Below are 288,358 nucleotides of genomic sequence, written 5' to 3'. Positions count from 1 at the left end.
GGCACCTTCAGCATGGGATTTAAAGGCCTGAATAAGGGCCCTCTTAGCAGCACAGCACTCGGAATCAAACCATGAGCGGGAGGGGGCTCTATGGCGCTGACTGGCTGGTGGACAGGAGTTGGTGAGCATGGGTGAAAGGAGACTAATTAGGCTATCATAAAGATCTAAGATAGCTGGAGAGGAAATCTATGATCCTTTCCCAATTAGGGCATCTCGCAGAGAGATGGCATCCTGAGAATTTAGGAGCAAATTTACTTGGTTAAGCAGGAAAGGAGACCATCTCACTCGCTGGAGTATAGGTCCATCATTCCTGCAAAGGTCTTGTCTGCAGTCTAACTGAGCAAGGCCTTTCCAACCAATATTCAGAAGCAGGGGGAAATGATCGCTCTCTGCTCGATTAACAACTTGAAAATTCCTAACAGCTGAGGCCAAACCACGAGAAATAGCCACATAGTCAATTAAGGAAGGTCTAGCTCCCTCCCAGTGTGTAAACTCTGCAGGAAAATCAGTGGGAACCGCTCCATTAAGACAATGCAAATCCAACTTATTAAGTGACTGAAGTAAATTTAAACCAGAAGCATTCGCTCTAGAGTCTTTAGAGCGTCTAACGAGTAAAGGGAATGGAGGTTCCACAGTTGGAGGGTAACAATGAAATTTGGCATAAAGAGCACCATCATCCAGGCCAATGCAATCATTGAAGTCTCCCGCCAGTACATAATGTAAATTATGCTGTGAAATCTGGATATCAGAAATGAATTCCTCTAAATTTAGCCAGATCCCCCTAAGAAGAGTGTGTGAACCTAAAGGTGGGATATAGATATTTATCAGCACTAAATTAAAAACCCCAGAAGTGAGTAGAACAGCTAATGCATATGGGTCAAGGGAGCCTAAGTCAATTTGCATTGCAGGGATGTAGATACAAGGACCGCAAGACCACCCTTCGGTCTGCCCCTGCGCCCCTCAGCCTTGGCAGCTAGTAGAAAAGGTGTATAACTGGGGAGAAAAAGATCTCCTGTTAACCAAGTTTCCTGGATCATCAACATGTCAAAGTGGGAACCAAAAGTTGAGAAGTCCGGGTCACAACATTTGCTGTTCCAACCACCGATATTTCATGCTAAGGTCGATATCTGTTCTGGCCCAGCCAAAAGTCAATCAGTTGGAATCTGGGTAGCCGCGGGGGTAGAGTTAGTCTCAGGTTCACATAGTGTGGCATCAGTGGCCAGGGGTTCTGGCAGCAAAGAGCAGTTGGGGATATTGGTTGGTGCAGATAATCTGCAAGTGGAGATAGGGTCATCTTGAGGAGTTGGAATAGTTGGAATGCAAATCAGAATTGCGTCATCATCAGATGAGAGAGTAATAATAATAGGGTCTTCCGTAATTCTTAGGGTAGCGGGAGAAGGGGAAGATGGGGCAATTGCAGTATCAACAGAGTTAGTGGTAACATCCTTAATAGTTGGGAATGAGGGACCATTATCATTGTCATCCGGGAGAGGCCTAGCACCAGTCTTTTTTAGAGCTTTAACAGGAGAAGAGTGCTGTTTAGAATCCAGCAAGGAAAAATTTGCGCAAAAATGGGGGTCGTTTGCCAAGCCCGCCCAAAGGTCTTCCTCAATTTGGCCATTATCTTGTAAAGCCATGTTTGCCAATTTCAACGTATCCACTTCTATATGAACGTCAGCAGATAGATGGTTAGCAGGAGAGGAGTTCCCAGCTATGGAGAGAGAAACAGCTTGACTTTGTTTACTCAGTTCAGCCAAATCGTCGGCTACCTCGAGCAAGGACTTTGTTGTATCCGAAAAGAGAAGTATATCAGCATAGTCCTGTAATGAGGGAATAAGCTTTGGAGCAGCATAAAAGTTTAAAGTTTCTGCCTCAGCTCCTTTCTCTTGGGAGGGAGTCTTAGTTGAAAATACACAGGAAGGCTGACCTTGAGGAATGGAATGCGAAGTTATCTTAGGCCCCGGTGTTTTACTGCTTAGCTTTGTTCTCTCGAGGCTGCAAGGCCGAGGTCGAGGCGCAGAGAGTGGCGGATTTGTCTCCCTCACAGCTAGGGGTTTAACAGTAGAATTTACAAAACATCTCTGGGTTGAAATACTGAATCTGGCCAGATACGCTCTTGATCGAAGAAGTAGCTCTGGAAAACTGGAATTCCTGAATGTGAGTAAAATCCTCTGATTATAATTCATATCTGGTAAATGTTCATATTTAATAAGGTCATAGCTTGAGATAGAACGGGCAGTTAAGAGGCTTATTGAGCGAAGGATAGCAGTTTTGTGGACCCAGTTATAACGGTTACATGGCTGACGAGCAATAGAGAGCATAACACAATTATCTTCAATTATTCAATTATCACTTATTCAATTATTCAATTATCACATAACTTCAATTATTTTGAAGTCTGAGGTTAGCTTTGTTATCAGGTAAAGGAAAGGATACACGATTTAATGGCCCATTAGCCGGTGAAGCTATCTTTCTTTTAGTATTGCCTTCATGGTGGAAACAAGAGCAAGACTGGCTTTGAGTTAAAACAAGCTTCATGATCTCACCTGTCTTAGATTCCAGTCTCTTTAGTGTTTGTAGAATATATTGCAGCGTGCCTGCAGTTAAATTGCAGAATTGAGATAAAAGAACGTTTTGATCAATGCTACGCTGCGTCTCCTGTGAGGAGCCATTCGGGGCGGGGGGGGGGACGGCAGAATCATCCCCAACAGCAGCTTCTGTGGAGGCACAAATATCCTCTAATGGGGCAAATCTGTTTTGTAATGAAATGGAAGTCGAGGCACTCACAGATGGCAGAAAAGAGTCCAACTTCAGCTGCTTGGAGCGTCTCTTTGAAGCCGGGACTGAGGCAGGGAGACCAGCTCCTGTGCAATTCCTTCTGCCCATCCTGAAGGGCTAAAAATAATCTCCCAGGTGTGATAAAAAGTAGAAAAAGAAATATAACAAGAAAAAGAAATAATCCAGGAAGTAAAATAATAAAATACGAAAGGGATAATCCAGAAAAAGGGCCTCTACAGGGGGGGAAAGGCCAAAACCGGAGGAGCTGAGAGAGGTCAAACTATCCGTCGGCCATGTTGGCTGTGTCACATCCAGGATAAAAACTTGAAGAGATGTGTTTTCAGGTGTTTTCTGAAAATTGCCAGAGATGGGGAGGATCGTATCTCAGCAGGAAGCGCATTCCACAAACTTGGGGCAGCAGACGAGAAGGCCCGTCTCTGTGGAGCCACCCAATGAGCTGGAGGCAACTGGAGACGGACCTCCTCAAGTGACCTCAATGGGCGGTGGGGCTCATAGCGAAGAAGATACTCTCTTAAATATTATATTAAATATTAAACATTATATAAAATATTATATTATAAAATATTAAAATATTAAATAGGAAATATTACTATTAAATATTAAAACATCAAGACAACATTAAAATACAATTAAAACTCTATTAAAAAAGCACTGAGCGTCACAAAAAGTCATGCAGCAGAAGGCACACCCGAATAAAATAGTTTTCAGTTGCCTACAGAAGGAAGTCCAAGAAGGAGGTAAAGGGGATTCCCAGATTGGGAATTTTCACAAGTAAAGGTGAAAAGCAGCTCTTGGAGTAAAGACGGACAGCTCAATCCAGGGACATTTCAGCAGTGTTACTTACTTCCCATAGTGTAGGAAATCTTGAAATTCCTTTGATGAGTAGGCGGGCAAGGGAATATGAAGCTAGATGGCCATAAGGGGGCAGAAGCACTTCATCTTTGCCCCACATTGCGGGGTGGGGAGGGGAGAGGGAAGGCATGATAGTCCCACGGTGAATATTCAGGTGCTTTTGAAGTCGCTCGCTAGCTGTGCAGGCACGACAACGGAGGCTGGAGCGAAAGTTCAGGCTGCCAGGAGGTAAGGAAAAACACCACTGGCTCTGTTCTCTTTGGGGTAGGCAAGGAGGAGCTTAGTCACCTGCTGTGTGTTGCAATGTTTTCCAGGGGCTTCCAATACTTCCTGCTATACATGCTTGCTAGATTTGATACTAAATAGCCGTTACCAGCAGAGCAGTCTAAAGCACAATGGAATATAACATTATAAAATTGCTGTAACCACAGAACGTTTGTTCCAAGGTCAGCTTGGGAGAAAACTGTCCTCAATTCAGGTCTGATCATTTTTTATGCTTGGAAATATGAAGATGCCAGTGGGGACAAATCTCTACCTGGCATAGCAGCCTAGTTTCCATCTGGTAACATTTTTTTTTAGGACCAATCAAAATGAGAGAAAAACAAGCCTTTGAGCTCTCCAGAACTATTCATCAGGCATTCGGGCTGAATGTTAAGAAAGGGCAGCAGAACTGGGCATGGTGTAACAGTCTTGAAAGTCTGAAGTTTAAAATAGCCTTAAGGTGGAGTATAGGAAGAGCTACATGATCATACTTAAGATGATTAGTCACACTGTGTGCTTATCTCACGCTTCAAGATAAAGAAGCCATTTCCCCAACTTTAGAAATCACTGCATAAAACTCGGCAGGTATTCTCTTCGGTTCCCAGCAGCACTAATTGAAGCACATGCGGGCACCTTGCAGGTGAAAGAAAAACATGATAGGCTTTACATCAGTAAACTGGAGATTAATTTTAGATCTTACACTAGATTTTACACTAAACAGAGAGTCAATAAAAGTCAAATTGCCTAGTGGTATGGTTGAAGAGCATTCAACATACATGTGCACAGATGCGCGCGCACACGCACACACACACACACAGCATAGTTTAACTGCACCATACTCTCCAGCAAAGAGGACAGTGGAATAAGAAAAACAGCAGAGTCCCTCCAGACTGCTAACTTGGCAAAGAGGCACCTTTTAATGTGGTGATTCTCTTTATTTAGCAGGGGGAGAGTAACTGGCCCCATCCACCCCCAGCACACTACCTCCAGTGACTGTTGCTGGTGTCTATCTTGTGATTCTTCTTAGATTGTGAGCCCTTGGGGGACAGGGATCCATCTTATTTATTTGTTATTTCTCTGTATATACCCGCTTGAGCCATTTTTGGAAGGGTGGTATAGAAATTGAATAAATAAATAAGAAATAAGGAGGCCTTTTGATTTTAAGCCCTGTTCAAATATTACATTCAGATATGTACATGCATACATGTTTGTGTGTGAATGATTGTACAGGCATTCATTTAAAAGGGAACCTGAGCACAAACATTGTAACCACGGAGAGTGGGCTTTCAGAGTGCGTCAGTGCAGGCGTGAGGCTTGCAGGTGCACTCTTGGGGATACGATGCGTGAGTACAGTAGCCCCAGATTCCGTAGTGACTAAACAGGGCTGACGTGAGAACAGGGCTTGAATGGTTCAAATATTATTCCAAACCTGGAGGAGGGAACGAGTATCAGCACTTCAACAAGGACAACAAAATATTTATGTACCACTTTTCAATAAAAGTTTCCAAAGCAGCTTAGGTTGAGAAATAATAAATAAATAAATAAGGATGAATCTAGAGTAAATTACAACAATCAGCTAGGTGAGCACCCTAATAACGTTATAGTCAGAGGTGAGATGAACAAACAAACAAACAAACAGGAAAAGCACAGGCATGCACTTAATTGATAGGAAGAAACAGCTGGATGAGTATTCCGTTATCTCAGGATTAACAATTTGTATCAGACACTGGCAAGGAAATCAGGATAAGGTAAAATCAACAGCATACCAAAAGGGCTGATTCTTGAGCAAAAAGACAGAAGTTTTTTTTATGTTTATGAAATTATGGCAGTTATTTTTTTGGTTTTAAGCACATGGATAGACAGCTGTATAATGTTGGTTTATATTTATGTACTGCTTTTCAGGCAGCCTTTGCAAAATTGTGTACATATAAATATTAAAACAATAAGCATCAATTTTTAAAAAATTGTTCCAAAAAATCAAAAAACCTTTTGGAAGCTATCTACTGGATGATTCCTATAGGCATAACAGTGGCATGCCATCAGTTCCCTGGAGGGAGTCCAGTTCTCTTCTGTCTGTGTAGCATCACCTGGGTTCAACTTTTGGTCAATTTTTGTTCAAAAGAGATGGAAACTAGATACTGTGTTTTAGATGCAGGATGATGTCAGTCTGAGCTACATGTGACTTACGAATTGTACACACATAGAGAGTTTTGGAAATCTGGCCTTGGGTTATCATTTAGGTTGTTCCTCTGTGATGATCAGAACTTACTGTATCTGGAAGTCAGTTACCTACAGCTTAGAGATAACCATGCACGACCTAGAGCAGTTAACTTTCAGCAATTGGAAGTGGCGGGCATTTGTTGCTTTCCCTCCCTTTTGTCCAGAACTCTCTGGCATGGACTGGATGGTCATGGGTTGCAGCTGACAGCAAAGCACAAAAGGTTCTTGATGGGCAGGAACTGCCGCCATCTCTTTACAGCTAATGTTCCTATCTTTTGTTGACTCATGCTATAAGGTGTGTGTCACTGATTTTTCATCAGACAGATTATGTAAGATGAATGAGATCTGAACTGTTGCAATATCAAGAATCATCCCCAACAGCAGCTTCTGTGGAGGCACAAATATCCTCTAATGGGGCAAATCTGTTTTGTAATGAAATGGAAGTCGAGGCACTCACACATGGCAGAAAAGAGTCCAACTTCAGCTGCTTGGAGCGTCTCTTTGAAGCCGGGACTGAGGCAGGGAGACCAGCTTCTGTGCAATTCCTTCTGCCCATCCTGAAGGGCTAAAAATAATCTCCCAGGTGTGATAAAAAGTAGAATAAGAAATATAACAAGAAAAAGAAATAATCCGGGAAGTAAAATAATAAAATAGCAAAGGGATAATCCAGAAAAAGGGCCTCTACGGGGGGGAAAAAGGCCAAAACTGGAGGAGTTGAGAGGAGTCAAACTATCCGTCGGCCATGTTGGCTGTGTCACATCCAGGATAAAAACTTGAAGAGATGTGTTTTCAGGTGTTTTCTGAAAATTGCCAGAGATGGGGAGGATCGTATCTCAGCAGGAAGCGCATTCCACAATCTTGGGGCAGCAGCCGAGAAGGCCCGTCTCTGTGGAGCCACCCAATGAGTTGGAGGCAACTGGAGACGGACCTTCTCAAGTGACCTCAATGGGCGGTGGGGCTCATAGCGAAGAAGATGCTCTCTTAAATAATAAATATTATATTGAATATTAAATATTATATTGAATATTAAATATTATATTAAATATTAAATATTATAGTAAACATTATATTATAAAATATTAAAATATTAAATAGGAAATATTACTATTAAATATTAAAACATCAAGACAACATTAAAATACAATTAAAACTCTATAAAAAAAGCACTGAGTGTCACAAAAAGTCCTGCAGCAGAAGGCACACCCGAATAAAATAGTTTTCAGTTGCCTACAGAAGGAAGTCCAAGAAGGAGGTAAAGGGGATTCCCAGATTGTCAATTTTCACAAGTAAAGGTGAAAAGCAGCTCTTGGAGTAAAGACGGACAGCTCAATCCAGGGACATTTCAGCAGTGTTACTTACTTCCCATAGGGTAGGAAATCTTGAAATTCCTTTGATGAGTAGGCGGGCAAGGGAATATGAAGCTAGATGGCCATAAGGGGGCGGAAGCACTTCATCTTTGCCCCACGTTGCTGCGTAGGGAGGGGAGAGGGAAGGCATGATAGTCCCACGGTGAATATTCCGGTGCTTTTGAAGTCGCTCGCTAGCTGTGTAGGCAGGACAACGGAGGCTGGAGCGAAAGTTCAGGCTGCCAGGAGGTAAGGAAAAACACCACTGGCTCTGTTTTCTTTGGGGTAGGCACGGAGGAGTTTAGTCACCTGCTGTGTGTTGCAATGTTTTCCAGGGGCTTCCAATACTTCCTGCTATACATGCTTGCTAGATTTGATACTAAATAGCCGTTACCAGCAGAGCAGTCTAAAGCACAATGGAATATAACATTATAAAATTGCTGTAACCACAGAACGTTTGTTCCAAGGTCAGCTTGGGAGAAAACTGTCCTCAATTCAGGTCTGATCATTTTTTATCCTTGGAAATACGAAGATGCCAGTGGGGGCAAATCTCTACCTGGCATAGCAGCCTAGTTTCCATCTGGTAACATTTTTTTTTAGGACCAATCAAAATGAGAGAAAAACAAGCCTTTGAGCTCTCCAGAACTATTCATCAGGCATTCGGGCTGAATGTTAAGAAAGGGCAGCAGAACTGGGCATGGTGTAACAGTCTTGAAAGTCTGAAGTTTAAAATAGCCTTAAGGTGGAGTATAGGAAGAGCTACATGATCATACTTAAGATGATTAGTCACACTGTGTGCTTATCTCACGCTTCAAGATAAAGAAGCCATTTCCCCATCTTTAGAAATCACTGCATAAAACTCGGCAGGTATTCTCTTCGGTTCCCAGCAGCACTAATTGAAGCACATGCGGGCACCTTGCAGGTGAAAGAAAAACATGGTAGGCTTTACATCAGTAAGCTGGAGATTAATTTTAGATCTTACACTAGATTTTACACTAAACAGAGAGTCAATAAAAGTCAAATTGCCTAGTGGTATGGTTGAAGAGCATTCAACATACATGTGCACAGATGCGCACACACACACACACACACACAGAGCATAGTTTAACTGCACCATACTCTCCAGCAAAGAGGACAGTGGAATAAGAAAAACAGCAGAGTCCCTCCAGACTGCTAACTTGGCAAAGAGGCACCTTTTAATGTGGTGATTCTCTTTATTTAGCAGGGGGAGAGTAACTGGCCCCATCCACCCCCAGCACACTACCTCCAGTGACTGTTGCTGGTGTCTATCTTGTGATTCTTCTTAGAATGTGAGCCCTTTGGGGACAGGGATCCATCTTATTTATTTGTTATTTCTCTGTATATACCCGCTTGAGCCATTTTTGGAAGGGTGGTATAGAAATTGAATAAATAAATAAGAAATAAGGAGGCCTTTTGATTGTAAGCCCTGTTCAGATATTACATTCAGATATGTACATGCATACATGTTTGTGTGTGAATGATTGTACAGGCATTCATTTAAAAGGGAACCTGAGCACAAACATTGTAACCATGGAGAGTGGGCTTTCAGAGTGCGTCAGTGCAGGCGTGAGGCTTGCAGGTGCACTCTTGGGGATACGATGCGTGAGTACAGTAGCCCCAGATTCCGTAGTGACTAAACAGGGCTGACGTGAGAACAGGGCTTGAATGGTTCAAATATTATTCCAAACCTGGAGGAGGGAACGAGTATCAGCACTTCAACAAGGACAACAAAATATTTATGTACCACTTTTCAATAAAAGTTTCCAAAGCAGCTTAGGTTGAGAAATAATAAATAAATAAATAAGGATGAATCTAGAGTAAATTACAACAATCAGCTAGGTGAGCACCCTAACAACGTTATAGTCAGAGGTGAGATGAACAAACAAACAAACAAACAGGAAAAGCACAGGCATGCACTTAATTGATAGGAAGAAATAGCTGGATGAGTATTCCGTTATCTCAGGATTAACAATTTGTATCAGACACTGGCAAGGAAATCAGGATAAGGTAAAATCAACAGCATACCAAAAGGGCTGATTCTTGAGCAAAAAGACAGAAGGTTTTTTATGTTTATGAAATTATGGCAGTTATTTTTTTGGTTTTAAGCACATGGATAGACAGCTGTATAATGTTGGTTTATATTTATGTACTGCTTTTCAGGCAGCCTTTGCAAAATTGTGTACATATAAATATTAAAATAATAAGCATCAATTTTTAAAAAATTGTTCCAAAAAATCAACCAACAGAAAAAACCTTTTGGCAGCTATCTATTGGATGATTCCTATAGGCATAACAGTGGCATGCCATCAGTTCCCTGGAGGGAGTCCAGTTCTCTTCTGTCTGTGTAGCATCACCTGGGTTCAACTTTTGGTCAATTTTTGTTCAAAAGAGATGGAAACTAGATACTGTGATTTAGATGCAGGATGATGTCAGTCTGAGCTACATGTGACTTACGAATTGTACACACATAGAGAGTTTTGGAAATCTGGCCTTGGGTTATCATTTAGGTTGTTCCTCTGTGATGATCAGAACTTACTGTATCTGGAAGTCAGTTACCTACAGCTTAGAGATAACCATGCACGACCTAGAGCAGTTAACTTTCAGCAATTGGAAGTGGCGGGCATTTGTTGCTTTCCCTCCCTTTTGTCCAGAACTCTCTGGCATGGACTGGATGGTCATGGGTTGCAGCTGACAGCAAAGCACAAAAGGTTCTTGATGGGCAGGAACTGCCGCCATCTCTTTACAGCTAATGTTCCTATCTTTTGTTGACTCATGCTATAAGGTGTGTGTCACTGATCTTTCATCAGACAGATTATGTAAGATGAATGAGATCTGAACTGTTGCAATATTATGATAAATAACAAAAGTACAACAACCCAGTGGAGTCTTCTTTTGATCTTTCATTCATCCATTCAATTTACATAATCCATCTGGGGAGTTGATCCACTGACTCTGATCCACTGGAGTGTGTGTGGTCACATATAGCAGGGGCCATTGTGGCTGGGGATGATGGGAGTTACAGTCCAACAACTTCTGGGAACCCAAGGTTGGGAACTCTGATGTATAGAAAGCAAACCCTTTAGGTCACATTCACCTAGCATTCTATGTTCTATAGTCCATCGATGGTACATGACTCTGGTGACATTAACATATGTTGCAAAGAACATGTCTGCCAAATGCTGGAGCAATGATTGTAAGGAGAAGGGGACCTACTACCATCTATGGTGGACTAGTCCAAGAGTTGGGAATTTCTGGAAATTGTTTTTTATAGATATGGAGAAAATCACTGACTAGCAGATATGGCCAGATCCCCTCCTGGTATTGTTAAGTATTTTTTCAAGAGTATTAGAGATACTGAAATCTAAAGACTGACGGTCCTTTACGGTGATAACAACTAGATTAATCATAGCCAAAAACTGGAATGAGGTAGAGTTATCTCTAGAAGATTGGTACATCAAACTCTGGTATATTGCAACAGCCAAAATCCTGACTTATTATTTAAAGATTTGAAAAGGTGTAATTTCATCCCAATCTTTTATTATGATTTGGCAGGATCTATTAATATTTTTGAACTATAAAAATTATGGTAAGGAGGAGACAACCCGGTTCATTCAAGTTTGGAAAGATGTATTTGTTTAAGAATGATCAAGAATGGCATTGTAGAGTGTTATATGTATAATGTTTTGTAATCATAGATAGACTTTGGTCTCTTTTTTCTTTTCTTTTTAATGATGCTTTTTATACATATATGGTAGTGTTGTCTGGTGATTTTTTAAAAAAAATTACCTAGCATTCATTTTAGGGGCTATCATTCAAAGTTGTTCCAATGCTGGGATTCATCTGAACATTGTTAAAGGAAACAAGATAGGTTTCATGAGGAAATGGTCAATATTAAGGTTGTTCACACAGCCAAAGTGGGGAGGGCTGTAGGGAAGGCAGGAGTCTGACAACCTGCCCCCCCACCAAGCCACTTCTGGGCTCTTCCCCCACACATCGACATGACTGGCACTGCAGTGATCCCATCACCAATCGTGGGGGTGGGTGGGGGAAACCCGGTTGCCAAGTATCCCACAATGCACCACGTATAAGCAGTGTAGTGCCTTGGGAAACCTCTCTGCTGTTGGGTCACTCCCCCATAGTTAAGATGGCTGCTGACAGCCCTGAAGCAGCTCCCAGGAGGCCGATCACCCACAGTGAGGTGGGAGGCGAAGCTTGTCCTCCTACCTCAAGATAAGCTCAGGCTTAAAAGCAGGGCTGGCGGGGGGTGGGCAGGATCAGCCATGTGACTGTGATTCGGCCACAGCCTGCAAAGCACAGGCAGAACTGACAACAAGGAGAAGGGAAGGGCTGAACAAGCTGGAGAAAAAAGAGCAATCTCTCAGCTCAGCCTCCCCTCCCTCCCTGCCTCCCTCCCACGCACTCTCTTCAGTCCATGTAGCACTGCAAAAAGAGACAGCAGAGAGCAGCCAATTGGCTCTATGCTATTTGCTTTCTAGTTGTGCTCCACCCATAACTATTTGCCAGTGAAGTTCAAATCAGCAAGGAGTGGATTGCTGACTGGGCTGGAGATACGGTTTTCCAATTAGCACAAAACTAGCTGCTTGCATATGAGGGGTGGGGGGAATCGGCTGCTCTCTTCTGACAGTATGTTTGTATTTAGGTTTCTTTTTACAGTTTGCACCTCTTCCCAATTATTTTATTAAATCAAATCCAGCCAGTTGCTTTCCTTTCTTATCTACTGCTTTTGAGATTTGTCGTTTTGTTTGTCAATACTCACTCTCTTTGCAAGAAAGAGAGATGTAAAGATCTCTGAATCTGGTAACTGATCATGGGGCGTGGTGGTGGTGGGAGGTCTGTGCAGTTGTTGTTTTCAGTTTAAACAAATGAAAATCATGACATATTTTCCATGAAGATGGAAACTGATTCACAGACATCAGTGATTCCACTTACCTTTACCATGTTTTGCTGCTAAGGAGCTTCTTGAAAAAAGTACAATGAATGAATAAAGTTTCTCTGACACCTCACCTCAAATAATTTACATTCCAAATTAAGGGGGTGGGGAATGGCTCAGGATGTAGTGAGAAGAAGTAAAGGGGACTTTCTCCCATGGAGGGTCTCCTCCTCCCATGCACATTGCACACATTTTGTTATGCTGGTCCTAGACTGGGGAGACCCAAGTTTAAATCCCCACTTAGCCATGAAACTGGATGATGACTGGGTCCTCTTTGCTTCTCCATTCTGGTTTTCAGCCTCTTTTTTTTTTTAAGAGAGACTTTTTGATCTCCCAAGTGCAGCAGAATTGTATACCCATTACTTTACAGCTCTGTTTTGTACGGTTTTGCTTTACAAACCTGCAGTTACTCATTGCTGCAGAATGCAGTCCTATGAGTTTCTACATGCAACATTCTAGTTTTAGTGTTGCTTTATTCATTTTCACATGTATATCCCACTCTTCCAGAGTCCAGAATGGTGTATATGGTTGTTTATCCCCACAACAACCCTGTGAAGTAGATTGGGCTGAGAGATAAGTGAGTGGTCCAGAATTACCCAGTGAGTTTCATGGCTGAACGGGGATTTGAACTTGGGTCTCCCCAATCCCAATTCAACACTGTAACATTTTAAAGAGTTCTATGAAAATCTTTGTTCTTGTGCTTATCTCCCTTTTTAACCTGCTACACAATATTGCACAAGTCCTTAAAGTTCTTTTATAATAAAGATATGGTGGGTAGGGGTCGGGGAAGGAGATGAAGGCAGCGGGGTGCATTTTCGAATCTTGTCCCTGGGACCACTCCAGCCTTCTGCTGAGTCAGACCCTTAGCCCATCTGGCTCACTCTACTTAGTCACAATGCCCACTCAGTCAACTCTGACTGGCAGCCGCTCTCCAAGGTTTCGGTCAGGTGTCTTTCCCAGCTCTACCTGGAAAAGCTGCCATGGACATTGGACTGCACCTGGGACCTTCTGCATGCAAAGCAGCAGGTTCTTTTTACTAGTTCCAATCTTAATTGTCTGGGTTAAAGTTTGTTAGTCCTCTTTTTATTGGGTTGTGCCAGGCCTTTTGTTGTCATGTGTTTGGGTTCTCTTAGGCAGGGTGATGCAGGGGGTGCCTCCGGCAGCTCTGGGGCAGCTATTACTGTAGTAGTGGGGAATAGAAGCATTGGCATTGGTAGAGCAGCTGGCCTTCACAGGGGAAGAGAAACCAGTAATTGAGTAACTGTTTCCACTTCTGGCTGCCCTGTCAGCTCTCTGGCCTCGGGGAGCAGTTCCAACTTCCCACAGAACCTAGCCTTGCTCCTTTGAAACGCCAGGTCAGTTCAGAATAAGACCAAAATCACCCATGATGTGATCATGGATGAGGGAGCCAACCTGGCTTGTATAACTCAGACCTGGATTGGGGAGGCTAGTGGCCCAGTTTGGGCCCAACGTCTTCCACCAGGCTACTCTGTTGTGGAGCAGGCATGGGGAAGTGGGCGGGGTGGAGTGGCTGTGGTCTATACCATCTCCCTTACCAGGGACCCTGTGCGACAGTTGACTTATACTGAGTGTGTTTTTCTGAGGCTGGCAACTACAGATATATTGGGAATTCTCACCTTAGAGAGCGCCTTCTTCTGTATGTTCCCCATCGCACGTTGAGGTCATCTGGAGAGGTCTGTCTCCAGTTACCACCAGTATGTCTGGTGGCGACTCAGAACCGGGCCTTTTCTGCAGCTGCTCCTGGCCTATGGAATGCACTCCCGGCAGATATCCGTGGTTTAGGTTTGCTGTTGGCCTTTAAGAGAACCCTAAAAACTTACTTGTTTGGCCTGACCTTCCAAGGTTTTTAAATTGTTTTTTGAAGTATTTTAATTGGTTTTAAATTCTTTTTATATTGTTTTGAGCATTGTGTTTTAAATGGGGTGGTTTATAAATGTAATAAATAAAATCAATAATAAATAATATCTACAGAATCAATATCTACAGAAAAGCCTTTGATTGTGTTGACCATGTCAAGTTGTGGAATATCCTTAGGAAAATGGGCATCCCAGAACATCTCATTGTTCTCATGAGAAACCTATACAGGACAGGAAGCCACAGTCCAGACGGAACTTTCTCCTTCTTTATTTAGTTTATATGCTGAACATATACTGATGAACATTGGCCATTATTTCATAATGGGAATTAGTCCAGTGGGTGGAGCTACTTTGTGCCTCTTCCAGTTGTACTAGCTGAATTTTGAATTTTTCATATGTGTAAAAAATACATCATGTATTCTGGTTTCCAATGACAAGTGCAATTTTTTTGTAGTCCATATGGAAGAATTTAGGCACTGGACTCCAAACTTTTGAAATAGGGTTGACCTCCAAACTTTGCTTCTCCATAGAGAGGCAGCACCCCATGAAACAAGGTGAGGCAACTCCTCAGGTGGCGTGCAGGTCCCTCACCCCTCCCCCTCCGCAGGGGGGGTTGCTTCATCTGCCTGCCACTGCTACTAGCCCCAGCTCCTCATTACCCGCACTGTCCTCTATGTGCATTTCCCCATTGCCTGCTGGCCCCACTGCTGAACCCACTTCCCTGGCCAGCCTCACTCTCTTCCCTGTCACTGGGGTTGCCTCGACTTCCAGGCATGCCACTGCTGGAATTTGTAGGGTAGTGATGACAGCAGCAGCTCCAATGGCTAGATATCTATCCCCTTCACCTTCCACACAGTGGCACTCTTACACTTGGACTTCACACACACACACACACACACACACACACACACACACCAAAAACATCCTCTTTAGTCTGTCCTGGGTGGTGTGGTTTGTGTCCTCAAGAACCTACGTGTTAAAAAATGATGCAATGGGGATGGGAGGGCGGCTTTAGGACCAGGCTCCAAAATTACCTAGACACACCTCTGCCTCCACACTTCTACTAACAAACATGTGTACTGTGCTTTGTCTGCTCCCCAAAAGGCAGCAAAGCACAGCATACCAAGTTTGGTGGTGGAAGGCACCGGGATGGGTGAGTGAGAGAGCAAGAGTAACCCAGCCGTTGGATTTAGTGAAGCAGAGCTGATGAGGAGAGGTTGTTGTGGCAGCATGCAAGAAGCTCCATCCTGGCTGCTGCCGCCACTGCCGTCTTACAACTTCAAGCAGGAGAGTGCCCAAAAAGTGAGGCAGCTGAGGGAGGGGAAGAGGGCAGTGCTGGCAAGGGAGGCAGGGCCATTCTCAGCATCTTGTGCTGGCATTAGAATCAGGTAAGGTGGCCAGGTCCACGTCGCCACAAAAGAGGGTGAAGAGAGGGCACTAACTTGCATTAAATTTGCATGTGTTAATTGATAAGTATAAGTGTAAATTTAGAGTGCAGACAGTGATTGGGACAGTTCAGATGATACTTTAAAATATGAGTTTAGTATATCTGTGGGGGGTTTTATACCCACTTGGAAAATAGATTCAGATCAACAGATCAATGTGGGTAGAGTGTATTCTTCTAATCATGTGTTTAGAATCCTACTGTACCAGCCTTTCACAGTTGCAGGCCTCTCCCTAAGGTTCCAAGGCTTCCTTTGTTGTATTTCCTGATTCAAACAGAGTACCTTCCCATAGATATAAGTACACAAAACAATAGAGTCTTGCTGAGAGCTTTGGTTCCTTTGTCTTCTATGAAAACATGCTTATTTGCCTGCTAGCCTAAAGTACACAGATTAAATGTACATGGTGCACTGCAAGTGCGCACACACACGCACGCACACACACACACACACACACACACACACACGTGTGTGTGTGTGTGTGTGTGTGTGTGTGTGTGTGTGTGGGCTTGCAGTTTGCAATCGTTCTTCCATATATCAACCTCTCTGTGACTCTAGCCTCTCTTATCATTCTCTATGCTTTTCAGTGGTAGAGTTTCCTCGCATTTTTCTGGGGTTGGGGGTTGGTGGGTTGGTAGTCTGGGAAAGGTCTGGAACTTGCTAAAACTAGATAGATATTTCTATATTTTGTGTGTTGGTCTGGGAGTTCCATGTGAGTGAGTAAGTGAGTCTCAGGCAGCTTTAGATGGATTGATGGATAATGAGCAGTATAGTGAATGCCAAACTGGGAAAAACCTTTTTATAGGAAAGGAACCTCATAGTTTCCAAACCCACAACCTCAGATTTCTGCTGGAGAATGAAAAGACACAGTTCTTCGACGTGGTCTCTGTGCTTTACACTGGGATTTTGCACCTGCGCAGAGACCACATCGGAGCTTCCAAGCTAGTGTTCTAACTTTTGGTGGTAACCCCGCCCACTCGGCATATAGGCGGCTGCGCGGGCTTCCCTCTCAATCCGCGATCGAAGACACATCGCTGAGCTACTCCTTGCTAGATCTTTGCTAAGTATTGCTCTTTTTTTAACCTTTTCCCTAAAGTTTTGTTCAGTAGTCCCCATTGTTAGTGTTTTTATTTCTTCCCCGGTAAACCTCTCCCTCCACCCCGTTTTTCCTCTAAGTTTTGTTTCTGTCCCATCATGGCCTTCGGGCCCAGCATGCTTTGGCTTCTTTGCCTCCGTTTTTCTCCAATACTTTCTTCGGCCTATGGCAAAGACTATAAACTTTAAGCAGTGTGGTCGCTGCAAATCTAAAATCCCTTCAACCAACGGCCACAAACTCTGCCTTTTCTGCCTAGGTGACTCCCATAAGGTTGGCTCTTGTCTGCATTGTGCGTCCTTCACCAAGCAGGCGCTCAAACATCGAGCCTCTCGGCTTCGTTCTTGGCTTTGGGAACAGGCATTCAAGAGTACGAGCTCAGACAAACTGTCCACTATGCAGGCCTCATCCAGTGCCTCTCCTGCAGCCTGGGGCTTACAGCCTGTTTCGTCCCCTCCAGGAGTCTCAGTGACCACTCCCGAGGTGAATATACCGGTCGATCCCGTGGCTCGGGCTTCGACGTCGGTACCAAGCAGTTCGGTGGCAGTGTCGATTTCGATGGTGGCATTAATTGAGCCACGCAATGTCCAGCCAGCCAAAAAGAAAAAGAGAAAGAAGGACCGTCGCGCTCCCTCCGAACTGCCAACAAAGAAGCAGAAGTCGATGCATGATACTGAACGTCGATCCCGTACTTTACATACTGAGACTGTTTTAGGTAGCCTACGGTTCTAGTCCTCACGATCCTGTATACTAGTCCGAGCACGACTCTGAACCCGAGGAACTCCCTCCGGAGCAACCGTGCCACTGGGCCAATCGAGACCTTGAAGCTGCTCTGGATGAGTGCTACGCCAGGCAAGTGGAGGAAGAGGCGGACTATTTCTACACTCATCAGGAGGTTCGCCAATGCCATCGGGCCTCGACTGCTGCGGAGCCACCCCTTCGGTGTTCTGCATCTCCTCGCCCTTCTATACCTGCTTACTCGACTTCAGCTTCGATCCCGAATCTGCCTTTGGGACCAACAACTGTGCCTTCTCCACCTCCACCCTGAACTACATCTCTCCTACCACCATGGGTTCCACCTAGAAATTTGCCTGTACAGGCAGCTACGGCCACTATCGCCCTAGACTCCAGACCAGTGCCTCGGCTCCGGATCCGGCCGCTTCAGCCTCCGGTTTTGACCGACTCGTTTGATTCGTCCTCGGATGAGGAGGGCCCAGAGTCATCCTTATCTGATAGAATATCATTGGGCTCCTCGCCTCCTTCTCTGCTGTTGGACCATAGGCCCAATTCTCCATCGGAAGATTTCCGAATCTACACAGACTTTGTCTCCTGTATGGCAGCTTCCTTGGGAGTCCAACTCTCCTAGGGAGATAAATCCGAACCTGACCCCCTATTTCAGCTGATCGAAGATGATGCCCGTCCATCGGTATCACTCCCATTGAACCCGTCTATTCTCAAGGTGGCCAAGGCCTCTTGGACCAAGCCTTCTCTCTTCCCCAAACATCTAAGCGGCTTGATTCCTTTTACAAGGTTCACATCTCGACGGATCAGGACGACTCCTTCCTGAAACAACATCCGTCTACCGATTCCATTGTTGTGGAGCCTTCCCTCTCAAAATTCCGGGGATATTCCTCCTCCACCCCACCCGACAAAGAGGGAAAGAAATTAGATACGTTTGGAAGGCGTTTATATTCTATTGCCTCTTTATTAACAAGGATTACAAATTACCAGGCCTACTACGCCAAATACCAGTCTTCTTTTTGGGACCATATTGCCCCTTTTTAGATCATCTCCCTGAAGAACATCAGGGCCCTGCCAAGGTTTTTCTCCGTGAGGCCACACAGGTCTCCAAACAGGAACTCCATGCAATTTGCCACTCCACAGAAGGGGCCGCTAAGGTGATGACGACCTCTGTTGCCCTCTGTCACACACCTGGCTCTGATCTTCTGGCCTCACGCCCGATGCTAGATCCGGGGTGGAAGATCTCCCCTTTGATGGTTCCTCCCTATTTGGAGAGAAAGCAAATGACACTTTTCAAAAAGTGCAGAAACTTTGTAACACAGCCCGTTCCATGGGTTTTCAACACTCTACATCCCATCATTATAAACCGCAAAAATGGCAGCAACTTTTCCAAACAGCAATACTACCAACCTCAAGACAAGTCCTTTTGTTCCACCAGGTACCAGCCTTACAGGAAGTGTTCACACTTCACTTGATCCAAACTGCAGCAGCGATCCAAAGGATCTCAGCCCCCAGCCAAAAGACAATGACTAGCACCCTCCTCCTCGCTGGGGCACCAGACTCTCCCCTTTCATTCCCACATGGGAGAATATCACCATGGACTCCTGGGCACTGACCATCGTGAGGGTTGGTTATGCTATAGAATTTGCATTCACCCCCCTCATACAACCCTCCGTTACCCACTCCGCCTACTCCGGCTCTCCTGGTAGAAGTTGACTCTCTACTCTCAAAATCTGCAATAGAACTGGTTCACAATCCACGGTTTTCCACTCCCGTTACTTCCCAGTCCCCAAGCCAGACGGCTCCCTTCGCCCCATTTTGGATCTCCGGGAACTCAACTCCTACATCACGTACCACAGGTTCCGGATGGTCACTATTCCCACTATCATCCCCCTTCTACAAAAAAACCAGTGGTTCGTCTCTATAGACCTCAAGGATGCATACTATCACATCACCATCAGATCCCAGCACCATCATTTCCTCCACTTTCAAATAGCGGATAACACTTACCAATTTCACGCCCTCACCTTCGGGCTGGCATCCGCACCCCGGGTGTTCACCAAATGCATGGCCCCGGTGGTGGCAGCCCTACAACAAAACATTCAAATTTTTCCGTACCTCGACGATTGGCTTGTGGTGGCCAACAACCCACAATCTCTACTCAGAGACCTCCACATGGTCATCAACCTCCTCTCCGACCTGGGCCTCTAGGTGAACTACGAAAAGTCGAAGCTCACCCCTTCCAGAATGATAGGATTTCTGGGAATCCTCTTCATTCAGTCCAAAATTTTCTTTCCCCAGCGCAGAACTCAGGCCATCCTAGACTTGCCATCCCACCTCCTCTACCACCCACATCAGTCAGCGCGAACAATTCAATGCCTATTAGGACACATGGCCTCCACCACCTACGTCCTCCCTCATGCCCGACTATGGGCCAGGACTCTTCAACACTGGTTCCTTTCAGTATTCTCTCCACATGAGGACTCCCTCGTCAGCACCCTAACGATCCCACCTCGGGTCCTGCACTCTCTGCTGTGGTGGACAGATTCGGTCAACCTCAGAGTCGGCTCCCCCTTCCAGCCCCTGCACCCCGCCCTTCTACTCGCCACGGATGCATCCATGGATGGTTGGGGGGCCCACGCCAACCATCACAACATTCACGGCATCTGGTCCCCGACCGAAGCTGCCCACCATATCAATTATCTCAAACTGTTAGCCATCTTCAAGGCCTTAAGAGCCTTCCTTCCCCTGATACGGGGCTCCCATGTCCTCGTTCAAACGGACAATACTACCGCCAAAGCTTACCTGAACAGACAGGGCGGCACCTCCTCCAGCTCCCTCCTGTTCCTGGCTATGGAAATGTGGCTCTGGTGCATTCGCCACGGCGTCACACCCCTGGCAGTCCATATACAGGGACAAGACAATGTCACGGCAGACAGGTTAAGCAGGACCCAAACAACATCACACAAATGGCAACTACATCCCCCCATGCTCCGCTCCCTCTTCCGCCGCTGGTTCCTCCCAGAAATAGACCTCTTCACGTCAGAGGCGAATGCGTAATGCCACCAATATTGCTCCAGGTCTGGGATCAGACTCAATTCCCTGGGGGACGCGTTTGCCATGACTTGGATGGGACTCCTAGTCTACACCTTCTGTCCAATTCCTCTGCTTCCTCGAGTCCTTCAGAAGATCTCCCAGGATCGCCCGCATTGTATACTCATTGCCCCATGGTGGCCCAGGAGGCCCTGGTTTCCCTGTCTCCTTCGCCTATCCAACCATCAGTACCACCGCTTCCCGCACATCTTTCACCTCCTCTCCCTGCAGAGCAGTCACCTTCTCCATCCAGATCTACAGCACCTACACCTCACAGCTTGGCACATAGTCCCAACCTGCCTGCAGACCTGCTACGAAGAGTCCAGGCCTCACGTAAACCCTCTACTGTCTCCCCCTGGTCCCACAAGTGGACACACGTTCAGAACTTTCTAAAAGACAGAGAGATTCCCATACACACTGTTTCTGTAGAACATGTTTGTTCATATTTGCTGTCCCTCAAGGAGGCTGGACTTAAGATGCCTTCCTTGCAGGTTCACCTCGCAGCCATAGTGGCTAACTCTCCTCCCTCCACACCATCATGGTTCCAAAACCCTACTGTCAAGCATTTCCTCAAAGGACTTACGCACCTCTATCCAGACCCACTAGTCATGGCCCCGGCTTGGGACCTGACCTTGGTGCTCTCTTCCCTCATGTATCCTCCCTTTGAACACATGGCTATGATCTCTCTCATCCTCCTTTCCTGTAAAGTAGCCTTCCTCACGGCCATCACCTTGGCCAGATGGGTCAGTGAACTCAGGGCATTAGAGTTGACCCTCCATACTTAATTTCCATAAAGAAAAGGCCTTACCTTCCTACTGAAAGTGGTCACCTCCTTTCACCGCTCCCAACCGATCTCCTTACCTGCATTCTTCACCAAGCCATCAACTGAGGCCAAATGACGTCTCCATACTCTGGACATTCGTCAGGTGCTTGCCTTCTACGTCAACCACACCTCCGCCCTTCGAACCTCCAACTCTCTCTTCATACTCTACTCTGGCTCTAACAGAGGCAAGCAGGCCTCTGCGTAAACCATATACAGATGGGTTGTCCACATCATCTCCCTAGCATACCAGATTTCCAAAAAGCCTCTCCCGCCTTCTATCAGAGCACATTCAACGAGTGCGGTTGTGGCATCTACTGCCTTTGACAGGTCTATTCCATTGGACGTCATCTGCCAGGCGGCTACGTGGGCGTCAAAGCACTCAATCGTACAATACTACGCCCTGGATGTCCAAGTCAGAAAAGACACAGTGTTTGGCAGGCGGTGCTACAATCCATCTCCACCTGATCCCTCCTCCAGGTGAGCATGGCATGGGTGCAGCTTGCTATGCGCCCATTCGTGTAAAGCACAGAGACCAGGTTGAAGAACGACAGGTTGCTTACCTGTAACTTGGGTTCTTCTAGTGGTCATCTGTGCTCCTACACACCCACCCATCCTCCCCTCTTCTCATGTCTTTTCTGCTAGTCTCTTTCAGATTGAGGACTCAGAAGACTGGAGAGGGAAGCCCACGCAGCCGCCTGTATACCGAGGGGGCGGGGTTACCGCCAAAAGTTAGAACTCTAGCTTGGAAGCTCTGATGTGGTCTCTGTGCAGGCGCAAAGCCCATTCGTGTAAGAGCACAGATGACCACTAGAAGAACCCAAGTTACAGGTAAGCAACCTGTCGTTTTGTAGTTGTAAATGGAGTGCTGGAAGAGATGACCCCTATGTTTTAAGGGACCTGCCTGGTGGGGCTGGCTTCCCCCACCCCACCTTGGGCTCTCTCCTCTTGCAATCTCTGTGTGCAAATCCTTCACTCCCAACTTGACTAGGATCTTCCTGGGCAAAATGTTCTGTCAGATCCAACAGGGAGAAATGCGGGCTGTGGGGAGTGGAGTGGCTGAAGAGGCTGTAAGTGGGGCTCTGGAAGGTGGGGGAGTGGTAAAACAGCCCCTTTTTTTCGTGTCATAGAAAAGAAAATTCATGTTTGAAACTAAAACACACAAGCATAGTTTTTCACTTTTATTTTATACCAGAAAGTGAGTGAAACTTGTAAACAGCACACTTGTCCTGTAAGCAGCACCACTTATTCCACCTATGTCAGTTAGTATGGCAGAGATTAAGAACTCTTTCACAACTCTGCACCTAGGGAAGGGAGGAAAAAATTGTGCCAAAACCTGGTCCTGCCTACATAACTGGATGATCCAATCCTGGGCTGTCCTGTTTACAATTCAAACTATATAGTTTGGTGAGGTGGGGGGGACACCACATTGCAGTTCTCGTCTAATCACATGATAGTGACTACCCTACATTCTAAATCCTACATCACATCTAGTGTTTAAATCCAGGGTGGAGAATGTGTGTTTTCCCATTCAGATGATTATTTGTACACGGGTAGAGGAATCTAATCACATGTCAAAAGTATCATCTGAATTGACACTTTATGTGAATCTTAGGTTTGATCTATGGTGGTTAAATTTTAGTTTCGTACCATATAAAGCAAAACTGTGCTGTTTTTACATGGCACACAATCATTCCAGCCACAGTGCTCAGGAATACACACACACCTGCCACCTGACATATGGCAGCAGAGTGATCATGAGAACTTGTCTATAGTTTGTACAAACACTGGATCTATTCAAAGAGTTTACTGAATGTGTGTGGGTTGGGAGTGGGTTTTGCCACCATGACCCTTCCCCGCCTGACATACACACACCCTGTTATATCTTCTGAAAAGAGCTCATGATTCAGCTTTGCAAGCTAAAGAAGGGTTCTTTATCTTTCAGGGGCTCAAGATCTGGAAGAAAAGTGGAGTGATTCCTTATAACTTTAACTTCCACATTAATCAAAGAGCAGGTGAAGAGCAGGTCCCTATTGAACCAGGAGAAAGAAAGAGCAGAACAGGGGAGCCTGTCATATTCCTCTCCAATGTACTTTGTAGCCTGTGCTTTTGTGGTATCAAAGATTGCATCAAGACCACATAATTAGAAGAGCGAATCTTCTGGGAAGTGCACTTTGTGCAACCTGCTCTTCAGGACTGACCTCAGGTGAAACCAGTTCTTCCTAATTTCATCTGGCCACGGAGAGCAGAGCACTGATTAGCAATAGCAGAAGGCCCTGCCTCCTCTCTTACCTTTAAAGATGGAAGGCTTGCAATCAGAATGAGCTTAGACCTAGTGTTAGCTCAAACACAAATGGACCTCACTGTAATAAACTGAGCCAGAGACATTTCTGATTGGAAGGGAGAGTTGTTTGGAGGACAGAACGTTGAAGTGAGGGAGGATGGGATGTAGGGATGCACATGAACTGTGGTTCGAGCACAGTTCAGAAGCTAGGACCAGGAGCTTTAAGAAAAAGGAGAGCAATTCCACTCCATGCAATTTTCTGCTGGGACACCGTGCAACCCAAGAATCTCTGTGCGGCAACAGCACACACATGGCATACGCACATTTTTTTGCACTCATGGCATGCACACAAGGCATCTGGGTGCCATTTGCATGGCCAGCAACACCATGCTGACCACATGAATGGTTCCCATGCATGCTCAGATGCCATGTGTGTGCTGGTGCCATGCAGGGGTTCCTGGGACATGGTTGCCCTAGAAGGAAGTGGCATGGGGTGGCGGAGAGCACGTAAAGTCCTGCTCTCCTCTTAAAGCTCCCAGTCCCTGCTTCCAAACTGTGCTTGAACCACGGTTCATGTACATCCCTATTGGGATGAAAAAGACAGTTAGATAGGGTTGGGGGGGGCAAGGGTGGATAGGATTGTAGGCTAGGAATAGGTCGGATGTTGTAAGTATTTTAAAAACAGAGTCTGTAAGGGAGGAAGTGTTCAAATATGCCAGAACTTTTGATTCACACTGAATTACTAATTCACACCTTGTTCTAATTACTCTTGTTCTAATTCTAATTACTCTTGTTGTCTAAGTATAAACAAACCTATTTGGCTAAGATGGTGCCAAAGTGCCTTGCACCTCATGCATCACGTTTGAGCATCTCCTGCCCTGAAGCAAAGCCTGGTGTTCTATTCAGAACATTTGTGGGTTTGTGACACTGTCAGCTGAAAGGGGGAAGCATTTGCGTAGGAAATTACCTTATCCCAGCAGGAAGGTACATATATAACAATAGTTAATCAAATTTCCCCCTTTATTTGGAAGTTCTCCTCTGTAAATCTCTGTAGGGGTGCATGAACAGGTTCAGTACCAAACTGGTTTGACTTCAAGCTAGTTCGGTTCGACAGTTCGGGGTTTGGCTTGACCCTGGACTGAACCTCCACCAGCCATTTGTGGGGTTCGTGGAAAGGGCCGAAGACTACCCAAACCGGACGATGGGTGCATAATGTAGGCCAGCAGGGGGAGGGGGAACCTCTGCAAACACACACACCCTGCTGCCTCAAAGCCCCCCGGAGGGGTGTTGGAAAAAAAATATTATTATTTAAACTTTTTGGTCTGCAAACCTCCAGGACAAAGGAAACGGGGGGGGGGGGGTGAGGGGGTGCCCGGTCCAGTTCAGGCCTGGTCCAGTTCAGGTCAGGTTCAGACTCGAACTGAACCGGGTCAGCTGGTTCTGTGTACATCCCTACATCTATGTGAAGTGGGCATGGTCAAAGATACTCCAGCTAGCATCACCTCCTCACACACTTCAATAGTAAAACCTGGCCTAGATTTGCTGGAGGAATTTGAATTATTGGTCCCTGAGGATGTGGACAAAGTGTTTAGTTGGGTTCAGCCAGCCATGTGCATGCTCGACCCTTGTCCTTCATGGCAAATCATGGAGGGATTTTTTAGCTTGCCCTTTATGGCAAAGGAGGAATTTTTTAGCTGGGTCCAGCAGGTTCTAAATGCCTCATTGAGAGAGGGAGTGATCCCAGCTTCTTGCCATTATTTGACCACTCCTAAAGCAACCCAGCCTGGACCCAGAGGATGTAAACAACTATAGGCTGTCGGCTAATATTCCCTTCCTGAGCAAGATGCTTGAGTGTGTTGGAGTTGACCAGCTCCAGACACTCTTGGAGGAAATGGACTATCTAGATCCATTTCCATCAGGCTTCAGGCCCAGCTTTGGAACATACAGTAAATTGCCTTGGTTGCCCTGTGGGATGACCTATGTAGAGAGAGAGACGGGGGAGTGCAACCCTGTTAATTATCTTGGATCTCTCAGCGGCTTTTGATACCGTTGACCATGGTATCCTTTTGGATAGGCCGGCCAAGTTACATGTGGGAGGCACTCATACCTCGAGGCCCATTCCCAAAAGGTTTTGCTGCGGGACTACTGCTCAACCCCTTGGCAGTTATGCTATGGGGTTCTGCAAGGTTCCATTCTTTCTCCTATGCTGTTTAACATCTACATGAAGGCGCTGGGAGAGGTCATCAGGAGATTTGGCCTGAGGTATCATCAGTTTTCAGATGACACTCAGTTGTACCTCTTTCATCAGACACAGGTAAGGCAGTAATTGTCCTGGATGCAGTATTGAACTGGATGAGGGTGAATAAGCTGAGACTCAAACCTGACAAGACTGAAGTACTGTTGGTTGGTGGTTCCTGTGCCCAGGTGAATGATGTTCAGCCTGTTCTAGAAGGGGTTGCACTCCCCCTGAAGGACCAAGTTTGCAGTCTGGGGGTGTTCATCAATCCAGCATTGTCACTAGAGCCTCAAGTGGCCTCTGTGGCTTAGAGTGCCTTTTATCAGCTTTGGCTGATAGGCCAACTGTGACCACCTTACTTGGACAGAGGTAGCTTGGCTACAGTTACTCACGCCCTGGTAACCTCTCACTTAGATTATTGCAACGTGTTTTATGTGGGGCTGCCTTTGAAAACGGTCCGGAAACTGCAGCTGGTACAAAATAGAGCTGCAAGATTATTAACTGGGACTGGACGTTTTGAGCATATTATGCCAGTGCTTCGTCAGCTTCACTGGCTCCCAGTCTGTTTCCTGGCCCAATTCAAAGTGCTGGTTTTAATCTTTAAAGCCCTAAATGGCTTGGGATCAGGTTACCTGAGAGAGCGCCTTGCCCCATATGTCCCTACCCATACCTTAAGATCGTCTCCAGAGGCCCTCCTCTGGATGCCCCTGCCAAACAGGGTGAAGCGGGTGTCTACCAGGGAGAAGGCCTTTTTGGTGGTTGCACCCCATTCATGAAATAGCCTCCCCAGTGAGGTTCGCCTGCCTTCATCATTTTTCTTTTAGACACCAGGTAAAGACCTTTTTGTTCACACAGGTCTTTTAAATTTGGGTTTTTTAATTGGGGTTATCAAATTCGTTCTGATTTTTAACTAATTTTAAAATGAATTTTTAAGGTTTTTTAAAATTGTATTTTGTATTTTCTTTTAACCTTTTTTGTCATGATTTAATGTGTTATGTGTTTTCATTCTGTGTTTTAATCCTTCGTAGTGAGCCACCAAGAGAACAATTTGTTACAAAGTTTAATAAAATAATAAAAAATAAATAAATAATAGGGAAATAATCAGCTGGGCTTGAATTATCCCGCTTGCATCAATACTTGGTGTATTACCTGGATGGCAACCATTAACTAGGTGTGAATTCCTGACAGGTACAGGAATGAGTATGGGCTTTCCTTAGCACCATAACAAGGAATATTTAAAAGCCATAGAAACAAAATCTTCAGGCCAGGGTTCAAAGTGAAGTCCTTTCCTCACAGCCTTCAATAATTTTTTGTAGATTTCTTTGAATACAAATTCCCAAGTATCTTATTGGAGCTATTCTCCCTGCAATGTTAAATCTTTTTGATGATTTTTGAGCAGACCTATGGGTGAGATTAACACTTGGCCATTCTTGGTTTATCCTATACCCAATAGCTAACCAAATTGATGTAACCTGTCAAATAAGGCTAGGAAAGAAGATTCAGGTTTTAACAAAGTTAACACTACATCAGCTGCATAAAGTGCCCCTTCCATTTCTACTTTAAAGGTCAAGTCGATTTTGACTCCTGGTGCCCACAGAGCCCTGTGGTTTTCTTTGGTAGACTACAGGAGGAGTTTACCATTGCCTCTTCCTGCGCAGTATGAGATGATGCCTTTCAGCATCTTCCTATATTGCTGCTGCCCGATATAGTACCAGCGGGGATTCGAACCGACAACCTTCTGCTTATTAGTCAAGCATTTCACCATTGCTCCATTCCACTTTACCTGACTTAATCCCTCTAGTGTCCTTATCATCTCTAATTAGAATTCTCTGTTTCTATTGCCAGGGCAAGCAATAATAGTGATAAGAGGTAATTTTATCGTCTGCCTTAGAATAAAAGATAGTCAAACTATTTAGTATGTCCCTAGCTGATGCAATGTTACAATGGCTTGATTCCAATAGTTTGAATCAAGGTTTGATGTGTGGTAGATTATTTCTTAATTTACTCCACCTTTAAAAAAAGACTCCTCTAATATATATTTTAAAAGCATTCCATATGTTGTATATGCATATTTCCATGTAACAAAGCACAGGAGAAGGGACAAGACAGACTACCGCATTCATATTTGATTTCTTAGCCGGTCTGTCCATCAAATTGGTTGGCAAGGTCGGGTGGTGGAAGGAAGGTGGGCTGGAGTTTCCTTTTTCTAGGAAGAAAAAGAACAGCAAGTGCTGATTCTAAGGTACATAGCAGACAGAAAAAACTCAAGCGCGTTTGTTCTGCCATTATGGGCCAGTTCAGGTGCTACATCTACTGGCCCTCTCTATCACATAGTATCCTGTTCTGGGCTGAGCTGGGGTCACCAGCAGGGTAAGGATCCAGGAGTCTCCTGACCCTGAGCAGCTCCAGTCCAAGGCCAGTCAGAACCGTGGATAGCACAGGCCAAGATTGCGGGAGCTGGGTATGGCAGTGTGAACAGAATGTTGCTCCAGTGACTTCTTAGAGCTGACTAAAGGATGTTGCTGCCCAGACAAAATGACTTGGCTCTGCCTCTTTCCCAGGGAAGAACCTATTTCTGCCCAGTTTTGTGTATGCTGGCACCCGCTGTGCAAGGGAGCCTCTACTAATATTGGTGGATCCTCAGGGGGCTCCTTTGAGCAAGTCCTTGTGGTGGAAGTGCTGGATTGGGTTCCTCTAGTTTTCCTGCTCTGGGCAGGCGGGGGGCAGTTTCCAGATACATCATCTGATCCCTGCCACAAGCCACATCCTGATGGCCAAGCCAGTTTGAAGATTTGGAGATGTTGTCTCAGATCCCAATGCAACATGATATGCCATTTCATGGGATCTGTGGGTACCCCGCAGTTTCCACCCCCAACTAAAAGCAGTCTCAGGAGATAGCACTGGAGGGGCTGCTTACTCCTTTCTCTCTGGGTGGTTTCTCCACTCAAAATTTTCCTCTTAGCTACTTTCCCCCTTGCAGAGGAGAAAATACCTTTACTGATGTTGTTCCATGCATCTTTTCCCCTGCAGGTGAAAAAGCAGCTGGGAAGGGAATTGTGAGCAGGGAAATGGCAGAAGGGAAAAGGTTAAGCAGCCCCTCTCCACTGTTCTTCCAGTCATGATTCCAGCCTCCAAAACTGCTTTTCAGTATTTAAAAAATGCTGAGGGAAAAGATGCATACAGTTCTGTGTCACATCTGCTTTGAGCCTCACTCTGGGGAGCAGCAGGGTTGCTAGCTCTGCAGAGGAAGTTGCAAGGCATGTCAGGCTGAAAGTGGGATTAGTTGCTCAGGATAAATCTTTGGTCCATTCCCTGACATTGTCAAACAATGCCTGATCCAGATATCCAGAAATGAGCAAGTTTGAATGAAGATGACTTTCTCAGAGTCGAGTACACTAATCAAGAATTCTTTTCCCTGCTGCATTCTCTCCCTCCAGTATGCTGTTCCTCATAGACTGGATGCTGGAGAAGCTGGCACTGGAGAAGACCCTGTTCCGGACCATGGTCATCTCCAGCCTGTTCCTTTTTGTGTTGACTCTGCTCTTCCGTATGCTCTTGAAAGCCTTCGGCATTTGGCACCGCTATTATGAGAACTGCCGGAGACTGCGCTGCTTCCCAGAGCCTCCACGCTACAATTGGCTCACAGGGCACATGGGCCTGGTATGTATAACCCTGCTGGGCTTGGGGCTTTGTTTGGGCAGGGAGGCCTCTGGTGGTGCTGATGGTGTGGAGGAGGATTGGGCCAGTGCACCAGCCAGGTTGGGAATGCTGTCCTTGGATGCTTTCCCTATCCCACAGCGGACAGGCACACGTGAAGCAGAGCCATTATGATTCTGACACCTCCCAACTCCTGCCTGAATTCAGAGCAGCTGAATTGTGGTTTTCAGGTTATTGCCACAAGTCATGCTACTAGGAACACCTTCTAGTCTGGAAAACTGTTGAAAATGGCAGACAGAAAGCAGAAAAGAACCACTTTTAAACTGCATATACATTATAACCAGTGCACACTTTATTACAGATGTGGAAAAGGCAAAAAACCCCATTTGAGAAGATGGCTCTTGTGAAGGGGTGTTAATCCCCTTCAGGCAGTAGGAGGACACACAGGACTTGTAGACTGGAGCTTGCAAATCTCTTGGTCTGATTTCCATTTCCAGGTTGCCCACATGTTGTCCCACCCTTCCACAGTAGTTGTCTCTTTCACTTATTTACCTATATCTAAGACTAACCACCACCACCCCGCAGGTTCTTTGATATTAGAAATCAGAGGGTCATCTTAAATTCAGAGCCATCTTCCTTTGGGGTAAATATAGGTATAACCTGTATTTCACCTCTGTTTTTTTAAGGGGCTTGTCTTGAATTCAGAGTCCTCTTGTACTCAGGTAAATGCTGTAGTTCTTCACTGCAGAGAACTGAACTCAGCTCTGCTCCATCATAGTACGGCTGTTCCTCCAAATGTAATCCTCCAGCTACAGAAATGGCAGAGTTAGGGAGCAACTTAAACCAGGCATTTGGCTGCGTAGCCTCAGCCCTCCACAGAGAGCGAGCGAGCAGCAGGGCCCAGCCTCCCTCACTGAGGGGCTAGGTGGTGGGTTGAGCAAAGACTCTGAACATGAGCACCCAGCCCTCAGTTATTCCTGCCCAAACCTTTGTACCTATGTGGAGTAACAGAGCAGAGTCCCGCCCCCCTCTTCTCTCCTCTCTGCTTTGCCTTTTCCTCCTCTGTGCTTGGTGTGGTGATAGGTCCCACAGGAGGCCAGAGCTGAAGCTGCTGAGATTTTTGGGAGGCAGAGCCAAGAGCTATAGCTGCCAAGATGGCCCTGGGCGTGGATCCAACAGTGATGGCGTAGTAGAGTGTTGCCAATGGCAGGGAAATGCCAAGAAGGCTGCCCTAGTTACTTGCATTTGTTCCCTCTTGCTGGTATGAGCATTTTTCTGGAATCATCCTAGGGAGGTGAATATGCTTGGGGCCAGTTTTACATGATCCTTTCCCCTGCTTTAACAGTCCTTGCACTCATTTCAGTCTCAGTTGCCCACTCACCAGTAGCAGCCACTAGGGGTAAGTGCCTTCAACTTGTAGACATTTGCTCTGTACCCCTATTGTCTAAAAGGGGCCAGCTCTAGGGTTTTTGGCTTTGCCCTCCACACATTCTGTTAAAAAAACCCATACAGAATATCATGTTAACTGAATGGGATGGGCACCAATGTCATACTTGGAGCTGGCACTGGCTGGGGCAAGGGGAGGCAGTGGGGAAGCAGGTTATACCTTGACTACATTAAGATGTCCCGCTGCTGCCCAGCTCTGTGAGATGTCTGCCCCCAACGCATGCCCTGCCGCTCGGTTGACTGGTATGCATGTGTGATGGCCATTTGAGGGGTCCGTTTGACAAAATATTTACTGAGCTGGCCCCTTAGATGTCTGTCATGCATCTGTCACAACTCCCTCGTCATGGACAGATCATCATCTGGTGGGGTTTAGTTTGACTGCTCCGTCTGCCCTCTGCAGGGGTGGTGGACTGATTAGAATGGTCCGCCCCCGGAGGCTTATGGATCCGCTTGGATTCCAGATGGCCCTTGGGGAGTTTCCAGTGTCCAGAGCTAGTGACCCTGTCGAGGCCCTGGTTGATCTCTGGAATGGAGAGATGGCCCAGGTTGATACGGTTGCTCCTAAATGCCCTCTCCGGCTTGGTGGAGCCCGTTCAGCTCCTTGGTTTTCCTTGGAGCTTAGGGCGGTGAAACAACTCGGGTGACAGCTAGAACGACGCTGGAGGAAGAGTCGTCACAAATCCAACCAAACACGGGCTAGAGCCGATTTTAGCGGCTACTCCATGGGGAGGCAAAAAAATGCTTTTTCTCCGCCTCCATTGCATCTGCTCAGTGCAGACCGGCGGAGCTGTTTTGTGTAGCTAAGACATTGCTGCACACATCCCCCCAGGTAATGCGGGAGGAACCATCCACAGCCCGCTGTGATCAGTTTGCGTGTCACTTTGCAGATAAATTCGCTCGCATCATGCTGATTTGGACTCCACAGTTTTGGCAGTTCTGGCAGACGTGCCTCTGGTACCATCTGGTCCTATTGTATCGGATTCTTTTCAGTTGGTACAACCTGGGGATGTGGACAAGTTCCTGGGCAGTGTGAAGCGACATCGTGTGCTCTTGACCCTTGTCCTTCATGGCTAATAAAAGCTGCCAGGGAAGGGGCAGGTAGATGGTTGGAGGTGATTATCAATGCCTCATTAAGGGAGGGCAAGATGCCATTGTACCTCAAGGAGGCGTTGGTGAGACCATTATTAAAAAAGCCCTCCCTTGATTCCTCCAACCTGAACAACTATAGACCGGTCTCTAACCTGCCCTTTTTGGGCAAGGTGATAGAGTGTGTGGTGGCGTCCCAGCTGCAGAGGATCTTGGATGATATGGATTATCTGGACCCTTTTCAATCTGGCTTCCACCCTGGATATGGGACTGAGACTGCCTTGGTCGCGCTAGTGAATGACCTATGCCGGGAACTAGACAGGGGGAGTGCGTCCCTGTTGGTTCTGCTGGACCTCTCGGCAGCGTTCGATACCATCGACCATGGTATCCTTCTGGGCCGCCTCTCGAGTATGGGAATCGGAGGTACTGTGTTGCAGTGGTTCCAGTCCTTTCTTGGAGGGAGGGTCCAGAAGGTGGTGCTGAGGGACTACTGCTCGGCTCCGTGGCCACTGGCCTGTGGGGTCCCGCAGTGTTCGGTCTTGTCCCCCATGCTGTTTAACATCTACATGAAACTGCTGGGAGAGGTCATCTGGGGACTTGGACTGAGTTATCAGCAATATATGGATGACACTCAGCTCTATCTCTCGTCACCTGATCCTAGGGAGGCGGTGGATGTCCTGAATCGGGGGCTGGAGGCTGTGATGGGTTGGATGTGGGCTAATAACCTGAAATTGAATCCAGACAAGTCAGAGGTAATGTTGGTCAGTAGGAGAGCCAATCGGGATAAGGAGATTTTACCGGTTCTTGATGGGGTTGCACTCCCCTTGAAAGAGCAAGTACGCAGCTTGGGGGTATTATTGGACCTGGCTCTGCTTTTGGAAGCTCAGGTGGAGGCGGTGGCCAGGGGTGCCTTTGCACGGCTTTGGCTAGTGCGCCAGCTATGTCCCTTTCTCGATAAGGCAGATCTGGCCACAGTTACCCATGCCTTAGTCACGTCAAGGCTAGATTACAGTAATGCACTCTACGTGTGGCTGCCCTTGAAGAACATCCGGAAACTGCAGCTAGTGCAAAATGCGGCAGCTAGGGTTTTATCCGGAGCTGCCTGGTGGGAGCACATCACACCCATTTTGAAAGAGCTGCACTGGCTACCAGTTTGTTTCCGGGACCAATTCAAGGTGCTGTTTTTGACCTTTAAAGCCCTAAACGGTTTGGACCCAGGATACCTGAGGGACCGCTTGCTCCCAAGAGTTACTGCCCACTTGACGAGGTCATCTGAGGGGGCTCTGGTCCGGGTGCTGACAATGAGGGAGGCTCAGTTGTCGTGCACGTGGGACAGGGCCTTCTCTGTTGCTGCCCCCAGACTCTGGAATGCTCTCCCAGTGGCTATTCACTCCTTGGTCTCCATCACAGCTTTTAGAAAAAGTGTAAAATCTTGGCTTTTTGACCAGCCATTTAGTTGATTCTCTGCTGCTGCTCTTTATAGTCAATCAATCGATTTATTTATTTCAGTCATAGACCAGTTCAATAAGATAAAATAACAAATTTTTAAAAAGGATAAAAACAACAATAAAAGTTCATTACACCATGTGAGTCCGCATTTGACATATTATATAGCAAAATTTAGCCACCGTATATACAACATCAGAATTTGGATTGGTAAGCAAGTCATTTAAATAAAATTCATCTTGCTGACCAGGGAAATTATTCAAAAGCAGGGCTATTAATTTACATCTTATTTCTCCATAATAATCACAATACAACAGGACATGACCGGTTGTTTCAATATGGCCACTCTTTATAGTCTTCATTGCTTTTATGCTTTTGTTTTAGATTTTTTAATCAGATTTGTTTAATATTTTTCCCCCCACTTAATATTTTACTTGTGACTTTTTTACCATCTTGTGTTAACATTTTTTGCTGTAAACCGCCTTGGGATTGCTTTAATGAAAGGCGGTATATAAATTTAACAATAAATAAAAATAAATAAAATAAAATGTGCACCAGCCAGGTGAGTAGCAGGGTCAGGGCACACAGCGGGGGCAGACTGCACAGGGCAGTGGGGCAAGGCAGCGGCAGCAAGACGTTTAACGGAATTTTAGAAATATAATCTGCTGGGAACCACCATCCCTATACACCTGTATAACTTACTGTCTGGATAAGGCTACAGAGATGCCTGTTGCCAGAAGATCTCCAGGCCCAAAACTTTAGAATAAAGGTTTGCGGGAATTTTTGTTTTTGTTAATGAAATGGCTTCTTTGTTGCAGGCTTGGCCAGCATCCATTTCCTTCTTTGTATCACTCGCACCTGCCCCCTCTTGCTGACTTCAACACTCACAGCCTCTGTCATGTCCCTTGCAGATTATGCCCAATGAGGAAGGCATGGCCAAATTGGTCCAGCTGGTAACCACCTTCTCCCAGACGTTTGTGACATGGATGGGGCCCTTTCTGCCACTCGTGTCTTTGGTTCATCCTGATTATATCAAGCCAGTTGCAACAGCCTCAGGTATTGCGGTGGTGGTGGTGGTGGATTGTGTCACGCTTGGGAGTGGGTGGGGAGACCCAGGAGATAACAGTATTCCTTAGCAGCCTCTTCCCCAAGTATGACAGAGTTACCAGGGTTGTTGGAGAGAGCTCTTGTCTTGGCTAAATATGTAGACTCATGTTAGTGTGAAGCTTTTCCAGACTGGGAATCTCAGCAAGAGTACAAAATTAGCTGGGAGCGGGTGCTCCTCTGACTGAGAAAATAAATAAATGTTTAACATTGTAGCTGTGTGTGACATTTTCTGATGGTGTATTTTCAGGATGGTTTTATTGTTTAAGGGGTCTTCATGTTTGTAGTGGATTATAGCCTTTGTCTCAGAGCAAGCTCAAATGAGGGAAATAAATGATGAATCATCCCTTCTGAGCTGCATGACTTGGCTTTTCCTAAAACTATTCTGTAATTATTGGTAGGTTCAAAAGGCTGCCACCAAGCACCCTAAAACTTGCAGATATCTGGACCAGTGGATTGGGTGCTGTAATCCAAGGTCCCTCTGGGCAAATACAAAAACCTTCCACGTGTAAGCTTACACGGGATGAGAAAAACTGTTAGCTGCTGAGCGTCTGAGGACGTGTTTGCACCAAAGAACTCCCCCCTTTGGGCTCCCCTTTTCCTTGAGTTAAAAACCAACTTGGAGAGGTTTGTAAAAAGAAAAGACATGAACAGTTTTATTCAAGTACTACAGACTGCTTCCATCAGAGGCTTTCTCAGCTTTAAATACAGCTAAGAATATTTAATAGCATTCGAAAAATAGGTTGTCTTAATGCACGTCTAAATGTTTATAGAGTCTTTTGCAACTCCCTAGGTAGAATGGGTGTAGGCTAATGTTTCTTATTTTAATTACATTGCAGATAGCAGCAATACTAGAACAGTATGAGGGATATACAAAGCATATATCAAAGAAACAGAAGTTCTAATACAAAGTCTGACTAAACAAACTTTCCCCTAGACTAAACTTCCTGAAGCCAAAGCCCAGGCTTTCTTTTTCCTTGAACTCACTAAACTCCAATTGAGATTCAGGCCCCTGCAGTTCTGTCTTCCAAGAGCTGCAGTCATCCTCCTGTAGCCATTTTCCATGGCCACATGAGTCCTTCTCTTCTAACAAAGATCTGCCCTTCTTGTTCCCAGAATTCTTCGCAACCGCTCTCTAGGTCCCACCCACTTGGAACCTAAAGTTAATTGGCTGCCCTGGAGTACACCAGAGTGTCAGTCAAGAAAAGGGTTCACTTCCTGTTAACTCTTTATGGGAGGGGTGGCTGATCATTACAATGTTATTTTGGTGTTTTTATCCTGCTTCAACAGAAGTGAAGGCAAGATTGGCAAGGCAGTGGTGATAAGACGGGGAGATTCAAATGAAAACAAAAAGGGAAAGAAGGGCAATTATTGTGAACACTAAAATACTCCTCCTCATGAGGAATGACTGGGAACAGGCCCAACTCAAACAGGAAATCTCCAACTAGTGTGTCAAGCAACCAGTCTGTGAAGACAATACTGAGCTACCAATGGTCTGACTCAGTATATGGCAGCTTCCTATGTTCCTATGAACCTAGTTCAGCATCTTAGAAAAAGTGTTCTAAGTGTTCACTTGTACTCTGGATCCTTTCCCGACTTGGCTGTTTCTATCTAGTAGGGAAATTGTTGGAGATGGCCTAGTTAATATCATTAACTCATCACTGAGGGAGTGTAGGATGCCTCCTTGTTTGAAAGAGGCAATGATAAGACCACTTTTTAAGAAGCCTTCCCTAGATCCCTCAGTGATGGATTGTTATAGGCTGTTTCCAATCTCCCATGGTTGGGCAAGGTGACTGAGAGAGTGGTGGCTAAACAGCTCCAGGCAGTTTTGGAGGAAACTGATTATCTAGACCCATTTCAGACTGGCTTTAGAGCAGGCTATGGGGTTCAGTCCACCTTGGTTGGCCTGATGGATGCCCTTTAGCAGGGAATTGACAGAGGGAGTGTGATTCTGTTGGTTCTTTGGGATCTCTCGGCAGCGTTCGATACCATCAACCATGGTATCCTTCTGGATTGCCTGGGGGAGTTGGGGATAGGAGACACTGCTTTGCAGTGGTTCTGCTCCTATCTCTCAGGCAGATTACAGATGGTAGAGCTTGGTGACAGTTGCTCTTAGAAATGGGAGCTATTATATGGAGTCCCTCGGGGCTCCATTCTGTCACCAATGCTTTTTAATATCTACATGAAACCACTGGGTGAGGTCATCAGGAGATTTGGTGCTGAGTATTATCAGTATGCTGATGACACCCAAATGTATTTCCCCTTATCATTAACATCGGGAAATGGCATTCACTCCCTAAATGCCTGCCTACGGGCAGTAATGGGTTGGATGAGGGATAACAAATTGAAGTTGAATCCAAGCAAGACAGAGGTGCCCGTTGTGGGGGATCGGAATTTGGGGGATGAGTTAGATCTTCCTGTGCTGGATGGGATTACACTACCGCAGAAGAAACAGTGATGCAGCTTGGGAGTGCTCTTAGATCCAGGCCTCAACCCGGTGGAGGCTATGGCCAGCACTTTCCATCAATTTTGCCTGATTCAACAGCTGCATCTATTCCTTGAAGAGAATGATCTCAAAACAGTGGTGCATCAGCTGGTAACCTCCAGGCTCAACTATTGCAATGCACTCTACGTGGGACTGTATGTAGTTTGGAAACTTCAGTTAGTTCAAAATGCAGCAGCCATACTGGTCTCCGTGGTAACCTGGAAAGACCATATTATGCCTTTTTAAAAAGAGTTGCACTGGCTGCTTATTATTATTATTAACATTTATATCCCGCTCTTCCTCCAAGGAGCCCAGAGCGGTGTACTACATACTTGAGTTTCTCTTTCACAACAACCCTGTGAAGTAGGTTAGTCTGAGAGAGAAGTGACTGGCCCAGAGTCACCCAGCAAGTATCATGGCTGAATGGGGATTTGAACTCGGGTCTCCCCAGTCCTAGTCCAGCACTCTAACCACTACACCACGCTAACAACATCTGGTGACCCAAGGTTGGGAACCTATGTTCTAATGCACCACCCTCCATTTCCCATTACTGAGGCAAAGGAAATGTGTTTTGTGACAACTGCAGTAATGCTAGACTAGTAGCAGGAGTGTTCATGCAAAAGTTGGTATCTGCTGTTTAGAGTTCTGTATCTTCTATGTACCTTTAGTTGGGATGAATAGTTTCTACAAATGATTTGTGGCAGTTTGTATCTGTTAGAACTAATTCTGCTTAGTCAAGAATAAGGTGAGCATAATTGCTAAGTTTTCATTATGGAGGAAGTGCATCTGTGTTTGTCACTGCTGTTTAGAACAATGGTGAATACCTGTCTTTTCTGCGCAAATACATGAGAATCCTATTCCTCTGAGAATTTGCTTGCTACACTTTGTTTATTTTGCAGGTGCTTTCATTATGTCTAAGTGTGTTCATTCAAGTGGGACTCCAAAAAGAAATTGGCTGAATTATTGGAGAGTGTTTTCCCCTTCATTCAAAATCTTTTTGGATCAGTTAAGAATTGGACTCCTTGGAGACCGAGGGGGGAATGGGGAAAGAAACATGTGGAATGGGAATATTTTAAGTTGCATCATGTTGAAATGTTTCTGCTAATGCATATTTGCATAAATATACCTGTTTATATTCTTACATTTTTGTGAGTTCCATTGCTATTTGTGCCATCAAGAATTCATGAGTTTAAAAATAATGCATGGGTCACAATGTGTGCATGTGTGGGATTATGATGTTTAATGCAGGGCGGGACTCTAGAGTATGGATCTGTGGAGCTGCGGTCTGGCACTGGGGTGGGGGTTCCTTTAAGGGCAGGGGGAGGGTGTACTTAGCCCTCCCAGCGCTTTCCCCCCACCGGCGCGCGTTTTGTTGTAAGCATTTGGGGCGGCACGATACCTCCCTGCTGCCCCTTCCCCCTCTCGGCTGCAAAAGGCTTCAGAAAGCCTTTTGTGCACCCGTCATGTCAAGTCTCTGCGACATGTGCACACACAAAAGGCTTTCTGAAGCCTTTTGCAGCCGAGAGGGGGAAGGGGCGAGAGGGAGGTATCCTGCTGCCCCAAATGCTTACAACAAAATGTGCGCCGGTGGGGAAAAAGCGGTGGGAGGGGTAAGTAAAGGAACTCCCACCCCGGCATGCAAACCTCAAACCGCCCCAAGAATGTAGAATGGCCTCCGCACTGGTACGTGCACATCACTACTCTAGAGGCCTTTAGCTGATGATACTTAACTTGTGTGTGTGTGGGGGGGGGCAAAGTCCTTTAGGTTCAGCCTCTAAACTCACCTAAATGCACCCCTCTTTTTACTGTACTGGCAAATCTTGGTGTAACAACACAGACCTTCTGTCTGTTTAATCAGGAGTTTTGCCTCTGGGCACCTTTCTCTCAGAATTCCCACTCAGGCTTTTTACCTCCAACCCCAGAGTACTACCCAGTGCTCTACTGGCTTGTTACAGTCTCAGAACATCAATTAACCAAGAATTCACACAGAATCTGAACAATTTCCCTTGTTCAGTCACCCACACAGAAACTATGGCTCTGAGTGCCGTTCTCCTGTCTTTGCTCTCCACTCCTAAGCAACTCACGGTCACCAACTGTCTCCAGTCACATCCTTCTCTCAACATTCTATAAGAACATAAGAACAGCCCTGCTGGATCAGGCCCAAGAAGGCCCATCTAGTCCAGCATCCTGTTTCGCACAGTGGCCCACCAGATGCTGCTGGAAGCCTACAGGCAGGAGTTGAGGGCGTGCCCTCTCTCCTGCTGTTACTCCCCTGCAACTGGTCCTCAGAGGCATCCTGCCTTTGAGGCTGGAGGTAGCCTATAGCCCTTCCATGCACAGTTGCTGTGGCCACTCTCTCTCTCTCTCACACACACACACACTCTCTCTCTTCATGTACATTTCTTCACAAGAGGTACTGGGAAAAGAGTGGCTGTTTTGTAACCAGACCTGAGTTATGCTCTCTGGGCTAGATGCAGAAAGCTGCCTGCCTTGGGACTTACTGTTTCAGGTGACATAAATATCCCTCTGATGATGATTCCCTTGAGATTAGATTACTTTGTTGAATCAAGACCTAGTTCTAGAGCTATTACAATAAATTATGGCAGGGAATGATGGGAGGGGTAGTTCAACAACAGCCAGGTTTGCCCACCCCTGTTCTGGAGTCATGTTCTGTGTGTAAGAAGTAGTTCAAATGTATCTTTTCACTTCTTTCCAAATGCTGCATACTTGGTCGCCAAGGTTTTCCTATTAGGCATGCACAGGCAGATATATTTTTACAGCAGAGTGAGCCCTGAAGGGGTGTGGTGAGGGGCAGTCCAGGGCTTAGCTACGTGAAGGAGGCTGCAACAAGAGCATTGCCTGTGCTTGTTTGGAGACTGAAATAAGGCTGCAGGACTCCCCTTCAGATCCACAAGGTGGCAGCAACAGAACTCCATGAGCTACCCTGCTAAGTCTCACTCTGGCACACTTGTGAAAGAGATTCCACAACATCCTGTCATCCCATTCATCTGTTTCTGTCCATAGACCATGTTAGACCTCTTCGAGTTAGAGGCAGAAGATCATACTCCTGACAGATCAAATATGCAGTATGCATAGACAGTGGAGGGGGGTGGGGTGTGTGTGTGTGGCAAGTGCCTCCAAGACAAGTAGCTCATCACTGTCCCATTGCAGAATCATAAAATGCAAATTAAAATAAGCCTGCAATCCTAATCATGCTTTCTTGATAGTTCTCAATAACTCTGTTCAGAATTGGAGCATTAATGTGAAATTTACTTGATTTCAGAAATTCAGCACACAGGACCAAGCTCACCACCTTCCATGCACCCACAAAATGCACTTTTTGTGCCTACCCCACCTCCATATGTTTTTTCTGGTGCTGCCACTGTTGGTAGAGGAAAAAATAAGGGGTGCTCATTAATTTTCAGCTCACCCTCTGTACCGATTTTGTGTTCTCTTTTGAATTCAAAATAATATTCAGAATATTATTTAGCTCCTTCCTAACATTTACAAATTCTGCCAAATCCTGAGTATACAAACTGAGCAATTTAAAACACATTATATTAGTGTACAAACTTTGTTTTGAGGTAGCGTTGAATGTGAGTTTTCTGTGAGCGATCATAAGCAGTTGGTTACTTAAGTGCACTCTTCTCACCATTGCTCTGCTTTCCCCTTCTTGTTCATAATCCCTGCCTGTGCACACTGACCCTGTGACAGTCCCCAGTATCTCAGTTACTTGTGCAGTGGCAGGATATTCCTGCTACCCTTACTTTCTGGGATCTTCAATATCACCAGCTGCTTTATGGCTCTTGCCTCTGAGAAGCAGGATTTCTGGCCACACACAACATACTTGCGAGGCAGGATGTGATCAGATGGAGTCAGGAGCTCCAGGGGTGCTTCTTGAGGTGGCTGCTCGCCTTCATCATGCTTCGAAAATTCCAGGCATAACAATGGGCAGGCGAGGTGACAGTTGTAGCTGTGCGATCCTCTTGGCATCTAATCTTTTGGGTGCTCCCCCTTCTCAGCTGGGTATATATTATTCATGTCCCATATTAACAATCCAGTCTTTGTCTTGGAGTGTGCTTGAGCATATGCCCCACTTCTGTGCAAAACCTATTTAATTAAAGTAGGTCACCCAAGTTGATATACAGGAGGTGCTCAAATATCATGGGTTTAGCGTTTGTAGTTTCACTTATTCATGGTTCAGCTACATATACTCAGTTTCAATTCTCATGGCATGGTGTTTCAGTCATTTGCGGTTTCTGTGGGCATGCTTTCCACTTCTGGTTTGCGCGGCACATGGATTTCCTCCGCAGAGAAAGGGGTTTGGATCAATTTTTGAACGAGGCAGGCAGGACATTGTGGAAGCAGTGTGGAAAGCATTTGGAGCCATTTTTGGAGCAGCTGAGAGTTATCTGAGGAGTTGGGGAGTTAGAGTGGCCAAGGTTCAGTGCTGTAGTCCTGGAGTGTTTCTTGCTCCTGGATTGTTCTTTGGGGGAGAAGGACTCTGTATGTGCTGCTCTTCCGTAGTCTTTGTTGTTTGTACTGTGCTGTAGTGTTTCTGTGGTCCTTCTGTCCTATAGTTAGTGTGTGTGCTGTCGTTTGGGGGTTGGAGGGAGTATGGAACTATTTTGGGAGAACGCAGGACATGTATTTGGGTTGGAGAGTTGGACTGGCTAAGGTACAGTGCTATAGTCTGGAGTTTTTTTGAGGGGGGAGGCGGGGGGTGGATTTGTATGTGCTGTTCTTCCGTAGTCTTTGCTGTTTGTACTGTAGAGTGATATGCCTTTTCCCCTGTAGTATTACACAATCTGGGCATTGAGTGTAGAGTGTAGTGTGGAGGCTTAAAAAATAAAAATTAGTGACTTGCCGAGGAGACAGCTACCGTGTGCTGCAGTCTTCCCCCCTTACTGTTCTGTGCAGTAATGTTGTCTGCATTTTGGTCTGCTGTCTGCTGGGCTCAGAACTGTTCTGCTTAATGACTGCACAATTTTATTTTCTCCACAATCATGCCTGACAAGTGTAAAGCAGGGCATGTTGATGAGGGAAGTGCTAAAAGGGCAGCAGAAAGTAATGTCCTTGAGTGAAAAAGTGGAGTTGTTGGATACGTTGGCTTGCAGGGGCAGTGCAGCATTTGTTGGACACCATTATGGCACTCTGTTGTGCATCTGCAAAAATGAAAACATCCATGCTAGTGGATGTTCACACCTTCTGCAAGCGTGAAAGTGGCATTCCATTCATGTGATGTGACACATAGAAAAGGCCCTAAATGTTTGGATTGAGGACCAAGCACAGAAAAAAGTGCCACTGAATTGACTGGTGATAAGGCAGAAAGCACTGTAGCTCTACAGTGGCCCAGTTCGGGTTTCTGCACATGGGCAGCCGCTATTTTTAGTGACGTTAGCACCTGTGGAGGCCATTTGCATCGCTGTGCAAATCGCACAGTGCCACCAATGCAGCCATTTCCACTGTCCCTGGCACCTACAATTTAAAGGTAAAAAGGACCTTTTCTTCTCCCCCCGTCCTCGCCTTAGGTTAGGGAATCCTCACTGGATTCTCCTTTACAGGTATACCCTTTGAGTCTGCCCATGAACAGGTTTGACTCAGTTTGATGGCAGGACTGGACCGGTCCGGTCTCTTTGTCTGCACTGTGCTGCTAGGCTGCTTTACTTGGAAAATCCTTGGAGGGTGTGATGGTCCTGAGACTACTTTCTGTGTGTCTACAAGTAGAAGACCACTTGCCACTTTTGGACCACTTGCTCCACTCCAGTTTTAGTGCCTCTTAAGACACTTCAGCATCTCAGGAATTACATGTTTAAGGGGCTGAAGTTTTTAAATGCTTTTTAAAAAGGAGAGGACTAGAGTTACAGTGCTGTTTTTCTCTTCTCTGCAGCTATCATTGCTCCCAAGGACGAACTCTTCTATGGTTTCCTGAAGCCCTGGCTTGGTAAGCTACCTCCATAGTAGTATGGATGCTCTAAGATGTCAGTCCATCTATCAGCTCTTGCATCAGGGATGGGTGCACAGGGAAAGAAGGGATTGTTTGTTGCCAATCAATGCCAGTCAGGTCTATGCTTCCCCCTACCCTGCATACACCTCCTGCTACAATGGAAACTATCTATCTATCTATCTATCTATCTATCTATCTATCTAGGGAAATAATACACAGAGAAATAATAAATAAATAACTATAGCTGCACTTACCTCTTGATATGGTTTGGTACGGGGAATATGAACCAGGAGATGCTAAGTACATCCCCAAATGACTAAGTACTTTGATACCTGCTACAAATTCATTCATTCATTCATTCATTCATTCAATCAATCATATTTCTGTACCGCCTGATATGTACGTCTCTAGCTGGATATACAAAGGGTAAGATCCCTGGTGACTAGAAAAGGCTGGAGACAGGGGCTTTTTAAAGTCCGTCGGTTCTTGGGATATAACATTCACTTTTAAAGAGATACTGGTGTTCGGACATAGAACAAGCCTACCAAGCCACGCATGGGAGGGAATGTTGAGGAGGGGGAGTTTTCTTGCCCTGAATCCTGGCCAAACTAGAGCCCTCTCAGTCATTCCAATGTACATAGCTTCTGTGCTTGATATTTCTAATAGTCTGTGCAAGGAGCCCGAATGAGATTAGTGGGAGGGGGCGTTAACCCTTTGCCACCACTGTGGTCCTGACTGGGATTGGTGCACCCTGCAGTTGCTCTTTGCCTGCTTCTGACGGAGAGATGAACGACATCTGAGATCCCAGGCAAGATGATAATTCTACATCTGTGATAGCAATCTAGCCCAACTCCATACTGGCCTCTCCCTAGAAAATCCTGGGATCGATGCCCTTTGGGCTCAACTGGGTCGACCAGCCCAGTGGGCTGTCTAGTTCAGCATCCTGTCCACCAGTAGCAGCCAGATAGATACCTCAGGGTCATGCACAAGCAGAGGCCACATCAGGATGGAAAGATCTATCCTCTGTTCTGAGTCCACATCACCTGATGGAGGTAATTTATGACTGAATATGGAAAGTGTGCTTCGGGCTATCATGGCCAGTACCCACTAATCCAACCAGTAGAATCAGAGGAGATCTGGTCTTGTGGTAGCAAGTATGACCCATCCCCTTTACTAAGCAGGTCTGCCCTGGTTTGCATTTGAATTGGAGACTACATGTATGAGCACTGTAAGATATTCCCCGTAGGGGATAGGGCTGCTCTCGTTCCCTCTCTGGCTTCCCCAAAATAGGTCTGAGAGAGACTCTTGCCTGCAGTCTTGGAGAAGCTGCTGCCAGTCAGTGTAGTAGACAGTACTGAGCTAGATTGACCGATGGCCGGACTCAGTATTAGGCAGCTTCCTATATTCCTATGACTACACAGCCTGAAGCTCCATCCAGAGTCCACCTCTGTGGACATTTTTCTCTAGCCATTTTGGCTAGATGTAGCCACATGAGTTTGATGCTTGAGGATTTCAGTGATATAGACTGGCTGCAGACAACTCCAAGAGAAGGATCCCCCCCAACCAGTGAGCTTGTTTTTTGTTTTTGTTTTGTTTTTGTCCCAGGAGATGGACTGCTTCTGAGCAATGGGAATAAGTGGATTCGTCACCGGCGCATGCTCACCCCAGGCTTTCATTTTGATATACTGAAGCCTTACGTGAAAATCTTCAACCAGAGCACAGACATCATGCATGTGAGCACCTCCAAAACTTCAGCCCTGACACTGTTTGCTCTCACTACACATATCTGTTCCACCGAACCATAGCTCCAATGCTTTTACTTTTGTTAATGTTTATCACATTCTGAGTAGCCAGACAGCTGTACTTGCACCTGGGAAAATGTGTTTCATCTTCCAGAGAGTGCATTCATAACCTTTGTAATTGCAGTTTAGACTCTGATTTTTGAAGTGTCATGGTGTGCTGTGGGTGCTGTTCTGACATAGTGAAAGAGAGCAATATAATTCTGTTCTAAGCTCAATCACATTCTTATTAGTTGTTCTAATACTTGTTCAACTACTCAGTGCCTTTTTTTGAGGGGCGGATTCTCAATTAATCAGTAATTGTAATGCTTGTAACCAAAGGGCATTGCAGTCAAAATACAATTATAATAAAATACACATCTTGACAGAGGTGGAAAAACATACCAATTGAAGCCATTAAATATCACTTTATAACACAGCATATAAAATGTGTTCATCACCTTTACAATCCATTGCGATTGAACTCTGATAACAAGTGCATATTTTTGTAGCGGCCACTCTGAACTTTGCAACTAGTTGGATAATAAATAAATAAATAAAGCATGTGCTGACTATCTCATCCTCCATAAAACCATTCCATTGTTGAATTAAATGGGACAATAATTTCTCTCTGAGGTCAGCATATATATTTGCAGTGCAGCAAATTATAGGATATCCTCAACTGTCTCACTTCTGCAAATGCATTTGTGGGATATCAGGGCCATAGGAAGATAAAGCCCATCAAAGAACACTGATGGCATAATTTGCATCCTTAGCTCAGTAAACCCCTTCCTCAACATGGGAAAAGTTGTAAATAAGACACTATTTCATTATTTCCCTTTCCTAGAAACCCTTGGTTTATTTATTTAGAGATTGTGCATGGCTTCCAGTCATGCTTTCCAGTGTGATCTCACTATTACGTACAAACTGGGAGTGTCCTAACATTGCTTGTATATATCTTTGAATTTAGGGAGTTAGTGTGCATTTCAAATGCCTCCTCCCATTAGTATCTCCTTCTGGGTTCTGTGCTACATATTATATACATGACATTTGTACACACCTGTACAGTGGGAAACATGAGATCCTCCTGGGGGTGGGGAAAGAACAAAGAGCAAGGCAAGGGAAAGAAGGAGAGAGGGGGATGAATGAACAGCAGCAAGGTTACCCTTTGGACAAGGAGAACAATTGCCTGCTTATTGCACCTGTATTATGACAAGAAATACAGAATGTGCCATCACTTAAATCTTAATTATTTAATGGCAGGAAGGTGAATTAGAAAATATAAATGCAAATGAATTAATAGCAGCTCATTCCACGTGGCATGCAGAACAGGTAAAATACCAACAGGGAACACTTCTGGTGAGCAAGTGAATCAGCAAAATCCAAGTGTCACCTTCTAAAATTCAGATTTTGTATTTCAGATTTTACATTCTCCAGTTTTTCTGCAGAATTCAACTTGCAGGGAAGATGGCTGATAGCAAGACTTAAATTTCAATTCTCCTTCACTCCCAAAAGCCATTCTGAAGTTGGTGGTGGTTGTTGTTTATATATTTTCAACAACTTCCCAAAGTGGTGTTTTATATATATAAAGGAGGAGGAAAGCAACTCTCCCTATTCAGCACAGCACAGCTCCCGTCCCAGTGGCTGCTGCTAGTGTCTCCCTTGTGATTCTTTTCAACTGTGAGCCCCTTTGCAACAGGTGGCTCATTTCTTCTGCTATATATATATATAGCAGAAGAAATGAGCCACCTGTTGCAAAGGGGCTCACAGTTGAAAAGAATCACAAGGGAGACACTAGCAGCAGCCACTGGGACGGGAGCTGTGCTGTGCTGAATAGGGAGAGTTGCTTTCCTCCTCCTTCACAGTATAAGAGAGCCACCACTTTCAAAGGAGCCTCTTTGCTCAAGCAGCCTTTAGACTCCGATCTCTGTCCATCCTTGCTTTGCAGGCCAAGTGGCACAAGCTGACCACAGCAGGTGTTGCCTCTCTGGACATGTTTGAGCAGATGAGCCTCATGACGCTGGACAGCTTACAGAAATGTGTTTTCAGCTATAACAGCAACTGTCAGGAGTAAGTAAACCATCAAGAGGAATCCCTGAGAAGCCAGTTGCGTACCAGGTTCTTTATTGCCCAGTCGCATCTGGTGCTTCTATGTGTCCCATACTATGGGAAATACCTATATTGGGCAGCAGCAGTATAGGAAGGAAGATGCTGAAAGGCATCATCTCATACTGGGCGGGAGATGGCAATGGTAAACCGCTCCTGTATTCTACCAGAGACAACTACAGGACTCTGTGGTCGCCAGGAGTCGACATCAACTCTACAGCACACTTTACCTTTATAGGACAGAATAGCTCTTACTACTGGAGTGGAGGGAGAATGACATGAATGAGCCACTTCCATGGAAGCCCAGTAGTCAGGATCACTGTTCCCTCTAACAGAGATTTCCAGATGTTCTTCACTACAGCTCCCAGCATCCCCAGCTGCAAAGGCCTTTGGCTGAGGATTATAGGGAGTTGTCAATAACATCGGGGACTCCCTGTTAGAGGGAACATTGGTCAGGATGCTTCCACAAGGAAGTGTTTGTGCCCGAGCTTCAAAATGTGCCCTTTGCTATGCCTGGGGGTAATCTATACTAAGGAACTATTTAGCCATCATGGGTTTCCCTCAAATAACTTTGGGAGTTTATGATCGTTATTTTAATCATAATTGGGAAGTGTGCACACACAATGTTTGGTTGGGTGTTGCAGTGATTTAGCAGCTTTGAAAATGGATCACATTAGTATGTGTGTAGGAAGAAAATCATATTTTTAACATTTAGATATAAAATTGTGTGTGATTCCTTTCCCCCAGAAGGCTCGTTGTGTTAGTCTGCAGAAAACTCACAAAGTGGGAAAATACACTGGGAGACTAAGTAGCTTATGGGGACATCCGGGGCATTCCTAAGCAATATTTCACCTGACATTTTTCTGTAGGACACACATTGCCATTCTAGGACAAAAGGCTCTGCATTTTGGAATGTGGGCATTAGTGAGAAATGAGGTATTGTATCTGTAAATAGACACTACAGGAGTGTTCAAACCTGAAGTGTATGCCCACACCTGACCCACATCAAGGCCTGACCCGTATTTCCCATAAAATTAGGACAACTCCCATTGAGGCTTCCATTTTTTGCTGACAAGTTAACTTCTTGTATTCTAATCTAGGACATCGAGTGACTACATTTCAGCCATCTTAGAGCTCAGCACTCTTGTCGTGCGCCGGGAGCATAACCCATTCTATCATTATGATTGGATCTATCGCCTGACAGCCGATGGTCGCCGCTTTCATCGCGCATGTGACATTGTGCACCATTTCACAGCTGACATTGTTCAGCAGCGGCGAATGGCACTTAGCCGCGTGGGCCGCGATGCCTGGCTCAAATCCAAGCAGGGAAAGACTGTGGACTTCATTGACATTCTGTTGCTGGCCCAGGTAATGTTGGCAAGGACGGTGAGGGAGTGGCCTCTGACTATAGGGCAGAAGCTCTAATAGGGAGTGGAAGCTCTGCCACAGCTTGTATTAAAGGACTGGTGGCTGCTGTGGGGTGGCGCCAATGCCTGGGGTGTGCCAAAGTGCAGAACCTCTGGCCTATGCGCAAGACCCTGCCTATGAGAATGGCTTGTAGCGGATACAGGACCTGACCCTGTGGGAACAAGTTGGGTAGTAGGGGAGCAAGTACTGAAGCAATGTGAGACTCTGGCCTAGGCAGAAGGCCTATGCAACCTCTGGCAGATGCTGGCGAGATTCTCACATGGTGAGATGGCAGTCATGTTTCAGCAAACACTCTGCTTTGTGCTTATAGGATGAAGAGGGGCATCACCTGTCTGACGAAGACATTGCAGCTGAGGCGGACACTTTCATGTTTGAGGGTGAGAAACCTGGACTGGATCTAGTCAGCTTCAGCCATAGCCTGCGGCGTCTCTCTTGGATGGAAGAAGGCTGGGGAGAGGAAAGTGGAGCTCAGTTTCCTCCCTCGATTCCTAGGCAGGGAAGCAGGCCAGTTTTATGAGCCCAGTGCCAAATTCTGTCACTGGCTTTCTTTAGAGAGGCTGAGTTAGAGGGCCTGGTTTCCCATGGGCTGAAAGCTGGTCTCGTGGGGGGAGGGCTGATGTTTATTGCTCATGGCCTTGTCCTGGTGCCATTCAGGTTCTGACCCATCCCACAGGCAACCTGTGCCCAGTCGCTGGGGCCAGATCATCATGTGCTGGGTCCCTACAGAACATTCCAGTGTAGACCCAAGGTTTTGGTTTTAAACCCCAGTTCTGGATTTGTCTTGGGTAATCTGTTCAGCCAGAGGAGAACAAAACATCCCTGAGACTAGGTGTAGTTGCCAGTGGGCTGGTGCCAATTTCTCCAGTTAGTTGGTCCTTGCTTTCAAAGGGAGTTATGCTCTCTAAGGCCCCCTTTCAGGCTGCACCTCAATCCTATCCAGATGGGATCGTCCAGCTTTTGGTACTAAGTTGTTGTCTCTCACTATTTATTTATTGTATCTATATACTACCCCATATAAAATCTCTGGGTGGTTTACAATTGCAACCTAAAATCATATAAAACAAATTAAAACAACAATCAAACTTTAAAACATTATAAACTAAAAGCCTGATAAAGTAGGTGGGTTTTCAAATACCTGAAACACTTGGGTTGGATCTGGTTAGTCTCAGTCATTGCCTGCAGCATCTCTTTGGGAGATGGATGGGGAAAGGGATGTGGAGCTCACTACCAATGTCCCTGGTGAGCACATACTGCTTCTGAACTAGGATCTAGAGCAGGGATTCTCAACATGTGGGTCCTCAGATGTAATTGGACTTCAACTCCCATAATTTCCAACCAAAGGCCACTGGGGCTGAGGATTATGGCAGTTGAAGTCCAATAACATCTGGGGACCCACACGTTGAGAAACCCTGATATAGAGCATGTCTGCTCAATTTAGGCTGCCAGCTGTTTTTGAACTGCAGCTTCCATAATCTCCAGACACAGTGGCCAATAAGCCAGGGATTGTTTGTTTGATTGATTGATTGTTTGTTTATTTGATTTCTATACTGCCCTTCCAAAAATAGAACAGGGCGGTTTACATTAAAACAACACTAAAATCAATTAACTGTTAAAATTGAAAAATAGAAAAACATAAAACTATTATTAAAACAATTAAAGCAGTTTTTAAAACCCTGGAAAACCAGGCCAAACCTTTATGGTTTAAAAACAGTGTAAAAACCCTGGAAAGCCAGGCCAAACAGATAGGTCTTAAGGGCACTCCTGAAGGCCAATAATGAACTCAAGATTGCAGATTTCTGCTGGGAGTGCATTCCACAGCCCAGGAGCAGCCACAGAGAAGGCCCGTCTCTGAGTTGCCACCAGATGTGTTGGTGGCAACTGAAGACGGAACTCCTCAGATGACCTTAATGTGCAGTAGGGATTGTACCAAAGAAGGCGTTCTCTAAGATAACATAAGATTATGCTCTCCCATAAGATTATGGGAGTTGTAGGCCAACATCTGCCGGAGGGCAAAAGTTGAGCAGCCCTGATCTACAGTAACAGTCCCAGGCTTGTGTCTCTTCAGTTGCTAGTCCTAGCCCCTTGCAGAGGGTGGCTTCTGAGATGTGTGCAGAGCAAAGTAATGATGCCCTTTTACAGGCTGCCACAGGATACTCAGCCATGTAAAGGAGGAGGATCATTGTGGGTGTGTTGTGGGGGGATGGGAGTTAAGATTTTATAATTCTTGGCATGGCCACATTCTTTAATCCCGAGAGTATAAGAATATTGGCTTTGGGCCTGTTTTGGTAGATCCTGTAGAATCACAGAAATAACAAAGAGCAATTTTCTGTCCCGGAATTATGCATGTTAAATTTGAGTATGTGAGAGATGTTCTTGATTTGTAAGTCCTATTGGTGGGAAGTCCTATTGGTTCATAAAAAGAAAGCTAAAAATTCTGTAAGTTCCCACCATAGGCCTGAGAGAGACTCCTGCTTACAACCTTGGAGAAACTGCTGCCAGTCTGTGTAGACAATACTGAGCTAGATGGACCAATGGTCTGACTTGGTATATGGCAGCTTCCTATGTTCCTAACACAAACTCTGAAAGACATGCCAATTATAGGGATGTGTAGAACACAAAATATTTCAACTAGAAATGGGCCATTTCTAGTGTTTCACCCTTTATTTAAAGGGCCAGTTTCAAGCCTGGAGTAGAATAACCCCATTTCAATCGAAATGTTTCACCATTCCGTGCATCATTTGCGGGGTCTGTTTCCCTTACTAATTGGTTTTCTGGCACTGGCTTCCAATCTCCTTGCTTCTTGGTTGGCTTATCATACAAATAAATTGTTGTCATGGGCAACTGTGCCCCCATTAGGTGGGGGCAGGGCTGTTCTTAGGGCATGGCAAGCAAGGCGACCACCCCAGGCCCCGCTCTTTTAACCCCCATTAGAATTAATTGAAAGGGGGCCCAACTAATTTGCCCTGGGCTCTGCACCCTGCCAGGGCTCTCTAAGGACAGCCCTGGGTGGGGGGAGATAGGGGGGAACACAAAAGGAGGAAATTTCAAATTTAGAATGTATTCAAAGGGACTGGGAGGCAGAGAGAGAGCCTTTATACTGTGCCTCTTTTGAAAAAGAGGAAGGAAAGTTTGATTTTGTGGTTTTCTTTTCTCAGCACCAAGTATAATATGCTGTGCTATCACTGCTATAACCATCTGGTTTTGCTGGATCTCAGCTTAAAGGCAGAACTTGTGGTTTGTTTTGTTTTGAGATTGTGCTGCAGTGAGAAATGGACAGTGAGTGTGTGATGTTTTTTGGCAACTGCAGTCACTGCAACACAATAAGCCCCGTGTCTGGCCTTGAGACTAACTTGTGCTTCACTCACTGATCTGGTTTGGAATCTGCATTGCAAGGTGTTCACAGTCAAAATGTGGCTGAAGTTGCTTTAGTTGAGCTTATGGCTATGCTTGCTGCTAAGTAAGGGTGTTGCTTACACACTTTTTCAATGCTAGTAATGTAATTTGTGTATGAGAACATAACTTGTGCCAATGATGTTACTGCAGTGGCTGCACTATGGCTGACAGTGATTCTTTTTTGGCCATTTTTGGACGGTGTATGAAATCTGTGTTGGGAGGGACAAATTCCCTTTTACTCTGTGCTTCTGAAATGTTTTTCAAGGCAAGTTTGCAAAATATGAATTGCAATGCAAAATGTGTGTGCACTCTGAGTGATGCTTGTTCCAGTCATAGGAACAATGGGGAACACAAAACACCCCATTGTTCCCTATGGGTACCTCCTAGGGACACCAAAGTGTTACCTACCACTCAACCCACGAAAGAAATGGGCAAGCAGGCATTTTTAACAAATTTTTAACCTCTTCCTATGGGAGTTTTGGGGAAAAGTTAAAAATTTGTTTAAAATCACCTGCTGGCCCGGTTATTTTGTGGGTTGAGTGGTAGGTAACACCCATCATGCCCTACCACCCAACTCACTTTGGTGTCCCTAGGAGGTACCCATGGGGAACAATGGCGTGTTTTGAGTTCTCCATTGTTCCCTATGGCCGAAATACCCAAAACATTTCAAGTGGTTTCATTGAAACAACTAGCTTGACGTCTATTTTGACAGAACGTTTTGGCCATTTTGCATTTCATTTTGAGCTCAAAACAGAATGCAAAATCTGTTTTGTTCACACCTCCAGCCAATTAGGTATATATATGCAATCAGTACATAGTTATTCCATTTGCATTATTTAAGATGTGAGTGCAAAACAGTAGGATATGATGGGTGGAGGAACCTAGAGTGCCCTGGCTGCAATGGGGCTCCAGGTAAGTAAGGAGGGACTATTCATACATCTTTCATGTGGTCTTTCTCTCATTGCAGGCCATGACACCACAGCAAGTGGTTTGTCCTGGGTGTTGTACAATCTGGCTCAACACCCCGAGTACCAAGACCAGTGTCGAGAAGAGATTCAGGATCTGCTGAAAGGCCGAGACATAGAGGAGATTGAATGGTGATGGATTGATGTCATCAAGGGGACATCAAGGGGTTACTGGTGGAACTCAGCCCAAATGTTGGTTGCCCAACTACAAGGGAGCAGTGGTCCCTCTAACTTTTTTCATCTGTGTGTGGAATGAGTTTTGTTCTGGATGGAAATATCAAGGCACTGTGTGCGCACATGCATTTAGAGTGGGGCCTTCCTAATTCAACCTGAACAGGATCTAAAATTAACTCAGCAGACATCAGAAAACTTGTGAGTGCCTGCATGCCTTAGAGGGAACAGTGTAAGGGAATTAAAAGTTCTTACACCTGTTCTTACAAAACTGACAACATAAGCTAAGTCAGAGAAGGATCTGTGTTCTGATTTCACCTTGTGACACTAACACATATGGGTGAAAATGGCAGGGTTTTGAAACTCCTCTGCTGTGGGCATCCAATTCATCTTTATCTTGGCTACTGGTGAAGGAAGACCCCATTTACCTCAGGATTCTATCTTTCTGTAGAACTCTGGCCTCTCCTCCAGATGTTCTGTGTCCCCCAAAGGAGCTCACTCCACAGTTTGAAAGTAACTCTTTTAAAGCTCTGCATGCGGACTGGTGATGGTCTGATCACAAAGCCTGTCTGCTAATCTCAAACAACAGTTCCATCCGAATCCCCAATGGATTTGGGGCCACGCAATTGATGCTCCCAAATACCTTGTTTCCTTGACACAGTGGTTTCCCTCCTTCTTCCTTTGAAGTTAGAGAGATGGAGTATGGCAGATAGGAACAGAAGGAATAGGTCAGGGCTGCTCAGCTTTGGCCCTCCTGCAGATGTTGGCCTACAACTCCCATAATTCCTGGCTCTTGGCCACTGTGGCTGAGGATTCTGTGAGTTGTAGTCCAAAAACAGCTGGGGGGCCTAAGTTGAGCAGGCCTGGAAGAGGTGGAGGAAAGTGCAGCTAGGCAACAAGATAGCCTCAACGCAGCTTCATATGCTTCAGGTAGGCTACCTTGCAGCATAGCTGCACCTTCCTCCACCTGTTCCTTCCCAGGGCCCCCAGTGTACAACATGCCCTGTCCCAGTAAACCCCTTGTAGCCAGGGCATAAGGGGAGCAGAACGACTGCTAGCCAAGACCATACACATTGATAAAGCAATGCATACATACAATGAATCATGATCAGTAGTAAAACTGACACTTGGTAAAAGTAAATCATGATCAGTAGTAAAACTGACACTTGACCCCTTCCTCCTTTCAGGAACGATCTCTCCCAAATGCCCTTCACCACCATGTGCATCAAGGAGAGCTTACGCCTCCACCCACCAGTCACAATTGTGTCTCGACGCTGCACTGAGGATGTGATGCTGCCTGATGGACGGATTATCCCTAAAGGTACTCTGGATCTGGTTTTTGCCAACCGGGGAATAAATGATCTGGAAGTGGGGGAGTTTGAGATAACTCCCTTGTCATGGACAGATCATCATCTGGTGGGGTTTAGTTTGACTGCTCCGTCTGCCCTCTGCAGGGGAGGTGGACCAATTAGGATGGAGGCTTATGGATCCATTTGGATTCCAGATGACCCTCGGGGAGTTTCCAGTGTCCAGAGTTGGTGAACCTGGTTGATCTCTGGAATGGAGAGACGGCCTGGGCTGTTGACACGGTTGCTCCAAAACGCCCTCTCCAGCTTGGTGGAGCCTGTTCGGCTCCTTGGGTTTCCTTGGAGCTTAAGGCGTTGAAACAACTCGGGAGACGGCTATAATGATGCTGAAGAAGAGTTGTGGTGAATCCGACCAAACACGGGCTAGAGCCCATTTTAGGGACTACTCCGTGGTGGTGGGGGTGGTGAAGAAATGCTTTTTCTCCGCCTCCATTTCATCTGCTCAGTGCAGACCAGTGGAGCTGATTCGTGTAGCAAAGACATTGCTGCACACTTCCCCCCAGGTAATGGGGGAGGAACCATCCACAATCCGCTGTGATCAGTTTGCGTGTCACTTTGCAGATAAAGTCGCTCGCATCCGTGCTGTGTTGCAGTGGTTCCGGTCCTTTCTTGAGGGGAGGGTCCAGAAGGTGGTGCTGGGGGACTACTGCTTGTCTCCGTGGCCACTGGCCTGTGGGGTCCCGCAGGGTTCGGTCTTGTCCCCCATGCTGTTTAATATCTACATGAAACCACTGGGGGAGGTCATCCAGGGACTTGGACTGAGTTGTCAGCAATATGCTGATGACACTCAGCTCTATCTCTCCTTATCACCTGATACTAGGGAGGCGGTGGATGTCGAATGAGAGAGGGGATTGAGAGAGGAAAGTTGGTCTTGTGGTAGCAAGCATGACTTGTCCCCATAGCTAAGCAGGGTCTGCCCTGGTTGCATCTGAATGGGAGACTTGATGTGTGAGCACTGCAAGCTATTCCCCTCAGTGGGTGAAGCCACTCTGGGAAGAGCAGAAGGTTTCAAGTTCCCTCTCTGGCTTCTCCAAGATCGGGCTGAGAGAGATTCCTGCCTGCAACCTTGGAGAAGCTGCTGCCAGTCTGTGAAGACAATAGTGAGCTAGATAGACCAATGGTCTGACTCAGTATATGGCAGTTTCCTATGCATTGCCACACTGTGCCCTTTTCATGGCAGGAGGCTTTTATTTCTTTGATTTACAAAGAAGGGAACGATCCAACTCAACCAGAATCATATAGACCTATCTCATTGCTGAATGTGGATTACAACCTTTTTACTGCTATTTTGGCAAATGGATTAAATATTTTTTTAACAGATATAATACATGCAGATCAGACTGGATTTGTTCTGAAGAGATATACAAAAGACAATATAAGATATATTCTGAATGCTATTGATAACACCACCCTGGAAAACAGGAAGACAGTGATGGTTTTCCTTGATGAGGAGAAAGCCTTTGACTATTTGGAATGGCCATTCATTCTTATGGTATTGAAAAAGATGAATTGTGTATCAAATTTTCTCTCATGTATTCAAAGTATTTCTCAGAAACAAACAGCGAAGATAATAGTGAATGGGAAGATATCTAAAACATGTTGCTTTATGAAAGGGACAATATAAGGATGTCCACTCTCTCCTTTATTCTTCATATTGGCATTAGCAAGGAAGATTTGGCAAGAGAATAAAATATCTGGAATTAAGATGGCCAGGCAAGAACATAAAATAAAATTATATGCAGATGACATGGTGCTCACAATTACTCAGCCAAAGGATTTGCTAGACTTGATCATGGAACATATACATCAATATAGTATGGTTTCAAGATACAGGATTAATAAAAAATAAAATGCAGATTACTACATGGAATTTAGCGGAAGAGAACAACAATATTTGAATGAAAAAACAGGATTCCATATTAGTGCTAACCCGATTAAATATTTGGGGAGAAACATAATGGCTGTAAATATTTATTCAAGAATAATTATTTGTCGACATGGAAGAATATATTGGCTGACTTAAAGAGGTGGTAAAAGTTAAATTGTTCTTGGTTGGGAAGAATACCAACAGTAAAAATGAATATTTTACCAAGGATGAATTTTTTATTCCAAATGATACCAATAATAATTGAGGATAAGACGCTGAATGAGTCGCAAAGACATATAAATTCTTTTATTTGGGCCTATAAAAGGCCTAGAATTAAATTCAAGATTATGCAAGACATAAAAGAACATGGAGGATTGGCTGTCCCTAACTTGAAGTTATATTATCAGCTAGTTGTCTGACTTGGATTGCAGATTGGATTAAAGCACCATATGGATGGATTATTAATATGGAAGGGGCAGGACTTTCAGATGGATTACATAAATATTTATGGACTGATACAAAAAGAACAGATGTGGGTATTAAAAATCATTCTATTAGAAACAGCTTACTGAATATTTGGGACAAGTATAAAAAATAATGGTTTTATCGCCTTTAGCTTCAATAATAAATATATATTTTAATAAAGAGGAATAAACCAATAAATTTGGAGAGAAAAGGCATATAATTTGAAAAGTCTAATTGCTAGTGAAACAAAAATGAAATCAGCTGAGACTCTTTTTTCAGAGTGGACTAGTGCCCTCTCATGGTTCAGTATTCGTAAATAAACAGTATAGTTCAGAAAGAGATACAAAAACAAGGGGGGAAGCTTAGAAAGTTGACAGAATTTGAAATATTAACACCACAAAATTCGGAGCATTTATTGGGACATAGTGGTGCAGTGGGGAAATGCTTGACTAACAAGCAGAAGGTTGCTGGTTCAAATCCCCACTGCTACTATATTGGGCAGCAGTGATATGGGAAGATGCTGAAAGGCATCATCTCATACTGTGCAGGAGGAGGCAATGGTAAACCAAAGAAAACCACAGGGCTCTGTGGGTGCCTGGAATTGAAATCGACTTGACAGCACACTTTACCTTTATATACAAGTTGTTATTGAAGTATGACTCTGAATTGGAACAGGTAAAAGATTGCATAATTAAATGGATGCAAAACTTAAACAAAACAATTGATATGCAACAATGGGAGTATCAATGGAAGGTGAATATTAAATTCATAGTGAAAACCACATTAAGAGAAAACTGGTATAAAATGTATTTTCGTTGGTATCTTACTCCCATAATTTATTTATTTATTTTTATTTATTTAGTGCAACCCAAGGTCTCAGGGTGGTTCACAACAAATAAAAACAGTAAAACGTTAATTAAAAACAAAAACAGGAAATTTAAAAGCAAAAAATTTAAAACACAGTTTAAAATTTAAAACAATATTCTAAAAACAACACTAAAACAATCAAAACAATATCAGTTAAAAGCCTAGGTGAACAGATGTGTCTTTAAAGACTTTTTAAAAGTTGTCAGAGATGGGGAGGCTCTTATTTCACTAGGGAGTGCATTCCAAAGCCTCGGGGCAGCAACGGAGAAGGCCCGTCCCTGAGTAGCCACCAGACGAGCCAGTGGCAAATGCAGACGGACCTCTCCTGATGATCTCAATGGGTGGTGGGGTTCATAACGGTGGGGTTAATAATGATTGCAAAGAGCGACAATACATCTTCTGGGACATGCTGGAAATGCATGGATCAGGCAGGAACATTCTATCATATGTGGTGGACTTGCAGTAAAGCACAGCAATTTTGGAAGACAATTCATTGAATATTAACTTTCCTTTGCTACCAGTTTTTTTGTTTGTTTGTTTGTTAGTTAAATATTACAAAACCTTATATACCTGTAAAATAAACTGAGCTGTCTTTACGTATGATAACTGCAGCTAGGATTCTTTATGCTTTATATTGGAAAATTTAATCTAATTCCATTATTAGATGAGTGGCAACTTAAGTTTTGGGAATATACAAATACGATGAATATGTATATACCACCTTTCAACAAAAGTTCACAAAGTGGTGTACATAGTGCAAGCAGAAGCTAAATTATGGCGTTGGTAAAAACAGCATGTTGAGAATTCACTTTCTTACAAGGGGATAGCAAAGGAATTGCTTTTCTCCAATATAGAGCAGCAGAGGACCATCCATACCACTGGCTAAATATTCATGATTAATCGCATGCCTTCATAGACCTCAAGGCCGCATCTGACTCTATCTTTTGAATTAAGCAATGGGGAAAGCTTGAATCCACCACAATAGATCGATGTCTGCTTTTTCTGATTCGCGCCCTCCACACTGATACAACACTCAGAGTGAGATGTAGCCCTCAAGGACACCTCACAAACACTGTACTGACCGTAAGGGAGTCAAACAGGTCTGTATCCTAGCCCCACTTCTGATCAATTTCTACATCAATGCTATGGTGTGCTGCCTCAACAACTCTGATTTCCACCCTCCCTAGTTGGCTAAAAGATCCATCTCCATCCTACTTTATGCTGCTGCTGCTGCAATCCTCTTGAGGACCCCTATAGGCCTCAGAAGGGCGCTGACAGCTTTCTCACAGTATTGCAAAGATGAACAACTTGAAATAAACTACCAAAAAACTAAGATCATGGCCTTCACCAAAAGACCAAAGATCCACCGCTGGAATATCGATGATCACAGAATTGAACAGGTCACCTGTTTTACATATCTGGGAGTGGTCCTCCAAGCCTCTGGTGAAAGAGAGGCCCACTGTGAACACATTTCCCTAGCGGTACAGAGGAGCTCTGCTGCCAATTTGAGGTTCCTTTGAACCGTGGTCATTATGTACCCACAGCACTCAGACTATATTAAGCCAAGCTGCTGGCACAATTACTCTATGGTATCCACCCAGGACATTCCTCTAACTTTTGTATTTTGGAGCGTGTCCAATCTAAATTTCTAAGAGCAGCTTTACAAGTGCCTTGCTGTATCTCCAGTGCCACTCTGCGTCTGGAAACTGGCATGATAAAAGTTGAGGCCAATGTTTGGATGACCGCTCTCAATCACTGACTCAAACTAGTCCTTTGCCCACAGGGCCAGGCCCCATTAATACTGCAGGACAATTTCCAATCCTCCTGGAAGTGGGCAGTCGATAATAAATTGCCTTGAGCCAATTTTGGAAGGGTGGTATAGAAATTGAATTAAATCATCATCATCTCAGTGGTAATTGGCGCCCTGGGTGCAGTTCCAAAAGACCTTGAAGAGCACCTCAACACCATAGGGGCCACAGAAATCACCATCAGCCAAATACAAAAAGCAACTTTACTGGGAACGGCCTATGTTCTGCGACGATATCTGTAACAACAGCAACAACACTGACAATAAAATCCAGCCATCCCAGGTCCTTGGGAAGGACTCGATGTCTGGATAAAACAAACCAGTCAATAACACCTGTCTGACTGTGTAAATAAATAATAATAATATAATCCCCCAGTGAGGTACTACCTTGGCGTGGTTGTGGGGCTTGCATGCTTTGTAAAGAAGCCTTTGTAAAGAAGCAGATGAAACAGTGGACCACCTAATCAGCTGTTGTAAGAAGATCACACAGACTGACTACAAACAAAGGCATGACAAGGTAGCAGGGATGATACACTGGAACATCTGCAAAAAATACAAGCTACCTGTAGCCAAAAATTGGTGGGACCATAAAATTGAAGAAGTGGTAGAAAATGAAGATGCAAAAATATTATGGGACTTCCGACTACAAACAGACAACATCTGCCACACAATACACCAGATATAACTGTAGTCGAGAAGAAAGAAAAACAAGTCAAAATAATCGACATAGCAATACCAGGGGATAGCAGAATAGAAGAAAAAGAAACAGAAAAAATCACAAAATACAAAGATCTACAAAATGAAATTGAAAGGCTGTGGCAGAAAAAGACCAAAGTAATCCCAGTGGTCATTGGCACCCTAGGTGCAATTCCAAAACAACTTGAAGAGCACCTCAACACCATAGGGGCCACAGAAATCACCATCAGCTAATTACAAAAAGCAACTTTACTGGGAACAGCCTATATTCTGCGACGATATCTATAATAACAGCAACAACACTGATAACAAAATTCAGCTATCCCAGGTCCTTGGGAAGGACTCGAAGTCTGGATAAAACAAACCAGTCAATAACACCTGTCTGACTGTGTAAACAAGAAATAATATAATAATAATAAATAAATAATGTGGTACTATTGGTTTTCTCCCTGTCTCACCTCCTTGTTCACAAGGTGAAAACAGCCATCAAACAGAGGATCCTGGATATGGAACACCAGGCGGATCTAAGTATGGTTCCTGATTATCAGGCCTCAGACAGCTCAAGGTTCACGGTACCCCCTGCTACATATTTGACTCAGCTGGAAATACCAAGCTACAGAAGGACGTTCACCCTTGCCTGCTGTCATGCCCTTCCATCCGCTGTTTTGGAAGGCAAATACAGGAAGATCCCATTTACGGAAAGGCTTTGCCCCTGTGCCTCTGGGGAGGTAGAAACCACTGGACCCGTACTCTTTTCTTGCCCGTTTTATAAAGATAGCCAGGAGAAGCTCACCTCTAATTCTCGACTACCCCAGCCGCCCCAGTCAAGTCTACACTGAGATGCTGCTCTCAGATGAAAAGCAAACCTTCATGTACAATGTTGCTAAGTTATGCGTGGCAGCGTGCAAGATCTGTCAGACCCTGACTGCCAACCCTTAACCTGTGATTTTAACTACTGACCAATATACCTTATAGTACATCCTAACACGTCTTTTAAAATACTTTTACTTTCTTAGATGCTTTTAACTCATAGATAGTTATATGGAAAATATTTAACCATGTTTTACCTCCATTTTACTAGTCATCCCATTAGAGTTGTATTTCCCTATAGATCAATTTTTATATAGATTACACTATATTTCTTATATTAGTTAATTTTATCAGTCTTATCAGTTAGCTGTCTTCCCTTATTTTTAGCTATCCCATTTTTACCCTTTAGTATCTTATAGCTTATTTTAAATATTTTATACTTTTTAGACATTTTTATATTTATTGATAGTTGTATGCATTTATGAATGCTGTAACATCTTGCACTATGGCTCTATTATCTAGTTTACTGTACTATTAACTATGCTGGTCTTTGACTGTAATAAAGTTGATTGATTCAAACATTGGCATGGTGGAGATTTCAGAACAAGGGATCTGAATTCCCCCAGTATCCCACAATGCATTGCATAGGCAGTAGTTTCCAGCTTCCTGGCCACTCTCTGTGTGACACTCTATGGCAGTGGTTCCCAACCAAGGTTCCTCCAGATGTTGCTGAACTACAGTCATCTCCAGCTACAATTTATTATGGCTGGGATGCTGGGACTTGTAGCTCAGCAACTTGGATGCTGAACCCTGGTTGGGAACCACTGTTCTATGATCAAGAGCCAGCCAAGCTGCTGAGAGCTGCTGCAAACAGCCCTGATTGCACACATGATCGAGGCTGTAGAGGTATGAAGGGGCTACTCACTTTTTACCTTGGTTAAAACCAAGGAATAAGGATGGAGTAGCCCCACCTCAGAGTGGCTGGGTAGGAGCAGGTCCTGAGATTCCACACGAGCCTCTCTACCCTTGGTGACTTACTCCTACCCAGCTTTGCACGATCGTGTGAATGACTTCATGGTGTGATATTATTGAGTTAATGTTTCCTCTGCTTCATTGGCTGCTTCTTGCATTAAAACAGAATTGTAATGATCTTACGTCATGTATTTTTTCCAGCTGCACATTACCATATAGATGAGGGGAATCATCTGTCTAATGGCACTCTCATATCTTCCTGTAATATAGAGTTTGGATTTAAGTGATCTTGACTATTTTTTCATTTTGATATTTTACCTTGCCTTTCTACCCAAAGGACTCTCAAGAAGGCTTATAGCAACCTCTATGTTGTAATGCATCATCAGCGATTCCCTGGTGCCCATAGGGTTCCTTGGGGAATATGGAGAAACCATAACAGAAGCGTGTGGTGTAGGCATGCGCTTACTCTTATTTAAAGGAAGCAGCCTAGGCCTCTGGATCCACTGCAGGCTTCTCCCTGCCTTACTCTGTAGCAGAAGAGAGATGCCGCGGATTTAGCAGAGTCAGGGACGCAATTCTCTACCCCATGTAAAAGAACAAGAAGATCCTGATCTCTAAAATGTTATGGACCAAACTGTTCACAGTGTTTAGAGTGTTACTCTACTTAACCTTGGTGGGCTTAATTTTGTTCAGCCAATAGAAGGGCCCAGGCCCATTGGAACCTTTGTGTCAGGTAAATAGCAGTTGACTCAGCGGTCCTGTGAACTACGACCATAACTGGGAGAGGTTAGGATTAAAGCTTCCTCCATAATCCTGATCTGTGGGGGTGGGGTGATCTTTGCTAAAGAAACACTAAGTCTGTGTAAAAAAAAAAAAATGCTTTCAGCATAGTTTGGCCCTATTTCTTTGATGTAAATTACAACCAAATTATATGGCAGGTCATTAACCCTGTGCTCCCCCCTTTGGTTTATGTATGCCTCTCTCTCTTATGCACAAATCTATATTCATTGAAATCTCTTTCCTCTACAGGGAATATTTGCCTTATTGGTATTTTTGCGACCCATCACAATCCTGCTGTCTGGCCTGAGCCTGAGGTATTGCTTTCTACTCTCTCCTAGGTGCTTTTCACACAGCAGGCTTTACTGTGAGTTTGAAGTTGCCCCTGCCCCAGAAGAAAAATGCAAAAAGTGAATGTTTTTATCCTGGATATAAATCAGGCTACACTCTAACATGCAATGAAAACCCCAAATTGTGTGTGAAGTGCTCCCCAATAGCTCGCAGGGACTTCAGGGTCAATCTGGCCGATATGTGAATGCACACCCTCCATTCCAGAGGAGATGCGAGCTAAAAGCCCTGTATGAAAACTGCTCTGTATTTGCAACTGGTTCTCATCCCTTTTGGGGGCCTTTGGAGCACAGTCCTGGAAGGCCTCCTATAGAATGTAGTGGTGTGCATGGAACCGCAAAGGTGCTGTTTGATGCCGGGGGTGTGTGTGCCTCCCTTTAAGGGCGGGGGAGGGTGCACTTACCCCTCCCGCCACTTTTCCCTCGCTGGCGCTCCATTTTGGCAAAATCCATGGGGTGGGAGCATATCTCCCCGCCCCCCCTTCCCCTGTTATCAGCCAGAAGTGGCCAGAAGTAGCAGCTGGGCACCTGGAAGAACCTAGGTTTTGCCACCTGCTCATTGAAATGGTTGAGATGTGGGCCACAGGGCCAAAAGAGTGTTGCAGTAGATGCATGGTTTGGTCCTGCGTGTTTGATTAAAGTTAAATAAGCAACCATAGAAGAGCCCAATCAACATTGGGACCATGGCACTCAGGGATTCAAGCCTTTCCCCTCATACCTGATGACAACTGTATCCTCAAAGTTTCTATTAGCCCTGGGAGAGAAGTTTCCATTTTAGCAGTTTTAGGGCCATAAATGTAATCAGCACTAAGGCAGGAAAGGGTTCACACATACTGTGGTCCAATCCTGATTCCCCCCAATGGCTGCTATTTAACTGAAAGAAACATACATGCAGGGCCAAACAAACCTAACATCTAGTTTGGCACTCAGACTCTGGACTGGGAGCCCATTAAACATTCAGTAGGACACCAGCCCAGCCTTGCGCTCCTAAAGAGCCCCTTCCTAACCCCCTGCCTTCCTGCTTGCAATCTGTTTGTATTCACACAGGTCTACAACCCATACCGCTTTGATGCAGGAACCTCACAGCACCGCTCCCCACTGGCCTTTGTGCCCTTCTCAGCAGGCCCCAGGTAACCAGGAGGAACCATAGCTTCCGAAACCTCTTGGAGCCAGGTTTCAGTGCCCTGGTTCTTTGGCTACTGTCAAGCATCATGGGATATGCAGGTTCAAATGTGGGTGAATGTCAGCAGTTGCTCCCTCGTGGGGGTCTGCCCCTGCCCCCCCCTCTCTCTCTCACTCCTCCATAGTCTCTTATCTTAGTTCCACACTGGCCTTGGAGAAAGCATGTTTGGCCAACACCGTCTTCCATGGAACTGACCTCTCTCACTCACCCTTGCAGGAACTGCATTGGACAGAACTTTGCCATGTCAGAGCTGAAGGTGGTCCTGGCCCTGACATTACTGCGCTTCGTGGTGCGCCTAGATGAGAGCAGACCGGTACGGCGCAAGCCAGCACTAATCCTGCGGGCAGAGGAAGGGCTGTGGCTGCAAGTGGAGCCACTGCCTGCCAAGCCTTGAGCCGAACACACACACCCTGCTCTTTGCACTTCAGTCCCGACTGCAAAGAAGATTTGTGATGGCAAGAGAGGCTCTCTGCCTTAAGTGGCATGGAAGGCAGGGCCACACCATGAATGATGCATCTCTCTCCCCTCCACCCCTGTGGCTGCCTTGCCGTTGCTGCACAGCCTTACGTGTCTGCCTTGCCATCATGCAGGGCAAAAAGATGTGTGTTAACAGTTAATATAGCTATATTAAAGCTATAGATGTATTTGACCATAAAATGCAGTTTCAACATTGTTTTTGGTCCTCGGCTGTACATGCAATGACATGCAGATAAGATCAAGCCATACCACTCAAGGACGGCCTTAGGGCTTTCTGGTTTGTAAGAGAAAAGGTTTGTAAAGGTTATTCCAAACACCCTTTGACTTGGTCCTCTTCATGGAAGTGGGCTTGTTTCCTGCAGTATCGTGAACCTTAAAAGCAGCCTTCCAAGTTCCTTTTGATGAGCGCAGTTCCCCATTTTAGAAAATGGGCATGATGTCCTCCACTGTTGTTGTCATTCCATAAAGAAAGCACCATTTCTAACCCCTGTCCAGGGACAGTATGACCATACTACCTATTGTTTGAGCACTCCCCACTTTCCTGAACCATGAGAAGTTGAGAGGCTGTGCTCTTTGGAGATTTAAGAATCTTTGTAATATGTGTTTTGTTTATAATATAAAAGCAGAGCACAGTGGAAGCAGATAGAGAGTAACTGTGTAAACCCCTGATGTCACACCTACTTCTACAATGCTAACTGCTCCCTTTTAAGTAGGGGACAGTTCTATTTTTACTAGGAGGGTTATCATTTTAATCTTGCTTTAACTGCTTCTGTGAGCCACCTTGGGGGTCCTTGTAAGGACCAAAAGGGAGGAGATAAGTACTTAAATATTTGCTGGCACTTGCCCCTGGCAATAATGATCTCTGTGTTACCCCTTTTTTGCCTTTTCCAGAATGCTTTATTAGAAGTTTGATAATATAAGTTGCTGGACAGGTCATCTTCAGGTTTAGCTTTACTCAAAGAGTCTATAAATTTAATCTCCAAGTGGTGAATGGACCATTTTGTCTCTAGCATACCTGCATCTAAATCAGACCTGCTCAACTTAGGGCCCCCAGCTGTTTTTGGACTATAGCTCCCATAATCCCCAGCCACAGTGGCCAATAGCCAGGGATTCTGGGAATTGTAGGCCAACATCTGCAGGAGGGCCAAAGTTGAGCTGCCCTGATCTAAATGCTCACACACAAATACTACGGGAAGATGCGAAGATGCCGTGCACATCCTGCCCTTGAACACACTGTAGCTGCTGAAGTAGCTCCCTCCCAGAGAGGGAGGAGCAGGGTCTAGCTTGTGACATCTTGTTGAGCTTTGGAGGTGCTCCAACTGCAGAGCTGCACATCTCCAGCTCTTGGTGGAGTACAGTTCCCATCATCCCCCACCACAGTGGCCAATAGCAAAGGATGATTGGAGCTGTTGTCCAGCAAAAGCTGGACGGCCAAAGTTGTGCAGTCCTGGCCACTACAATTGCAGGGATAAGTTGTGCTAAGCCCTCCTTCCCAGCTCCACAATGGGGGTGGGGGTGGGGGAAGCAGAGGAATCATCCATGTAGTATTGTAGTAATATTGGAAAGGCTGTAAAAGCAGCAAGATGTCCTCCATGTCAGCCTCTAAGACTCAGCAACAAATCTAAGAATTGCCCCATCCTTCCAAGTCATGAAAAAGCAAAGGAATCTCCCAGACTTTGTACTAATTTAGAAAATCTTCATAATGGAAGTGTCACATCTAGTAATACCTTTATGAAAACCAACCAAAATAGCACCATCTTGAGCATCAAGATTTCGAGTTCTCCAAAACTCTTACTCAGGCTAAGCAAAGTAAAAAATGTAATGGGAGGAACTGGGCATGTTGTAGGAGCCCAAAAATCTGTAGGTTGTTGAACAGTCTTAAGATGAAATGTAAGAGGAAGATGCAGATTTATCAAGATTCAAGAAGGTACGCAGGAGCAGCATGCTTATTTGCATCCTTTTCTCTCTCTGTGTTACATAATCAAGCATCTGACTGCATCGGGTTTCTAAAAGTTCGGTGTAAATGTTAGACTCTGCAAACTTTTCTTCAATGGCACTATTTTCATGAGTTGAAAGGTGTCTAAAGGTTTCTAGTTCCTGAACACGATTGCTCAAATATGTTATATACTGAGTAAATTCCTTGTCACTATTACAGATTCCTTAAGATCAGCACTAAGGGCACCTCTTTCTTTGATACAGGCATTCAAAAGTTCAGACTTTTGCATCAAACATTTCTTTTCATGCCACACTACATTAATCAACTTCTTAACTAACAAAAAGACTGCTATAAGACTTAGGGCTAAGAGCACCAGCACAAAGACTAAACCAGCAAGACCGTTCCACACACACCCATCAATACACAAAATTCTCAAAAATCCAATTTTGAAGCTGAAAACAAGGCTCTGCAGCCCAGCAACTCGGTTCCAAAATGACTGTGTGGGCAGGGCATTCAAGGATTGGGTCCGGCAGTGGAGGGCACTCTACCACTGCGCACCAGGTGCAAACAGGGCAAGAAAACTCTGGTACATCTACTTTGTCAGTGGAAAACAACTTCCAAGTTCTATACATTTCAGTGGCCAATGCCAAAACACTTTCTCAAGAAGAGCAACCAACTTCAGCCAAAAAGGGAGGGACATGGTAGCAAGATTTCACAATCTTAACTGATGAAAGCTAAAATCTGCTTGGTTCCGCTAGACACTTGGGCATTCTAAACCTCGAGAGCCAAAATGGTGGATAGGGTCCAAATTAGGGCTACGCTTGCAAACTGCGTCAGGCAGAACAGGCTTCTCCTGTCTTTCTGTAGATATGCAAGGGGGCTTTTCCTCACCCCAAATGAAAAATTTCCTACTTCCAAACCGTAAAACTTGGTGGCTGAGTGTCCTCTAAATTGCTACACAGGCTCACACTTAGAGCAAACAACTTCAAAAAGCAAACCAAATGAGCAAAGTACAAAATACCCAGAGTAACTTTTAAACATGAGGATGCAAAGAGAGGTGAAGGCTACGCTTCTCTAAGGGAAAAGAACCTTGAGACTACACTGACTTTAGCGCTCAAACAAACACAAGCTGCAAGTTTTGGGAGCGGTACCTGCCTTAACCTTAACCAACGTGGAGCTCCCTTTAAACTGAACACAATAGAATACACTAGAATACACTTCTAGTGGAAAACATTCTTCAGTGGAAGAATACACTTCCACTGTGTAAGGGGAGAAGGTGTTGCACGCAATTGCAAGAAACAGAAAATGAAGTAGGAAAAGGTCAGGATTTCTTGCGTCAAAACCTTGCATCACCAATTTAGGGTTCTTTGGCTTGTCCTAGTTTAGAGGTACAAGCCTACTGCTCAAACGTTCTCCACCAAAGACTGTGTTTTTGGTGCTACTCTATACCAATTTTGGGATGTTCCACCAATTTCAATTAAGAATATTGGTGTCTCTGCCCTGCATAATCTCCACCAAAGACTGTTAATGAAACTGCCTCGAGAGTGATTGGCCTGCACCCCCCTAGTTCGGGTGAATGTGGGGAATTTAGCTCAAAAAGGGATACAGTTCCCTTAACTTAATTTGGGCAAGCGTATGAACTCAAGAAAAATTGGCTTGAGAGAGAGGTTTGAATTAAATTAAAAAGGAGTTTATTTAAAGCAAAAATAATAAGACTAAATAAAGTAGAAGCAATGCAAATATGTTTAAAATAGACTATTGTAAGGCACATTAAGCTTAAAGTTCCAAATTATGTGTAAATTCCCAGGCAGGCTAGAGACGTACTTTAAGATAGAGGGGTAAGGTAAGAGAAAGGGAAGATTCAGCCCTGAAGGATCCAGGCAAGAGGCTATATCATCTCATCTGGAGAGGAACACAAAGGTGGTTTGCTGGGGTCCAGAGTGAGGGGCACACAGGAATACTGAGATGTTTTGCATGAGGAAGCACACTGGGTGAATGAGGGATACTTATATCCCAAAAAGAGCCCCTGGTGGTGCAGTGGTAAAACTGCCGCCCTGTAACCAGAAGGTTACAAGTTCAATCCTGACCAGGGGCTCAAGGTTGACTCAGCCTGCCATCCTTCCGAGGTCGGTAAAATGAGTACCCAGAATGTTGGGGGCAATATGCTAAATCATTGTAAACCGCTTAGAGAGCTCCAGCTATAGAGCGGTATATAAATGTAAGTGCTATTGCTAAAATGTGCCTTGAGGTCACTTGTCTTTGTCCTGCTCTGCTGAATAGGGAAGCCCAGACCACCATTTTAAATTATTATTATTATTATTATTATTATTATTATTTACATTGATATCCCGCTCTTCCTCCAAAGAGCCCAGAGCGGTGTACTACATACTTGAGTTTCTCTTTCACAACAACCCTGTGAAGTAGGTTAGGCTGAGAGAGAAGTGACTGGCCCAGAGTCACCCAACTAGTTTTATGGCTGAATGGGGATTTGAACTTGGGTCTCCCTGGTCCTAGTCCTGCACTCTAATTTTTGGAATGCATTGTGTCTTGGTCCTTCCTGAGTAGGAATGTGTGTGAATCGCCTATGGCATTCAAGGCTGACTGTGAGGACAACTGGAGTGTGCAGGTGCATCCAGAGCATCCTGTGCTGGGAAAGGCTTCCCAATAATTCTATCAAGAGTTTTGATGGGCACCTCTTCAAAGTTACATCACTGACTCATCCCTATTGTAATGGAGTCTACTGTCTTATCTTCCTTACCTTTCTGGCCTGAATGCTTTGTTAACAGGTGTTATCTCTCTTGCACTAGGAAGAGGGGAGTTTAGATTTCATTCCAAGGCTGAAATGATCTTGAATGCCAGACACTTGCAGTAGCCAGTTCTGGAGTCTGCTTAGCCAGGGCCCCCTCACAGAGAGGGAGTGTGGATCTAATCCTCTTTCCAATATGTGGAGTCTGTAGCCAAATCTAGAGGCCACCAGTCCACTGCCAACTAAGCAACTTGTCCCCATGTATAATAGACTGGGAGCTCATTTTGCAGTGCAGGTCCTGAGCATAGCAAAAGTGCAATCTCCAAGCTTGGAGATGCAGTTGCAACCAGGGAGGCTTCTGGGAGCAGGCAGAATATGCTCAGCTGGTAATAGTAACTTTTAAGCAGTGACTCTTCTCCTGCCGTTTCTCCAAACCTCAGAAAAGTTAAGAATGCTCCAAGAAGGCTTAATATTTCCCCATCATTTCTAAAGTCAGTGCAAAATCCTCCACCTTTTTCCTGGTAAGAAAATAGAATAAGGAACAGAGTGGAGAATGTTGACACCAGCACAAAAAATGGTCTTCCTACTGGTGAAGGCATTTGTGGATCCCTCTTTGGGGCTTCCTGAACCCATGTCTGTTCCTTTTGCTGGTAAGTCTTAAGGCACCTTAAAGACTTAAGTTTATTGCAGCATAAACTTGTGGATTACAGTCAATCATATTGACAAGTCCACTTCAAACAGATCAACTGGGTTCGACTGGTACTCAAGACATACCCAGAAGACCAGACAGAACACACTTGTCACCCAGAGCTACCAGGTACAGCCACTCTAATGTATCAAATTACCTGCAGCTCAGCTGGACACACAATTCTTTTTCACGAAGTTTTGGCCTACTTTCAGACAGCCTCCTAATCTGAAAAGAAACTACAGAACAGAGACAAACACACAGGGTGTGTCCACACATTTATGTATTGTATCTTTTTTAGAAGTTCCTTTAGTTAACAATAGGCTGCAGATGCCTGCATCTGCTTCCAAATAAACTCATCCCTCCTGTAATTTCTAGCACTCCAAAAATAGTGGAAAGGCAGTGCTCCCTTTCTGGCCACACCAAAAATCATAAAGCAGACACAGGCATCTGGAGCCTGTATGAGAGCCCATTAACAAAGACAGAAGATTAAAAACAAAAACATTAAAAAATCAGCATGTAGAAACACCCAGGAAACGGACCCTGCCACAAATCCATGCTACCAACTATATCCCCTCACTCACCATTCCAGCATCCAATAATATCAGCTGAACTGATTGATTGATTGATTGATTGATTGATTGATTAAATGCCATCAAGTCGGTGTTGACTCTTAGCGACCACATAGATAGATTCTCTCCAGGATGATCTGTCTTCAGCTTGGCCTTTAACCCGCCTTGGGGTTGTCTTTTAACGAAAGGCGGTTTATAAATGTAACAATTAAAAAAAACACAATAAAAATTAAGTTCTCTCAGTGCTGTCATAATTGAGTCCATCCATCTTGCTGCTGGCCGTCCTCTTCTTCTCTTTCCTTCAACTTAACCCAGCATTATAGACTTCTCAAGGGAGCTGGGACTTCACATAATGTGTCTGAAGTATGATAGTTTGAACCTGGTCATTTGTGCCTTGAGTGAAAATTCTGCATTGATTATCCATTTGTTTTGTTTTACAGTCAGCTGTACTATCAGAGGCTTATTCATTTGCTCATCCAAGCAGCTATATGATATCTGCCAACAATGCTGTCTACATAGGACATAGGAAGCTGCCATATACTGAGTCAGGCCATAGGTCCATCTCGCTCAGTATTGTCTACCCAGACTGGCAGCGGCTTCTCCAAGGTTGCAGGCAGGAATCTCTTTCAGCCCTATCTTGGAGATGCCAGGGAAGGAACTTAGAGCCTAGATGCTCTTCCCAGAGCGGCTCATCCCCTAACGGGAATATCTTACAGCGCTCACACTTCTAGTCTCCCTTTTGTATGCAACCAGGGTGGATTCTGCTTAGCTTAAGGGGACAAGTCATGCTTGCTACCCAGGGGTGTAGCAAGGTTGGAGTGGGCCTAGAGACAAGATTTTAAAATGCCCCCCCCCTGAAGTTATTTTTATATATATAAACACCTATGTGCCACAACTGAAGGAAGCCCGGGCGGGTGTGTGGCTGGTGGAGTCAGTCATGTGACTTGCCTCTGGGGGGGCCCCAAGGCAGAGGGCCCCCAGACAACTGTCTCCCCTTGCCCTATTATAGTTACGCCCCTGTTGCTACCACAAGACCAGCTCTCTTCCCATAACAGAGGACAAACAGGACCATCACTACAGAAGAACTTCAGAGGAAGAGCAGAACACACAATAGCTAAATTAGAATGTATAATAATGGTTGATTCAACTGCATCTGGTTAGAGTAAGAGCCATTCATTTCTAACTCAGGAAAGAGTTGATTAAATTAGCTTGCCCAAGAGGATGTTGTTATACAAATTACTGCTATGGTTAATTATTACCATGCTTATCTTGTCTATTTAATCTCACTGGGTGACTCTGGGCCTGTGCGGATAAACATAACCATATATGCTTCTCTGGGCTCCTTGGAGGAAGAGCGCGATATCAATTTTTTTAAAATGTCAGCACGAGACTAAGTCCATTGTATTTCCTAGCCATTTGACTACACTTTTCTTTTCCCTTCTGCATCAGTGTTTAAATATACTTGTCTACTGAGGGTTATACTTAGGAACATAGGAAAATAGGAAACTGCCATATACTGAGTCAGACCATGGGTCTATCTAGCTCAGTATTGTCTTCACAGACTGGCAGCGGCTTCTCCAAGGTTGCAGGCAGGAATCTCTCTCAGCCCTATCTTGGAGAAGCCAGGGAGGGGACTTGGAACCTTCTGCTCTTCCCAGAGCGGCTTCATCCCCTGAGGGGAATATCTTACAGCGCTCACACTTCTAGTCTCCCTTTTGTATGCAACCAGGGTGGATTCTGCTTAGCTTAAGGGGACAAGTCATGCTTGCTACCCAGGGGTGTAGCAAGGTTGGAGTGGGCCTAGAGACAAGATTTTAAATTGTCTACAGCGACTGACAGCAGCTCAGGCAGGAGTCTTTCCCAGCCAGCCCTATCTGGAGATGACAGGGATTGAACATGGGACCTTCTGCATGCAAACTAAGCAGATGCCCTGCCACTGAGCTCAGCCCCATGATCCTCTGAAGAAGATAACAGCTTCAGGAGCATCCACTTCTATCCATATTAGGAATAGAGATAATACGCAGGGGTCTTCCTCTTCATTTCCTCTCTTGTTCTCTCTCTCCTCTGGCATCTGATTGGAATGAATACTCCTAGATACCTCTTCCCACCTGTTTGTTACTTTTTACTCTCTTTCCTTCCTTATATATCTTTAACCAAAAGAAAAAACTAACCCTTGACTTTTAAATCAGGGCAGAACAGATATTTCAGAGTAAATGGATTCAATGCCCTTTAGCAATGTGCAACAAGTTAATTGCAAGTTAATTGCAGTGTGGGGGTGTATGTTTCCAAACTGTAATCTTTGGTATGTGAATTGGAATTCACAAGTATCTCTCTATGTTCATCTGTTGGAGGGTTTGCTGTCAGTTCAGCTAAACACACAGAATTCATTTTAATTTTCTCTATATTCTCTATTCACGTACAAACTGCTTGCTTTCCTGCCACACACGCCCACTGGCAGCCCCTACCGTACAAGAATATTGTCCATAAAGGAAAACATCCAGTTATTCATTAGCTCTTACTGAGGAAATATGAACGATAACTGAGTCCAAATATCGAATCAGTTATCGTTCCAAATATCGAATCAGTTATGCCCTAAACAAAAGGCATATCTCCAGGTTCAAGACGACCGGTTGCAAAGCAAAATGCCCATAGAGCTGGAAGCAATATAGAATAGCATGCCCCTAGTTTCCTGTTTTATCTGGGATCTCCATTTTGCTCTTAGAGGGATGGAATCTGCAAAAAGTGCTTGCCTGCAAATAGCACTGGATTTGCTCTGCAGGGTTATTGTAAACGACTCAGCCCGAATCCCTCCCTCAACCCTCTGGACATTATATATGTCATTGTCTGGATTATGCCACATCCTCAACACAGGCATAATATGATGTATCTTCTTCACTACCTTCTCTGTGTAACTGTGAAATAATTTCTTTTATCCCAATGCAGAAAGCATTTGCTGGAAGTTTTCTAAATATCTGAAAAAAATTACAGGTTCCATACAAAAGAAGATCTGTTTGAACGAGCAGCAAATGCCTTTATTTTCCTCATATGTGTAGCACACGCACATGCTGCTGCTAAATCACAGCTTCGATAATCGATACACCTCTGGATGTACTCTCTCACCTGGCAGATGTCACTGTCTCCTTTTCTCTGAGATCAAATCAACAAAGCAGGTCGTCAAAAGTAACCCTCAGGTCCCGTCTGTCGATAAAGGAGCTGCCAGTCTAGGACTTTATTACCTCTGTGCTCCCGCCCATCCCTACTCTTTTGTACATGACAAGACCGTAGGCAGGCAAGCAAGCCTATCTTTTGCTGGCCCCGTGACCGGATGTTTGAAATGTCTGTACATATTTTGGAGCCAGCGGTGAAGAGCTCTATGTTGTCCCTTTCGTGTGGGGTCTCACCCGAAGGTGAGAGAATCGCAGAATATAGAAAAGAGGGAAGGAAGTGGGCAGGTAAGGCGGCGGCGGCGGCAGCAGCAGCAGCAGCAATCATCAATAAGCGTATTTCGCTTTTTTAGTCTGTTATGAATAGAAAGGCGACAGGCGTGCATGTGGGGTAGCCTTCCTCCTCCTACAGGTTTATTTGCAACAAATTGATGTTTTGCTTTCTAGGGTAGGAAGTGTATGCAGTTTTTCACCGTCGCGTGTAAGTAGCCAGTCGTGCAGTATCAGGATTCGGAAAGATATGTGTCTTTTCTACTCCACCAGAAACCAAAGATATATAGAGGGTGGTGGGAAGAGTGGGGCCTTTGTTTCAGCACAGGCATCAAAACAACAGAGTCCCATGTCCTCTTAACAGTTAGGATATTCATTGTGGCATTTTATGAGCCACAACCCACTTTGTCAGATACATGGTAGGCATGCTTGTGTGTATACATACATCTTGAAAGGCAAGCATACATTGGCTTCTCAGGAGATTGTGCTGACCAGGCCTAGACCTGCTTAGCTCCAGCAACCTGGCTATATGGTGTGTCGACCATGTCTTGGGATCACAGCCATGGGATCACTGGTCAATGTATGGGGAGGGGAAATGTATGTACAGTACTATACAATGTATAATCTGGGAAACATACCAGCAGGGATTTGTACTGACAACCTCATGCTTGCTAGGCAAGTCATTTCCCGCTGCGCCATTAGGTGGCCTATATTCCTGTAACAGGGTCTAATCATTTCTTGTTCCCATAGAACCCATTAATCAAACAAGTAGTGGTAAACTACTGCCCATCCCCAATGTAGTAGTAATATATTTCCCTTGCTGTTTTAATTATTGGTTGTAAGCAGCCTTACTTCCCCCCTGCTAACTGAGCAAAGAGACACCTTTTAAAGTGGTGATACTCTTATATTTAGCAGGGGGAGAGCAACTGGCCTTATCCAGCCCCAGCACAGCATCCCTCCAGTGGCTGTTGCTGGTATCTGCCTTATGTTTCTTTTAGATTGTGAGCCCTGTGGGGACAGGAGACCATTTTATTTATCTATTTTTCTTTGGAAACTTCGGTTGAAGAGTGGTATATAAATGGAGGAGGAGGAGGAAGAGTGGAGGGGGAAAGTGTTTTATTTTTACAAAGTGAGGTCAAGATGTCAGACAGTGCAAGGACTTTTGGAGGTGTGTCATGGTACTATACAGAGCACAAATGAACACAAGATCAAATCTGTGTGGGTGTAATCTGCTCCCAGTCAGGAGCCACTTGTGAGCAAAGGGCGTAGCAAAATCAATAGACTAAATACATGCTTAAAGAGACAATTGCTATCTGTGGTGAACCAGACATTCCCAGGATTTTTTGAGATCAAATTCCATAGTGTTAAGTTTGCTAACAGATTCCAGTTCTTTTCCACTAGCCCTGTGCTTTATCTCCTCCTTTTTCCTTCTCTCTTCCTTAATTTGCTGGTGCTGTTCTGGGAATTCAAACCCAGATGAGGTCCCATTCACCTCATCCCAGCCTTGGTGGTTTTTAAATAATATCCCTTCAGACCTTAGAGTTGCTCAGTGAACAGACAAAGTGCCCGGGTAGGGAGTTGACCCATCTACCATCCTGAACTTCTATGAGATGTGACTGTTGCTGGGGAGTGTTTGGCTATTCATCAAGGACATCCTCTTGGGTTCCTTGGAGGCAACAGGCCCAACAGTCTTGGCCAGCATCTTTCCTTTGCAATACACGGGAATTCCTCAACAGACAAAGCCATGTGGAAAGGGTTCCCTGAAGGTAGAAAGCAGAGAAGGATGGGAGAGGCATAAACAAAAGAATGGTGGTAGAGCATCTGCTTTGCATGCAGGAACTCCAGGTTCAATCCCCAGCATTTACGTAGGGCTGGGAAAGACTCCAGCCTGAAACACTGGAGAAGCTGCTGCCAGTCACTGTAGGCAGTTCTGAGACAGATGGACCGATGGTCTGACTCAGTATAAGGCAGCTTCCTATAGTCCTGTAAAGGTAAAGTGTGCGGTTGAGTCAGTGTCGACTCCTGACGTCCACAGAGCCCTGTGGTTGTCTTTGGTAGAATACAGGAGGGGTTCGCCATTGCCATCTCCCGTGCAGTATGAGATGATGCCTCTCAGCATCTTCCTATATTTCTGCTGCCCGATATAGGTCTGGGAAACATACCAGCGGGAATTCGAACTGGCAACCTCAGTCATTTCCTGCTTCCCCATTAGGTGGCCTATATTCCTATAACAGGGCCCTAATCATTTCTTGTTCCCATTGAACCTAGTCCCATTAACCAAACAAGTGGTGGTAAACTGTTGTCCGTCCCCAATTAATATTTCAAAGTGGAGTTATTTTATATTTAGCAGGGGAAGAGCAACTATCCTTATTCAGCCCCAGCACAGTGTTCCGTAACTGGCTCTTGGTGTTGTTTACTTTGTGTTTCTTCTTATTGTGAGTATTTTGGAGACAAGGGACCTGTTTGTTTTTTGTTCCTTGTAATCCAGTTTGAACCTTTTTTGTTAACAAGTAATTAAGAATTTTCAAAATGATAATTAGTGGGATTCCCAAGAGCTTCAGGGTTCTTCTACCTTCCTGCCAAGGTATAAATCTAATCTTTTCAAATGCAGGGCATTCTAAAACTGGTATTATTTATTTATTATTATTTATTTACTACATTTCTATACCGCCTTTCTGCCTTGACAAAGGCACCCAAAGCGGTTTACAATATTAAAAGAGGCAAATAACAGATTAATAAAACGTTGTCTCAGGCTGTTGGTCCTTTCAGGAGCTGAGGACAAGAGCTCCCTGGCTTGGGTGCCTCCTTTCTTGCCTTCCTCTCAAGGCACACTGGTCTTTCCATACTGCTGGGAATGTGATGTGGGGGGGAGGCTGTCAACTGCTGAGACATGGCATTGTTGGTCTCTTGTAGATTACACAGATCGTGATTCCATGTGTCTTTTAAGCGAAGCCAGTCATCGTGTTGTCCTTGCAGCATTCGTTGCAGTGCTCTTGTTGCATTTTTCGAAAGCTGGCACCGTTCAAGTTCCTGAGTGGAAGAACTTAAACGGGAACGAAAGGAATCAAGTTCTACTTCCAGTCTTTCCTTATTTTCTTGAAGAAACTCTAATTTAGAGATTAGCATGGCAGACTCTGCTTTTGATGCATTTATTTGTCCACTGTATTGAACGACTGTTTGAGTCAGATCCTTCTTAAGTTTTTCTTTTAAAATTTCATTTCCTTCTAAATATGTGGCTTCTTCTTCCTGATGTCAAACTCTTAAGTGTTCAAGTTCTGATTTTAATACAGAAAGCTCATTTTGGAGTATTTTGTTTTTGTGCCGCAGATCCCTTTCTTGGTCACGATTATCAGACATCTCTGAGCTCTATTGGGGCCGATGTTATACTTTCCCCTGGCCTGCCTTTCATGCCTTCCTCTACTCCTTTCTGTACTCCTGGCAAGCGGGGGGGGGGGGGCTGCCCCAACAGTCCTCACAGGCCAGAGCTGGTCTCTTTGCGGGCCGGTGTTATGCTCTCCCCTGGCCTGGGTGCCTCCTTTCATGCCTTCCTCTCAAGGTATCTGGCCTGAAGAGTGATATGGACCCTTATGTATGTGCGTGCACACATCAAAGAAATAAAGAGTAACATCTACTGTGTTATATGGAACTGCTGGGCGGCAAGGATGAGAGTAAACTATGTCTACGTGTTTGTTCATTTCAACTATACCTTGCCAATTCATCACCTATTAACAGGCTAACCAGGCAGCTTATGGTAAAAATCTATTAAAGCAGTGCTAATGCTCATACAACATCCCTAGTTTCAAAACTGGAATGTGGCATGATTCACAAAAATGTGACTAGTATAAAATATTGTCATGGCTGCCAACAGAGACTTTTAGTGAGGTTGATCATTCATGCTGCAAGTGGCCCTTTGATTGTGATTGATTACGTTTATGTCTGAAATGGCATGGCTTTGCTTTTGTTTGAGCTACTCCTGAAAAAACCTAACCCTAATTGCCTGAATTATAACTCTAATTGCCTAAAAAAAAAAGAGCCTCAAATGACAAGTGAAGTAGTCAAGCGTACAAAATCTGCCTGTGGAGGAGAGAGAAGTGTAAGTCCTAAATTTTAATATTGGGGCTAAAGGGATGCTCCTGCCTTCAGAGCTCTTGGATTTAATGTGGACAGTGTCTGTGTGCTGTCATGCCATCGCCCCTTTCTTTGGTAACCTACAACATGCTAAAATACAACACTTTCTTTGTTCTGTGTGCGGAACTAAGTTTCTGTGTCAGTCAGCAGTTTAGAATTTGTGTGGGATTTCCTCTTTTGGTAACAAGAAACGCAGAGTTGTCTCACTGAAAATGGTTCTTTTTAGTGAACCAAATGGTTCCTTTTAGTGAACCGCTTTGTGCATCTCTCTCTAGACTTCCAAATAGAGCTTGGTAGTTGGCCATGTTGTGCTCCTCTTGCATGACATCAGCAATGAAACTAATAGTTTTGTGGCAAAGCCTGCTTCTCCTGCTCACAATACCTAGAGCTGCTGTGGTTGGCCATTACATATATCCATAGTCTGGCATTATCTCTGCAAAGGCATGGACTCATGTTGCTGTTACGCCTGTTTTTAGGTACTTGCTGACAAACTGCATGCCTCAGCAGGGATTCAGAAGACAAATAAGTCCCAACACCTGACTTGTGAGAGAGTGGTTGGAGCTGATCCTGGAACTGCAGCATGGGTAAGAGGGCGAGAACTCACTGTGGATGTGTTGCAAGCTTATAATTTGAGGTTCAAGTGTCTTGATCTAATTCAGTGGTGGAGCAGAGACAGTTGTGCTAGACTAGGAATGGGATAACAGGTGGGCAGCACAGATGATGGTAGTCAATATAACAGGTGGGTCAGCTGTTGAACTACAACTCCCATCATCCCCAGCCACAATAAATAAATTGTATCTGGGGATGATGGGAATTGTAGTTCAACAACAGCTAGAGAGCCAAGGTGGCCTACCACTGCAATAGAATGTGTTATAGTAACTGGCGAAATCACAGGAATATCAGGATTGGGCCAGTATGCACAGAAAAAAGAATTTGCCTCTTCCGTATAGGACGTAGCTGGGACCATGATGACCTGTGCCCTTTTGCCTTCTTGTAGAGACGCAGAGGCTGCTGACCTCAGTAAATAGCTATGGGTCTCAGGAGGGGGATGCCAGACCAAACATAGACTCTGCATCCTTTCAACCAGAAGAAGAGGAACTCCGCAGGCGCCTCAAGTATTACTTCATGAGCCCTTGTGACAAGTTTCGTGCCAAAGGCCGTAAGCCTTTCAAGCTGGTACTCCAGGTGATCAAGATCATAATAGTCACCGTCCAGGTGTGTAAAGACAGGTGAACCTGGGGTAGAGTCCCTGATAAGAAGTTGCGACAGACTGAATTGAAACAAGAAAGACTACTGGAAAAACCTAGCAGGTTTTTCCAGTAGTCTTTCTTGTTTCAATTCAGTCTGTCGCAGCTTCCTATGAATAGTTCCTACCTTCTTCTGTGTGCTGAATGCTGCTGTCTGTTTATGTTGCTAGGTAATTATTAGGGCTGTCACTTGATTAAAAGTTGTTCAGGCATTTTAACTGAGTTTTAAGTGATTAAATGTGATTGTATATTACAAATCAGTAAAAGTGATTTTTTTTAAAGGATCCTGAATGGGGGTGATGCATCTAGAGAACGTTTTAAAAAAAAACAAAAAAAAAACACCTAAGTTGTTTAGAGCAGGGATTCTCAACATTGGGTCCCCAGATGTTTTTGGACTTCAACTCCCATAATCCCCAGGCGCAGTGGCCTTTGGCTGGGGATTATGGGAGTTGAAGTCCAATAACATCTGGGGACCCAACGTTGAGAATCCCTGGTTTAGAGGATGAAACCCACCTTTATTGTGTTTTCATGAAATCTGAACAGCTGAAGTTGAAACACAATCAGTAGTTGTGGTTCAGTTCTGATCTTCACACCTGGGCTTGTGTGAAAGGGCCAAGGGCCATATGTGGCTTTTCATACCAGTAATATCAAACATCTTTTCATGAGGAATTAATGTGGTTGGGATGCACAGAGCGGGTTTGTGGGTGCTCTGCATTTCTTTGCTCCAGCAACAGTAAATTTGGGAGCATAAAAGACTATTTCACATGGCCAGTAGCCTTTCCAGTTAGGGTTTTAATGGTTTAAATTTGCAATGAATGTTTTAATAGATTAATCACATCAATTTATTAAAGCATCTTCCTCTTGTATTTCTAGGAACATGGGAAACTGCCATATACTGAGTCAGACCATTGGTCGATCTAGCTCAGTATTGTCTTCACAGACTGGCAGCAGCTTCTCCAAGGTTGCAGGCAGGAATCTCTCTCAGGCAGGCAGGAATCTCTCTCAGATAAAGATACAGTGCATGCTAGGGATGTGCACGAACCTGTTCGGAGGCCCTTTTATGGGCCTCTGAACAGGTTTGAACCCTGGGGCTGGTTCAAAGGCCCAGGGGTTCGCAATTTAAGGGCGGGGGAGGGTGCTCTCACCCCTCCTGCCACTTCCCCCCCTGCTCGCGCTCCTTCCCGGTAACAATCTTTGGGGGGGCAGCGTACCTCCCTGCCGCTCCTTTCCTGTCCTTGGCTGGAAGTGGCCGGAAGTACCAGGTGCACGTGGAATATGTGGATTAATCTCCTGGGGGATGATGCATCAAGGATTCTGCCTTCAGGTGATGCAGTGAGGCAGCCCATTGGAGCCTTCACCCAAGTAGTTGTCTGAGCTAAAGTAATGGCACATCATACAAGAGAATTGGCACTCCTAATGGAGGGAAGGAATTCCAATGTTTTCTGTCCTCTTGTTTACAGCAGCTAATTTGGGGTTTTGGAGAGAGTTTGTTCCTTGTGATTTCCATATTTGTCAGGTGGTGCATCTTACTACAGGGTTAGAGCTATGACATTTCACTCTAAAAACACTTGGCTACAGTTCTGACTCCATTAACTAATAAAAGCAGCGACAGGAAAGTGCCCATTGACAAACTACACTGGATCTTTGAGGAAACGTGAATGCAAATGGAGGTGCCTGCTGAGTTGTCTAGTCTGTTGCCTTGTCTGCTGCATCTATATTTCTGATGCCAAGCCTTGGGGACCTTTCAGCCATCCCCAGACTAACGCTAGCATTAGATGTTGCTTATCTGTGGAAGAGGTTAAATGAGCTGTAATCAATATAGGGTAGCCTTGCTGATTACCTGCTGGTCTTGTGGTAGCAAGCATGAATTGTCTCCTTTGCTAAGCAGGGTCTGCCCTGGTTTGCATTTGAATGGGAAACTACATGTGAGCTCTATGTGATATTCCCCTTAGGAAATGGGGCCTAAGTGCAAAGAAGAGCACTTGCATGCAGAAGGTTCCAAGTTCCCTCCCTGGCTTCTCCAAGATAGGGCTGAGAGAGACTCCTGCCTGCAGCCTTGGAGAAGCCGCTGCCAGTCTGTGAAGACAATACTGAGCTAGATGGACTAATGGTCTAAAGCAGTTTTCTGTGTTCACTTCTCTTTTGGATCAAATCTTGGACAACCAGTCTTACTCTATGGCAGTGAGGTCCTGGCAGCATGAGAGTGTAAATGAAGAACTTGGTCATGAGTCAAGACACAATCCTCTTGTGTCCTGGTTGCAGTATCCAAGGCTGCCCACTGCAAAAGTGGATTCAGCATCTGTAGTTGCTGACCAGTTCCAGACACTCTTGGAGGAAACAGATTATCTAAATCAATTTCAATCAGACTCCAGGCCTGGCTTTGGAACAGAAACTGCTTTGGTCACCCTTTGGGGTCAGGGAGCCATTTTATTCATTTATACCTATGGCAGCCATTTTATTCATTTATATCTATGTAAAAGACTGAAGGACATCATTGCTGATGCACGCTGGATAATTGAGAAAGCCAAAGAATACCAGAAAGAAGCCAATATGTGCTTTATTGACTACAGAAAAGCCTTCAATTGCGTTGACCATGTCAAGTTGTGGAATATCCTTAGGAAAATGGATATTTTCCCAGAACATCTCATTGTTCTAATGAGAAACCTATACACAGGACAGGAAGCCACAGTCCAGAAGGAACATGGTGAAATAGACTGGTTCCAGATCGGCAAAGGAGTAAGACAAGGCTGTATACTTTCTCCTTCTTTATTCAATTTATATGCTGAACATATACTGAGAGAAGCTGGATTGGAAGAAGATGAGCATGGTTTTAAAGCTGGAGGAAGAATAATCAATAACCTGTGCTACACTGATGACACCACTCTGATAGCTGAGAATTTGGATGATCTGCAAGCTCTAGTAATGAAAGTCAAGGAGCACAGTGAAAAAATGGGACTGCGACTTAATATAAAGAAGACTAAACTAATGACAACAGGTACAGCAACCAGCCTCAGAATTTACAATGAAGACATTGAAGTGGTGGATAGCTTCTGCCTTTTAGGATCGACCGTCAATAGTAAAGGGTCCAGCAGTCAAGAAATACGCCACAGACTGGGAAACGATATTTAGATGCCGTGACGTGTCTATACCTACAAAGATTAGAATCATTCAGACAATGGTTTTTCCCATGACACTCTTTGAATGCGAAAGCTGGACTTTGAAGAAGCAAGATAGAAAAAGCATTTATGCTTTTGAACTTTGGTGCTGGAGAAGACTTTTGAGGATACCATGGACAGTCAGGAAAACAAACAAATGGATCATAGAACAAATCAATCCAGAATTTTCACTCGAGGTACAAATGACCATGCTCAAACTATCGTACTTTGGACACATTATGCAAAGATCCAGCTCCCTTGAGAAGTCCATCATGCTAGGAAAAGTTGAAGAGGAGGATGACCAGCAGCAAGGTGGATGGACTCGATTACGACAGCAATGAATGCACCACTGAGAGACCTTAAAGGCCAAGCTGAAGACAGATCATCTTGGAGAGATTTCATCTATGTGGTCGCTAAGAGTCGACACCGACTTGACGGCACTTAATCAATCAATCATTCAAACCGCTTTGGGAACTTTTGTTGAAAAGTGAATAAATAAATAAAAGCGAATAAATATTCATCATATTCATACATACTTGAGCATCTTGCCCAGGAAGAGAATATTGGCCACAGGCTCACAGTTGTTTACATCCTCTAGGTCCAGACTAGGTTTTTTTTTAGTGTTTTTCTTTTAAGAAGTGGACAAATAATAGCTTTCTTCAACAAAGCTGAGACAACTCCAGTGTTCCCTCTAAGACATGTTCTTGTGTGTTTGCACACACCCAAGTTTTTTGATATCCGCTCAGTTTAGATCCCGCTCACTTTGAATCAGGGAGGCCCCATTCTGAATGCATGTGTGCACACACTGCCTTGATACTGCTGCCCAGAACAAAACTTATTCAGCACACAGATGAAAAAAATTAGAGGGAACACTGGACCACTCCCCCTCACAGTGAGGCTTTTAGAATCTGCTAAAAAGATTTTAAAAATTCCCTCCTTACTAGATTTAATAAGCCATGAAGGGCAAGGGTCAGGCATGCACATGGTCAGCCAAACTTGACTGAACACCTTGTCCACATCCTCAGGTACCAATAATTGAAACTCTTCCAGCAAAACTGGACCAGGTGATACTCTGGACACCTCTCCCAATGACACTGCATCAGCTGTAGAGTCCAGTGCCTGGCAAATGCACACAACTTGACTCTCAAAATGCTATTCAAATGTGTCATAGCATGCTGTTGAGGGTTCTAACACATCTTTATTAGTTGTGTTAGTTTTGGTGTTTTTATGGATATTTTAATCTGGTTTTTATGTTTTAACTGTTAAATTCTTGTTTTGTTTTTGGTTTATTATGCTGTAAACTGCCTAGAGACTTCGGTAGTGGGTGGGTAGTGGGTGGGGGGAGTCTTGCCTGGGGCCAGATTTCAGAAGGCCCCACACCAGCCGGGAAAGCCCTGCTGGATGACATCGAGAGGTGGACAAAAAATTAATAATTCTTTTGTTCCGTCAGTGCCACAGAATAGGCTCAATAATGAGCTCTAACCTAGGTTTTCTAAAAAAATCTGGATGAGTGCCTGGAGTACGAAATGGTACAGCACGTCAATATCTTTCAGTGGGGAGGATGCGGGAACTGGGAAGAAACTCTACTCCTGGCAAATGTCCGTACGTCCTCCTGAAAAGGTCTACCTTGCATGCTTAGGAAGGAGTATGACTGTGTGTAGAGTTGAGATTCCTAAATTCTCCTCAACCTAAATTCTCCTCAACATGCTCTCTGCCTTCCCTTTCCACAGCTCATTCTCTTTGGGCTCAGTAATCAGATGGTAGTGGCCTTCAAAGAAGAGAACACCATCACATTCAAGCACCTCTTCCTGAAGGACTATTCAGATGGGTCAGAGGAGATCTATGCAGTCTATACACAGGCAGATGTCTATGACCACATGTTCTATGCAGTGGACAAGGTGAGAAGGGGCACAGATGTGCTAGTGCACAGGTTGTGGGGCTGTGCAAGGGGAGCTGGGACTAACTGATGCCACCATGATTATGGCAACTTCTTCTGCAGTACTTGGCCATTCCAAATGAGACGATTGGGCGCTATGCCTATGTGCACGCCGATGGTGCTAACCAGTCTGCACTCATGCTCTGCCAACAATACTACCGCAAAGGGGAGATTGACCCAGCCAATGATACCTTCAACATTGATCCCAAGGTCATCACAGGTGAGTAAGTACCTTTTCTATGACCTCAGGTGTCCAACCTGCTCTGTGTTCCTAGCGATGGAAGTAGTAGGGGTATGCATGGAACCAATTCCATGCACACCCAGGAGGCCGGGGGGGGGTCCTTTAAGGCATGGGGAGGGGGCTCTTCCCCCCCCCCGGCACTACTTCAAAATCCACTGGTGCAGGGAAGCTGTTTGTTTATTTATTTATTTGATTTCTATACTGCCCTTCCAAAAACGGCTCAGGTTGGTTTACACAGAGAAATAATAAATAACATTCGAACCGGTTCAAACGTGGGGGTTCCAAACCTGTTCGGCATTCTAGGAATGGAACGCCGAACAGGTTTGTGCACATCCCTAGGAAGTAGTGTTTCCGCTTGCTTGCAACTCATCCAGCCATTTGTGGCCCATACTACTGCACAAAGGAAAGGATAGGCTACACTATAGAGCAAGATTACACTGCCAAGCAGGATTCTAGGAGCTGCTATATCTACTTATACCTTCCTGGGTTGTATTCCTGTCTCTTGGGTTGCTGAGCAACTTCACTGATGTCAGGTGCAGCATAGTTGTGGGAGGAGTTGGGGGATTCACCCCTCTCTGTCTTGTACAGAGTGGATGTTTTGGGGGGAATGCTGTTTGCTGTGTACGTTGTAGAAGGAAGAGAGAGTGACAAATGCAGCCTGGTTGGGACAAGGCCTAGGGATGCACTGAGATAGATAGATAAACTTTATTAAGATCGTAGATCAGACTGTACAACAAAAAACATTACATAAGACTAGAGTGTATAATACAATGTAGTAAAACCTAGCCACATTGAAAATGATCTCTTTACAAAAGTTAGATAACAAAAACTCTAAATAAAATTCGTCGGAGTGACCTGGAAACTTCCCCAAAAGAGGAGTAATCAGTTTTAAACGAGCATCATTATAAAATTTACAATATAAAATAACATGAGGGGTAGGGTTAGGATGCACTGATGAACCACTGCACTGTTAATTAAGATTAGTTTTATTGCACTGGAAATAAAGTAGAGTCTCCACTTTGAGAATGTTTTTTGGTTGAAAAGCGGTATATGTTAATAATAATAGTTTTTTAAAGGTTGCTCTTTTTCTAGAGGGCAGGCTGTCTGTACACTCCCCTTCCAATTTCTTCTTCACAAAATTAGATGGCAGCCATCCCTGTGGGTTTCTCACAGGATCTTAGAAGCCCTCCTGCTGCTTCTGTCTTTTCTTTTGGGCTGCCCAGCAACATGCTACCTTTCACCATCCTCTGCTAAAATTGAAAACACACAGTTTCAATGGTTTAAACTGAAATGTTTAAAAATATTTAAGACTGTATCAAGGGTGACAAAACTGCTTCTAACATACACATCCCTGAATGTGGTGGGATCTGGAACCTGTTCCTGGGGCACTGTCTCCTTTCTGTGTAGAGTGTTTGGGTGTGGATCCCCAAGAGATGATGGCCTTCAACACTCACTCTGAGGAGAAGTTTCCAGCCCTCCTGGAGCCAGACCACAGCTACAGGAACTTTACTCTCAAGTTTTACAAGTAAATTGTCTCATATTCTTAATATTTGCAACAGACCAAGGGGAGAGTGGGATTCTCTCCATGCAAGAAATCAGAGGGAGGGGGAGGGGGGACATATGGCAGTAGAAAGCTGGCAGTGCTGTGTTTCCATCCTGAATATAAATAACCTCATGTGATTTGTAATTTTGTTCCTAACTTTGTTTTAAACCATTGAGGATCCTTGCCCCCATAAACTGTTTCCAGGAGGTTATTCTGGGTTTTTTTTTTAATCTTAAGGAGATGGAAACCTTCAGATTTGCAACCTTACTTACCAATGGACAAGTTCCAGCCATTAATGTTTGTACTCACTGTTGCCTTAAACCTAAATAGCTTGATTCCCCTTGCTGCGCTGCTCCTTATGGAGTATTTAAAGAGCGCAATTCTTGACTCCTTTTTCCTAAGTCTAAGAAGCTATGTCCTTTTGAGCTTTTCTGAAAAGAGGTTTTCAGCATTCTGTCCTCAGTCATGCTTATGTGGGAGTTCAGGATGCAGCTGACCTTCCACATCTTTCTCTTTGGCAGACTTATTAATGTCACCATCCAGTTCAAGCTGAAAGCCATAAACATACAAACAATAATCAACAACGAAATTCCAGACTGCTACACCTTTTCTATCACAGTGAGTAACCACTTCGGCGCATCTGTTTGTGTGGACTCCTCATTGCTATACTGAACTGGGTAAACCGAAGATGCTCAACTAGGGCTTCTTTGGTTTCTGCCTAGTAAAATTCTCCCCAGCATTGGGAGTGGGGAGGGCACAGTACATTATCATTCTTTTCTTCACCTTATCTCAGATCACATTTGACAACAAAGCACACAGTGGCCGAGTGAAGATCAGTTTGGACAACAAAGTGGACATCCAGGAGTGTAAAGACCCCAGCGTCTATGGCAAAGGTACTAATGGAGCATATGTGGAGGAATGTAATACAAGCATAGCCTTTCCTTTTGATTTTGACACTCTAGTCAACTGCTTAAGAAGATTGCTGCTTAGGCAGCACTACTCAGGAATTGTTGGGTGTTTCTTTTAACAGCTTGATATTTTTGCCCAGCTAATAACCAGTTGCCTGATTTGTGGTATAGAGGACATGTCATTCCTCCAAGAAACTAGCATTTGAAGATGCTTCAGCTAAAATAATAATACAAATACAACGAAAATGTATATACTGCTTTTCAACAAAAGTTCCCAAAGCGCTTTACATAGAGAAATAAAAGTTAATAAAATGCCACCATCACCCGGTCCCTAAAGGGCTCACAATCTAAAAAAGAAGCATAAGATATACACGAGCAATAGCAACTGAAGGAATGCTGTCCTGGGGATGGATAGGGCCAGTAGCTCTCCCCACTGGTAAATAAAGAGAATCACCACTTTTAAAAGATGCCTCTTTGCTCAGTTAGCAGGGGATAATAAATAATAATATTGTTGCAATATTGTGTTGCTAACCTCCTGAATGTAACTGCCTAGATGCAAGCTCAGCTAAACCTCAGCCCCTTTGATATGGAGCTTCTCTCTTGGGGGGCGGGAAGAGACCACAATCTCCTTTACTTCTGTCTCGTTCCACCCATGCTCACTGTAGATGACTCTTCTTCATCCCCTTCTCTGTTCTGCCTTCTCTGCTTCAGCCAACCATCTTTTCTGTCTGTCAGATTGCCTCTCCAATTGCCACAACTTCTTCCATGTGCTATCATAGTATCATTTTTGTTGCCTGTTTACTGTCTCCTGAATTACTCTCCCAGCAATAGAGTGAATGACTAAACTATCAACTATCAGTTGATAGTTCGGTCATTGCAGAACTCTCATATATGAGACCAGTACTCAGGCCCCTATCTCTAAATCTAAGCATTAGTTTTATCAGGAATGTGTAACCACTAAGAATTCGCTTATGGTGTATTATAGTGTTAATAATCAGTCTGCTCTCCCACAAACACTATATATTCAGAAAAAGCAATATAAAGCCCTGTTGTGGAAGAAGTTGGCGCAAATAGAAGTTTGGCAGCAGCTGATGCCTCTAGGGCATAAAGCAACATTTTGGCATTTGACGAAATGCTACATTTTGGCATTTTAATGGCCATGTATCTAAATTGGATTGCAATCTTACAGCTGATACTTGGAAATCCTGCTTTTGATCAACTCATGCAGATGATAAAGGAGGTTTATCCCAATTGGAGACCAACAGAGAAGTATTGCCTGACTGGCATCCTGTTACCACCTCAGAAAGAGTTAATAGGTCAGTTGAAAAACAGAAAATCTCTGGGTAGTGATCCTATCCCCATGGAACTGATAAAAGCAAATACTGGTGGGCACTAGTTCATGCTTTTTCTCTTTCCTTTATTGATAGAACAGTTCTTATCCCCAAGGATTGTGTGTTAGCTGTTGTCGTCCCTATTTTTTTTTTTTAAAGGGAAGAAATCTGATCCAGCTAATTACCACTTTATTAATCTGCTTAATGTCATTAGCAAACTATATGCAAGACATATATTGGAAACTCCTTGATTGGATGGAATAAGAAAATATAATAGCTGATGAGCAAGCCGGCTTCAGAATGGGTGTGATTGATTGCCTTTCCAATTTGGATTTTCACTTCTCAAAGTTAGCATATAAACCTTTGTCTGTATTATTATATGCTGATGACATAGTAATAATGTCCCAAACACTGATTGGTCTGAGAAGAATGCTACATGCTTTTGTTTCCTATTGTCATACTGAACAACTGAATGCCAATTATCAAAAGACTAAAGTCTTAGTTTTTTCAAAAAGGCCAATCAGACATATGTGACAGATTGATGGGAATAATATAGAGCAAGTAATGACTTATTCAATTTCCCTAACTCTTGGTTATCTGTGGTTACCAAAAAAGTGCTGAGTTTGGGGCTTTCTCCCTCCAGTTTATTGTCCTTGTCCTTTACCAGCGCCAAGGCTATTATGATCCTACGTCTTAGAGACATTGAGTACCAACGCCTTGTCTCCCTAGAGAATAGATGTTCTCTCATATATCTTGGTATTTCCCTCCCTGCTCAAAATCATCCTGCTAAATATCTCTCCACGCTCCACCTGGTTAAATTGAGGTCAGCTTTTGCAAGAGCCAGACTGAATGTCCTACCCTCTGATTTGCTCCTTAGAAGGTTTTATAAGGATTCCTCTGTTTCGGGGCTATGTTCTTGTGGAGAGGGCTGCTTAGAAACAGTTGCTCATGTGCTTTTGTACTGCCCTCTGTTCTGCAACTCAAGGAAATAATTATTGACCCCTTTATTTGATCAGTTTCCAGGCAGGCCTGGCTCATTTTATCTTAATTTATGTCTTGCTGATGTTAATGTGGGTATTACTAAACTGGTTGCTAAATTTTTATATGGGGCTATGAAACTGACCTCTCGTCATGGGGTTTTATGAGGCCAGTTGTGTAACTTTTAGTTATTTCATGTTGTTGTTGTTGTTACATTTATATCCTGCTCTTCCTCCAAGGAGCCCAGAGCGGTGTACTACATACTTGAGTTTCTCTTTCACAACAACCTTGTGAAGTAGGTTAGGCTGAGAGAGAAGTGACTGGCCCAGAGTCACCAGCTAGTTTCATGGCTGAATGGTGATTTGAACTCGGGTCGCCTCGGTCCTAGTCCAGCACTCTAACCACTACACCACGCTGGCTGTTGTATATTTATGCCTGGTAACAGTCTAAAATTTTAATTTTGTTTGGCTTATGGCTGTAAATAAAATGATTCTGATTCTGACAAATATTTGGGGGCTCTCTTTCAAGCTTCTGAACCTTGGAAAGTACAGAGTAAGTTAGTTGTTGGAAATGCACAGAGGAGTGCAGCTGCCATATTTATATTCTTTTGTGTTAAGGGAGGACACTGTATTCCATCAGCCATTAAAGTATTTTTAGCAAAAGCTGTATCTCAGTTGTTTGGTGCACAACTTTGTGTTTATCACAGTTATAGTTGCCAAAAAGTAGTTCAATCTAAATTTTTGATGGCAATTTTTTCAGTACAATGTTGTATCTCCAATGCAGCTTTGCGCTTAGAATCAGAATTAGTTTCAGTTGAGGCACAAGCTTGGCTATCTATTTTTAGTTTTTTCTTTAAACTGACTTTTTTTCTGGTTGGCTTGGCCCCATTAGCACTCGTCGTTTCATTTGAGACTGATGTGATAAACCAGATGGCATTAACTCCATCTGTGGACTGCTTAGGAGTTTATCATTCAGTTTTGATACATGCCTTTACAAAGAGGAGGAGGACTTCCTGGAGGTGGTCTCTGCAGGAAAAATGATCAGCTTATGAGGTCTCATCCCAATATTTAATATCCTTGGAATATCAGAAAGCCAAGTGAGCCTTTATTTATTTAACACACTTGTATACCACCCAAAACTTGCATCTCTGGGCAGTTTACAACAAAATCTATCTATCTGTATATTTCTCTAAGGTGTACCCATCGCTATTCCCATGTGTGGCAGCTTTTGCGAGAGTTTGTGAGTGAGCTGCTAGCAGGGGGAGAGGAACGTGGTGGCGCAGGTGGATAGGCTTGCGGGTGAGGCGGGCAGGGGAATAAAATGGAGATGGCGGTGGGCGGACAAGAAAACGGCAGTGGCAGATGGGCAAGAAAGCAGCGGCGGCGGGCAGGGAGGAAGGAGGGGGGAGAACTAGAGGCGCAGATGCTCTGCACCCGGCCCAGCTAGTACAAATTAAAATGTTAAAACACTAAAATTAAAAAACTTAACACAATGTTAAGTTTAACACTATTCAAAATTATGAATCTAAAAGCATGTGTGAACAGATGTGTCTTAACAGCATTAAACAGTATATATGGGACATTGAATTGCAAAGGGTTTTGAGCTTGGTTCCAATGCATGAACTATCGGAGGGTGTTTACGCTGGCATGCTGTAATGCGTTTCCCTCAGCTTTGCTTGAGGGAAGAGCCAGAATATCCCTTTTAATGAGTGTACCTATCCCTGTGGTTTGGGTATGGTGGAAACAGTGATACATATACTGTACTTCTGTTTTGTTCTTACTATCAAGATATTCATTTTATTTTTATTATGACTAAACTTCTGGGTAGATCTGATGAGTTTTACTTTACCATGTTTGGGACTCCTATATTTTGAAGAATTTGGTTTGTGTGAAATAATACTTCCTGATAACCTACAGGTACCAAACTTTGCATACACAATGCTCCCACTGAAATTAGCTGGATGCACTGTCTTCTGCACTGGGATATGCTTGGTGATTTTTATTTTTATTTTTAGATGGAATTCTGAATGTAATCATCATATTTTAACTGTTCTCCAAAAAATTAATGCTCTATCAGATCAATAATTTCAAAATGACATCATCCCCAAGACAAGGAGAAGATCTTTCTCAGATTCAAATTTACCATATATGATCATTCTACAATAAAACAAATATTTGCAGTTGAAAGTGTACACATTTCAAACTGTTCTTTTAATTTCCTTTTGCAAGCACATTAATAAAATGACAGCAGTTTCACCAATTCACAGGCCACCTCCCTGTATAACAATTTAGTTGTCACTGAGGGTACTTGTGTTTATTTGTGGTTTTCTACCCCCTCTCACTTAAATTGATAGTTTAAATAGCCACTCTCCCTGCTTCTCAACTGACCACTGAGAGATTTAAAGAAGCCACAAGAGAGGCACAGGTGGCTCCATCCAGTCTCATTTCTTGTGCTGCTGCTTTAAGCCTCCCCTTGTGTCAGCAGAGAAGTGGGGAGGTTTAAAGTTTGAATAGCCACTCTCCCCACGCAAAGTTATTTTGTGTAGATTACTACACAAAATGTTCAAGAATGTTCAAGAAATGTATATAATAGAATGCAAAAGGGATTCTGTTAACTTGCTTGCAAAAGGGAAGTAAAAGAAGAGTTTGCAATTTTTTAGGATTTCAACTTCAAATGTTGTTCTTTTTTTTAAGTTGTATGACCATATGATAAATTTGAATCATAGTAAATTTTAATCTGAGAAAGATCATCTGCTTTTCTTGGGCATTATGTTTTGGAATTGTTGATCTGATTGTTAAAAATCTGAATACAATTAAAATTTACTACAGAATTTCTGCTAAAAAAAAAAACCCTCTCCCCAAAATTATTTCAACATGTCCCCAAGCCTATTTCCATGTGAAAAGTGGTGCATTCAGCTACTTTAAGAAGCAGCAGTGTTCATGCAAAATTTGGTATCTGTAAGTCATCAGGAAATATGACTTTATTTTGCACAAATTCTTACAAATATATGATGTGTTGGATTGGTTGTGTCTATTCATATTTATCCATGTATTTTCTTTGCTGGTCTGTTGACTGTAATAAAGATTGATTGATTCGCTTACTCACTGTATTTTTAAATCAAGCCTTTTTAGATTTTAATTTATCTGAACAAAGTTTATTGTTGATCTTTATAGTGCCGTATGTGCTTCAGACATTCATTGCTGACTTCTTTCTTGCAGGAGACAATCATTTTCGGATGTTCTTTGATGTGGTTGTACTCCTCAGCTGTGTGCTGTCTTTCATCTTATGTACCCGCTCAATCATCAGGGGGCTTCTACTGCAGCACGTGAGCTTTGCCAGAATAAGTGCATCTCTGTGTATACATGCAGCTAGTTCTGCTGCTCTCAGGGTCAGAGAGGCTTTCCTCTTTATTTTTCTTAAGGACAAATTGGAGGGATGGTGTTTAGAAGCATCATTGTGCTGAATGATGAAAAAAGCATCATTCTGCAGTAAATAGCAGAAGCCCAAGGAAAGGGATCTTACATTCTAAGACAAGTTGTGTGTGTTTATTGACTTGGAACCAGTGAAACTCAGGGGATGCCCATATTGTTGTGCAGTTCATTATGGATTGGCTTGTCCCCGATTGTTCTCATCCTACCCCACACACATGCCAATAATTTGTGGTGTGCGCAAAAAAAGGGGGGGTGTGGAGATGTAAAAGGTCAGATTCCACCACTTCAACTCACACAGAGGAAAACAAAATAAAGTTGTTACAATGTGCATCGACCAATGTAGAGATGACTGTCCAAATGTTAGCAACAGACATTGTAGGAACATGAATATATGAAGCTGCCTTTTTATACTGAGTCAGACAATTGATCTGTCTAGCTCACTCTCATCTGCGCTTGAGTGGCAGTGGCTCTCCAGAGTTTCAGATGGAGAAGGTTTCCCAGCCCTAGCTTGAGATGCCAAGGATTGAACCTAGGACCTTCTGTGTGCAAAGCATGTGCTCTACCACTGAGCTGCAGCCCATACCCATGATTTTTATCACTTGTTTACTGAGGTGCTAATGAACACCATGCACCCCAGAATCCAAAGAGGGATAAACTGCAGGCAAATCCTCATCTGAACATATTCTGAGCCAGGGATTCTCAACGTTGGGTCCTCAGATGTTATTGGATTTCAACTCCCATAATCCCCAATCAAAGGCCACTGGGGCTGGGGATTATGGGAATTGAAGTCCTATAACGTCTGGGGACCAAACGTTGAGAATCCCTGTTCTAAACTATATATTGCAGTCAGAAATGTTTTTCTAACATTTAAAGGCTGTAGTGGGCTTAAGAGGCAGCTGCTTTTGCTCTGCATTAAGCTTCCACTGCCCTGTTCTTTCCTTCCAGAGATGGACTCCCTCAACCATTTTCCCAAAGCACTCTGTAGCCACCACACTTTGTACGTACACCATGTGGCGGGGGTGGCGGCGGCAGGGGAGTATTTGTTTCCTAAAATGTTGGTGCTGAGCAAATGTCAGCTGAGCTCCTAGTAACTTCTTTAATGAGCAGATTTCTGAACTAAGCAGGAAAGGGCTGAGTCTGTCTTTGGTCCCCACTTGCCTTCGTAGCCTCAAAGAAGGTGGTGGATTATCGGACCCGGGAAGTTGCTGAGCAGCTCCCATCTTTTCATAGGTACCCTAATGATCCTCTATGCAGCCCTGTCCTACTGCTCTGGTGCAGGGGAAGGAGAGACGATGGACAGGAGCAGTTAAGAGGCTTTTGTGTCTTGGTGCAGGCAGACTGCTCAACAGGGCCTTTTTTCTTTTTACAGGAGTTCAGTCAGTTTTTCCAGCGTCACTACAACCAGGATATTTGCCTGTCTGACCGCATGGAGTTTGTGAATGGCTGGTACATCCTGCTTGTGGTGAGCGACATACTTACTGTGTTTGGGACCATAATGAAGATTGGAATTGAGTCCAAGGTAAGGAACTGGCCGAGCAGGCTGTGGCCTAGAAACCTTGCACGGGCCCAGCCACTATCACAGCTTATGGTGCCTAAAAGGCAATCCTGAATGACATGTTGTATCTTTGCAGAACTTTGCCAACTATGATGTGTGCGGCATTCTCCTGGGCACCTCCACGCTCCTGGTCTGGGTTGGTGTGATGCGCTACCTCAGCTTCTTCCAGAAGTACAATGTGAGCTGAGAACTTTATTCTCCCACTCTCTTCCTCCTGTAGTAGATAGGGAAAGATCAAAGTTCAGTTTCACTCCTGAGATCCTGTATTTGGAATGATTCCATGATTTAATTTGTTAAATAACCTGGCATTCCCAAGATGATAAATTCTGCAGCCAGTATCACATGTTGCACATGTACTGTGCGACTGTGGGAACATTACTCTGCTGATTCCTGCCTGTCCCCAATCATCTGACAGACTCAATTTTTCTGACTTGACCAGGTCTATCAAGAAAAGGAACTTGAATTTGTACCTCCTATAGTCTATTCCAGGTCTCTTTTTTCTTATTCAAACCTTCTTGCTTGATGTCTCTCTAGATCCTTATTGTCACCATGCGGGTTGCCTTCCCCAATGTCATCCGCTTCTGCTGCTGCGTGGCAGTAATTTATTTGGGTTACTGCTTCTGTGGCTGGATTGTGCTGGGACCCTACCACGTCAAGGTATATGAGCTTGGAGGAGGATAATGGTTGAGCTACTGTATCAATGTGAACAAAGCAATGATCTACAATTTTTTTTCTAGATATTGTCACAGTTAACATACTGTCACAGAGATATTGTCACAGTTAACATAACATGTCATATGTTAACATACAGTTAACATACATAATCAATCTTGATTGTGTTTCAGTGTACAGTATGTGAGCTCTGCATCTCCACCACAGATTGGGTGTGCATGCTCAGCTGAACTGTGGAATCCATACTGTGGATTTGGGCTTATTTCTGTAAGACATTCACCATCCCAAGATTCTGCTGGGTGGTTCTGTGCCAGCTGATCTGATTTGCCAGATGCAGCTTACCTCATAGTCTTTGGAATGTCAAAGGTGGATCAGTGGGGAATTCAGAGGCTTAAGTGCTAGGCATAGTTACCTTATCTTGTGCTGAATTTGTAGCAACCAATTTGCCGATAGAACGGAGCACTTATTATGTAATAATAATAAAAATAATATTAATAATTATAATAATTAAATATATACTGCCTGATGTGCATCTCTAGGCGATGTACACAATTTAAAACATCAAATATAAAAAAGGGAAAACAAAACAATTTCACAGAATAAAAAGTTTAAAATTAATTTCAGTTAAAAGCCTGAGAAAACAGTTATGTCTTGAGGTTCTTCCTAAAAGCAAACAGACGAGATGCTCTTATTTTGACAGAGAGCATATTCCAAAGTCCCGGGGCAGCCAGAGAAGGCCCAGTCCCGAGTTGCCACCTAACGAGCCCGTGGCAACCATAACCAGATCTTTCCAGAGATTAATCTCCTATTAAGGTGATAAGGTTCATGACAGAGAAGGCTCTCTGGACCCAAGCTATTGAGGACATAGGTAATAATCAGCACTTTGTATTTTGCTCAGAAACATACCTGCAGCCAATGCAGTTCTTTAAAAATTGGTGATATATCAACCCTTCGGGTTGTCCCAGAGACCAGTCTGGCTGCTGCATTCTGTACCAATTGTTTCCGGACTATGTACAAAGGCAGCCCCACATAGAATGCATTACAGTAGTCAAGCCTGGAACCATATTACCAGCATATGCACCACTGTTTTAAGATTATCTACCTCCAGAAATGGATGTAGCTGATGTATTGGCCAAAGCTGATGAAAAACACACCTGGCCTGAGAAACCAGAGTAATGTTTTGGTCCAGGAGCACTCCCAAGCTTTGTACCTGATCTTTTAGGGGGAATGTAAACCCCATTCTAGAACAGACAGATCTAAACCATCTCTTGGGCCCTGACCCCAACACAGTCAGTACCTCAATCTTATTTGGATTCAAATTCAGTTTGTTATCCCTCATCCAGCCCATTACCACCTCTAGGCAGACATTTAGGGAAGTTATGCCATTTCCTGATGTGTTTGATATGGTGAAATAGATTTGGGTGTCATTAGCATATTGATAACACCCTGCACCAAACCTCCTGATGATCTCTCCCAGCGGTTTCATGTGGATGTTAAAGAGCATAGGAGACAGTATGGAGCCTTTTGGAATTCCATACTTTACTTCTCGCTTGCAGAGCAGCAGTGTCCAAGCAACACCATCTGGAGTCTACTAGAGAGGTAGGAGCGGAACCACTGTAAAACAATGCCACCCAATCCCACCTCCTTCAGGCAACCCAGAAGGATACCATGGGTGATGGTATTGAAAGCCACTAAGAAGTCCAAAAGGATCATTGGCCACACTCCCTCTGTCAATACCCAATCTATCAGGCTGACCAAGGCAGTCTCAACTCCTTATCCCATTCAAAAGCCAGTTTGAAATGGGTCTAGATCAGTGTTCCTCAATGTTTTTGGAGTCATGGACATTATTCGTGCGCAGTTTCCCAGACCAGCCATTAGTAAGGGGGTCACCCCCCTCACTCCCAACCTCACCCCTTGGCACCCCCAAAAAACAATTTCGGGCAGCTCTCCGGATTTCATTTCCAGGCAGTCCTCGCTGCTGGATAATGTTCATTTCAGGGAAGCGAAATGAACGTTGTCCAGCAATGAGGGCTGCCTGGAAAAGAGCTCTGGAGAGCTCCCGGTGGCCCCCGCTGGCCCGAAATTGTTTTTGGGGAGGCGGGGGTGTGTGATTCTTATTAGTGAAGCCTCCCAATGCCTTGCGGACCAGCACCGGTCTGCAGACCGGTGGTTGAGAAACACTGGTCTAGATAATCTGTATCATCCAAAACTGCCTGGAGCTGAGAGACCACCACCTGCTCAATCACCTTGCCCAACCATGGAAGATGGGAAATGGGTCTGTAATTAGCTAACTCTGAGGGATCCAATGCAGGTTTCTTCAACTTAGGTCTAATAATAGTCTCTAGGCATTTTGCACTCCCTCAGAGAAGCATTTATAATATTTGCCAGACCCTCTCTGATAATACAGTTATGATGAGATAAGCCAAGTTGGGCAAGGGTCAAGAGAACAGGTTGTATTAATTTTTTTGATTTTATTTTACATGTATCTCCCGCTCTTCCTCCATGGAGCCCAGAGCAGTTGGGTTATGTTTCTCCTCACAGCAATCCTGTGAGGTAGATTAGGCTGAGAGAGAAGTGACTGGCCCAGAGTCACCCAATGAGTTTCATGGCTGAATGGGGATTTGAACTTGGGCCTCCCTGGTCTTAGTCCAGCACTCTAACCACTACACCACACTGGTATTAGTTTATGTCCTCCTCAAAATGGCAGTTGGGTGCTGCTTTGGGATTCTGGGCCTTCCCATTTATTTCTCCTTATTTTAGTTCCGTTCGCTCTCAATGGTGTCGGAGTGCCTTTTCTCTCTTATCAATGGGGATGATATGTTTGTGACCTTTGCTGCAATGCAACAGAACAACTACTTGGTGTGGCTCTTTAGCCAGCTCTACCTGTACACCTTCATCAGCCTCTTCATCTACATGGTGCTCAGCCTCTTCATTGCTCTCATCACTGGTTCCTATGAGACCATCAAGGTTAGTCCTGCCGTGCCTCCTATCTTAACCATCCCTGTAGAACTGGAGCTGAGCACCTTCACTCAGATGCCTGGACAGAGCATTGCATTCCCGGGCATGAAGTTTTGTAGCTTGCTTTGTCTCGCTGCTACAGAGGTGTCTATGGGGGCAGGGCAGGAGGTGATTCCTTTCAGAGACCTTGGAACTATCCTAAACTGCCTATAGTCCCAGAACTGCCTTAATCCTAGGGATTGTTACAGAGGCAGTCCTACAGAAAGACTACCAGGCATGTTGGGCCCTGCCACAAAGGCCCTGTGTAATCCCTCATGTCTCCTGTTCTTACAGCATCAATGTGAGGGGGAGCTGACTGTCACACAGCTCCACGCCTACATAGCTGAATGCAAGGACAGCCCCAAGTCGGGCAAGTTCCGCAGGGAGAGCAGCGCCTCGTGCTCCATCTTCTGCTGCTGTGAGCGGTAAGCCTGCAGGGTTAGGGGATTTGTGGCTATCTGTATCCCTAGTAACTGCTCTTCAGGTCCAAACAGAAATCTTCCTGTGTGTGTCTGTAGTGCCAAGAATAGGGAACGGCCCTGCACAATGTGCTTGGAGCAAAGGGTATTGCAAAAGAGCTGGATTGAGCCTACAGAATATGCACTCAATGCTGGGGGCAGAGGGCTAGTGCTTTGGACTCCTCTTGCTTTCTTTGCTGAAGTGTGAGGGAGGGATTGCACAGCCTGATGATTCTCTTTCCTGCTTCTCTTTCTGCAGAGCCCCACTGCAGGAGAATGTACTGGTGGTGAACTGAGAGTGCTGACCTGGAAAATGAAGAGACTGCCCATTTCTGGGTTGCTTGAGCCACACTGTCCTGAATGGGAACTGCTGAGAGTGAAGAGACTTTGCTGCGGCCTGTTTTCTGGCAATGACTTTGGCAAGAGACGCAGCTCATGTTATTGCCTTTGGAGAGCTACAAGTCAGTTCCTCAGAGATCTGGGGGGACAGTATGTCACAAGCAATGGATCGTTCTTGGTACATTAGCAAGAGACACCTGCGGGGTGGGCAGTACTTTCGGGCTGCAGCTGGAATTGCATCAGATACTCTTCTGCTACTCACTGTGTGTACCATGTTTCCCAGGCAGGTGGGACTAGGAGGTTTTTAAATGGCTGCTAGGGAGTATGCAGTTTTTAATGGGTTTATTTTGGAAGAAAAAAAGTTTATAAAAGGACCTGACAAAGAGTAGGTCAAGGCAAAGTCCTTCACGTTGTGTTTGAGGGTCCAAGCCTTCCATCCTGCCTATGGGTAGGAGTTTGCCTTAGAAGGGCTGACTCAAGGGTGTTGCTTTGCTTCCCATAAGGAAAGCCCAAAGTTCCTCCTCAGCTTAATTGTTTCATGTCTGAGTGACAGTTCAGGATACTACAGAACTTAGACCAAGTCCCATGTGTAAATGGGTGCAGGGGAGTTGCTTTAAAAAGACTATGGCAAAGCTTCTCCTGCCTGGTCCCGCACATATGGCTTTGGATCTGAACCAAAGTAATCTAGGCCCTTCCCTTCCCCATCAGTAGTGGGTTGTGTCATGTAAGTGTCCTGATCTGGAACAAATTCTGTTTGGGATCAGGCAGTGACAACAGGCTGGGGAATGGCCCTCTATACCAATAATCTGCTGGCCTCTATGGCCCTCCAGCAATGACAACTGTACCAAGACTGCTTTACTTTCAGTCACGTGTTGGTAAATCAGTTTCTCTTCCTGGCACAGCATTTTGGAGGCACATTTTGCCTCCAGAATGCTGCACAGGAAGACTAGGGCAAGCTCACTGATCAAACAGAGAAGAGAATATGCCAACTTGGATGGAATAATAAGAGTCAGTCAGTGGGTTTGGTCAGCATTGGAACACTCCTGGCTTCTTATCACAAAAATCATTGCAGCAGGATCTACTGTGCTGCTGCTGCTGCTGCAGAAGAGAGCACTAGCTGCCAGTTCTGGACATGCTTTCTGTGAGCATTTTGGTTGTCTTGGCTACCTCTTGCACCTCTCTATGTGTTTGATGGGATTTTGCAGTGGAGGTAATGAAGATTTCAACATACATGTTGACATTTTGGATAGGATGCTGAGCCTGTCTACTTGCTATGGCACACTGCTAGCTTTGGCATCCAGTCCGGCCCTGACCCATTGCCTCCCTTTAGGTGAATCCCAGGACTAGTTTTACTCTGAAACACTTGCTTCAGGGAGGAGACTTCAGAGGGGCCCTTCCCCTGCCCCAATTCAGTCTCCACCTCTGTGTGTCATTTACAAAAATGATCTCTAGTCTTGAGGATAATAGATGAAGTTCTGACTTTTCGCTTAAGGTGCAGACATTTCTAAGGTCAGGATTTGCCTTGCAAGATCCTAATATAGGGAGAAGGATTTAATCATGTCTTACCACCTCGCTGCTGAACACTCATTCTTTCTGCTAGCTACACCTGAGCTGATGAACCATTCAGATATTGTCAAATAATTACTAATTTAAAGCATTAATTTTGCAGAACTGTAGCAAAGAGGGACTAATTTAGAGGCTCGTTATTAGCATAATTTATGAAATGACGAAACATTGAAATCAACAATTTATAACTAACAATACAATATTATCAAGTTTTATGAGAAAAATATCCCTTGAACCCTAGGGTTAGGCCAAACCTTTAAAAACATAGCCTTTGCAAAATTGTGTTTAAATGTGAGTGAGCCTACCTATAAAGTGTGTGTTTTGGGAAGCAAAGAATCCTCACCCCTGTCTTTTTTTTTGTTAGGTGACACTATCATCTACAGTTACATGCAGACTGCCTGCCTGCTATACTTGTAGCTTCATAGAATATTTGCTTAAATGGGTGACCAACTGACCACTGTCCCAAATCCAAATATCAACTTGAGATGACCATATTCCTTCTTACCACAGTCTCTCCTTGGGGTTCGCTGCATATGTTTTAACAGCTGAGCATTTTCATGGTATGTTGCTGTGAAGCAGAGTCCATGTCTATTACTTTTTGTGGCAGTTCTGTATCACCACACTAAGTGAGAGATAGGCCTTCTAGATTATTTCTTGTGAATTCTTGAGCCACAGAAGCTGCTTTGGAGGGGGAAAGAGCAGCATCTGCCTCCTAATAAAACAGAAAGGGTCTGCTTCTTGGAATGAGAGGACCAGAAGCAGATATGTGGCTGTACTCTGTCGAAGTGGAAGCATTCACATTGTCTGGTAAAGAACCACCTGGCTATCTCATTGTGGTATTCCCAGTGGAAACATGTTCTGAATCTCACTGTTGAAGGAACTGGAGGGAGCTATCTAGAATTCATGGTGATCTAAATCTGCTGGTTCAGAAGGCTGGCCAATATATGTCTACAGGTGGGACAGCCTCTACTTTGCTCAGTCCTCAACAGAAACACCAGGGAAGCTTTGATTCAAGGAATTGAGGATTGATACTGCTAGCTCCTGCCATCAGACGAATTGGAAGAGGTAAGAGGAGATGGTATGCAAGAGAGAGTTAGTGTGTATGAGAGAGTGCACACAAAGAAGCTATTCAGAGGAGCAGAAAAGAGGGTGACCCCGTGGAAACAAATTTAACCCTATTTCAATGATGAAGCCTCGGAGAGACTGACGATCAACTTTCACAAGGTTATCTTCAAGCAGTCAGCCACAGCTTGCAATGTCAGTCCTCCAGCGCCCTGAGTGGCTAGGGGGGATCACATGACCCAAGGAGACCACTCAGAGGGCTCCAAGCTGTAGTCCTGCTTTGTAGCTCTCTGATTGGTAGCCTTAGCTAACCCTTTCCTGGCAATTGCAGCACTGTCAAAGGAACTGAAGTCCATCCTGATGCCCAAAAGGAGAGAGAAGAGAGCAGCTGAAGCTGCCAACCAGCCCCAAAGGAAGAGTCACACACACCCCAATGCACTCCTCAGATCCAGGAGGGACACAGCAGGTTCCCCTGGCACAACTGCCAGATGCTGATGAGAGCAATTGCAAGATGCCCCCATAAGTAGCCCAGGCACAAGGCACACTCCGTACACCGCAGCATGGTTTGGGAAGGCAGAAGGGGGAACCTTCCCCTCGCCTGCTCACCCTCCCCACAGCTGTGGCTGTGGCCTCCGTGGCACCCCCCACCCCACTGTATAGTGTGTGTAGAAGGTAAAAGGGAGAACCCCACCCCCCCACTGCCGCCATAGCCAAGTTGTGACTGCCTCCCAATCAATCCGCCACTGCCACCCCTTGCTAGTCTCTCTGGGCGTAGGAGGGTGGGCATGTGGGGGAGGGTGTCCCCATCACCCACCTGGCCTGACGCTGCCACTTGCCGCTCTTACAGTGCCAGCAGGGTGGGAGAGTGAGTGGCAAAGTGTCGCTCACAACTGCACACCCTCATTGGCACCACTACCCTCGCGTCTTGATGATGGTGCAGAGGGTGGGCGGGTGGGTGCAGTGTCACACCGAGGCAAATTGGGCACCTGGACTGCCCCCACCGTGAGGCCCTCCGCCGCTGCTGTGAGCCCCCTGCTGCCACCGCGAGCCTCCCCCCACTGCCATTGCCGCCATGAGGCCAAACCAGTGACCCTTGTGCAGACAGTCATTCCAGCTGTCGCTCCCACTCCACCAGCAGAAGGAGGAACCGGCGGAACCCAGAGCGGTGTACTACATACTCAAGTTCCTCCTCACAACAACCCTGTGAAGTAGGCTAGGCTGAGAGAGAAGTGACTGGCCCAGAGTCACCCAGCAAGTCTCATGGCTGAATGGGGATTTGAACTCGGGTCTCCCCAGCCCTAGTCCAGCACTTTAACCACTACACCATGCTGCAGGCAAGGGCAGCTGCAGGCAAGGGCAGGGACACGCCTGCTCTTGTCCAGTGACTTGCAGGGGACAGGAAGGAGCACAAAAATCCCCATTCTGTACACTGCTCTGGGCTCCTTGGAGGAAGAGTGGGATATTCCATATTATTAATTCTTCTAGATGGGCCATGCGCCCTGCAGGGCAGCTGGAAAGCAGTTTGACAGTTGGATCAGGGGCGCAGTGCAGCAGCAGGGAGCTCGGAGGCTGGGGGCAGCTTCAGGAGCTGGACAATTGGCTCTGAGGGCTGTGGGCGGCAGACGGTTGGCTGAGCTGCGCCTGCCGTGAAGCGGCAGGGAGCAGGGAGCTCAGAGGCTGTCAGGCGAGCAGACGACAGTCCCTGGCAGTGTCAGGGGGAAGCAAGGACTGAGACAGAGATAGAAAGACGGAGGACAGAGAGCACGAGCATGAGACTTGCGGGGGGAGGAGAGACTTGCAGGGGGCAAGCGGGGGGTGGCGAGAGTGTTGTGGGAGTGGCGAGAGACCTGCGGGGGGAGAGCGGGGGTGGCGAGAGACCTGCGGGGGGAGAGCGGGGGTGGCGAGAGACCTGCGGGGGGAGAGCGGGGGTGGCGAGAGACCTGTGGGGGGAGAGCGGGGGTGGCGAGAGACCTGCGGGGGGAGAGCGGGGGTGGCGAGAGACCTGCGGGGGGAGAGCGGGGGTGGCGAGAGACCTGCGGGGGGAGAGCGGGGGTGGCGAGAGACCTGCGGGGGGAGAGCGGGGGTGGCGAGAGACCTGCGGGGGGAGAGCGGGGTGGCGAGAGACTTGCGGGAGGCAGCGGGGGTGGCGAGAGCGTTGCAGGGGCAGCGAGAGCGACGAGAGCATTGCAGGGGTGGTGAGAGCAGGCAAAAGCATTGCTGGGGCAGCAAGAGAGGTGAGAGAGTTGCGGGGGTGGCAAGATCATTGCAGGGGTGGCAAGAGCAGGCAAGAGCGTTGCAGGGACAGCGAGAGCAGGCGAGAGTTGTGGGGGTGGCAAGAGCAGGCAAGAGCGTTGCGGGGGTGGTGAGAGTGAGCAAGAGCGTTGTGGGCGTGCAATGCCACAGGCTCAGTGCAAGACCACACAGATGCTCTGTGCAGGGTCAGCTAGTAAAATGTAAAATGAATGAATAGTATGACGTGTCTGTGCAACTATTCCCCTTAGGGGATAGGGTTGCTATAGGAAGAAGGATTTGAGCTCCCTGCCTGGCATCTCCAGGTCGGGCTGAGCGGGAATCCTGCCTGAGAGCCTCAGGAAGCCACTGCCAGTCTGTGTCAACAGTACTAAGCTGGATGGACTAATGGTCTGACTCAGTGGAAGGCAGCTTCCTATGTTCATATTTTCCCTTGGGCTCATTTGCAAGGTGCCTGCCACTTTAAGGAAGCTCAGTGCTGTTTGCTGTACAGGCTTTCCCCAAGCAAACTTCTGGGAGCCTCAAGCATCTTCCCACAGCGTTCTGTGGCTCCACATGAGCACTGGGAGGGGGTAGGCAACCTGCTTGCTGAACCTGGTATTAGAGGAGGGGCTGGGAACTGGGTGACCCTCTTTTGACAGAGCCCTGTTTGAGAGCTTGCCAAGGTACGATAGTGCTAGCCCCGCCTTCAGACCTCAAGCCCTGTTTTTGCTGGTCGTGAGAATAGCTTCAAAGAGTGGATAGAGTCTCTACAGTGAGGTCTCATCCTCTTCTCTAATTTCAGTTAGCCTAGAACCTCTGAGATGCAGACTGCTGTCTGTTTCCAAAGCTAATGGCAATACAACCTCCATCCCTCTTGCTGTGGATTAGTTTGCTTCAGCCTGCCCCTGGATGAATGCTGGCAGGGCAAAGCAATGTATTCAGGACATTAAGCACCCCAAGTCCTCTTCAGCATCTGGCCCATCTTGTCACTTATTCACAGAAGCAAACTACCATTCTTCTACAGTGCCTTTTGACCAGTCATTGCACTATTTGAAGGAGGGGCTGGTGGTTGCTTCTGGGTAATGTTAGCTTAGTTTCTTCCAGGCCTATTGAAAATATTGTGTTGTATTCTGAGACAACTTTGGTTTGCTAGTAATTCATTACTGAAGGCTTGTCTCATGTTAAGGTTAACTTCCCCAACCTTGAACTTCAACCTTTATTACGGTCAGAGACCAGCATAACATTACATGTTAAACGAGGGTGATACTAAAACGACTAAAAGAGAAATACAAGTTAAAAGTTGCATGTTAAAAAATACGGGAGGATAAAGGTGACTGCAAATACGATGATAGATATTGTGAAAAGGCTAAAATTAAAGATAATTGCAATTTTAAAAGACAAGCTAAAATAGATAAAAATTATATATGCACATTAATACTAAAACTGCTAAAAATAAAATATTACTATTTCTATTATAAAAATGCAGAGAAAAGATAAAAAGGGGAGTAGGAAAAGGTAAAATCCAGATTAAAAATTATAAAAAGCAGTATAAGACAATAAGAGGAGAGGCAAGTGCGAGGTCAACCCAAAGTCATCGGGAATCAGATTAAGGGCTCACATCCTATCATCCTCCGAATGCCGATCACAGCCGCACAGTATCTGGCAATGCTATATGTGATGGCAGGCTTTGTGTCAGAGAGTAACCAGAAGCTGTAGAATTCATTCATTCATTCATTCATTCATTCAATTTTTATACTGGCCTTCCGAGCTGGCTCAGGGCGGTTTACAATTAAAAAACAGAAATCATTAAAAACAATTAAAACAGAAATACAAATATAAGCACCAATTTAAAAACATCTTAAAAAACAATTAAACTATCAAAACAATTAAAACCCTGAAAGCCAGTTTAACATTAAAACAATTAAAACTAATTAAAAGCCTTGAAAGGCCAGGCCAAACAGATGCGTTTTGGCTCTCTTGAAAGACAGTAAAGAATTAAGATTATGAATTTCTGCTGGGTGTGCATTCCACAGTCCAGGAGCAGCTACAGAGAAGGCCCGCCTCTGCGTCGCCACCAAACAAACCGGTGGTAACTGGCGACGGACCTCCCCAGATGACCTTAACGTTCGGTGGGGGTCATGTAAAAGAAGGCGCTCTCTAAGATATCTCGGACCCAAGCCGTTCAGGGCTTTAAAGGTAATAACCAGCACTTTGTATTTTGCGTGGAAACTTATCGGCAGCCAGTGTAACTGTTTCAAAACAGGCATCATATGGTCTCTCCGGGTTGCCCCAGAGACCAATCTGGCTGCCGCATTCTGAACTAACTGAAGTTTCCGGACTACGTACAAAGGCAGCCCCACATAGAGCGCATTGCAGAAGTCAAGCCAGGAGGTTACCAGCTGATGCACCACTGGTTTGAGGTCATCCTCTTCAAGGAATGGGCGTAGCTGTCGAATCAGCTGAAGCTGATAGAAAGCACTCCTGGCCATGGCCTCCACCTGAGATACCAGGGTGAGGCCTGGGTTCAGGAGGACTCCCAAGCTGCGCACCTGCTCCTTGTGGGGGAGTGTAACCCCATCCAGCACAGGAAGATCTAACTCACTCCTCAGATTTTGAGCCCCCACAATGAGCACCTCAGTCTTGCTTGGATTCAGCTTCAATTTGCTATCCCTCATCCAGCCCATTACTGCCTGTAGGCAGGAGTTGGAGAATGAGTGCCATTTCCTGAAGATAAAAAGGAGAAGTAGATTTGGGTGTCATCAGCATACTGATAACACCCAGCACCAAACCTCCTGATCTCACCCAGCGGTTTCATGTAGATGTTAAAAAGCATTGGTGACAGAATGGAGCCCTGAGGGACTCCATATAACAGCTCCTGTTTTGAGGAGCAACTGTCACCAAGCTCCACCATCTGGAATCTACCTGAGAGATAGGAACGGAACCACTGCAAAGCAGTGCTCCCTATCCCCAACTCCCCCAGGCGATCCAGAAGGATACCATGGTCGATGGTATCGAACGCCGCCAAGAGATCCAGAAGAACCAGCAGAGTCTCACTCCCTATGTCAATTCCCTGGTAAAGGTCATCTGTCAGGCCAACCCTAACCCCATAGCCAGCTCTAAAGCCAGTTTGAAATGGGTCTAGATAATCAGTTTCCTCCAAGACTGCCTGGAGCTGGTCGGCCACCACCCTCTCAATCACTTTGCCCAACCAAGGGAGATTGGAGATTGGCCTGTAGCTGTCCATCACTAAGGGATCCAGAAAGGCTTCTTTAGGAGTGGTCTAACCATTGCCTCCTTCAGGCAGGGGGGCACCCTACCCTCCCTCAGTGATGCATTTATGATATTAACTAGGCCACCTCCAACAATCTCCCTGCTATATAGAAGCAGCCAAGTCGGGCAAGGGTCCAGAGAACAGGTGGTAGGCTGCACCGCCCCAAGCAGCTTGTCCACATCCTCAGGAGTCACAGATTGAAACTGATCCAATCTAATACTGCAAGAGGGATTGCTCCGGACACTTCCTCCATAGACCTTGCAGAAATAGCAGAGTCCAAGTCAGCCCGAATACAGGAGATCTTATTCGCAAAGAACCCATTAAAGGCATCACAGCAGAGCAACTCCAGGGACTGATTAGAAGTAGAAGGAGCAGAAACCAAACTCCTCACAACCCGGGATAGCTCCGTCGAGCATAAACCTGCAGCCGCAATGCGCACAGACCAGAATCTCTTTTTTGCTGCACGCACTTCCACCGCATAAGCCTTCAAATGGGTCACATGCTGAATCCTGTCAGATTCGAACCGATTTCTCCTCCACTTGCGCACTAGTCACCTACCCAACCGCTTCAGACCCCGCAACTCCTCAGTATACCAAGGGGCCATTTTTGCAGCAGGTCGGAAGGAGCAATCATGTCTACTGCCCTGATGAGTTCCCTGTTCCAGGTTCCCACCAGGGCATCGACAGAATCACCGGCCGCACCAACATCGAAATCCTCCAAGGCCTTTTGAAATCCCACTGGGTCCAGCAGCCTTTTTGGACAGACCATCCTAATAGGTCCACCACCCCTGCAGGGGTGGATTGCAGCTGTGAGACCAACCTTAACCAGGTAGTGGTCTGTCCATGACAATGGGGAAACCACTGGATCCCCTGCCCACGGAACACCCCCCTGATCCGAACAAAAGACCAAATCGAGTGCATGGCCGGCAACATGAGTTGGTTCAGAAACTAATTGGGATAGGCCCATAGTTGTCATGGCCGCTATGAACTCCTGAGCCGCACCAGACAGGCCAGCCCCAAAGTGGATATTGAAGTCCCCCAGCACTAAAAGTCTAGGAGACTCCAACACCAACTCCGTGACCAGTTCCGTCAGCTCAGTTAGGGAGTCAGTTGGGCAGCGGGGTGGGCGGTAGTCCTACAGAATCCCCAATCTATCCCTAGTTCCCAGCCTCAAAAATATGCACTCAATATAAGTCAGCTGTCTCACAGGGGCCCTGGTAAGGGAAATGGTATTCTTATGGACCACAGCCACTCCACCCTACCCCCCCCCCACTTCCCCTGGTCTGCTTCACAACAGAGTAACCTGGTGGGAGAAGCTTAGCCCACACTGGACCACTCGCCCCTCCCAACCAGGTCTCGGTTATACATGCCAGGTCAGCTCCCTCATCCACGATCAAATTGTGGACAATTTCGGTCTTATTCTGAACTGACCTTGCATTACAGAGGAGCAAGGCCAGACTCTGTGGGTCGGTGGAGCTCCTCCCCGAGGCCGAAGAGTTGACAGCGCAGTTGGAAGTGGAAACAGTTACTAAATTACTGATTTCCCTTCCCCTGTAAAGGCCAGCTGCTCTGCCAGCACCAATTCTTCTATTCCCCACCACTACAGTAATAGCTGCCCCCGAATTGCTAGGCACACCCCCAGCACCATCCCACGCAAGAGAGCCCAAACATATGTCTGCAAAAGGCCTGGCCCAACCCAACCCCCCAGCCCCAAAGGCCGGCCACCTACAGGCGGCCTAATGGCCACACCAACTGCTACGCCTATGGCGAGCCTCCTTGCTTTTAAGCTTGCAAGCCCCAGAAGCCACTCCTCACACAAGCAGCTCCCAGGACAGGCAGCAGGTGATGGAACTTCAGCATTCTGGGAGGCTGGCAACCAGCCAGCTGGAACTTGGCAGCCGACAAGCAGGCTGCACTCCATCTGAGCTGGAATGTCCACAGGAGGCAAAGGGGCTAGATGGTAGGTCCCAGCAAGGCAGATGGAATAGCCCTGCTCCCCCTGTTACCTTCCCCGTCCCGGGAACTTGCTTAACAATGGGAGGATGAGAGAGGCACAGATGTCTCTATAGGATGAGCAGTATAAGAGAACATGCTCAATAGTTTTGACCTGTCCTGAGCCACAGGGGCATAGTCGCTCTGCAAATGAGATCCTTCTGTAATGGCCTACTAGCACTGCTGAGGGGAGGCCATGGCAGCGAACCAAGGTGAACGCCCTTCTGTGGTTTGGGACCTCCAGTTGGGTAAGATATGCTGCAGGAGAGGCAGTATATCCAAGTCCCTCACTGATATAAAATATTGGGACACTACTGAGATCTGTTTGGCGCTCAATGTCTGTAATGCGCTGCTTGATGGTTGCTTTCACCTGATCGTAGCCCATATTGAGCAGGGTCAGTGGGGAGAGGCCCAGGGTAGCTAACTTAGCCTCAATTGTCTGAGCACTACTAGATTGGTAATCATCGTGAAGGATTAGGGGCAAGATCAATGGGGAAAAGGCTAGCCTGAGCCAGTAGCAAAGAGTGGCTGTCCACACCCTAACCTCAATCTTGATCTGACCTGTCTCCAGGCGCAGGGTGGCATTGGAGACACATCTCGGTACACAGAGCACTGCCCTCAGGAACTTAGATTGTACACATTCCAGAGTCACAATGTTGGGAAAAGAACCCAGTTGAGCGCCATAGAGGAGTTGTGCTAATGACTTGGCTTTGAACAGTTCAAGAGCTGCGAGTAGATAGTGGCCTCCTCTTGTACGCATGAATTGGAGGATGGCAGAGGACATTCTCTGAGCATTTAAGGCCACATGTTCTCCACTGGCTTTTTTAGAGCCTCCAGATTGAAAAACTACTCCCAGGTACTTGAAATGAGCCACTTGTTTGATCTTATGTCCCTCCATCCTCCAGGAGTGTATCTTGGGCCTCCTAGTAAAAGCCATGATTTTAGTTTTGTGATAATTAATTTCCTTGCAATGCAACACCAGTGCTCGTCTAAGGCCAATGGGAGTCCTTGAGAAGATGGCTGCGTCATCTGCATATAGTAGGATGGCAATATGTCTCCCCAGGAGCTTTGGAGGATGGAAATCTGTATTGCTGAGCTGGCCCACCATTGAGTTGATGTAGAAATTGAATAAGAGAGGGGCCAGAATGCATCCTTGTTTAGCAATAGCACTAACATTTATATACCGCTCTATAGCCAGAGCTCTCTAAGCGGTTTACAATGATTTAGCATATTGCCCCCAACATTCTGGGTACTTGTTTGACGCCCTTCTGTGTTAGAACAGCACTTGAGAGGTGACCTTGTGGGCTACATCTCACCTTAAGCGAAGTGTCTAGATGCAAGGTTCAAAGGAGAAATAGCAAGCGCCAGTCAACAGAGGAGGCTTCCAGCTTCTCCCATAATTTGACACATGAGATGGAATCGAATGCTGCCTTGAAGGCAGTATATAGAGAGGTCGCCCTGGAGCCTTGAACTTGCATTGCACCAGACGCTGATTTTATTTTTAATTTTTATTTATTGTTAAATTTATATATTGCCTTTCATTAAAGCAATCCCAAGATGGTTCATACAGAAATTAAGACTATAAAAATACACAATTAAAATATTAAGCTAAAAAATAAAATAAAAACATATATCTGACTAAAAATATTTTAAAAACAAGCATAAAATAACCATACAAAGTACAATATACAAAGAAGTATATTGTACTGTGTACCATCCTTGTGTCCATGGGGCACTAGAAGCATTTTAAAATGGCAGATTTCAATAGGTAGGTAATATCGTTTTTAGGGTATTATTGGGGGGGGGAATATAAAAGGACATGACAAACTGGTGGGGGGCAAAGCTTGCTTATCACCCTGACACTTAGTGGATTGGCTACTACCAGCAAGGGACCCTATGGAGGAACAATGCCATTCTTCTGAAGCATCTCTAGGTATGCCAGGATGAAGTATACTGTTTCCAATTCTACCCCTAAAACTCTCCTATAGGCCTGTCAGCTATCCTTCTCGGATAAGCAGCAAAGTTCTGGCTTGGGTGCTGACTTTCGAGACACACCAGCTGCAGTTTAACCATGAAATAATATTTTCCCAATTTTAATTCCACTTAAAAGATAAGTGTTCTGGCCTGATGCCTTTCACTGCTTGTAGGAGAAGCACTCAGGAGAAGGTAGGAGAAGCACTCAGCATGAGTCACGAGGGACTCTCTTTGCCGCTGTGAAACAAACTCTTTATTATTGACACATAGTAGTTGTTGAGCCAATTTTAGGTTTAATAAAGAAATCCAGTCCACATGTTCTCATTCTGTGGCTAGGGCAAGGTTATCAAGCTGGCTGGGCCATGTTTCAGCAAACTGCTGAATAATCCACATCTGTGTATGACTCAGGTGCTTGTGGGAACAAAGGCTGCTACTACTCCTGTACAATATCCAGACGTGGTTTCCTGTTAACAAATGGGCGATTTTCTAGTCTGTTCAGCTATATTATTTAGATATGCAAATACCACCCCACAATGGCACAATGTGGAGCAGGATATAGAAAATACCTTTTTAGACCCTTAGAGCAAATATGTTAGAACCATCATTTTCTCTATTTTTCCATGTTCCACCAGGCTTCATAAACTGTTTTTTGAAGGTTGCAACAGGCTTACGTTTCAGTGAGAGGGTTGTGGGCTTATGAAAGGGTCTGGACATGGTAGTGGCTAATGAAGTGATAATGAAGAAGTGACACCTGTGTTTCCACAACAAACAAACAAATCCTTTCAAAAGCAATCCAATAGTGGGTGGAATAATTAAAAAGCTGCCTAATAATGGGGTGCTAGCAGAATGGTAATCTTTAATTTCTAAAATGCTGGGGCTGAGGTCAGCTTGGACACATCCCCCACTGATTTCAGGTGTATGGAGGCAAGTTGTGTTTACCTGTTGTGAGAAAGGCACTAACTATGTGCCTCCTCAAAAGCACTCTCAGAATGGCTTCACATGTTGACAAGGCGTATTCCCTGGTATAGATAAAAGAGCTAAGCTTTGGCTCTCATTAAACTCTGGTATTTAAGAGAACATCTCCTTTGCCATGAGCCCCACTGCCCATTAAGGTCATCGGGAGAGGTTCAGCTGCAGTTGCCACTGGCTCGTCTGGTGGCTACTACTAGGAATGTGCATGGAACTGGTTATCCCAGTTCTACTCAGGCTCGGGCTCAAGCAAGCTGGTCCGGCTCAGGAGTCCACTTGTAAAGGGGAATCCAACTAGGATGCCTCTTGAAGAGTACAGGGAATTCCCTGTCCTAAAAAGGGGGAGTGGGCAAAAGGCTTGGAAGATTGATTTTGTTGGAAGTGAAGGACTATGCGCTGTCTCTTGTCTCAATGACATAGGAGGACAGACTAGTGAGTCAGAGGGCTAGAGGGTCAAGACATTGGTCATCCCTTCTCTACTGCTCTGACACTATCACTTTGATATGTAGATTGCTAATCTCAGGGACTTCCTTCCTTCCTTACAGCCACTTCCTCTCCCTTTCTTCTTCCTGTTCCTTCTACCTTGCAACATGCAAGCTTCTCCCCTGCACCACGTGTGCAGAGATGCAGAATCCATCTGCATCCAGCTAGCTAGCTAGATTAGAGATCCTAACTCCTCACTTTCCTATCTAGAATGGAGTTCTTTAATAAATGCCATATATATTGATTTGAAACTATGAACTGGCTCCAAGTTACTTTACTCTCAGCATACACACATGCCAAACTAAATTTCGCTGTGTTGTGCCTCTGTGCACTCTGCTATAATGAAAAAGGGTTTCTCTTACCAGAGAGAATTCCCAACAGATTTAGATTAGGGAGCCAGGAGAGGCCCTGGTTTCCCCTCCTGCGGAACGCTGGCTCTTTGCATGGGGCACCTGGTGAGAGGCAGCATGGAGAAGACAAGTGGCTGCCTCTCTGTGGCTGTCTGCTGCACTATTACGTCAGTAGCCTCCTCCCTCCTTCACTTCCACTGGGTCTCCTCCTCTCCAAGCATGGGAAGGAGAGCCCTGCTGTTGCCCAAACAAGAGAGTCCAGAGGGAAGCCAGGCAGCTGCTCAGAGCTTCCTTCCACTTGGGGCATCAGCTCTTGGCTTTGAGACTCAGAGGGAGGGAGGGAGAAGCCTGCTGCGTCTGCGTCTTCCACCACTCTCTGCTGCAGCAGTCAGTGATGAAGAGGCAGAGTGGAGAAGGCTCAGCAGCCACCAACCTGCTCCACGCTGCCTCCTGCCTAATGTATGCAGAGGCATTCTTTGGACTGGACCTTGGGTCCAAAGTCCAGTCCTTTGCCAGTGGGGGGCCTCCAAATGTCCCCCAGCAGCTATGCGGCCACAGCCGGCCAGATGCCCGATGGGGCCTTGCAAACCTCTTCCGACATCTCTCCTGAGCAGGGGGCTGCCATGTGGGGCCTCCACTAGCCTTCCCTGGCCCTGCCCTCTGATCCCCTAGGCAGCAGCAGGGAGCAGGCAGGGAAGAAAGTGAAGAGATGCTGCTGGACACTGGGGAGGAGAGGAACGGGAGTAAGAAACCAGAGAGTAGATGGGCAGGAGCTGCCTAAGTTGCTCCTTGCCCCTTAGCAAGAGCCTGCTGGCTTGGGCAGCCCCCTCCCTCCTGCACACTGCCTTCCAGTCCCACAGTATGCACTGGTGGGGGCAGGAGAGGGGGGGAGACCTGGCACTGGTGGTGTGGACAGCTCTTCCCATGCAGCAAGGCCCTCGGGGGCTCTGCTGCATGAGGAGGCTATGGACACAGACCACACGTCAGATGAGCTGCCCAGCAACCATGGCCCAGTAGGTGGATGCTTGGGTTCCTGGTCTCTGAGGTTGAGGCAGTGGCCAGGAGGGCTTTCTATCAGCTTAGGCTGATACGCTGGCTACAGTCTCCAGTCCATTCCTGGAGATAGACCACCTGGAAACAGTGGTGCGTATGCAAAGTAACACCCAGACTGCACTACAGCAATTCACTGTACATTGGGCAGTTTTTGTCTGTACTATGCAGAATGTATGTAGAATGCAGCAACCATCTTGGTCTCTGGGGCTTGGGCCCAAGATATTAAAGGAAATGCCACCTTCTTCATGAACCCTGCAGCCTATTCAGATCACCTGGGGAGGTTCGGTTGCAGTTGTCACTGGCTCAGTTGGTGCTGACCCGAAACCAAGCCTTTTCTAGGGCTGGCCAGGGAGTTTGGAATGGGCATCCTAACTAAACATAGTTTTTTCTATATTTCTTTCTATTCTCAGCATTTTGAAGCCAACTACAAGTGAAAAGATTCCTAAGCCAATGCACGCACAACACTGTGCTGCCAATAGAGTGCAGCCCGTGAAGCTTGTCACTCCCACCCCGATATCTCAACTGCCTAAAATCCACAAAAAATCTCAGTCATCAGCTCTGATTCCGAAAAAGGTGTCTTTGATGCCTACGGACCCTAATCCTGAGCAGGGACTTCCAGTCCGAGACAGGGATCATTACGTTGCCAACATAGACTCAAGAGACCGCTCCACTCCCAACAAGGGAGACTCCAGAGAAGCCACACAAAGTTCACCCTCCGATCCTGAACGTGACTTCGATCCAGTTCACACGGAGGACGATACCATCAACCCTAGCTTGTCTTCTCAACACAGAAGCCCTCCGGACTGAAGAACGTTCCCTACACAATACCGACCATACAGAAGAGACTCTACCTCAGGTAGAGATTCTCTGTGACCCTGCTCTCCGGGTCACAGGGAATCTCCTCACCATCTGTACTCTCCAAACGCTGTCCCATAGGACTGGGCCTATTGCTACTGAGAACTTTGACACTGAGACTACTCTCCATCTGATCGTGCCTGATCGTTACACTTAGTACTTCAATGACACATCTGGTATTGATGATAGAGAACGCTATCTCCACCCTTGCTCTTGGGCTCCACATCAACACCAACATCCAGAGAGATAGGACCATCCAGACTCTCAGTCCTGATCACACACCCCTCAGCACTGCAGGTCTTGGTCTCAGTCAAGAGATAAGAGAACTGAACCACCTAAGCAGCCAGACATTCACCCTCTACCACCAGATTCCTCAACTGAAGAATCTGCCTCAGAGGAAGATGCAGAAACAGCTCTGGACATCGCATGGGGTTCCACACCTTCAGATCTAATTGAAGCTCCAAAGCCTCTGTCTCCCTTGGAGTACCTGAAGCTCTTCACTGACCAAGCGGCCCATATGGCTACCTCTTTAGGTATCCAGATTAACAAACCTCCTCAAACTTCTCCTGATCCTATTTTTAGGCCAATTGGTGTGGATACTTTGGACTCTTTCTTCCTACCACTTAACTCTGCTTGAATGGGCATTGTCAAAGCTTGCTGGGGGAAACCTGCATCTTTGCCACCTACCTCTCGGAAGCTAGAAGGTTTTTACAAGGTTCAAGCCAGGGACAATCAATTCCTTCTGCGCCATCCTACACCTCACTCCATTATAACTGGAGCTGCTCAATCCTGTGCAAAGAACAGAATCTATTCAGCAGCACCTGACACAGGAAACAGAAAAGTAGATGACCTTGGGCCTGTCCCCTTCCAAACAGCTCCTCCATACGTCTCGCCATGCCACTGACTGTATGGTTCATTCAATGTCCGCTGTGGTAACTGTGTGCTGGCACACGTGGATGCATTCATCTACCTTGGCACCAGGAACAAGAGCAAGAATAGAGAATTTACCTTTTTAAAAAAAAATAATTTATTAAGAAAATTTTTTAAAAATGACATGATTGCGTTAACATCTCTTGAACTTCCAGCAGTTACATTCGACATATTACATATGACAATCCAAGATTCCACTTCCACCCTTTGCCCACCTTCACCCTTAGCAGAAAAATATCAGGTATAAGTAATACAGTAGTCAACCTCCGGTATTAGAAACAACCAAATCTTGGGTGTGGATGTTGACCCTGTACTAAATTGTAATTTATGAAAGGTTCCCATGTTAACGCAAATGTTTCAGCTGAGTTATTCCTCAAATAAGCAGTGACCTTAGCCACCGAGGCATATTCCCATAGCTTTAGTAGCCATTCATCCAACGGAGGGATTGCTTGTGACCACCAGTTGGTGGCATAAAGAATTCTAGTGGCAGTAATGATGTATAAGGTCAACTCCATGTATTTAGTGGGTATAGGGTTTAGTCATATTTAGCAAAAAAAAAAGCTCTGGTGAATAAGGAAAATTTATATTTAAAATGTGTTGCATCTTAAGATTAACCCCCCCCCCCGCAAAGAAAGTGTTGTGCTTTGCCACGAGTCCACCACAAGTGATAGAATGACCCCGCATGATTCTTGCATTTCCAACAATTTCACTAGGGGTGTGTCCGAACCGGTCCGGCGGCCATTCTAAAGAATGGCCGAACTGCTGGACCGGTTCGGCCCTGGCTGGTTCGGGTCCGGGTGGGGGGTATTGCTTTAAGGGCGGGAGGGCTTGCTTACCCCTCCCGCCTCTTTGCCCCCTCCAGCGCCCGTATTTAACAGAATAACGGGGTGCTGGAAACCAGCCGCCCCCCCCGCCGCCCCCCCGCCGTGAGCAGATTTTGCACAAAAACTACCAATACCCCTGCCGCCGCCGCCCGCCAGCCCTCCCTCCCTCCCAGCTGCCTGCCCGCCCGAGTCCTCACCCGATGTTTTCGTAAAAAACGAGAGGAGCTACCGGACAGAGCTCCTCTCGCTAGGACGGCCTCCATCATACTGAAGCTTTGCGCGCGCATGCGCGCGCCACAAAGGACACCGATCGCCGGAGGCCCGGTCTACCCGGCCTTTTCCCAGCGGGTAGACCGGGCCTCCGGCGAGTGGTGTCATTTGCGGCGCGCGCGTGCGCACGCAAAGCTTCAGTATGATGGAGGCCGTCCTAGCGAGAGGAGCTCTGTCCGGTAGCTCCTCTCGTTTTTTACGAAAACATCGGGTGAGGACTCGGGCGGGCAGGCAGCTGGGAGGGAGGGAGGGCTGGCGGGCGACGGCGGCGGCAGGGGTATTGGTAGTTTTTGTGCAAAATCTGCTTGCGGCGGGGGGGGGGGCGGCGGGGGGGGGCGGCTGGTTTCCAGCGCCCCGTTATTCTGTTAAATACGGGCGCTGGAGGGGGCAAAGAGGCGGGAGGGGTAAGCAAGCCCTCCCCGCCCTAAAAGGAAGGCCCCCCTTCGGTGCCGGTCCGGACTGCTCCGGACCGTGCACATCACTAAATTTCACGGATAAATGCTGTCCATCTTTCTAATGGTCACAGGAGTAATGTACCAATGGAAGTACATTTTGTACCAGTTCTCTCTCAAGGTACTGTTTGCTGTAAATTTAATATTCATCTTCCATTGATACTCCCATTGTTGAATATCAATTGTCCTATTTAAGTTTTGCATCCACTTAATCATGCCATCTTTAATCTGTTCCGCTTCTGAATCATATTTCAACATCAACTGATATATCAATCCCTATAAATGCTCAACGTTTTTGGTTAGTAATCCTTCAAATTCCTTTAAGTCTCTGAGCTTACCGCCTTGTTTTTGTATTTCTTTCTGCACAATCAAACTAATTTGTAAATAATGGAACCATAAAGCTTCCTCGGACCATTCCAAAGTGAGAGTTTGAATAGATTTAGGTTTTGCTTTTCCAGTAGTTAAATTTAGCATGCTATATGCCTTCTCTCTCCAAAGGTCAAACTTGTTAGATTTTTCTTCTTCATGAAAAAGAATATTTAATATAGAAGCCAAAGGTGATAGATCTGGCCTGATCCTTTTCTTATACTTATCCCAGACACTTAACAGACTGTTTCTGATTGTGTGGGACTTTCGTTCCTGGTCATTTCATTTTATGTTAGTCCATAAAAACATATGTAGTCCATCCACCAGGTCTGATCCCTCCATGTCCATAATCGAACCATATGGTTCTCTGATCCAGTCCGGCATCCATGTCAAACAACTGGCATGGTAGTATGGTTTCAAGTTAGGGACAGCTAATCCTCCCCCCTCCCCCAGTTCTTTTTCATCTTGCATAATCCTGAACTTGATTCTTGGTTTCTTGTTAGCCCAAATAAAGGAGTTTATATGTCTCTGCCGTGTATTCAACATTTTATCTTCAATCTTAACCGGAATCATTTGAAATATCACTCTATATCACTCCTATCTTAAAACATCTACACTGGCTGCCGGTAAGTTTCTGGGCAGAGCACAAGGTTTTGGTTATAACCTATAAAGCCCTAAACAGTTTGGGGCCTGGGTATTTAAGACAATCTCTTGCACCTAAACACTTTACTGTTCACATGCATTTGCTTTTGATATTTAAGATCCATACACTATACAACCAAGTTGTATAGCCAAGTTGTACTATAGTATATATAACATAACCAGAGAGCCAGCATGGTGTAGTGGTTAGAGTGCTGGACTAGGACTGGGGAGACCCGAGTTCAAATCCCCATTCAGTCATGATACTTGCTGGTTGACTCTGGGCCAGTCAGTTCTCTCTCAGCCTAACCTACCTCACAGGGTTGTTGTGAGGAGAAATTTAAGTATGTAGTACACTGCTCTGAGCTACTTGGAGGAAGAGTGGGATATAAAATGTAAAATAAATAAAAAATTAAAAAGTTATACATACTTGAATGTCCTTTTTATGAAAATGTACAACTGAGCTGACACCATTCTGGCTGTAGTCATGTTGAGGCCCTCATTCCATCAGCAGCCTCCTTTCTTGTGGGACCCTTTTTAGATTTCACTTAGCGCTCTTGATTTTGAAAGGCTCCTATACATATTAATCTTGCCTGTTTCCACTGTTTAGCATGACCAAGATACAGAACCCAAAGTAAGCTGTGTAAGTGCTGACTTGGTGCTGCTCAGTAGCTCCTGTTGATGGTACCTCTGAGCATGTAGATAATGTGTACTTCTATGGGACAAAATAGACTGGGCGAGAGAGGAGATCACATTTGGGAGGGACCAAAACAGTTTTTCATTCTAGATTTTGGGAGCATTGGTGACAAGGCTAGCTAGCTTACTTGACTATGTGGCTTCACTGTCTCCTATAGATGGTAAATATCTGTTGTGGCATTATGGGTTGTATTTGGGAACAAAAGGGTCAAATTGTCTGATCAGATATGCTGGGAGGTAGCAAACCTATTCATCACCCTGATCTTGGGGGGCTTGACTACTAATAGCAAGGGACCTCCTTGGATGCACCTCTAAGCATGCAGGGAAAATGCAATGTTTCCAGTTTGCCCTTTGGGGACAGGGGACCATCTTATTTGTGTGTTTGTTTTTCTGTGTAAACTGCTTTGATAACTTTGGTTGAAGAGTGGTACATACATATTTGTTGTCATAGTAGTAAAAGCAATTCTGTCCCCAGAAGTCTTCCCTAGGAGGAGCAGGGAAGGCAGCAGTGCAAATAAACTGCTGGGTTTGGAAGAGCGTGTGTTTGGGCGGGGCGGAGAAGTATTCGGTTTACACTGCTTGAGGCAATGGCTTCAGTGATGGTTAGGAGTGTGGGTTGGGGGAGAGGACTGAAGCTCTCCTTCATTACCTGTCTAATGTGATGGGCTCTGGCTCCTTAGAAAAGGCAAAGAGAGTGCCGCCTGCGTGGCTTCGCAGACAGAAGAGCTTAGGCGAAAGAAGTACAACTACCGATTCAGGAGGGGCTGAAAAAGTACTGCAGGATCGCCCCCTCTCTCTCTGGCCGCAGCGTGAGTGAAGCTGCTGTACACACGCAGCGGGCAGCACTGCTTCTTGTTCTCTTTCTTCGGAGGTAGGCGAACATCTTGGAAGCAGCTGCATCGCTCTAGGGTGAGTGGAGTGAACTCTGCACATGCTCGGAGTCGCTCGGAGGTACGATCCCGAAACTGAGCTCTGGTACATGGCAAGGAAGGCGGAGTCAATCCGTAATCCCAACCCGCGTCCTCTGCAGCAGCACCCCGCCCCCGGTCGCACTCGTTTGTTTCCCCTCCGTTGAGGAGGAGGCGGCATCTCCAAGTGATCGGACGGGTCTCTGGCCTCTCTGAACTTGCGACCCTGCCTCTCGCCGCAGCAGCAGCATGCCGGACAGTTCGGACTCTGGTGGTGGCGCAGCTCGATAACGTCATCTCTCGAGGCGCCGCCGGGAACGGAGCCGAGCCGAAGAAGGCAGAGAGGGGCATGGTGGGCTCCAAAGGGCCACGGAGGAGGAGGAGGAGGTCGCAGGAGGTGGCTGCGGTGGTAGCGGAGGTGGGTGAGCGAGCGAGCGGGTGGTAGGGTGGTATTTGGGAATGGAGAACTGCGAGCAGCTCCAGGGTTCAGCCCTGCAGTGTACGAAGTAACGGTGCTAACGCCCGTGAAAAGGGTGCGTCTGATGATGTACAAGGTGTGCTTCCCTTTCCTCAACAAGCAAAGACCCCTAGAGAAGCTGAACTGAGGAGGAGGGAAGGTCGTGACAAGCGGGATTGAGCCCCGACACCTTTTATTTTGGCAATGGAGCCCCAGAGAGCAGCACGAGTAGAAAGCGGGGACGAAAGGGGGGTAATAATTCCTGGAATCAGGGAACACTTGAGGGAGGGAGCGGGTCCTTGCACTTCTCCTTTTGCTCCTGTGGACTGGCAGGACCCGCTTTGAGTGTACGGGGTGGTCTCCCTGCTACCTCAAAAGTATTGCCTGAAATAGAGAGCTCTCTCTAGTCTTCTTCTAGACTTTGGTGTGCCTGGAGTGGCCTGAGACCTGCCCACAGTGGCACTAGCGCCAGCCCCTATGCCCTAGCTCTACTGGGCTATTGCAAAGGTGTACTGCTAGGCACTGGGAAGGTAAAGTGTGCCGAGTCGGTGTCGACTTCTGGCGACCACAGAGCCCTGTGGTTGTCTTTGGTAGAATACAGGAGGGGTTTGCCATTGCCGTCTCCCACGCAGTAAAAGATGATGCCTTTCAGCATCTTCCTATATTGCTGCTGCCCGATATAGCGGGATTCAAACCAGCAATCTCGGGCTTGGTAGTCAAACCATTTCCCCGCTGCGCCATTAGGTGGCTAAAAGTGGCCCTCGCTCTTCTGGAGTTTATAGTCTGTATTAGCTCACGTAGGGGAAAGAGAAGGAAGCCGGGCCTCATCCTTGGCAGGGAGCCTGGGATCCCTCCCAGGCTCCCTGCCATGGATGAAGTGTCATAGCTTGAAGTGAGGGTGCACCAAATCAGAGAGTCTTGTGGGCGATTAATATGTCTGCAGACAGCTCTTATAGGAACTCACCCACCTGAACTGCCATGGAGGAGTCTAGCTGCTGCAGTGAGGCGGCATGGGCAAGGTGGACAAAGAGGAGAGTAGGAAACTTTGGGGTCACTGGGCAGAAGAGGTCAGGGTAGGACAGCTGTTGTTTCTGATCTCCATTTAGTGTATGAAGGAGGCTGACCAATCCCAGTTTGCTGACATTGTTGGATTAGTGCCATCCAGTGGGGTGGTGGGTACGGTGGGGCGCCATGGGCCTTTGCGCCAAGGGGGATAGGTAAACAACATGGGGCAAGTATTTTGAGCAGCTTGTGTTGCCTGTTTAGGTAACCTGGATCTGTTCCAGTAACACATGCGCCTTCCACCCAGCCAAAATGTAGTGGATTAAAGCCTTTGTCTCAACTGGAATTGGCTTTTACTGTAGTAAAAAGCATTGAGCTCAGTGCCCTGTCATTCAAACAGGCTGTAATGAGGGAGTTGGATGGCAGGAAGTAGTGGGTGCTGGTATAACAGATTCTGTCTATTTCAGTAAATGTTAGAAAAATTAATGTGGGTATGGGAAAAGGTGGTGCATGTAGATAACCCAGGAATACAAACCTCATAGTGAGACCAGTGAGACTCTCCCTTTCACCTTGTCCTAGGTGATCCTTAAGGATAAGGATATCCCTGCTGGATCAGGCCCAAGTACTATCTAGTCCAGCATCCTTTTTCACACAGTTGCCCACCTGATGCCTCCAAGAAACCCACAGGCATGCCCTCTTTCCTGCTGTTGCTCCCCTGAAACAGCTATTTTATTTATTTATTAAATTTATACCCCACCCAAACTTGTGTCTCTGGGTGGCTTTAGAGAGGCATCTTGCCTCTTAGATGGTCTATAGCCCTCAGGCTAGTAGCCATTGATAGACCCGTCCTCCATGAATTTGTCTAAGCCTTTCTTAAAACCATCCAGATTTGTGGCTGTCACCATATCCTGTAGCAGAGAATTCCATAGGTTGTGTGGAAAAGTGCTTCCTTTTGTTGGTTCTAAGTTTTCTGGCAATCAGTTTCATGGGATGGTCCCTAGTTTAGTGTTATGAGAGAGGGATGGATTTTTTTTCTCTATCAACTCTCTCCACACTGTGCATAATTTTATTATGTCTATCATGTCTCCCCTAAATTGTCTTTTTTTAAGCTAAAAAAGGCCCAAGTGTTATAGCCCTGCCTCATAAGGAAGGTACTCTAGGCCCCTAATCACCTTGGTTGCCCTCTTCTGCACCTTTTCCAGTTCTACAATGTCCTTTTTGAGATATGGTGATCAGAATTGTACACAGTACTAGGCCTGTGCATGTTGGAAATAGTTAGAATTTAATTTGGGAATTCCAAATCCCCACCATCAGGAGGCAGGGTATGAGTGGGGTGGTAAGTGCAGACAGTGCATGCCCCAGGGTATGAGTGGGGTGGTAAAGTTGTGCCATCAAGTCGGTGTCGACTCCTGGAGACCACAGAGCCATGTGGTTTCTTTGGTAGAATACACAGGGTTTACCATTGCCATCTCCTGCACAGTATGAGATGATCCCTTTCAGCATCTTCCTATATCGCTCCTGCCTGATATAAGTGTTTCCCATAGTCTAGGAACCATACCAGCAGGGATATGAACCAGCAACCTCTTGCTCCCTAGGCAAGTTACTTCCCTGCTGCGCTATCAGGTGGCTGAGCTGGATGTTAGGGGCTCTTTAAAAGCTACAAAACAACAACATAAAATACCTGAAATATAGTACATAAAACAAAATGACAGATCCTAATGATATAACCAAAAACAACTAAACCCACTAAATATGTGAATGTGAATTATATTGAAAGTAAAACAATCAAATGTATATGGTGATCTGGATAGCACTTAGCAATAGCAATAGCACTAACATTTATATACTGCTCTATAGCTGGAGCTCTCTAAGCGGTTTTACAATGATTTTTAGCATATTGCCCCCAACATTGTGGGTACTCATTTTACCGACCTCGGAAGGATGGAAGGCTGAGTCAACCTTGAGCCCCTGGTCAGGATCGAACTTGTAACCTTCTGGTTACAGGGCAGCAGTTTTACCACTGCGCCACCAGGAGCTCATTGCCACCAGGGGCTCATCGCCACCAGGGATAAATACAATATACAAATATAATGTAATAACAATATGTAAGTATATTGAGAACTATGGAAACACAACAGCTTTCCAATAATATACGCTGTTTCGATATGCTTTTTCGTCCAAAAAAGTTCAGATCTTCGATAAATATCAGCAGTATTGTCTCTCTATTTTTATGTTGAATTATGAATAATTCTCAATGGGAATCCATCAGTCTTTTCCCATCATATGTCAATTCTGCCTCCTCGAAGGTTTCCAACATATTTAGTGGTTTCTGTTGGTTTTGATTATATCTTTAGATCTGTCATTTTGTTTTATGTACTCTTTAAAAGCTACCCAGCTCTGGCATGGAGGCAGCTAGTCTGTGCAGCAAAGTATGGGTGCTTCACGGAGTGGGGAGAGGGTGTTGCGCGGCAATCTAGGAAGGTAGTTCTGTTGGGAGCTTCAGTGCTCCAGGACTGCACACACCTCCCAGGCTGCCTTACGCACTCTCTCCCCACCCCCCAAAGCACCCACACTTCAGTGCACTGCCCCCTGCCACTGCACCACTACTGGGCAGCTTTTAAAGAGCCCCCACCACCCCGCTCCTACCCTGGGGCGCTTGCTCTGTGAGGCACTGTCTCCTACTGATAGGGGTTGGGCATTCCAAAAAGGAATGTCAACTATTTCCAACATGGAGTACATAGTACTCCAAATTTAGTTGCACCATCTTTTTGTATAAGGGCATTATGATGTTAGCAGTCATGATACCGCCCCCGCCGCCCCGCAATCCTTTTCAAAATGATTCTGAGCATGGAATTTGCCTTTTTCACAGCTGCCACACACTGAGTTGACACTTTCAATGAGCTGTCCACCACACCACCAAAATGCCACTCCTAGTCAGTCACTAACAGCTCAGACCCCATCAGAGTATATGTGAAATATACTTGTTGGTGAGTGGGGGCGTAGAACTAGAAGGGCAGAAAGCTCTCTTCCCCTATGCTTAAGGACCATGCATAGATGCCACAAGCACAAACTCTCCCCACAGTTCTACACTTTTAGCTTTCTTTTTGCACAAACAAGAATTTTTGTGTAAATTACGTTTGTCATTTCTATTTGTTAATTCTGTGTAATGTATTTTATAGAGGAGCAAGGATAATGAAGCCTCACTGCTAAAAGAACTTTTGAGATCTTACTAAGTATTCCTTTCACATTTAGAAATCTACCTTGCCAATGTATGGGGTGGACACTACATCTTCTTTTGGGGGGGGAAAGAAAGAAAAGAAAGCTGCTGGCTTTAAAATGCTGGTTTCTGTGCCCGCCACTACATTCTGTGGAAACTGGGATGTACACAAAATTTACTTTAAAAACATAAGAACAGCCCTGCTGGCATTTTTCCAAGTCCTATCCAGTCCAGCATGCTGTCTCACATAGAAGCCCCCCAGAGGCCTCTGGGAAGCAGAGGCATCTCCTGGCTACAAAAGAGGTACATACTGACTGCCAATAGGTTTCCAGGCAAAATACAATGTGCTGGTTATTACCTATAAAGCCCTTAATAGCTTGGGCCCAAAGTATTTAAGAGAACGCTGCCTTCATTATGAATTCTGCTGCCTATTAACATCATTAGGGGAGGTTCAGTTCATCTGAGGGTGCCACTGGCTCGTCTGGTGGCTACCCAAAGGCGAGCCTTCTCTGTAGTTGCCTCCGGGGTGTGGAATGCACTTCCTATTGAGATTAGAGCCTCTTCATCCCTCATGGCTTTTAGGAAACAACTGAAGACACATATCTTCAGCCAGGCTTTTTAGTTGAAGTTTTTTATGATTTTAGTTGATTTTTTAGCTGAATTTTATTGATTGATTTAATTTTAAATTTTATGTATGTTTAATCTTTTGGTTGGTTTAAAAAAAATTTTTTTTAATAGAAACTTCGGTGGTGGGCGGTATATAAATATGTTAAATAAACAAACAAATAAAATAACCCCAAATGAGGGATTTGCATGTGCATTTCAGTAACAGAGGGTAGTGTGCAGTGTTCCCTCTAACAGGTATTCCCAGATGTCATTGACTACAACTCCCAGAATCCCAGCTGCAATGGTGTTTACTTGGGGATTATGGGAGTTGTAGGTCACAACACCTGGGAATCCCTGTTAGAGGGAACAATGGTAGTGTTTAGGAAGTCACTTTTGTTAGTGGGGATCTTCTAAATGGGAGGAGCTCCTGGGACCAGGGCCTTTTCACCAGCTGGTTCAAACAGCATGCTAAATCAGATCATAGTCCCTTAGGGCAGGGATTCTCAACGTTGGGTCTCCAGATGTTATTGGACTCCAACTCCCATAATCCCCCACCCCAGTGGCCTTTGGTTGGGGATTATGGGAGTTGAAATCCAATAACATCTGAAGACCCAATGTTGAGACTCCCTGCCTTAGGGCATCAAGAAAATTAGCATAGTAACATTTATGGAGAAAAAATTAATGCAAATTTATGGAAATGAGGGGAAAAGCATGGTAAAATGTTCCATTTCAAAATATTCTAGAAAACCTACAGCTCTGCTTAGTAATAACCAAAAGAAGTCTGGCTGGAATTCTCCCTCAATTCTGTCAAGGTCACTGAGCGTCTCTCCCTGGTACACAAGTAGGATTGTGGGAGCCCAGGGTCAGAAGGATGTTAGAGAAGGTGAATCCATTATTTATTTTATTTTATTTATGTATTATTAAAAATTTTATACCTCCCCTCCAAAAGGCTCAGGGAGGTTTACATTATCTCAGAGGAGCCTGAGGGTCTTGAGGGTATTGGCCATTTGAAACTATTAGCAAGCAGCCCTTGTAGATAATCAGATTCTGTTACAATTTGTAATAATTCTGTTACAAGTTGATGCAGAAAATGAAACCAAAAAGCGCCATTTCTTTTTGAGTACTGTTTACACATTTCCTGCATCTTTAAGCATCCACTTGTTCTGATTACCTGTCAAGCCAGATATTATCTTGTGTTTTCACTCCATCCACCCTTGCCAATTTCCCTTTCATTTGTACCCAAGGTGCAGCTGCTTCATTGCTTTCCACAGTGACTTTTCAGCTTTAGGTCTCGTTGGCCGGAAATGTCTCCTATGCAAGACCTTCAAAATGAATAGGGTTTGCAAGTTGCTGAGCCCAGGAGGGCACTATCTTGTGATCTGTATAGCTTGCCCACAACCAACCCTTGAAGCATCTTGAAGGTGGCTTTAGTCATGCTTTATCTCTTATCATGCCTGTACTATGACCTGGGATAATAGGAGATTCCTGTCAGCTGAACTGCCTGATTTCACTGTTAAGGCTAGGTATGTTTCAGCTGACTTTCCTCCCTCCTCTTTTGTTCTTTGAAGGAAGCCTCCAGGTTGAGCATCAGACTTGAGAGAACCAAATTACCTTCCACAACCCTCTTCAAGACCCTGAGTTTGCTATTCCAGTGGGGAAGATTTCTGAGGGCTTGGTTGGAAAGGCAATGCATCTTTGTGTTCCTCTAACCCAATCCAAACCTCCAGTCAGGAAAAAGAGCAGAGAGGTATGTCCCCTTTATAGGGCATCAAAGGTCCATTTTCGGAACTGGGAGGTTTCAGAGGACATGGTGGACATGGTGGACACACTGTATTCAAACTGCATTTATGGCTGCATCTCTGTATTGATCACAGAGATGTGGGTTTTCCAGGAAAAAAATGAATTGGAAAATTGAAAAAATTCCCATGGAAATTTCCCTCACATCTGCATAAAATGTACACGTTTTCTTTAAAAAGAGTATTATACAAATTTTCCTGATACCTAAAATAGATTGTGATTTGAATTGGCAAGTTGTTTGACTTATTTAGACAGTTTTTAAAAACTAAACAAAAAAACTGCTACACCATATTAATTTCCCCTCACTGTACCTCAAAGGTTTTTCCAGTAGCCAAGCAGAAATTCTAGAAATGGAAATTTTCCCACAGAAAATGAGTATGGGGGAAATTTCCAGAAATTTTTCTACATCTCTGATCACAGAGCAGGTATACAGGTCCTCTAGCTACCTTTCCAGGATCTGAGAAGGCAGGAAGTAGCTTCCCTGCACTCCAGCTGGCATAGAGATGTGCATCCACTGTCCAAAAGAAGTTGACAACACCAAGTGCATGCCACTAACATATTCGTTCCTATTACCTTTTTATTACTGTATATCACTGGTAGCTTTGGACGGTGTGTCCACCTGGCTAAATAGTGCTGGTTGTATCAGCATTCAACTATATCCATATTGTTTTGCTATGTAGATAGGCCATAATCAGGAAGTTGAAACATTTGATTGATTGATTGATTTGATTTGATTTATACATTGCCCTTCCAAAATTGGTTCAGGGTGGTTTACATTGACCTTGTCTTATACTCCGTGCATGTGGTGAGCAAACCCTGAGAAATATATTCAGGGAAAGTTCGCCTTCTGCCATTTTAGATGGCAGATTTAAGGGGATACCGCCATATGGTGTCCATGTGGTTCGGGTGACATTGAGTCTGTCTTACATGCTCTTTTACACTGTGCCTATTATAGGGCCATTAGTACTATCTGGATCAAACCATTTTATAAAAATAGGCCTGGTCAATCAGAAGAATATTACATCTCCTATCTTTTGGCGGATCAACATGCAGTTGTCACAGCGGGGACAGCAAGATTCTGTGCAGCAGTTTGTAAACAGAACGAGAACAACTTAGTTGTAACTGAGATTTTTGCATAACCTGATGTGGTGTTATCAAGTTTTACTGTTTTGATTTTGTTTTATGCTGATTTATATTTTGGTGTGTATGTTGACTGGTCATTGACCATAATAAATTATTACTTACTTCAGGGAAAGTTAACAAGTTCAAATTCCCTTACAAATTTGTCTGTTCAAGGGCTCAGTTCAGGCTTGCGAGTGGAAATTTCAGTACAAAAACTAATTGTCCCCCATTTGGTGATGTATTGTATTTGTATGTTGACAGTCCACCAGATGTTGACTGATGTATGAAATCCCTGTTTAGTTCTTTGACTATGAGGCTATGTTTGTTGCTTGCCAGATATCTCTGCTTAGCAACTTGATTTAATTCACAGTATTTTCTGTGTCCTCTGCTGCTCCAGGTTGGCACAGCTATGCTTGTAGAATTGTAAGTAGCTGCTTTTCATCTTCTTTCTGCCTTGCAGTCTCTTCCTAAGGTTGGCCTGGGTGAGGGAGGAGATTTCTGTGTGTCTTGGAAGCATATTCTGCAACCCCTGGCTATGAGGTAATTGCCACAGTCTAGGCTTCTGCTGTTGCAAAACCCCCAGGAAGGATGGCATGATGTTGTTATTGCTTTAGGAACCCAACCAAAGTCCCAGTGTTCTGAACTTCACTTTTGGCAACTAGCCTGTTGATCAGGAAGGCAGAAGAAATGTGGGTCATGAATGAAGTTCAATGCTGCTGCAGCTCTTCGAACAAAACCTGCTGTAGATTGCAGTCTTTTGAGGGTTCATAAGTTAAAGCCAAAGAAGCTGTCTGATCAGATTTCCTTGTAGGCTGGCAACCTTGCCCAATTCCAGCATGTGTCCTGGGTTTGCCTCCATGCCACAGGTAGTTGTGTGTGTTTGGCTGCACATCTGGGCCCTGTATTCCCAGAAGAGAAGACTCAATGGGGTCCTGCGTGACCAGCAAGTGCTGAGGCATGCATATGCTTGGTGTCTTCATCCCTGATATTCTCAGCTCAGCAGCCAAGGTGTTGCTTTTGATTGTACAACTCTGACCATCTAATCTTGTGTCTGTGTGTGTGTGTGTGTGTGTGTGTGTGTGTGTGTGTGTGTGGTGTTGTGTAGGGTGCCCCCCTCAGGACAAGTGATGGAGTTTGCCTGTCATCGCCCTAGTTCACCATCCCCACCTGTTTTGAAGTTTCTAATTAAGTATGGAAATAGTTGGTTCTGGCTTGGTGGGATGGGGGTTGGCTGGCAAAACTTGCTTTGAAATACTATGTTCTGGCAGCACCTATTAAATAGGTAAAGTTGATGAGTATGGGTAGGCCTGTGGCTTCTCACTCCTTAGTACAATGGTAGGCAGACTTCAGCCTTGCAGGTTCTATTTCTTTTCTTTATATAACCAGAGCTCTGTAGTCAACCCACTGGAGCCACTTACAAAATAGCAACTCAGGGATGGAGCTAGCTTCAAAATGGTGACTTGGGACAGATCCTGGGGTGTAGGGCCATGTGAGTCAGGGAAATATTCTGTTCATCTAAGTTGTGCTGCTATTGTGTTTGTGTAGCGGATTGATCCAGCCTTTGTCTCAGAGCAAGCCCATGTGATGGGAAGCAAAATGCTGAATTATCTCTCCCCACCTGAGTTTTCTGAACAAAGGCTTCCCCCCAAAAAAACTTTCCTGTACTTAGTAGTTTATTTGTTGCTATGACAACCTATTAACAGAGTTTATTTCCCCCCCTGGCTTGGGTGAATTTCCAGGGAAACTCTTCTTCTCTTACTATTGGAAAAGTACAAAAACCTACCATGTGATAAGAATACTTGGTAGCTGAATGATCAAATTGAGATGTGTTTGCACCAGGGTAAAACCCTTTCCAGCCCCCCTTTCCTGAGTTAAAAATCCACTCAAAGAGGCTGGTTAAAAATTGCAGAGAACAAAAAGAAAAATAAACTTTATTCAAAATACTATAGACAGCTTCCGTCTGAGGCTCTCTCAGCTTTTAGTTACAGGTAAAAGAAACACTCAGTAGGTGCAAGGATACTTCAAAAGCACCCCAGATGATATTTGAGGTGGCACACTTTATAAATCATGGTTACCCAGTTGCAAAGAACCGGAATGTAGGAAAACACAAAAGTACCTTTAAAGTTTACAGAGGTTTTTTTGGCAATGCCAAAAAAAATTTTTTTTTTTTTGCTATTGTGTCTTAGCTTAGTTACATTACAGGTACACAGTCCTAGACCAGTTGCAAGGATATACAGAGCACACAAAAGGAAAATAAAAGTCTAACAAAAACTGACTAACAAACTTTCCCTAGGCTAAATTTCCAGAAGCCCTGGCTTCCTCCCCCCCCCACCCCACACACACACTTGAACTCACCCCAAACCTGATGAGAGTCAAGCTTCTTGCAATCCTGTCTCTCAAGGATCTGTAGATGTCCTTCCATGAGAGAATTCTCCAGGCTAGCTTTTGACCATGAGGCAGCAAAATTCCATTGCTCCTCACTAAGTCTCTCACGCCAGCCTAGCTGCTTCTGAACAAAGAAACTCTTCTCTTCCTGCCTTATGGCCCTCTGGGTCCCACCCACCTGGTGCTGATTGGCTGATCCTTGGAGGTCACCATCCTGTCAGTCAGGCTAGAGTTGACTTCTGGTTCACTCTTTTGGGGAAAGGAGAGGCTGTTATTGGCTGATTGTTACAGTATGCTTACAAGCTCCCTGCCACTAAGTAATACCTATCCACACAGGATATTGGGACCCTACAGGTCAACACAGTCATGACTGTCACAAATGCAAAATAAGAACTAACTGTGCATTCAGAGCAAATGATACAAGCCTGCAGGCTATGTGTCGGGGCACATGTCACATACATAATATGTAGCATATTATTACAGAATTAAACTTTTGTGTTTTAGAAAGCATTTACTTGTTTTACACATGAGTAATACTGAGGCTGGGACTAGTCCTAAGGACAGTTAGAGAATCCAAAAGAAAATCTCTTGAAAGATCTCAGTCTTCAAGTTCATAAAGGTGAGAAGAGCCCTGCTGGATCAGGCCCGTGGCCTATCTAGTCCAGCATCCTGTTTCATACTGTGGCCCACCAGATGCCTCTGTGGAGACCACAGACCAGAAAGAGCAACAGCCCTCTCTTTCTGTTGCTCCCCTGCAACTGGTCTTGAGAGGCATCGTGCCTCTGAGGCTGGAGGTGGCCTATAGCCACCAGACTAAACCGATGAGGAGGAATAACTGGAAAAGCTTCTTCAGCCCCTGCTTCCACGTGTACCCTGCAGCAGAAACGAGCCTTCACTTGCTTTTCTTCCGGCATTAGGACCCCGACCCCACTGCTCTGAAGCACAAACTGACTCCTTTCAGGCTTTTAGTCTGGAGAGCCACGGTGGTGCCAGCCCACCAACTCAAGTTCTTCAGCATGGATTTAGCAATGAAAATTGCTAAAATATTAACTTCCTCTCCATAGAGAGTGTGACTCATCAGAGTTGACCAGCCCATTTCATTTCCTCACCCCTTAATCATGCAGTACTTCAAGACCAAGTATATGATGTGTTTTTTCTATTAAAAGTCTGATGCTTGATGAACTTTTCTCTCTTGTCTGCAGAATCCTTAATGGACTGGGGCTGGACACGCAGTCAATAGCCATCATGGGGCAAAGTGAATCAGAGCCACAGGAGGAGGAGCAGCAAGAGGTAGGGCCTTGTTTTTGTTTACTCACTAAATGCATGAAGCTGTCCTGTTCTACTGGTGTAAAAGGCTCCAGGTTCAGTCTCCAATATCATCAGGTGTAGCAGGGAAGGGACCCTGTCTGAAACCCCGGAGAGCTGCTGCCAGGCAGTGCAGACAATATTCAGTTAGATCAGGGCTACACAACCTTGGCCCTCCTGCAGATACTGGACTACAATTCCCATCATCATGGGAGTTGTAGTCCAACATTTGCAGGAGGGCCAAGGTTGTGCAGCCTTGAGTTAGATGGACCGAGGGTCTGATTCAGCCTTAAGGCAGCTTGCTGTTTTCAGCAATGTTTTCACTAATTTCTGTATTTAAAAACAACAACAACAACAAATAATGGGGGTGGTAGCAAATGATCTTTCCTGAGAAGAGCATTCTAAAGCTTTGGCATCACAGCCCTAAAGGCCCTGGCTTGTGCGACCACCTACCACACTTCACATGGCAGTGGAACCCAGAACCAGAGCCTCACATGCTGACCTGAGTGCCTTGGTGCATGTGGAAGCAATTTTTAAGAGAAGATGACACCAGACCATTTAGAGCTTAAAAAATAGCACGTTGAATTAGGCCTGAGAATTAGCTGGAAGCCGGTGGAGATTATATAGTATCAGTTGTATGGTGAGTTCCACTAATATTCTGACAGCTGCTTTTGGGACCAGTTGATGTTTGTTTGTTTGTTTGTTTGTTTGTTTATATTTTATATCCTGCTCTTCCTCCAAGGAGCCCAGAGTGGTGTACTACATATTTAAGTTTCTCTTCACAACAACCCTGTGAGGTAGGTTAGGCTGAGAGAGAAGTGACTGGCCCAGAGTCACCCAGCAATTATCATGGCTGAATGGGGATTTGAACTTGGGTCTCCCCGGTCCTAGTCCAGCACTCTAACCACTAAACCACGCTGTGTTCATATTTCTGAGCACTCTACAAAAATAGCTCCACATAGAACACATTACAGTAATCTAATCTAGATGTTTCCAAAGCATGAGTGACAGTGGCCATATCTGTCTTGTCTAGGGCAGGAACATAGCTGGTGTACCAACCTAAGCTGATGTAAAATGCTCCTAGTCATTGCAGCAGTCCAGGAGCAGCACCAAATTCAGGAGCTGCAAACCTGATACTTGAGCAGGATCGCAACCCCATCCAAAGTAGTTATGCACACCTTTCGTTAGAGAAAAATTATAAGATATCATGCTTACTAAACATGCTTTAACTAGATGTTGGTCACTAAGACAGGTCAAGAAGGCTCGTTTCCTTGCATTTATGAGCATTATTAAAGAAACAGGTTCACCTAGTGAAAGGTCACTATTATTCCAATACAAAGTCATTATCCCACTATTGGGTATATTAAAATGCCTCACAAAGGGCTTAGGCTGGTATGATCAGAATCTGTGTGGCTTCTTCAGCCAGTCCCATCTTGGTTTCCAGAGGCAGGAGACATTAAAAGTCGTTCTCTCAAGTGCTAAACTCATTTAACCTGTACATTCTGGGGACAGCATATGTTCCAGTGTCATTGCCTTGTCATAAGAGCTGGTGTACTTGATGATGATATTTTTGCTCAGCATGGATTGTTGCCAAAAAGGGCATCCGGATTCTACTTTGCACTCCTCACCACTGTAATGTGTACAAGTTCTTCCTTTCTTTCATCACTCATGTGCCCAACCCACTGGCTTCATTCCCTCTTAGACTTGAACTCAACCTCTCCTTGGCTGTCCCTTACAGAACTTACCAGCTACTAGCCTGCGGTTGTGGATACTTTGTCCTACAACGAGTTTGCTACCTACTCTGAGTTTTATTCCCAAGCACCCCAGACCTGGGACATAGTGGCTGGGTTCTTGCCTCGTACTATCCATAAGACATTAGGGGACAATGAAATATATCGGGAGGCCCCAGCTCTCTCTCCCTTGGCCACTTTGGTATCCTCTACATTTCAGCTCTCCTCACCCCCACCACCAGGCTTGTACAGCTGCTTGTTTTATGGGTGCAAATCTGAATTCCCCTTCTACCAAATTATATTATGTGTACATCCAGCTCAGTATTGTCTACAGTGACTGGCAGGAGATGCCAGAGGTTGAGCCTGTGACTTTCTGCAGCAAAGCAGCTGCGGCATAGCAGGTGGGCCTGTCATGCCTGCAGCATTTCTGGTAGGCCACAGCTGTACACCCTTTCCCCACAGGTTTTGGATGTTGTGATAGGAGTTGTGCTCTCAGTGCTACTTGTTGCTGTTCTGATCCTGATCCTGATCCGCCGGTTCCGCCTTCAGAGTAAGTTCCTTTTGGCTGTGGGGACTGGGCCTATTCTGAAAGGGAGCTGTTTGCTTGAAGTAGGATTGGGCCTGGCCTGCTGCATACCTGGTTTCATCTGCTCCTTTCTACCTTCCCTGCAGAAATTCAGTCTCAGGAACAACCCAAGTACCGGTTTCGGAAGCGGGACAAAGTGTTGTTCTATGGGCGTAAAATTATGCGCAAGGTAATGAGAGGGGCAGAGCATGGAGCACAAGGGCTGGGGCAAGGGGTGTGTTGGGGCTGCATTTGAGATTCATCGTTAAGCTAGGCACCATATGCATTGTGCAGCCTCCTAATAGGTTAATTCTGTGAATGCTGGAGCTGGCTTGGGCTCCATGGAGTCTGAATTGTGCAGCTTCACCCTGGCCCATTTGCTGCCTTAGAGATATCTCCCGGGCAGGCAACTCTTGCGGGAGGGGGTGCTGCTGAGAACTTGTGGCAGCTCCTCTCTTGGTGTCATATGGTACCAAGAAGCTACTGACCAAAGAGGAGCGTAGTTTCCTAACTCTGCTATCTGTAAGCATGGCTCCTGAGAGACAGTCCTGCAACCATTGAGGTGCCTTGGTCATGGGTATTGAATGCACACAGGAAGAGATCTGTAGGAGAAAAGGCTTCCAGGCAGGCTTCATAGGTGAGGTTGCTCTCCAGGCCGCTTTCTGCTAACCACGCCTGCTCTCCTGGCAGGTTTCTCAGTCCACGTCTTCCTTGGTAGACACCACCATCTCCTCTGCTTCTCGACCACGCATGAAGAAGAAGCTCAAGATGCTAAATATTGCCAAAAAGTAAGCAGATATGTCAGAGGGAGAGAGTCTGGGCATGCTGAGGAATCCAGAGAACACGTTCAGGCTGTAACTGTGCAAATTTGAGGAGCCATGAGGGGATGGATGTTGGTGGAAAGTGGAAGTTGGGAGCAATAGCCCTGGGCAGTGGGCACAGATGCTGTTAAGGGTATGGAAGCTCTACCTCTACCACCCCTGCATTAGCCGGGAGCTGGTGGCTGCCTAGTCCATCCACTAAGGGTAACATAAGCTACCTTCCCCAGAAGATGCCTTGACACTTCCATGGAAAGGAATTCTGCAGTTTCCTTCCTGAGGCAGCAGATACAGTTGGGCAGTCTTTGTTAATGATTAACAAATGATGAGTTTAAAGTACATTTCTTCTTCCCTCATCCTTGGTGGACAGGGCAAACAGTTATTTTCCTGCCACCTTGCTGTTAAATATTTAAAAGATGTCACCAAATCTGTTCTCCCCTCTACACAACACATGCACACAATGCAAGCTAAGCTGTTTTTGAACTGATTTCTTTTTAGCTCTGCAGTTGTGTTCTCTGTAACATTGCAGGCTAGAAACTTGTTTTGCAAAAACAAGGGTGTGCATTATTCACACAATCTTAAAATTGTGCATTGCTTACAAAGAAGAAGCTGTAGCCAACTTGTGGGTGGGCCAATCAAGAGAGACTAGTTTTTGGAGATTAAATAGTGGAGTCTGTTCAGGAAGATTGGTCTAGGTGTCACATAAAGATAGGGATGTGCACAAAGCGTTTCGGCTCCTCTAATCCAAGGTGCCGAAACGCTTCAAGCTGCCCCAGCTGAATTGTTTCAATGGGCAGAGAGTGGGCACTTTACAAGGAGGAAGGCAGGTTTTACCTGCCCCCCTGCCACTCCTTTGCCACCCCACAGAGTTGCTATCGGTATTAAACACCATGCCACTGCCAGCTCTCCACACCTCCCCTCCCCCACCAGATGTGCAAGAAATGATTGGTGCACATCCCTACTTACAGATCAGCTGTGTTGTTTTGGAGAATTGCATTCCTCAATTGTATGTGTTGCCATGGAACCAAAACAAGTGCACAGGGGGGAAATCACTTATGCCCCTTCTGTGTATAGGCCTCTCACCTTACAAGGAGGTGGTGGCTGGTTCTGCTATCTGCAAAAGCACTTCAGCTATTTCTCCCTGTGCTCAGGATCCTACGTATCAAGAAAGAGCTGCCAACCCTCCAGCTGAAGGAGCCACCTCCCTCTGTCCTGGAGGCTGATCTCACAGAATTTGATGTGGCCAACTCTCACCTCCCTTCTGAGGTGCTCTACATGCTGAAGAATGTGCGGTGAGTGTGCAGCGGGGCTTCACATTCGCTCTGTTCTGGGACTGCGTGGAACTAAATAGGAGATACAGGAAATGCTTTGGCAGCTGGGACTTGAAAAGGTCAGCTAGTGCTTTTGCTCTGCCAAAAAGTCTAGCCCAATGATCTTCACTATTTTTCCAAGTGGGAGGCACTTTGACAAAAAACCTTGAATGTGAGAACCATTTCCCACTGTGCTGACCTCTGCACACTACTGTGCTTTTCTCAGTTCTGGGAGGACCTTTTAAGAGAGATGGAGCCCTCTCTTAAGAGATCTGTGTGGAAAATGCTAGGAAGGGCTACACACCAGCACTCCATGTGTGGCTTCCAGGATGATGCAGGGGCTCAGAAGGCCTCTGTTTCGTTGCCCCAAGCCGAGGACATCTCTGAGTGGGTTATCCTTCCCACGTGCTCCCAGGCAGGACTAATTGAAAATGTTAGAAGCCTTAAGAGCCTGGGCAGCGTAACCCCACCCAGTTCTTTTTGTCCTGCTGTGCTCCTAGGCAGACTTTTTAAAACTAGCTCCCTTGTTAGCTGTCTTCCTTTTGAATCTTATATCTATCCGTGTTCAGTACTTGTTTCAGTCTTTAGCTCTTATTCTTACTCCTATCGGTCTTGACTCTTTCTTGCTCCATGTATTCAAATAATTTTTTAAAAAATCTTTCCTTTTCTTTCTTACTTCCCCTTGTTTTTCGGTGTGCCTATGGAGTGGCGACAGGCTATTAGGCACATTTTGCTCCCACAGAGAACAATTAGAGCAGGTTTCCTGCTCACAACTTGAGCTCTCCTCAAGACTTGAGGAGTCTTGAGCTCTGCATGCTCAAGTCGAAATGGAGGATGCCGAACTGGCTTCTGCCCAGCCCGCTAGAGAAATCAGTCAGAGCAAGGAGGGTGACTGGGCTGGACAGTGTGGGCCAGGCAGCAGCCTCGCTCCCACCACTGCCAAGCACTTCAGGGCAGTCGTGTACCTGTTCCGCTCTGAGTGGTAACAGCCCAGGAATTTCTGTAGGAACATCAGGAGCTGCCGTCAGCCATGGCCTTGCCTCCCTGACCCCTATGCTTCTGACAATGGGCCACCAGGGAGTGGGAGTTGGAGCAAAAAGGGCTGCTTTGTCAGGAGGACTGGGCAGAAGAACGCTGCTACTAATCCGGTGAGATCCCTCCTTGGCACAGCCAATAAGGGTGCTCTTCCCGTGGGTCTCTCCTCAACCCCAGTAATTGACTTCCCTCAGGAAATGCCCCCCTGCGTGGCAATCTTGGATAAGGGACATGTTGGCAGTGTCACTGAAGGGGGTAGCGCAAAGGCCCAAGAGGGGAAAGAAGAGAGGCATCTTCCTCCTCCTCTGCTGACTCAGGGAGCCATTCTCCTAGAAAGGCCAAGAGAAGGCACACTAAGGGTTCCCTGCTCACAGGGAACCCGGCAACAATGAAAGTGGGGTTCATTCCTCTGAGGGCTCTGGAGGGGATTCTCCCAACCCTAGGTGTAGACCTAGCGTGCCAGTTAATGCTACCTCCAATAGGGGCAACCAGAAAACTAATGTACCTATAGAGCGACTTAGGGTGCCTACGCCTGTGGCATATGTACTGGACATTACAAATGACCCAGTCATTCCGGCTATACCCTTAGTGGACCTTACTGGGGACACAGGCTCTGGACAAGGAAGAGGGGGAATGGTTGGGTGGCCAAGAAAATCCTGACTCTACCTTGTCCCAATGTTTATTTGCTCAGGAAGATTTTGCTCCTCTCATGAGTAGAGCTATTAACACTTTGGAGCTTCAGCCTACGACATCTGCAGATACTGTACCCCGCTACCAAGGGGGCACTAATGTTTCCCAGGCAAAAGTGCAGGGAGCTTGATCTACCTCTTCCTGAACCTTTTGCTGACACTTTTAAGGAAGAATGGCTACTAGCAGCTTCAAACAGGAAATCAATAGTGGTAGCGAATAAATATTATTCATTCCAATGAGAGGCAGCTGATATGTTTAAGGTCCCTCCCATGAATGCTCCTGTGGTAGCATTACTGTCTGGCTCACTGCTCCCCAGGGACGGGGAATCGGCCCTTAAGGACCAAAATGACAAATGCATAGAGACTTCAGACAAATGTTGGATTATTTAAATCAGGACCCTCCACTTGATATGTACAGTCTTGGACATCAACTGATAAAAATACAAAGGCTCAGGCATTTGTATCTGACTCCACATTACCCTCAGGGATGTGTTAGAAGCATCCCATTCCAAGGCTGACAGCACTTCTGCTGTCATGGAGAATGAGCATCTCAGGAAAGGAGGACAAAGGTCTGAGGAAGAGGGAAACACACACTTAGTAGGGAGCCCTTCCTTGGGTGATGTGCCAATATCCTCTTGCACAGAGGATACTCCTACAGGGGGTGGGGGCCTCCTAGTAGTGGGTGATTCAATCATTAGGGGCATAGCGAGATGGGTCTGTGACCCGTGTGTAGACTGCACGGTTACTTACCTGTCTAGTGCAAAGTTTGCGGACGTCACACTGCATCTAGGTAGGCAGTGCTGGGGAGGAGACAGCTGTCGTGGTGCATGCCTGCACCAATGATGTTGGGAAATGCAGTTAGGAGGTCCTGGAAGCCAAATTTAGGCTGCTAGATAGCATACTGAAGTCCAGGAACCCCACGGTAGCGTTCTCTGAAGTGCTACCTGTGCCACGTGCAGGGACAGTGAGACAGGCGGAGCTGAGGGGTTTCGATGTGTAGATGAGACGGTGGTGCTGGGAGGAGGGGTTTAGATTCGTTAGGCACTGGGATACATTTGGGGGGAAGCGAAGCCTGTACAAAAGGGACAGGTTCCACTTGAACCAAGATAGAACCAGACTGCTGGCATTTAAAATTAAGAAGGTTGCAGAGCAGCTTTTAAAATGACGCCTGGGGGCTTGCAGGTAGAAACTGGGTGGTATCTGCTTCAACCAGCAAAATCCCCTAAGGTGTGAGGGTGAACATGTTTTGGAACCAAGGGCTGCTGCCCTCTTGAAAAGGTCATCTGAGGTTCTTTGCTCCAGGTGCTGACAAGTAGGGAGGCTTGGCTGTCATGCATGCGGAACAGGACCTTCTCTGTTGCTGCCCCCAGACTCTGGAATGCTTTCCCGGTGGCTATTCGCTCCTTGGTCTCCATCACAGCTTTTAGAAAGCATGTGAAAACTTGGCTTCTTACCCAGGCTTTTATGTGATTGTATTCTCTGCTGCTTCTTTGTATTTTGTATGGTTATTTTATGCATGTATTTTAAAATCTTTTTAGTTAGATATCCGTTTTTATTTTTTAGCTTAATATTTTGATTGTGTAATTTTTATAGTCTTGTTTTAATTTTTCTGTGTGAACTACCTTGGGATTGTTTTAATCAAAGGCGGTATACAAATTTAACAATAAATAAATAAATAAACTAGAAGGGGACAGAGTAGAGCCAGGGGTTGAGCAGAAGGAAACACATGACAGCTTGCCAAATAGGTAAAATGATGGTAAGGGAGATAGCACATGCCAACACCAGATGAGGGACTCGGCATATAGGTGTCTATATACCAATGCCAGAAGCCTCCGAGCCAAGATGGGTGAGCTGGAGTACTTGGTTACGAATGAAAACATAGATATAGTGGGTGTAACAGAAACCTGATAGAATGGTGAGAACCAGTGGGACATGTATATCCAGGAATAATCTCTCTCTATAGATCTCTCTATATAATCTCTCTGTATAAACTCTATAGAAGGGACAGGGAGGGGAGGATTGGGGAAGGAGTGGCACTATACAGGTGAAACTCGAAAAATTAGAATATCGTGCAAAAGTTCATTAATTTCAGTAATGCAAATTAAAAGGTGAAACTGATATATGAGATAGACTCATTACATGCAAAGCGAGATAAGTCAAGCCTTAATTTGTTATAATTGTGATGATCATGGCGTACAGCTCATGAGTACCCCAAATCCACAATCCCAGAAAATTAGAATATTGTTAAAAGGTTCAACAGTCTAGGCTCCAGGTGTCCCACTCCAATCAGCTAATCAATCCATAACGCCTGCAAAGGGTTCCTGAGCCTTTAAATGGTCTCTCAGTCTAGTTCATTAGGAATCACAATCATGGGAAAGACTGCTGACTTGACAGTTGTGCAGAAAACCATTACCATCTCTTACCATCTCTTAAGACTGCAGTATACAGGTGAAACTCGGAAAATTAGAATATCGTGCAAAAATCCATTAATTTCAGTAATGCAAATTAAAAGGTGAAACTGATATATGAGACAGACGCATTACATGCAAAGCGAGATAAGTCAAGCCTTAATTTGTTATAATTGTGATGATCATGGCGTACAGCTCATGAAAACCCCAAATCCACAATCCCAGAAAATTAGAATATTACATGGAACCAATAAGACAAGGATTGAAGAATAGAACAATATCGGACCTCTGAAAAGTATTCAGTGTACTGTGCTTGATTGGCTAGCAAACTTGCCTGACCTGAACCCCATAGAGAATCTATGGGGCATTGCCAAGAGAAGGATGAGAGACATGAGACCAAACAATGCAGAAGAGCTGAAGGCCGCTATTGAAGCATCCTGGTCTTCCATAACACCTCAGCAGTGCCACAGGCTGATAGCATCCATGCCACGCCGCATTGAGGCAGTAATTGCTGCAAAAGGGGCCCAAACCAAGTACTGAATACATATGCATGCTTATACTTTTCAGAGGTCCGATATTGTTCTGTTTACAATCCTTGTTTTATTGGTTTCATGTAATATTCTAATTTTCTGGGATTGTGGATTTGGGGTTCTCATGAGCTGTACGCCATGATCATCACAATTATAACAAATTAAGGCTTGACTTATCTCGCTTTGCATGTAATACGTCTATCTCATATATCAGTTTCACCTTTTAATTTCCATTACTGAAATTAATGGACTTTTGCACGATATTCTAATTTTTCGAGTTTCACCTGTATATCAAAGAAGGGGTAGATTCCATTAAGTTAGAAAACCTAGATGGACCGGAGTCCCCCACAGAATCATTATGGGTAACATTATGAGGACTGAAAGGAAATGTGTTACTAGGGACGTCCTATCACCCTCTGGATCAAAGCGCTGAGAGTTGGAGAAACAAATAAGAGAGGCATCAGAGAGACAGGGCAGTAATAATGGGTGACTTCAACTACCCACACACAGATTGGGTAAATTCACATTCAGGTAATGACAGAGAGGCCAAATTTCTAGACATGCTAAATGACTGTGCCTCAGAACAGTTAGTTGCGGAACCAACCAGAGATATGGCAATTTTGGATTTAATCCTGAGTGGTACCCAGGACCTGGTGCAAGATGTCAGAGTTGCAGAACCATTGAGTAGCAGTGACCATAGTGTGATCCAATTCAGCAAATATACAAGTGGAGAATTGTTGAGCAAGCCCAACACAGAAGCGCTGGACTTCAGAAGAGGAAACTGCTCAAAAATGAGGGGACTGGTAAGAAGGAAGTTGAAAAGGAAAGCCAGGAGGGTCAAATCACTCCAGAAAGCATGGAACCTATTTAAAAGTACTAGAAGCACAGTTGGGATGTATACCAAGAAGGAGGAAAGGTACCACCAAGTTCAGGAGGATGCCAGTGTGGCTAACAAGTAGAGTCAGGGAAGCTATAAAAAGGAAGAAGACTTTCTTCAAAAAATGGAAGTCGTGCCCAAATGAAGACAACAGGAAGGAATGTTAACTCTGGCAAAAAAAAAAAAAAAAATAGCAAGGAGACAATAAGGGATGCAAAGAAACAGTTTGAGGAGCATATAGCTAGAAGTGTCAAGGGGAATAACAAAGACTTCTTTAAATATTTCAGAAGTAGAAAACCTGCCAGGAAAGTGGTTGGCCCCTTAGATGATGAGGGTGTGAAAGGGATTATTAAGGAGGATAAGGAGATTGCAGAGAAGCTGAATGAGTTCTTCGCATCTGTCTTTACATCAGAGGATACTGACCATATACCTTCTCTAACTGTGCTTTTCAGGTTTAGTGGCTGAAAACTGGGCCAATTTGAAGTGACAAGGGAAGATGTTCTAAACTGACTTGAAAAACTAAAAATTAACAAATCGCCAAGGCCAGATGGCATCCACCCAAGAGTTCTGAAGGAACTCAAATGTGAAATTGTCGATCTCCTAGCAAAAATATATAACTTGTCCCTACAATCAGGCTCTGTACCAGAGGACTAGAAAGTAGCCAATATGACTCCAATTTTCAAAAAGGGATCGGGCTGGGGGTGGGATCTGGGAAATTACAGGCCAGTCAGCTTAACTTCAGTGCTGGGTAAATTGATGGAAAACATACTTAAGGACCAAATTGTTAAACATATAGAGGAAAAGGCCTTGCTTGAAGGATAACCAGCATGGCTTCTGCAAGGGAAAGTCTTGCCTCACTAACCTTTTGGAGTTCTTTGGGAATGTCAACAGGCATGTGGATAAAGGTGATCTGGTTGACATAGTATACTTGGACTTCCAAAAGGCTTTTGATAAAGTTCCCCATCAAAGCCTCTTGAGTAAACTTAGCAGTCATGGAATAAAGGGACAGGTTCATGTGTAGATCGGTAACTGGCTGAAGGACAGGAAACAGAGAGTTGGAATAAATGGACAGTTTTCACAATGGAAGTAGGTAGGAAGTGGGGTCCCCCAGGGATTGGTACTGGGACCAGTGCTCTAGATTGTTCATAAACAATCTAGAAATTGGGGTGACCAGCGAAGTGGCCGAATTTGCAGATAAGACTAAACTATTTAGGGTAGTGAAATGCACAACAGATTGTGAGGCGCTCCAAAAAGATCTCTTCAGACTAGGGGTGTGGGTAACAAAATGGCAAATGCAGTTCAGTGTAAACAAGTGTAAAGTGATGCACATTAGGGCAAAAAAACCCCAACTTCACATATACACTGATGGGATCTGAGCTGTTGGTGACTGACCAGGAGAGAGATCTTGAGGTCATAGTGGACAGCTCATTGAACGTGTTGACTAAGTGCACAGCAACTGTGAAAATGGCTAATTCCATGCTAGGAATCATTAGGAAGGGGATTGAAAATAAAAATGCTAATATTATAATGTCCTTATTGCAGTACTGCGTACAGCTTTGGTCACTGTATCTTAAGAAGGATATTGTAGAACTGGGAAAGATGCAGAAGAGGGCAACCAAAATGATCAGGGGCCCGGAGCACCTTACTTATGAGGCTAGGCTACAGCGTCTGGGGCTCTTTACCTTGGAAAAGAGGCGACTAAGGGAAGACATGATAGACATAATAAAATTATGCATGGAGAGGAGACGGTGGACAGAGAGAATTTTTTCTTCCTCTCTTACAACACTGGAACCAGGGGTTACCCCATGAAACTGAAGGTTGGGAGATTTAGGACTAACAAGAGGAAGTGCTTTTTCACACAGTGCATAATTAATCTATGGATGTGGTGCCATGGGATGTGGTGATGGCCACCAGCTTAGATGGCTTTAAAAGGGGCTTAGACAGATACATGGTGGACAGGTCTATCAATGGCTACTAGTCTGGTGGCTGTGGGCCATCTCCAGCCTCAGAGGCACGAAGCCTCTCAGTGCCAGCTGCAGGGGAGCAACGGCAAGAGAAAGGGCATGCACATACCTCTTGCCTGTGGGCTCCCTAGAGGCATCTGGTGGGCCACTGGACTAGCTGGGCCTAGTGCCTTATCCAGCAGGTCTGTTCTTATTGGATTCCATATGATTTGCTTCCAAAGCATCTACTGCAACTGTAGTGGGGAGGCGTAACCTGTGGTTGAAGCACTGGCCTGTAGATCCTGCATCCAGAGCTAACTTGGCAGTAGTCCCGTATGATGGTGTAAAACTGTTTGGCAAAGAGGCCTTCAAGGAAGGCTTAGTAGAGTTGAAGGAATAACGTAAAACTATGCCCCTACATCCGGCTCCACACCATCAGGAATGTTTCCCTACTAGGAGGCAGTTCCAATTTAAATTCCAGTCCTTTCGGTCATTCTGACCCTCCTTTCGAGAGAGGAACAGCAACTTCAGGTCTCAGTGCCCCCAATGGAACAAACAACCGGGGGGGGGGTGGATCCAATCAGAATTGCCAGGGTTTTTCAAACCAACCCAGGCCCCCCAAACAATGACTTACCTCTAGCAGGCCGGGTGGGTGGGGCGCCTGTTAGCTTATTCCCAGACGTGCGGGGAAACAACTACAGACCAGTGGGTGCTGACCACCATTGCAACAGGCTACAAAATAGAATTGCCCCCCCCCCAACACAACAGATTCTTACCCACTCCTCGATCATGCTGCCCATTAAAGCATCTAGGACTATTTGGTGCAATATAGCACCTTTTAAACATCAATGCGATAGGGTTGGTTCCCTCCTCTCAGCAAGGCGAGGGGATTTATTCAATCCTATTTACAGTCCCCAAGAAGGACAAGTCCCCCAGGGTGGTCTTGGACTTTAAGTTCCTGAATCGATGGGTCCCAAATCTCAGGTTTCGCATGGAATCTTTGCATTCCATAACAGAGGCCTTACATCATCTCGACCTGCTAAAGTCCATAGATTTAAAGGAGGCATACTTGCATGCGCCTATACATCCCAGCAGTTGGCACCTGCTATGCTTCAAGTATGGTGCGCTCTCATCAGCCCCAAGGGTATTTACAAAGGTACTGGCACCAGTCATTGTGCGCCTGAGACTACAGGGTGTCCGTATCTTCACCTAATTAGACAATCTCCTTTTAAAATCTCTGTCAATACTAACAGCCTCAAGGGACCTACAGCTCACGCTACACCCATTGGACCAGCACTGTTTTCTAATAAACAGGGTGGAAAGCCACTTGGAACCGTCCTATCAACTCTCTCACCTGGGTGTACAAATAGATACCCAGAAGGACAGGCTATTCCTTCCAAGGGAATGTCAACAAACATTACAGTAGGTGGTAGCAGCAGTGCTATCATCAGGAGAGGCCAGACTACTAGCATTAGCACAACTTCTAGGCTAAGAGTGGCAACTTTGGATTCCATACAATGGGCCAGGTACCTTCTGAGGGTTCTTCAATGGTTTCTGCTCCCATTTCAGAGTCCCATTGCACAGAAGGTCAACATTATAGTGTCAGTACCTCCCCATGTGCTACAATCTCTACAGTGGTTGATAACAGACCTCCACCTGCAGTGGGGAAATCAGTTCCTCAGCCCACCCCGGGTTATAGTGACAGTGGATGCCAGCAAGACAGCGGGGTGGGGCACATTGCCAACACAGGTAAGCACAGGGACGATGGTCCACAACAGACTCCGTACACAGCATCAACTGGTTAGAGCTGAGGGCAATTCATCTGGCCTTGTTATCATTCCAGGATATGATTCACCACAAACACGTGTTGATCAGGACCGACAACACAACTGTGAAGGCCCATAGAAACAGGCAAGGTGCAGATCACTGTAGACAGAAGTGGCACTGATAATGTGTTGGGTGGAGAATTATCTAGCTTCAGTCATGACTCACCATGTACAGGGGGATCGCAGTTCAATTGTGGACTGACTGAGCTGAAAACAGTTGCTGCCAGGGGAGTGGGCACTTTAACCCGAGAGTCCTCCAGAGAATCACGGAACAACTTGGGATGCCACAACTTGATCTATTTGCCTTGGCTCTCAACACTTAACTCCCAAGGTTTTTAACTCAATTGTCATGCCTAGAAGCAGAGGCAGTGGAGACTCTATCGATAAGTTGGCCATCGGGCCTCCTATATGTATTCCCTCTGATTCCACTGCTCACACGATTCTTCTGCAGAGTTTGACTGCTCAAAGCCCAGGTCATTCTTGTAACCCCTTACTGGCCCAGGAGACCATGGTTTGTGGAGCTTTTCCACATGGCCATGGAGGAACCATGCTTCCTGCCAGTATCGGTGGACCTGCTACATCAGGGCCAGTAGAGCATCATGATCCAGGTTGGTTACAGCTAGCTCCCTGGAGACTGAGCGGGGAGTTTTGAGGCAGCATGGCTATACTGACAGTGTGTTACCATGTTAGCTTCTACAAGGGAATCCACAAAATGTATTTACTAGAATACATGGAGGGCTTTCCTTGGTTGTTCGGCTAGACATGCGATTCTGCATGGCACAGCTCCTTCAGAAGGGGCTGGACAAGGGGCGCAAGGCTAACACATTGAAACGCCAGGTGATGTCTCTAGCAGGGCTTATTCTGGGGTTCACTAAAGGGAAGGTACAGAACCATCCTCAGCTTAAAAGGTTCTTGAGGAGAGCTACTCTCCTGTCACCCATGGTAGTCCATCGGTTTCCATTTTAGGACTTACATACAGTTCTCAGGGCACTGCAAGTCTCACCGTCTGAGCCCATACATTCTATTCCTCCGAGAGTCCTTTCATTTGCAATGGAATGGTTGCTTTCACATGTTTCCAGGGAGACTTCTGCATGAAGAATATCAGAGCTGCACACCTTGTCTGCTCACAAGAATCTTTGTATATTCTCAGCTGACTCTGTACGACTGATTTGATTCCCTTTTTTCCGGCCAAAAGTGGAATCATTTCACCATTCACAGGACGTTATTTTGCCATCTTTTTGTCCTACTCCTGGGCATGCAAAGTAATAGGCAGGGCACAAATTGGACATTTGGAGAGGTCTTAAGATGTATTTAAAGTGCATGGAGGGGTTCAGGTGTACAGAAACTCTGTTTTTTAGTTTCCTACCAGCATACATGGGAAACCAGGTGTCAGCGTTAACTGTTGCCAGATGGATGCATGCTTGTATCTCGTTAGCATATGACTCTCTGCATCTATGCTCCCCTGCACACGTACTGGTGCACTCCACGAGGGCAGTGGCTACTTCTGCTGCTTTTGCCACAAATGCTCCTGTACAGGAGATCTGCCACATGGAAGGTGCCCTTGACCTTCACAAGGCATTATAAGCTTGATTTGTATGCTTCCTCCCAAGCAGTAGTCGGTCGCAGGGTGCTGCAGCAGGTTCCTTGCCTGGAGTAGGCAAGGGTACTCCCTCCCAGAGAGTGTTATGGCCAGAGCGATGTTAAGTCCCACTCAGAGATGTCCTTGGCTCCAGGCAGCAGAGAAAGGAGCATTGGTTCACTTACCATGAAGGCTGCTTCTTGCTGCTGGAGCCAAGGACATCTCGGCCCTCCCAGGTGGTGTCCTGGCCTGCTCCACAGGACACCTAATCATACAGGAAATTACACAGCTCTATGCCAGGCCTGTATTGGTGGCTGTTTGTTTTTCCTTTTATTATCCTGTTTTTTCATGCCTTAATATATGACTGCGATATATTTCACAACTAGCTGTTACGTAAGTTCAGTGCTGGACAGGATTATCCTGCCCGGGCTCTTAAGGCTTGTAACATTTTCAATTAGTCCTGCCTGGAAGCACGTGGGAAGGATAACCCACTCAGAGATGTCCTCGGCTCCAGCAGCAATAAGAAGCCTTCACGGTAAGTGAACCAATGCAACTTTTCCCTTAGGGAAGACCCCACTGGTACTGGGCACAGCACTGCATAATAGGAATGGTTGCTTCCACATGAGCCAGCGTGGTATAGTGGTTAGAGTGCTGGACTAGGACCGGGGAGACCCGAGTTCAAATCCCCATTCAGCCATGAAACTAGCTGGGTGACTCTGGGCCAGTCACTTCTCTCTCAGCCTAACCTACTTCACAGGGTTGTTGTGAAAGAGAATCTCAAGTATGTAGTACACCACTCTGGGCTCCTTGGAGGAAGAGCTATAACAATTAACAATAAAATTCAGCCATCCTAGGTCCTTGGGAAGGACTTGATGTCTGGATAAAACAAACCAGTCAATAACACCTGTCTGACTGTGTAAACAAGAAATAATAATAATAATAATAATGTTGCCCAGGGAGACTGTTCAGCTTCTGCCAAAACTTTGCATAGGCCCAATAAATAATTAGTCAGGGAGCTGCACTTAGGGTTGATGGGAGCCACCCCGGGCTCCCAGACCTTATAATGAAGAACACTGGTCTAGACCCTCTTTCTCGTATTAGAAGTCTTCCCTGGAATGTGGGACATAGAATGATTTTGCCTTTGCATGGATATCTCCAGGGAAAGAATGACATTTACCAACACTTGCTTACACTTTTCAGTGTGGTGCTGCTGAATAGCCTACCTGTGCAACATAGATAGGCTATTCAACAGTACCACGCTGCGACGTACTTATGACTGTGGTCCATCTAGCACAATATTGTCTACACTGATTGTCAGCAGCTTCTCCAAAGTTCCAGGCATGAGTTTTCCCCAGCTCTGTCTGGAGATGCCAAGGAGGGAACCTGGGACCTTCTGCATGCAAGCATACAGATGTTCTTCCACTGAGCTTGGCCTCATTCCCTAAGGGGTTACATTGCTCATACATAGTATCCCCTTCAAAAGCAAACCAGGGCAGACCATGCTTCACAAAAGGGACAGCTCATGCTTGCCACCACAAGACTAGTCCTCCTACCTACTCCTTTAAAATGACTCCCAGACTGCTTCTCACTGCATAAATTCCTGCAGTTTGGGCACCATATTGACTCCTACTGTTTCTTCTGCCCTTGGAAGAATCCAGTGGAAAATGAGTGAATAGACATTAAGTTGTTGACATAAATATATCACCCCCAAGGGGGGATGGGAGGGGGACTGAGGCAATTTTAGTTTTTGTTTTTTAATGTGTGCATGCATTTACCATAATTAAAAAAAAGTGAATGTCACAAGGTACAGCTTGATCTGTCTAGATTTAGGCTTGCTCAGAGCTGCGTTAACACAACTGAGAATAAAACATTTGAATTGTGTGACTGAACTTGGTCCTTTTTATGCACAGGCTCACAAGGAACCTGTAATCCCCTTAGGGGTAGGCTCCATTTACAGGCTCTTTTCCTGGGGGAGAGCAGGCAGGACACCTTGCACTTTCTCTGTGTAACCCTGTAATGTTTTGGAACATGGATGACTGGTAAAGCATGCCTTCATGCAAGACTTCAGAGGCTAAAGAAGAACATTTTAGGAAGGGGGTGAATAAAGCAAATCGCTACATGGAGATCACTGCAATTAGTAAAAATAAGGGGAAAGGGTAAACATGTGATCTTAAGCCTGTTCTAGCCAGATGTTGATTACTGAAGCAGGCATCCAGTATATGCCAACATAACAGAAGCTACAACATACACACTTCCCAAACTTTATTTCCTTAGTGGATGTCAGGGGAAAAGAAGAAGAGACAAGAGACAGGGCAGAAAGGATGCAAATATGCTGAAATCACATAATAGGGTTATTGTCCAGTTTTTGAGTGTAAAGATGCTTTGCTAGATTTGGGCTTTGCACCATGACCCAAAATGGTAATGATGCATGGCCGTGTGCAAGATTGTAAGGGTTTCTTTTTTCTTTTTTATGCTTTATTAAATGTTCTATTAACTTCTTCTCACACTATTGCCAATTTAAATAAAATACAATAGAAAAGCTCTTTAGTTACATATGAAGATGGACAGAAGGGGTGTTATTTATTGTGGTTTGTTTATTTTAAAGCTTTGTACCCTGCCTTTCAATCAGATGATCTTCAAAGGAGCTTACAACAGGTTATAATAATAATAATGTACAAAGCAATTATCTCTTGGTGGTGGGGCAGCCAAAAGAAATGCTTGGGGGATGCAGCATCAGCTCTTTGTTGTTATTGCTGCTATTGTTCTAATGGAGCCTTTGGTGAACGCAGGATAAAGACTCCCTGCTCCCCGGAAGTGTGCTAGGGCATCTCTTCAGGGTGGTGGCACAAATGGCATGATAGGGATGCTGTGGTGATGGTACTTTCTCACTCTTTTGTAGGGTGTTGGGCCACTTTGAGAAGCCCTTGTTCCTGGAGCTGTGCAAGCACATGACCTTTCAGCAGTGCCAGCAGGGCGAATGTGTCTTCCGCCCAGGTCAGCCCGATACCAGTATCTATGTGGTCCAGGATGGAAAGCTGGAACTCTTCTTGTCCGAGCAGGTATGGGGAGAACTCAGCATAGCAGCCCTGGGAATTTCATAAGAGGTTACAATATCCAGTGCCGCACATTCTACAGAGGAGTGTTGCCAACCTTGTGGTTCGTTTCAGCAAGTGCCTCTTAAATAGACAAGGTCTCTGCAGTTCCTGTTTGTTTCAGTGGGGCTTTCACTGGAGACCTTGCTGGTGGATTGTCTTCTATGCTCAAAGGCGAGGATGGGGAGGGTGCCTCTCTTTGCACACTTTGGGCTACTTCTGATTTTGGCTGTCCAGTAACAATCCACCCCCCCCCCCTCTCTCTCTCTGAGATTCAGGATGGGAAGGAGACTCTTGTGAAGGAGGTGTTCCCAGGGGACAGCGTGCACAGTCTTCTCAGTATCCTGGATGTCATCACGGTAGGATTTTGTGCAACATCCATCTAAGATTATTGCTGGTCACAACCCTTCTCATCCTTTTCCAGTTCCCTTAATTCCAAGAGGTTGATCCTCCAAATATGTTGGTCAGGTGCAGCTTGATCCAGCCAACCTTCTCCGATCCTGTTCTCCTTTCTACCATCTCTACTACAGACTTCCCAGGCTTGCTTCATTGGATGAGACATGAATTGAGGGGATGGTGTCCAGGCTAATATTGGCCAAACTGCTGTCACCACCGAACAGCTGGTGGATCAAAGGAGCAGGATCCTTCTAAGTAGTTGACTTTGGACAGTCATATAAATCTAGCTGGTTGTCTACGAAAGTTTTGACCTTTAGGTGGGCCCTATGAGTTAAATGAGGACCACATTCAAAGAGCTCTGAGAATAAGATACCAGATTTGGTGGTGATCGTGACCTTCACACATACATCCCACACATATATTTTGACTGGATCTCTAGGAGCCAGGGACCTTTGTAGACCACTTAGATCTATTGGATGGCTTCCCAACAGGGTCACCAGCGGCCGTATCGGACAGTATCTGCACGGGCAGCTGAGGACTCCACAGTGCTGCGTCTTCCAGTGGAGGCCTTCTCAGCAGTCTTTGAGAAGTACCCTGAGAGCCTTGTCCGGGTAGTTCAGGTGAGCCCAGCCTGTTTCAGAGCTTGATTTTCTAGAATGGCCTCCTTTCTGTGGTCTCCTGTTTGTACATGAATTTGCTTGACCTATGAACACAACTACTGACTATGTTCAGGGCTGCTGAGTATATGCCACACACCTGCTACAGGAGGTGGCTGGATAGCACGCACATGTGTGGATGCCATGTGCATGCCAACATCCACACACATACTGCTGGGAACAAGGAAGCGGCCATGTGAAGCAGGGCTTTTTAGAATGGAAAGAACGGACAGCAGCGGAGCAGCAGGTAGGGACCAAAGCTACTTGCTGCCGCCCCGGGGATGCTCGCAACACTCCATGCACATTCCTATATCTAGATGTGTGTTTCTGTATATTTCCCTTTCTGTATATTTCCAGAGTTGCAAATGCCCTAGAACAGTCACAGAGATGTGGTTGACCACTTCTTTAGAGTATACAAATCAAGGAAGTTTGCATTACTTCCTCATTTCCTGTAATTTGCTGCTCTGAAAATATATTCCAGAAACCTCTGAGAATGACTTTTTATTGTGTGTTTTTCAGCATGTTGATGCCCCTAGATATGGTCAAACGCAGGGACCATTTCCCCCCAGCAACATTTAAAATGGCCCCAAGTCCTTGTTAAGAGGCTGGCAGAGAAGTGGATTTGCCTGGTTTTGTCAGCTCACAAGTCCCACAAGGGACTTAACATTGGTGTTAAGGACCCCCAAATTCCACTTTCTGTTCCTGCAACATTGGGCTCATGGGGAACAAGAGGTGGCTCTGCTGGAATATAAAGAGAGGGGCATTCCTCTTGCTGGCACTTGATGTATTTACACCAGTTGTACCCAAAGACCTTGTACCCTACCATGGCAGATATTGCCCCTCATAAGTACACTGCCATTATTTACACCTCCTAGGGATACACATATCAGGCAATATGTTTATTTTATTTATCATGTTTTTATACCACCTGATATGTAAATCTCTAGGCGGTGTACAAATTTTAATGTTTAAAACCACAAGTTAAAATGCAATAAAAATGATATAAAACAAATTATTAAAATTATTAAAATTCTAATTAAAAACTTGTGAGAACAGGAAAATCTCGAGGGTCTTCCTGAAAGCAAACAGAGAAGGAGATGCTCTTATTTCAGCAGGGAGCATATTCCAAAGCCCTGGGGCAGCCACAGAGAGAGCCCAAATCACCACCAGACAAGCTGGTGGCAACCATAACCAGACATCTCCAGAAGATCGTAAAAGGCTGGAGGCTTCATGACAAAGGAGGCACTCTCTTTTATAGCTTGGACCCAAGCCATTAAGGGTTTTACAGGTAATAAACAGCACTTTGTATTTAACCCGGAAACATATTGGCAACCAGCGTAGCTCTTTCAAAACTGATGTTTTATGGTCCCTTCCTGTTATCCCAGAGACCAATCTGGCTGTCGCGTTCTGTACGAATTGTAGTTTCCAGATTACGTACAAAGGCAGCCCCACATAGAGTGCATTACAGTAGTCGAGTCTGGAGGTTACCAGCGTATGTACCACTGTTTCAAGGACATTCACCTCTAGAAATGGATGTAGCTGACGTATCAGCCAAAGCTGATAAAAAGCACTCCTGGCCACCGCCTCAACCTGATAAACCAGGGAGAGCTTTGGGTCAAGGAGCACTCCCAAGCTACATACCTGATCTTTCAGGGGGAGTGTAAACCCTTCCAGAACAGGCAGATCTAAACCATCTCTCAGGTCCTGACCCCCCACAGTTAGTACTTCTGTCTTATTTGGATAAACCTCAGTTTGTTATTCCTCATCCAGCCAATTACTCCCTCCAAGCAGGCATTTAGGTAAATATGCCATTTCCTGATGAGGTTGACATGGAGAAATAAATCTGGGTGTCACTGGCATATTAATAACACCCAGCACCAAACCTCCTGATGATCTCTCCCAGCGGTTTCATGTCGATGTTAAAGAGCATTGGAGACAGTATGGAGCCTTTTGGAACTCCATACTTCAGTTCTTGCTTTGCAGAGCAACAGTCTCCAAGCGACACCATCTAGAATCTACCAGAGGGGTAGGAGCGGAACCACTGTAAAACAGTGCCACCCAATCCCACCTCCCTTAGGTGGTCCATGGTCGATGGTATCGAAAGCCGCATAGAGATCCAAAAGGACCAACAGAATCACACTCCCTCTGTCGATAGCCAATTGGAGATCATCCAACAGGCTGACCAAGGCAGTCTCAACCCCATAGCCCACACAAAAGCGAGTTGTGGGTCTAGATAATCTGCATCATCCAAAACTGCTTGGAGCTGTTCAATCTGCTCCAATCACCTGCTCAATTACCTTGCCCAACCACGGAGGGTTAGAAACAGGTCTGTAATTAGCTACCTCTGAGGGATCCAATGCAGGTTTCTCCAAAATTGGTCTAATAATAGCCTCCTTAAGACCAGGAGACATCCTGCCATCCCTCGGAGAAGCATTTATAATATTTACCAGACCCTCTCTGATAATATAATTATCAGATGAGATAAGCCGAGTTGGGCAAGGGTCAAGAGAACAGGTTGTACGACGCACAATCCAAAGCAGTTTGTCCACTTCCTCAGGAGTCACAAACTGAAAATGATCCAATCTAATCCCATAAGAGGAGTTGCTGGACACCTTCACAGCAGATTCTGCAGTAACCGTGGAATCCAGCTCAGCCCAAATGCAAAAAACTTATCCGCAAAAAAGTCATTAAAAATGTCACAGCAAGTAACTGATGGTTCCAAGTTTAAATTCAAGGACGAGGGGGTACATACCAGTTCCCTCACAACCTTGTAAGATATTCCCCTTAGGGGATGGAGCCACTCTGGGAAGAGCATCTAGGTCCCAAGTTCCCTCCCTGGCATCTCCAAGATAGGGCTGAGAGAGACTCCTGCCTGCAACCTTGGAGATGTGCTGCCAATCTGTGTAGACAATACTGAGCTAGATGGACCAATGGTCTGACTCAGTATATGGCAGCTTCCTATGTTCCTAGACAACGCAGCTGGATGTGAGTTTGAGGAAGCAATGTGGACAGAAAGAACTGCTTCTTTGCTGCCCGCACTGCCAGAGCATAGTTCTTAAAATGTGCTCTGTGTTGTACCTGATCAGACTCACGCCGAGTCTTCCTCCACTTGTGCTATTGTTGTCTACCTTGCCACTTCAGCTCCTATAGTTCATCCAAATATGACGGGGCTCTCTTTAAAGCAAGTCATAGAGGATGCTTAGGAGTGATTGTGTCTACTGCTCTAGTGAGTTCATTATTCCATGTGTGCACCAGAGCATCAACAGAATCACTAGCAGAGCCAACCCTAAACCCTTCCAAGGCTTCTTGGAATCCTATTGGATCCAATAACCTCCTCGGGCAGACCAACCTAATAGGTCCTTCACCTATGCAGAGGTGGGTCGAGGCTGTAAGTTCTACCTTAACCAAAGATGACAGGAGTCCCCACCCACAGAACACCACCATGATCAGAGCAAAAGACTAAATCGAGCATCATATGTCAGTCCCGAGACCAATTGGGATAGGCCCACAGTTGTCATGGCCATTATAAACGCGTTTTTTTTAAAAAAATAATTTTTTAAATTGTTTTATCAGAAATACAAACAAAAGACATAAGAAAATAGGAAAAAAGGGAAAATAAAATAATATAATCAAGCAAAGCAAATACAGTGATTCTCACTATAAACTCTTGAGCCACTCCTGACAACCCGGTCCCAAAATTAACATTCAAGTCCCCCACCAACAACAACCTGGGTCACTCCAATGCCAACTCAGCAACCAGGTCTGTCAGCTCAATTAAGGACTCCACTGGGCAGCGGGGTGATCCGTACACCAGCAGAAGTCCCAATTTATCCCTGGTCCCTAGACTTAGGTACACGCATTCAATATAGGCCAAATCCCTGACAGGGATCCTGGTAAGGGAGATGGTATTCTTATAGACCACAGCTACCCCACCTCCCCACCCACATCCTCTCACCTGCTCCACCATGGAGTAACTTTCTGGGAGAAGCTGGGACCAAACCTGACCACTAGCCTCTCCCAACCAGGTCTCCATGATACATACCAAGTCAGCTCCTTCATCCATGATCAAGTCATGCATTACATCAGATTTATTGTGAACCGACCTGGCATTACAGAGTAATAAGGTGAGGTTCTGTGGGTGGTTGGCATTGCTTTCCAAGGTCAAAGAGGTGGTAGGCCAGTGGGAAGAGGCAATAGCAATTAAGTTTAATTCCCTTCCCTTATAATGCCCCGCTGGCCTACCAACGCCATATCTTTGTCGATTACCCACCACCACTGGTGTATAGCAGCTGTCATCTCCAAACTCCCCATCTCTGTTCAGACCAAGACACATACCTGTATCAAGAGTAACTAAAAACTAAGCAGCAATGAAGTGAGCAGGACTCTTCTTTCCAATGATCCAAACAATAAGTTGGCCCCAGCCCTTAGTCCCACCCCTGAAGCCAGCCGCCAAAGTTGGCAGCTGGCTTTGGTGGCCGCCTGCAGGTGGCCTGCACCAGTGGCTGCGCCCTCCGGCCAGCCCTGGTCCCTGCTTAATCCAAAGAGCCCCCAGACCCCACCTCTCACGTGGGCTTCTGGAGCCTGGCAGGTGGAACAGTATATACATATGATAAATAAATAAGGAGATTATTTATGCTGCCTTCTATCCCTAAGCCTGTTGATTTACTTCTGCTGACTTGTTGCTGCTTCCAATTTCAGATCATAATGGTGCGCCTGCAAAGAGTCACCTTCTTGGCCTTGCACAACTATCTTGGCCTGACCAACGAGCTTTTCAGCCATGTAAGTAACCAGCCACATCCTGTCCTGCCCAATTGCAGTCTTCATAACCCCTCTCTCATTCCTTCCCTCCTGGTGGGGCAGGTTAGAGGAAGAACCAACATCCTGTAACATTTTCTTAAAAAATAAAAGTCATATCAACAGATTTCTCAATATTATGGATGTGTTCTTAATGGACTGGTTCAGATGTCACAAAGAGCCAATATTATATGCTGTACATTTAATGCTGTACAGTGCATTCTTCGCCCTAGCCACACTTCACACACAAGCCTCTGAGGAATCCTTACAGTGGAGGAGTGCATCCAAGCAAAAGGTGGAGGACCATCCCATTTCTTGGATGCACTCTCTTCCAGTGCAGATAATGGGTAATTTCCAACATTCCGTTCTCTTTCTAGTTGTGGTTAGGAACAAGCCAGGATCAGTTGTGAGATCCAAGCTGACTGATCCTAGCTTATAACAGAGGTCTTAAAATAAAACATGATCTGAACCCTTCTTGTGGGGGATCTGAACCCTGCTTGGTTTATTTAAGCCAGGATTGGTCCATTTGGATATAACAGCCAATCCTGGCTTGTTTCTAACCACAATCAGAAATAAAATTCTTCTGAAGCTTGCATACGAAGGGGAAGCGAGAGTGAAGCTGGGCTGAGTGGAAATTAACAAGTCTTAACAATGGTATCTGGCCCCTGTGGTGCCTGGTGGGTTGAGCTAAGTCTTAGTAAGACTTAAAGCATTCATGCATCTTCCTCTCTTACACATGCTGCAGCAAGCTACTGTGCTGCTTCCTGTTTTCTAATGTGATATCACCCTCTGTAATATCAAGCAGGGACTTTGCATGGTTTTAGCAGCAGCAGCTGCCGTCAGCTCTTCATTCCAAGAAAACCCCACCATTTTTCATTACCATTTTTGTGGGAGGAGAGCTGGTCTTGTGGTAGCAAGCACGACTTGTCCCCTTAGCTAAGCAGGGTCTGCCCTGGTTGCATATGAAAGGGAGACTAGATGTATGAGCACTGGAAGATATTCCCCTCAGGGGATGGAGCCGCTCTGGGAAGAGCAGAAGGTTTCAAGTTCCCTCTCTGGCTTCTCCAAGATAGGGCTGAGAGAGATTCCTGCCTGCAACCTTGGAGAAGCTGCTGCCAGTCTGTGAAGATAATACTGAGCTAGATAGACCAATGGTCTGACTCAGTATATGGCAGCTTCCTATGTTCCTAAATATGGTGGCAACTGGGGCCGGGGGTGGGGTGGGGGGAGCAGTTCTTCTCAGAATGCAAGAATTGTCCAGCAGGTGGCACTGTGAAAATCACATCAGGTCCCTAATTAGCAGGGGGTGAATACAGAGGGTAAAATCTACAAGTAGCACAGAAGTCTACAGCAGTGTGTTTGTATGAAGAACAAGATCACACTTGGAACTTGTGTGAAAGCTTTGAATATCCTGTACTTAATGACTTAAGCAAGCTCTTCATTTCATAGGCTGATGTGGTGAACACAAAGCTCATGTGAGTGCTGGCAGGATTCAGGCTTAAACCCAGAAAACCTTTAGTGTGCTCTTTAAGTCTCACTAAGACTTGGTTTCAGTTGGAGTCTGCTTTCAGTGCTAGAACTCAACCTTGGAACTAGTGAAATAGTAAATAGTCTCTGAGCATGGGCAGAATGCATCCTTCTCACCACTGAAGAACCACAGATATGTGGGCTTAAGTTTTAGTGTTCAGACCAGAGGATTCAATTTTCAAGTACAAGAAGCTTGGGCAGGCAATGCCCTCCTGTCCCCACCACCCCTGTGTTTGATGGATGTGGATGTGTTTCCCTTTCCCAGGATATGCAGCCACTGCGGCTCTTCCCCCAGCCGGGTCACACCTCTCGCACCAGCCCTGTGCGGCACAGCAAGCGCGTCATTAGCACCTCCTCTGTTGAGGATGCAAAGGAGACTACTGGAAGGCAGCTGGATTCTGCTTCTAAAGAACAAAGTAAGGCCTGAGTGCTCACTTATCAATGGCAAGTTGGTGGGATGGGTGGTCTGCTTCTGAAGAATGATGGGCGCTGCAGGTTTCAGCAGTCACTTCTTCCATTGACGGACTCTTCTGGGAGGCATGAGCTCTCTTGCCTTCTACCCCTTTCTCCTTTCATTCCCACCATTGTGCTTGCCTTCAACCATGCTGATCCTGAGGCCTAAAAATATCTCCTCTATCAAGACCTTTTCTGAACCTGGCCCCCACCATAACACCACTGGAGTTAAGGGTCAGTTAGCTGCCCCAGCCTCGCACATCCAACTAATTAGCCCCTATCCCCCAGCTGGCTCTGCCACTGCATGTGAGGTAAAGGTGGCAAGGAAGCCCCAGGATTTGCTATAGGAGTGAATGCAGCCATTTGTTCCAATGGAAGAAAATCAGAGCTGTTCTTGGGGACGTGGTTGAGTTTGGGAGAAATTAAGGGGCTTCTCTTGGGCACTTCTGGTGTATGGGAGAGTGGGCAGGTTTGACCCTAACTGCTTTCCGAACCTGTTCATTTTCTCCCATAAAACTTGATTCATTTTAATGATCTCCAGTAAGGGTGTACCCAGCAGCAACCCAGACTTCAGTTTTGTGCTCCCACCCTAGTGGTACCTCTGAATACACCCTTTTATTTCTTTATGGAAAAGAATAATCTGCCACACAAAAGACACCATCAGAGTGGGGGGCAGGCAGGTGCTACTGATGGGTCTGTGAGTTGTGGGTTCTACTTCAGGTCTTTGTCTTAGAGCACACAAGCACTTGAGACCCAGCACTCTACCGTGTCTTTCTCCCATTCTATTCTCATTGTAGCTACCCTTCTCCTTTCCCCACTTTCTGCACGCTGGGTGACTCTCACTGGGTGTTTTAACAGCAAATGTGCGTCTGTGTGCACAAAAATCTCCCATGGGTTTGATTCCATGGTCCTCGGTACATGCTGGGTGTTGTGGACTGTGCTCCTTGTGTACGTGGGGATGGGATGCCCACATGCTTACTGTGCCTGGCCTGTGACAACCCCTCATACTTCCAGGTGACCCACTGAAACCAGGCTTGCTGGAACCACCTCCTGCCCCACTGTTGAGTCGTTGCATCTCCATGCCAGTTGATATCTCAGGTATGTCTCTGTCTCTTAGCATCTTCTCCCTTCCCATGGAGATGTAGGGATCTATGATCTTGAGCGCTCAGTTTTGCTGCTGTGGTGACTGCCAGGCTCTTTTCTCCCCCAGGGATCCAGAAGGGCCCCCGCTCAGACTTCGACATGGCCTATGAGCGAGGTCGTATCTCAGTGTCCCTTCAAGAAGATAGCACTGTCTCATTGGCTGGCTTTTCCCGAGTAGGTATCAACTGCTTCCCTGAGGCCTGTAGGGGTGATCCTGCCAGCCCAGGCACAGGAAGGGGTGAGACTGTTGGAGGAGACACTTGGCTTGATAACTGATTAGCAGCTGTCATCAAATGATACTGCATGGGGTGGACAGTGGGTAACCCTCAGATGGTGGAAATGTTTATGCCAGACATTTCAGTCAGTTCTTCTTGTAAGTCTATTGTAGCCAACCTCTTGTCCCTTCTTTCTCTCTGGAGCTTACTTTGTCCTGTACCCACCCTTGGCAGTCAGTTTCCCATGAGCCCCGGGAGCGGAAGTCTGTGACAGTGGAGGAGCAGCCATCTGGAGTCTACCACTACAACTACTGTGAGGATGACTCAGCAACTGGTGACTGCCCCTTTGGGCCATACCAAGGCCGCCAGACAAGTGCCATCTTTGAGGCTGCCAAGCGGGAGCTGGTCAAGCTCATGAAAATTGAGGTACACGTCCTCTGTGTTCTAGTGGGTGGGATTCCTGTAGAAACTGCCCTCCCTTTCGCTCTGGATAGAAAGTAGAGTATAATAAATCGTGTTCAAGCGGGAGGAGGATGCAGCTACTGGTCCATAGCCAGGGAAGGTGTGAGCCCCCCTGTGGAGCTTGATTGGGCCAGGAGGAGCAGCTGCAGTCTTGCATTCTTTCCTCTCCATTCAGGCCAAAAGCTGCTGATGGTCAGTCCTGGGGCTTCTCTGACTCTCTCCACAGAAGCAGCTGCTTTGCCCAAGCACGGACCAGACTGGAGAAAGTTCTCCCAAAACAGCTGTTTTATTTTATGCTAGGAAATGTCTGTGCCACACATTTTAACCACTTTCAAACCTGTTTTGTGGCTCCCAGTCTCCTAGCATTTCATTGCTCGTCGTACTATGTAGCCTTCCTAGGTTTTGTGAGCATCTCTGTATGTTGCTGCCAGATGACAACTTCATTATGGCTCACATAACATGTAAGCCAACACTGTGTGGTGAGACTTGAACCCAAATCATTCAGATCAGAGCCCAGCCCTCTGTCCACTGGTCCACACTGGTGCTCAGGATACCAGCACACTGTTCCTGGACACCCCAGTGAGTAAGAGAGAGGCTGGGGCTATGCCGCTTACTTCAATCTCTTAGTCTTCTGAATTCTGCGAAGAAGCTGGGGAAGTGATGTGGTCTCAGCACCCTGAGAGAACTACAATTCCCAGGGTCTTTGGGAGAAGCTATGATGGTTAAACTGGTTTCAGACTAGGTTAGTTACTTGTGTTGGTGTGCTATTTGCTATGGTTGGGGAAGCTTAGAGCCATGCTCATTATAATGATCTGACTCAGGGGTTTTCATCGTGTTGACTTTCCCATCTTACCCAGCAAGTTCTCTTCCTCCTTGCTCTATCTGACTGGGTTCCCCTAGTTGCTTTGCCCACTTCTTCAGGGACTGGGCTCCTTGTGGGCCCAGTTGTATGAAGAACCTGGGTGTCCTATAGGATTGGGGTCTGCCCTGGTGCTTGCCTGCCTGCCTGCCTGCCTGCCTGCCTTTGAGTGGGCTGGGAGACTTTAGCGTTCATTCTTGCAGCCCAGATAGTACACTGATTGCCACTCCTGTTTTTCCACAGGACCCTTCCTTGCTGAATAATAGGGTGTTGCTGCACCATGCCAAGGCTGGAACAGTGCTTGCCCGCCAAGGGGATCAGGTACAGATTTTCAGTGGTGTACAAGCTGGTAGAGGTAGCCTGCCCCACAGGGAAAATGATATGGCAGTTGTAGGCAGGAGGCTCACAAGTATTTAAAAAGTGCACTATCGTGGTGATGAAATTCAAACAGCATGGGTCAGGCAAGGTGTAGTTCTTTTTGCACAATTATTTTGCTGTTGATTACAGTCTGAATCCAATGCTGCTTTTCCAGTGCTGGATGAATATAAAATCAGATTCAAAAACTATCAGCAAATTCTGTCCCACCCATCATCTCTCTCCGTGGTGCGTGTGCAGGCAAGGACACACAAACACACACTTGCTTCACACTCCACACACTCCACTTCCTTCAGTCTTCCTTCATGTGTTTTGTCTTGAAAGACCCTGAATCTTCTTCAATTTGTGAGTATCCAAGAGCAGGATAAGAAGCAATGTTTTGAAACTGCAGGGGTGTGGATTTAAGTTAATGGTAGGAACAACTTCCAAACTCTAAGAAAAAGAAGTTGCCCAGGAGGCTGATGAGGCTTCCAACAGGATGTTGGAGAGAGACCTGAGGAGGCATTTCTTCCTAGTGTTATGGTGCTTCCAGGGCAGATGCTGGGCAAGATAACCTAGTGAAACCATTCCAATGTTTGGATTAGTTTATTTGTCAACTGCTGCATTAGTCACCTGTTGAAGTAGATCGAATCATAATGAGCAGAAATAATCAATGATGCGCTAGCCAGTTGTTAGGAAATTAAGCAACCTTCACAGGTCGCAGAGGTCCAAGGGTGTCGGGAGTTCAGAGGACTGAACCCACAACTTAATGGCCCATTACTAGGACACTGCGGAATATAAAGCTGCACTGTGGAATGTAAAACACAGCCTCTGGAGTTGAAACAGAAAAACAGAAGAATGATAAATCTGACAGAAGAGACCATGAGAACTGGGAGCAAGAGGAAGGGGGAGGGAGGTATCCTAGCTCCATAAGGACTACTTGCCCATCAAAATTTCCACAGAGATCCTCTTGAATTTCCTCAGTCTTAAGCAAAACTGCCAGTGCAGTTTCAGATTTTAATTTGCTGTCATTAAGGACACTTAACTTTAAAATTTGCCTTTGGAGGAAGGAGGAGGAGGAGGAGGAGCACAAGAAACTAGATATATTGTAAGCATAAGAAAGGCCATACTACATCAGGCCAAAGGTTCATCTTGTCCTGCATCTTGTTTCCCACAGTGGTCAACTAAATGCCTTTGGGAAACCCACTTGTAAGCAAATGGCCTTTCTCAGTTGCTGCTATCAAGGCATCTCATTGGGTTATCCTCGTCACGTGCTCCTGGGCAGGACTATGCAAATTCTAAATAGAAAGCCTATAAAGCCTGACAGGGATAACCCTTCCCCAGTTCTTATAGTCCTGCGTTGCTCCTGGTAGGAACTCTTCCGAGCATTTGCCTGTTCCTGTAAGAACTTCCCTATCCTTCCTGGAACTCACAGGCAAACCGTTGTAAGCCACCCAGAGATGGAAGTTTGGGACAGCATACAAATCTGATAGATAAATAATAAAACTGCCTTAAACCTGGAGACAGCATACAGCCATCATGTCTAGTAGCCATTAATAAACTTGCTAGGATCCTATAGAACAGCCCTGCACAACATACAGCCTGTGGGCCGCATCTGGCCTGCGAGGCCTTTTTTCTTCGCCCACTGGGCAGTTCCCCACTGCTGCCCTCCAAGGGGCTTGCTTACTCCCTGCTTGCTTTTGACCGGCAGCTCCCAAGCCCCTTGGCTGCTGTTGGGACATGTGTGCCCTGAATAAGATACAGGATGCATGCATGTCCTTATTCGGAGCACACATGTGCCCTGTATCTCCTTCAGGGCATACATGCGCCTTCATTTCTAGGAAGCTCCCACCCCAACAGCAACTGGTCAAAAGCAAGCAGGGAGAAAGTGAGCCCCATGGAGGGCTGGCGAGGCAAGCATCAGGGAATGGCCCGGTGGGCCAAGAAAAATAGCTGCACATGTGCCATTTCTTTTTCAGCCAGTGGGCTTGGGATCTGATGGAGAAGCAAGCAGGGAGAAAGTGAGCCCCATGGAGCATATTTGCTACTTTCTCCCCAACAACTCTCTCAGACAGTTTCCCTTCTGGGCTGTTTCTCTGCCAGCCTGCCTGGCAGGAGCACTCTCTCTGAGCTCTGCAGCAGGGAAGGGAGTGGGCAGTGAATGAGGCTTGCCCTCCACCCCCTGCTATTTGGCAGCTTCCGGCAGATTTGGTTTTTGTGCATAGGTATTTGCAAGAAGACTGTTTGTGCCTGAAATGCTGTTGGCTGTGCTGTTGGCTGTGAGGACCCCACCTCACAGTCCCTTTCCCTCCTCTTCATCAATCCAGCCCCATCCCCTGTTCCTATTTCACTTCCTCTCTCTCTCCCACTCATCAAGCCAGCCCCAGCCCCTCTCCCACCCCCACTCTTTCTGGTTAAGCCTCCCCCATCCCCTTTCTCTCTTGTCTTCCACACTTGTGCGGTTTGTTGTGAAGGATCAAACAGTGTGTAGTGAAGGATCAAAGTGTAATTTTATTTATTTATTTATTTATTTATTTATTTATTTATTTATTTAACATTTTTATACCGCCCAAACTTATGTCTCTGGGCAGTTTACAACAGAAAAGTTAAAACATTAGTTAAAACAGAATAAATGACTGAAAGGTTAAAACATTAGTTAAAGCAAAATAAATTATAACAGAAAAATTGTCACATATCAACAATTTAAAATTTTAAAAATACTTTAAACAATGTTAAAACTATTAAAACAATATTTAATTAAAAGCCTGGGTGAACAGATGTATCTTTAAAGACTTTTAAAAAGTTGTTAGAGATGGAGAGGCTCTTATTTCAGCAGGGAACACATTCCAAAGCTTCGGGGCAGCAACAGAGAAAGCCTGTCCCTGAGTGGCCACCAGATGAGCTAGTGGCAACTGCAGACAGACCTCTCCTGATGATCTCAATGGGCGGTGGAGTTCATGACGAAGAAGACATTATCTTAAATACCCAGGGCCCAAGCTGTTTAGATCAGGGTTTCTTAACCTTGGGCCTCTGGATGTTGTTGGCATCATCCCATCATCCTCCCATCATCCTCGGCCACAAAGGCCATGTCTGGGGATGATGGGAGTTGTAGTCCAACAACATCTGGGGGCCCAAGGTTAAGAAACCCTGGTTTAGAGCTTGATAGGTTATGACCAGCACCTTGTATTTTTCTCGGAAACTTATCGGCAGCCAGTGTAGCTCTTTCAATACAGGAGCAACATGATCTCTCCGAACTGACCCAGAGACCAACCTGGCTGCCGCATACTGGATCAACTGTAGTTTCCAGACTACATACAAGGGCAGCCCACATAGAGCGCACTGCAGTAATCCTGTCCAGAGGTTATCAGTATATGTACCACTGTTCTGAGGTCGTTTATCTCAAGAAATGGATGCAGCTGGCATATCAGCTGAAGCTGATAGAAGGCACTTCTGGCCACTGCCTCAACCTGAGACACCAGGGAGAGACTTAGATCCAGAAGCACCCCCAAACTGCATACCTGTTCCTTCCGGGGAAGTGTGACCCCATCCAGAACAGGCTGATCAAACTCATCTCCCAAGTTTTGATCCCGCACAATCAGTCACAGTCTTATCTGGATTCAGTCTCAGTTTGTTATCCCTCATCCAATCCATCACCGCCTCGAGGCAGGCATTTAGGGGGGTTATGCCTTCTCCCGATGATGTTGACATGGAGAAATAGATTTGGGTGTCATCAGCATACTGATAGCACCCTGCACCAAATCTCCTGATGATCTCTCCCAGCGGTTTCATGTAAATGCTAAACAACATTGGAGACAATATGGAGCCCTGAGGGACACCATACAAAAGTTCAGATTTTGAGGAACAACAGTCTCCAAAGGACACCATCTGGAACCTACCCGAGAGGTAGGAGTGGAACCACAGCAAAGCAGTGCCTCCCACTCCCAACCCCCTCAGATGCTCCAGAAGGATACTATGGTCGATAGTATTGAAAGCTGCCAAGAGGTCCAAAAATACCAACAGGGTCACACTTCCTCTGTCAATTCCCAATTGGAGATCATCCATCAGGCCGACCAAGGCAGCGTCCCATAAGCTGCCCGAAAGCCAGTCTGAAATGAAATGGGTCAAGATAATCAGTTTCCTCCAAGACTGTCTGGAGAGCTGGGAGGCCACCACCCTTTCAATTACCTTGCCCAGCCATAGAAGGTTGGAGACAGGCCTATAGTTGCTCAACTCTGAGGGATCCAAGGCAGGCTTCTTCAGAAGTGGTCTAATAATTGCCTCCTTAAGGCAAGGAGGCATCCTTTCCTCCCTCAGAGACGCATTTATGATCTCTCCCAGGCCTTCTACAACAACCCTCCTGCCAGATAGTATAAACCATGTCGGGCAAGGGTCAAGAGAACAGGTGGTAGGCTGCACCGTTCCAAGCAGCTCATCCACATCTTCAAAAGTCACAAACTGGAACTGATCCAACCTAACCACACAAGAGGAGTCACTGGACACCTCCACATCAGACACTGAAGTAATTGTGGAATCTAAGTAGAACTGAATACGAGAGATTTCTCCCACAAAGAATTCATTAAACACGTCACAGCAGGTAATCGATGGTTCCAGATTCTGATTCCAGATTCCATTATGGAGGGGCACATACTAGCCTTCTCACAACCCTGAACAACTCTGCTGGACATGAACTTGTGGATGCAATACGGGCAGAAAAGAATCACTTCTTTGCCACGCGTATTGCCTGAGCATAGATCTTTAAATGCGCTCTGTGTTGCAATCTGTCGGATTTGAGTCGAGTCTTCCTCCACTTGTGCTCCAGTCAACTACCTCGCTGCTTCAGCCCCCACAATTCTTCCATAGACCAAGGGGTGAGTTTTGAAGCGGGTCGGAGAGGACGCTTAGGAGTGATCATGTCTACGGCCCTGGTGAGTTTGCTGTTCCAGTTCTCCACCAGGGCATCAACAGGATCGCTGGCAGAGCCAACATTAAATCCCTCCAAGGCTTCTTGAAATACTATTGGATCCAATAACCTTCTTGGGTGGACCATCTTAAAGATCCCTCACCCCCTGCGAAGGTGGGAAATGACTGTGAGTCCATTCTTAACCAGATGGTGGACCGTCCATGACAACGGGGAAGTCACAGGAGTCCCCACCCACGGAACACCACCCTGATCAGAGTGAAAGACCAAATCAAGCATGTGACCAGCAATGTGCATTGGTCCCCTGACCACTTGGGATAGGCTGTGAACTCCTGAACTGCCCCGGACAGATTGGTCCTGAAATGAACATTGAAGTCGCCCACCACCACAAGCCTGGGGGACGCCACCACCAAGCACGAGACCAAGTCCGTCAGCTTGGTTAGGGACTCCGTTGACCGGTGGGATGATCGGTACACCAGCAGAAGTCCCAATCTATCCCTGGTCCCCAAACTTAAGTACACACATTTGATATGGTCTGACACTTCAACAGGGATCCTGGTAAGGGAGAGGTTATTCTTATAAACCACAGCCACTCCACCTCCCACCCATGGTCCCTCAGCCGCTCCTCAAGGGTACCCTGAAGAGAGAATCTGGGACCAGACCGGGCTACCAGCCTCCCCCAGCCAGGTCTCTGTAATAAATACCAGGTCAGCACCTTCATCCTGAATCAAATCATGGATGGTTTCTGATTTGTTCTGGACCGACCTGGCATTACAAAGGAGCAAGGTGAGGTTCCAAGGGTAATTGGCACCACTCCCCAAGGTCAAAGAGCTGGTAGGACAGCTGGAAGGGGAAACAGCTATTAGATTTCCAATTCCCCTTCCCCTGTAATAGCCCGCTGATCTGGCAACATTGCTTCTTCTGTTCCCCACCACCACAGGAATTGCCACCCCACAATCAGTTGATATGCCCCCAGTCTCCCCATCTCAAGATAAGCCCAGAAACATTATAAACAGGACTAATTAAAACAAAATCACCCAGGACTAATTAAAACAGAAGCCACACTATTAAATACCCACCCACATGTGCATTGTTGGGCCAGGAACTCTGGCCCTCGCTGTCCCTGAAAGTGGCTCCCCCAAAGGGGCAACCCCCTTGTGTTGGGCTCGCTGCCACAAGCAGCGTCCCTTTATAGGTCCAAAGATGGCCACTCTGGGCAGCAGATAATATACAGGGACTGCTGAATCACTCCTGGGCCCCGATCCTGCACAGAGCAGCCACAACCAGAAGCCATAGTCCCACAGGTCAAGCAGGGGCTGGCAGATGGTCTCACCCTAGTAGTAATAGCAGCAGCAGCAGCAACAGCAACAGACAGCCAACACCAGCCTCTCACCCTGGGGACTGTGTGTAAGGAGGTTGTATCTCCCTCTGCTGCTGGGCTCCTGTTCTGATTTTAATCAAAAGTTAAGAGAAAAACTTCTCTTCTTTCCTTACAAGTGCTCCATTTTAACTGGGATGATTTGTGTGAATAAGTTTTGTGAAACCATGAGGGCTTCTATTATTTTCCCTTACAAATGCACTATTTTCAAGTTGGTTTGTTAATCCATGGAGCTTCTGCTGTATTTTTTGTGTTGTTTTTAAACAAATGCATTGCTATTCTCTGCTGCTGCAATCCAAGGATGTCTCAGTGTGGGTTATGCTTCTCCACATGGCTCGAAGGCAGGGCTATGCAAATTAAGTTGAAGCCTTTAAGAGCCAGGGGAGCATAGCTCCACCCAGTTCTTTTAGTCCTGCGTTTGGCTCCAGGCAGTTTTCTCTCAGTTTTTCTCTGAGTGCTTCCTTGTTTCTCTCACCTATTTCCATTTATTCTTCTTGACTTCTTTCTTTCTTTGTTCAAAGATCTTCTAAAACTCTATCTTATCAAAAAAAGAAACAAAGAAAAAAATAGGGGAGAGGTTAGCTTTAGTTTTACTTCTGTTTTTGCTCCCCTCCCCGCTTCCTCTCTCCACTGCTTTTTCTCTTCTTCTTTCTTTCCCTTTGCTGCATGCACCAAGCTAAACACAAAGTTCACATAAAGGTCCCAAAGGAAAAGAAGCAGCAAGGCTTTCCAAAGGCCATTCAGGCAGCCGGTAACCCACCCAGGAGGCCACATTACCGCAACTGTCCAGAGAGCCCCCAGAGCTCCAGAGAGCACAAAACCCCAATCTCCCGCCATCCGGCCATGAGTTTGGGCAAATGCCTTCAAGAGGGATTCTGAGCTGGAGGGAGTGGACCAGGCAGCCTCCTCGCTTCCACTCCACCATTGGGCCATCCTGAGCAGCAGAAGCAGTGCCACCACCTCCACCTGCTCTCCAGAGCCTTGTGGAGCAAACGGCTGCTGGGAATGACCCAGCTTCCTTGTCGGCCGCCATTGCTTCCACCAGCGGCATGTCGGGCACAGCAAAAGACAAGCACCAGGCCACCGGCGAACTGGCTTCAGCCACACTGGAGGGTGCAGGATCCAACCAGGGCCCAGCTTCAAAGGCCTCCTCAGGAGCAAGGACAGTAGTCATCAGGAGCGGGAACAGGCAGCCAACTGGTGAGCTTGGCCGCCTTCTAGTGCTGCTTCCCTCCCTGCTGTAGCAAGTCATCAGGGGCCTGAAACTTCCCATCCTATGCCAGTTCAGCAGACTTTAAACCAGATTCCCACAGACATGCCACCTACTTGACATTCTTGGTTTGTAGATATGCTGGCACATGCATCTGAACGTTATAACCAATAAACATCAAAAAGAAAAAGAGGGCTAGAAGGGGACCATCTTCTCCCTCAAGTTCTTCATCCTCCACCTCAGGGAGCCCTGCACCTTAAAAGGCACAGAAAAAAACCCAAAACACATTTTAAGAAATCTAAAACGGGGAAGTCTAGATCTAAGCAAAAGGGAAAAGAGCATACACTCTTCTGAACTCTCGGGCCCTGATTTGTCTGACCCTAGAAGGCTCACCCCCAGGGTACCAGAGGGTCCCCCCAGTGGGTACCCCTCAGAACCCTCTAGGTAAGCCTCCAACTACCCTGGGACCTATTATCCCCTTGAATGAGGAGCCCATCCCAATGGAGGATTGCCCAGGGGACCACTGTGATGTGCCAGACCTTGAACACCCAGACAGAAAAGAAGTGGAAAAACCAGAAGTTTCTTTGCCTCACAGGATGAATAAGGACTTTGCCCCACTGATGAATAAGTCTATACATACTTTGGGGCTCGATCCACCCATGTCTCCGGAATCCCAGCCACCAAGTAAAAGTGCGCTGATGTTTCTTATCCTGAGGGCGAATAATATGCTCCTTCCAGTTCCAAAGTTGTTGTTTTTTCGTGGAGGCAGCAAAGGTGGAATGAAAACTTCCCACCTCCAATAGAAAGAACTCCGCAATAGCTACAAATTCTATTCCTTCCCCTACCCACCAACAGGTACTCTGGTGGTGGCGATGATTCAAGATCAGTCCTTTTTAAGAGGAACCCACCTAAAAGCCCCCCCCCCCCGATAAACGCCTGGAAGGGGCCATGAGGCACACTCATTATTCGGCTGCCTAAGCGATAAGAGCTTCCGCAGCTGCCTTTATGGTAGCCAGGGCACCCCCTCATCTGGCTCGATGGCTTAATACAAGAACCAAACTCTGGTACTTCTCGCATGAGGCAAACACTCATAAAATGATATGAAGCGCAGACCTTTATCTCGGCTTACACTCTTGACTCTGTTTGCCTTGCATCACAAGCAGCAATGGATTCAGTAGTGGGCCGCTGTAATTTATGGTGGAAATATTGGTAGGTTGATGCTATCTCAAAAAGCAGCTTCACAGCAGTACCCTTGAATGGGGGAAAATTGTTTGGGGATGAGGCCTTAAAAGAAATCCTCACAGAGTCAAAAGATAAAAAGAAAGCTATGCCCTCCTTGACATGTAAACCGGAGTGCACACAGGGGAGGAGACTGTTTTCAGCCCTTTTTTCACTCCCTTGTCCCTCCTTGGTGGTAGGGATCGAGGTTTTAGGTCACAGCACTCCTCCTGGAACAGTTCTAGGCCTTCCAGACAGGGCTTTGGCAACAGGGCAGCCTTCAACGTACCCTGCTCCCGCCAGAAAAAAAGCCGTCTAAGCAGCAATTGAGTCTAAGCAGCTCTTGGGTGGTTGCCTCTCCACACACTTGCATGCCTGGAGTGCACCACCTCCATCCACTGGGTACTCACCTCCATCGAGGCGAGCTACTCCATAAGAGTGGGACACAAATCCCCCTCAACACTTCCTGCCCACTCCAACCTCCCGCCTACCCTTAAAACACGAGGGTCTCACGAGGGCAATTCAGCATCTCTTGTCAATAGTGGCCCAGCAGTTCAGTGGGGTACAGGCATCTACTCCCATGATTTTCATGGTCCCCTATGGGAGGTATTGGATTTAAAATTCTCAACCGCTACGTACAAAAGTGGAAATTCCACTTGGAGTCCCTAAGGTCAATCTCAGAGGCCTTCTGTCATCTCAACTTTCTAACCACAATTGGCCTAAAGAGGCTCACTGGCCATCTCAATGCATCAGGACAGCCGCCACCTACTGCGCTTCCTTTACACAGGTGCACATTGTCAATACAAGGTTCTTCCTTTCGGCATCTCAGCACCTTGCATATTTACAATAATCTGGTCATCAGTGCTAGCTCATCTCGGTCTCCTGGACATAGAGATATTTGTGTATCTGCATGAACTGTTGCTAAAATCTCCTTCACTTCAGACAGCACACAGGGACCTACAAAGCACCCTTCAGGTGCTCCAGGACCATAGCTTCTTGATCAACAGAGAGAAAAGCCAGCTCACCCCATCTCACCAACTGCTCTATCTGGGCATTCTGATAGACATGCAATGGGACAAACTATTCCTACCCCCAGAGCACAGGCTCACTCTGGAGAATGAAGTGAGACAAGCCCTAGTACAGACGTCCCTTACACTGCACTCCCTTTCCAGAATTCTGTGGCTGATGGTGGCAGCCATGGAGACAGTGCCATGGGCACGCTTTCATCTGAGGCCCCTGCAGTGGTTTCTTCTACCATTCCATCCAGAGATTGCAGTAAAATCCAGCAGGTGGGTCACCCTGACGCCTCTGGTGCTTCAGTCCCTGCACTGGGACTGCACCCAGTGCCATGGGCACGCTTTCATCTGAGGCCCCTGCAGCGGTTTCTTCTACCATTCCATCCAGAGATTGCAGTAAAATCCAGCAGGTGGGTCACCCTGACGCCTCTGGTGCTTCAGTCCCTGCACTGGGACTGCACCCAGTGCCATGGGCACGCTTTCATCTGAGGCCCCTGCAGCGGTTTCTTCTACCATTCCATCCAGAGATTGCAGTAAAATCCAGCAGGTGGGTCACCCTGACACCTCTGGTGCTTCAGTCCCTGCACTGGGGGATGACTATTCCATACCTCTTGTTGGGAAAGGAGTTCCTGAATCCACCCTGGATCATCTTCACTACAGACACCAGCAAGTACGGGTGGAGTGCCCACTGCCTCCGTGAGTCAGCTCAAGGAAAAAGTGGTCAAAAGATGAAAAACAGCACAGAATCAACTGACTGGAGCTCTGAGCAATCCCAATGGCACTCCATCAACACGTGTTGATACGCACAGATAACACCACAGCAAAGGCGCACATGAATCACCAGTGGGGACCAGATCGGGATTCCCGCAGGTTGAAATGGTCCTTCATTTCCAGGAGGCCCAACAGCATGTGACATCCATGACAGCCCACCATGTACAGGGAAGACCTGAACGTGGTGGTAGACTGGCTCAGTCAGAAGGAACTTCTCCCAGGAGAATGGGAGATGAACCCGAAAACCTTCCACCTTATCATGGCACACTTCGGCCGGCCGTCTGTGGACCCCTTTGCAACTCCAGCCAATGCGAAGGTACAGTGTTTTTTCTCCAGGTTCCCCTACCCTCAGGCAGAGGCGGTGGAAGCATTCTCTGCTCACTGGCCAGAGGGTCTCCTGTATGCCTTCCCGCCAACCCCGCTCCTTGCCCAGGTCCTTTGGAGAGTAAAACTCAAGGTGCAAGTCATCCTTGTGGCTCCGTTCTGGTGAAAAAGACCCTGGTTTGTCAGAACTCACCAACCTGGCCACAGCAGGACACATGGAGGACTTCCTTCAGCAGGGCTCAGTGTGTCATCCAGATCCAGGCCAGTCAAAGCTAGCCATCAGGAGACTGAACAGTGCCTCCTAAAATGGCACGGCTATTCATCCAGGGTGCTTGGCACAGTTAGCTCCAGACGTCCTTCAACAAGCAGGATTTACCAACATTCCTGGAGGGCCTTCCTAAGATGGTCTACCAAGCATGCAATCCCCAAGGGATCGGCTACCATGAGGCATGAATTCTTCCAGGATGGACTGGGGTCCCTCTGCAAACACATTAAAATGCCAGGCTGCCTCTCTGGTGGGACTCATCTCAGGGGTTTCCAAATGCTCTCTGCAACAGCATCCTCACTTAAAGTGTTTCCTAAGAGGGGCAACTCTGCTCTCTCCTCAGTGAGCACCATCTCCCTACCCGACAGTGGCACACTGTCTTTCAGGCTCTCTGGGGTTCCGCTTTCAAACCAGTGAAGTCGATTCCACTACACCTCCTCTGTAAAGCTTGCCTTCCTCATAGTGGTCACTTTGGCCTGCAGGGGGTCAGAGCTCTGTTGATGCATAAGAACTTGTACATTTTTTCTAAGGTCTCTGCCGAGCTAATTCCGACCTCCTTTTTCTCTCTCTTGCCCAAAGGTGGCCTCACCTTTTTACATGTCACCAGATGTGATTTTGCCCTTGCTTTGCCAAAAGCCAGTACACCCGACAGAGTAGGCCTGGTGCAGGTTTGCCATCTGTAGATGTCTAAAGACATACATAAAACATACAAAACATATTAGTTCCCCGGAATCACATTCTGTTTCCTCTCTATCTCGAATGATGGGTCAGGCCATTTCCCCTGCCACCATAGCTCGGTGGTTAAGGGCTTGCATAGCCCTGGCTTATGGATCCCAGTATCCTAGGACTCCCACAAAGTGTTTGCTCATTCTACCAGGGCCGCAGCTACCTTGGCTACTTTTTCTACTAACGCTCCTGTCCTGGATATTTGTAGAGCAACTACCTGGAGGGCTCCTTCTACGTTCACCAGACTATATGAATTGGATTCCTTCACATCCACCCAAGCAGCTTTTGGGAGGTGGGTTCTCCAGCTGGTGCTCCCACTGGAGTAGGTGGGGGTGCTCCTTCCCTGGTTGGGGCTGAGGGCTGTGGTGTGTCCCCATACTGAGACGTCCTTGGATTGCAGCATCAGAGAATGGAGCATTGGTTCACTCACCGTGAAGGCTGCTTCTTGCTGCTGCATCCAAGAATGTCTCGACCCTCCCTTCAGTACCTGCGCCTCCTTTTAACTTGGGCACCTTTGGGAGTTATTTTTTCAGACTGCCCACCAGTTGTTCCTAACACTCTAGGGTTTGTTTTTTGTCATGGTTTGCGGTTCCCCTTGTTCTGTTTTACTGATCACTGTTTGTCTTTGAGGTACTCTTCTCCTCTTGGCCTAAAAGAACTGGGTGGAGCTATGCTCCCCTGGTTCTTAAAGGCTTCAACTTAATTTGTATAGTCCTGCCTTTGAGCCACGTGGAGAAGCATAACCCACTCTGAGACGTCCTTGGATTGCAGCAGTAAAGAAGCCTTCACGGTGAGTGAACCAATGCTCCATTCAGGCTCCTGATTACTCCGAGATGGCCCTGCTCCCAAGATGCCTCCCCCAGACCCCGTGACGTCTCCCTTATTCAGAGAACTCAGTGCTGGCAAACCTTGTGGTGGCAGAGGTGGAAAGGAAGAGCAAAGCCTTTTGTAGTTATGTATTTTGTACAGATTGTATTGTATTTATATATTTTCTTAGAATGAGTTTTAATGAGTTTTAATTTGATTTGTTTTAATTGAAAAATTAATCTTGGCTTGCCAGAATTTCAAAAGTTAAATTTTAATTAAATTCATTTATATTAATTTCATTTTAATTTGATTAAATTAATTAATATTGTTACTTTAATAATCAGCACCCTAAAAATGGACCTCTGCCCCCACTCGCCAAGTCACGGTTGGTTTTGGCCCACTAGGGCATTTGAGTGCTTTAGTGCTGTACATCCCTGCTGTAGAAGCTTCCATGTCTCTTGTAAAAGGATGTTAGTTATGGTGTCAGTGGTAGCCCATGTGGATTTGTAGGCTTGCTTCTTACTGCCTTTTCTTTTCTGACATGTCAGTGAACCTATCCCTTGGGGGATAAAGACTGCTTCTGCTGGCCTCTTTGTGTTCTCATTTATGGTGGCCTCTCTCGACAGGATGTCAGTCTGCACTTTGTGCTGTGGGGCTGCCTGCATGTTTACCAGCGGATGATTGACAAGGCTGAAGACGTCTGCCTTTTCTTGACACAGCCTGGCGAGATGGTGGGCCAGCTGGCTGTGCTCACTGGAGAGCCGCTTATCTTCACCATCAAGGCCAACCGTGATTGCACTTTCCTCAAGATCTCCAAGTCCGACTTCTATGAGTGGGTGGCATGCTCATGCGCTTGGTCTTCAATGTTGTAGTTGTGCCTCATCTTCTACACTTGGCAACTGCCACTCCTCCCCTGCTGTAGACAGTGTGTTCCCCCCAACTCCACCCCCCAAAACCCTCCTGTTTGGCATCATTGCCCCTCTGTCTTATGAGCAGAGGTCAAGCAGGCAACCCTGAGGGCAGAATAGAGAGAGAAGACCAGATCCCATCCAGTGTTTCATTGTTTCATGTGAGCTGCTGCCAGAGGGAGAGGTGAGTCTCCCTGAACTTTATCAGAGACTTCCAGTATAAGAAGCTGTCTCAGACTCAAATCATCCTTTTCTTTCCAGGAAAAAGAATTTGGATTTCTGGAGCATGGCAGCCTCCAGAAATCCAAACTGTTCACATTTGAACCACACTGGCTAATATAGCTGAAAAGGTTGGCTGGAGTGGTTAAAATTGGTGCAATTCCATGGGCACCACTGCAAGTGCAAAACACAGAAAGTGAGTTTTCCACGTGTGGTGACCTTTTGGGCCTCCAATGTTCAACTGTTACCCTAGCAGTGTATGAATTAGGCCTTGCACTGAGCCAAACCTGTGGTTCAACTAGCCCAGTATTGCCAAACTTGGCTGTTGGTAATGTCTCTGGGCCTCACTCAGAGATCTTCCCCAGCCTTGGAATTGGAGATGCTAGAGAGTAAACTAGATCCTTCTATATGTAGTAAAGCATGTGTTGTACCACTAACCAAGGATGCCTTCTTTACTCCAGGATTATGCGGGAACAACCAAGCGTGGTACTGAGTGTAGCTCACACAGTGGCAGCCCGCATGTCTCCATTTGTGCGCCAGATGGACTTTGCCATTGACTGGATGGCTGTGGAGGCTGGGCGGGCCCTTTACAGGTGAGTGAGATGGACTTACACTCCTTTTCCATCACAGTCCAGCTTGTCTTCCATGCAGGGGAATTTGGGGTTCTCCTTCTTCCTGTTGATTCAATTTAGTCATTTCTTCAATCAGAGAAGGGAGAAGGGAGCAGAGAATGAAGCGCCCAAACAAAAAATCCCAATGGACCTGTCTCATGCACAGAAATGTCACTGCTGTGACACTCCTGTCGAGATACCTTTCTTTACGGTGAGGTCTAAGCACAGCCTAAGGGAAGGGCAGTTTAACCAATGTTTCTTCTTTTCCTTTTCTTTCAGGCAAGGTGACAAGTCAGACTGCACCTATATTGTGTTGAATGGACGCCTGCGCTCTGTGATCCAGAAGGGCAATGGCAAGAAGGAGTTGGTTGGGGAGTATGGGCGTGGGGACCTCATTGGCGTGGTGAGTGCTGGCTCACCACAAGTGAAAGAACACTTGTGGATGACTGCAGGCCAGATGCCTGCACTGCCCTGGCTGACTAGGTCCTTAAAAATGCCGAGCTATCTGCATCCTGCTGCTTACTCTTTCTTCCCCATTAGCAGCTCACAGAGTTGCAAGCCATAACTGAGTGCTGGGACCAAACTCTGCCTACACACTCCCTCTCTCTAGGCACAATTGGTTGTGATTGGAGTACTAGACAGGTAGTGAAAAGCTTCAGTACTGGAGTCTGGAGCAGATCAGCATGTTGTTCTGGGGCAAGAAACTCTCTGGGAAAGGGACTGGAGCCTTTCAAGAATTGTTAGGGCTTCTAGTACCAACAACTGCTGGCACCCAGCTGAGAGTTCACCAAGATTCACCATTTCCTAGCCTGGTCTGGTGATGGCTGAAAACAGTCCTCAATTCTGGCAGAGCACCAGTACTATCTATCTATCTATCTATCTATCTATCTATCTATCTATCTATCTATCTATCTATCATATTTATTTATCTAATATGCTTATTTATCTTATTTATTTATTTATATTTTTTGGTGAAAACCACTTAAAGAACTTCTATTGAAAAGCAGTATATAAATATTAATAGTAGTGTTTGCTGGGAATATCAGTTTTAAAGAGTCAGACCATGAGCCTCTAAATAGATTTTTCTTTGCCTCAGAACAGGCCCATTTGGGTGACCTTCTGGGGAGCTGGGGAGCAGATTGAAGTCCAGGACCCCCAAGGTAGCATTCTCAGAAATGCAATCTGTTCTACGCACAGGAGCAGCAAGACAGACAGAGCTGAGGGGTCTCAATGTGTGGATGAGATGGTGGTGCCAGGAGGAGGGGTTTAGTTTTGTTAGGCACTGAGATATATATTGGGACAAGACAAGCCTGTACAAAAGGGACGGACTCCACTTGAACCAAGATGAAACCAGAGTGCTGGCACTTAATATCAAAAAGCTCACAGAGCAACTTTTAAAATGACACCTGAGGGATAGCCAACAAGAGCTGGGCAGTATCCAGTTTAGCAAGTGCTATCCTTTAAGGTGTGAGGGTATAAATGGTTCAGGTAAAGCAGAAGAGGACAGAGTAGAACCAGATAAAGAGCAGACAGAAGGATGTGTTAGCTTGTCAAAGAGATCAAGTAGCCATAAGAAAGCACACACCTATATGTTAGTTCCAGAAGCCTCAGAGCCAAGATGGATGAGCTGGAGTGCTTGGTTGCTAATATATATATATTTATATTTATATATCTTCTATCGTTCTATAAAATATATATAACGGAAACATGGTGGGACAGTGAGACACTATTGTTCCTGGATATAAACTCTATAGAAAAGACAGAGAGGGGTGAATGGGAGGTGAAGTAGTATAAGGGATAGACTCTAAAAAGCTAGAAAACCTAAGAAAACCAGAGTCCTCCACAGAAATATTGTGGGTAACAATACGAGGCCTGAAAGGAAATATGTTTCTAGGGACATACTATCGTGCTCCTGATAAAAACACTGAGAGTTACCAGGAGCTGGAGAAGGAAATCGGGAAGGCGTCAAAGAGAGACGGGGCTGTAATAATGGGTGACTTCAATTACCCACACATAGACTGAGTAAATTCACATTCAAGTAATGACAGAGGCCAGATTTCTAGATATACTGAATGACTGTGACCTAGAACAGTTGGCCATGGAACCAACTGGAAAGAAGGTAACCTTGAACTTAATCCTGAATGGTGCACAGGAGCTGGTGCGAGATGTCATTGTTGTGGAACCATTAGGGAACAGTGACCATAGTGGGATCAAATTTAACATATATGCAAATAGGGAATCACCAAGGAAGTCTAATGCATTAAACTTCAGAAGAGGAAACTTCCCTAAAATGACGCGTTTGGTGAAAATAAAACTGAAAGGGAAAATAAGGAGAGTCACTTTGCTCCAGAATGCATGGAGTTTATTTTAAACCACAGTAATAGAACCAGCATAGCTTCTGCAAAGGTAAAGCTTGCCTCACCAACCTTTTGGAGTTCTTTGAGAATGTCAGTAGGCATGTGGATAAAGGTGAGCTGGTTGACATAGTATACTTGGACTTTCAAAAAGCTTTTGACAAAGTTCCTCATCAATGACTCTTGAGAAAACTTAGCAGTCTTGGGATAAGGGAACAGGGTTTATGTGTGGATTGGTAACTGGTTGAAGAACAGGAAAAAGAAGGTAAGTATAAATGGACAGTTCTCTAAATGGAGGGAAGTAGTGAATCTGTATAGGGACCAGTGCTTTTTAATTTATTCATGAATGATCTAGAAGTTGGAGTAAGTGGCGAGGTGGCCCAACTTGCAGATGATACCAAACTATTTAGGGTAGTGAAATCTAAAAGAGATTGCGAGGAGCTCCAAAAGGATATCTCCAAACTCGGGGAGCAGGCAACAAAATGGCAGATGCAGTTCTATGTTTGCAAGTGTAAAGTGATGCATATTAGGGCAACTCCCCCGCCCACTTCACATATATGCTGCTGGGATCTGAGCTGTCAGTGACTGATTAGGAGAGGGACAGCTCGTTGAAAGTGCATCTGCTGTGGAAAAAGGCCATTATCTGCTGCTGGAGCTCAAGGACATCTCTGAGTGGGTAATCCTTCACACATGCTCCTAGGCTGGACTATTCTAATTTGCTAAAAATTCTGCCTACAAGAGCCTGGGGAGGATAGCCCCATCCCAGTTCTTTCAGTCCTGTGTTGCTCCAGGCAGCTTCTCAGACTCCTCCTTCACCTTCTTGGCCTTGCTAGCCTTCTGTTCTCCTTCATTTTTCTAACTTGCCCCTCTATTTCTTGATCCTTCCTTATTCTACCTTCCCCTTTTCTTCAAAAAATAAAAGATTTCTTTAAGCTATTTTCTTTTCATTTTTTGCCAACCTCTCACTATCCTCCACCTCTCCTTCCAATTATGGAGCACTCAGGCTGAACAAGAGTCCCCAGAGGAAAGCGGCAGAGTGGTTTTCCCACCTCCACAAGGGCTTTGGGATCCCTGCCACCCAAGCTACCAGCATTCGGGACAAGGCCTTGAACAGGCCCAACCAAGCGCTGCCACGGGTTTCTTGCCTGTGGGCCATGAGACCTGCAGTGAGGCATGCCATGGACCAAGCTGTGCCCGCAAAGTGCTCCAAGACTTTGTGCGCCTCCTCTCTTCTGAAGAGGCTCTGGCAGGCTGCCACAGCCTCCCTCACCACCCCTCTGCCCACCAGGGTGGATATAATGCTAGAGCCAGCCCCCGCTAGTCCAAACGGTACAGGGGGCTTTGACAGGGCTGAGCTGCCCAGAAAACTCACCGTAGTCCGATGCCGAAGCATTGGCTTCCATAACCACAAGCTACAGCACCTCCCAACCCGGACAAGGCCAAGAAGCCCTGCACACTCTGGTGAGATCCGCCCTTATAGGACAACTTTCTATTTTGGATTCCTCTGGCTTTCCACCTCCCGCAGCAGAACTTCCCCACCGTGATGCCACCAGCGTGACAAAAGTGGTTCAAAACACTCTTTCCAATTCCCTGTGGCAGCTATCAGCTACCAAAATAAATCTAAAAAGAGTAAGAGCTTCAAGAGGGAGCAGTCCTCCTAGAATTCATCCTCCTCCTCTGACTCCAGCAGTCCACCCCCCACAAACGACCAAAAAGAAAACATTCCAAAAAGGCCAGGGGCAGCACTTCCAAATCTAAAAAATCAATAGCACTTTACCACCTCAACTACATAACATCAGTAGACCTGAAGGAAGCCTATCTCCATGTACCCATTCACCACAGCGGTCGGCATGTACTCCGGTTCAAATATGCCAGGATCCACTATCAGTATACAACGCTTCCATTTGGCTTCTCATCAGCACTCCAGGCATTCACAAAGATCTTAGCACCCTTTATAGCCTATCTTCACTTGCAGTGGATTCACATATTTATATAGCTAGACAATCTGTTGCTTCAGTCGCCATCCATACACACAGCCCCTCCAGAACACACTACTGATGCTGTAGGAATATGGCTTCCTGATCAACAATGAGAAGAGCCAGCTAGTACTATCCCACACACTACTCCACCTTGGAGTGCTGATCGACACCCTCCAAGAGCATCTAGATGCTCTTCCAGAACACCTACAGACACTAAGATGGAATTCAGGATGGTCCTCACCAACTGAGCACTGCCCCTCCTATCACTAGCAAGACTTTTGGGCCTGATGGTTACTTCTCTGTATTCAGTACCATGGGCCAGATTCCATCTGCATCCTCTGCATCCCCACCAGCTATCCATTGCCAGGAAACTCAACAATCTCGACAGATCCTACAGTCTCTCCAGTGGTGGCTCTCACATTGGCACCTCTCACTGGAGAAACAGTTCCCGGATCCCCCCCAGGATTGTAGTCACCACAGATGCCAGCAACTTTCATCACAGGGGAAATGGATGAAGTTGGAGATGCAACACAGCATCAACTGACTCGAACTCTGGGCCATTCGCCTAGCATTGATCACCTTCCAACACCTCCTGGCCAGTCAACACATCCTCTTAAGGACGGACAACACCTTGGCAAAGGCACATGTAAACTGATAAGGGGGCACTGGGTCAAAGTCGCTACATGTGAAGTCTACACTACTGAAGCAATGGGTGGGATCCCATATCTCTTTCATCACTGTTCATCATGTACAGGGTGACCTCAATCACCTAGCAGACTGGCTCTGCCAGGAAGACTTACTACTGGGGGAATGGACCTTCAGAAATCTTCCACCAGGAAGATTTCTCATGCTTGGGGGCTCTCATGGTGGATTTCTTCACAACATAGCACAACACACAACTCCCGAGGTTCTTCTCCAGATTCCCATGCAGGGAAGTAGAAGTGACAGATGTACTTTCGGCATACTGGCCTCAGGGCCTCCTTTATGCCTTCCCTCCTACACCTCTCATCCTCAGAGTGCTCAAGCGGGTCCAAGGCTCAAGTACTATTGGTTGCACCATTCTGGTCCAAGAGGCTGTGGTTCGCAGAGCTCCTATACCTCTCAATGACGGACCCCTGGCACCTGCCCATGTCTCACAATCTCCTCCTCCAGGGCCCTATCCAACATCCAAGCCCAAGGTGGGTAAGACTAGCCACATGGAGATTGAACAGCGATTCTGAAAAATCATGGTTACTTGATCAAGGTGTTGGATACCCTTTTGGCATCCAGACATGACTCCACTAATAGAATCTATCAATATACGTGGAGAGCCTTCCTCCGTCACTCTATCCATCAAGGAACAACATCCATGAGGCATCTCTTACAATTTCTCCAAGATGGACTGGATAAGAGACTCAAGCGTAATACCCTAAAATGACAAGCGGCCTCATTAGTAGGACTCATTTCCGGCTTCGCTACAAAATCTATGCAGTCTTGCCCACACCTCCGCCACTTCCTCACAGGAGTGACCCTGCTCTTGCCTCCTACTATACACCGTTTTTCCTCACTGTAGTCAAGTGCTTCAGGCTCACCCCTTTGAACTGCTCCGCTCTATTCCTTTATGGGTACACTTGCTCTCCTCATCTTTCCACCAGTCTCAGGACCTCCTCTTGTCCTCATCCAAAACACCCGTCAGAAAGAGCATGGCACAAGTTAGATGTACCTAGATGTCTCAGACAAGCACTTTGCCTCCTTCCACTCTACAGATGCCTTGTTAATCTCCTCCTTGCCAGGATCCATGGGAAAGGCCATGTTTTCTTCCTGTACATAGTTCTCGGTTTCTTAATCTGTTTTCCTACATGTTTAAACCTGTTTTGTTCACTTTATCTCCTTTCACTACTTGGCCTGAACGAACTGGGGCGGGGCTATCCTCCCCAGGCTCTTGTAGGTGTTTCTTTAGCTAATTAGCATAGTCTTGCCTAGGAGTACGTGCAGAGGATAATCCACTCAGATATGTCCTTGACTCCAGCAGCAAGAAGAAGCCTTCACAGTAAGTGACCAATGCTCCAATTCCATGCTTGGCATAATTAGGAAAGGGGTTGAAAATAAAATTGCCAATATCATAATGCCCTCATACAGATTTATGGTGCGGCTACATTTGGAGTACTGTGTACAGTTCTGGTCACCATATCTCGAAAAGGACATTACAGAACTGGAAAAGGTGCAGAAGAGGGAACCATGATGATCAGGAGCCTAGAACAACTTCCTTACAAGGAAAGACTACAACACCTGGGATTTTTTAGTGTGTGTGTGTGTGTGTGTGTGTGTGTGTGTGTGTGTGTGTGTATACACACACACACATACACACACACACATACACACACACACACACACACACACACACACACACACACACACATGAACCAGAGGTCATTCCCTTTAAACTGATGGCCAGGATATTTAGGACCAACAAAAGGAAGTACTTTTTCACACAGTGCATAATTAATCAATGGAATTCTCTGTCACAAGTTGTGGTGATGGCCACTAGCTTGGATGGCTTTAAAAGGGGCTTAGACAAATTCTTGGAGGACAGATCCATCAATGGCTACTAGTCTGAGGGCTGTAGACCACCTCCAGCTTTAGAGGCAAGATGCCTCTAAATACTATTTGCAGGCGAACAACAGCAGGAGAGAGGGCATGCCTTCACCTCTTGCTTGTGTGTGAAACAAGATGCTGGACTAGATAGGCCTTGGGCCTGATCCAGCAAGGCTGTTCTTCAATTTGGGGGTCTAGTTAGGGAAGCTCTCAGTAGCCCCTTCTGTGGAGCAAAGGCCCATTTCCTAGTTGACCTACTGTAGAGACCTTTGTCTGAGTTACTAGATGGTTCTTGGGAGAGAATTAAGCACAAAGGAGGGAGCAGAGATATTCTCCCAAGAACCATCTAGTAGCTCAGACAAGGGTCTCTATGGTAGATCAACCAGGAAATGTGCCTTTGCTCCACAACAGAAGGCTAGTGACTGCCCTTCATCATTCAAGATGAACTCGTAAATCTCTGGATTGGACTCCCACTCTTTCCTGATCCCAAAAGATACACACACATAGTGAACAGCTTTTGCCTAGTCCTGATCCCTCCTAGATATACTTTCTTTTATGTTTGTACTCATTGCCGAAATATTATTTATTTGGCGTGGCCCTAACTTCTGAGGAGCTAATTCCTTTTATGCTAGGAATCCTGAGATGGAGGCTGTCTAATGTAACCCAACTGTTGCATCTTCAGGTAGAAGCCCTGACTCGTCAAGTCCGTGCAACCACTGTCCATGCGGTGAGGGACACAGAGTTGGCCAAACTCCCAGAAGGGACCCTCAATAACATCAAACGACGTTATCCACAGGTGGGTGGACTTAGATTTTGCACTTGAGAAATATCAGCATTGTGCATTTGGAATAAGTTCTGCAAGTGAAGTGCGCACACAGTCCTGAATTTGTGTCCTTTAATTGTGCAGGAGGTTAGAGGTTTATTTCATCATTCTGGGGGGAGAGAGAGAGTTGTGTATGTGAGATATGTTTGTGCTATATCTTTTGGTAGATACAGGTGGCCCTCGGTCCCAGTACCTGCGGTTTCGCGTATCCACGGTTGGGTCATAGGAACCCAGTTTCTTTATTCACGGGGCAGAAACAGGGTTATTTTTTGCCTATCCATGGTTCTTGAGTGGCCATAAATGACTTCTGATGTCATTTCCTGCTGCCATTTTGTAGTGCTGAGCCATTTTGTGGCTCTTTTTTTCTGATTGTTTTTTTAAACCTAAAAGAACAAAAATTGGAAGGTTTGGAAGTTTGGGGAACATTGTGGAGAGCTGGAGAGCAAGGTACTGTGCTTATTTCTGTTCTCCCTTGCTTCTTCTTATGATTTTCAGCACACACCAGTGTGCTTAGGAACCTAACCCCTCACTCCCCATAGGGGTTTATCTGTGGTTTTCTTTATCCACGGTTTTGTTATCCACAGGACTGGAACCCCTGTGAATAATCAGGGCTAACTGTTTATAGATAAATATATATTTGGAAAATTGAACACTACCATAGGTATGCTTAGGTAGAGAGGTAATGTGATAGACAACTATTCAGTATAAAAAAAGAATGCAGTGGTAAACAATAACACATCAAAATTGAATCAATGACTAATTCTGCTATACCTCACAACATTGGAAATGGTTTGTGGAAACAGTATGGTTCTGAGAAAAATATATTCAGAATGCATGGAATGTTCCATTTGAGGTCACCACTTGACCTAGCTTATGATTATGAAGTGAACTGAACACTGTCAAAAGTTCTTCTGCATATAAGCTCTCTGGAAAGCTGTTAATGCATTGCGGGGTGGGTAGCACCTCTTGCCCATTTTGAAGTCCTGTTAATCCTGAGCACATTTAATATGTCAGGAGATGCTGAGATCCATAGATCAGAGTGGTAAAGGCATGTAAACTCTCATGTGTTAAGTTTCTCTGTGATTACGCTGAACTTGCTTAGTTGTAGCGGAAAGACACAGCGCCAGTTTGGACAATATGCTCTGTCATGGTCTGAAGTGGAGCAGGGCATGCTGCTACTCCCTGTGCCTGCATTGTTGCATGTATTGCACAATGAGAGAGTGTATTATCCAAATGGAAGCACACACAGTTACTGTATGTTCTGTAAGAACATCAAAGAAAAGATGTTTCTTCATGCTGAATAGAGTGCAAGTGTCTTTTGGGCAAGTTGGAGTAACTGTCTTTAATATGCCTACTCCACACCGGGCTAAAGCTGCATAAAGAATCTGCTAGCAAAGGCTGATACTCAAGGGTCCAGAGTTGTTCTTCAGTGTTGAAGAATGCATGGGCAAGAGTGAGGACAAGAGGGAAGATATCAAACTGTCTTTCATGAGAATAGGAAGACTAGGGAAGGCTGAGGGAAGGGGAATCCTGTGGGCATCCGGCTATGATGGGAGGAAAGATGGTCTTGTGGTAATAAGCATCAATTGTCCCCTTTGCTAAGGAGGGTATTTGCATTTGAATTTGAGGTTTGCATTTGAATGGGAGCAACAGCCCTTAGGACATGGAGCCACTCTGGGAAGAGCATCTGCATGCTTGCATGCAGAATATTGCAAGTTCCCCTGCAATCCTAAGGCAAGGACTGAGCTGGGAGAGACTCCTGCTGTAACCTTAGAGAAGCTGCTGCCAGTCTGAGTAGACAATACTGAGCTAGATGGACCAATGGATGGACTTGGTAGAAGGCAGCTACTTCTGTTCCTATGAAGTGGTCTGGGAGGCATCACTTCATCTCACGCAGGCAGTTTCCAACTGCTGGTTCCGAGATGCCTGCCATGTGGCTGTACAAGTAGCATGTGTGTGTTGCACAAAAGTTGGCAACAGCCCAGGTCTTCCTCCTTAAAAAGGCTAGGTAGGCAACAGATTTTGAGCTCTGCCCTTGTGTCTCTTGACTTGCCAACATGCTTATGCCTTACACAGGTTGTAACCCGTCTTATCCACCTACTGAGTCAGAAGATCTTGGGGAACTTGCAACAGTTATGTGGCTCTTTCCCAGGTAGGAGTGATGTCCTCCGCTGCTGCAACATGCAGAATATCCCTGCTGCCCTTGTGGTTTCAAAGAGTGACCCAATGGAGGAGGGAATGAGATTGATGTGGTGTGTGCAGTGCCCTCGTTTCAGACGTGTCCTGTCCGTATCAGCCACCTCAGGGCCACAAATCTCAGTAGGGATCACTGTGTGACCTACAGGTTCCGGTCTTGGCATGGCCTCCAGTTCAGAACTGACCAACCCAGCCAGTAACCTCTCAACGGTGGCAGTCCTTCCAGTGTGTGATGATGTATCTATGGCAGCTTTCACTTTGGAACTAAAGCACGCTCTGAACGCCATTGGTGAGCTGTCGCTGCTCTCTCATTCTTCTTCGTCTTCTGTTCTTCAGCTGCATTTCCTTCACTTATGACCAATTTTGTTTTGGCTTCGCAGGCCCAACCCTACTGCTCACCAGTGACATCATACGGGCTCGGCTTGGGGCCTCTGCACTGGACAGGTATTCTATATGCATGTGTACACACAAGTCTATACGCAGGGATAGCCTAATCTTCAGAGTCCTTCATATATGTAGCCTCATCTCTGAGAGATTTTGAATCAGGGTTAAAATAGTTTTAAAATAGCCCATAGTCTTGTGGGACTCCCACCAAAGCATACGCTGACTTCCTGACCCAAACTGCAATTTTCTGTCGTCATGATAGATGAAGCCAGTTCTGTTTTTATGGCAGAGATAAAAATTTTATCACAAATTTTATGTGATAAAATTTCCTATTTTATGGGCTATTTTAGGACAGGGGATCTGTTCTTCTGGTAGCAAGCATGACTTGTCCCCTTAGCTAAGCAGAGTGTGCCCTGGTTGCATTTGAATGGGAGACTAGAAATGTGAGCTCTGTAAGAGATTCTCCATAGGGGATGGAGCCACTCTGGGAAGAGCAGAAGGTTTAAAGTTCCCTCCCTGGCTTCTCCAAGATAGGGCCGAGAGAGATTCCTGCCTGCAACCTTGGAGAAGCCGCTGCTAGTCTGTGAAGACAATACTGAGCTAGATAGACCAATGGTCTGACTCAGTATATGGCAGCTTGCTATGTTCCTATGTTCCTTAGGCTGTTGACTGGTGATTTGGCTCCTTCCTCTTAAAAAATAAAAGTCTAAATTCTGTGCTCAGGACAATCAGATTCTGTGATCTTAAAGCAATTATGAATGCTAGTATAAATTATATATTGAATTTATATTGCTAATATAAATTATATATTGTATATGAATGCTAATATAAATTATATATTAGCATTCATAATTGCTTTAAGAGCACAGAATCTGATTGTCCTGAGCACAGAAGTTTGACTTTTATTTTTTAAGAGGAAGGAGCCTAGTCTCCAATTTGACTCTTGCCAAAACCTGACTCTCCTCCACCCCAACACTGGGCAGTCTAGCCTCTGCTGACAGGGATGCCATCAGCATAAAGCAGACAGACCAGTTTTTGTTACTTTCCGTCATAAAAAGTGACAGAGGAAGCTGCCTTATACCGAGTCAGACCATTGGTCCATCTGGCTCAGTATGGTCTACACAGACTGGCAGTGGCTTCTCTCTCAGCCCTATCTTGGAGATGCCAGGGAGGGAACTTGGAACCTTCTGCATGCAAGCATGCAGGTGTGCTTCCCAGAGGAGTCCCATTCCCTCAGGGGAATATCTTACAGTGCTCACACATGTCCCATTCAAATGTAAACCAGGGTGGATCCTGCTTTGCAAAGGGGACAATTCATGCTTGCTGCCACAAGACCAGCTCTTCTCCCATCTATTACTGTGGCAGAAAGCAAGAACAGCATTCTGCCTTCTGGCCAAAGAAATCACAAAAAAGGGAGGAGGGCATGAGGGAACAGCCTGCTTAGGAACTGCTTCTGCCTCCCTATAGAGATGCACCATTAAGAACCTCTGAGAAACTCAGCTTTGGGGATTCTTGAAAGGTGATGGGAGTTGGACAATGGACATACTTTGCAAGATCACGAGAAGGAGAGCAGAGAGAGACATAAGAGTTCTTTGCTGGAATCCCTCCATCTTCTTTCTCCCACAGTATAGGAGGGTATCCTTAACAGTGGGTTGTCACATCCACTTGCTCCCAATAGAAATGACCCGCAACAATTACAAAAATTTTGTTCTAGCCTGTAACATGGAAAGATGCATCCCACGTGTTCCATCCACAAAATATGTTCCTCAAAATATGCATTTTGGGGATGCCAGGGGGGGCATCCACCTCCTGTCCTCCTCCCTCCGTCCTCTGGGACCAACCGCCGCCTCCTTTCCTCCTCCCTCCGTCCTCCTCTGGCTCAGTCTATAGATCGCGACAGAAGTCTTGCGAGATCTGCAGCCAGAACTGGAGGAGGAGGCCCAGATTGGGGGGTAGGGGCGAGGAGGTGGCGGTAGTGGCCTGGCCAGGGATTGGGGGAGATGGGGCAATGCTGCCTGGCTGGGGAGAGGGGGGAAAAGGGGTGCCGGGCAGTTGGGCAGCAATGGTGGGAGCAGCAGAGACTGTGCGTGCACCTGAAACTGCTGCATGGGAGCCTGGAGGTTGTGCTAGCTCCTTAGAGGGATCACTGGTTCCTTGATATTCTTAGACCAGCCAGGCCTTCAACCTACACATATTGGTGACGTATTGGAGTCTCCAAAACATTTTGGAATCTCCACCCACATACCACCAGTGGACCTGCTTGTACCATTCAGGCCTATTTCAGTGCACTCTCTGACTGAATGTTCTGTCAATAGCAGACTAGACTCACTCTCTATTGCCAGTGCCAATCAAGGGGTCCTTTCACTTAGACCACCTGCAGCCAATCAAGGGATTCCTCACCACCACCATTCCTCACCACGCCTCTCTCAGTATGTTCTGTGTCTGATTGTGTCTGATGCTGATCCCGGCGGGTAGACCAGGCCTCCGGCAAAAGTTCCATTAGATCCAGAGTCCTATTGCGCGTGCGCGCGCGCCCACGGCCCCAGTTGGGCCTGAGACTTTGGCAAGAGAGGAGCTCTGTTCGCGAGCTCCTCTCTTTTTTTGGCAAACAATGTGGTGAGCACTCGGGGGGGGGGGGCGGCGGGTGGGAGGGAGGGGGGGCGGGAGGGCGACAGTAGCTTTCCTTTGCCCCTAATCCGCTCACGGGGGGGGGGCGGCTGGGGCGGCTGGTTTCCAGCGCCCCAATTATACAATAGAATACGGGCGCTGGAGGGGGCAAAGAGGCGGGAGGGGTAAGTAAGCCCTCCCGCCCTTAAAGGAAGACCCCCCACCCGGACCGGCCAAGTCCGAACCGGTCTGGAAGTTCGGAGGCCTTTAGAATGGCCTCCAGACCGGTTCGGACACACCCCTAGAGGGATCTTCCCCAAGGCCAAACCAAACTCAAACAAGCTCAACAAGCTCGCTAAGGCAGCTGCCTTCATGGCAGACACGATCTTGGATAATCTCCAATTCTCCATCAGAGCCCTGGCCTGAAATGTACCAGTCAGGAGGTCACTTTGGCTAAAATCATGGAATGTGGACTCCAAGTTCAAGATCAACTTAGCCTCCTCTGCCTTTGAGGTGTCCAAATTATTTGGGGAGTCTCTGGACCTCATCTTTAGAAAAACCAGAGATAAGAAAAGGGCCATGCCTTTTACCAGAAAGGACAACAGTCTAATTTTGTGCAAACAGAGGCTTCTTTCCCCACTCCAGGGACAACAGAAATACAAGAGCCCCCTGGTGTCCAGCTTGGAACTCCAGACTGCAACAGTCATTCCAACAGCAGCCTCCCAGTGGCTCCTTCAGCAATGCCTCTTACTCCAGAAACCTCAACAAGAAGCAGCAGCAACAACAATGGCTATCCCTCCCCTCTTGTAGGAGGAAGGCTTTCAATTTGGCAAACCTTGACCCAGGACCATTGGGTCCTCTCCACAATCAGCAACAGCTGTTCACTGGATTTTCAGACAATCCCCCAGGACACTTCAGGTCTGCCAGCATCCAAGAATCCCAGGAAACATCTTCTCATCCAACAAGCTATTCATCATCATCTTCAGATGTGTGCAATTGAGAGAGTGCCACCAACAGACGCATGTTGTGGCGTCTATTCTATTTTATTCTTGGTCCACAAAAGAGACAGATCCTGGAGGGTGGTGCTCAACCTGAAGCTCCTAAACAAGTTTATCACAATATGCAAGTTTAGGATGGAAACATTGCACACCATCCACACAGCAGAACGACTACCTAATGTTGGTGGATCTGCAGGAGGCTTACCTCCACATCTCAGTTCCTTCTAGCTTGCAGACGTTTCCTTAGATTGGCTTACACTCAGCAACACTTCCAGTACAGGGCCTTGCCCTTCGGCCTGCCATCGGCACCCAGACTCTTTACCAAGGTACTGGTAGCCCTCAAAGCCCACTTGCAGATGTAGGGGCTACACATTTATCCTTATTTGGATGATCACATTGAAGTCCTTTCTCTCATCAACTGTATCACCGTGATCCTAGCCCAACACGGCAAAGAGTTCCCTTCTTCCATCACAGCTGATAGACCAGCTAGGAGTGCCTATAGACACAAAGCAAGGCATCATAACACTGTCTCAGGAACGCAAAGACAGACTCCAGAAACAGACTCGGCAAATCATCACCCTATACTCAGCACACCTAATGACCCTGGCAAGACCACTAGGAACCATGATCTCCTGCATAGACACGGGCATGCTGACATTCATGACACCTCCCATAGCTGCTACTTCCTCACCAAAACAAATTATGGCCACGGTCCAGGTGCAGATTGCGATCCCCACGCAGCTCCGCCACTCCCTATATTGGTGGAACTCTGGATTGGACAGAGGGGCACCTCTAAATCCCTCCCCCCTCATATTCAAGTCACAACAGACACCAACAAATGGGGCTGGGCTGGGAAGCCCTCTGCAACAGTCAGATGGTGCAGGGCACATGGTCTGCCTCAGAGGCTCTGCACAGCATAAACTGGAGGGAGCTCAGGGACCTCCCCCCCACCCCGCCCCTATTTGCATGGATTCAAAGGCTCATTCAGAGGTCCAGGGAACAAGGCACCCAGCTGATTCACATTGCCCCCATCTGGCCAAGATGTCCCTGGTTCTCAGAGATCCTGGCCCTAGCTTTAGAACCCCCATGGCCCTGCCTGGACGATCCAGACCTGCTCATACAGGGGCCTCTGTTCCACCCAGACTCGTTGTGGCTTCAGCTTCATGCATGGAAACTGAGCACACCATACTAGCAGCCAAGGGATACTCGAAGATCCAAACCACTATCCTAGCTTCCAGGCAACCGTCCACATTTTGAATTTATCAAACTACACTGACAGTGTTTCTCAACTGTGCTGAATCCAAAAAGATTCCACATTTGAAGGCATTGATCTCCCAGGTACTTTTTTTCTCTCCATGTGGGTCTCGACAAAGGCCCTCATCCTAGTACCCTCTGGAGGCAAATGGCAGTCTTGACTTCTTCCCTCCCTTCATCTTGCAAGACCTCCATTGCATCACATCTGGACATCTGAAGGTTCCTCAAAGAGGCTTCTAACCTTGCCCCCTCCTCCATGCATAGGTTTCCCTTGTGGAACCTGAATAAAGTACTTAATGCTCTAAATGACTTAAACCCCATTTGAGCCTCTCCTCACAGCTCCACTGAGACTATTGACTTTCAAATTACTTTTCCTTGTAGCCATGACATCTGCATGTAGAGTGTCAGAATTGGGGGTTCTATCCATTCGAAAACATTGCTGCATCTTTCAACCAGACTCAGTAGTCCTCAAAACACAGACCTTTCCTTCTGTCCAAAGGTGAACACACTGTTCCATAGGAACCAGGACAGCAACATACTTTCTTTTTGTCCTTCTCCTCCTCTTCCTCATGAAAAGATCTGGCATACACTGGATGTGAAGAGAGCACTCAGGATCTACATCAGGCACACTAAGAACATCTGTAAAATTTCCACCTTATTTGTCTCTTTTTTTTATCCTCCTTCTATGGGCATGGAACCATCTAAGACCACCCTGGCATGGTGGATCAGTGTGCATTTCTCGTGCCTGTGAATCCATGTAACTCCATCCTCCATCTAGCGCCACTACATGGTCATCAGTATCTCCATTCTTCAAGCATTATAAGCTTGACGTTCACTAATCAGCTCAAGCTGCATTTGGACACACCATGCTGCAACAGTTTGTGATTCTCTCTCTCTCTCTCTCTCTCTCTCTCTCTCTCTCTCTCTCTCTCTCTCTCTCTCTCTGCCATACACTTTCCCACCCAGAGACAGCCACTTTGGTATTAAGGCTACCTTGCTGTTAAGGATACGCTCCTACACTGGGGGAGAAAATGACATTGGTATTACCTACCATGAAGGTTTTTTCTCCCTGGTGTACAGAGGGTATCTGGCCCACCCCTGGTTTGTGGATGTGGTGCAGATATAATTTGGTTTACTTTTGGTCCTTACTTTTTTTCTTTGGAGCAAAGGGAATCCTGTTAATTTCTTGTGGCCCTATCTGGCTGCTGATCCTTTTTCTTTTCACATCTACTCTGACAATCTCTCATTCTTTTCTGTGTTCTGCAGTGTCCTCTGGTGGTGTTCTCTTTATGTTCAGGAACTTATTCCTCTGGAGCATTTCCATAGTAGCAGCTTCACAAGTCAGTCCAGGAATTGGGAGGCGCTCAGCCAAGGGCATCACAGGATGGTTGTTAATTTACATAAAAAGAGTCCTGTCTATTAGGAGCAAGAGGGCATGGCAATCCACTGTTAAGGATACCCTCCATACACTGGGGAGAAAGAACCTTCACGGTAAGTTATACCAGTGTTGCTTTCCCCCGCCTTGAGTGCTGGTTGGTGAGGATCCATGAAGAAACCTGTCCACCTCCCCTTTCTCTGCAGCATCCATGAATATCGGCTGTCTGGCTGGTTGGCCCAGCAAGAGGATATCCATCGCATTGTGCTGTACCAGACTGACTACACTTTGACCCCCTGGACAGTGCGCTGCATCCGCCAAGCTGACTGCATTCTCATTGTGGGCCTGGGGGATCAGGAGCCTACGCTGGGTGAGGTAAGCAGGACCTTGGGACAAAAATGAAGCTAGGCCTGGGCAATGAGGAATAGCAGAACCACTTGTCTCAAAGGATGGATGGGCTGGTGATGGCTGGTTGGTTGGCCTGTTTCCATGCTGCTGCCATAGAGTCCCCAGAGTGGATGTTGCTGTGTTGTCCTTCAAGAGAGTCAGTCTGGATCCAGAACAGCTCTGCTGATATCTTCTTTTTGTTGGCTCAGCCATGTTGGTACTTGCTTTTGCTGCGTGTCTGTGCCTTTCCCTGCCCTTACCCCATTACCCTTACCCAGTAACAAGAGGTATTGCAGTGGCCTTCATTTTCTGCCTTCTCTCTTTGGCATCGTGGCATTTGCCCCTCCGCTGTGAGAACTGCAAAAGAAGGCCCCTAAATCCTCTCGGTTCCTAGCCACCAGGAAAAGCAGTGGGAGGGCTGGGAGCTTAACTTTGGTTGACTCTGTTGGGAGTGGGCTTGACAAAGAAGGAGGTTGAGAAACAGTGTTTCAGGCTTTCTGCCTGTTTTAGAGGTAGATTATTTGTGGGACTTAGTATTTTCTGAGGTGCTGAAAGGCATCATCTCATACTGCACAGGAGAAAGAAATGGTAAACTCCTCCTGTATTCTACCGAGAAAACCACATTGCTCTGTGGTTGCCAGGAGTCGACACCGACTCGATGGCACAACCTTTCCTTTTCTGTCACTGAACCCCTATAATCAGAATTATTATGTATTCTGTATGTGTGCAATGGGGATATCTCCTAAAATATTTTTATTGATCACTTTTTCTTACCAAAAAGTGATTACAAGTCACCTAATATTTATTTATGCTGAAATCAGATCATATGGACCTGAAATCAATGCATGCAATTCCTCTGTCCACGCCCCACAAAACAGGCAGCAGCCATGTTGGCTGCTATTAAAAACAAGGTTTTTAAACAAACCACTTTACAAAAATAATATAATCACAAAAATAAAAATCACAACACTACCTTAATGAGCTGCTTAATGGACTAATACTGCAGTGAGCTGCTTAATGGACTAATACTGCTAAAAATGCTATATGAGATTTGAGCATGTGGTTTTTGAATCCACATTAAGGAGCCAGAGTAGTTCATAGTGAAGTTAAAATATGCTGAGTCACCATGAGCATGATCCATGCCCTACAGGGAGTGCAGCAATTTCTGAAAATTACATTTTCACATCCCAAGGGGGTAGCAGCCTGCTTTTTTAGGGAAATATTTATATCTATAAATTGAGATTCTTAGGATTCTGCCCTGGATGCCACTCTACCACATTCCACACCAAATGTCACATGCTCAGCTACATGAGGCAATGTCCAGCCATCATGAGGCAATGCCCAGACATGCAGATGTGTGGTGATGGGATGAAGGCAATGAGTTGTATTTTTCCCTTCTCTGCTTCGGCCAGCTAGAGCAGATGTTGGAGAACACAGCGGTGCGTGCCCTGAAGCAGCTCATCCTTCTACACCGTGAGGACGGACCCAGCCCTGCCCGTACTGTAGAATGGCTCAACATGCGCAGCTGGTGCTCAGGACATCTACACATCAAGTGTCCACGTAGAGTCTTTTCCCGACGCAGCCCCAACAAGCTGGTACCAGTTCATTGTGCTCTGTTTTTTTAATGTACATCTGTGTGCATACCACCCAAGAGCTTGTTCCTTTGGCCCTGTCGCTCACCATTAGCAGGCACAGCTTTGTTGCCCATTCATACGTGGCTACTATTCTCCCTGAGACCCTGCTTAAGCCAGCATCCTAGACCTCCAGTTCCTTGTTTCCTGTTTCACTGGAGCACTGTCCCTGTAGCCCCACTCAAGCTGATCCAGTGTTCCTCTCACTTCAAGCCTCCCTCACTGCTTTGGCTTTCGTTTCCTTGATGAGAAAGGAATGCAGCCCAAGTTGTGTCAGTCTGAGCAGGTTAGATGGGCCCCACTGGAAGCTAGTCCTACCCCCCCACCCTAGTACCCCTCTTAAGTGCCCTTTTTTTAATAGGAAAGGTTGATTCATTGGAGCAGGTAGATTGTTAAGGGCTCCCCCCACCCCCAGTGTCTCATTCCTTTGGAGCTGGTGAAGGTGTTTTTTAAATTGGTGCAGAACTTTGTTGGTGTATTTCTGCAAAGGAGATAGATTACTCTTTGTGGCTTCTTTCTTCCTCCACCCTTTGCCAGGGGTACAGACAGAGGGGAAACCTGAGGAGTAACTCCTCACTTAAATGTTGAGAGGAGCGGGGAGGAAAAACACTTTGTGGGGGAAATACGGGCTATTAGAACTGGAAGGGGAAGCCCACTAAAATGAGGGGGGGCACTTTTCAAATACTTGGAGGGGGATCTGCACCCCTGTCAACTGAAGCAGATAGAGTCCTGTATATTATCTCTGTGCTTTTTGTGGGTTTTTTCCCCCTCAACACAGAGAGAGATGTATGAGAAAGTCTTTGAGAAGAATGCTGATCGCCACAGTGACTTCTCCCGGCTGGCACGAGTCCTAACGGGCAACACCATTGCTTTGGTGCTGGGTGGTGGTGGGGCCAGGTAATTTTTTTTTTTCAATTTATATACCGCTTTTCATTAAAATATAATCTCAAAGTGGTTTACAATATAATTAGAACAATGCATAATTAAAATACAAAAGTACAGATAATATAAATATTTTTATATCTCTATATAACTTTTATATAACTAAATATTTAAAACCCATTAAAAACAATAATACATAAACACACAAAGCAGCAGCAGTAAAAACAATACTTTAATGTAAAAGAGCATTCCAAAGCCTGGGGGCAATGACTGAGAAGGCCCTGTCTGGCGTGCTTGGCAGCCGAGCGTTGCTCACCATCACACACAGATCAGAGCCCCCTCTGATGATCTTGTCAAGCAGAAAGAAACCCTTGGGTCCTTCAGATATGTAAGGCCCAAACTGTTAAGGGTTTTAAAGTTCAATACCAGCACCTTGAATTGGACCCAGAAACAAATTGGCAGCCAGTGCAGCTCTTTCAGAATGGGTGTAATATGATCCCATGGGGCAGCTCTGGATAAAATCCTAGCTGCCGCATTTTGCACTAGCTGCAGTTTCTGAATATTCTTCAAGGGCAGCCCCACTTAGAGTGCATTACAATAATCCAGCCTCAATGTGACAAGGGCATGGGTAACTGTGGTCAGATCTGTCTTGTCGAGAAAGGGATGCAGCTGACGCACTAGCCGAAGCTGTGCAAAGGCACCTCTGGCCACCGCCTCCACCTGAGCCTCCAAAAGCAGAACGGGGTCCAGCAGTACACCGGAGTAAGCTGTGCACTTGCTCTTTCAAGGAGAGTGCAACCCCATCCAGAATTGGTCAGATCCCTTCATCCCAACTGGCTCTCCTACTGAACAACAGCACCTCTATCTTGTCTGGATTCAATCTCAGTTTACTATCTCAGTTTACTAGCCCACATCACAGCCTCCAAGCCCCAATTCAGGTCATCCACTGCCTCAAATTTGCCCCAAAGAACTCCCTAAATCTTTGTAGGCCTGTTAAGGAATGATGCAGTTTTCCTGGCCCCTGAACAAGAGCACACAAAAACTGGGGGACAATAACCCAGAAGAGTCAACCGAGCTATCTTGGCCTAGTAAGGAGCAAGGAGAGGCTATGTGAGTTCCCAGCCCACCTTATGTGGCCAGGAGTGAAGAGAGAACAGCTTGCTTCATTGGTTTGTTGTGTTTTGGAGGCAGATCTGCTTCAGGTGTGGTTCCTTCCCTCCCTGCAGGGGCTGTTCTCACATCGGAGTGATCAAGGCCATGGAGGAAGCTGGTATCCCGATTGACCTGATTGGCGGCACCTCCATTGGCTCCTTCATCGGTGCCCTGTATGCCGAGGAGAGGAGTGCTGTGCGCACGAAGCAGCGAGCCAGGGAGTGGGCCAAAGTGAGCAAGTATTGGGGGACAAGCAAGAAGGGGGGAGGAACAGTGGGGACCCAGGCAAAGCAAGGAGAGCAAATTGGTGGATCAGCCTGCCAAGCATGCAGGGGGCCAAGCAATCAGAAGCTCAGAAAGGGAGTTCCTAACTGCAGCACTGTCTGGTGGGTATGTGAGTTTCTGCTTGGTCTATCTGGCCTTGATGGCAGATCGCAGGTGGGTGATGGGCAGAGGCGTTCTTATCCTTGGGCCTTAGGGCACCCGTCCGTTGCCTCCTGTCTCTGGGGGGAATTCCAAATGCTGCCACCCCATGCCCGCCCCACTGCTGCCCGCCACGCCGATCTTTGCCATTGTAGCTGCCATGTGTGCGGGTGTGTGTGTGTGTGAGCCAAGCAGGCCTCCCCCGTGGTGGGGGCAGGATGTGTGGGGAGGCATCAGCAGTGGCTGACGTCGATTCTGGAGAAGGAAGGGGGTTGTGTGCAAGGGGGAATGTTGCAGACAGGCTGCTGCTGGAAGCCAGCCTGGCTCTCAGAGGCGGTACCGGGACAGAGGATGAGAAATTTCCCCCAAATTCTGCTTTTGCAGTTGTCCCTGCCACTTTGTGTGTCCCTACCGATACTTTGTAGCAGGAGCCTCTTGTTCCCGGGGCACCCCTGCTTGATCCGAAGATGACTCTTACTCAGTAAATGGCACTGATTTCAGTGGTAAAAGTTCGTTGAGCAGCTGGGGCTGTTTTCGGTAAAAACCCGAGCAGCTGAGTACCCACAGTGTAAAAGAAGCTACAGACAGAGATACAACAGGAGTAGTTCAGGGTTGTGACTGTTTTTCCTGTAACAGTCGAAAACTAGAAGTATGTCATCCTGTGAAAGTAGCTCACAGCCTTTCCAAATACTCGGAGAGCTGAATTATTACAACATGAGCAATATGGTGCTATTCTGCAGAGGCTATAGCACTCTTTCAACCTCCAGCTGAGATTGGAGCTCCTTGCTCCAATAAAACAAGGACGTTTCTCAGGAAAAAAATGAGTGGGGAGGGAGCCTTTGTAGAAGATTTTCTCCTTAATCTATTGCTTAGAGCCAAAACTGACATCTGCATGTCCTTCTTTATTCCCATGTGTATTTCTTTTGTTAATGAATGTTGGGCTATGTTGTAACTTACAGTGGCACACAGTTGAAGTCCAGCGCTTGAGGACCAAATAAATGCACTGTTTTTGCTCACACTATCCCCTTCAAATGTCTGCATCATATAACCCATGAAGGATTGAAGATCCTCAGTAATTAGGGCTGTCTCTGCTTTTGGAGATACAGCCTTCATATATAGTTGGCCACTGCATTCTGCATTCCTAGTGGAACAAAAATCACAGTCTAATATTAGGGCTGGAATTTTATGCACATTTAACTTGGGGGCAAGCCCATTGAAGTAGACTTATTTCTGAGTAAATATGCTCAGGATTATGCATATTTTTCTCAGATGGGGCAGTAACTATCTTTCTTGCTTCTTGCTGAAGGAGCAGCTAGGAGGCTGGGTTCAGACAGTGTGGAGCTAGGATTAAATCCTGGCTTCATGCAAAGCCCTCCTCACTCCCCTTTGCACACAGGGCTCACAAGAATTTTACTTACAATTCTGGTTCAGAGCACGCTAGAATCACTTGTTATGTCTGAAACCGAGCAATCCTGGATTATTTTGACCAGAGTTCCAAAATAAACTCTGAATCTGGACACTTTAGTTGCAATAACCAGGATTGCTCAGTTACATATAAGAAGTGATCCTGGAATATGCTTAACCATATCTGGATTCAGAAGCAGAATTGTCCATGCATGAAGGGGAGGGAGGAGTGCAGGATCTCGAGTTCTGGGGGCATTGTACAAAGCCAGCATTAGAACATAAGAACAACCCTGCTGGATCAGGCCCAAGGCCCATCTAGTCCAGCATCCTGTTTCACACAGTGGCCCACCAGATGCCGCTGGAAGCCTACAGGCAGGAATTGAGGGCATGATCTCTCTCTTGCAGTTACTCCCCTGTAACTGGTATTCAGAGGCATCCTGCCTCTGAATGCTATTTAATTCTGGTTCTAAGTTACATCTGAACCAGCCCTTAGAATTCAGAATTGTAGGGGAACCAGGGTTTCTTCTCACTAGAGTTTTATTGTGTATTCAGGTTTTCAATTGTGTTGAGGAAAACTAGAAGTTTTAAAGCACAAACTCACCTGCATCTGGAGCTGGAAATTTAAATTAACAACCTCTATCCATGGTTATTAAGAAAAATACCTCAGAATGATGGATTTTGGATCAGATTTTTGACACTGCACTTGCAAAGTGAAGTTAATATCAGTCTGCAAGAAGCAATTGTAAATGTATTGAATTAAAAATAAATAAATAGAATTTAGCAAAGTTGTAAAAAGCTATGGGAATGAACAAATTAACACTAAAAACAGATATGAAAAATGTAGTAAGAACATACCACAGTTCCGGTGAATGGCTAAATTCTGAGTTAGCCTACCTGTATAACTGACTAGCACACTCCATCCCTGAACACATTGTTTAGAACTTAATTTCACTGAAAGCAATCTGTTTACTTCCAAGTAATGCATTTAGTACCAGATTGTTGATTTTTATGTTCTCGTCTTATGCTTATTTCATTTTGAACATTTTGTCTTGAGTCGATTTCCTTTTTTGTTTGCCAGAATTCTGTTCATCATAGCAACCTAAAAGCCCAAATGCATTGCAAAGATTCCCTCTAGGCAAGGTCCACTTTCTTCCCTAATTCCAAAGTAGAAGCCTATCATTGCAGACTTCAGTGGAGCTGAATCACAGCTCCTTAGCCACCTTTTTCTTTTTGCCTTATCCCTGTCTCCTGTCCCCATTCCATTTTACCTGTCTGTTTCTCCCACAGAGCATGAATTCAGTGTTTGCCACAGTGCTGGACCTCACCTACCCCATCACTTCCATGTTCTCTGGCTCTGCCTTCAACACCAGCATCCACAAGGTGTTCCAGGACAAGCAGATTGAGGTATGTATCCCCACCTTTTGGGCTTGAGAAAGGTTCTGTGTGCCTGGATTGCACTGTGTGTGCAGTATTTAAAATCTAGTGAAGAATCCATAATGCTGAGCCTTTCTATGGTGGTGTTTTTCTTAATAAGGTAGAGGCTGCTAGTCTAAATTTCTGAAGCCAGATGGGGTTGAGTTTCAGTGCTCTACACAGACTTCTTGTTTTCCTCAACAGAAGCGGAACAAATTATGCAAAATCAATCATATCTGTAGAGCTATGTGTTGTTTATTTGTGCTACAGAATTTGACTTTTGGCAGAATTTTGTTTGGTGTGTGGTGAGTATGTGAGCATTTGCAGAAACCTCAGAGTACTGCCAGTCCACTCTTCTACTTGAGCTGCTGCATCTGTCTCAGTGCTGGGCAGAAGGGCTGCTGCTGCTCTTCTGACTTCATACAGCCCTGGGGCAGATCCAGGGGTGTGTGCTCAAGGGTGCAGTTGCACCCCCTGTGAATTTGGATCCAGATCGGCAGTTCCTTGGCAACAGCAGAGTTAAGGGGTGTGTGTGTTAACCACTTCCTGCTGCTATTCCTGCCCTCTCCCAGCAGGAGGAGTTGCCGCAGCAGCCTGATTTCCCCCCATTTGAACCTGCCAGGGCCTTCCGCTCATCGTCGCAGGCCCTGCTCATGGCCCCGCCACTAACAGATCCATTAGCGGGTCTAGAGACAGGGCCTTTTTGGTTGTGGCCCCTCGGCTTTGGAACGCCCTCCCTGAAGAGCTTCGCCATGCTCCCCTCTCTCAGTATTTTTAAAAAACAACTTTTTAAAAATATTTTTAAAGAGGCTTTTTAAAGCTCCATCTTTCATTATATCTGGGTTGTTTGGTTTTTAGTTTTCATAATTCTCAATTTTTAGCTTTTAAAATAACTTTTAATTTGAAATTTAATACTGATTGTGGTTCTTAGCCTGAATTTTAACTTGTTTACTTAAGTTGGTAAATTTTATTACGTTTATTTTATATTGTATCTTTTTTATTGTTGTGAGCTGCCCTGAGCAATAGTGTGCTGGAGGGGCAGGGTATAAATATTTTAAATAAATATAATAATAGTAATAATAAATTTGTTCTCCTGGGATCTTGTGCTCCTCCCCCACTCTGGCCGGCCTTTGAATGTACTGCAATTTGCCATGAGGACAATGGAGTTGCTGAATGGGAGGTGGAAGCTGGCTGTTGGGCTTTTTTCCCCACCAGGAATGTAAAACATTAACAAACCCAACCCTTATCTGTTGGCGTGTGTGTGTGTGTGTGTGTGTGTGTGTGTGTGTGTGTGTGTGAGAGAGAGAGAGAGAGAGAGAGAGAGATTTGTTCCCCTTGCCTAAGCCACTGTGTTTCTCTTCCCACCCACCCCCCTGAACTGTGTGAATATTCATACATGTGAGAGAAGTAATCTCAATTTGTGTGCATGTGTTTCGTGTGTGTGTGCGTGTGTGTGGGGGGGGGGAGGGAGTGTTTTACACTTAAAACCCTCTTCATCCCAACAATATACATTCTTGTGAGGAAATTAGTCAGTTGAAAAGTATTAAAAGCTTTAAAAAGAATAAGAGAAGAAAAATTCTCTAACAAAATTGATCTGTTTTTGGTTTTGTTCCTGAAGATACTAAACTGCTTATAGCTCTAATCTGGTCTCTGTGTGTTGGTTTCTCTCCCCGCCCCCATTAAAAAATTATATGTTGCTTTTTTTAGTAGCAACAAAGTTCTCAAAATGGCTCAAATAGCAAAATATGAGAAAATGGTTCTTAACATGTTTCCCCTTATAATCATTACTATTTTATTTTGCTTTGTGTTTGTAACAGTAGCTCATATATAAATAATTTACATATTCTTTTTAATAAGCTTGTAATGGACTAAAATACCCCAACTTCTTGAAAGTAGCGTCACAAATTGCTAAAATGAACATTAAGCATTTCCCCTTCCCCACCAAAAGTCTATTTTTATACACTTGTTTCAAAATAAGGCTTTGCAAATCAGATCACAAGAAGCTCATTTTAAAAACTCCCTTGCCCATGAAAGGTTGTCTTTAAATCCTAAAAAATTGGGGTAACTCCATATATGACATTCTGCTGTGCTGTTTGAAATCAAATTGGTGGCTTTTCCTTCTGTAGTGTATAGACACACACTATACACTGTATATACACTGTAGTACGTACATACACTGTAGTTTCATATGATTTTTACTTAAATGGAATGTGGGTTCATAGAAGAGATCAAACTGGGCTGCTTGCTGCTGTGACAGGTGTAAAAGAGCTATTTGGATTTGCTTCTGAGTTCATATGTTGAGTATGATTTTAGTGCATGTGGCTAAAAGTCAACATAAATATGTATATGTTATAGACACACACATTTTATTTGACACAAAGAGTTCAGAGTAGTGTACATGATCTTCCTCCCCATTTCTATCCTCACAACAATCCTGTGAGGCAGGTTTGGGGAGAGAGAATGTCTCACCTAAAGTCCTTCAGCGGGTTTCATGACTGATTGGGGAATGCAAGTCCCCCACCGTGCAAAATCTGGTATCAGCAGGTTTGTTTGTTTGTTTGTTTGTTCAATTTCTATACTGCCATTCCAGAAAAACTGGAATATACTGCCAGAAAAAAGGCGCCACAAATTCTTCATTGTGACTCCCTCCTCCTCCTTCTTCCCCACTTAGGTAATTTTGGAGATGGGACCTAATGAGCTTATGCCCCCACCACCGCAAAATCAGTATCTTCTTGGTATATATACATTTCACCACAAATCCACAAGTCTGGGTCAGAGTGCACTTGCCAAAAAAAGAAAAGGGGAAAAAAGACTTTGCAAGCCCCAGTGGATTCACACAGCGTTTGACCATTCACAAACTCCAAGGAGAGACTTCAGTTCCAGAAGTTTTTGAAATTTTCTGCCATGAAACAAGTCACTTGTATGACTTTTAAAGTTTTTTTAAAAAATTCAAAAAATCATTAAAATTAACTGATTGACCAATCTACTTCAAAATCAATACACTGAGTCCTGCTAACCTGTCCTACATCTGTGCCCAATTTCAGAACTCCATTCCAGAAGTTTAAACGTGGAGAAATAAACCACACATTCTCAACTGCTGGATGAAGACATCTCACATGGGTAATCACCACACCCCAGACGCAGGACAAACCAATTAAGCAAAGCCTTTAAAAGGAGGATAGTCCCTCCCAGTTTAGTTTGTCCTGCTACAGCACCAGAATGGTCAATCTTGCCTTGCTTCTAGCTTCCCCTATGTTTGTTGTTCAACTTCTTTGTCTTTGCTTATCTTTTCCCTTTCGCTTACTGCCTTTGTCCATTCCTTTAAAAAAAAATCCTTTTATTCTTTCCTCTATCTCCTTCCTTTCTCTCCTTCTCTTCTATATGAAACCAATCAGGAATGGTGTTCTTAACGTCCTGATTCTAAGAGGAAGGAAAGCTACAGCCATGACACATGTTGGTGCACGCCACTGGGAGTGGCCTTCCCTACGCCACTGCATCCATGTGGAGCTATGGGAAGTGGGGGCCGAAAGGCTCTGACCCTGTAGCGGGGTCTTTGGATATCCACCTGACTGCCATAGCATGTGCAAGGAAGTACAGCTGCCAAAAATCCCCCCTTTGGAGGTCCGAAAGCCCCAAAATGATTGTGCTGGCCAAGGACATCCTAGACTCCTCAGCAGGAAAGCAAGGCCAGTAACAGCCTCTAGTGGTCTCACAGCCAAGAGCCAACCAGCCAGAAAAACACTGAGCGGCAGGGAGGCCCTTTTCACAGATAGAGGGAGACTTTGTGGAAAACAGGGACAAGAAAAAGGCAGTTCCATTATATCTGTGTAAAGAGGACAAGCGACCTACCTGCAGGTTTTCCCAGCCATTTCAGTCCTTTCAACCCGACTTCCACCCAAAAGACCGAAACATCAGTGCCCTTCTGGAACAGACCTCAATTGAACACAAGAAGCAATGCTCCTAGACAATAGCTTGCTCAACAGCCCAAACCACGTCAAACTTTCTGACTCTTCGGCACCAAGTGCAGGAGGCTGCTTATCTCAATTCCTTCATGCCTAGGAGCCCTCCACAAATGGGTGCAGGACACTATTCTCCGTGGTTGCAAGAGAGAGTTAACTGTCCATCCCAATGACTGGTTCCTGCCAACTCCTTACTCTTTGTATCCCCAAAAACACGAGGGCCTGCTACAAGCATCTCAGCAATAGAAAAGGTTCCACCACATCGACAGAGAAGAGGCATGTTCTCTATTTTGTTTACCGTGCCCCAAAAAGACAGACCCTTGAGAGTGGTGCTCAACCTGAAATATCTCAACAAGTGGGTGAATCACAGAAAGCTCCACATGGAGACTCTCTGCTCCATAGCAGAGGCACTATACCTCAGGGATCACCTGACATAAGTGGATCTTACCAACACATACGTAGGGTAACTTTATTATCCTAATAAAGTTACAAACTCTCATTCAGCCCAGCATGGCACTCAGGAAGGTTCCACTTCTCACCTTGGTGCAGCTTCTAGCCCTGGAGGCGGTGCCATAGATGCGCTTCCACCTCTTTCAGTTAGGAAGCTGCCATATACTGAGTCAGACCATGGGTCTATCTAGCTCAGTATTGTCTTCACAGACTGGCAGCGGCTTCTCCAAGATTGCAGGCAGGAATCTCTCTCAGCCGTATCTTGGAGAAGCCAGGGAGGGAACTTGAAACCTTCTGCTCTTCCCAGAGCGGCTTCATCGCCTGAGGGGACTATATTGCAGTGCTCACACATCAAGTCTTCCATTCATATGCAACCAGGACAGACCCTGCTTAGCTATGAGGACAAGTCATGCTTGCTACCACAAGACCAGCTCTCCTCTCCTGAGTTCAGTGGTTCCTGTTACCACAGAGGTCATGGATCAGAGCTTTATGCCAACATCAAATAAGCACAAAGTTTGCCTTCAGGTAGACCTGTGTGCCTCTCCAAGCAACACACACCTGCCACACTTCTTCTCCCACTTTCCATGTCACCAAGCAGAAGCTGTGGATGCGCTCTTAGCGCCTTGGCCCTTGGAACTCCTATATGCTTTCCCACCAATCCCTGTACTTGGCTGTCTGCTCTGCCACATACGTCTTCTCAGAGCACAAGTCATGGTTCACAGAACTTCTCCGCCTCGCCGCCATCCATGGTTCCTGTCAATAGCCATGGATCTCCCCAGCCAGGATCCAGTAGTACACAACAACACAGTGTGGCTCAGGCTTGCCACCTGGTGACTAAGCACAACATATTAAGACATGGCTATGTTCAGAAAGTCTTGGACACCATCCTCGTGTCCAAGAGAGCTTAGACCAACAGAATATACCAGACCACATGGCACGTCTTTCTCCGCTGTGCTGTCAGTGCAAGCTCTTAGTGGATCACCAAGCTGGAACTCTTTCTCTACTTGCAAGAGGGATTAGATAAGGTCCAGAATCTGCCTACTCCACTTAAGGTCACAGCTCACTCTATACGTTCGATGGCTACCTCAGCTGCATTCTCCACAAATGGACCTTTGGACAAGATCTGCAGAGCAGCGATATGGTCATCCCATCCATGTTTACAAGACACTACAAATTAGACCTCATTTGCTTCTCTCAAGCTGCCTTCAGTAGACGTGTGCTACAACATGTTCTTCCACCCCAGTAGCCTTCCCAGGGTCTCTAGCTGTGGCATGTCCCAAGTGAGATGTCCTCACCAAGCAGCTGAGAAAGGGGCATTGGTTTCTTCTTGCTGCTGGAATTGAGGACATCTTGACCCACCCTGGGCATCCACAGCTGCTATAAAGTGTTCTTTTCTGTGTGTTTTTTCCTGTATTCATTTTCTCTTTACCTTCTAGAAGCTTTATTTGACTAACCAAACTGGGAGGGGCTGTCCTCCCATGCCTTTTAAAGGCTTCGCTTAATTGGTTTGTCCTGCCTCTGGAGTGTGCTGGGAGAATAACCCATGTGAGATGTGTTCAACTCCAGCAGCAAGAAAAAGCCTTCATGGTAAGTGACCAATGCTCCTATCCCCATAGTTCCACACATGCACCTCACCATGACCCTGAAGACAAGGGCACAGCACACTAGAAGGTAGCAGTGGCAGCAGCAGGACAGAGGGGAAAGCTGGTCTTGTGGTAGCAAGCATGAATCCTCCCCTTTACTAAGCAAGGTCCACCCTAGTTTGCATTTGAATGGGTGACGTGAGCACTGTAAGATATTTCCCTCGGGGGAGGGGGTATGGGGCTGCTCTGGGAAGAGTATCTGCATGCCTGCATGCAGAAGGTTCCAAGCTCCCTCCCTGGCATCTCCAAGATAGGGCTGAGAGAGACTCTTGCCTGCAACCTTGGAGAAGCCGCTGACAATACTGAGACAGATTGACCAATGGTCTGACTTGGTATAAGGCAGCTTCCTATGTTCCCTATGAGGGCACGCACACTGGGCATTGCTGGCCACTCAGCCTCCGTTGAGCTCTGCAGCTGCACGTTGGATAGCTCTGCAGTCAGAGACCATAGCTCTTCCTCTGGAAGCCCCACTCACCGACCGAGCTGCTGATCATCAGGTGGAGAGAGGATGGGGAGCCTTCCATTGTGGCCAGGGAAGATCTCCAAGTTGGCATTGGGTGGGGTGAAGAGGAGATTCCTGTTGCTGGAGAGGTCCTCCAGGAGATCATGGGACCCTGTAGGACTGTCCGGGCCCAATGGTGCCTCTGCTCTCCTCCCTTCTCTAGCAGATAGAGCCTTATGCGTGACTTCTGTTCCGTTCTGCTCTGTTCTTTGCAGGATCTGTGGCTACCCTACTTTAATGTGACAACAGACATCACAGCCTCTGCCATGCGAGTCCACAAGGATGGTAAGTATGCATTTTTATTCAGCACAGAAGCCGTGACAGACCTTTGGGATCAATGCACATCTCTCTCCATGCCCCTTAAATTCAGTGGTGGCCTGTGAAGCCCCTGTCTTGTTGGAGATCAAGAGGTTCAGAGGGCAACAGCTTTTTCTAAGTGAGGCTTGACTGCATGCCCAGAATGGATCTCTTGCATTGATGTTCCACTTTGGGCAAGCTGTTCTGTGGGGAGGTGGTGCAGGCAGCTGCATATCCAGATGCGAATTGCCAACATTCCCATTTTGGGCTGAAACACTCTGCCCCCAAGCATAAGAAGGGGCCTGAGAAAAGGTAGTACGCCCCCAGCCCACCAGAGTACCTCTGTACTTACTTTAGAAGCCCGTCATGTAGCCTTGGTGGGTAAATGAGAGCGGTCAGAGCCCATGTGCTGATGATGGGGAAGAAGAATGTGCTGAAAAAGCCCACCAGCAATATGGATGTACCTTTAGAGCAGCCAACAAAATTCCAGGTCCTCAGGCAGGAGGACTGTGGAACAGGAGTGCAATGTTCTGTTGCATTCAGAATGTCCAGTGGGAGCTGGTGTTTCTTCTGCCCCAGATCTCTCTCTCACATGCACAAGGTGTCCCAATGGTATATACCTTCCCTCTCTGTCCACACCTACTGCTTGGTTTGCCAACAGCTGTGGGAGCAGCTGTTCCCCTTTCAAAGTCCAGACCAAGCCCCCTTTAGGGAAGCATTTGCTGTCTCCCCAAATCCTGGCTTGGCCTTGCTAGGACTGGCATAAATCACACTGGGTCTGGTTCCCAAGGGCCTTTATGTTAGGACAAGGCCAAAGCTTTCCTCTCATCTGTGATCACAAGACAGTGAAGACGGGACCACGTGGGAAGGGACCAGAGATCTGCCTTCAGCCTGTTGAATGGCAGGGCAGGAGGAGTTGGGAAGGTTGAGGTAGCCACCCATAGCTGACTTAAGCCCTCACAGTGGCTAGTCCAGGTCTCTGGCACCAGTGCAGTTCAATTCCTTTAGCTCAAAGGCCAAACTTGGCAGTGCAGAGAGTGCTGTGTAATCCAGACTATGAATTGCTTGACATGCCCCTTTTTGGTAGCATCCTGCTCACTCTCCAGCCAGCCCCTGGGTCTTCCTCTCCTTGTTTCTGCTCTTCACTAAAACCACTAACTATCTCACTTATTCTATATTCCTGTGTACTGGAACAGCCAGACTGCAGGGGACTATGTCAGCTAGAGCCCTCCCACATCTGCTTTCCTAGGAGATTGTGGCTGTTTTTCTAGTTATTTCCCACAGGTTCTGTAAGGGGCAGGCAGCCTTGTCCAGCGGGATTTTGACATCAGGTTGCTGGGAGGTGGAGGGGTTATGCAGAGGAAGGAGGTGGGTGGGATTTGCTTGTTTCCCTCCTTGCCCCATTGGCTGTTGCAAGTATCCGATCTCACCTGGGACATTGTCATCAGCCATGCCCATCTGGCAGGGTCTGGGGGAGGGGCTGTAACTGCCTGGCTCTCTTCATCCTCTGACCTGTCCTTCCTAACACAACTAACACACCCTTTCCTCTTCTAACAGACCCTGTGTGTGCACACATGCACATGCATGTGTTCTTTCATAATAAGGAGTTGGGCCTTTCAGGCTAAGGTGGAAGGAGTTTCACTGCAGATTTTTTTGTCTCCTGTGAAGGATAGTTGTAGAGCAAAACTTCATTTTGGGGAGCAGGACCTTGTGCCCTATTCTGATGCCAGCCTTTTGGGCATTTGAGGCCCTAGTCATTTTCATGAAATGCTGCCCAGTGATAAAAATATGTTTAGTCCTTCTTCATGAGGGGTAAGTGATGTTGCTTGTTCTGGAATGAGAGTGAGGAAAGGTGGACCATTTGCTGCAGTCTTAGCTTTCTGTTGGTGGTGATATCTCATTTGCAGCACTTCTGAGGCCAACAAAGCACTTAACTGTGCCTTCCTCACTCATCCTTGCCATGCCTGCATTCCACTGGGAGCTTCTCATATTGAAGCTCAGTTGAATTGTATGGCTGGGCTCTTGTCCAGCTCCCATTCACTTCATTCAATGGGTGTATAGTAGTTTCCCCTCTGCCGTCTTATGACCCAGGTGGCCACTAGTCCTGTGTTATAGGCAGTGCTCAGCTTGCTTTCCAGTGACCTGGGGATTCAAAATGAGCCTCCCCATTCTGGCATTCTGCCCTCTTGGCCATGATAGCTCACATGAGCTATCACTGAGGACATTATCCAATACTGTGTGATGTGCCTGGCTCCATTCACCCACGGCACAGGGCTCTTCTTTTCCCAATAGACTGGGCGGCCCTGATCCCAGGCCTGTTGTCCTTAACGTGGTGAATCTGTGGCCCTTCACTGCTTCAAAGGCTGGGGGCAAGTGGAAGAAGAACTTGCTGAGAAGGGCTGCAACTATGCTGGGCCAGGAGAGAAGGCATTCAGCTTGGTTGTGAATATGGAGGTGCCCGTGGCAACTCTTGCCCTCATGGAATCAATCACAGTGTCTGGACACAGGCAGAGTCTGGCAGTGTTCCTTCTAGCTTAAAGAGGCTGGAAAGGCACCTAGCCACTCTGCGGGGGAGAGGGGCAAGGTATCATGCCCCAAAGCATTTCAAGTGGCAGGGTTCGGTGTCAGGTAAGAAGCCCATGCTATCGCCTACTCTGACCTGACAGGCATGGCCTTCCTCCACTGAAGGAAGCCTTCGTAGTACACCCCCCTCTCTCCTGTGTGCACTTTGTATTTCTGAAGCTTCTGTCATGATGTCATTTCCTGTCCTGTGCTCCTCTACCCTTCCCCTTCCCCTCCCCTCCCTTCCTTTGATTGAATCTCCATCTTCATCCGGCAGGCAGCGTGTGGCGCTACGTCCGGGCCAGTGCATCTTACACCCCCTATTTGCCTCCTATCTGCGACCCCAAGGACAGTCACTTGCTTGTGGATGGCTGCTATGTTAACAATGTCCCAGGTCAGCATCGCGTTCGCCTCACTGTCTTGGCTGGTGGACATTGGGGATTCGCATGGCTCGGGGTGAGGGAGACTGGGGCACAGCTTCCTCTGCCCGAGCCACTGCTGTCCTTCTTTTGCTAGGGCTGGACATGACAGGCTTGGGGCTGCAAGCCTGGCTCCTACCCCACAGACACACTTTGCTCAGGCTGACAATTCCGCATGGCATGGGAAGCTGGCCAACCGTGGGGCACGTGCAAAGTACATAATCATAGCATGTTTGAGTTGGAAGGAACCTTGGAGGGGTCTCTGCTCAGAGCAGGGACCTGCCACAGCACAGCCATTTGGCTAGCCAGGTGGAATTGGGGCTTGGGCCGGCCGTTGGGCCACTCACATGGGCGTGGGAGGAGCTGAAGTGTTGGGTTGGGGTCTAGGCAGCCACTCTACTGCACTTTATTTGGCTGCTCTGGAAAGTGCCGTGCAGAATTCTCCTGCCTGAGCAAGTGGCTGGGCGGGCTGGGGCTTTGCTGCACCTCTCTCCATCCCTCTCCTGAAGGGCTCAGTGCTGCTCTGGGTTTCTCTCTGCTCTTCTGATTGCATTTGTTCCCACACGGTTAGGCTCGCTGTGGCGGTACGTGCGAGCTAGCATGACCCTTTCCGGGTACCTACCGCCACTCTGCGACCCCAAGGACGGCAATTTACTGATGGACGGCGGCTACATCAACAACCTGCCAGGCAAGTATTGGAGACAGCAGCCTTGGAGACAGCAGGGCAGCTTGCTGCAGCTGGCGGAGGAGGAGGGTTGAGAAACCCTGCCTGGCCTTGCAGCAGCTCCACTTAGGAACATAGGAAGCTGCCTTATACTGAGTCATACCTTTGGTCCATCTAGCTCAGTATTGTCTACCCAGACTGGCAGCAGCTTCTCCAAGGTTGCAGGCAGGAATCTCTCCCAGTCCTGTCTTGGAGATGCCAGGGAGGGAACCTGGAACCTTCTGCATGCAGGTGCTCTTCCCAAAGTGGCCCCATTCCATAAGAGGAATGCCTTACTGGGATCACATGTAGTCTCCTGTTCAAATGCAAACCAGGGCAGACCCTGCTTAACAAAGGGGACAATTCATGCTTGCTACCACAAGACCAGCTTTCCTCCTTAAACCTTTCCTCTTATACCTTAAACCTGCCTTATCTTCAGGTGTGAGTACCCAACTAGCAGCCTGTGGAAGAATAGGGAATGGGATTTGGGGGAAATACCGTCCCAGTGGCGTAGGGAGGCCAGAGGCAGCCACAATTCAGCCCACTGCCAGTGGGGCCCCCAGCCACACCCCCTGGGTCTGACATCAGACACAGGGGGTGTGACTGGGGCACGGGGCACGGCCCCTGAGCACGACAGCCCAGGTTCTTTGAATCCATTTGTTCTATGATGGCTCTGCCCCTATATCTTCTCCTCCCCTTACCTGTGGAAATAAACATGCGTCAGTTTCTTTGGGCTTATTTGGATGGCTTTGGGTCTGATGTGGGTGATTAGGCTGAGTTTCCCATGTCTCCTCTGTCTGAAAGAGCCTCTCTGCTTGCCTCTCTCACAAGGGGAATGTGTCCTAGTAAAAATGCACTGTTGCTGCTCCATTGGGGCACTGCCTGGGACTTAAGCATCTGATTCCACACCCCCAAAGCAAGAGTTTGGGAGCATCATGTCACACCGAGAAGCCAAACCCATGCCCTTCCTGAAGCAGTCTTAAGAAAAAGGAGAATGCATTGCATTGTGATGTTTCAGGGATGTGAATCCTGTGCTCTGTCTGGCAGGTTCACGCCTGCCTGCAGCTTCCTTTCCCATTGGTCTCCTGCTTCTCTCTCTAACTCCATGCTGTAGGTGGCATGAGAGCACGATTCTTGCAGGCTGTGCAATCTGCATGGCAGGAGTTCTACTTTGAGCCCATTTTTGCCAATGCAAGAAGCCCAAAGACAGCCCCATCATCAAAGAACATCTATTACTATCAAGGAATGCTTGAGTTGCTTGTGATTACCCATCACACAGCTAACCTTTTTTTTTTGCAGTGACACAGGTGCTGGGATGAAGAATAGCAGAGAAGGCATTGGATATAGGCTGACAGCTCTGGCTATTTAACAATGGCTAAAATTACCACTGCATTTTGCTGGGTGGTGTGGTGGTGGTTCTCAGTTGCTGTAGTCAAGGCCATCTCGATGGTTATCCCCCTCATGTGCTCCAAGGCAGGACTATGTTAATTAGCTGAAAATAGAAGCCTCTAGAGCCTGAGGGGGATGACCCCGCCCAGTTCTTACAGTCCTGCGTTGCTCCAGGCAGACATTTTCCATTCGCCTCTATCTCTATCTCTATCGTCTGCTATTATTAGCCTTATTCCTTACCTTCACAATTTTTGCCATTACCTATCCTACTTCTATTCATCTAACATCCTTCCCATATATTTTCCTCCCCTTGCTCCGAACCCCCCCCTCCCTTCTTCTTTCTTCTGTATGGAGCACGCAGGTATGCTTAAAAACATCTGCTTACCAACTGGGAGGGCTGGGGGTAATGCTCCCCATAATTTGAGAGCCCCAGGAACTCTGTTACTGAGCACGTCCTTGCCGGCCGCCTCAGAGCTGCCCGGTGCAACTCAGAGTACTGCCGCTGTGAGTCTCCTGTCCTTGGGCTGCGAAACTCGTAGTACAGTGGCAAGGAGGGGAGGACCAGACACCGGGAGTCCTCCAGAACACCAGCCAGGAGCTTTGCAGCTGATCTCCCTGCTAAGGAGCTGTGGCCCACTCGCAAACCCGCCCCAACTCAGACGGAATTAAGAGCTTGGACGGAGAAGGCCACAATGGCAGTGGCTAGCAGTTCAAAGCTGCAGCTTTCCCAAAATGGCAGCCATGACAAAAAGGGCGCAAAAACCACTAGTGGCCCTCAGGAATTGCAGAAGCGGCACTCTGTCAACCCTTTACAGCCCTTTCATTCCTTTCGGCCCCCTTTCAGGGGCCGAGACAGGGACTTCAGACCACAGCAAGGGGCATGGAATCGTCAGCGATGCCCAACAAGGAATATGGGGAACAACAGAAAAGCTTTCAATCAGTCAAAACTGTCAAAGCAACAGCCATGACTCAGAACTGACAGATCTGGGGGGCTGCCTGTAGGGCTACTTCCATGCCTGGGAGCAGTCCACAATGGACAGGTGGGTCCTAAATCTAATACAAGAGGGATACAGAATAGAACTGAATGGTCCTCCTCCCCACAGATTCCTTCCAACCCCATTCTCCCACTCCATTTTCAAGCACTCAGAGTTAAAGAAGGCAATCCAGCATCTCATGGACATAGGAGCAGTGGAGCATGTGCCTCACAGCCAGGAGGGAAGGGGCATTTATTCTATTCTGTTCCGTCTCCAAAAAGGACAGCTCCAAAAGAGCAGTATCCGCCTTGCACTCTGTGAATTCCAACAGATCTTGCATGGACAAGATATTCCTGTAACAGATCTTACAGGGACAGGACGACAATACAACAGCAAAAGCCCATGTGAACAGACAGGGGGGAATGAGATAGAGATCCTTACACAAGGAGGCAAGCCTTCTGATGACATGGGTGGAACTACACCTGGGCTCCCTGTCGGCACATCACATGAAGGGGGATCTGAACTGTCTGGCTGATTGTCTCAGCAGAGAGGACCTGTTGCCAGGAGAATGGTCTCTAAACACAGACGTCTTCAACCAGTTATCTCGCAGGTGGGAAGGGCCAGTAATTGACCTGTTCACCACACCACAAAACACAAAACTACCAAGGTTCCTGTCCAGGTTCCCATGCAGGACAGCGGAAAACACAGACGCACTGTCAGCCCACTGGCCAACATGAGTGCTATATGCTTTTCCTCTGACCCTGCTAGTTACGCACGTGCTGAGGCGCATCAGGATCCTATGGGAGGTGGTCATACTAGTAGCTCCCTTCTGGCCAAGGAGACCTTGCTTCGCGGAGCTACTACATCTCAGCACGTCAGAGCCGTGGTTTCTTCCACTCATTCCGGACCTACTGATGCAGGAACCAGTGAGACATTCCAACCTGGCCTGGTTACATCTAGCCACATGGAGACTGAGCAGTGAATCCTAAGGAATCAAGTCATCCCTGATAATGGTGGTTTTACCACTGTGGCGCTGGTGGCGCAGTGGTAAAACTGCCGCCCTGTAACCAGAAGGTTACAAGTTCGATCCTGACCAGGGGCTCAAGGTTGACTCAGCCTTCCATCCTTCCGAGGTCGGTAAAATGAGTACCCAGAATGTTGGGGGCAATATGCTAAATCACTGTAAACCACTTAGAGAGCTTTGGCTATAGAGTGGTATATAAATGTAAGTGCTATTGCTATTGCTATTGCTAATGTCTCCAACACAATCCTTGCCTCCCATAGGGCCTCCACAAACAGAGTGTACCAATGTACCTGGAGGGCATTTTTACATTGGTTAGCACGTCACAGAGTCCTCAGAGGACAAGCAACAATTCATCATCTTCTGCAATTTCTGCAGGAGTGTCTTGACAAAGGTTTGAAACCTAACACATTGAAAAGGCAGGCAGCGTCACTGGTGGGCCTTATTCCTGGCATTTCTATAAGGTTGAATCTCTCACATCCCCCCCTTAGACCTTTCCTGAGAGGAGTGACATTGTTATCTCCACCGATGTCACACCGCTTTCCATCTTGGAATCTGAATACTGTTTTGAGGGCGCTGCAATACATTCCATTTGAACCCATAAAATCAATTCCGTTAGGATTGTTGTCTCTCATACTGGCATTCCTAATTGCTATCACTTCAGCTAGACGTGTGTCGGAACTGAGAGCTTTATCTATACACAAGGCCTACTGCATATTTACAATGAACTCAGTTTGCCTGATATCAGACCCTTTGTCCGTACTAAGGTGATATCACAATTCCATCAGTAACAAGATGTTTTCCTTCCATTCTTCTGTCCACATCTGAAACATCCTCAAGAGAAATTGTGGCACAAATTGGACATTCGACAGTGCCTTAAAACGTATATCACCAGATCAGCGTCATTCAGTAAAACAGACTCTCTGTGTCTTTTCTACCGGGGTCAATGAGCAAGGCAGTGACTTCTCAAACTATTGCTAGATGGATAAGGGCATGTATTGCCCTGGCATATGAAACGCAAAATATTCGGCCTCCCTTAAGCATAACAGCTCATTTTACAAGGGCGGCAGCTACTTCAGCCGCATTCTCGACCAATGCGGCAGTCCAGGAAATCTGCAAGGCTACAACCTGGAAAAACCCGTCAACTTTCACACGACATTATAAGATGGACATTTACACCTCTGGCCAGGCAGCTTTTGGTAGATGGATGCTACAGGGGGTGCTTCCCCTGGAGTAGTCAAGAGTGCATCCCTCCCTTGCAACATACAGGCTTTGGTATGTCCCATCGAGATGGCCTTGACTACAGCAACCGAGAATAGAGCATAGGTTCACTTACCATGAAGGCTTCTTCTGGTTGCTAGAGTCAAGGCTGTCTCGGCCAACCCAGTTCAGTGCTTCTTGGCTTACTCCTGGGAGATCATTCCCTTGGGTTCCTTGACTAGTCAGTACAAGAACTGGTTCATACCTTAATTGCAAGGGAGGTTCAGTATTGGTTGCTGACGCGACTTACCTTTTTATTCTATTTGCATTCATGTTATTCTATGTTGATTGTTCTAAATGTTTTAAAATGTCAGTCTTTATTTGCTAACTTGACCTGTAAGAACTGGGCGGGGTCATCCCCCTCAGGCTCTAGAGGCTTCTATTTTCAGCTAATTAACATAGTCCTGCCTTGGAGCATGTGAGGGTGATAACCCATTGAGATGGCCTTGACTCCAGCAACCAGAAGAAGCCTTCACAGTAAGTGAACCAATGCTCCGTTCTGCTGTGAAGGCAAAAGTGCAAATATGCCATTGCACTAGTGTTGTACTAGGCCAGGCCTGCTTAACTTAGGGCCCCCCAGCTGTTTTTGGACTACAGCTCCCATAATCCCCAGGTACAGTGTCCAATAGAAATTTAGATAATAGAAATAGAAATTTAGGGCCAACAAAAGGAAGTACTTTTTCACACAATGCATAATTAACCTATGGAATTCTCTGCCAAAAGATGTGGTGACAGTCAAAAGCCTGGATGGCTTTAAGAAGGGTTTAGATAAATTTATGGAGGACAGCTCTGTCAATGGCTACTAGTCTGAGGGTTACAGGCCACCGCCAACCTCAGAGGCAAGATGCTTCTAAATACCAGTTGCAGAGGAGCAACAGTAGGAGAGAGGGCATGCCCTCACCTCTTGCCTGTGGGCTTCCCAGAGGCATAAATCAGCCTTGGGCCTGATCCAGCAGGGCTGTTCTTATGCTTTGAAGTAGCTGCAGCCACCATGTTCTGCCCTTTCCAGCATAAATAATTAAATAATAATAATAGTATTATTTCTTGTTTACACAGTCAGACAGGTGTTATTGACTGGTGTGTTTTATCCAGACATCAAGTCCTTCCCAAGGACCTGGGATGGCTGAATTTTATTGTCAATTGTTATAGATATCGTCGCAGAATATAGGCTGTTCCCAGTAAAGCTGCTTTTTGTAATTGACTGATGGTGATTTCTGTGACCCCTATGGTGTTGAGGTGCTCTTCAAGGTCTTTTGGAACTGCACCCAGGGCGCCAATTACCACTGGGATTATTTTGGTCTTTTTCTGCCACAGCCTTTCAATTTCAATTTGTAGATCTTTAAATTTTGTGATTTTTTTTCTATTTCTTTTTCTTCTATTCTGCTATCCCCTGGTATTGCTATGTCGATTATTTTGACTTGTTTTTCTTTCTTCTCGACTACAGTTATATCTGGTGTATTGTGTGGCAGATGTTTGTCTGTTTGTAGTCGGAAGTCCCATAATATTTTTACATCTTCATTTTCTTCAACTTTTTCAATTTGATGGTCCCACCAATTTTTGGCTACAGGTAGCTTGTATTTTTTGCAGATGTTCCAGTGTATCATCCCTGCTACCTTGTCATGCCTTTGTTTGTAGTCAGTATGTGCAATCTTTTATTATTATTATTTCTTGTTTACACAGTCAGACAGGTGTTATTGACTGGTTTGTTTTATCCAGACATCAAGTCCTTCCCAAGGACCTGGGATGCCAGAATTTTATTGTCAATTGTTATAGATATCGTCGCAGAATATAGGCTGTTCCCAGTAAAGCTACTTTTTGTAATTGGCTGATGGTGATTTCTGTGGCCCCTATGGTGTTGAGGTGCTCTTCAAGGTGTTTTGGAATTGCACCTAGGGTGCCAATTACCACTGGGATTAATTTGGTCTTTTTCTGCCACAGCCTTTCAATTTGTAGATCTTTGTATTTTGTGATTTTTTTCTATTTCTTTTCTGCTTTCCCCTGGTATTGCTGTGTCGATTATTTTAACTTGTTTTTCTTTCTTCTCAACTACAGTTATATCTGGTGTATTATGTGGCAGATGTTTGTCTGTTTGTAGTCGGAAGTCCCATAATATTTTTGCATCTTCATTTCGACAACTTTTTCAATTGTATGGTCCCACTAATTTTTGGCTACAGATAGCTTGTATTTTTTGCAGATGTTCCAGTGTATCATCCCTGCTACCTTGTCATGTCTTTGTTTGTAGTCAGTCTGTGGGATCTTTTTACAACAGCTGATTAGGTGGTCCACTGTTTCATCTGCTTCTTTACAAAGGCGGCACTTGCTGTTTGTTGTTGACTTTTTGACTTTTGCTCTTATTGCATTTGTTCTTAGTGCCTGTTCTTGTGCAGCCAGTATTAAACCCTCTGTTTCTTTCTTCAAGTTGCCATTCTTAAGCCATTGCCAGGTCTTGGTGATGTCTGATTTTCATTATTATTATTTGTGGATAACAAGAAGAATGGTGTTGTGCAAGACTGGTAAAAGAACAACAACAACAAATTAAAGAAAGAAACCAAAATATGGGGTGTCAAATGATTTCTGTACAATGACAGGAAAAGAAAATCTAGTTATTTGGAGACAGCAGGAAGAGCAGTTGTCAGTAACTGGCAAAATCTTGTAATTAATGAACTAGGAGTATAATGCCAGAAAAGCACATTAAAAAAAATTAAAGGGTGATTAATTTTGTTGATAAGCAAAACTAATCCATGAGCTGAAAGGAGGAAGAGAAGTTTGCCAAGAGCGTATGTTTGCTCAGGTTTGGAAGTTGGAGGCAGGCTGAGCTGCCGCCACCACCACCACCACCCATAAGTCACCACCCACACCTCTGCAGCTTGCACTTGTCTATAGTTATATGTCTATAGCTTTTCCTCCTCCTGTAATATTTTGCCTTTCAAATTCATGTTAAAAAAAAATGCTAATCAAAATGACTGATTTTCCATGATTTGGAAGACCAATCATGGTAGAAAAATCCACTAGGGTCTCTACCTTGTCTTAGAAGTCCAGCAATATTGCCTGTAGGAAACAAAAAAGATGGAATATGTAATTGTCTGGAAATATCTGTGGTTAGCCTTCTAGACTTGTTATACCTGTTGTGCTCTTTAGAATCCTTTTCATAATTTCTCAATATCCATCTGATTGGTGCCCAAATGACAACCTCCCTGGTAAGGTCTTGTCAGTGCTGGCTGAGCAGAGAAGGGCTGTTACTCCCAAAGCTGCCGTGCTTTTTTCTGCTGCATCTGTTACTGCATCGGTCTTCTGTGCTGCAGCATATTGTTGCTGACTCCATGTTCATCTTGTCATTCATTGTAACCGAAACAACAGAGAAGCCTTCTTTGCACATAATGGGGAACAGGGAACATAGTTGTTTGCCCCCATTCTCCCCGCCACATTCCCAAATGATCCCAATTTGCAGCATGGGAGCCTGAAAGAGGGGAGTAATTGGCTGCACAGGTTTCCTCCTTCTCATGAACGACAGCCATGGCAGCCAATCGGAGATGGGAAGAGGGAGGAGCTTCCTACCTTCAACTCCAGTTACAACCACAGGCAGCCTTCGGACGACATACCGCTGCTTTCTGATTGGAGGTCTCAGTGGTGAATTCAAAGAGGAACTGAGGATGTCAATTCAGGTTTGTGGCTGGTAACTCCAGGTCAATTTTCTGGCGGAACCAAGGTTCCCTGCATTCAGATGACCACAAACCCAAACCTCTGGCATGGTTGCCTCTTATTTGGCATGATGTCCAAAGGCTGCAAGAGTATTGGTTCTGCTTGGCTTTCGGTCATGAAGAGTCAGATTCTGGCTCTTGAATAGATTATGTATTATGTGCACATTTTCTGCTTTTGATAATTATGCAGGAGGTACAAAGAGCATTAAAGCTTCTCTCTTTTGGAAGCCATTCTTAGCCACACTCTGGCTTCTGAGATCCTCCCCAGGCATTGCCCAAGTAGTTTTACAGTTATTAGCCCAGTGCCATAAAAGAGTAGAAATTTGCTTTTTAGAAAAATGGAAGCTCAGGATGCACCAGATTATTTGCACAACGCAAATGTAAATAAATTCATTCTAAGTGCAGTGCAAGCCAGCTAAGCCCTACATATCAACCTTAGATTAGAATTTGCAAGATGTTACCATTTGTGGATTGTGTCTTGCTAAAGGAAGTGCTAAACTGACCATATCATCATGGACCTGATCAGCCAGAAGGAAGTCTCCACCAGGGTCTCTTATGAGGGTCTCATATAAGCTTATTTGAATTTCCAGCAGCACATGAAAAGGGAGACTGGATGAGGAACTACAGCTGTATTCTGTCTCCTTCATGGAATTGTTACAATTCCTGTTAGGAACCCAGAGCACAGAGGCCTCGGAAACAAAGTTGACCTTGTTTCTTGCTGCAAAAATGAGTAGAAAGGGAGTTGGTGGCATCGTGTAAGTTTCCCAAACAGGGTTTTAGTGTCTGTAATAGTAGCATGGCACAATGGTGGATGGTTTCAACCGTGTTGTAAGGAGTGCCTTGATATCTATGAAGAGAACACGGTCCACTCACTCCCCCATTTCCTCAAGGTGAGATTCTAGCTGGGAAGGAGAAGCAGGGAAGAGAGAGTTCCTCCTCTCTTACTGGTGGTGTTGGTGATTATGCTTCTCCATCCCACTAACTCTCTGATACCATCATTCTCTCAGCCATGGTCCATGGCCACCCTTCTAGAAATTAATGTTGCTTCCAGCCCTTCCCCTGAAGTAGCTCTCTGCCTGTCTCCTCTCAATGTAGCTGACATTGCTCGCAACATGGGTGCCAAGACTGTCATTGCCATAGATGTGGGTAGCCAGGACGAAACTGACCTATGCAACTATGGAGACAGCCTGTCGGGCTGGTGGTTGCTCTGGAAACGCCTGAATCCCTGGGCTGAGAAGATCAAGGTAAGACCCTCCCTTTCACCATTCTGCAATCCATGAAGGAAGTGAGTAGGAGGCTATAGTAATTGAGGCATCTTCAGGGGAGTCAGTTACATTTACTCTCTGATTCTCCCTGGTCACAGCTATGTGAGTTAAGCCCTCCTGTGGGGAGGTCGAGTTTCTTCCCAAATGTATAGAGATAACTTGGGTCCAAGTGAGACTTTGGCTGAGAATGCTCAAGATGTTTTATTGCCTCCTGAAAGTATCTAGTAGCAAATTATCATCTAACACTGAGAATTTATTGGAGGTAGAGAGAAAAATCCACAGCACTTACAATTTCGGCTGGGGTCCGATATTGGTTGATTCTGGATTGCTTTGGACGCTTGTTCGAGTCAGGTTGTTTGGGCTGTTTCTTGGTCACTCCTTCCTCATTATTGGCAGAGAAGGACAGTTCCAAGACATCAGGACAGCCAATGATTATTTATAATCCAAGGGCAGTCCCCCCCCCTTTTTCCTTTTTAAGATCTCAGAGTCAGCCACCTTGCAAATTATAAAATTACACAAGAATTTTAAAGTTTATTTAAAAAACAAACAAACCAGCAGGCTAGAAGGAAAAAATCAAATCTATCTGGAGGAGCTCACACATAAAGTTGTGGTCTCGTCACCATCTTGGCTCCTCCCCTTGGTTCTTGATGCATTGGGTCACAAGGTTGACTTGTGACCCAAGATCAGTTAATTTGACTTTTCATCCTCCCAAGCTGGCTATTAGGCATCTTAACATCATACTTGTGACCCAAGATCAGTTAAACTCATTTTGGGAGTTCTGTCAAACATCTTTTAATTGCTAGGCTAGAGAACTAAAGCAGTTCCATTTCCTCTGAAATGCAAAAAAAATGAACATTGTTCACAAAATCTCTACCAGAGTTTTGTGCTGCCTCATTTAGTCAACCACACCCTTAAGTTGTGGTTCCATGTAAATACTGGGGTTGGGTGGGGGTAGAATATCCCCCCAAAATCTCTACCAGAGTTTTGTGCTTGTTTTGTGCCACAAACAACAAACACATAAGAGAGCAAGATACATCAGGCTCAATGAAAGAATATTTATTTCACAGGCACAGGTGGAGAGGTAAAATTGTGTTATTTCACACACACACAAACACACACCCCAAAACACCCCACTTTCTGTGGCTTCTCAAAGATTTCCCTTTGCACTATTTGTGCTAGAAGAATATAACAATAAAAAATGGGGGGGGGGGGGACAAAATTCCTCCTCTAGCTGTGAGGATTCCCCTGGTAGGCTGCCACCATCTGCTCTATATGAGCAGTTTCACTTTTCTAAGGGAACATAAGTACAGCCCTGCTGGATCAGGCCCAAGGCTCATCTAGTCCAGTATCTAGTCCCGTTTCACACAGTGGCCCACCAGATGCCACTGGAAGCCTAGAGGCAGGAGTTGAGGGCATGCCCTCTCTCCTGCTGTTACTCCCCTGCAACTGGTACTCAGAGGCTTTGAGGCTGGAGGTGGCCTATAGCCCTCCAACTAGCCGTTGATAGACCTCTCCTCCATAAAGTTATCCAAATCCCTCTTAAAGCCATCCAGGTTGTTGGCTGTCACCACATCTTGTGGCAGAGAATTCCACAGGTGGATTATGTGTTGTATGAAAAAGTACCTCCATTTGCTTGCCTTAAACTTTCTGGCAATCAATTTCATGGGATGACCCCTGGTTCTAGTGTTATGTGAGAGGGAGAAGAATTTCTCTCTATCCACTTTCTTCACACCATGCATGATTTTATAGACCTCTATCATGTCTCCCCACAACCATCTTTTTTTCTAAACTAAATAGCTCACTAGGTGTTGTAGCCTTGCCTCATAAGATAGGTGCTCTAGGCCCCTGATCATCTTGGTTGCCCTCTTCTGCGCCTTTTCCATTTCTACAATGTCCTTTTTTAGATGTGGTGACCAGAATTGTACGCAGTACTCCAGGTGTGGCCGCACCATAGTGCACAAGGGAATATTCTGGGAGAGTAAAGTGAAAAACCCCTCCCTACCAGAAAGGCTTGAGCACTCTTAGGCCTTCAAGGGCATGTGACTAGGGCAGGATCCAATAAGGAGTGACAAACAGCAATGCTTTATTAATAATTGGATGAAAAGGAAAACTATAGCGACATCTACAGTCGCTGCTTCCATTGAAGTAAATCTCGTTCCCAGGAACTACAGAACCATGCAGTCAGATCCAAGCACTTAAGCAAATATAAATTCCCTGATGTGTCTAGTTAAATGCTACCCTATCCTTCCTACTTATTTTCAGGCAAGGAACTTCCAATTGATTCTCAGCCCAAGGCTGTTAGTCTCTCCTTTCCTTACAGTAGTAAGAGCATCAGACCTCACTCTGAGGCCTCCAGAGAAGAACTGGTGTCTAACACATCCCTCCCTCCCCTATATAGGCTGTTGTCCAATAAACCCTGACCCTCACTCTGGATTGGGCCACAGGAATTTGATTCTCCAGGCTTTCTTCCAAATTTGGAAGAAATAACAGTGCCACACTCCAAGCAGTTACTCTAATTAAGTGAGGCCTTGTCCTTCAAGCCTGACTATTACTACAAAGGGGAATTTTTAAGCTCAAAATCGCCTGCCGAACAAGTGTGTCAGGTTTTTTTATTGAACTTGTGGAAAAATTAATAAATTATGAGGAGCAGAAGTTGAAAAGCAGACATAAAACCTTGAGATGACATTTGGGTCCCCCCACCCATCTTTGTAATGGAGTTGGATTTTACATCCAAATACATCCCAGACTGACTCAATTTCCTCAGGAAAGGTTTCTTTAGTTGCTCACATGACCACTTTCAATAGTGCTGGGTGGAAAGGCAGAATTGCTTCCCCCCACACAATCCTTGCTGTTCCAGGATTGTGCTTGCACTATGAACACGCAGAACCAGCACATGAGCTATTCTGGAGTGGTGAGGGTGATGGGGGAATGCAGGCTGGGTGGTCCTGAAAACCGCAATTGGGGGATTTCCCCACTGCCAGGTGCTTCTTCCACTCAACTCTTGGCCAGCAGACCAAGTTTCCACACAACCAAGCAGTAAGGGAGAAGGCTAATCCCTAAGGTTATTCAGTTGTTAGACAGAGAGCACGGAGTGGTGGAAGCAAGTAATACTTCAATTATGAAAACTATCATGCTTCTCCCATGCCTGGAGCTCTGCTTCTAACCGCTGAATGACAGGCAAAACTTGTCTGTTGGATTTCCCCCTCAGCATTTGGAGATGGGAACTGTTGGAAGTTCTGACTGAAAAACAGCTGAAGTACGGGCAGAATATCAAGAGGTGGTGATTCCAGCCTCACCTTTTTTTTGTTTTTTTAAAAAGAGGTGGCTCAGAACTTGGGGTTTGTGACACAAAACAGCACAAAACTCTGGTAGAGGTTTCAGCATTTCCTGGGAACTGCAACTTGAGGTGTCAATTAACTCCCTTAAAAGAGGCAGCAGAAAGGTGGAGTCCTATGGCACAAAACTCTGGTAGAGGTTTTGTGGGGTGGGGATGTGCACGGAACCATGGAGCTGCAGTCCAGCACTGGTGTGGGGGGCTCTTTAAGGGCGGGGGAGGGTGTACTTACCCCCCCCCCACCGCCACGATTCCCCCGCCGGCGCGTTCGTTTTGTAAAGCTTTTGGGGCGGCAGGATACCTCCCTGCCGCCCCTTCCCCCAGTCATTGGCAAAAGGCTTCAAAAAGCCTTTTGCGCGTGCGCACATCATGTCTCCGTGTCACGTGCACGTGTGTCGCAGTGACGTGTGCGTGCGACATGCGCACACGCAAAAGGCTTTTTGAAGCCTTTTGCTGACGACTGGGGGAAGGGGCGGCAGGGACGTATCCTGCCGCTCCAAAAGCTTTACAAAACAAACGCGCCGGCGGTGGAAACGCGGCGGGGGGGGGGGTAAGTACACCCTCCCCCGCCCTTAAAGAGCCCCACACACCAGTGCCCGACCACCCGACCGCCCTCATGTCCGGACCAGTTCGGAGGCCTTCAGAATGGCCTCCGGACCGGTCCGGGCTCATCCCTATTGTGGGGAGATAATGATGTTACCATCTTATTTATTTATTTATTTATTTATTTATTTATTTATTTATTTTTTCTCTATATAAACCGCTTTGGAAACTTTAGTTGAAAAGCGGCTTATAAATATTTGTTGATGATGTCCAGAGGAAATGGACCTAACTAAGGTGCTCTCTGCACTAAGCAAAAGCCATATTTGTTTCAGTACTGTGCATATGCTGGACGTTTGCATATCATGTCTCTCTGGTCTTTATTCAGACTCCTTCTGTGAAAAAGAGCTTCATAGGCAATGATACTACCATCTCTCTTGGTACCTAACTTTAATCAGGATGTTCAGTGTGTTCCTAATCTCAGCACTGGGCTCAGGCTTGACCATTGTCCTGTGCATGCACCAAAATGTTTAGGATTTAACTAGAACTGGGTTGAAAGAATTATACTTATATCATCCCTGTCAGGTGCCTGCTCAACATTCTTTTTCCATCATCCAAGGCAGGGCATTTCACAACTTTATTAAGCAATTTCTTCTGCTATCTAGGCCTTCCTAGTACTTAGCCTAAATCCACACTCCTGCACTACTGATGTCCCTGCTGCTGGTCCTAAAGTATTCTCATGGCAACCCGTGTGTGTGTGTGTGTGTGTGTGTGTGTGTGTGTGTGTGTGTGTTTTGGTAAGCTTTTGCTTACAGTGCTATGCCCCAACTCCAGGCTGGTCATGCTATATCCACTGCATGCTTTCCTTCCTCATTCTGATGCTCTTGGTGTCAGGTTGGCTCTCGATGTTTGTGGGACTAGGCAAGTACCAAGTGGATGTATTTTACACACACACAGACACACACACACACACACACACACACACACACACACAGTATACACTTCCCCTGTGGCAACTTGAGTGAGTCCACCCTTCCCTCTAGGTGCCTGACATGGCAGAGATCCAGTCCCGTCTGGCCTATGTTTCCTGTGTGCGGCAACTGGAGGTGGTGAAGAGCAGTTCATACTGCGAGTACATCCGCCCTCCCATCGATCGCTTCAAAACCATGGACTTTGGCAAGTTTGACGAGATCTATGTGAGTCCATTTCATATTGAAATGTCAGGAAGTCTTCAGGTTGAAGGGTTGCAGTGTAGGGAGGAGAGGCAGTAGCATCTTATCAATTCACTGAGCCGGGAGGAACCAACTCTATTATTGCCTACTGTCCTGACAGGACAGCTAAAGTGTTCCTGAGAAATCTGTCTAGCCTTCTTTTGAAAAACTTCCAAGAAAGAGAGCCCACAGCCTTCCCAGGACTGCTCCTGTGGCTACAAAGTTGTTCTCAAAGTTTAACCTAAATCTGGTACTAATGGCTGAGAAACACAGGCACTTATTGAGACCTAGACCTTTTTAGAGCCACACCAAAACAGGAGGCCCTAAGAGGCATGCTCTTGGTGCTTAATTTCTAGGAAAAAGATACTCTGGGGCTCCAGTCTATCTGGGAATGACAGCCAGTGCTCAGGAAGCAGTTCCCCAATCCTTGGTGTGTTTGGGTGAGGGTTGTTTCTACTTTACCTGTTCAGAGGGCCTTTTAGCAGAGGTTCCAGGGTCAAGTTCTGACACTGAGAACAGGTTTTGGGGCTCAGCCTTAGTAATCCTGACACAAATTAACCCAGCCAGGCAGGGGTGTAGCAAGATTGTAGTGGGCCCAGAGACAAGATTTCAAAATGCCCCCCACCCCCCGGCCACTGAAGCTCAGCTCATGAAGTAAAGAAATCTTAAATGAGGCTGAATAGTGGTAACAAAAAGCATAGTAAAAATTTTATATATATAGTCTCAGCCTAACCTACCTCATAGGGTTGTTGTGAGGATAAAAATAAGCATGTACACCGCTCTGAGCTCCTCGGAGGAAGAGTGGGATCTAAACATAGATAGATAGATAGATAGATAGATAGATAGATAGATAGATAGATAGGATCTATCTATCTATCTATCTATCTATGTGCCACAACAGAACATCATCCTAAATTAATTTTTAACAGATTTTGTAAATGGTGGACGATGCACATCATTTAATGGTACTAGAGAAAGACATGCTGTTCTGGTAGCTCCAGGTCTTAACACTCACATCAATTTCAGAGGATGAATATAGCTGAAGGAAGCCCGGGCAGGTGCGTGGCTGGGGGAGTCAGTCATGTGACTTGCCTCTGCACTCCCCCCCCCCAAGGCAGTGGGCCCCCAGACAACTGTCTCCCCTTGCCCTATTATAGTTACAACCCTGCAGCCAGGTTAGGAATAACATGTGCTGAATCGCATCTTGCCAGACCCCATGACCCAGCCCTATACCAAGCTCTGTGAGTGATCTTGATGAAGAAGAGAACATGAGCAGCTCTTCCAGCAGCAAGTGGGGGTCTATGGAGCTGTGTAAATTGCACCTGCTTGGTGCAAAGAGAGTATCTGATTGTTTCTCTTCTTGTGCCCGAGATGTGTTTTAATGTTTGGCAACTGTCAGACTATCCTTTCCCCCTTAGCCTCCTCTCCTCTGAACTAAAGGTTCCCAGTTCCTCATCCTGTCCCCACAGTACAAATTGTGAAGTTGTGGCTGCCATAGACATGCTTCTCCAGTGCTTGCATCAGCCTTGATACAGAAATGTTTTGGCTGTTCTTCAGCCTCCCCATCCTTGTGTCGACTGTGACTGTTGCCCTTCGAGCTTCCTTGTCCCTTGGAAAATTCTGGATTGACCTGCTTCTGCCCTTCTCCCATAGGATGTGGGTTACCAGCATGGAAAAGTAGTATTTGATGGATGGTGCCGAGGGGACATCATTGAGAAAATGGTAAAGGACCGGCATTCTGCAGACTTCTATGAGAGCAAACGCATGGATGTAAGTGTGGAGATGGGGATGAGGGGAGTGGCCATGGCATGGGGCCACTCCCACTTGAAGCTCCTCCAGCAAACTCGGCGGGGGCGGGGGGAGGATCATCCAGAGTGGTGATATAGGCAAAGCCCAGGGCTGCTCCCAGACCAATGGCAAATGGATATGCTGGCATCTGATCAGACTACAAGCCCTGTGTTGCTACCACTTATAGCAACAAGCAGGTGGAATGAATGGAGGTTGCACAACATTTTTCTGGTGGATTGTACCAAAAGCAATTCCAAACTGTCCTGGGACTTCATTGTGCACACAGTGGAGCCCTGCTGACTTTACTTCACAGACATAAAGCATAAAGTTCAATACAGCATGCAAAAGGAAAACATTATCTGGGAGCTCTCATCTTTAACAAATAAGTGCACGAGCAAATGTTCTCTGTTGGAATTTGATTTAAATCTGGGAACTTTATGATCCTGATTTTGCTTTATGGTCCTGATTATTCATGGTCCTGATTTTACTTCTCTTAATTGCTGACATGGGCATTCTCTGCTGCTGCAATCCAAGAACGTCTCAGAATGGGTTATGCTTCTCCACGTGGCTCGAAGGCAGGACTATGCAAATTAAGTTGAAGCCTCTAAGAGCCAGGAGAGCTTGGCCCCATCCAGTTCTTTTAGTCCTGTGTTTGGCTGCAGGCAGTTCTCTCTCAGTTTTTCTCTGATTGCTTCCTTGTTTCTCCCTCACCTATTTCCATTTATTCTTCTTGAGTGTTTGCTTTGTGTCTTTGTTCAGAGATCTTCTAAAACTATATTATCAGAAAAGAAACAAAAGAAAAAAGAAAAGAAAAAAAGGGTAGAGGTTAGCTTTAGTTTTACTTTCAGTTTTGCTCCCCTCCCGCTTCATCGCTCCACGGCTTTTTTTTTTTTTTTTTTTTGTCTTTCCCCCCCTTTGCTCCATGGACCAAGCTAAATGCAAAGTTCACATTAGGGTCCCACAGGGAGAGCTCCAGCAAGGCCTTCCAAAGGCCGCTCAGGCAGCCGGTAACCCACGCAGGAGGCCGCATTACCGCAACTGCCTAGAGAGCCCCCAGAGAGCATGAAAGCCCCAACTTCCTGCCATCCGGCTGTGAGTTCGGGCAAATGCCTGCAAAAAGGGGAATTCTGAACGGAGGGGGGGGAGTAGACCAGGCAGCCGCCTCACTTCTACTCTCTGCCACTGGGGCTGCCTGAGCCGCCGCAGCAGCAGAAGCGGCACCATCACCTCCAACACTCTTCAGAGCCTTGAGGAGCACGTGGCAGCTGGGAATGATCCAGCTTCCTTGCTGGCTGCCATTGCCTCCATCAGCGGCATGTTGGGCATGGCAAAGGAAAAGCACTGGGCCACCAATGAACGGGGGGTGCAGGATCCAGCCTCGGCACAGCTGTAAAGGCCTCCTTGGGAGCAAGGACAGTGGTCACAGGAATGCCGTGGCAGAAGCAGGCAGCCCACCGGTGAGCTCGGCCCATGCTGGTCCTTCTTCTTCTGCTTCTGCTTCCCTCCCTGCCCTAGCAAACCCTGGGGGCAGGGGTGGGGGGTGTCTGAAACTTCCCAGCCTACTCCAGTTCAGCAGACTTTAAACCAGGCCTACAGATATGCCACCTAGTTAGTGTTCTTGGGTTGTAGATATCCTGGCACACTCATTTGAACATTATGGCCAATTAAAAAGTGGCCTAGAAGGGGACCCCCTAGAAGGCTCACCCCCAGGGTTCCAGAGCCCCGCCCCACCCCAGCGGGACCCCTCAGACCCCTCTGGCTAAGCCTCCATCTACCTCGGGACCTATTATCCCCTTGGATGAGGATAATAGATGAGGAGGATAATTGGATGAGGAGCCCACCCCAATGGAGGATTCCCCAGAGGGCCCAGGGGACCCCCTCTGGTGTGCCTGACCCTGAACACCCAGACAGAAGAAGGGGAGTGGTCTGATGGGCAAGAACCAGAAGGTTTGGAGGCTTTGCATAGACTTTTCCACTATTTGGACTGATGAATAAGTCTATACATACTTTAGGACTCGATCCACCTATGTCTCCGGAATCCCAGCCACCAAGTAAACGTACACTAGTGTTTCCTAGCCCAAGGGCAAATAATATGGCCCTTCCAATTCCAAAATTCTTTTTTTCGTGGAGGCAGCAAAGGTGGAATGAAAACTTCCCACCTCCAATAGAAAGAACTCTGCAATAGCTAACAAATTCTATTCATCCTCCCACCTGAACAGATACTCACTCCGGTGGTGGTGACGATTTGAGACCGGTCCTTCCCTGGGATGGGGAACCCACCCTAAAAGTCCCCACTGATAAATGCCTAGAAGGAGACATGAGGTGCACTCATGATTCGGCTGCCTTAGCGATGAGAGCTTCTGCAGCTGCCTTTATGGTAGCCAGGGCACTCCTCATCTGGCTAGATGGTTTAATACAAGAACCAAACTCTAGTACCTCTCACATGAGGCAAACACTCATAAAATGAGGCTCAGGGCTTATCTCAGCTTCCACTCTTGACAATATCTGCCTTTCATCAGGGCCAGCAATGGCTTCAGGAGTTGGCCGCTGTAATTTATGGTGGAAATATTGCCAAGTTAACACTACCTCCAAAAGCAGCCTCACGGCAGTACCCTTAAATAGAGAAAAATTGCTTGGGGATGAGGTCTTAAAAGAAATCCTCGTAGAGTCAAAAGATAAAAAGAAAGGTTTTAGGTCACAGCGCTCCTCCTGGAACAGACCCAGGCCTTCCAGACAGGGCTTTGGCAACAGGGCAGCCTCCAACACAAACACCCAAAGCAGTCTAAGCAGCAATTCTGGGGTGTGTGTGCTCTTGGGTGGTCCACACACTTGCCTGCCCGGGAGTGCACCGCCTCCATCCACTGGGTACTCACCTCCATCGAGGTGGGCTACTTCATAAGAGTTGGGACACAAATCCCCCTCAATGCTTCCTGCCCACTCCAACCTCCCACCTACCCTTAAAACACGAGGGTCATAGGAACATAGGAAAGGGAACTTGAAACCTTCTGCTCTTCCCAGAGTGGCTTCCTCCCCTGAGGGGAATATCTTGCAGTGCTCACACATCAAGTCTCCCATTCAGATGCAACCAGGGCAGACCCTGCTTAGCTCTGGGAACAAGTCATGCTTGCTACCACAAGACCAGCTCTCCTCTCCTCTCCTCTCCTCTCACAGGGGCAATTCAGCATCTCTTGTCAATAGTGGCCATAGAGCAGGTCCCAGTGGTTCAACAGAGTACAGGAATCTACTCCATCATTTTCATGGTCCCCGAAAAAGACAGCTCCCTACCGGCGGTGCTGGATTTAAAATTCTCAACTGCTATGTTCAAAAAGCAGAAATCCCACTTGGAGTCCTTAAGGTCAATCACGGGAACCCTCCAACATCTCAACTCTCTAACCACAATGGACCTAAAGAGACTTAGCACCTCAAATATTTACAATAATCTGGTCACCAGTGTTAGTGCATCTCCACGTCCTGAGAGTAGGGATATTTGCGTATCTGCATGAACTGTTGCTAAAATCTCCTTCACTTCAGACAGCACACCGGGACCTACAAAGCACCCTTCAGGTGCTCCAGGACCATAGCTTCTTGATCAACAGAGAGAAAAGCCAGCTCACCCCATCTCACCAACTGCTCTATCTGGGCATTCTGATAGACATGCAATGGGACAAACTATTCCTACCCCCAGAGCACAGGCTCACTCTGGAGAATGAAGTGAGACAAGCCCTAGTATGGAGGTCCCTTACACTGCACTCCCTTTCCAGAATCCTGTGGCTGATGGTGGCAGCCATGGAGATGGTGCCATGGGCACACTTTCATCTGAGGCCCCTGCAGGGGGGGCCTCTTCTACCATCCCATCCAGAGATTGCAGTAAAATCCAGCAGGTGGGTCACCCTGACGCCTCTGGTGCTTCAGTCCCTGCACTGGGGGACGACTATTCCATACCTCTTGTTGGGAAAGGAGTTCCTGGATCCGCCCTGGATCACCGCCCTGGAGAGCCCCTGGTGGCGCAGTGGTAAAACTGCTGCCCTGTAACCAGAAGGTTACAAGTTCAATCCTGACCAGGGGCTCAAGGTTGACTCAGCCTTCCATCCTTCTGAGGTCGGTAAAATGAGTACCCAGAATGTTGGGGGCAATATGCTGAAATCATTGTAAACCGCTTAGAGAGCTTCGGCTATAGAGCGGTATATAAATGTAAGTGCTATTGCTATTGCTATTGCTATCATTGCCACAGATGTCAGCAAGTATGGTGGGGCACCCACTGCCTCCGTGAGTCAGTTCAAGGAAAAAAATGGTCAAAAGACGAAAAGCAGCACAGAACCAACTGGCAGGATCTCTGAGCAATCCTGATGGCACTCTGGGCGTTCCACTCCATCAACAGACACAACCACAGCAAAGGCACTCATGAATCGCCAGCGGGGACCAGGTCAGGATCCCTGCAGGCAGAAGCTGGCCTTGTGTTCCAGGGGCCTAGCAGCATGTGACATCCATGACAGCTGATCATATACGGAGAAGATTTGATGGCAGACTGGCTCAGTTGGAAGGAACCTTTCTAGGGGAATGGGAGATGAACCCAAATACCTTCCATCTTATCATGACACAGTTCGGCCAGCCATCTGATGACCTTTTTGTGACTCCAGCCAATTCGAAGGTACAGCGTTTTTTCTCCAGGTTCCCCTACCCCCAGGCAGAAGCAGTGCATGGACTTTCAGCTCACTGGCCGGAGAGTCTCCTGTACACCTTCCTGCTGACCCTACTCCTTGCCCTGGTCCTTCGGAGAGTAGAACTCAAGGTGCAAGTCATCCTTGTGGCTCTGTTCTGGCCAAAGATGCTAGTTTGTCAGAACTCACCAACCTGGCCACAGCAAGAACACTTAAAGAGGAGAGCTGGTCTTGTGGTAGCAAGCATGACTTGTCCCCATAGCTAAGCAAGGTCTGCCCTGGTTGCATATGAATGGAAGACTTGATGTGTGAGCACTGCAAGATATTCCCCTCAGGGGATGGAGCCACTCTGGGAAGAGCAGAAGGTTTCAAGTTCCCTCCCTGGCTTCTCCAAGATAGGGCTGAGAGAGATTCCTGCCTGCAGCCTTGGAGAAGCCGCTGCCAGTCTGTGAAGACAATACTGAGCTAGATAGACCAATGGTCTGACTCAGTATATGGCAGTTTCCTATGTTCCTAACACCTGATTCATGGTGTCATGGAGCCCTTCTTCAGCAGTGCTGAGTGTGTCATCCAGATCCAGGCTGGCCAAAGCTAGCCGCCTGGAGACTGAATGATGCTTCCTATGTTTCCAGCATAGCGTAGTGGTTAGAGTGTTGGACTAGGACCAGGAAGACCGGAGTTTGAATCCTCATTCAACCATGAAATTCACTCAGTGGGCCAGTCACGTATCTCTCAGCCTAACCTACCTCACAGGATTGTTGTGATGATAAAAATAAGCACGAGCTCTGAGCTCCTTGGATGAAGAACAGGATATAAATGTAATAAATAAATAAAATGGGACAGCTATTCATCCAAGGTGCTCGGCACATTGTTAGCCTCAACAATGTTAACCTTCAACAAATAGGATTTACCAACATACCTGGAAGGCCTTCCTAATATTGTCTACCAAGCATGCAATCCCCAAGGGATCGGCTACCATGAGGCACCTCCAGGATGGAATGGGATCCCTCTGCAAACACGTTACAATGCCATGCTGCCTCTCTGGTGGGACTCATCTCAGGGGTTTCCAAACGCTCTCTGCAACAATATAAGAGCTTGTGCATTTTTTCTGAGGTCTCTGTTGGGCTAATTCTGGTCTCTCTTTTTTCTCCCAAAGGTGGCCTTGCCTTTTCACATGTCACAAGATCTGGTTTTACCCCCTTGCTCTGCCAAAAGCTGGTACACCCAACAGAGTAGGGGCAGGTTAGCCGTCTGTAGATGTCTAAAGACATTCATAAAACATACAGAACGTATTTGTACCATGGAATCACGTTCTGTTTCCTCTTCACCTTAAATGATGGGTCAGGCTGTTTCCCCTGCCACCATAGCTTGGTGGTTAAGGTCTTGCACAGCCCTGGCTTATGAATCCCAGTACCTTAGGACTCCCACTAAAATCCTTGCTCATTCTACCAGGGCCGCAGCTACCTATGCTGTTTTTTCTACTAACACTCCTGTCCGGGATATTTGTAGAGTGACTACCTGGAGGGTTCTTTCTATGTTCACTAGACCGGGGAGTCTCAACATTGGGTTGAAATGTTATTGGACTTCAACTCCCATAATCCCCAACCAAAGGCCACTGGGGCAGGGGATTATGGGAGTTGAAGTCCAATAATATCTGGAGACCCAACACTGAGAACCCCTGCACTAGACTACATGATTTGGACTCCTTCACCTCCACCCAAGCGACTTTTGGGAGGTGGGTTCTCCAGCTGGTGCTTCCTCCAGAGTAGGCAAGGGTGCTCCCTCCCTAGTTGTGGCTGAGGGCTGTGGTATGTCCCCACACTGAGACGTCCTTGGATTGCAGCAGCAGAGAATGGAACATTGGTTCATTCACCATGAAGGCTGCTTCTTGCTGCTGCATCCAAGGACGTCTCGACCCTCCCTTCAGAACATAAGAACAGCCCTGCTGGATCAGGCCCAAGGCCCATCTAGTCCAGTATCCTGTTTCACACAGTGGCCCACCGGATGGGCCCACGCCTCCTTTTATCTAGGGCACCTTTGGGAGTTACTTTTTCAGACTGTCTGCCAGTTGTTCCTGACACTCTGGGGTTTGTTTTTTGCCATGGTTTGAGGTTCCACTTGTTCTATGTTTACTGATCAATGTTTATCTTGCTTATGGAAAGCAAGAAAGATCTAGAATGGTTAATTTTAAAAATTAAAGAAGAAAGTGAAAAATTTTGATTGCACCTTAATATAAAGAAAACAAAGATATTGACGACTGCAGAGAATACATAAGTCAACGTTAAGATCAATAATGAGATAATTGAGGTAGTAAAGGGATTTATTTTTCTTGACTCTAAAATTGATCAATGTGGTGACTGTAGCCCTGAGATCAGGAGGCATATAGCATTTGGAAGAACCGCAATGATCAGCATGAGTAAAATCTGGAAGAGCAAAGATATTAGTCTCCTAACCAAATACAGATTAGTTAAGGTAATAATATTTCCAATAGCCACATATGGCTGTGAAACCTGGACTTTGAAGAAGGCAGATAGGAGAAGGTTGGAGGCTTTCGAGATGTGGTGTTGGAGGCGACTGTTGCGTATACCATGGACAGCGAGAATTACAAATAAGGAAGTTTTAGATCGAGTTAAACCAATAATATCGCTAGAAGCTAAGATTACTAAACAAAGACTGACATATTTTGATCATGTCATGTGAGCTGATTCACTCGAAAAGACAATTATGCTGGGAATGATCAGTGGGAGAAGGAGAAGGAGAAGGTGACAGCCTTGTACTCAGTGGCTGGATATTATAAAAAATGACACTGGAATGACCATGGCGGAATTAAAGGAAGCTGTATGAGATAGGACGGCATGGAGTGCATTGATCCATAGAGTGACCGAGAGTCGGACACGACTGAACGGATAGACAGAGAGTTTATCTTTGAGGTACTTTTCTCCTCTTGGCATAATAGAACTTGGTGGGGCTAGGCTCCCCTGGCTCTTAAAGGCTTTGACTTAATTTGCATAGCCCTGTCTTCAAGCCGCGTGGAGAAGCATAACCCACTCTGAGACGTCCTTGGATGCAGCAGCAAGAAGAAGCCTTCATGGTGAGTGAACCAATGCTCCATTCTTGTGAGAAAGCAACCCGGCAGCATTGCCATTTTCTCTCATTTCCCAGGTGCTGATGTGTCCCAGTGCTGGATTCACAGACCTGGCTGAGATAGTGTCACGCATTGAGCCAGCCAAGAGCTACGTGTCAGACAGCTATGCAGACGGTGAGTACCAATGCTTAGGTTCAGCTTAGATGTGAGAGACCTGAATTCAATTCCCAGCTCTGCAAAGCCTGTGATGCTTCCAGGCTTTTGTGAGTAGGATTCTCTCTGTCAATACTCACAATACACTCAGGGAGTGTACCACAGAGTGTCCCTGTATTAATCTGTGCTAGGAAAATAGGCCTAACAGGATCCGTGCAGAGGCTGTACTGCAAAACCAACCACAAGTGTGGAGTGGAGTGGAGTGGCCAAAGTTGTGGGCTTGGACATGGAAACCTTGGTCCAAATGCCCGCTCATCCTTGAAATTCTCAAAATGACTCCTTCTGGGCAAGCAGTTGTTTCTTAGGCTAACTTACTGCACAGGGTTCTTGTGAGGCTAAGATGCCGCTTGGAGGCTGAAACTGCATAAGAGCCATACATTTGATTCTTCCCTTCCACTCTGTAACTTCTAGGACAACTTACCTGAATCTCAGTGCTGTAGCATTGTGTGTTTCTCTGCCACTGCTCTATATCTTTGGATTCTGCTAGCTGGGAAAGGGACAAATCATGCAAATTAGCTGGGGTAATCATGCAAATTATACCAAACATTACAAAGTGGAAGGGGAGGATGGAATTAAGTGTATGGCTGCAGTTTGCCATCTGTAAATGACACCCATCATCTTGGCTTGGGTTCCTTGAAGGAAGAGCTGATGCAAGCGCAACAAAGACATGCATCTTCCATATGATACTGTTCTACCCACTTCCTGTTTGGCATTCCCACTGCTGGGAGTGTGAATGCCAAATCATGCTGTGACTTTCACTACATTACAGAATTGTTATGGATCCAGACTAGGGATGTGCACGAACCGGTCCCAAGGCCATTCTAAAGGCCTCCTAACTGGTTCAAAGGCGGCGCCAGCTCGAAGGTTCGACGCCGGCGGGGGTGACTCTTTGAGGGTGGTGCCGGGTGCACTTACACCTCCCGCTGCTTTTCCCCCGCCGGCACTCCATTTTTAGTGAAATCCATGGGATGGCAATATACCTCCCTGCCGCCCCTTCCACCATTCTTGGCCCGAAGTATCACCTGTGTGTGCACCCGTCGCGTGTGCCGCCCCATGCATTTCACTAAAAACGGAGCACCAGCGGGGCGGGGGGAGCGGCAGGAGGGGTAAGTGCACCCTCCCCCGCCCTTAAAGAGGCATTCCCGCCGGCATCGAACCACACCTCCGCGGTTCTGTGCACATCACTAATCCAGACATAGCAAACACTATATCGACAGATTAGAGGGCTCTCACACTCACACAAAAACTGTCCAGAATAAAAAGTAGAGGGCCCAGATACGTGTGGACATTTATGAAAATTCCAGGCTCAGGGATTAGCTGTGTGTGAGAGTGAGGGTGAGTGAAGGTACTGCTTTGTAAAGGTTTCCAAAACCAGCCAGAGGATGGTGTATCTTGTATTTGCCCACAAATAGGAGAGGAGTCAGACTACCTGACCGAGTACGAGGAGGAAGGGATGGATGCCGTGCGGGAGGAAGAAGGGCAGGAGCTGTTGTTTGCACCAGCAGAGCAGAATGCTGTCTTTGAAACAGTAAGTTTCCTCAGGGTGCAGGGGCAGCTGGCCTGATCTAACCTTGAGCCTTAGAGAGACATGCTTCCCCTTTCTACATTGGCAGGCCATGAGCATCCAAGACTGCCCACCTTCAAAGGTCAGCTCATCCTTCCTCAGAGTACAAGTGTACACAACGTTCCTTGAGCCCTATAATGTTTCTCTTCTGGCATTCTCCCCCAACAAACTGTCCTTGTACCCATCCCTCTTAGGCTATTATAAAATAGTGGTATGGAAAGTAATACTGTCCCAGGAGCATACTGTTCCCTAATCCTATGCTAATCAAAATTCTTGAGATGCCAGAAGAAACCAATAAATAGAGAATTGTAATAGGTGACTTCAGCTCTTAGCTGAAAGAGCTCTAAATGTAAGTTAATTAGAGGAAAATAATTTTAGATACAATAAATCCTTGAGACTTGAAACAGTTATCATGTGTTCACCCAGCTTCCCCCCAACCCCACCCTACTGGGGTAAGGAAGCTGGGTGGAGTTTACTGATAAGTGCAGCCACACTTCCAGGCTTAGTTTTGGGAAATGGAGTTCCTTGCTCACTTCCCTTCAATGTTCTACTCAGTGTCTGAACAGATCCTTTGGGGAACATTGGGGCTGTTCACTCCAGGCTGCCAAGTCAAGCGAGTAGATCCATGTGTGGGGAGGGCTCCAGCTTACCCCTTTCCAAGCCAGCAGGTCTATGCCAGCTCTTGAATGAATGAATTCCCATGCAATGAATTTTGACACAGCAAGTTGGGGTGTCTACTCCTAAGTTATTCTAATGCTGCTTTTTGTGAGCATGGAATTCACATCTGCAGACCATTCTAAGGTGGAGCAGGGACAATGAGGCATGAGAAGCCCAGGTTCAAATCTCCACTTAGAACTGAGTAGCTCATACACATCCCTACTCATGGAGTCAACAAAAGCAGTTGTAACCCTTGAACTTATCTTTAACCTGTACCTAGGATGTAATGCAAGGCATTGTTATCAAAACCCTTAGAAACAGTGATCACAACACTATCACATTCAATACATATATTGATGAAATTTTTCTCTGAATGTCCAATGTAGTCAGGCTTTATTTCATTAGAGGACATTTCTCAAAAATGAGAAGATAATGTAAAAGGAAACTGAAAGGTACAGTTGGGAAAGTCAAGAGTGGTTAAAAGATCTTCCAGCCTACCTGGAGAACCTTCACAACCTGATGTGAAGGGCCTTTTTCCTAAAGGAAAATTGTGTAAAGGTATCACAATACCACAAAATACCACCTCTTGCCACAGTACTTTTACGAAGAAGAATTTCACTCTGTATCGCTAGAGCTAGAATGGACACCAGTTCCTGGCTGCATTGTGCATGGTTTTCTACTGCAGCACCTCAAACTGGTTCTTGAGAACCTATCAAATTTCCCATTTGAACTGCTTCGTGTTCTATTTCTGCATCTTATAAATATATATCAGGCTAAAAACAGGCTGTCATTTTTTTTCTTGTCTGCAAACTCCTTCCTGTTGTCTCGAAATTTTCTAAACCATCTTCTGTTCAGGGTGACTGCATCAGTAATTAGAGCCTAGAGCAAGTCAGCCTTGGCCAATGTCAGTTTGGAGCAGAAGGGACTGTGAGCTGTTGACAGGAAGGGAATGGATAAGCAAAGAAGCTTGGGAGGCCAAGGGTCCATAGGTCAGGCTGCGGGGAGGGCACATTGATTTCAACCAACCAGTTGAATATCTGGCTGAAGTACATAACTGGCTCACAGCAGTATTTTCTTTGTTCCTGTAGGATGAGGAGAAGAGCTTACGGCACCGCCGAGGGACTTCCCAGGAGCTGCCTGCCCCGGTGGCTACTCCCACACCCTGAGGAGGTGGAACTGGCACTTTGAGACCAAATCTTGCACTCATCCTTTGAGCTGCTATGTGTCTGGGCTGGCTAGGAGCCCCACAAGTGTACCATGAACCTTTTACTGTCTGGCAGACACAGCAGTAAATCTTCAGGACCCTGATGTACCCTTTTAGCTTTTCCTACAATGTTGGAAGATGAGCTGCAGGAAATACAGCTGTGTGTCCTGCAGAGTGTTTGGAAGTGGATGTGGTGACCTGCCTATGCCCAGGAACTGCCATGTAAAACATTGGGAGGAGGGCAGCCACTCTGGGATCCTAGTGCTTTGTCCTTACCCTTCTTCTCCAGCTTACTGTTACTTGAAATAGACTTGGAGTCTGGGGGAAGAAAGGGGACCAGGGGGGAGCCTCTTTTATATATGCCGCACCAACATGTAAGCAAGTGTGTGGTTACAGAAGATGCAGGTTACTGTTGAGCTGGCAGGGTGTTTGGACTTATTGGGAATTTTGTCATCTCCCTCTGCCCTGGCACTGCCTTTTTAGCTGAGGGGGGTTCCGGTCCAATCCATGACACAAGCCACAGTGAGGAATCCCAGCTTGTCTCACATTGTCTTGCACTCAAGCCTGTAAGTCCCACCACTTAGTGAGGTGCAGAAACAGTAGTTCCTCTGTTGGCTAACTTATTCCTGCTTTGAGCTGAACCCCAGCATTTCTTTGCTTTTATGTTCCTAGACTGCCAGAGGTTTCAGGCTGGGGCTGCACTGACTGTTCTGTTTTTTAATTTTAAAAATGAAACCAATGAGAAATCCTTATTTGTGAATGGCTTGTACTGATACTTACCTTCCAGACATCACATTCTTAGCCTTCCTAATGTGGTGGGAAGGGATCAGGATTGTCTTGATGAATGCCTTTTCATCAAGAAAATCCATCGAAAGTACTGCAGACAAAGGATATTCATCTGGGCATGGATGTTTCCAGCAAAAATAAGGTGGTGCCTCATTTTTATTTTATTTTATTTTTATTTTTTTGGTACAGATGGCATTCAATGCACACAAAGAGAGCTGGGCAATGATAGGACTGCTGCAGGCACTTTTTTATTAGAATGTTTCACACACACCCCAGCACAGACACTGATCACACATCACCTAATGCACATCAGAGGGTCCATTAGGGCCCTTTGGAGCTTCTGAGATGTGGACATTGGTTTGTGTGAAATCTTGAAACAACCAATGTGTGTGTACTGCAGGGAGTTGCTGAACTCAGTTTCTCTGTCCTCCCAAATTAGTGTTACCCTCAAATGCAACCCTGAATATGCTGCTACATTAATCTGTGGAACTATGAAAGTCAGGCTGATAATTATTTACAGCGCCACATCCAAAGTCTTATTGTGCTGTATGGTATGGTGTGGAACTATTTTTCTGTATTACCCTAATATGCAACCCTGAATCTGCTGCTACATTAATCTGGGGGTGAATAATAGCTCCCATTTTAAATGAAAGTTAGTGGCACGTCTTATTGTGCTGCATTATAATGTGTGGTGTGGTATGGTGTGGTGTGGTGTGTGGTGTGGTGTGGTGTGATATAGTATTACCCTAATATGCAGTGCTGAATCTGCTGCTACATTAATTTGGGGGTGAATAATAGTCCCCATTTTAAATGAAAGTAAGGCTGATAATTATTTAGTGGCACATCCAGAATCTTATTGAGGTTCAAGGAAATGAACCACGTTCCCTCTTGGAGGAAGGAGAGGGTGGTCAGATCATGTAGGTAATCCACTTGTTTAGTTCCCTGAGGTCCAAGATGGGTCAGAAGCCTCCATCATGCTTGGGGATGGCAAAATAGGTGGAGTAGAAGCCCTTGCGTGTTTGGATTTGGCACTGGTTCTATGGCTTGCTTGTGGAGGAGAGACAAAACCTCTTCCAGCAGGACTGCTGTAGGGAATTGTTGTGATGGGTGGGTATAGGAAGGGGTGTAGAACAAAATTCCAGCACATATCTAATTATTATGATTGTGTGGACCCACACATTTGACATAACAGCTTCCCATGCATGAAGATGGAAATAGGTTGGTCCCCAGTCAGCAGTCCCACAGTCAGCGTAACGGTTTCTTAGGGAAGGATGCTGATGGCCAAGATGGAAGTGGAGGTCAATAAGAGTTATACTGCTATATCTTTCCATAGGGCTGGTAGAGCGCCTTACAAAAAGAATGGTCTGTGGGTTGGAACTGGTTGGAAGGGCATTGGGGCTGGCTTTGGGTCCACTTGCTGGGTCTGCTGGTCTGTGAGGAGGAAGACTGGTAGCTCATGGAGCAAGAGGTGTTGCGAAGACAGACCTTCTGTAGAGTCTCATCAGTCTTCTCTTCAAAGAGGGTATCACCATCAAAGGGAAGATCCTCTAAGCGGGAGCGAGCATCATACATTCTGAAGCCAGGAGTGGCAACAAGTTGCTATATAGAGGTGGCCATGACCTATATGTCTAAGTGGTGAGTGGGATAGAGCTCTCCTGGGTTGCTGATGCTCCCACTGGTCCAGCTGGGAGTGATGCTGGGGTTGACCTCTGGTAGAGGACTGGTGCCACAAGGCTTCACTTTGGAGAGTGGGTTCGTAGGCGGCTGGTTCTAATAAGCAGTGCAATAGTCCAGGAGTTTGTCCCAGTTAGAATAATACTGGTTAATGTTGGGCGTGGTAATAAGTAGTAGACGAGGTCGATAGATGCAGGTATAGTTTGGATCGACCGAAGGAATCGACCAAACCCCATACCTATTTTGGGTTTGGGCAGAGTTCTTCGGGTTTGGAGTGGAAGGAGTCACTTCATAAGTTGGATCTCCTACTTGGAGTGCTTCTGGCTTGGAATGGCTCTTGGGCTCAGAGAGCATAGATCTTTTCCTCTGAGGGTGGATAGTAGGTCTCCTCAGTATCAATAGAGTTCAAAAGTAGGTGTGAGATGGCCCGGGACCAACTGTGTAGAGCTGGGCGAGTCAAGATGGTGTTTCTGGTCAATGGAGTGCAGCTGTAGTTGAGCAGCAGGTTGCATTGGTACTTGCTTCCACTCCTTTTTTTGCTTCGGAACAGACTCAAGGGCTTTGTTTAAGGAGGCTTCGGAGGGGGTTGGTCCATTGTGCGAGCCAACGTTGTGAGAGTCTCGGAACCCTCAGGCGGGCTCTCTTTTCTTCTTGGGTGGCATGGTGGAAGCCATCATGCCTGATGGAAGTGGGGTTGACTTTTGTGGGGGTGGGGCATGGTAAAAGTGGACAGTACTGAGGTGTTCGGTGTTGAGGGAAATTGTTGCGGAGCTGCAGACTCAACAGAATGCCTGGACAGAACTGATCTCTGAGCGTCGGAAGGCAAAGTAGCACTAAGGGGCTGCAAGCCTGATTGCACTGTAGGCGAACCGGAGGTCGCTGGCCAAAGGAGGTTGATAGAATCGTCAGATCGGGCTTGCATGACTGTGGGGGTTGATGCTGTCTGGGAGCATTTAGTGCTTGTTCCTAGAGCCATGAGCGTAGGTGAGAGGCCCATTTTTTCCTCACTTGTTTGGTGAACCTGACGCAGTAGATGCACATGTTGGCCTTGCTGAGGCAAAAGAGTCAGCAACTATGTCTGTCCATGGAGGGGAGTTTGGCTCCACAACAGACACACTTTCTAAAAGTGACCTTGCAGACCATGGAAAGTGTGGGGCAGAATGGATAGTTCATCCCCCGGTGAAGGGGGTAGGGCCTGCGAGAAAGAGAGAAGTAACAAACTTAAAAACAGTAAGAAGAGCTAATAGGAGAAGGATAAAGAGGGAAAAGGAGATAGAGATTTTTGTGGGTGAATGTGTCAAAAAGCTTGGAGCAATTCATGACGCTGTTGATCTGCCAGCAGATGAAGCAAGACGGAAGGAGGTAAGCCAGGCACATGCACACATCACCAGGAGGGGCGTGGCTAATACCAAAATGCTGGAGAGAATTTCAACTTGGAGAAACTCTGACGTGGTCTCTGTGCAGGCACAGAGCCCACGTCAAAGAACATGCATTTTCAGTTTATTAGAGTGTCACCTGATTAAACAAATTGTCATCAATTCATTGTATTAGGCAATTAATCAATGATGTTGGGATATGTGCCATGAATCCCATTCTTTTCCCTATCTTCCCAATCAAGATTTGAAGCCATTGCCTCAGGCAGAGCAAGGAGGAAAACTGTTATTCCAAACTGATCACAGAGCATGTGGAGGAGGTGAGGAACGCTTCCCCTTTCTCAACCCAGAAGGAAACCTCCTTCTGGAATGCTGGTTAGCACCAGCACAAAAATCCTGCCTCTCCCCACACCTTCTCTGGGATGCCACCAGCCCCTATGCCTGCCTGCAGTGCTCCTGCGCAGTGTGCTAATCTGTCCACACCATTACCACTCACTTGAGCAGTCACATCTGCCGAGATTGAAAATACTTGCCATTTCCTATCGTGCTGAGCAGCATAACTGCTTCTTCCACAACAGGGGTTCCCAACCTTGGATCTGCAGATGTTGCTGGACTACAACTCCCATCATCCCCAGCCAGAATGGCCAAAGGCCATATTGAGATAGCCAACAGCTCTGGCATCAGGTAGGCACAAAATCCCACACCTTCATATGTGGGAGCATGCTCAGACATACCACACCATACAATACAGTAGAATCTAACACAAGATGATTTTGGATGTACCACTGTAAATAATTATCACCCTTACTTTCACATTCCCACAAATTAATGTAGCAGCAGATTCAGCATTGCATATTATTATGATATCATACCACACCATACAATACAGTAGGATACAGCACAGTAAGACTTTGGATATGCCACTAAATAATTATCAGCCTTACTTTAATTTAAAATGGGAACTATTATTTACCCCCAAATGTAGCAGCATATTCAGCATTGCATATTAGGGTAATGCCATACAACACGGTACAATACAGTAGAATACAGCACAATAAGACCTTGAATGTGCCAGTGTAAATAATTATCAGCCTTTCTTTTAAAATGGGAACCATTATTCACCCCCAGATTAACAGCAAAAGATTTAGGGTTGCATGTTAGAGTAATACCATAACACACCAAACAATACAATGGAATGCAGCAGAACAAGACTTTGGATGTGTAAATAATTATCAGCCTTACTTTCATATTCCTTCAAATTAATGTAGCAGCAAATTCAGGATTGCATTTTATGGTAATACCGTACCACACCATGCAACCCTGAATCTGCTGCTACATTGATTTGTGGGAATATGAAAATAAAGATGATAATTATTTACAGTGGCACATCCATAGTCTTATTGGGCTGAATTCTAGTGTATTGTATGGTGTGGTATTGTGTTATCCTAAAATGCAGATTCATTTCATCCTAAAATACACAATACAATATAGTAGAATACAGCACAATAAGACACTGGATGTGCCACTGTAAATAATTATGAGCCTGACTTTCATATTCCCACAAATTAATGTAGCAGCAGATTCAGCACTGCATATTAGGTTAATACCATAATACAGTAGAATACAGCACAATAAGTCTCCGGGTGTACCAATGTAAATAATCATCAGCCTGAATTTCATATTCCCACAATTTAATGTAGCGGCAGATTCAGCATTGCATATTGGGATAAGACCATAACACACCATACAATACAGTAGAATATATCACAATAAGACTCTGGATGAGGCACTAAATAATTATCAGCTCTGCTGCTACATTAATTTGGGAGTTAATAATAGTTCCCATTTTAAATGACAGTAAGGCTGATAATTATTGACAGTGGAACATCCAGAGTCGTATTGTGCTGTATTCTAGTATATTATATGGTGTGTTATGATTTACAATAATCAGAGGCACTCTTGGCGCCAGTCTGTGGCCTCCTGGATCGGAGGGCCTCCTGCCAGCACTGCCATCCTGCATCTGCCCACCACACCAATCTTTGCCATTGTAGCCGCCATGTGCATGGCTGGGGGTGAGCTGAGCAGGTCTTCCCCGTGGTGGCGGTGAGCATAGTGGCTGGTGGTACAATGTGTGTAGGGAGGTATCAGCAGTAGTTGACACCATTTCTGGAGAGGGAAGGGGGTTGCACGCGAGGGGAATGTTGCACACGGGCTGCTACTGGAAGTTCAGCCCAGCTCTTAGGGGTGGTGCCAGGACAGAGGACGAGAGATCTGCTGCAATTTTGCTGCTGCAGTTGTCCCTGCTGCTTTGTGTGTCCCTACCGACACTCCATAGCAGGGCAGATGTTGTGAGGCATTGCTGCTAGGGCTGTGCGAGCCAGGCATGGGGTGGTGGTGAGTAGTAGCAACAGTACTAGTCACCGCCGCCGCCATTGCCTCTTGTCCCCAGGGCGCCCCTGCTTGATCCTAAGATGACTCTTATTCAGAAGTAAATGGGACTGATTTCAGTGGTGCTTAATCGGAAGTAAATGTTCATTGAGCAGCTGAGGCTGTTTTTGGTAAACACTCGAGCAGCTGAGTAAACAGTAAAAGAAGCTAAAGATAGAGATACAACAGCAGTAGCGATAGTTCATGGTTGTGACTGTTTTTCCTGTAACTTGTCAAAAACCAAAAGTATGTCATCCTGTGAAAGTAGCTCACATCCTTTCCAAATACTTGGAGAGCTGAATTCTTGCAATATGGTGCTATTCTGCAGAGGCTATAGCACTGTTTCAACCTCCAGCTGAGATTGGAGCTCCTTGCTCCAATAAAACAAGGACGTTTCTCAGGAAAAAAATGAGTGGGGAGGGAGCCTTTGTAGAAGATTTTCTCCTTAATCTATTGCTTAGAGCCAAAACTGACATCTGCATGTCCTTCTTTATTCCCATGTGTATTTCTTTTGTTAATGAATGTTGGGCTATGTTGTAACTTACAGTGGCACATAGTTGAAGTCCAGCGCTTGAGGACCAAATAAATGCACTGTTTTTGCTCACATTATCCCTTTCAAATGTCTGCATCATATAACCCATGAAGGACTGAAGATCCTCAGTAATTAGGGCTGTCTCTGCTTTTGGAGATACAGCCTTCATACATATAGTTGGCCACTGCATTCTGCATTCCTAGTGGAACAAAAATCACAGTCTAATATTAGGGCTGGAATTTTATGCACATTTAACTTGGGAGAAAGCCCATTGAAGTGGACTTATTTCTGAGTTATGCTCAGGATTGCAAACCTGAATCTGCTGCTACATTAATGAACAGGAATATGAAAGTAAGGCTGATAATTATTTACAGTGGCACATCCAGAGTCATCTTGTGCTGAATTCTGCTGTATTGTATGGTGTGGGTTGGTATTGCAATAATATGCAACCCTGAATCTGCTGCTACAGTAATTTGTGGGATTATGAATGTAAGGCTGATTGTTATTTACAGTGCCACAGCCAGAGTCATCTTGTGCTTTGTTCTACTGTATTGTATGGTGTGGTATCACCCTAATATGCTACCCTTTATCTGCCGCTACATTAATTTGGGAGACTATCAAAGCAAGGCTGATAATTATTTACAGTAGCACACCCAGAGTCTTATTGCGCTGTATTCTACTGTATTATATGGTGTGGTATGGTATTACAGTATTATGCAATCCTGAATCTGCTGGCACATTAATTTTTGTGAATATGAAAGGCTGATAATTAATTACAGTGGCACATTCAGAATTGTACTGTGGTGAATTGGTGTGTGGAGATTTCCTTTCATGACTTAGGCCAGTCAATGAATAAACTGAACAATTTTTAACCAGTTCTTAGCAGCCTTCTCAGTCAACTACCTGAGAAATTACTCCTATCAGTAATGACCCATTTCTGCAACGTGCTCAGAGAAGCTGCCTATGAACGATTAAAAATCCTCAACTTTCAAAAGCCAGAAAGCCAAGAAAAAGATTCTAGTAAATCCAGAAGTTCTGGTAGGTTACCACCAGATCTCTCCTACAGGCTACTTTGAAGGTGCTTTGGAGCTATCAAAGATCCCTGATCGCCTTTTACTCCTTGCTAACAAGCAAGTGTATAAATCCAGTTATTCTCTCAAGCATTTGCCTTCAAGTGGAGTTAATTGTTAATTTGGCCAAGCTCTCATTGAGACATGTTTTGCACCAGAGAAATCCCCCCTTTCTCCGGCTGGGTTAATAACGAACCCCTGGAGGTTTGTAAAAAGTAAAGAACTGGGGCGGGAGGGGGGGAGACTTCTTATTAAAATTACTACCGACTAGTTCTGTCTGAGGCTTTTAGCTTTTTACACTACACTTAAAAATGGTTGGTTGCAAAAATACTTCATAAGTGTCAAGAAGATTCTAGAGTGGCACACTTTGAAATCTTCGTTTCTCAGTTGCAAAAAACCAGATATTTATGCCAATGCAAAGCACACCCATAAAGAAATATGAATTCCTAATGTGAAGTCTGACTAAACCCTCTTTTCCTATGCTAAATTCCCAGAGCCAAAGCCCTAGTTTCCTGTCCTTGAACTCACCAAACTCCAGATGAGAATCAAGCCTCCTGTAATCCCGTCTTACAAGGATCTACAGTCATCCTGCTGCAGGAAACTCCATCCCACATATCCAACTTCATACTCTGAGCACAGACTTCCTTTCTTCTTCCCAGAAATCCCAGGTTTTCTGACAAGCTCTCCCTGCTGAGCATGTAGGGCCAGCCAAACTCTTCCTACTTCGGGTACCCTCCAATTGGTCTGAATGACTGCTCTGGCAGGAAACAAGTGTAGAATTAACTCAGAATGACTCTCTTTGAGCAGGGAGGGCGTCATGGACATCACCAGATAGATTGTGAAGGTAGGAACCCATGTTTTGGGAAGAGCTCTCCCTGGCCACTTCCTGCTGAGCAGATGGGGCCTGCCGCACTCTGCCTGCCTTGAGTACCCACGAATCAGCCCAGCTGATCCCTCTGGCAGGAAACCAGTCTGGTCTTGACTCAGGATGATCACCTTGGCGCATGGAGAGCCTCATGGATGTCAGCAGACACACTGGGAAGGAGGGACCCCTTGTTTTTGGACAAGCGCTCTCTGGCCACTTTCTGATGAGCAGGTGGGGCCAGCCACACTCTGCCCACTTCAGGTGCCTGCCAGTCAGCTCGAATGACCCCTCTGGTAGGAAACCAGTGTGGTCTTTACTCAGGATGACCCCTCTTTGAGCAGGGAGCTCCTCGTGGACATCAGCAGACATATTGAGAAGGAGGGACCCCATGTTTCTGGTCAAGATTTTGGTCATGTTTTTGGTCAAGACCCCTCTGGCAGGAAACCACATTCTGCCCACTTCAGGTGCCCGCAAATCAGCCCACCTGACCGCTTGGACATGAAACCCATGTGGTCTTGACTAGCATGACCCTCTTTGAGCAGGGAGGGCCTCAGGTACATCACTGGACACATTTGGGAGGGTGAGACCCCCATATTTTGAGAAGGGCTCCCTCTGATCACTCCCTGCTGAGCAGGTGAGGGCTGCCACACTCTGCCCACTTGGGGAGCTCACCAAACAGCCTGGCTGATCCCTCTAACAGGAAACCAGTGTGGTCTTGGCTCACAAAACCCTTTCAGCAGGGAGGGCCTCATTGACGTCACCAGACACATTTGGGAGGGCAGGAACCCCTGTTTGGGGAAAGCACTCCCTGCTGAGCAGGTGGGGCCAGCAGGGTGTCCACCAGTCAGCCTGGCTGACCCCTCTGGCAGAAAACCAGTGTGGTCCTGACTCAGGATGACCCCCTTCCCCTTTGATCAGGGAGGACTTCATGGATGTCATCAGACAAATTTGGGAGTGACCAGGCAGAGAGAGAGCTCTTCCCAAAACATAGGGGTTCCCATCCTCCCAAAAGTGTCCGGTGACATACGTGAGGCTCTCCCTGCTCAAAGGGGGGGGGGTCCTCCTGAGTCAGGAGCACACTGGTTTCCTGCCAGAGGGGTCAGCTGGGCTGATTGGTGGGCACCCAAAATGGGCAGAGTGTGGCTGGACCCACCTGCTCAGCACGGTGAGCACTTCCCAAAACATGGGGGTCCCACCCTCCCAAATGTGTCTGGTGATGTCCATGAGGCCCTCAGTGCTCAAGGGTGGTCCTCCTTAGTCATGACCACACTGGGATCCTGCTAGAGGGGTTAGCCAGGCTGATTGGGGTTCACCCTAAGTGGGCAGACTAGCTTTTCCCACCTGCTCAGCAGGGAGTGCTTGTCTGAAAACATCAGGGCCCTACTTCCCAAGGTGTTAGCTGCCTGCCAGGACACCCTCCCTGCTCATAGAGGGGTCATCTTGATTCAAGACCACACTGGTTGCTTGCCAGATGGGTCACCCGGGCTGGTTGGCAAACACCCGAAGTGGACAGAGTGTAGCTTGTTCCCACCTGCTTGGCCAGGGAGTGCTTGTCCCAAGACTTGGGGTCCATCCTTCCCAATGTGTCTGCTGCCTTCCATGAGGCCCTCCCTGCTCAAAGAGATTCATCTTGAGCAGGCCTGCTCAACTTCGGCCCTCCTGCAGATGTTGACCTACAACTCCCATAACCCCTTGCTATTGGCTGCTGTGACGGGATTATGGGAGCTGTAGTCCAAAAACAGCTGGGGGGCCTAAATTGAGCAGGCCTGATCTTGAGTCTAAACAACACTGGTTGATTTGTACCCGCCAATCAGCCCAGGTGACCCCTCTGGCAAGCAATCCGTGTTGTCTTGACTTGAGATGACCCCCCTTTGTCTCCATACAAACCAGTCGTCCTTGCTTCCCCATAGTCTCTGCTGGCTTCCATGAGGCACTCCCAACTTCAAGAAGGTCATCTTGAGTCAAGACAACACTGGTTGCTTGCCAGGGTCGTCACCCATACCAACTGGTGGGCATGGGTGCAGTGTGGATGGCCCCCAGCTGTTTGAACCTCCTTGCTGAAAAGCAGTACAGGAAGTCCCCAACTGACAAATGGGTTTTGTTCCAAAAAATTTCAGGCAGACATCCCACATCTTTCTTAAACTCTCCTCCTTAAATGACCCCTTTGGATTGTGCTTCAAAAGAAAGACACATTATTTGATCCGCAAGGTATCTAATGTTTCCTTCTGCTTTCATGGCTGGACAACCTTTGAGGAAGTAGTTGTGCATTTCACAAAGGAGGAGTGGGCTCTGCTGGTTCCAGCCCAAAGAGCCCTGCACAGAGAAGTCATGGAGGAGAATGCTGGGAATCTGGCATCTCTGGGTAAGACTCCTTTTCTCTCTTCTTTCCTGGACGGAAAGAGTCAAAGTGAGAGAGGGGGATTGGCCTGGTTTGCTCAGTTGGTGAGAACATGGTAGAAATACTGCCCTGGTTTTGAGTTTGATCCACCTATGGGCCAGAGAGCCAGTGCAATAGAGAAAGCTTCACAGGGCCAGGCTTTGCTTAGGAGACGCCTCCTTCCCTAAACTGAAAGCTGTCCCTCCATGCCATGACTTGCTGGCCATCAACCCAAACACTCTCTCACATCTTGGGTAGAATAGCCTCCACATCAAAACAAGGAGGTGGCCCCTTTGGGGTTGTCGCCACCTCTGGATTCCTAATGTGAACTATGTTCATTAGTGCTTTAGCCTCAGGGCAGTCCCTCTTGAAGTGTCCCACTTTCTCACACTTAAAACATCTGGGCTGACCTGCTTAGTTCATGTGCACCCTTGTGAGGTATGACTTGCACCCCCTGGGCTCACCTTGGTAGCACTCCTGGGCTCCTCCTTGGGTGGACACTGAGGCGCCTCCAACCTTGGGACCAATTTGGGGCAATCCCATTGAGGTGCCTCTGTTGTCCCTCTAGTTTTAGAGTCAGGTATGTTTTCAGGTCCTTCTTAAAAACATTCAGAGAAGGGGAAACACTAATTTCATTAGGAAGTGCATTTCAGAGTCCTGGGGCAACTCTAAAAAAGGTCTGGTTTCGAGTCGCCATCAACCGAGCCAGTGGCAACCGCAACCGGACCTCCCCAGGTGACCTCAGGTGGTGGGGTTGATGAAGGTGTTCTCTTAAATACCTTGTGTAGTGGCCAGTCTCCTCTCCCTCTAAAGAGTTAACCAGAAGTGAACCCTGTCTTGACTGACAGACTGGTGACCTACAGAGCTCACCCAATCAGTCCATTGGGAGATGGGAACTAGAGAGCTGTTGCCAGGAAGAAGGAAGTTATTTGTTGAAAGAAGCTAGGCTGGAGGTGCACAGAAGGACATGTGGCCATGGAGTCTGGCTGCTGGAGAATAACTCTGCAGATCCTTGAAAGACAGAAGGGCAGGAAACTTTAATTCTCATCCGGAGTTTGGTGAGTTCAAGGCAAGGAGCTAGAGAAGTTCAGACTAGGAAAAGTTTGTTTAGTCAAATGCAGTTTATATTTTGCATTATAAACATGCCCCTTTGCATTAGGGAAGTTATATTTCTTTGGTGTGTGTGCTTTTGCATATTCCTGAGACAATCTATTTTTGTAATCCTACTAAGTATTCTTAGCTGTATCTAAAAGCTGAGAAAATCTCAGATGGAAGCAGTCTGTAGTAACTGAATAAGACTTTTAAAAAGTTTATCTTTTTATAAGTCTCTCCAAGTTGGATTTTAACTCAGGAAAGGGGGGGTGGGGTTCATTTCTTCATTCATTGACTGACAGGCTGAATACTTGATTTCTATACCACCCTTCCAAAAATGGCTCAGGGCAGTTTACACAAATAACAAATAAATAAGATTGATCCCTGTCCCCAAAGGCCTCACAATCTAAAAAGAAACATAAGATAGACACCAGCAACACTCACTGGAGGTACTGTGCTGGGGGTGGATAGGGCCAGTTACTCTCCCCCTGCTAAATAAAGAGAATCACCACATTAAAAGGTGCCTCTTTGCCAAGGTATCTGGTACAAGCACGTCCTCAGACATTCAGCAGCTATCAGTTTTCTCACCACATGTAGGCTTGCACATGGAAGATTTGTGTACTTATCCAATAGCAAAGTAAAGAGAAATTTCCCTGGGATTCCACCCCAAACCCAGGGAGGTTCAAGGTCTGTCGATAAGAGGGGTGGCGGCGGCAGCATTTTGAACCTATCAATAATATAGAATAGTTTTAGGAGAAGCCTAACCAGGAAGCTCAGCAGGGATGGTTCAGCATTTCTTTCCCTCACATGAGCTTGCTCAGACAATGGCTTTAATCTGCTATACCTTGGACCCAAGCCATTTAGGGTCTCTTTTCCTTGCCTTTGAATACATTTCTGTGTTGGTCAGGATACACAATACTGAGCTGGATGGATCAATGGTGACTGAATTTGGGAGTTTCATATGTTCATCAGGAGCACCCACAGCATAGCGCTCAAGCACGTGCTTTGCATCCACAAGGCCCCAGGTTCAATCCCTGGCAGCATCTAAAGATAGGGCTGGGAAAGACACCTGCCTGAAACCTTGGAGCTGCCAGTAAGTGTAACCAGTGAATTTGCCCCTCCTGCAAGTGTTGGCTGCAATTCCCATCATCCCGGACTATTGGCTACTGTGGCTCAGCATGTTGGGAGGTGTAGTCCAAGAACAGCTGGGGGTGTTTTATGTGGCCCTGAGTTCGATAGTACTGAGCTAGATGGAGGATGGGCTTAGGTTCTACATAGCTTCTTCCTGTGATCTGCACACACACATGGTGTCTTGGAGGACATTAGGAGAGAAAGCATGGCAAAATGGATAATTCTAATAATCTCTGTTCCATTTCAATATGAAGACTCAATCACTGTTTGTTTGAAATGCCAACAATGTGGAGGGAAATTTGCAGATTGAGAATTCTAGCACTATCCCCAAACCTGGTCTCTAAGAAGGGGGCTGTCCCCCTTGAACATGTTTTTACTAAACTGGAGCCAGCCTGATCTGATGCAGGTTCATATTCACCACTATTAATACTCGCCACTTTTAGAAAACATGAGGGCAAGGTTCCCCCTGCTTTCAGGCTGCAAACTTACGTCTTCCTCTGTGACTTTGTTTCATAAAGGCAGAATCACACAATTTGTGTCCTTCTCTGTACTGATTGCCTCAAATAAAAAAAAATGGGGTAGTGGGGAAGGGGGCAAGATATCCTAGAACAAGGGAAATGTTCAGAAAAAAGCAATTCAAGAGAGCGAGGAGCTGGAGCACTTTCCTGATGGGGAAAGGCTACAGATTTCCCCCCTCTGTTTTTGAAACCAAAAGACAACAAAGGGGGAGCAGAATACAGTCAAGGCAAAAATAATAATTGTAGCCACTCTCAAAACAATGGAACTTCATATCACGCAACAAAGCTGGTTGGAAGCAGATCTTCAGATAAGACAGGAGCTCTTGGGTGAGTAACTTATGGCAGGGGTTCTCAGCCATGGCATGGGTCCCCAGATGTCAGACTACAAGTCCCATCACTCCCTGCCAAAATGACCAAGGACCGTTGTGAGTGGAGTGTGTGTGTGTGTGTGCCACTGTCAGGCTAGGTTAACAGGCTAGGTTCCCTCAGCTCAAGTGCTTGACTCCCAACAGCAGCCTCCCGGCATCTGCAAAGGTCATCCCCACTGACTTCCCTCCCACCTTCCACTGGCCGGGTTGTGGTGGAAGTGGGGTTCAGCACTTGTGTCCCCTCCCACTGTAGAATAAGCAGCCCTCCTTTAGGAGAGCAATCAATAGTCACATGGGACACGTCAGGGCCACCCTCCACATAGGACCGTTGGAATAGCAGAGTGCCCTTTGGCCCAAGGGCTAATGAAGCTGGACGGTACATTTTCTCCGAGCTGGCCCAGGGAAAGAGAGGGCAACTGCTCCGTGGGAGGATAAGCTGAGGACAAGAGCAGAGATGAGATTCCTCCTACAGAAGGCTTTGAAGGTGGGGTGCAGCCTTGCAGTGAGAAGGTGAGGCTTTGTGGTATGAATTACAATGGGCTGAGGTGCACAACTCAAATGCCCCAGTTGTGGACAGAAACCAACCATGACTTGGCGTGTAGGGGACAAGGTGAAATATAAACATCGAGATGACGGCCTTTGAGCAAGGAGGGCCTAATGGAAGTCAGTGGACATATTGGGAAGAAAAGAGAACGGCTTCTTCACCATGAGTCCCACCGCCTGTTAAGATCATCGAGAAGATCTAGAGAGCTTTGCCTGCAGCTGCCACCAACTCATTTGGTGGCTACTTGGGAATGGGCCGCCTCCATTGCTGCCCCTGGACTTTGGAATGCACTCCCTGTTGAAATAAGAGCCTCCCCATCTCTAGCAACTTTTTAAAAGACACATTTATTCACCCAGGCTTTTAATTAGATCTATGGTTTTAAAATTGTTAATGTTGGTTTTAAATTATGTTAACATTAATGGTTTTAATGTTTAAATGATTTTAATTGTTTAATTGATTAAGTTTTGATTATAATTGTTTTGTTTTTATTTTGTTGTAAACCGCCCTGAGCCATTTTTGGAAGGGTGGTATATAAATCAATCAATCAAATAAATAAAAGGACCCCATGTTCGGGGACAAGCTCTCCCTAGCTTAGCAGTAGGGACCAGCCACACTCTGCCCACCAATCAGCTTGGGTGACCCCTCTGGCAAGCAACCACTGTTGTCTTGACTCAAGATGAACCCCCCCCCTTTGAGCAGGGAGGGCCTCATGGAAGGCAGTGGACACATTGGGAAGCAGGGACCCCTTGTTTGTTTGGAAACAGCTTCTCCCTGGCTGAACAGCTGAGGGCCAGCCACATCCACACTGTGCTCTCCCGCTTCATGTGCCTGCTGGTCAGCATGGGTGAGCCCTCTGGCAAGCAACCAGTGTTGTCTTGACTCATGATGACAGCCTTGAAGTAGGGAGGGCCTCATGGAAGTCAGCAGACTTCCATGAAGTCTCACCCGGGCTGACTGGCAGGCACCGAAGTGGGCAGTGTGTGGCTGGCCCCCAGCTGCTCAGCCAGGGAAAGCTTGTCCCAAAACATGCTGTCTTTGGTTCCCAAGGTGTCCACTGCCTTCCATGAGGCCTTCACTGCTCAAAGGGGATCATTTTCCTTCCCATTTTCCCTATTCCCCCATCCTCTAGTAGTCCATAGCAAAACTGGTGGTCAGTTCTCTTCCTCCACCCTTTATGTTGGTTTGTTTCTCTCTCACACCCTGCCTGTTCATTGTCCTTGGAAATCTTTTCTGTCTTTTAGTCCCCTTTCTTTCTGCTTCCCTATATTCCTTGATATAGCATACATATCAAGGAATCCATTACATATTCAACACCTATCAACAAATCTACTACATACCAAAGAATCCATCATGTTTGCAATAATTCATAGTAAAAGTTAAATGTTAAATGCCCAGACACAAATTGTGGTTGTCATTTTTCCTGGGTGAGAGAGACAGCCTGCATGTTGGAGCCTTGCTATCCAATAAGGCGGCGGGAATGACCCCATGTTACACTGTGCAATGTAGCCTTCCTCTGGAGTGCTCAAGACCTACTTACGGGTGTTTGCAATTGGAACAATGGGTTTGTGCAAGGAGTTTTTGCAACTGCCGGGTTTGCACAACCCCAATGCTGCCTTGGAAGGGCACAGCAGCCCTGCAGTTTAGCATTACAGGCATGTAACACTGAGCTGGGTGTCAGTTGCTATAGACACCACCTTCACTGAATTAACTGCATAAGAAACGGACAGCAACATTTCCAGCATATCCACTCCCCATACTTGCCTTGCTGCAAGGGTATTACAATTCACCTTCTTCTGGCAAAGAGTGATTAGGCTTGCCTTGCCATGGCTTTTGGTGGGACGGGATAGGGAAGGGTAAAACAACATCACCAACAACAACACCTTCTAGTACGATGAAGTGGATTCTAGTATGGGGAGGTGGATATGGCCCCGTAATACAGAGTAATTGGGAGGGAGATGTACTTGCCCCTCACACTCCTTCTGCGTTCTTAAATTCAGACTAAAAGCCAGGTAACCAGCATTTCATTTGCATATTGAAACATACGATGGCCCTTTAGAGAGGTCATGTTTTTCCTTTCCTTCTATCAGCAGCAAGTACAATAGTCAGCAAGTCTCACACTGAGGGAGGGGCAGCAGTTTAGCAAAAGGAGATGTTAAAATCACTGCCCAGGACTTCAAGCTGCAATGAGACCACAGAAAGATTTGAGCTTGTGCCCCAGCAGATGATGCGGCCCCAGCAAGAGTGCCTCCTGCAAGCAATGCACCACTAGAGGACAAGAGACCTGCTCCCTTTTGTTGCGAATTTTAAAGTCTTGCCTCACATAGAAAGCGACCACTTCCTGCTCCTTGGTCCAACAGGTACGCCTGGAGATTCGGTACACTCCCAATATTTTACCAGAGGGCCAGGGGAGATGCCGTGCCAAATGGACACCGCAGCTTGGTCAAGCAATATAGGAATGGCTTGCAGTGGCACCCTTCCTGACCTACCAGAGAACCCTCACATCAATGGATCTGTCTCTTGTCCATCTGGATACATACGAGGATTTAGTACATGAGCTCCAAAAACATTTAATAAGGGAAGTTGACTACACTCCAAAGCCACCTGGGCACCAGGAAAGCCCTTACATCTACCTACCTCGCCTACAGAGTTAGCACTGGAGCAGATGCCACAGAGGGCCCCTCACATCTTTCACACCTCAAGAAACAATACTGACAACAGAACTGAATACATCTACTGACAACCAAGATGAGAGAGGCCACAAGAGCCACTTGGTCATGACTTATCCAGGCAGCCAAAGCTAAGGACTCGTCCACGTTCTGGCACATCACGGCCAACTACAATGGCTTGGCCTGGGGAGACTCCCACATCCCAGCAAGCTGGGAATTGCACTTCCAGACACTATATGAAGGCAAATTCAGATACCCTTCTAGAGCAGGGATTCTCAACGCTGGGTCCCCAGATGTTATTGGACTTCAACTCCCATAATCCCCAGGCCCAGTACCCTTAGGTTGGGGATTATGGGAGTTGAAGTCCAATAACATCTGGGTACCCAATGTTGAGAATCCGTGCTCTAGAGGACATAAAAGACCTGCCCACTGGTCACTGCATTGGAGGTTGAGTCCCTTGTTTCACAGTCTAAAGTGGGAAAGGCCCCAGAGGAAGACCTCATCCCTATGGATCTTATAAAAAGTAACCTGGAGTGGTGGGCCCCAGTCCTGGCCTCATTATTTACCCATATTGACTCCCAGGGCTGCATTCCCAGGGACTGGGGGCTGGCCATCATCATCCCCATATTCAAAAAGGGACAAAGATGACCCTGTCAATTAGAGGACCACTAGCCTCTCAACACTATCAGCAAGCTGTATGCCAGACACATACAAGGGAAACTCAAGGATTGGTTGGAGCAAGAAGAGTTGCTGGCAGATGAACAAGTAGGCTTCTACTTGATCTACAATTGACCAGTGTCTGGTGCTCCAACATCTCATTGAAAAGTATTCTTCTAACAACTCTACCTCCCTATGAAGGCCTTGAGGCCTTCATGGACCTCAAGACTGCATTTTGACTCTATCTCCCAAGTTAAGCTATGGGAAAAGCTTGAAGCCACCACAATCGATCAACATCTGCTTTATCTGATCTGTGCCCTCCACACAGACACAATACTCAGGGTGAGATGTAGCCCCCAGGGACACCTTATGAACCCTGTATCAACCCAGAAGGGAGTCAAACAGGGCTGTATCCTGGCCCTGCTTCTGTTCTACTTTTACATCAATGCCATGGTGAGCCGTTTCAACAACCCTGACTTCCACCCTCCCAAGTTGTCTGGAAGAACCCCACTCTATGCAGATGCTGCTGCAATCCTTTTGAAGACCCCTATAGGCCTCAGAAGGGCGCTGGTGACATTGTCACAGTACTGCAAGAGTGAACAACTTGAAATAAACTATGAAAAAACTAAGGTCATAGCCTTCGCCAGAAGACCTAAGACTCGATATTGGTATATTGATGGACACAGAATTGAGCAGGTCGCCTGTTTTACATACCTGGGGGTGGTCCTCCATGCCTCTGGCTCAAGAAAGGCTCACTGTGACCACATTGCCCTAGCGGCACAGAGGAGCATGGCACAGAAGGCACTGAGGTTCCTTCAGACTAGAGGTGGCCTTTACATACCTGCAGAGCTCAAACTATATGAGGCCATGCCTTTGGCACAATTACTATATGGCGTCCACCCAGGATCCCCCTCCAATCTTGCCACACGGGAATTGTCCAATCTAAATTCCTAAGAGCGGCTTTACAAGTGCCTGGCTGTGTCTCCAATGCCACTCTACATTTGGAAACTGGTATGATAAAAGTGGAGGCCAAAGTTTGGATGACTGTTCTCAACCACTGGCTCAAACTAGCCCTTTGCCCACGGAGCCTGGCCCCGCTAACCCTGCAGGACAATTTCCAATCCTCTTGGAAATGGGCAGTCTATGAAAATGTGGTGTTACTAGGCTTCTCTCCATCCCTCCTGCTTGCTATGGGCTGTGACAAGGCAAAACCGGCCATCAAACAGAGGATCCTGGACACGGAATGCCAGGCGGATCTAAGTAGGGCACCTGGCTTCCTGGCCTCAGATAGTCTCTGATTCACTGTCTCCCCCTCTGCCTATTTGACACAGTTGGAAATACCAAGCCACAGAAGGGTGTTCACCTTGCCCGTTGTCATGCCATTCTTTCTGCTGTTCTGGAAGGCAAATACAGGAAGATCTGACTCACAGAAAGGCTTTGCCCCTGTGACTCTGGGAGGTGGAAACCATTGAACATGTACTCTTCTCTTGCCCCTTTTATAAAGAGAACTGAGACAAGCTCATACTCCCTTTACCTCTCAGATACCCTGGTCGCCCTTGTCAAGACTACACAAAGACGTTGCTCTCAGATGAAAATCGGACATTCACGTACAACGCTGCCAAGTTCTGCATGGCAGCCTGCAAGATCCACCAGACCCTGACTGCCAGCCCATAACCCACATAGTAGATTTTTAACTGCTATTTTACTTGATCGCTCTACTTTAGTTGTTTTACTTCACATTTTAACTATTTCACCTTATAGGCTAAATATTTTATACTTTTTCAATGTCTTTACTTTTATAGATAGTTGAATACCTACATATTTACCCTTGCTTTATCTCTATTTTATTAGTCTTCCCACAATTTTTAGAGTTGTATTTTATAAATCATAATTGTACAGTCTAATTATAGTATTAAAATTTTTCATAATTTAGTTGTAATTATTTCATGATGATTTGGTTCATAATAATTTTAATGTAATGTGATGTGTTTTTATTGTCACACAATCTTTTATTTTACTGTATCTGCATTATATCCTGTGTTGGCCTTTGAAAGATGATTGATTGATTGATTGATAGAAGTCAAGAGTGAAGATATGCCAAATATCTTTACTCCCACAGGACTGCTAGAATTGTCAGACTCCTAAACAAAGAAGTATTCCCTCTTGCCCTCAAGTCTCCAAGGCCTTAATCAATCAGGCATTGGCTTCCCTGTCTTGCTCAAAGGTTGCCAAGGTTTTGATGTTTCCGAGATATGGACTTCCATACTACTTTTCAGACAGGAAGAAGGTGAAAACACAACTGCTCCCCCAACACAGGCAGTCCAAGGGAAAAGGATCCTCTAAACCATTTTAGAAGCCAAAGTCAAACAGCAGCATAACATCGTGAGTTATGTTAAAGAATGTGAGTTGGGAAGCCCCTCGGCTTAGTCAAGAGCTCACTGAGTATTCTAGCAAGCCACAATTTCCCCCCACCATTATATATCTCCCATTATATGAGAAATAATAGTACTGCCCTGCTTTTTCAAGGGTTAGTGAAGGGTTGGAGCACGTAGGAAATGTACTACATAATTACTACATGTTCAAGCAAAGAAAACAAATCTGACCCATTCCTCTTTTCCTTGGAGGCATCAACATTTAGAAACAAGGCACTGGATGGGAACTGGCTCTTTCCTGACCCCAGTCTGTGTGGAAAATTCAGAGTTCAAGACCTCAGCAGCTCAATTAAGAGTATATTCCAGCTCTTCATCATTGGAAAAAGGAAAAGTCTCTGAAGAAGGAGGCGGGGTGGGTGGGTGGGAAGGAAAACCACCCACTTGGCTCAAGCACTGTGAGCAAAAATAATACTAAGAAGGTCAGATCAGCTGCCTGATCTTGGCTTGTGCCTGGCGTGACTGCCAGAAAAGGCCCGGCTGAATGTTCTCAGCGTTAGCCACAGTGTCCTGAGAGAATGGCTCACAGGCAGACATTAATCTGTTTGGTGAGTTCTCGCTCCAGGTCCAAGATGAGGGCATCAAAGTCCTTCAGATTGAGCCTTGGGCTGAAGGGAGCCTCAGGGTCCTCAACCAAGGCAAAGTCACCCATGAAGACAGCCTGGTCGTGGTGCTCTGGTAATCCCTCGCTCAGAGTCACCTCTCCATTCTCCTCCTCGTTGTCACTCTCACTCTTAGCCACCTCATCATAGTCTGTGTCCCCATCTGGCCTGGGCCCTGGCAAGAACTGGTGCCCACATACACTCCAGTCCCCAGCATAGCGATTACTAGGAGGGCTTTCCAGCCCCCGTGGGCGGCTCCGGGCCACAACTGTAGTTTGCAGCAGTGGCAGATCCAGGGGAGGGTGGTGATGGTAGCGTGCTTGCCTGCTGAGCTGGGAGCACTCCTCCTCTTCTGACATCCTGTGTGGGGCTAGGGAGAAACGAAAGTAAGTTCAGCAGTCTGTTTTCATTCAATGGGGGCTGCTGTTCTCCCAAGGAGACAATTGGCTCCCTTGGACCTCTCTTGAGGTCTTGCAGATCAGCCTGGAGGTCTAAGCTTGTCTTGAAATCATACTGTCTGACCCTCCAGCATTCTAGTGCTGGCAGGTCAGAGTTTAAATGGTTTAACTGATGTTTTATCATGCTGTTTTTCTTGTATTATATTTTATTTCTTGTAAACCACCCAGAGGTTTACAATTTGAGGTGGTATAGAAATACACTAACTACACACAGAGACACAAACACAGACACACAGTCTGACCTGCCAGCATTTCAGTGCTGAACTTTGGTCAATGCATAATAAAAACAGTAGCAGGACTGCATCTCAGATCACCTGAACGGATGAGACTGTGGTGAGTCATATCCTCAATATGTGTTTAATGACATGTTCCTTTTCATTATTAGGAACATAGGAAACTGCCATATACTGAGTCAGACCATTGGTCTATCTTGCTCAGTATTGTCTTCACAGACTGGCAGCGGCTTCTCCAAGGTTGCAGGCAGGAGCCTCTCTCAGCACTTTCTTGGAGATGCCAGGGAGGCAACTTGAAACCTTCTGCTCTTCCCAGAGCGGCTCCATCCCCTGAGGGGAATATCTTGCAGTGCTCACACATCAAGTCTCCCATTCATATGCAACCAGGGCAGACCCTGCTTAGCTATGGAGACAAGTCATGCTTGCTACCACAAGACCAGCTCTCCTCTCCTAATTATTACTTCGTATATTCTGAGCTGACCCTCTGAGTGCTAGTTACAGGGCTGAGGCCTGTGTCAGATTAAAGGTCCAGGACATTATAGACCTATATTAATTTCTGTCCCAAGGATATTGGTGGAAAGGCTAGAATTGTTGAACATATAGAAGAAGAAGCCTTGTTGAGCAAGAATCACTAAGACTTCTTCAGTCTGGCTTCACCATTCTTTTAGAATGTGTGTCAACAGATATGCAGATAGTAGTCTTCTGGTAGTTATTAAACATTTAGACTTTCAAAATGTTGTTTGAAAAAGCTCACCAAAAGCTCCTAAGAAAACTTAGCAGTCTAGGGAAAGGTAGAATTCTAAAAGCATCTCTCCAAATGAGATGAATGGATAACAAAATGTCAATGAAGTTCAATGTAAGTAAAGGGTAGAGTTATGCACACTGGGGCAATAAATAAATAAATCCCAACTTCATATGGACACTAAGGGGACCTGAACTGGTGGTGCATATCCAAGAAAGAAATCTTAGGGCTGAGGTGGACTGCTCAATGACAATATCAATTCAATATGCAATGGCAGTGAAAAAGGCAAAATTCCACGTTAGGGATTATAACAAAAGAGATTAAAACTAAAATAGCATCATAAATGCTATTATATAAATCTTTGTCGTAGCAAGTATCTTATAATACTTTGAACTCTCCTTTAAAAAAGTTAACTGAAGAGGGAAAAGATACAGAAAGGAAAAATTAAAATAAAAGAGGTTTGAATACTTTCCCTTTGAACTTCACAAAACTGGACTCAAAAATGGACCAGCAGCCAAAGTGCTGGTGCTCACCTTTAAAGCCCTATATGGTTTGTGACCTGGGTCCCTACAACAAGTTAATCTTCTGTCACATCTACCTACCCATGCACTAAGGCAGGCCTGCTCAACTTCGGCCCTCCTGCAGATGTTGGCCTACAACTCCCATAATCTCTGGCTATTGGCCACTGTGGCTGGGAATTATGGGAGTTGTAGTCCAAAAACAGCTGGGGGGCCTAAGTTAAGCAGGCCTGCACTAAGGCCTTCTTTGGAGGCTCTTCTCTGGGTGTCCCTGCTATCTGAAGTAAGGCAATGAGCCAAATGGGGAGAGCCACTTCTCAGATACAAACCAACCTTTTGTATTGTATTGTATTGTAATTTTATTTACAGTCATTGACCGAACGGAGAATAAAAACTAGTAAGCATTAAAATGTGTGTGTGTGTGTATACACACACACACACACACACACACACAATTTAAAATTGGGATGATATCCCATTATACCTTTTAAAAACAATATAACTAAACTTAGCTACAGAAATAGAAATTGAAGCATCTTTATCTGAAAGCAGATGTTTTACAAGGTTATCATTGGATTGATCTACCAGTTTACATATTAAAGGAACAATAAGGCGTTCCCTGGGATATAAATGGAGATTACAGTGGAGAAGGATATGTGCAACAGTTTCTGTATCTCCTGACCCACAACTACAGTGTCGTTCTTCTAAAGGCACACCCTGAAACCTCCCAGCTAGAAGTGCAGATGGAAAGGAATTAACCCTTACTCTCGTGAATATCCATCGAAACTTAGAAAAAGTAATTGTCGACAGATATTTTGCGGGGGAAAGATCCATATTAGTTCTTATAACTCTATAAAACTCTGGAAGCGCAGCCCAGTTTTCTTGGATCTCAATATCAACAAAACGTTGTCTCACTATTCTTTTCGCATTCGCTAGACCCAGTTCCAGCAGTTGAGCTGGGTCTAAGCCTAGAGAGGTGAGTTTCGTACTTACTGTAGCACACCATAGTGACTGGGGACTAACTGAGAGAAACTCAGGAATTAAACCAACTGGTCGCAGATGTATTTTCAACCAGAAATAAATAATCAGAAGCCAGGCCCGAGATTCAATTTTTATAAAGCCAGCCTCTGTCTTTAAAGTCACATTTGCTGTACATTTTGGAGTGCCAAATAAGTTCCTCAAGAACCCTGATTGGCTTCTTTCCAAAGTGTCAAACCTTGAGTATGGACCTAGTTGTATACCATACAATAATTGCGGAATGACCTTTGCAGTATAGAGCTTTAAGGCAGCTGGTATGAAGCCTGCACCCTGAGTTCTAAAAAATCTTAAGATTGCTGCTGTGCTGCGTTTTGCCGACTCTGTGACCATACTTATATGTGCTGATTTCCCAGCATTGTGTTGAAAAATTACCCCCAAGTATTTTATTTATTTATGTATCACCCTCCGCAGAAAGGCTTGCCTAGCACCCACTCTCATTGATTTTCATTTTCCCAGGACTTTACAAACCTTGGTTAATCTGGCTACCACCACATTATGCTTATTTTTTTGCTGCTGTGTTGCTGACATTTGATGGTTCATTTGATGGATTTTAAGCATTCTTAAAATAATTTCAGCTGCCTTGGTAACAATAATGCTGAAGGTCAGGGTAGAAATCCACTAAATAAATAAAGGTCAAAGCATTAGAGGCTTTTTAATCTGGAAGAAAATGTGGTGGGGCGGGAGAACAGGATAGAGATTTATGAAAGCATGGACAGACAGGAACTTCTCTCCCTCTCAAAATACTTGAACCTGAGGTTCAGGACAGACAAAAAGCACAATGCATACATTTTAAGAACCTTTGCTTCCAACTATGAACTATGCTAAGGCAAAGCAAATAGCTTGCATATACTTTGTTTTGTTGGGCATCTGGCCATTGTGGACAGGGATGACTGACATTGTCATCTAGGAAGCCAAATGTGGGAACCTCTGCCTTAAAGACCAGCTCAGAGTAAAGGCAGTAACACCTTTGGGTTCAACAGTCAAGAGGTAATATGAAAAAAATGCACAAGTTCTGAGGGGGTGGGGGTGGGAAACCACTTAGTCCTGATACACATGCTGGACCCTGGCTAGCCCAGTCTTGCACAGTAAGACACACCCTGCTCTCAGATCATTCCAAACAAGGTGTTGAGAACCACCACATGGTTGGCAAGTACCCAGCAGCCTCAGCGAAGGGGAATTCTCTATCCAGTAAGGGAATAGAATGTCTTGCTGCACTTGAAACCCTATACATCTACCCCCAGGTAGCCCAACCCTTTGGCACACTGCCCAGCTCTCACCCACTTGCCTCCCTACCCCCATTTTGCTCACCTGGCCAAACCTGTAGCAGATAATGCAACACTTCAATGTGGTGCTTGAAGTCCATGGTGCTGGCAATGGGGCGATGCTGCTGCTTGGGGCTGGGGACCCTTGACTCCTCTGTGCTCTGGCTGAGCAACACAGGCCCAAAGCACACCGCGAGGTTCTGGGCATTCATGCGATTGAAGATGTGGAAAGAAGCAACTCGACTGAGATGGTCCAGCAGCATTATGAGGGTGGCCTAGAAAACAGGCATCTGCTTGTTGCAACTCAAGATCTTAACATATATTCACAAGAAAGGCCTTCTGTCAGCCGGGGAATTGGAAATGCCCAGTCTTGATTAGAAGGGAAACATGATCCAGTGGGAAATCCAGATGTTTGGTGAGAAATTCATTTTACTAGCCCACCCCGCACAGAGCATCTGTGCGGCGCTTTGGGGCCGGCTGTTTTCCCCTTCCTCTCTCCTCTCTTCCCCTTCCCTCCTGCCCTGCGCTCTCTAGCCCTCTCCCCTCCCATTCTTCCCCCCACACAGAGCCTCGCCAGGCGGCCAAGAAGGGCCCCACCACCCAACCGCCACCACAGTTTTTCTCTCCCTCCCATCTGCCTGCCACCGCTGCTTTTCTCTCCCCTCCTCCTCTTGTCTGCCGCTTCTCTCCCCCCCGTCCCCGCCACTTTTCTCTCCCCCCCTCCGCCTGCCCGCCACTTTTCTCCCCTCCGACTGCCTGCCGCTTTTCTCTCCCTCCCCCTCCACCTGCCTGCCGCCGCCACTTTCTTCCCCTCTCCTCCTCCCTCAGCCAGGCCTCTCTCTGGAACTCTCACAGCATGTCGCGAGAGTTCCGCTGCCAAATCCTGGCCACGCATGCCAGCTAAGAGAATTAATTATATAGATGCCAGATGGTACCCCCAATAGAGGCACACAAATGCCACACTGTATCTTTGTCCCCCAGCAGAGAACACAGAGACAGGAATCTACAAACATCAGAAAGATGGAAATGGGAGCAAGAGACCTGCTGTCCCTGTCCCACCTTGGACTCTCACCTTCTCAGCCTCTGGCAGGCAGTCCAGAAGAGCTGTTGCCTTCTCAGTCTCCTGCTCTGCTACTCGCTTGGACATGGCTTCCAACACCACCTGGTAGAGCAGGTTGGTGATGAGGGGTGTGGGTAGCTCACGCAAGTAGTCCTTCAAGATGCCTAAGGAGAAGCAATACCTCAGTCCTTCTAAACCATCACTCCTCGCCTCCCACGTTAGTTCCTCAGTTTTTAGTGGAGATTTATGCTGAGGCAGAGAGAGGAATTCCTAAACGGAGACTAACGTGGGGAGCAAGGTTTCACAGAACAGCCATCCAGCAAGGTCGGCCTGATTCAAAAGAGAACCTGAGTATAGCTCAAAACATTCCCATTGGCCTTCATAAGCATAACGTGGTCTAAAAACACTTCCCCTCACTCCCTTTACCAACAGAGATGGAAAAGGGAGCATCTAGGCTTGGTGCTCATCCCACGAGTGAGAGATAAAGAGCCAGCCAGCCAGCCAGCCTGAAAGGGTATCAGGAACTCATTTCCCATGCTTTGCTCTGCTCCTTTGGACTGCGGCAACAGCAATGGCAGAGCTAGAGTGAGGAGTGTGCAAACCCTCCAGAGCACTATCAGATGGTTGCGCAGCACCCATTTCACACCTCATGGCTGCTCAAAGCCACCCATCACTTGCTCACACTACCCAACATGGGCAGCTCAGTCCTTGAAATTGCACTGAACCTTCCTGGAAGAAAGCAGAGGAGCCTGGCACCCTTTTTCCTTCTGCCTGCAGGAATCCCAAATATGGAACACATTTCACAGGAACTGCCAATGTGTCATCATCTTCCTCTTCTTCTAGTATTACTACTACTACATACCACTTTTGAACAAAAGTTCTCGAAGTGGTTTACGTAGTGTGCGTATGTGTGTATCCCTATCTCAAAAGGGCTCAAAATATAAAGAGAAACCTAAGGTAGACACCAGCAACCACCACTGGAAGGATGCTATGCTGGACAGGGCCAGTTGCTCTCCTCCTATTAAATAAAAGAGATGCACTATTTTAAAAGGTGCCTTTTCGATTGGTTAACAGGGGTATCTGTCTTTGTCCTCCTCCTCTGCTTGCAGGGGCTGAGCTAGGTAGCTGCATCAGCAGCATGGAGCCAGCGGGGCGGGGAGGATCACACCTGCACTCTTGTTATTAAGTCCCTAGGCCTTTAACGTGGGATGGGTCCAAATGGTCCACGGAAAAGCTTTGCTGCTCTGAATTTAATTTGTTTCCTGTGAGCCAAAAAAAAAAAGTTATTGAAAAATAATTATCCCGACTACTTCTTTCCCCCTCTAATTTTACTAGAAATTATAATATATCTAATAATGAAAGACAGAAACATGCCATTTTCACAGGTAGGTTCCAGACGTCACCCAGACTACCAGAAAAATCTAAAATCCCATTAAAAGTTCTTAATTTCCCAGACAATGCAACAAAACTCTCCAATTTGAAACACACGGGAAATAACATCCAGCAAATTCTGGCAGTTTTAGAGACAGAATGTCCTGACTTTCACAGAATTAAGAACAAAGTATGGTGTGTGTTTTTTCCAGTTCTCTGAGTTTCAATCCATGTTGGATTTCCACAGAAACTGCTTAAGAAATAGAAACACACGAAAAATATGGCAACACTATTAGGTCCTCAGAACACAGCGCCTCTTCTACTCATCAGCTTGCAAGGAATGAAGGGAGAGTGCACAGTCATTCTGTGGTGCAGGAGGAATGCTCTTAAACGCTCTTTAAAAAGGAAGCTCTTTTACTAGTATTAAATAAACAGGTGGGGGCCCAGGGGCAATACTTAAGAATCTGGAGGGTCCATAGGTGCAAAAAGGTTAAGATGATGAGGAATCTGCCAGCCAGGAGAGCTGTTTTCCCGGAGCATACAAGGAGCCGGCTGTCTGTTGGGACTGGGGAAGAGGGGCGCAGCTGGGGCTGTGGGGCACTGACCTGTAATGACATTGATGTCTGGGTAGAGGTCTTCAGAGAGCACCACAGCAGCACTGTCTCTTTCAAAGGCATCACGCAACTCCTTCTTCATTGCTGCTGAACCACACAAGCGGTACAGGCCTTCAACCTACAAGCAGAATGGAGCCAATCATCATCACTTGCACAAACAGGCAGCCTCCACCCTCACCAGGCAAAGTGGGGCAGAGGACATTGTTGGAGTAGCCACTGTTGCCTGAGTGGTCTGCCTTTGGGAAAAGTCAAGCCTTTCCTGCCCCAGCAGGGTCATGCACCTAAGAGAGGGAAAGCAAGTCAGACTAAATGTTGCGGCCCAAGGTTGTCCCCAATAGCCTCAGCAGGCCAGACTCTACCTTTTGAGAAGAGGTTATGCAGAAGGCAGGTGGGAAGAGAGCACTCACCTTCAGTCCTCGTTTTTCAATTTGGTCCACACACTTCTGGATCAGCAGTGGCACCTTGACGATGGCACCCTCCCTCTCCACCAGCTGGCTGAGCTTGACTCCAAAGACTTGTGGCTCCTGGGTGTTGGCTGGGCCCCACTGATCCACCAGGGTGAGCTTGATGTAAAGGAGTCCCCGAGGCTCCAGCTGCATAGCCAGCTGCTGGGTCCTGCAACCTGGGAGGAGGAACACAGAAGGCTGAGGAGGCTGAGAGGACAGCCATATGTCTGAACTCCAGCCCTTTCCCTTTACACCATCACAGCAGCTCCAGCCCTGACAAGGTGGTTCAGCACAGTGGGCAGGAGACCAGGCCTGTGCCCAGATTTGGCTCCATTCCTACTTCCTCCCCTCCTACAGAATCTGGTGCTTCACCACTTCCATGTCTGTTGCTTTTGGCCCACTCTTGGACCCCTGTGACCAGGGCCATTCATCCTCTCATACTAGGGATGAGAAAACCCCACTCCCATTTTTGAAAGCCCTTTTTAGCTCATGGAAACTGTAGCTTTGTATTGGCCGTAACTGGAAAGGGAGCAGGGAATCCAGCCCCTGCTCCCCCAAGCCAGACTTCAGCCACCAAGATCTTGCTTGGTGGCTGCTACAACTTAATATGATCTACAGGATCAGTGTGTGAGGAACTTGGGTTGCCCCATCCCCCAAAGAATTGGGGAAATGTAGGATTCCCCAAAGAATTGGGGAAATGTAGGATTTTACAAAGCACTATATAAGATCAGACTCTAAAATAAGTAGCAAAAGATGCATTCCAAAGGCATTTAAAAAATATTGATCCAAAGATCAGAAACTAACACAACAACTTTAGCAAAAGACTTGCATTTTGGGCAGTACACAAACATGTTGAATAAAAAGTAAATAAAATAAAAGCACAACATTGGAAGAAGTGGGCCAACAAAGGGAAGGTCTTCAGTGTGACCTTGGCACCATCTACAGCTCTGCTGAGGCAAAATGCAGGAGTGGGCTCCAAGATACATTATGGGGCTATTCACACGTGGTTGGGTGGGTGAGGGGGAAGGCAGGGTTCAACCTACCTTCCCCCACACGACCGCGCCAAGCCCCTGCAGCACGCATGACGTGTGCCCACACAACCAGTGCTGCTGGGAGCAGTGCACACGACTCTCCACGCTGCTCCTGGCAGTGCTGGTCATTGTCTCATTGTCCCAGCCTTTGTGAATCCCACAGTGCACTGAGGGATTCCCCTAGGAGACAGGAACTCTAGGCACCCATCTGACACACAATCTTCGGAGCCAGGTTTGCGCTCTTAACCTCGGCTAAGGGCCAGGATGGAGCACTGGGTTTAGCCCTGCAGCACCTCCGGGATCTGCATGCATCCCGGCAGATCTCAGGGCAGCCAAGCCCAAGCTTGCCTGTTTGTGAGAACAGCCTCTATGATTACCTCTAAAATCTATAAGTGTGGCACGTTGGAAGGGGTACCACATTGCTCCTGGCATCCCACCTCCACTGACACAGTAATTGTTTTATGGTAAGGATCCTACAGTTCTGAAGAAATCAATGCACAGGTGACCTGCAGAGCCCAGAGATCATATTTGCCCTTCCACAGTTTATTTCTCCCTAGAATCCTACTTGTTTGCCTGTGCCTGAATTCCAGGTTGCCTTTTTCCTCTTGTGCCCCCCACCCCCCACTTACCTTGAAAAATGTGGGGCAAGATGATGGTGCCATGGCAGCAGACACGGTTCCTGCCCACAACAGGGTCACACAAGAAGACCACAACTTTGAGGAGCTGGGCATTCTCCAGCTCAAGCTGGAAGGAATGATTGAGACTGAGGAAGGGTGCTTGGCAAGGCAGGAGGGCTGTGTGGGCCTTGTTGACTGAGTCTACCTGGAGGACACAGAAGATCTCCTTTGCTTCGGCTTTGGAGGGCTTAAAGTCTTGCACACCCAGTAGGTGGATGCTGATCAGGCCGGAGAGATGCTGCAGACAGCTGGGCTGTTCAGCAAAACTGTAAGGCTGGAAGGAGCCACCTTCAAGCTGCAGACATGCGTCAGCCTTGGCCAGGAGCTCCAGGGAGTCCCCGTCACTCAAGTAACCCCCTTTGCTGGCAGCTTTGCTGGCAGCCTTGCCACGAATCAAGTGTTGCTGAGAATTCACACTGCTGTCAAGGTGGTAACGGCTGATGACGTTGCCCGACTCCTTGGGGGAAGAGCTGCTTTCTGGCTCCTGCCCTCGGGGACGGGAGCTGCGCAGACTAAGCTTTCGCCTCAGCTCTGGCAGTTTCTTCATCTTCATGGAGAGGCTCCGCACTGGGCCTAGAGACTTCGACTTGCAGAGGGAGGAGCCCTTCTTGTGGACACTGGGGCTCTGAGCCATCAGTACAGTGCTCCCCGCCATTTCCTCGGGATCCATGCTTGCAACTGGAACCATTCCTGGGGAAAGAAACTGCATAAGACAGGTCAAACCAACTGCTGCTTACCCAGGGGTAAAGAGGAAAGGCAGAAGACAAGGAGGTCCCACAGGCTGAGGGGCTCCCACAGACAGGTCAAGAGGGGACCCCTTGTTCCAAGAAAAGAATGAAACTATAATATGATCCAGGTATAGATCTTCTACTGGCAATACTGTGGTAGCCTCCCATTGTCATGGCTGGCCCACTAATGAGGCAAGGTGAGGCAGTCACCTCAGGCAGAAGCTGTAAAAGAGGAGGAAGTGGATTAGCCATTCCTCTGGTCTGTCACCTGCCACCTGCCTCACGCCACACCATTAGGGGGCAGGCATCTGCTCCGAACCACCAGCAGTGGCGGCGGCAGCACCCCTACCACCATCACATGGCTCTTCCTCGAGCCACTCGTCCCACACTTCCTGCAAGACAGGGGAAAGATACAGCATGGAGTGTGGGGTCTTCCGGAGACTTGCTTCTGCTCCGTGTCCCACCCTCTGCCTTTTCAAATGGCCAGGAGCAAGACAGATGAGTGGGAGGAGGAAGAGAGGTGGCAGCGGCAGTGGCAGCAAGGGCCACTGCACCAGGTAAAGAGAGATGGGAAGGGATTGTCAGACAGGAAGGGAAATAGATAGGCACTGCAGGTGAAGGTGGAGGGACTGAGGAGGGCAGCCACAGGTGGAGAGATGGGAAACTGGTGTGCTCTGTGCACTGCAGGTGAAGGTGAGGAAACTGGTGCGTAGTGCACTTCCATGCCTTGTTGGGGGGTGGGGAGGGGCAGTGGCTCACAACAAGGTCTCAGGCACCGCTGGGGCTTGGGCTGGGCCTGCCCACTTTGTGGAAGCCAGATATCGTATCGCACATAAAAGATCACTTGACCACTAATGCTGACACAAACATTACCAAAACTCAAAACTTGGGGCCCAAAGCCAAACTGGTATTAAGACTAGCTAAGTGAGCTGGGAGCTCTACAACCGAGAAAAGGATCAGACAGAGGACATTTGTTTTCTGTGAAAGAGGCAGGTTTTCCGACATCAATGACTACTCCTTGTGCTACGGTGAGGAGTGCAGCACATGCTTAAGGGAAATGGCATCCCAAGCAGCCCAGAATGAGTCCCAAGGGCATAGTTGCTGCGTCTTCCAGAACTGACACCTCGATTATGCTCTATGAGCATGATTCATTGGGACATTTCAGCAAAACAGCCAACTGAAAAGACAAGGGTTGTCTTCTTCTCTGATTCCTGTTTCTTTCACAGAGACCATGCAAAATCCATTTCCAGTAGCTCATGCCCCAGTAACTTTTCCCAGAGTGGAAATTACCAAGAACTGGATATGGATGTTTCTAAGACGTATTGGCATGGCAAGGAGGGAGTATTAAGCTGAGCACACACTGAACATTCACACCTTTAATAGCACTTGATCATTTCCTTTTCACTGACTATCATCATCACTACTACTACTACTATAAACGTATGTTGCTTTTCAGTAAGGATTCACCTAAAACAAAATAAAATAAAAACAGCATACAAAGTAAAACATGCCAAAGAAGCAGGGAGGTTGACTTAAACTACAGCACAACGTGCACTGTAAGGTGGCAGAGTTGTCAAGAGAAAGAATAGCCAGAAAAGCTCCAGTGCAAATTGGGGGAAGGGGTTCTGCTCAAAAGGAGTTTTACTTCACAACCTTGAATACATTTACCACATTTACACATTCCTGTGATCCCATATGGCAGGAGTGGCTAACCTGAGACTCTCCAACGATAGCTGAGGAGTCCCAGGTTGGCATTTCCATGAACAAGGCACTATTGTGAGTGGGGTCAATCACGTGGATCTTTCTCCTTCCATCACAGCCCACTCTCCTGAGCAAGATACACCTGTGCAATTGGCCCTGCCCAGGCAGCCATTTTATTCACGCACATTCCTGAAACCCTGTGCAGATTTCACCATGGAGGAGCGGCTCCCATGCCACTGTGAAAGACTGCTGAGCGGGCCAAAGCACTGGAGTTGGAGCCACGGGGAGCAGGGAGCAGGGTGTCATGCCAGTGAGGGAGCATGGGAAAGGGACTGCTGGGAGGCCCTGCTATGGGGGGGGGGGAGGACAACATTGCCACAAAGGACATGGGGACCATTTGAGAAGAATTAACCCTCACCACAGGCCTGGTGCTGATGGCTGTTCAGCTCCCCAACATGCTTAGCTGGCCTCGCTTGGCTCAGTGAAATCCATAGCCCATTGCCACCTGCCTGCTGCAAGCTGCCAAGGGGAGCGCCCTCATGGGCACCTTCAGTCTCCCTGGGCTTCCCCTTCTTGCTCTGGAATTCCTTGCTCTTTGCATGGCGGGGCTGCAGGTCTTCATCCTCCGGGATAGGGTTGTACCAGATCTCTCCTTCACTGCTGCAGAGCATGTCAGAGTCCTTCGGCTCAGTGCTGGAGCTGGCAGCCAGCTCCTCTGCCCCCTGGGCCTTCCCTGAAGAGAGCACCCAGTGGCGGCTGCTCCTCTCCAGGCTCTGCAGATAGGCCCCCTGGCCACTGTATTTGGTGCTGATGCTGGAAGTGCAAATCTCCGTGCAGCTGATTAGTGATTTGGCAGCCTCCTTGGGCCCAGCTGCCACCAAGCCAATGTGGGGAAGAGCTTCTGAGGATACCATTTCAGACAGGTCAGCAGGCTCCCGTGGAGAACCCAAGGAGCTTTGGCACAGCTTCTTCTTGTGAGAATCCTCCTGGCCACCCCAGGTGAGTTTGGCCCAGTTCTGCTTCCTGGACACCGTGATGGCAGCACCTTTCCTGCTTCCATCATCCAGCGGGAGAGGCCCCCCCATTTCGGATTCTATAGAGGACTCCAAAGCATCCAATGGCTCCAAACAATGATCTGTGGAAAACAGAAACCAACACATTGTGCTGAACCTTTGTGTGTGTGCCTAGCTGGAATGCTCGAGAGAAGAGGACACTGAAGGAATGAAGGAACGGAAGGTTATGAAACTGCTCCTTCCTTCAATGTTTGGCAGAGGCAACTCTTTCAGGATCCTGTTCGGGAAATTCAGGGTTTGAACATGCTGTCTTCCACATGTGCCAATTACTTGGCCTCTGCCCAGCTAGGAATTCCCACTTTAGCAGTGCACAGAGACTCCGCAATCAGATGCTTCCCATGTCCCTAGTTTAGCACACTGCCAGAAAAGGCACACTTTCCCCCTTCCTTTCCCATCTCATGACATCCCTACTGCATGCACTGCACAAGCCCATGCTGGACCCTGTCTGCTGTTTGAACCAGCAGTGACTCATGTTACCAAGGTCTAGGGATGTTCACGGAACCGACTACTGCTGGTTTGAAGTGGGGGCGTAACTTTAAGGACTGGGGAAGGTGCTCTTACCCCCACAACCACCGTGTTCCCCCCCGGCCCTGTTCTCCTAAACGGTCCCACCGGGGCAGCAACATACCTCCTCACCGCCCTGGTACATTGTGGACCAGAAGTGGCCGCTGCACATGCGCATGCCATGCATACGTGCAGCGGCCACGTCCGGTCCACGATGTACCAGGGCGCAAGGAAGTATACTTCTGCCCTGGCTGAGCTATTTTTGAGAATAGTGCCAGCGGGGAAAACACGGGGGGTGGGGGGGAGAGCACCCTCCCCAGTTCTTAAAGTTATACCCCCCACCTTCAAACTGGCCAAATCGCTGGTCTTTCAAACCAGTTCGGAGGCCCTTTATGGGTCCAGTGCACATCCCTACCAAGGTCTGCTGGTCACGTGTTCACATGCCACAGCCCATGTCTATGCTTTGCTTAAAGTGGGGAAAATCAGCGTCAAATGGCTCTGTGCACAGTGTCAAATGGATCTGTGCAGAGACCCAGGAGCAGCAAGAAAATACACAAAGTCCTGCGGGATTGTGGCCATGGCACTGACACCCTGGAAAAGGAATAAAGAGAATGCAGGCAGGACTTTGAAAGTAAAGCATTGTTTTACTGAGGGATAATGAGGGTACAGGAAATGAAAAGGTGAGTGGTTAATCTTGCAGCATATTTGCCAAGTTACAGAACTGGAAAGGGGGATAGAAGCTTGAAGGTGAAAGAAGAGAGCGCTTGTCATAGCTACCTGGATCTAGCTGTGGGAATCCTTCTCTCTGGGTAGCTCAAGCATAAAGTGAGCTCGTTGGATGCACCCAGATGGTGTGGGGTGCAGAGTCTGATGGTGAGATGTAAATGCAAGGGCACCCCAGGGAGGGTGCAGGCTTGCAAGATGGCCACATGGCAAAAGCTGCAGAGGGCAAAAACTCCAGCAAAAGCTGGAGTATGGTCAATCACACATACTGATCATCACACATACTATCTAAGGGATATGGGCAATAACATACCATAAACAAAATATCCCTTTATAGGCAAAAACATACCCTGTGGCATTGAGTGAAGGCTAGAGGAGACAAGTAGATGGTCTTTGTCAGGAATTTCCTGATGATTTCAGAAGATCCTGCTTCTGATAGTGTGAGTATTGGTTATTGATTAGGTTAGGTCGAGTGGCTCCCCTGTATGCTCCTTTAGACAAAGGACGTTTCATGCAAGTTTCTCTGCCTCCAGTTTGTGAAGCTTTGGGCTGATGCTGGAGAGGAGGGCAGAAGGGACAATAACCTCTGGGCAATAACCTGAACAGAAGGGCATATCAGACATACTGGCATATACTTGCTTAATTTCGATAACAGGAGGTAAGAAACAAGGTAGAAAGGTTTGCATAACCTTGAGCTTATCAAAGTGAAGAAGAGGACAACTTGCATTCGTTTTCTTTTTGTTTCTTTTAAACTCTAATTGGGTCTTTTTAACTCTTGAGGGACGTGGGTTCTCTCTGCCTATGCTCTAATCTAACCAGAGAGAGGAATTTCCTCTGGCTTATTGTAGTTCTTTGCAAATGAACCTGGAAAGCATTTTTTAGGAAAACACCTTGCCAGAATGACCTTTTGCCTGGAATGCAGCCAGCATTTCTCTTCCAATCAGGCTAAGGACAGGGGAAATGGCCGAAAGGCTAAGTGTGAGAGGAGCATTCCAAACTGGCCTTGCGAGGCAAGCGTGGCTAGCACACAAAAGCCTCCTGTTTGTTTGTGCTGTGAGGTGAACATGGCAAAACTGATGCCCTGGATCAATACCCCTCAACCTTTTCAGATCCAGAACCCATCTGCACCTACTTTTAACTATGTTACTATGTGTGCCGAGATACAAAGGAGGAAAGAGTTCCTGTTCTGATATTCAGGGACACACAACCTAGGAGCCAGCCAAGTTTTCTGCATTGCCAAGAAGGAGAGACAAACACTCAAGCACACTGGTGAGAAGAGAAATCCCATTCTTGCTGGCATATCCTGGCTTATTTCCACCTCACCAAGCGGTGCTTGAATGAGAGATGCCCACATTGGAGCATTACCTCTCTGCCTCCAGTTTGTGAAGCATGAGGCTCATGCTGAAGAGGGAGAGCGGAAGTGACCAGCCAGCCCAAGTGAACAAGGGCCAACAGCCTCTTGTTCCTTCTGCCAGAACAAAACACAAGGCTTGGGTTTTGCAATGACAGCAAAGAGCAAGGGAGACAGAGAGGGTCCAGTGATGGCATATGGCTGGATCTGACTGCAAAGTTCATAGCTGAAGAGATAAATGGAGCCAGCATCATGCCTGTGAGCTGCCTGCCTGCTGTGTGAGCATCTGGACTTGGACGAGCATCCCTGAAACCTGCATCCCTGGGCCTGTCCTCGAGTTGCTTGGCAAGATTGAAAGGTCCCACTCCATGACTTAGGTGCCATATTCCCCTTTCAAGGAATCACTAAGGCAGCTTTATTGTCACGAGCATTTTCCAACCAAAGCTTCAGGCCTGGAAATTGCTCTGTTTGTAATTGTAAACTGCCCTGAACAATTCTGGAAGGGTGGTATATAAATCAAATAAATAAATAATTGAGCTAAACACCCTCCACAATCCCACTCTGCTCAGAAGCACTCTTTTAGTATCACTTCACATTTTTCCCAGCATTGAAAATTATAGATGAGCAAATAGATTCACCCATGAAATCAATTCAGGTCAAATTGGGGGTGATTCGATGATTCTATTCCAAACTGAATTGCCCTGAAAACAAAGGGCCAGATTTGGGGTAGAACAGAATCACCCATGATTCAACCTGAATCAATTCAGGCAGCATTTTGAGGACCGTTTTGCTGGGGGAAAGGGCCTCAAAATGGCTCTTCTTTCTGTGGAGAGCTGGTCTACCAATTGGGATCAGCAGGTAGACCAGCTTTCCAAGGTGGGCTGACATGCTAAGTCCAAGCAGAGGGCTGGTTTTCCGAGGACAGCTGGTCCCCAGAAATTGAGATCGGCGGGTAGACAAACCCACCACTCTGAGCTTATCAGCCAGCCAACAACCTGGATGGCTTTAAGAGGGGTTTGGATAATTTCATGGAGGAGAGGTCTCTCATCGGCTACTAGTCAGAGGGCTATAGGCCACCTCCAGCCTCAAAGGCAGGATGCCTCTGAGTAGCAGGAGTAACAGCAGGGAGTAACAGCAGGAGGGAGGGCACGCCCTCAACTCCTGCCTGTGGCTTCTAGCGGCATCTGGTGGGCCACTGTGTAAATCAGGATGCTGGACTAGATAGGCCTTGGGCCTGATCTAGCAGGGCTGTTCTTATGTTCTTAACTTAGTGCATCAGCCTACCTTGGAGAGCTGGTATACCTGCTGATCCCAACTGGTAGACCAGCTCTCCCTAGAAAGAAATGCCATTTTGAGGCCTCTTTTTCAAGGAAAATGGGCCTCAAAATGGTGCCCAAATCAGTTTGCGGCGAACTGGGAGTGATTTGTCGAGTGATTTAACAAATAAACTTGGGGGTCTGCGATTCAGTTTTGCCTTGAATCTAATTGCAGATCTTGATTCATGCACACCCCTATTGAAATAAATTTAGAGTTGAGCTTTGTGGAACCAAGTCTTACAGATCTCTTAAGACTGCAGTATACAGGTGAAACTCGGAAAATTAGAATATCGTGCAAAAGTCCATTAATTTCAGTAATGCAAATTAAAAGGTGAAACTGATATATGAGACAGACGCATTACATGCAAAGCGAGATAAGTCAAGCCTTAATTTGTTATAATTGTGATGATCATGGCGTACAGCTCATGAAAACCCCAAATCCACAATCCCAGAAAATTAGAATATTACATGGAACCAAGAAGACAAGGATTGAAGAATAGAACAATATCGGACCTCTGAAAAGTATTCAGTGTACTGTGCTTGATTGGCTAGCAAACTCGCCTGACCTGACCCTATAGAGAATCTATGGGGCATTGCCAAGAGAAGGATGAGAGACATGAGACCAAACAATGCAGAAGAGCTGAAGGCCGCTAATGAAGCATCCTGGTCTTCCTTAATACCTCATCAGTGCCACAGGCTGATAGCATCCATGCCACGCCGCACTGAGGCAGTAATTGCTGCAAAAGGGGCCCAAACCAAGTACTGAATACATATGCATGCTTATACTTTTCAGAGGTCCGATATTGTTCTATTCTTCAATCCTTGTCTTCTTGGTTCCATGTAATATTCTAATTTTCTGGGATTGTGGATTTGGGGTTTTCATGAGCTGTACGCCATGATCATCACAATTATAACAAATTAAGGCTTGACTTATCTCGCTTTGCATGTAATGCGTCTGTCTCATATATCAGTTTCACCTTTTAATTTGCATTACTGAAATTAATGGACTTTTGCACGATATTCTAATTTTCTGAGTTTCACCTGTACATGCTCCGAGCCGACGCTTTTAGTGAAGACTGACACGGCGGGCGGGGGGGGGCCCGCAATGTTCCCTCTAAGGCTCGCACACTCACACATTTTTTGATGTCCATTCAGTTAATTTTAGATCCCGCTCAGGTTGAATCAGGAAGGTCCCACTCTGAATGCATGTGTGCACACAATGCCTTCATACTGCCAGTGCCACCCAGAACAAAACTCATTCCACATACAGATGAAAAAAGAGAGAACATGTGGGCCGGGGGGGGGGGGACAGGCAAGGAGGCAAGATAGGCAAGGGGGTTCTGGAGAAGGGGCCCCACCCGGCCTGCCATATCCAGGCTTGGCCTGAAGATGTACAGCTGAGGCCTGCAATGCAGCTGAGACCAGAAATCCCTCCCAAGCTCCCAGCTGCTCAGACCTGATGCCAAGTTGGATTTCCTGTTGTTTACTGCACAGTCCCCTCCCCGGCCAAGACACAAAACTCCTTTTGTAGGTCTCTGAGTAATTCAGTGCTTGAAGAGCCTTACTGATCAGGGCAGAGCCCAAGAATGTAGGTGCAAATAAGAAAGCAGACAGCTGGGGAGGAAGAGGGGGGCAGGGAAAGAGCAGCACAACCACTCCAGCCACCTCTTGGATGCAGATGTTGTTTGAAGGATCTTGGGAATGATCCATACATTACAATTACCTAGGGAGCATCTTGGGAGCATTTGGGATTTCACTGATCATTTGAAGATTTCCCCTTCTTTCTCTCAGGGCTGTTACCCACCACTTATGTTGCTGCTGAACAAAATTTCCAATGCATAACTGTAGAACAGGAGTGGCCCATGCCACCTATTCAAAAGAAAGGCTCCAGAATTCCTACTTCAGTTGTTTGCAGACTAGCACTTTTAAATTACATGGCACCTTTTCCTTCCCAATCCTGTGAGTCAGAATTATTGTTAATCCCATTTAAAGAGGAAGCAACTTGCCCACAGGCACGCAATTGAGCCTCTTCTGGACAGAAGCAGGCTGACCCAAATTAAAGTCATTTGACAAGATGACTACAGGTCCCTCACTCTTGTGCTGCATGTGAATGGTGTTAACAAGGAACAAACCCTGAAAAATATATTGGATAAAGAGTCTCTCTCATGCCATTCTAACAATCAGACTGATGAAAGGAAAACCTAACTGTAACCTCTTGAGCTCAGACAATTTATGCATGTCACAGATGGGACTGATTCTGCTTTTGACATTTTGACACCAACACACTTCTCAGAGTTTTTGACAGTGACTACAGAACCCTGGATCCTGTATGCTATGATGGAGGTACATGATGGGTGGCTGGCTACAGGCTAGCATCTGGCACATGAAGGGAAGGGAAGATTGTGCCGTTGAGTCGGTGTCGACTCCTGGCAACCGCAGAACTGATACCTTTACCGTTGTAGTCTGGGAAACACATGGAGTGGGATTTGAACTAACAGCCTCTTGCTCCCTAGGGAACTGACATAGAGACTGTTTAAGTAGTTTTCTTACAGGCACTATGAGCCCAATGCTGCCCACCTCAAATAGTTTGCCTTCTTGCAAACAAGAGGAGCGGGCTGAAAGTTCTTATCATGCCAACTTTTCTTACTCTTCAACGGGCAGTGAGAGTCAAAAAGTCATGGCAGCTTCCGCAAGGAAGAGGTGATGCTGCCTGGGTCGAGCCTACGCAGATATGGTGAGCCAGCTTGGTGTAGTGGTTAGAGTGCTGGACTAGGACCGGGGAGACCCGAGTTCAAATCCCCATTCATAAGCGATACTTGCTGGGTGACCCTGGGCCAGTCACTTCTCTTTCAGCCTAATCTACTTCACAGGGTTGTTGTGAGGGGGAACTTAAGTACACCACTCTGGGCTCCTTGGAGAAAGAGCAGGATATAAAATGTATATGTAAGTAAATAAATAAAAAGGCCTTACATTTGGGGGAGAACTCAGGGCACAAGCAGAGGGTGCTTGGCCAGAGCCAGGCTTGGGCTCCGCCCAGCCCTACAGAGAAAGGAGGAATGTGCACATCCATCCTCGCAGTGCCTTCCCGCCGCTTCCCTTGACCTATTTTGGGAGCAACTGGGGAGGAAATGCCGGAGATGCCCGCCCGGCCCCAAGACGGCGGTGGCCCCCCTCCACCGCGCCCAGGGACGATGGGGGTGCCTCCCCGCCACAACCAATCTGGCAACCTCCCATGGGTACCTGGCTCTTTACGCTGCGCAGCTTTCTTGCGTCCGAGGCGCTCCTTGCCTCGCAGCCGAGACAGCGTTTTCCGAAGCAGGGGCTGGGCCATGGCTCAGCCAGCGACTCCGTCCTAAGCACCCCCCATGCACGAGCCCCCCGTCCCACGGCGCAGTCAGAGCAACGAAGCTGCGAGCGACGAGTTCCACCGGGAAGCAAATTCCGCGGATGCCTCTCTCAGCCTGCCCAGCCAGAGCTGTTGCTGCTGGGACTTGTAGTCGGTCGGATGGAGGAGGAGGAGGGTCGGCCGGGGTGGGGTGGGGTGGGGGCCATCCACCTCGCTGAAGACAATTTAGAATAAGACCCGCTACGCTGGCCAGGCCTCTTTCGGGCTTCTTGCTACCCCTAGGAGAAGAAAAACCACTTCCGCTGCCGTCCCAAGTGGAGGCCGGTTCCGTCCCACACCCCACTCGGGTCCGTCGTCCTGCAGCCTGGATGGGATGGATCGCTTCCCGGCAGCAGATGCCAATTCCACCCGCCCACATTTGCTAACCAAGGCAAGAGAAGCAAGGACCTCTTGCGCGGCTGACTGCTGCTGCTGCCGCCGCCGCCGTCAGTTCAGAGAGACACTCTTCAGCCGCGGAAAGTTCCAGCGTGTGGTGGTGGCGCTGGTGTTAGGCTGCCATTGCCAACAGTCCCGGGAAGGGCGGGACGCCCCGCATTTTCGGGAGGAAATGTTTGTCGCATTCGGGACATTTCCCCCGCATTTTGGTGGTGGTGGTGGCGGCGGCGGCGGGCTGCTCCCTCCCGTCCTCCCTTCCCCCAGGCCAGGGACCTGGGCGCGCACAGCCAGCAGCGCCGCTGCCTGCCAGTGCCACCTCCGGAGTCCGGACCGGCTCCCTCCCTCCCTCCTCCTCCTCGCACCAGCAGCAGCCCACCTCCTTCCATCCAGGAGTTGGGACAGCAGTGGGCAGCCCTCGTCCCAGGCGGAGCGGGTCGGAGGAGGAGCCCCAGGCAGCTTAAGCAGTTGCTGCCTGGCCAGCACAGCAGTAGCCAGCCACCTGCGCTGCCCCCCACTGGCAAGCAGAGGGTTAAAGAGAGTGTGGCAACTGCTAGAGGGGCCGGGCAAGGGCAGAACACTGGAACAGTCCTCTCGGTCTTGGCTCCCCCTCCCCAAAAAGCAGCCGTTGCTTCCCTCACTTTCAGCTCCAACCCAGGGGTATAGCTATAATTGAGCGAAAGGGTTCAAAGAACACGGCCCCCAGCTCCTGAGGGCCCTCCAGCTCCACCCCTCCCTATTTTCTTCATTATCTCCCTCACTCTGGGGGGCCACCAGAGAAAGGGATGAACATGGCCCCCTCCCCTCTAGCTATGTCCCTGCTCCAACCCTCTTCAGGGATCCAGTGAGTGTCAAGTGCAGGTGGGGAGCTGCTCCAGAGAGGGAGGAGGAGAGACGGCAACAAAGGATTCCTCTTTCCCACTGCCCCCCCCCCGCCACCGCCTATTAGAAACTGCTTTCTCCCTCCCCACACTTTCCAGACTAGCTGCTCATTAGCAGCAAGATGCCTCCATTCGAGTAAGTCGCATTTGGAACGGAAACAGCAGGGGGAGCAGTCTCGTAGCAACTAACAACCCGACAAAACAGCAGCGTTTCCATGCCAGATGTACTAGGTCGTAGCTCCATAGTGCAGCAATTAAATTCGAAACAAGGCATTGGAAATGTGAATAGCACCCTGCTGCCCACATACGGACTGCAGTGTCAGGAGGCAGGAAGTGTGGAAGCACACTTCCGAGATGCGTCTTGACCCCCTTGCAAGGTCTAGTCTGGAAAGTGCCCATGAACTGCTAGTGCCACCTACCCACACTGGTGATGGATGGCGGTGACACTGAGAGCACACCCAACAGCGGCTGCCACTTGGAGCCAAGACAAGCCCCGTCCTTAGGTTTCCCCCCTCCACCCGATTTCAGCCAACACAATGTTGGCAACCCCGTGTTAGCCTTCCACACTCATGTATGAACGCATTCACAACATGCACCAAGTTGCCAACCCATTTCTCTGTGGCATTAGTAGGCCAGCAGAGAACCAGTCATGAACTTGCTAACTCTGCACAATAGCTACTGCAGCTGATTCATTCTTTGGGTAAAATCAGGCTGTCTACAAATGCAGTAGAATGAGATGGCATGGATTGTGCCAGTTCAGATTGCAAATGGGAAGATGGCTTTTGAATGGTGCTTTCGCCAAATAAATAGAAACTCAAATCGAAAATCAGCACAGCATAGCACAGTCAGCAGGCAAATAGGTAGGAGAAAATGGTGCTGAGTTTTTCTTTGCAGGGTTTGAATATATAGGAACTTTAAAACAAAATGGTGTACCATCATATTCTACTCAGCTATATACAAAAGACCTGCACCAGTGGGAGAAATCCACATCTGCCCCAAGAACTCCTTTGGATACAGGTACAAGATGGTTGCTTTTTCACATAGCTGGATCCTTCCCATGCTGGCATCACTTATCCCAAAACTAAAGCAACAGTGGCCCAGGAAGGAAGGGGCCACACCATGGACTTCTCCCATGAGGTGTGAGGTTACTCAAGTGGTGTGAGAAAGTAGCTCCAAGAAGCAAACTAACAGATCCAGTAATCTGACAGAAAATAACAACCCCAATGAATATATAAAGGTAGATTATATTGAAAATAGGATAATCTATACATAGTGATATGAGAAAGTCACACAGGGTAAATAGATAAATAAGCTATAAAGTATAACCAACAACAAACATAACACACACACACCCCTGCTAACTTGGCAAAGAGGCACCTTTTAATGTGGTGATACTCTTTATTTAGCAGGGGGAGAGTAACTGGCCCTATCCACCCCCAGCACAGTTCCTCCAGTGACTGTTGCTGTTGTCTGTCTTATGTTTCTTTTGGATTGTGAGCCCTTTGGGGACAAGGATCCATCTTATTTATTATTTATCTGTGTAAACTGCCCTGAGCCATTTTTGGAAGGGCGGTATAGAAATCAAAATAATAATAATAAAAATAATAATAATAAATCTAATGAAAGAACTAAATATATAAACAACCGTACTCCAGTAATCAGTGTTTCAACTGTCTTTTTTCAAGTATTAATGAAAGTTCATATTTTTCCAAGAATATCACTAAAATATTATTCAGTCAGTTTTTATTACAGCCATTGGCCAGCCAAAAGATTAAAAACCAGAATAGCAAATATAACTAATATACACAAATAGTGGCTGATAATTACACACAATAAAACAGTATACAAGCATCCAGGATAGATTACTTTAAAAAAAACAACAGTAAAACAACTCCTAAAATTGAGACCTTAATCTCATAGCAATACAGTATTAGAAAATTTGGCCACCACTTATGTGATCTCACAGCTTGTGTCTGCAAGACACTATTGTGTATAAAAAAGCTCACACCTCCCAGGAAATCTAACTAACAGGGGACAAATAAGTTCTTCTCTAACACCTTGATACAAAGAACAATATAACAAAACATGGGTAACTGTTTCCAGGAGGCCAGAGCCACAGGGGCAGAAAAACGTAACTGAAGAATCCTTAGCGAACCTCCTTTCCAAAAGAGAGGAGGGCAGCACATTTAAGTGAGCCCGAGCAAACGCAACCCGAAACTTGGAGAAGTGAAGCGTTGTTGGATAATTTGCACCTCTATCTCCCATGTGGGGTGGAATCCCAAAATGTAGGGGAGAGAAGGTCCTGTTAGCCGAAGACGTAAGTTCCTGACGTTCAATGTCATGCAGCCGTAGAAATAGTATTTCCTTCACCTTATTATTTTCCACAGTAAGTAGTTCACAAGGAGACAGTCCCAATTGTATTATTTTGTTGTTTACATAAGATAGCCAGGGGTTTGGATAAGAGTCCAACTATAAATAACGGAAGAAAGAAAATTCCCAAATCTCTAAACAGAGTTTGATCCATCTAGCAAAAGTAGATTCCCAAACTTTACAGGCTTTAGAAAAAGACCCAGATTCCAGGCAAAGAACAGAATATGGCACATACCTAGGCACCGCAAAGATTGCTCTTAGGAATATAGACTGTACCCTCTCCAATTCAATTGTTACCCCCTGTATCCATAATGAGGTTCCAAAAAGTAAATGAGCCACAATCTTAGCCCAGGCCTCCTTTAGAATAGTAGAAGCGCAAAAAGGCACTAAGAGTTTTGCTGGCTATGTGGATGGAGGAGAGCCTATGGGTATTCCAGTGAAGATTATATTGGGGGGAAATGCCTAAATATTTATATTTGTAAACCTGCTCAATAAGATTCTGGTTTACTACGCATTTGTATACTTTCCTGGATTTAGAAAAAACCAGGACCTTTGATTTTTTATACCTGATAACTAACTTGTTATCATTGCAGTAGTAGGCAAAAGCATACAGCAATCTTTGCAAACCCAGTCTAGTCTGAGATAATACAGCTGCATCATCCGCATATAACAACACCGGCACTCGTTTATCAGACAGCTTTGGTGCATGTGAATCCACCTTTTCCATACATTGGGCCAAATCGTTAATAAAAAGATTAAACAAGAATCAAGAATATCACTAAAATATTATTCAAAATTGTAGAACTAATCTTTTTCAAGGGAGACTGCAGGTCTTCTGTGATGTGACAATTCTGTTCAAAGGTTTCTTGATAGACATTACTGGATCTGTAGTTTGCTTCTTGGGTTCTTTTATTTAGATCCTTTATGCTTTTTGTTTGGTGAGAAAGTGACTGCTATGCCGCAGTGACTCCTCAGCCAGAGAGATAACATCTGAATGGTGTTAGATTCATGCTACTGTGTCAGATTCATGATTCATGTGTGGATTGGTAACTGGCTGAAGGAAACAGAGGGAAGATATATATGGACAGATATCTAAATGGAGGAAAGTAAGAAGTGGGATCCCCAGGGATCTATACTGGGACCAGTGCTTTTTAATTTATGAATAAGTGATATAGAAATGATCTCGTAAGCAGCGAGGTGGTCAAATTTTCAGAGGACACTAAACTATTTAGGGTAGTGAAATCCAAAAGAGATTACAAGGAGCTCCAAAAGGATCTCTCCAAACTGGGTGAGTGGGCAACAAAATGGCAAATAACAGTTCAATGTTAGCAAGTGTAAAGTGATGCATATTGGGGCAAAAAAACCTTCACATACACACTGATGCTATCGATGACTGACCAGGAGAGAGATGGCGGCGGGGTGGGAGGTTAGACATTTTAGACAGTTCACTGAAATTGACTCAGCTGTGAAAAAGGCTAATTCAGTGCTTGGAAGGGGATTAAAAATAAAACTGCTAGTATTATAATGCCCTTATACAAATCTATGGCCACATTTGGAGTACTGTGTGCTGATCTGGTCACCATACCTCAGAAAGGACATTATAAAACTGGAGAAGGTGCAGAAGAGGGCAACCAGGATGATCGTTGGCCTAGAGAACCTTACGAGGCAAGGCTACAACACTTGGGCCTTTTTAGTTTAGGGTGGAAAAGACTGACAGGAGACGTGATAGAGGTCTATAAAATCATGCATGGTGTGGAGAAAGTTGATGGGAAGCAAAAAAAATTATATTAGAACTAGGGAGGAGAGCTGGTCTTGTGGTGGCAAGCATGACTTGTCCCCTTAGCTAAGCAGGGTCTGCCCTGGTTGCATTTGAATGGGAGACAACGTGAGCATGGTAAGATATTTCCCTCAGGGGATAGAACCACTCTGGGAAGAGCAGAAGGTTTCAAATTCCCTCCCTGGCTTCTCCAAGATAGGGCTGAGAGAGATTCCTGCCTGTAACCTTGGAGAAGCCACTGCCAGTCCGTGAAGACAATACTGAGCTAGATAGACCAATGGTCTGACACAGTATATGGCAGTTTCCTATGCTCCTATGCAGGGGTCATCCCATGAAACTGGCTGCCAAGAAATTTAGGACCAACAAAAGTAAGTATTTTTTCACACAGTGAAAATCAATCTATGGAACAATCTGCCACAAGATATGGTGACAGCCAACAGCCTGGATGGCTTAGATAAATTCACAGAGGACAAGTATATCAGTGACTACTAGTCTGAGGGCAATAGGCCACCTCCATTTATTCCTACCCTCGGCTTCCTGTCCTTCAACCAGTTACCAATCCACAATGAACCTGTCCCCTTCTCCCATGACGGCTACGTTTCATGCAAGAGCCTTTGGTGGAGAACTTTGTCAAAAGCTTTTTGTAAGTCTAAGTATGCTATGTCAACTGGATTACATTTGTCCACATGCCTGTTGACACTCTCAAAGAACTCCAAAAGACTTCCCTTTGCAGAAACCATGCTGGTTCTCCTTCAGCAAGGCCCATTCTGTCTTTAACAATTTTATCCTTAAGTATGCTTTCCATCAATTTGCCTGGTGCAGAAATTAAGCTAATTGGCCTTTAATTTCCTGAATTCCCCCTGGATCTCTTCTTGAAAATCAATTACATTCGCTACTTTCCAGTCCTCTGGTACAGATGCTGATTGTAGGGACAAGTTACAAATGCAAAGGACTCATTCAGCTTCTCTGCAATCTCTTTAATTATCCCTTTTGTGCCCTCATCATCTTAAGGGTCCAACCACCTCCTCGGCAGGTTTTCTGCTGCTGCTATATATAAAGAAGCTTTTGATATTTCCCACTGACACTTCTAGCTATGTGCTCCTCAAACGTTTTGCATCCCTTATTGACTTCCTTGCATTTCTTTTGCCAGAGTTTGTGTTCCTTCCTGTTCTCTTCATTTGAGCAGGACTTCCATTTTCTGAAGGAAGCTTTCTTCCCTTTTATAGCTTCCCTGACTGCTTGTTAGCCATGCTGGCATCCTCTTGGACTTGGTGGTATCTTTCCTCCTTCTTGGTATACATATTATATATATATATATGCTTTCTGAAGTGTTTTAACCCTCCTTTCACTTTCACCTTTTTTACTAGTCCCATTTTTGAGAATTTTCCTCTTCAAGTCCACTGTGTCTGTGTTGGACTTCCTCGGCAATACTCCACTGGCTTCTCTGTCATTACCTGAATGTGAATTTACCCAGTCTACAGGTGGGTAGTTGAAGTCACCCATTATTACACCTCTCTCTGTGACACCTGATTTGCTTCTCCAACTTCAGGTCATTCTCAACATTTTGATCTGGAGGGCGATAGCACATCCCTAGTAACACTGTGGAGCTGCCCAGAGACATAGGTTTGGGGCGGGATATAAATATGTCAAATAAACAAACACATTTCCTTTCAGTCAACATATTGTCACCCATAATGATTCTGGGAAGGATCTTAGGTTTTCTAGCTTGTTGGAATCTATTTAAAAGGTAAAGTGTGCTGTCAAGTTGGTGTTGACTCCTGGCAACCACAGAGCCCTGTGGTTGTCTTTGGTAGAATACAAGAGGGGTTTACCACTGCCATCTCCCGTGCAGTTAGTATGAGATGATGCCTTTCAGCATCTTCCTATATTGCTGGTACCCAATAAGGGTGCTTCCCATAGTCTGGAAACCATACCAGTGGGTATTCAAACCAGCAACCTCTGGCTTGCTAATCAAGTCATTTCCCCACTTAATCTATTTAAGAGGAGTGAAAGAAAATGTGTTTATTTGACATATAAAGTGCTACTCCACCCCCAATCCTCCCTACCCTATCCTTTCGGTAGAGTTTGTATCCAGGAATAATAGTGTCCCCCTGGTTCTCACCACTCCACCAGGTTTCTGTTATGCCCACTTTATCTGTGTTTTCATTAGCAACCAAGCACTCTAGCTTGCCCATTTTGGCTCGGAGACTTCTGACATTGTTATATAGACACCTATAAGCTGAATCCCTCAGCTGGTGCTGGCGTGTGCTCTCTCTCTTACTTTTATTTGACATTTTTTAATCAGCTATCTTGTGTTTCTCTCCACTCTACTCCTGGTTCTACTCTGTCCCCTTCAGGTTTATCTGAAGTGTTTGCACCCTCACACCTTAGGGGATATTGCTTGCCAAACCAGATACCACCCAATTCCTGTCAGCAATCACCCAGGCGCTGTTTAATTTAATTTATTTATTTATACTCCGCCCAAACATACGTCTCTGTGAAGACGTAAAAGCTGCTCTGTGACCTTCTTGATTTTAAGTGCCAGCAGTCTGGTTCCACTGTGGTTCAAGTGGAGACTGTCCCTTTTGTACAGGCTTCACTTGCCCCAAAATGTATCCCAGTGCCTAAGAAATCTAAACTCCTCCTTGTGGCACTACCATCTCAATCACTGAGACCCATCAGCTCTGCTTGTTTGCTGGCCCTGCATATGGACCAGGTAGTACTTCAGAGAACACTACCCGGAAGGTCCTGGATTTCAGTATGCTACCTAGCACCCTAAATTTAGCTTCCAGGACCTCCTAACTCATTTCCAACATTGTTGGTGCCAACAAGCGCCATGTCAGCTGACTCCTCCTCAGCAGTGCCTATCTAGACAGTATGTGACATCCGCAACCTTCACACCAGGCAGGCAGGTCACTGTGTGGTCTTCACATGGGTCACAGACCCATCTCTCTATGCCCCTAATGATCGAATCACCCAGTACTAGGAGGAAAATACTACTAGGATACCCCCTGGAGGAGTATCCTCTGTGGGAGAAGATATGGGCCTAACAGCCAAGGAAGGGGTCCCTTCTAAGGAAGCATTCTCCTCTTCCTCAGACAGATGTCCTCCTTGCTGAGGACCTTCATTCTCCATGACAGCAAAAGAGCTGTCTGCCTGGGAGTGGAATGCTTCTATCACATCTCTGAGGGACTCACCCACACACCTCTTTGCCTCCCTGAGCTTCTCCAGGTGGGCCACCTTGGCTTCAAGGGAAGAGACGTGTTCCCTGAGAGCCACGAGCTCTTTGCACTGTGCACACCCCCACGACTTCTGGCCCTCAGGCAGACAGTTACATGCAACACTCGGTGCAATATGCTGGGAAGCACCCCCTACCCTGCTGGCATTCTACCTTCATAATTGGTTTATTTAGAATGTATAGAGCTTGTTTACTTGAAAGCTATGTCTTAGGTGCAGTTGTGAGCTAATTAGGGGTTTTAAGCTCTGTCCTCCAAGAAAATTACAAAAGTGGGGCAGTACTCACCTTCTCCTTGTGCTGGGCATCTCATTTGCCTTAGACAGACCTTTATTTATGTGATAAAGGAGGTTTGTGTACCTCCCTGTACACTTATCTGCCAAACTCCCACTAAACTCCTGCAAAACTCCTTTGATATTTATTGGCAAACCACCATTAGCAAAGCTCTCCTGGGATGGCACTTGACTTCACCAGACTCTTTCCAAACTGAGTGAAACTCAGGAATGTGGACTCATCCACAAGCTGTGACTCACCTGCAGCGAATCCCCTCCCACAGTTCTCAAGCACGGCTAAAACTAGAACTGCCCTGTCAAAAACACACTCTTAGGCAGCCAGACATCAACAAGTCCAACAGCTACAGCTACACAGCCCCAGCAACTGAATTAGGAAAGAACTGTGTGCATAGCAGCTACTTGCATGGCTGGTTCATCATAGGGTCAAGAATATACTGTCATCCCTT

The 288,358-nt window shown here is 46.3% G+C and overlaps 4 protein-coding genes across 25 annotated transcripts; 3 read left to right on the top strand and 1 right to left on the bottom strand.

Annotated features, from left to right (window-relative positions):
- The first annotated feature begins 2,014 nt into the window (after positions 1–2,014).
- On the top strand, positions 2,015–64,878 carry LOC128346015 (ultra-long-chain fatty acid omega-hydroxylase). 4 transcript variants are annotated; one of them, XM_053298824.1, is made up of 13 exons: positions 2,015–2,157; positions 29,474–29,696; positions 34,583–34,727; positions 43,151–43,204; positions 44,813–44,940; positions 46,934–47,055; positions 48,192–48,459; positions 48,830–48,896; positions 52,880–53,009; positions 54,236–54,369; positions 62,929–62,993; positions 64,071–64,153; positions 64,423–64,878. In XM_053298824.1, exons 2-13 carry the CDS (start codon positions 29,475–29,477, stop codon positions 64,598–64,600), a joined length of 1,596 nt encoding a protein of 531 aa, XP_053154799.1. In that variant the 5' UTR covers positions 2,015–2,157; position 29,474; the 3' UTR covers positions 64,601–64,878. The 4 variants fall into 4 exon arrangements, with proteins under 4 accessions (XP_053154799.1, XP_053154800.1, XP_053154798.1 ...); XM_053298825.1 differs by lacking the exon at positions 2,015–2,157 and adding an exon at positions 3,771–3,879; XM_053298823.1 differs by lacking the exon at positions 2,015–2,157 and adding an exon at positions 7,587–7,727.
- An 8,897-nt stretch (positions 64,879–73,775) lies between these two features.
- On the top strand, positions 73,776–101,035 carry MCOLN1 (mucolipin TRP cation channel 1). 4 transcript variants are annotated; one of them, XM_053298819.1, is made up of 15 exons: positions 73,776–74,029; positions 78,661–78,768; positions 79,182–79,399; positions 84,317–84,484; positions 84,586–84,742; positions 86,171–86,288; positions 86,828–86,924; positions 87,100–87,199; positions 92,742–92,848; positions 94,324–94,473; positions 94,586–94,687; positions 95,044–95,166; positions 97,942–98,148; positions 98,473–98,603; positions 98,896–101,035. In XM_053298819.1, the coding sequence occupies exons 2-15, from the start codon at positions 78,765–78,767 to the stop codon at positions 98,930–98,932; spliced, it is 1,719 nt and encodes a 572-aa protein (XP_053154794.1). In that variant the 5' UTR covers positions 73,776–74,029; positions 78,661–78,764; the 3' UTR covers positions 98,933–101,035. The 4 variants fall into 4 exon arrangements, with proteins under 4 accessions (XP_053154794.1, XP_053154793.1, XP_053154796.1 ...); XM_053298818.1 differs by having other exon boundaries at positions 73,776–74,074; XM_053298821.1 differs by lacking the exon at positions 79,182–79,399 and having other exon boundaries at positions 73,779–74,029.
- Positions 101,036–119,876: 18,841 nt separating this feature from the next.
- Positions 119,877–238,373, top strand: PNPLA6 (patatin like phospholipase domain containing 6). 15 transcript variants are annotated; one of them, XM_053298803.1, is made up of 38 exons: positions 119,878–120,284; positions 126,717–126,895; positions 128,528–128,607; positions 131,655–131,742; positions 133,950–134,037; positions 134,160–134,242; positions 134,743–134,840; positions 136,022–136,162; positions 149,967–150,126; positions 150,438–150,518; positions 151,047–151,175; positions 155,910–155,990; positions 157,798–157,948; positions 159,000–159,083; positions 159,196–159,302; positions 159,548–159,769; positions 160,908–160,985; positions 174,278–174,483; positions 175,240–175,371; positions 175,669–175,792; positions 182,979–183,092; positions 185,196–185,271; positions 185,464–185,604; positions 185,696–185,759; positions 192,140–192,308; positions 193,733–193,915; positions 194,730–194,848; positions 196,060–196,216; positions 199,100–199,216; positions 205,995–206,064; positions 208,916–209,032; positions 209,629–209,745; positions 219,198–219,346; positions 224,285–224,437; positions 226,106–226,222; positions 234,061–234,157; positions 235,609–235,724; positions 237,506–238,373. In XM_053298803.1, exons 2-38 carry the CDS (start codon positions 126,836–126,838, stop codon positions 237,581–237,583), a joined length of 4,347 nt encoding a protein of 1,448 aa, XP_053154778.1. In that variant the 5' UTR covers positions 119,878–120,284; positions 126,717–126,835; the 3' UTR covers positions 237,584–238,373. The 15 variants fall into 15 exon arrangements, with proteins under 15 accessions (XP_053154781.1, XP_053154778.1, XP_053154777.1 ...); XM_053298802.1 differs by having other exon boundaries at positions 150,432–150,518; XM_053298805.1 differs by having other exon boundaries at positions 119,883–120,284; positions 159,578–159,769.
- A 13,310-nt stretch (positions 238,374–251,683) lies between these two features.
- On the bottom strand, positions 251,684–279,681 carry SYDE1 (synapse defective Rho GTPase homolog 1). 2 transcript variants are annotated; one of them, XM_053299166.1, is made up of 9 exons: positions 278,819–278,882; positions 272,966–273,127; positions 271,030–271,746; positions 268,135–268,872; positions 266,436–266,650; positions 266,020–266,146; positions 264,056–264,207; positions 263,030–263,258; positions 251,684–259,102 (listed from the first exon to the last, which is right to left on the bottom strand). In XM_053299166.1, the coding sequence occupies exons 3-9, from the start codon at positions 271,694–271,696 to the stop codon at positions 258,654–258,656; spliced, it is 2,577 nt and encodes an 858-aa protein (XP_053155141.1). In that variant the 5' UTR covers positions 271,697–271,746; positions 272,966–273,127; positions 278,819–278,882; the 3' UTR covers positions 251,684–258,653. The 2 variants fall into 2 exon arrangements, with proteins under 2 accessions (XP_053155141.1, XP_053155140.1); XM_053299165.1 differs by lacking the exon at positions 272,966–273,127 and having other exon boundaries at positions 278,819–279,681.
- Between the last annotated feature and the right edge of the window lie 8,677 nt (positions 279,682–288,358).

This window comes from Hemicordylus capensis, chromosome 2, assembly GCF_027244095.1.
Source record: "Hemicordylus capensis ecotype Gifberg chromosome 2, rHemCap1.1.pri, whole genome shotgun sequence".
NCBI lineage: Eukaryota > Metazoa > Chordata > Lepidosauria > Squamata > Cordylidae > Hemicordylus > Hemicordylus capensis.
The sequence above is the reverse complement of the archived record's forward strand: the minus strand, read 5'-3'. Positions and strand labels throughout refer to the sequence as shown.

What these genes read in the sequence shown, in the direction of transcription:
- MCOLN1 (XM_053298819.1), top strand. An exon ending in AGATTGGAATTGAGTCCAAG is followed by an intron (nt 94,474 to 94,585) that starts GTAAGGAACTGG and finishes GTATCTTTGCAG; the next exon opens with AACTTTGCCAACTATGATGT. An exon ending in ATCTTCTGCTGCTGTGAGCG is followed by an intron (nt 98,604 to 98,895) that starts GTAAGCCTGCAG and finishes CTCTTTCTGCAG; the next exon opens with AGCCCCACTGCAGGAGAATG.
- SYDE1 (XM_053299165.1), bottom strand. Translation starts at nt 278,909, where the DNA reads ATGGCCCAGCCCCTGCTTCGGAAAACGCTGTCTCGGCTGCGAGGCAAG. An exon ending in CTTGCCCCACATTTTTCAAG is followed by an intron (nt 266,651 to 268,134) that starts GTAAGTGGGGGG and finishes TCCTCCTCCCAG; the next exon opens with GTTGCAGGACCCAGCAGCTG. An exon ending in AGACATCAATGTCATTACAG is followed by an intron (nt 264,208 to 266,019) that starts GTCAGTGCCCCA and finishes GCTTCTCCTTAG; the next exon opens with GCATCTTGAAGGACTACTTG.
- PNPLA6 (XM_053298802.1), top strand. Translation starts at nt 126,836, where the DNA reads ATGCATCTTTGTGTTCCTCTAACCCAATCCAAACCTCCAGTCAGGAAA. An exon ending in TTGCCCGCCAAGGGGATCAG is followed by an intron (nt 160,986 to 174,277) that starts GTACAGATTTTC and finishes CTCTCTCGACAG; the next exon opens with GATGTCAGTCTGCACTTTGT. An exon ending in GTTATGTGGCTCTTTCCCAG is followed by an intron (nt 185,272 to 185,463) that starts GTAGGAGTGATG and finishes TGTGACCTACAG; the next exon opens with GTTCCGGTCTTGGCATGGCC.
- LOC128346015 (XM_053298824.1), top strand. Translation starts at nt 29,475, where the DNA reads ATGCTGTTCCTCATAGACTGGATGCTGGAGAAGCTGGCACTGGAGAAG. An exon ending in AGAGCACAGACATCATGCAT is followed by an intron (nt 44,941 to 46,933) that starts GTGAGCACCTCC and finishes CTTGCTTTGCAG; the next exon opens with GCCAAGTGGCACAAGCTGAC. An exon ending in CTGTCTGGCCTGAGCCTGAG is followed by an intron (nt 62,994 to 64,070) that starts GTATTGCTTTCT and finishes GTATTCACACAG; the next exon opens with GTCTACAACCCATACCGCTT.